Source organism: Oryza sativa, chromosome 12, assembly GCF_034140825.1.
Source record: "Oryza sativa Japonica Group chromosome 12, ASM3414082v1".
In the NCBI taxonomy this organism is placed as follows: Eukaryota; Viridiplantae; Streptophyta; class Magnoliopsida; order Poales; family Poaceae; genus Oryza; species Oryza sativa.
In genome coordinates this window covers 185,869-391,203 of record NC_089046.1, presented here as the reverse complement: position 1 = coordinate 391,203, position 205,335 = coordinate 185,869, and the positions used below count along the sequence as shown (strand labels likewise).

The following is a 205,335-nucleotide window of genomic DNA, read 5'->3' as shown; positions in this document are numbered from 1 at the left end:
CTGCTCTCGGAGAAGGAGAAACAAATTAAGACGGAAACAACATTTTATTTTGAATGATTTCAACATTTTGAATGATTTCCCAAACAAAAGTTGTAGATCTTGATGTGTTATACAACTTTGTTGTTGACAATTTTTCCATTTGAAATCATTTACTACATGAAAAATTATTTGAATTTCTTATATTTTAAAATTCAAATTTTATATAGTTCAATCAAACTTGGATGGAGAAATAACCAAAATAAAATTGGTAGATCTCAATGAATTCTACAACTTTGTTTTTGACAACTTTTTCACATGAGTTCATTTAGTATCATAAAATTCGATTCGAAATTATATTTTGCTTAGAAGTCTGATTTGCCTCCTCTCCCTCTTCCCCGCTTCAAAATTTTCACCAACCTTATCTTCTCCTCCTCTCCTCTCCTCTCCTCTCCTCTCAATCTCTCACTTTCTCTCCTCCTCTCCTCTCTTTCTCACTAATGACGGCGAGGGCAGGAGCCGCGCGACAGCGGCGGGCTCGACGGCAAGCGCCCTCCCCTTCCCAGATCCAGCGGCAGGCGCACTGCTCTACCTAGTGAAGTCGGTCTTCTTCCTCTCCTTCGCTATGGCGGGGATGATCCCGCCATTTTCTTCTTTCTTCTATGATGTCCTGGAGTTCTACGGAATCCAGATGGCGCACCTCACCCCCAACGCCGTGATGATGTTGGCCATCTTCGCACACTTGTGCGAGATGTTCATTGGGGTGAGACTAAGCCTCCGCCTCTTCTGGTACTTCTTCACCATGCAGCCGGCGTTCCTTGCGACGGAGGTCAGCGGTTGCTATTTCTAGCCGCGAAACCAGCTGGCGCATCCCTACATCTGCTGCACACTGCGCAAGAAGTGGGATGATTTGAAGAGTGACTGGTTTACACCGCCCTCCCCGACCACGCCCGCCTTTAGCTCCCTTCTAGAGCGCCAGCACCGGCGACAAGCTAGCAAGCGTCGACGGAATTAGGGGACGCGTATGATGCGGTCTTCAATCGCCTCGCCAGCTTGTGGTCCCGGGGGCTGACCGGGGCCATGGTCTACGGTGACTACCTCCACCGCTCCAGCAGCGACTTCGGGGCGCATGGGCGTACACCGGACTCGACAATACCATGCGGACGTTCCCGGGCCCCAACAGGGACTGGGACCAGGACGACCTTCGTCTGGTGATCCAGCGAATGCTGAACCACCACAGCATTGAGCCGTCGCTTACCCCCGATGGGATCCTCCCTCTTTGCAGCGACCGAGATCACGACAGTATCTTTGCGGTCATGCAGGCGATCGACGCGGCCGGTAATCATGGTCGCGACGATGGCGCGGGCGACAGCCACGATGACGGCGCAGGCGGCAGCCGGGGACAAGGGGAGCAACACCCCTCCACCCGAGGGGGCCACAGCGAGGGGCCCATGGGGGGGCTTGGGCAGTAGCCATCCAGCCGATCCGAAGGGGAAGAGGCCCGGACGGACTCTCCCTCCATACCCCTCTCGCGGGGGTAGCGCAGAGCGCACCGCCAACAGGCACCCGCCAAGCGCTGGGCCGGTGGTGCCACCTGAGACCGGGAGGAAGAAAAAGCGGCCGCGGAAGATAGGTGAGACCCAGACGTGACGGGGGAGCTTCATCGAGCCCCCGGAATGGAGCTTCAAATGCCCTCCCAGTAGGTATGATCTCGCCGCCATGGTCTGCGCTTCTTCATTCCTCGGGTTGCTTATTTTTTATGCTTTGTTGGTTTGTTCACTTCCTTATGTCTAGCGAGGTCCCTTTCCACGACAGTCCCACCGATGAACCCTCTCGGCAGTCCAAAACCGGCCGCCCGGGGAGGGCGAAGGCCAACGCGCAAGCGGCCGAGGCGAGCGCGCAGGTGGCGGAGGCGAGCGCACGGCCGGATGACAGTACGAAGTCCTAGGCTTCGAGCGGGGGCCCGGAGACTGAGGCCGCGTCGGAGGTCGAAGCAGAGTGGGCCCAGTTATGGGGGCGATGCCAGAGGTGGAACCCAAGGCCTGGCCCTCGGGGAAGAAAGACGAGCGGGAGCATGGCGCGCCCCGCACGACAACTAGCGAGGCCTCCCCGACCGCACACCGGGTGGAGGGCACATAGGGGGTCCCGCTGAGGACGCGTCCCACACTGGTGGGGGTGGCACGCAAGGCACGGAGGGTAGCGGTTCCCATACGTCGCTGGGCATGGGGCGGACGCGCCCACATGGAGCGGGCCCGTAGTCCAGCCCCCAGGCCCGCACGCATACTGCCGGCGGGTCAAGCCGGACCCCGCCGCCACGAGGACGGCGTTCTTCCTTCTCCGCCTCCACCCCAATGGGCACAGAGCCCCTTCTGCAGGCGTTGGCGACGACGAACACAGCCGTCGTTGAAGGGCTGAACACCCAAATGCATGCCTTGCAGGAGGAGAGGGCCGCACTGGACGAGGAGAGGGACCGAGTGGCCGAGGGGTGGCACTCGGTGGAGGCCTTGGTGGAGGCCGGTCGGAAGGCGCACCATATGCGCCTGGCGGAGCTCGGCGCTCGGGCCGAGACCATGGACGCCGTCATGCGGGAGACAGAGGAGGAGCGGCAGCTGGCCCTCATCGCTACCAACGCGCTGGATAAGGCGATCAACGACATTCATCTCCAGCACGACGCCCACGCGAAGGAGTTGGCGCGGAAACTGGACGCCATGCGGGGGCTGCTCAATGCCGCCCTAGCCCGGGAGCGGAGGGCGACGCAGGCCGAGGCTTTGTCGCAACACTCGGCCAAGTTGGAAGGGCGAGCCGCATCCTTGCGGGAGTCGGTGGCCGCCCTGCGCTGGCGGATGGAGTCCCTCGACCGGCGCATCCGAAAGCTGGATGAGTAGTGCCGAGCGCTGGCCAGGCAAGACCAGGTGCTTACGCAGCACGCCCAAGCCCAGTAGGCAAGGGAGGCGACGCTAGTGGCGCATGAGTCCGCAGCCGCGGAGGCGGAGTCCGCACTCCGCCTTCACGAGGACGCGGTCGTCGAGCGGATGTGCACCCTTGCATACTCCGAGGCCACCGCTCAGCGGCTCGAGCAGAGCCTGCGCCTCCGGGAGGAGGAATGGTGGGAGTGCAACGGGAAACCCGTGGACCGTAAATCCGAGGTTTCCCGCCGCGAAGCGGTGGCGCGTCAGCATGGGGAGCAGCTCGCCAAGCGTGAGGAGGCCAATGCGGGGCGTGAGCAACGCCATCTGGAGAATGCTCGTGCCGAGCGGGCCACCCTAGAGCAGCGCGTCACCAAGCTGGAGGCACAGGAGAAGGAGCTAGCCACGTCGGCATACGGCGGCGTGGTGCCCATGGGCGAAGGCGAACTGGCCGAGCAGCTCACTGTGGCGGCAGACACCATCGCCGGGCTACACAGGGCACTGCAAGAACGCGTCGAGGAGGTCAAGGCCCTTTGGCTGGCGAACGAGGTGGGCCCCGGCATGCTCCGAGACGCCTTCGTCCGGCTGGACCGCACGGGGCACCGGGTTGGCATCTCGCTTAGCCGAGACCCCAAACTCCCGTCCAGCATGACAGCGCTCACCCACCGGATCGGGGAGATGGCCGAGGACTTGGAAAGACTTCCCGAGGTGGTCAAGGACACAGTGAAGTCCTCGTCGGTGGTGGAGCTCGTGCTGGCGAGCTACCATGCCCGCGACCCCGACTTCTTGCCGTGGCTTGCACTTGAAGACTCCCCCCTCTCCTCCCCCCAGGACAAAGGAGACGGAGGTCCACGAAGCTGCGGAGGAGATCATGGGGAACTTCGAGGGGACTGCTCCTACGTTCACCTTCGTGGTGGCCTCAGAAGATGTTGACCCGGAGGAGTACTGGGATCACTTCCTCGGCAGTAGCGCGACCGGTAGCCTGGGTGCGGGGGAGGCCGCCCCATAGGCGATCGTGAGCCCTTCCCCGATTATCTGCAAATTAATTCCCTTTTGTTTATTAAGTTGTTTTTTTGTATGAACTTGGTGTTACCTTAAGGCCGACAAAGTTGTCGGTGCCTCTTAAATCCCTTGTGCCAGCCTTGCGTGAATAATGCCTTTCCGATGTCCTTATGTGCATTTCACCACTTGTGAATGCCTGTGATGAGATATGTTTAAGTTTTCGTCAGTCATGGTAAGCGCGAGAGGGCTGACTCGTTGCCTAATCCTGCTGAGTTCACTTAAGCGGGGTTCGGGCTCAGGTTGCATTCTCGAGCGTTACGGGCCAGCGCTAGTGCCTCGGGGGTGATCCGCATGGCGAGACTGGCCATACCGAGGGTGTGGGCGACCAGGGGTCGGGGACGACCCGTTCTAGGTCTTTCCGAGCGAGCCCCCAGAGTTCGCCGTACCCCGGGGCCTGGGGTGGGCAGAAAAAGACCAAACCGAAAAGATCAAGACCGAGAAATTCAGTCATCGATTCGGTCCTAGGTAGTGAAAGACCGAATTTTGTTTGGTCAATTCGGTTAGTCTCCTCGGGTAACCGAATAGACCGAAAAGACTGAATTACCAAAAAATGTCTAAATGCAACCTACAAGCCACTATGTTTAATAGGATTAAACTCTAATTTTCACATCCCTACTTCTTCTAGGCATACAACCTAATAAGAGTCTTTACTCATAAGTGCTTACGAATTTTTTTTTGTGATTTTTGTATTGAAAATTTCCATTATTTCTTTGTATATATGAAAATATTGTTGAATTTCGGTCAAGACCGAGACTGAGACCGAAATTGTCGGTCCTGACATTTTTGCGCTGAAATTCGGTCTTCACTTTTCAAAGACCGAAAGACCGAAGACCGAGACCGAAATTTTTGGTTAGACCGAATGCCCACCCCTACCCAGGGCGCGGCTCGCGTCTAGGCCCATCTTAGCGCCGGCGAACAGCCTCCGACTGCGATGAGCAGCCAAACAGCCTCTCATCATCTCGACGTGATAGGGGATGTCAGGCGGCATGTCGCCTAACATGTAGCAGTGCGCAGGCGCACTACCCCGGTGTTAACAACGAAATTTGGTAAATCATCCATCAGATTTGGAGTTAACGCCGAAGCGGATTTGCAAGGAAATCAATAACGGAAACAGGGTACGAATCGGCTTCGAAACCGCATCGGCTATAGTGTGCATCGGCAGTTACCGAATCGGACAAGGCAAGCCAATGTAGCCGATTCCGGCAAGGTGATATTGGAATCATTGTCGGATTGAGTTGACGTGCTTCATGATGATTGCCACATACGGATCGAGTCCGAAGAAGGCAGTTGTATCTATTAATTAGGAATAGTTTGTTAGTTTCCTTTTATCTTTAGGAAAGTGTGTTTAGTGTCCGATAAGGACTTTATGTTTTCCTTTTATCTTTAGGAAAGCTTCTTTCTTGTCCTACAAGGACTAGTATCTACCCATAGGTATAAATATGTACACGTGGGGTCATTGTAATTTATCTCTACGATCAATAATACTCCCGGCGCATCGCCACCCTCTTCCCTGAGGTTTTTACTTATCTTCCGGCGGAATTTGGGCACCTGACATGGGGCTGCATCGATTCAGTCCGATCACTGGCGAAGGGATAAGTCCTACATTCCATTGGGCTCTAGTGAATCTGTCATCTACGTCGGCGTCGTTCAAGGCTGCATCGCATCGATCTCTTGGATCGCTCTAGTTTGATTGATTGATTTCCCTACCTGATATCTCAATTCTATCTTTAATTGCATTGTGTTTAGAGACGCATCGGTTTAGCTGGAACTGTCTCGGTTAGGTCTGATCTTCTGTCTTAGCTGATATATCTCTACAATCACAATATTGTTCTAAATAGATTTGTTATATCCATCACATTAGACAGATCTATCGGCTCATTGAGTATTAGATTATCATACAATCTCGTGCTGCATCGGTTAGGTCCGACCTACTAGATTGTTGTTGATAATATAAGTCTTGTTAAGCCGATAGGTTCATGCTAATGTTTTATCGGGGTGTTAGCCGATAAATTATCTGGACGTTGCATCGGTTAATAAGGATTGCATATACATATAAGTTGGATTTAGCCGATCGCAACAACGGTTTCATTGATTAATCTAATCTTGTGGATTTTATGACATCGGACCCCCAGCCGATGTATGCTTTAACCTTTGGATCAGTGCTTATTCTATCATATCATTGCTAGCCGATTGGTTTATACTGGATTATATTGTTTTATTTTATTATCAGTAGCCGATTGCCTTAATATCACTATCTACATTGGACATATAGCCGATTGCTTAAACCCTATCGCTATCGGCTGGTATCGGCATCGGCTATTATCGGCTATCGGCTGGAACTCCTCCATCGGCTTGTCAGTCGATCGGCTGTTTTATCTGCTGTTTGCATATCTTGTCAGTTGCAGGGTCAAACTTACTGGCACGTTCGCATCTCATCAACCTTTGGACCTGCACAAGAGTTAAGCAGATCTCCCAGGCCGGTGTGTTCGATTTTTTTCGTCAACACTCGGTCATGTCAGTCATTCGACCGGTCACAGACTGGTCACAGACCAGTCATAATTAGGCCAGGCGCACCACGTGCTGCATTTAATGCGGCGTGGTCCGCCCGTTCACTTCGCCTTAAATGCGGTTCGGTGGGCGCTGGGGGCGCCCACCTACCTCGCACATGCGGCGCCGTGCGGAGGGGGTCAGGGTAGCCTGACCCCCAGGTACAGAGGGGGCGGCCGCCGCTCTGCCTCGGGCCCGACCCTCCTCGGGGAAGGGCCACGTAGCCACCGGCGGCAGCCTCCTCCTCATGGACCTGATACCCCCGGGCCCATATCATCGACACCCCTTGATGACGTTAGTCCTCAGGCTTAATTGCGCATTAATTCATTATGGCTTTTATTTTTACAATAAAAATACAGTGAAACTTCTAATATTCATATCATATTCGTTCGTGCTCCGATTTAATCCATTCAAGTCTCAGTAATTTCATAAAAATGTCTAAAATCCATTAAAATGGTTTTGTTTCTTGCTTCAGTAGACTTATAGCATGTTTGATGTTTTGCTTGTGTGTTTCATTTGTCGAATAGAATCCAACGGTCCCGACGCTCCCGTCTATTACGAAGTGGTAGCGAAAGTTCCTTCAGCGTCGGAGCAAGGGCAATTCATGCATATCTCATTGAACATATTGTACCTATGTTACGAATATCCCGCTTTCTATTTAAATTGCATTACTTTTATAATGTCATGCGGGATGAATACTTGTTGTACTCAGCCTATTTGTTACCTTGTATCATTGATAACTTGGGGTACAAAACAATTAGATGATTAGTTTAGGAGATGCTTAGCCATGCTTCGATCAACTAGCATACTAAGGGAATTTACATTACTACCTAGACCTTGATTATTCCTGAGATTAATGATTATGTACCACAATGGTATTAATAAACTAAAACATGGTTAATGGTGGGTTGTGGGTACATGGTTTTGTTAGACGTATTCATGGCAATTAAGGACCGGTTCGCTGGAAACCTCCCGTAAGAATTACCATTCTTAAGCGTGGGCAACGACTGGGCTTGTAGTGTAGCTTTTCCTAACTGACGTACCCGAGCAAGGGTGGGCGTGATGGAGTTTGGATGGGCCCTGCGACGGCCTATACTGCTTCCGGATTCACCTAGGCACAAGAGGGGGCTGCCCACTGCTGGATTAGGGGTGGGGGCGAAACCTGAAGTGTGGTGCGATTAGTTAGGGAGGATTATGCGAAGGGTCATGTCACAGTCTCTTTCCGGTATGTCGTGGTGACATGTCGGTGCACGGAAACGTGTTGCGGGGCTATCTTGTAGGTACAGTTGTACACCTCTGATCAAAATAAAACTATTCGAATAGCGTGCCCGTGGTTATGGGTGATCAACAAGATTCACCTTGATTGCCTCATCTTAATAATTTGTCTTAATGAAACTAGTTTAGTTCAGGTGGTTGGTTGGGCCTATTGCAACATGGTTTAGCGTTGGACAATGATGTTTAATATTGCTTAACTTATATCAGCTGTTTCACTATTTTCAACTTATGATTTTAAATGCTAGCTTTGTGCAAATAACCTGTAGCCTCCTTTCGAATTATCTTGCATCATACCTTCTCTTGGTATGACTTGTTGCATCAGCCTCGCTCTATTTCCTCCTCCAACCCTCAGAAGTAGAGTATTTGGATGGCAACTATTCAGAGGATTAGGCTTGTTGCTGTCGTCAAGGATGCCCGTGGATTGGAGTCGCTACGCTATGAGGGTTCTGTTGATTACTTAGCTCGTTTTAATATCCTGCTGTATATGTAAGACTTTATTTTTTTTAAGACGGGGATCTGTGTAATAACTTTATCGTTTGTGTACCTTGCCTGGTTCTGGACATAAGTTTTAGGGGCTGTTCAGATTGATGTTATTTTCAACCATACCATATTTTGGTATAGTTACAAAAAAAATATGTCTACGTTTAGTTTGTTGCCAAAATTTGGTAAATGCATAAGAAATCCTGCCAAAATTTTAGCATATTGCCAACTTGCCAAAATTTTGGCAAGATTTATTTTGAGTATAATCTTAATAGCCTCTTAGTACATATTTTACTTTACTTGAAATTCTGGTCCGTGAATTTTAGGACGTGACACACGTAGTCTAAGGATACGGGTCCAAAGTTTACTTTTCTCACAGTGCAAGTGGTTGTAGGACCTTTTTTTCGGTTCTCATATTTTTCAAAATTTATGGGAAGTTCCAAAATTTACGCCAAACACCCTGAAACCCAGAAAAAGAAAAAAAAAACAAATCCCATCCCTCCCCTCTCCCTTATCCCCTCCGGCCTCTCCCTCACGTTCTCCGTCGCCGTCCCGATCCACTCACCGCCCGGCGCACCACCCCTCGGCGGCGGATGGCGAGGTCGGCGGCGCGGAGCGCGGGGGACGGTGGGAGCTCCTCCCTTCTCCTTCCACGGACGGCGCTCCTCCTACGTCGCGGCTTCCTCTCTCCTCTCCTCACATCATGGCGGCGGTCAAGAGGCCGGGGACGCGGCGGCGGAGGAGGCCGAGACGGGGGTGGAGCCACCGATTCCCCGCGCCCCGACGAGCTCGGCGGAGTGGCGCGGAGCTCGCCGGCGTGGAGCGGGATGGCACGGAGCTCGGCCAGGTGAGAGAGAGAGCAGAGGCCCTAAGATCTAATAGGTCAGGTCAGGGCGCCGCCGCCGCCACTCCTACCCACCACCTGTTTCTCACTCAGTCCCAGCTCGATCTCATGCAGCCTCCTCTCGCCAGCCACTTCCGTCGCCATCCCTCTGCGGCGGTGGCGGTGGCGGTGGCGGTGGCGGTGGCGGCGAGGCGATTGAACCCGAGCGAATCGTCAGCAGCAGATCGAGGCGCCGTGCCTGGGTCTCGTCAGATTTCCAGCCCAGCAAGGCAAGGCCCAAGGACCTAAACTGTTGGGCTGTTGGGCTCGATCAAGTCAGTATATGTCCAGGGATGCGGCGGCCCGACCACGCTGCTTCACGTCGGGCCCACCTGTCCGTCCCTTCTTCGGCTTGAAAACTCCCCGCATCCGCGCGCTCAACGTCCTCCTCCTCTGTTCTCTCCTCTTCTCTCTCGCTGCGCCAAGGATCAAGAAATCCCTTGCCAGTCGCCGCCGTCCGTCTCCTCCTCCTCAACACCACCACACCTTCGGAGCCGCAGCTCATCGGCGGCTACCTCCTCTTCTTGGGTGTCATGCCCCTGCCGGCGACTCCCGCCTACGGCGCCGTCCATCTACCGCGCCACACCGGTGTCTCCATGGACACCAGCGCTGAGGCCATCTTCGTCGGACCATCACCGCCTGTTACGGCTGACATCGAGGTGAGCTTATGTGCCCTCTTGGCCCAAGAATGTTTTTCTTTCCTGCCCGTTCTTGATGTTTCTTGACCCATGCTTTTAATCCCTTATTGCCTTGTTCATGTTCTTGATGTGAAACAACGGTTCAATCCCTTACTGCTTAATTTCTTTTTGTTAATGTTCACACATCTAGGAGAATCACGATGCAAGATAGTTATCGTTACGTTCATAGGATTGAATGCATCTTCATCATATGCTCTGCAAATCGAATATTTTGATGGGAGGGCACCCTCTGCTGAATAAGTTTTTCTTGTTCTTGACTCTTCTGCATAAGTAATTAAAGCCTTGGAGCATTTTGTTGGGTCCATAGTGGTAGCGCAATTGACTTCCAAGAAAAAAGTATTATGCCAAAACATACACCTGATTAGACCCACCCTGAGAAGAAAATCCAGGAGGGGGATAACCAATATGAGATGAAAATCCGGAAGAAAACCTAGGAGGAACTCTTGCTGGTGATGAAAATCCAGGAGTCCTACATACTTTAGGCTTTGATGTGCCTGAAAAAAACAATTCTTTTTGTAAGTACTTCCTCCGTTTCATAATGTAAGACTTTCTAGCATTGCCCACATTCATTTAGATGTTAATGAATCTAGACATATGTATGTGTTTAGATTCATTAATATTTATATGTATGTGGGCAATGCTAGAAAGTCTTATATTGTGAAACGGAGGGAGTACATATCAATCAACATAAAAACACAGTACATTGTATCGTCAATAGCTCCAGTGCTCCACAATCCAATCACCTACACTACAAGATTGCCACGCTGAATTAAAAGAGGGGAGTGGGTGTGCACAAACATTGTATTCCTTCTGTATCCTATAGAACACATCTAGGGTTGAATGCATCTTGAACATGCTCTGAAAATAGAAGATTTTGATGGGAGAGCTGCATAAGTTTTTGTTGTTCTCGACTCTTCTGCATAAGTAATTGAAACCTTGGGGCATTTTATTGGGTCCATAGCGGTATATCAATTGACTTCCAAGGAATAGTATTGGAAGTTTTCCGATTTTCGTTCATCTAAGCAAATGCAACCCTGGTTTTCCGATTTTCAGTTATTAAGCTTCCTTATCTAATATTGTAACTTGGGTTTCCAAAAATTCTAGGTACATTTTGGGATAATGTTTGAAGTTTCACCTTAAAGTTGTGCTCTGTTGGGCTTGCTCCCTGGGAACAGTAGTCTATTTATATGCTTATTTGAATTTGGTTAGCATCAGATTCTCTGGATGAGCGTCGAGTTATGTTAGAATCTGCTTGTCATGTTTATTACACATTTGTGATGTGATTGTAAGTTGTAACAGGAGTCCTTAAGTGATTACACAAGTATGATGGAGGGTTGGACTAAAGAGCATGTATTGGCAGCACGTGGTCTTCGTAATAAGGTGAGTTGATTGATTTTGGCAGTGGACTTCAATTGCTCTACTCACTGTAACTGATAAACAATTACTGCAGGTTGCGCCTATTCGTGTTGAGGCCATGCGCCTAGGGATTGCTGCTGACAGTGCTGGAATCACATGTTTTTTGGATGCTTTTGATGAGTGTATGAAGCGAGTTGATCTGCATCTAGTTACTCAGAAGAACTCATTTCAAGAATTTCTTGGTAGTCCACTACAGCAAACAGTTCCAGGTAAGTTAAAAGTTATTTTTGGCTTACATACTATATATACTCCTCCAGGTAACTTGTGCAGGTAGTTATGCAGTATATATTTGTTATTCTGACACAGACACTTGTGCGATTGTCTCTTCCACCAAGTGCGTAGAGGTACAGCATAGAAGGGAGTACGAGACTATGCACGGGACTGGCTCCTTCCCCTGCAACGCCGCGGCCCCCCGCAAGCTGCGTAGGGCCTGCTTCTGCCAGAAGGTGTGGAAGCCGAAAGAAGGAGCTCGAGTGGGAGATGTGATTGATATGATACAGAGGTTAGGTGGAGCGAGGACGACAAGCGCACCAGCTCCAGCGCCATATATGCTGCCAGTGCGCTCGTGGCAGCGGCACCGGTGGGACGTTGGTGGTGGCCTGACTGCGGACCGCATCGCCGAGCTTCTTGACACACGCGGGCCTTTCATTGGAACCATATGGGTATGCCCATGGTATGATTTGTTCAACTCGGTTGAAGATGAAGATCTGGTTTACAGGTCAGGCTGTGCACGGAGCAAGATGCTTCAGAGGTTGAGCAAGTTCTGTTTTGGAAAGGATCTCGTCGGCCTTCATTCAGTGTTGTGCTTTGAATACCGCATCTGCGACGGACAACTCCACATACACATCTTGGATAACCACGAGACCACTGGACCGCAGCGATGGATTCATCACTCCGAGTTGGAGGAGGTGCATACCATCACTGTGGAGCGGATCAATCATCTTGGTGACCGCCACATCAGGTATCCACACAGCGGAGTGTCTTGACTTGGAGTGTCTTTGTTCGTTTTCGTTTTCGTTCTCACTCGAAAACGAAAAACAACAAAACTCACGCCCTCTTGTGTTGCGCCTTGTATTTGTTACTGATTCTTCCTTTTGTTAATGTTCTTGTATATATACTCCGTATATCAACTTCCTTGTAACCATATCACTACATTTGTCATCTCCTCGAGAAAAAAAATATTCTAGACTATGACCACCAGTCATCTGCCTTTCCTGCTTGCCGTTCTGTACTTGCCTTTAAATGTTGACTGTAAGTGGTTAATCGAATACTTGAGTATACACCATCACTATCTCTTTTCTTCACTCAGTTACAGACCAGATTATTTTCCATGGTCCATCTTTGCTTCTTAACCTGAAAAACCACAAAATCACTCAAGTTACCAACTTGGTTTTCTAATAAAAGTGGTCTACTTCCAAATGAATCATCCATTACTACCTCCAGAACCCAGCAATTGCTTGCAAACTCATAAATAGAGTAAGGCCAGCCCAGACGCCACCAAGACCAAGCTTATTAGGAGCGACAGCAAGCAGGACTGCTGACGAGACAGCTCCCGCAAATAACTGCAACAACAAAATAATCAATACCTTATGTCGCATCGGAATATGTCAAACCACTGAACAATCTTTGTGGCCTGCCTGGGGCAGTAACGCAGTAGTATATGTTAATGTTGCTGATCCGTACCAAAATCCCAGGACATAACTTCATTCCAAAAGGTATATATAAAGAGAGAAGAATTGTTCACTAAACAGTACACTTTTCCCAAAGAAAGACTTATTTACATGGATGAATGATTCTGAATGTTCCTGTGTACATCAGCTATCAGCTTTGTCCATTCTATAGGACAGCACTGTACAAGTCGAATCAACTTCCTATAGCAGTCAAAACAAAGAGAGAGCTATCTATCTAGAGCCACCAACAAGTATCTGTATCTGTACTTCTTGTAACCAAATCACTACATACATTTGTCATCTCCCAAAGAAAATCTTATTCTGAACTATGACCAGCAGCTATCTGCCTTTCCTGTGTAGTTGCCTTTACATGTTTGCTGTAAGATGTTAATCTAATAATTATGCATCACTATCTTTTTTCTTTACTCAGTTTCAGACCAGATTATTTTCCATGGTCCACCTTTGCTCCCTAACCTGAAAAACCACAAAATCACTCAAGTCAACAACTTTGCTTTCTAACAGAATTGGCCTACATCCTAAGCAATCATCCATTACTACCTCCAGAACCCAGCAATTGCTCGCAAACTCATAAATAGAGTAAGGCCAGCCCAGACGCCACCAAGACCAAACTTAGGAGCGGCCACAAGCAGTACTGCTGATGAGATAGCTCCCGCAAATAACTGAAACAAGAAAAATACTAATGTGATTAGGATGCTGCAGCTATAACTGATAAACTATACAATGGGACATGATAAGAATAGAAATCTGAACTGTAGAGTATGCCACGAAAGCAAAGTCAGAAACACCATAGTAGAGCCCATCCATCACAAACGCAACAGCATTTATTGGTTGAGAAACAGTGACAAACTGCAAAAATCCATCAGCCAATTACTATAAAACCATTGCATATCACTTGGTAAATCAAGTATTGACTTCTCAGAATAGTCATTACCCAGACTCCAGTTTGGGCAACGTCTAAAACTGCTGCATCATCTGTAAACAGCATGGACAAATATCCAAACCCAAGGAGTAAGGTTGTAGAAAGTGCTGCACCAGTTACGCCTCCAATCTACATAAAAAAATAGTATGAGGATCTTATAGCAAGAGCGAAAATAAGAGGATAAATGTCAATCATTTGAGAACATAATATTATAATGTCTCCTTGCCTGCAGAACTCTGTATAAGACAATACGGGCTTTCTTATAGTTTCCTTTTGCGTATTCACTTGCAAGTAGAGCCTGCATTATATTATGAACACTTTACAAGTGAACACAATTAGAGGCTAGAAACTAAAGGTCTGTTCCTGTAAATGTACACACCTGACCAGCAAGAGCTAGTGCATCATTGAGTAGAGAAATCGTTAGCCACACTTGCAAACATATCTCATAGCCAGCCATTGGAACAGACCCTTCCCTGGCAGCCAGGGATGTCGACACAGTGAATGTCAGGACTACTGCTATGGTTCTTGCAATTAGCAGCGCACCTAGAGAATCATGTATTGGTGTATGTTAAAGTGTTTTTTTTTTTGTTTAATAGAGATAAATTGCAGCAAGATGAAACTTGTTTAATAGAGCAAGTACTAAATGGACTTGGAGCTTATCAATAGTTTCATCTGTTCATTTAGATCAACGTTTTCTTACGAAGCAAGACCACCATTTGTAGTCTTTGGAAATCAACATGAGGAATATTGACCAACCAGATTTTAGGTAGCGGATGATGTCTCCAGAAACAATATTCCATGAGAACAGAACTATTTTGCTATTCAACTTCCAGAGGAGGATGAACGCTGTCAAATACCTAAATACATGCAGATAATTATGAAAAATAGATCAGGGATCTATGAGAACTTATAGAAAATATTGAGATAAGTGAAGAGACTACAATTGAAAGAAAAGGTAAATTTGTTGTAAAGTCTCACAGTAAGTTCAACATACTCAGAAGTCACTGTTGCCAATGCAGCGCCACTTACTCCTAGACCAAGTGGAAAAATAAATATAGCATCCAGCAATGCATTCACTAGGTTACCAGCAACTGTAAGCACCAGAGTATTAGTTTCTTATAATTTGAGTCGAATAAATTTATTGTCTTAAACAAGAAACAAACCATAGTAACAATAAAATAAGTAACTATACTTGAATAACCACAGCAGATCATATGCATCAGGCTGAATTTCAGAACACATGCTCAGAAATTTAAGTTATTTTGAACTTAACAGCCAGCACAGAACATATAAATAACACTAAAAACATAGTTATAAGAACTAAAAGATGCATGTGAGAAATACTATCAATCAAATTGTATCATGAGAATTTACACATGCACTGAAACAAGTAGTGAAGGTATTTCATCTAAAAAGAAGTGTTGGTATTCAAATACCAGATTGAAAGCAACTAGCAAGTCCAAATGGAAGACGGAAGAATTGAAAAGCACCCTAAAACCAATTATTTCATCCAGAAGAGTTTGCATACATTGTCTTACCCACAGCAAACAACGGTGTCTTTGTATCCATGAATCCACGAAAAGCACCTTGTGCTGCAAGCGCTACTATGACTGGCGGTGCACCATATGCCCTTAAAGTAAGGAATTGCTCAGCTGGTATACGCATCGGTGAATCCTGTGTAGGTTGTATAGAGAACTTATGTTGAAGCAAGAGTATTAAGAACTTGCTAGATCTGTAATAAAGATTGTTTAGAATAATTCCAAGGTTACGTAGCCTTAAGCTCACTATGTTTGAAATGAATAAACCAAAGGAGAGTAGGTGTTGCAGACTAAATTTGGTCCCCCAAAATTTTATTAATGGGCTAATGCCTTTAGGGTGATCAGTTTCAAGGGCCCGTTAGGTAAATATTTTGTGCTCTGTAATATGCTGGTATCCATATAAATAAGTAATATGCTTACGGTACAAACTTTGTCCAAATATTGTTATAGTGTCATGCTATTATTTTAATGTAAATTCTAGTTTGGCTTCATATTCACACATTGATCAAGGACTGTTGTTTTGATTCCTTATTATCAGCTGAAAACTTGACTAATAAAGCACATAGAATAGGTCTGGAAACATTTTTGAAGTAATAGTAATATACATCAAGATGAATACATAAAAACACGACAAAAAATGTGGCACTTGACCCACCTAGCTGATAGTTCTACACACGATTTTAGATATCAACAACCATGTTTCAGAGAACAGATAAATCCTAGATAACTGAATACTGAAATAAATTAGCTTACGTACGACAGGTACACCGACGATGTCCAGTAGTGTCCCAGACCCAAGGATCAGTGCCACGGTTTCCATCAATCCGATGCCAGCAGCTAGAGCCAAGGATGTTGAGACAGCTGGAAGAAACTTCCTTTGTTCACCTGCTTTCTCTTGTGAAATGGAAATCTCTTCTCCTATGTGAGAACTAAACACTAATCAGTAGTGTGCAAACAAGAAGGAAAGATTTTAAAAAGCAAATAAGATGTGCAGATTGGTTACTTTTCTACGGAGCTGTTATAATCGGCATCCACTGCCTGCTGCTCGGCAACAAAGGATGTGGTGACGTTGAGCAATGGGACATTGAGCAGCTTGGATACCAAATTGAAGATAGAAATGGATACTCCAACGGCAGCAAGTTCAGTTGAACCTGGTGAATGAGTTGGAGACCGCCAAGTGAATTAGTATCGTGATCAACATTTTTGTAGCAAATAAGAATGTAAATGTGTAAGAAATAAGTTTCTTCACAACATAAGACAGCGGAAACAGATATTCTGAGTTCAGAATTGAAGTCATCGTAGCATGTAATTTCATAGAAAGAATATTTTTCCCTATTTCATTGTCAAGAACCGACGCAAGAAATTGAGGAGCTCACTCTCCACTCCAGTCCAAAAGGGGATATAATTTTTCTTGTGCGGTAAATGTAGATTTGTATAGAATGAAGGGACAATTACAAGTAGTAAGTGAGGAAGCAATTAAGGTCCTTACCGACATGGCCAACGAAGGCGGTGTCGATGAGCGCCGTGATGGGGTCGGCGGCGAGGGCGAGCACAGCAGGCAAGGCGATGGTGAGGATTTCCATACCAATCTCATCAACCATGAACCACCCGCGCCCGAGCATCTCCTCTCCTCCATCCTTCCTCTCGGGGTTGGCCTCCCGCCGCCAGGTCTCCTCCTCGTCGTCGTGTACCACGTCCTCCACCGCCGGCTTCCCGCGGCACCGCGCGGGCCTCCACCGAGGAGCAGCAGTACTAGGGCAGTGACGGTGGGCGAAGGGAAAGGAGAGACGGTTGAGCGTTGGAGTGGGGGTTAGGACAAGCGCGGCGGCGGCGACAGACCTCATCGGCGGCGAGGTCGCCGTCATGCCGCGCGAGCGTGTGACTGTGGACTGTGGTGTGGTCTCCGTCCAAGCAGTGATATTTTTGGGTTGGGTTTGGGTTGGGTTGGGTCGAGTTGGAGTGGGCCTTCTTATCTTGAGGAAAGGCCCACTCCAAACCTTTGCCTTCCCTTTCTTCTCCTCCTGCTTCCCCGTCTCACCTCCTCCTCGTCGGCCGCCGCCTCCGCCGCATCCGCCTCCGCCTCCGCCTTATTGCTCACTTCGCTCCGGCGACGGAAAGGTACCACCGGTGATCTCTCCTTCCCCCTGCTTCTGATGTTCATTCTCATTTCATTGATTGGTTATTGTGGGTCTGTGGATGCGTCAGGCCGGCCGGCAGCTTGGTTGCGACAATCGAATTGAGTGCAAGAGAATACAAAAAATTCGCGTCTCGTCCCGGCCTTAGTGAAGAGGGCATGAGGTTCCTGGGCTGGTACCTCAAGATCGCGGCCGGCGGCGCGGCCATAGGCGCTGCCATGGAGCTGTTCATGATCCACACCGGCTTCTGTGCGTCCCTGCTGCTGCAAAAAGGATTTTTCTTTTTGTTATTTGTGTTCATCACTGCATGCTAATGTTGATCTATGTTCTCTATTTGACTCTGTACTACAGATGAGAAGGTGACTGTGTTGGAGTCAGAGAAAAGAGCTTGGGAAACCAGCCCAGAGGCTCAAGCCATGAGAGAAGCCCTGAATCCATGGAGGAAGCATGATGACCAAGAGAAAAGATAGCCCTAGACTCATTGCCACCCTTCAATTGTAAGCCCTTCATGAGGTAATTTGTTGGATGTACTAGTACTTCCTCCGTTTCATGTTAGCATTGCCTACATTCATATATATGTTAATGAATATAGACATATATGTGTGCTTAGATTTATTAACATCTATATGAATGTGGGCAATGCTAGAAAGTCCTGTAACCTGAAACGGAGGTAGTAGCATTTTTGCAGTATTTGTACCTCTCTCGAACTTCTGGATGGTAGGTGGTAGCTTCTACAAATACTTTAGAAGAATACACCCGTATGTCTTGATATATATTTTTTTTGGTTCAACACACATACACAGATGGCATGCCATCTTTATGTGATGCACTGATGTTTCATACTAGATAACAAGGAAATTATAGGCTTGGAGAGGTTGAACAGTTCTATTTTTAATGTGTTACTACTATCCTTTTTCATTTGTTTGCTGCTACTGGACTATGGGTTTTTGTGATTAAAGATAGCTGACGTTGCCCGGCTCCGGCTGTGTTCCTAACTAAATTTCATGTTCCACTGTGCCATTGAACCAGCTAATTTTCGTAGTTCTTATTGAGGTAATAACCTAGCATGTTAGGCAGAGGCATCCAATTCCACAACTGCATCATACGCAAAGTGCTAAATGAAAAAAAAAACCTTGAGAAATGTTCTTGATTTTACTATTTATGTTAGAAACAATTGTTCAAAACTAATTTCGTGGCATCTTGGATGTCAGCAACTCAACATCAATGCCCTGTAAATGGAACTGCTACCCTAATCTGCTTCTTTCTCTACAATTCTCTCTGATGATTTTATTTACATGCATGTTATCTACTAACCGAGTTCACTTAGAACTCAATCAAAACTTGTACAAAGTAGACATGGTTTCATAGCAGTAAAGAACATATCAAGGAGTTCTGTCAACTCGAAACTTGGCTGTGGTGTTTATAACTTGCTGACCATTAGCAGCACTGTAAGCTGTTCTTGTTCTCAAGAATAGGATTATGCTTGACACCAACCCTAGGAATGTGATACAACCCCACACGAAGAATGTGGTTGAGTAGCACTTTGGCCCCATGCAAACCACCATAGTGTCAATCATGCCATTGTGGTTGTCTATTACTGACATCTTTAGGCCATTTGCATCATACACTAGGGCAGCAATCTGACCATAGAGAAGTGATCCAAGAGGGATGTTGGTGATGAGGATGTTATGGTTCATGCCAATGCTGTTTGGTCCAAAGAGCTCAGAGGTCACTGACACTGCTGCAGCAAAGATGAAGCCTGAGCTTAGGCCAATTAGCGCTGTTCCTGCTACCAGAGTGTTTACATCATGCAATTTCCACATTAGGAAGAACGCCATTGGCATGGGAACCAACGCAGCTGCAAGCCACCCTGTCCGAGCAAATGAAACCTTCCTGCATGCAAATTCATTATATAGTTAGTTTATGGACCAGCTAGTGAGAATTAAGATGCATGCAAGTATATAGAACAAGACATAGGGACCTGTGAAGGAAGTCTGGAAGTGCAGAGAGAAGGCGGCCAAAGAAGGAACAGGAGGAGTAGACGGCAAGAAGCATGGTGAGCTGAGATTCCCGGTGAAATGATTGTGCAATTTGCCCCAAGTTGTTGCTGTACACTAGCCCAACAGTGGCACCACAGAAGTAGGCTATGTAGTATAGCCAGAAGTCGACGCACTGGATAAGCTTCTTTGCACTATGCTCCTCACAAAGAACCAACATGTGTCCCTTCTCCAGTATTGTCCCCAAGCAACAATCCTGCATCGGCTGTTCCACTGTTTTCTGGATCATGGCATTGGACTCTGTGCTGTGGTTATTATTGAGCAAAAGTGGTTTTTTTGAATCGTCATGGTTGAGTTGAGCAGTAGGTTCAGGGTCATGTGTGTCCACATGAGAACAACTGGAGGAGGCAGGGATGATGAGAGGGAGGGCGAGGAGGACCATGGCACCTGTAAGGACCACCCATGCAGTGGAGTTGGTTGTGTTGAAAGAGCCGAAGATCACTAGATATATGCCAGTGATGAACGCGAGGAGGTAGAGACCAAGAAAGATATGTTTGTCATGCTTGGGCACAACGTGGAGGTGGCCGTCATGTGGGTGGCAGAGGAGTATTGCTGGCAGTGCAACAAGAGATACAACGAGAGGGACAATTGCATTGAGAAGGAGGTATACAGATGGGGAAAAGGGGGAGAGGGCATTGGCAAAGAGGGTGTAGAATGCAGCACTTAGCCCATTGAAACTTATGGAGAGGGAGAGGGCCAGTGGGCGATTGCTCGAGGAGAAACTGCGAATGCAGAGCACAAAGCATACTGTGTTGAACCAGCAGATACTGCAACCTGCTACCAGGCAGATCAAGAACACCTGCATAGTAATACATGATCCAAATTAGTCCATCAGTTGGTTAGCTCAGTTTTACTGGCCACAAACAGTTAAAAAGCATGTCCATACATCGCTGGTTTAATACTGTTGATGAGAGTTAAAGGACAACATGCCTACCAGTAAGTTATTATGTACCAACGATCAGGTCATACATCCTGGTTTAATGTATGCAAGACATGAAGTATACTAATATGTAATGCATACAACAAAGTGATAAATCCAGATTTGGTGCTTCGAGTAGCGTTTAGAAGAGAGTGTTATGTACGGTTACGGAAAAACTGTAATGGCATGATCTTCGGTAATAATTCTGTGATCTAATTGGTATTTGTATTTATCAGGATGTTATGCTTCCTCATCTGTAAAAAGGATGTCGTACTTCCTACTGACATCAAAAGATCTGCCCAAGGAAAGGAAGAATATGTGAAGCATGAGCAGGTTGAGGATGCTGTTCTGAGTACTGAAAAATGCAATGCAACAGGCATGTGTGATGTTGTAGTTGTGATCACATTTATGGCTGACGCGCTAGCAATGCTTTTCTTTGTCAGGACTTTTGTTCTAGGCTGATGATGTGGCTTCTGTTTTAGAGGGAGTGCCTTCAGTTTGGCGGTTGAAGACCTTGCTTTGTTAAAGGCCTCATGTCCGTTTGGTTTCAGAAAAGGAAAACTGCAGCCGGTCTGATAATAGGTAACTTGCTGACCTTGTCTAGGCATGCTGTTTTAGTTTCAGAGGAGTAACCAGGACGGCTAATTATGTCTTTGAGCTATGCAGTGTAACAACTCTTATTATGCAATTCAAAGTATGTTATGGTAGCAGAGGATTGGTTATGGACTCCTAAAATCAGGAATACGTTCATACTATTTGGTTACTGTAACTGATAAAAAGGATGTGCTGCTTCTTTCTTGCTACTGTTTATGATGGAGAAGTTGAAGGAAGGAGGTGACTTGGCAAGTTGCATCAACACCTACCAGTCAGAAAGAAACCAAAAGAAGGGGATACAGTGTAGTGATGGTCCTTCTGTAAGAAGAATTCTTTGGGGGGAGAATGGTAGCTTGTTCATCTGCTAGTCAAAGTTGGATTGAAGCTGAAACTGATAGTTGGGCAGGAAGGCATTAATTCATGATGATGCCAATAATGCAGGATTCACTGGCATGGGTATTTTGATAGCGAGTTTTATTAACTGTAATTCAGGACACAGAGCTACCTGGATGTTTAGAGTAACAGAATGGATTTTAGTTTTACATAGTGCCGTAGCGTTAGTTTGTTCGTGAGTTTTTCATGAGTGAAGCGTGAACTTACCGATGGAGTTTTAGCTATTTATACTTTTCTGGACCATTTTAAGCTGAGACTTGAGAACCATTTGTTTGTTTCTTCTTCGATCGTGTGTGGGATTTTTATTTTTGGCTCTTCATCTTTTGAAATAGGCGCAAGCAGCTAACATTTATGAAAATTAAAAGGGAGATGAGAAAGAATCAATTAAATAAACACTTTTGATCGTGGTTGATGATGGCATATGCGGGTGTTGTTGGTTAGGAGTTGTTTGTTATTCCCTCCATCCCAAAATATACGTTGAGTTGATTGAAGTAATCAATTAATCCAGATACATGTTTAAGGCAGAAACTAACTTATTGCTGCAGATACACAGTATATAAGATTGACTATGTATAACATGGGCAATATTATAATACACAGTAGGAGTATATTGGTAAATGGTAATCGATTGCAGCAGACGATTCCAAAAAATTGTAAGCCAAGGAAAAACGAGAGGTGGGCGCGGCGACGGAGAGATATGGATGCATTGAGTCTCTCAGATATCGATTTAATATACATATAATTCAGTAGCAGTTGAATGGGACGTTAGAATTGCGTCCGTAAATGTGATATATGATTGCAACTTATTTGTGGCCACTCAGATCAGTAGCTTCATTACTACTACTACTAGTACTATCGATCTCGAATCTCCAAACCCTGCTGGCCGGCCTTGGCCTCTATACATCCACGTACTACTACGATCAATCAGCATAGTTGGCTAAGATCTCCATTATATTTCTTGTATATAATCATGATGGAAGGACACCTTATAGGTACTCGTAACTAGAAAGCTAATTGAATAATCAAGCTTAATTAAAACAAAGCGAATAGGCGATCGATAATAAAGAAAAGAAAAAAAAAAGAGAGAGAGAGAAGACGAAGTGTGTACGTACGAGCGGGTAGGGGAGGTGGAGGTAGTCGAGGATGAGGGCGTACTGGAGGGCGTATGCGGCGAGGCCGGAGGCGGCGGAGAGGAGGAGGACGGCGGGGAGGGGGAGGTGGATGAGGGCGAGGCCCGACGACCAGCCCAGCGCCTTGCCCAGGTCGGAGGCGGTGGCCAGGTAGTTGAGCGCCTCCTGCGAGACACCCAGGGACGCCTTGAGCGCCGACGAGTAGGCCGAGAAGTCGAAGTTTGTCCCCGTCACCGCCTGTATCCACACCGTCGCCACCAGCACCGCCCAACGCCGCCATCCTGCGCCTCTCCTCCGCCCCTGCTGCTGCTGCTGCTGCTGCTCCGTCGTCGTCGTCGTCGACCGCTCCATCGCTCGATCGATCTCTCCTTTTCCTTGTTGTTTCCTCTGGCTAGCTTAGCTTAGCTTGTTGCTTAATTCCTCCTCCGGCCGGCTGTGCTCGCTCTTGCCCGGCCACATATATATATACAGCATCCATCCAGCGCCGCCCCGCTGTCGTAGCCCCCCTATATTTATTTCTCTCTTTCTCAATATAAACGACACAAACATGCATGTCTCCCTCATCTCCTTAATCCATTTACCACCTGGCTAGCTAACTATATACGCGCAGCCAGATTAAGACTATGTATGTCACTCTCAAACTTCATTCTCCTTTTCCGAAATTAATTTCCTAATGTATGCTCTATATATGCGCACATGTATATTGCTGGTATATATATTATTGCCACCGAATTTTCTGATTGACCCGGCATCGTTATTATTATATAAGTGATATCATTTCTAATTCTAGTCATATATAATATTTGATTTTCTTTTTCTAATTTCTTTTAACATCGTACTGTTATATCGACATTGAATAGTTAAATTGGTAAATATGCATGGTTCATTCTCGACCAACCGAGAATTGTTTTCAAAGATTTACTACCGATTCCAACCGTTCCGATCAATTTCGTCCATGCGTCCATTAATGGATATATGCATCACTGTAATACTTTCCTCTGATCAATTAATTAGTTACTACCTCCATTCTTTTCTCCTTTTTACTTGTTATTAATTGAAGACACCGACATAATCCATTTTCATTATATAAAATGAATTACAAACACCGACATGGTGTTCTTATTTTTTTATTTGTCACTTAGGACATTGATGTGACAACATCTTAATTTGATAATTATTATATACAATCTCCTTCATCCATGTTTGATCATCATTTAGGCAAATAATGTTCTGATCAGTCATAACAAAACCTCCATGATTATGAAATTGATTCTCATCGATTAATTAATATGCTCTGTCACTTCGTATTATGCGGATTGCATCTGCACGCTTTAAATATTATGTAGAGTTGCACCAGCAGAAATTTTGAGAAGACATTTTAGTCTTAAGTGATGATCAAACTATAGTTAAACCAAACCGCATATAAACTGAGGCCCCTCTCTCCCAAACACCCCCTGAGCCTTTTACAAGGTAGTAGTAGTAGATTGACTAATTGAATTTTGGGTTTCGACTTTCGAGCTAGGCAACACGTATTGATCGATGTAATTAAGTATATGTACATTTTTAAGATTATAAAATACTCCCTTCGTTTCTAAATATTTGACACCATTGACTTTTTAAGTACATGTTTGACCGTTCGTTTTATTTAAAAATTTTTGTGATATATATAAAACTATATGTATACATATAAGTATATTTAACAATAATAAATCAAATGATAGAAAAAGAATTAATAATTACTTAAATTTTTTAAATAAGATGAATGGTCAAACATATTTAAAAAAATCAACAGCGTTAAATATTTAGAAACGGAGTGAGTGAAAAGTAATAGCGTCTGCTAGTACAGTAGTACCTGTACAATGAAGTACTGGTTGTCAATTTGTCATGTACATGTACACGAACATGTGAACAATGAACAAATGACGAATTGAAAACCAGAGTTGAAAAAACCAGGTGCATGGGGGCGGCTGTCTCTGTACCGTGGACCATTCGTGTTGATCTGCACGATGATTGATCGATCGAGAATTGATGCAGGAAGCAGCATGCGCAATAAGGACCATTTTGTTGATGGTTTATTTGTACGCTCAACTGTATCTGCAAGTCTGCAGGCAGGGGAATCCGATGGAATACACGAATGCGTGACACACATGGACTACTCTGGATGGATGCTCCCCATTTTCATTTGCATCTCAAACGCTAAAGAAAAGCTACCAGATACATCAGCAAAGTAATTAATTAACCATCTAAGTGACATCATCTTAAGCACCTGATTAATTGCATAGCTAGCTAGATATTCGCAATTACATGTACCTATATTTGAAAATGCCTTATCATTTAATTTTTTTATACATATGAAATTATACTGATTAAATAGTTCTATTTTTACTATTTAAAAAGAAAGGAGGCGCGCCGTCACGGGAGGATGTATGCAACAGTACTGGACCAAGGCTCCGACGCAAGAGGAGGATGTGATGCATTTTGCAGTGAGAGAAGTGATTTGTAGTGAGCGGAGACGCACCGTAGTGGAAGGAAGCGTGCATCGGCGTTGGAGGAGCGAGGTTACGCCATGAAGGGAGCAACGGTGTTGGAGAAGCAGGGTGTGACGGTGATGTTTTCATAGAGTAGAAGGCACGGCGATGGTATTAGCATGTGGGAGAAGTGCGTCTGGCAGTGGGCGTTTCTGCGGTGAGTTCACCGTATAGCAATGTTAGACTAGCCAATTGTGGACGTTTTCAGCCGTTAGACAAAAGGATCTGATCTGATGGCTATAGAAAAACAAGGGAAATCATGTGTACATTTTACTAGATGGATGTAGGAAAAAAAACTTCTCCGTTTTATATTAGTATATATATACTCGATCATACTCACAAATCATTTCTATTTCTTGTCGTATAGATCCGTTGCAATATACGAACATATTACTACTGCATAGGACAGAAAAAAAAAGCTTTTTTTCACCCTAGCCCTCATAAGGGCTATGTACTTATACTATATAGTAGTAGTAGTAATTATTTCAGATCATATAAGGGTTAGTAGGTTGGATCACATGAGTAGTGTAAAACGTGTACTATGTGTAGTATCGATCTTTACTAAACCCAAGAACTTTATTTTTAAGTTCATATTGTATTAATTAATTAATATCATCGTTGCAAAGATTCCTACTAGTAAGAGCGAGCGAAAGATCGAAGGTATGAATGACACAGTACAAATTTGGCACTTGAAACTAAAAATTTAAATACCTGAAAGAAAACAAGGGCTTATATAGGCATTAACTAGGGCAGCTAGTTTTAATTAGCAGGGAACACGGTTTGGTTTTCATCTTGCCGTACGTACGTTGTGCAGAATGAGCTATAGCTGGTTGGAGACGACGACGACGACGTGGACGGGCGGGGCGACAGTGAGAAGCACGACGCGAAGTCGAGGGCGGCGCCGTGGGTCACTTGAGCGTGCGGCGGTGCTATGCCTAAACGACGGCGGCCCGCCCGTGATGTGGATGTGTCCGCAGGTGCAGCAGTCCAGTCCTCTCCTCTTGCACGTACTGGCCACACCCACACCGGATGCACGCCCCCAAGTTCGTCGTCGCCCACGGTACATCTCATCTCATTTAACCCGGTTTTGTAAGTAGGTATTTAAGATTTCTGATTAATCTTGACGAAAATGTGAGGGACGTAAACTAGACTTAATTCACAATCTATGATGATGGGCCCTACGCTGGGCTGGGCTGACTAAACAGCCCATATGGCAAAAGGTGATCGATTGGAGGAACCAACGATCCACATAAGCACGAAAAGTTCTCTATCTGAATTTGGTATCTGCTCCCTGGTGAGCTTCATGACATGACCAGTTCGGCAATTGATTTCCTATCTTTACAGCATTTGCTTTATGTACAATGTATAGTACTTACTCACAAAAAATAATTTTTATGCTGCACAAGCACAACCATCGATAAGTAGCAGTAACTCTCAGTATAGGCAAATTAACTTATCTTCTTCCTTTTCATTTCTGCGCTTATGTTCTTCCCTTTCTCTTTACATGTAATGTAATGATGTAAATGTCAAAAAAGAAAAAAAAATTGATGGGGGCCAAGTACTGTGCACTTATACCTACTTAGACACCCACAAGTTAACAAAGAAGAAATTTGGCCAAATTAAGATTACATTATTATACATATATCATTTGTGCATAATGTATGCATACAAGAACTCGTTCCAAACATCAGGAACTCCAGGGAGGCACCAATGCGTGCAGTCTGCGTAGATGCTCGGGTTTGCAATCTGCTCTTTCGTCAGAGGAACGTACTGTCTCCTGAATATCGTTGGATGGGCGTCCTTGCGGTACTCAGAAAGCTGGGTGATGTTCAGTATCTGAACATGTATGCCCTTTGGTTCCAGTGTTCCAAATATCTCCTTCGCCTTGTCCATCATGCCGTAGTCTGTGGTTGCACTCCTATAATCTTCTATCTGAATTGGTTCTGTTTCGTTTAGACACTTGTTGTTGTCATCTCCTCCCCAGTTGCTAGCCCTGGAAAACATCCATTTTTGTTCCAGAATTTTCTTGTCAGAATGCACATGATTGTCATTTTCAGTGTAGATTAATTGCCATTTTCAGTGTCATGAGAAACACCCAGGGATCTTCCGGCTAGCTCCACAAGGTGGTGGGCCTGGAGCTAGCCGGCATGGGTTCAAAGTCTCATCCCTTCTAATTATTTGATATTAGGTCTTTCCCTAATATTTGTGTTTTTTTTTCATTTTCAGTGTCAAAAATATAAGCAAGCTTTGAACTTGAGTAGAGCTGATGAATTTTATTGGTTTTCAGAATGTTTCGCAGTTGAGAAATGATGCAAGAGTTGTACGTTCTCTCACCAGGAATGGGCAGGTGATGAGCCTGCAAAGAAGATTCTAGTCTTGTTCTTGTTGATATTGGCTCCAAGATATTCAGTTAGTTTCTTGAGAGCTATCTCATAACCATCAACCATTTGCACCTCATCTAACTTTGCATCCCCGTCCTCAAATGAACCATACCTACATTTTTGCATAATGACTTACTGATCATACCTCCAAATCAGAGTTTGTTGCATTGGAAAGAGAAAAAAAGGAAACTTTTTTTGACTGAAAAAGTAGTAAAACTTTCTGATGCCTCCAAACCCCACTTTGTTGCATTGGAATAAGAAAAAAGAGCAACATTTTTTTTCTGACCAGGAAAGAAAGAGGAGTAAAAATTAAGTACTTACATGACTTTCATCATCATACCATCCCTCTGCTTCCTCCACCAAAGGTAGGAGTTGAAGACGATGAAATCAGCGTCCTTCCAGACATTGGCGTGTTTCTCAATCCTGTCTGCCCTTATGATCCGGTACTCCACTCTGTGAATTATGGGGTTGTCGCTGTTTGATTCCAATAGCAGTGGTGACCAGTAGAAATCTATCGTCGCATTGTACTCCTGGAGCAAACAGAAGAAATGTTCAGATCAGAGAATGTACTGTTTCTGATTTCTGAATTCAGAAGCATGTTGGGATGAAGAGATTAGTGAGACATACAAATGCTTTGAAGGAGATAAGGGAGCCGTTGTAAACGCGCATCTTGCGGCCATCAGGGATGAAGTGCTCCACCATGCACACCATCGACACCCATTGATTTCTGTTTACTGAATCGCCCACAAAAACCAGTCTCTTGTTCCTAAGCTTTTCAAGAAACTTTGTGGCATTGAATCTGTTTTGACAGGGTAAAGATTGCGACACCATATATCAGAAAAAAAAACAATTAATCCATAGTAAGCATTAGTGAATAGTGATTGGTTTGTGTTTCATAACGGATCTTTCACTGTTAATAGTTTAGTCCTGAGAACTAACAATTTTTTTAAGAATAACTCAAAAGTAATCAATAGTTTGTCTGTACGTTTTCTAGTTGGCCATTGGATTACAGAAGCAACCATATTATAAATTTAGCAATCTGGACACATTATAAATGACGTTTTTTTTTTCTTTCCACTAGGTACCTTGTACTATTTTAATTGGGTATTAATTATGGGAGGAACATATTAACTGACTCTTTGGATCAAAGGAATTGAGAAACACAGGAAAACACAAGAATAAGAAAAGCACAGAAATTGAAGTGACGTGTCAATGTAATCATAAGGAATATGAAAAATATAGGAATTACTCAATTGTGTTTTTTGGATGCTTCATAACAGTACAGGAATTTGAAGAGAGGATGACACAAAGGAAATTATCAAGAGCTTGGACTTCATGTTATATTTCCTCAAAACTTCCAATGGATTTGACCATTATATAGGAATTTAAAAGGTCCATTCTTATGAGTGCGACACCATATCAGAAGAAAAAAAAAAGAACTTCTGAAGTTCTTTATCAAGTAAGCATTGGCGATTGGTTCTCTCATAACTGATCTTTCACAAACTGTATCTTTGGTTATCTAAAAAAACAACCGATCTTTTGCTGTCCAATAATTTATTCCCCAAAACTAACCGTTGTTTAAAGAACTCAAAACCAACCAATTTTTCTCTGTATGTTTTCCAGTTGGCACCTAGGACTCTGGGTTACAAGAGCAATCTGAAAAAAAAAATAAAGTTGATTTTTTTTTCCTGCAGGACTAGGAGAGAACATTTTCCCCTGCTTTCACAAAACTAAAAACGTTTTTGTTACCATGAGTAGGTCAAGTTGGAAGTTTGGTAAGAAACACTGAGACAGCTAGTACGAACGGAGTGTAGTACTAAGTAGTAGTGCAGTTTCAGATCCTTGCAGCAGTAGTGAGTGTACGTAGTGTCAAAATTGATGTGGATTAGAATGGAGATGAGTTGTGTTGATACCTTGGAAGGTTGCAACCGTGAGGCTGCCATCTCCAGTGCTGGTACTTGGTGTCATTCCTTCCATACTTGTCGCAGGCCACCTCGTCGAAGATGAAGGAGCACTTCAAGCCGGAGTAGAGTGGCCGCGACGCGTTGTCGTACACCCACCGTCCCAACGACCAGTTGCAGTCCTCCTCGCCGTCGAAGCCGCCGTCGCCGCTGTCCGTGGCCACGTCCTGCAGCTCAGATGTCCACTGCACCTGCGCCTCCTGGCTCCTCAACGACGACTGATCTACTACCACTGATTTCTGCTCGCCCACTGCTGCTGATGCCGGCTTCTGCTTGAGCAGAACTTCTTGGTGCTGATGCTGCTCGACGGCGAGTTGCGCCTGAGCATCCTGGCCGCGGTCGAAGAGGAGGGAGACGGAGCTGACGACGATGAAGAAGGCGACGAGGGAGGTGAGGATGGTCCTGAGCCCCAGCGGGGACTGCAGCACCGTCATCTTGTTGGTGGCAGTCGCCTGTGGCTTGTGGCAGCCGGCCTCACCTGCTGCTGGTGGCGACTTCATTATCAACTTCTCCTCCTTAACTCCGCTTCTCTTGTGAACCTCTCTCAGATGGGAGAAGAGAGCACTCCACATGGCAATTGGCTTTGGCTAGCTAGCTAAATGGCCTGAGTCCACTGGCACCTGCACAGGGTGAGTACCTCTCAAGCAACACTGACCCTTGGGCTAACCTCCAATGAAGGAGCTTATAAATGGGTTAGAATAGAATTGGAATGGTTGTGTGTTTGTTTGGAATGTGGTGGTGAAACTTATATATTCATCTGAAACATTCATCATCTCAGCACATGCAACAACTCCATCATTATTCATGGCAAAGCATGAGAGCAGGTTAGCCTTTTTAGATAGTACTGAAACTGAAATGGCTCTGCATGTGAATGTTGGTCCCTCTGCTACATGTACTGTGCCCTGAATTTGCGAAATCATCTACAGTAGATCCTCCCTTGCTGCTTAATTATCATGTTCATACTGTGCCTCGTTTGGCTAACGAAAAGCAAACAGGGAAAATTAAAAGGTGATTCGTGGTAGCTAGAGTGCTGGTTTCTGGTGACCGACACACCTCTCTATCTACAAGTCCACCACAGTATCGCACCAAACATGTACCAAAAAGATTATTCCGTGTATCAATTGTAAAAATGATGAGATTCACATGCAACTTAGGCCACGAAAAGTTGATGGTGAGCATTCAGCAAAGAAATCTTTTCCTTATCAAACATGCATGCATTAACGAGATATATATATAATTAAGGTAATCTTTGTCCACTAAGCAAAGAAATGATCATACTTATTTTACATGTGTACATTCTTAGCTACTTTCAGAACATCTGAGTCAGCGATGATGTTGTATATTTTTTTTGGTCCCAGCGTCGATGTGCATGCAACGGCGCCCCTGATCTTTCTGAACAACTACAACTGATGCATGTCGGTCTGTCTTTCTCTCTATAAGACTGGTTTCTGAATAATAAAGTTGTGAATTTTGATCGCAAATGTATAGCAGAAGATGAGTGAAATATATAGTCCACCAGCCAGCATGCGCTTGGATTTACTTAGAAATGGACAATTAATAATGGTCCACACCGTCTTTTATTCGCCTTCCAATCTTTCTTTTCTGGCAAAAGTACGGCCGGGGATCAATAATGGAGTGGATATATAAGACATATTAATTTTTGTTTAATACCATGCATGCAGGTGCCTAGAGGTAAACGGCACATGATAAATCAAAACATTAATCCAGCATCAATTTGGTTTGGCGGTGGATATTCAAATTAATTAATGTCCCTGCTACTCAGTGTTAGTAGACTCCTTTTGCATATCTCTTCTTTCCACATAGCATGAAATGAGTGCGCCTCCAAAGACCAAAAATATAAAGGGTTAGGTGAAAAATTCTGTGGTGAGATTTGCTTTAATTTGTTTGGTATCCTGTCCCAATATATAAGTAGTGTGGGGTCTAATAGGAATGCTTGCCTGCTGAAAAACTTAGAAAAGATATATGCATGTACAGTACGGTCATCCATGGTGCTAATCGGATAGCAATGTTGCCGTTTTCTTTATATATATAAAAAAACCTGTCTCTGACAGGTATATGATCGTGTACACCAGCTGCATGCTTTGAGCAAAAAATGATGAACATATCTGCAAGTGTGGAGAATGGTACAATTATTACTGCTTGGTGGTACATCAGCTGGTGAGCTAGTGAGCCTTAGAAGGTTAGTAAGATTGAGATCGATGTGCACAGTAGCAGCAGTTGGGATGAATTGTACCTAATGCTCCACATGAATTGAATCGAATGAAATATGGATTGCTTCATGCACAAGTCCAATTAGAGGGCGTTTCAACTTGGAATGTCTGCAGGTCGCTGTGTTCTTGTCATGTAAGGAGTGGTATATATTCCTTTCGATCTGTGCTAGCTGCGAAGGCACGCATGCATTAGTTGCAAACGACTTTGTATTATTAAATATATGATGCTAGCTACTAACAAATAATAGTAATGAAGCTTTGATTGATTGATTTTGAACCATTAGCTACCTAAAGTGAGTAACCTACAGATCATATGAAATTAATAAAGATTGTTATAGCTAGTTTAATTGCCGACAGAGCACTGTCTATTTTCTCGGTCTGTCCCACTCTTTTGACGACCTCTGCATCCTACTCGATCGATCCATGTACATATATATGATTCCCCAGTCCATGCTATGCATGATTATATAAAGCCTGAATGAACGCATGAACTAGCTAGTCATGATAATCAGGGGCGGAGCTTCAGGGCAAAATCCATGGTTAATAAATTCCTCAGACAATGGACGAGATATCAAAATCTGCTGCAACCGTGATATCAAAGTGGTCCAGTTATATACTATATTATTGGCTGTTAGGATTTATCTATCGGCTGGACGATCGGGCAACATCATCGATCGATCAATCTGTTGACAGTTAATTAGTTAAACCAACAAATTAAATTAACCGGCCTTGTGCGCACAAGAGTACAACACTGTAATCACAATCACGCACTCTGCTTAGCTAGCTGTTGATTGGTACGGTAGATCAACAAGAGTCTCTTGAAAATAAAGATGACCACAAATTAGAGAGGGCCTACACCTGCCTCTGCCTGCATGGCTGCATCTGCATTCACCTAACCTATATACCTCCGAGGGGCCATGCTGTCGATCTCATTTGGCCCCTTCTTTTCTCCGTCAAGGCGTCAACTAACTAACTCACCAAACCCCCCCCCCCCCCCTTGTCTGACACTGTTTACACACAACTTACTCTAATGAAAATGATATCCTCTTTTTCTTTCCTTCTTTTTTTTAATTTATTAATTAAGGACAAAAACACTGATGACAATTAATCGATCGATCCTTCCTGGGCTAGCTTTCCAGATGGGCCAAACTAGAAAGGAAAGACCAGGTATAATATAATGGCCGTACGTACGTACGTAGATTGATTGCATGCCTTCCAAATCTTCAGTCTGAAGACATAACATTACATGTACAGTAGTAGTACGAACGAATGATTGGGATCAAAACATAAGAAGGGATCCTTTTGAATGGTTATGTATCAAGTATGAAAATAATCCAATGGCTATTATACTTTTCCAGGTGACATGGTTCAATGTATAGTAAGATTTATGTAGCAATAACAATACTAAGTAGGTTATAAATACATATAATATATGGGTTGAGATCAATACATAAGAAGAATGCAAAGACTACTACTCCCTCCGTTTCAAAATGTTTGACACCGTTGACCTTTTAGTATGTGTTTGACCATTCGTCTTATTCAAAAAATTTAAGTAATTATTTATTCTTTTCATATCATTTGATTCATTGTTAAACATACTTTCATATACACATATAGTTTTACATATTTCACAAATTTTTTTTGAATAAGACGAACGGTCAAACATGTGCTAAAAAGTTAATGTGTCAAACATTTTGAAACGGAGGGAGTATTTTTTAAGATGATGTGGATTAATGTATGATATGTTTTTGTTATGATATATAGATTAGTTGGAGGAGTAAAATATTTTTTTTATAATGAAGGCAAACCTGCATTAAATTGGCAGAAGTAAGATCTCAATTCAGCTGGGCTGAAATTAAGAAGAGTTAGAATGCAGCTTCTGGGCTAGCTATACATGAATGCTCGGCCCATGTCGATCTGTGAGTGCATGCTTGCTTTCGTACTGTCTTGTTCCATTGATTTTTGGGTCAACCAAGACAGCATGCATAAGATGATCTGTAGCCCACTACTAGCTCCAATTTATCGATAACCAATCTAAAAGTCAATTCATACAATAGTTGCTTACTAATATATAGTCCCACCTGTCATACACACATTGCGTCTTTAAATCCGCGCTGGAGCTGGCTACAGATAGCCCACTGCTCTTCTCTCTTATTTTTTATCTCATTAAAATACTATGTTTATAGCTGGCTAATAGTCTGCTATTGTACCAGCTCTAATAAAATGTCAGATCAAATATTTATGGGCTGATCAATGATTGATGTTGGTAAAAAGACAAAGGGGAACAGTTGGTTGGCCGGTCATACTCAGAGCAAATCACCCCTAAACTATTAGAGTACTCCTTATATACACTTCATCCGTTCTAAAATATAAGTATTTTTAAAATAGTGCCAAGTTAAACTTTTAAATTTTAACTATTAATAGCAAAAAATTTAGAAAGATTAATCATGCAAATTTGATCTACTATATATATTTATCATTAAACGAACTATCATAATATGCAACTCTTTTATTTAAAACATTATACTTTCGTAGATATTGTTTGTCAAAGTAGTATCTCGGAGACCGTATCGAGATCCAAAACTACTTATATTTTGGGACGTAAGGAGTATTAAACATTGCTAGCTCTCTAAAATGCATCTTTCACCATCATATTTTTCTCCTAAGTATTTATATAAACTATTCAAAACACAACGATTCACGAGATTTGCGTAATGATTTAAAACACAACGATTTTAGTATTTGCGTATATACTTATGTCTAAGATCCTTAAAAGTTTGAATGCACACATATGTATGTGCAAGATACAGTGTTCATATGTGCAGAAATGTGAGGGTTACAAGCGAATCCTTTGTGTTGTCATGGGTTGATATTAGAGCACCTTGATAATGTCATAATCAAGCCAATCATATCATGAGCAAGTCCTTGGTAAAAGGACTTCAACTTACTCCCTTTGTTTCATATTACAAGATATTTTTATTTTTATATAATTTTTTAAGTTTGATTAAATTTATAGAAAAATATAACAATATTTTTACACCAAACAAACATACTATTAAAATGTATTCAAATGTTAGATTAATAGAACTAATTTGATCCGGTAAGAGTGACTACATTTTTCTATAAGATTGATTAATCTTATAGGAGTTTGACTTATAAAAAGAGTCAAAATATTTTATAATATAAAACCAAGGAATGATATCATTACTAACAAAACCAGCAAATTAAGCACTAGCTGGGAATTATTCTTTTAGAAGAAAGAGACAACCTTTGGTTTGACTGTGTTGGTTCCTTGATGACATGAGGCACCCGACTCTTGTTTTATAAGATCGTCCAACTCATATTCTGTGATGCATAGGTATTTAACAACATTGAACCTGGCAAATTAGTATTAGTGAAGTTCATGTAATTAAGGACATGCCACTGTCCAATATATGGTACTCCATATACCTAGCTCAGAAAGGACACATGTCCTGTGTAGAGAACTTAGGAATCTAGTAGTAGTTGAGATCTGAGACTTCCAATATCATTAGCTCTCCTGCACTTAATTGAGTTTGGGGTGGTTTGAGATGCTTAATTCGTGTACACACTATCTGGATCCTACTGTAGTAGAGACCATGTGTCCCACAACACTGAAACTTACCAAGCAAACAACCATATCTCTGAAAGCAAAAGGCATGTCTGAAACTTGTCGTGTCGTGCATGCATGGGAGCTGAATGAATGGTTCATGAAGCCAACGGGTGCTTCGGGAAGCCAATAAGTTTCTGTCTTGCTAATACAGTATTTGATAAAAAAAAATGGAGATAATGTATGTGCAAGATACAATATATGTTCATATGTGCAGAAATTAATGTGGGTGGGGGGTAACAAGCGAATCCTTTGTTTGTCCTAGATTGGGACTTTAGCACCTTGATAATGTCATAACCAAGATAATCATGATCAAGTTTATAAAAACAAGCTGTTAAAAGGACTCCATCTTAATATATCATTACTAAAAAAAACAACCAAATTAAGCATAGCTGGAAATTATTCCTTTCTCAAGAAAGAGACAACCTTTGGTTTGTCTGTGTTGGTCCCTTTGATGACACGGGCACTCAACTCTTGTTTTGTAGGATCGATCAACCAACTCATATTCTGATGCGTAGGTATTTTACAACATTGGATTTGACAAATTAGTACTCCAGGTATGATATTGGATTTGGAGTATTAGTGAAGTCCAGGTATGATATAGACCTAGCACAGAAAGGACACATGTCCCGTGTAGAGAACTTAGGAATCTAGTAGGTGAGATCAGGACTTCTAATATCATTAGCTCTCCTGCTACTTAATTGAGTTTGGGGTGGTTTGAGGTGCTTAATTAGTTCGTGTACATACTATCTGGATCCTACTGTACTAGAACTAGAGACCATGTGAAGACAAATTAATGTGTCCCACATCACTGACCCTTACCAAGCAAACAACCATATCTCCGAAAGCAAAAGGCTTGTCTGAAACTTGTGCATGCATGGGAGCTGAATTGATGGTTCATGAAGCCAACAGGTGTTTCAGAAAGCCAATCAGTTTCTGTCTTGCTAATACAGCATTTGAACAGAAATGGGGATATGAGGTAGGCTAATGAGACCGAATTGTTGTTCTTCATTTTCATTCTTTCCGGAAATTACGTAAGAGAAGACAACAAGCACAAAGATTTACTATAAATCTTTGTGCAACATCAAATCATATCAATCGAAGCATAAAGATTTACTAGAAAGCATCTACTACAATTATGTCCACATGGACTCTTTCTTGAGGAATGCCTCCTGCAGCATCAGCTGGTGATGAGCAGCAGCATTCTCCAGGATGCACTGCTGGTGGTGGTGGTCATCTTGATCTTGGTGCTGCTGCTGCAGCTGGAGTTGCAGGGCGGCGGTCTCGGCGTGGGCGAGGGCGAGCTGCATCTGGAGCTGGGAGACTTGGTTCTGGAGGAAGGAGATGGCGGCGACGCAGCCGTAGACGGGGTCCCTCATACGGGCGTTGGCCTCGTAGACGAGGCTGCTGACGGCGTCGGGCCTCTGCGGCGGCGGCACATCGAGCAGCATCTTGCTGACGTTGCTGGCGCCGAACACCCGGTGCACCATGGCGAACCGCTGCGCCTCCTCCGCCGGGAAGTAGGGCGCGAACACGCACTCCGACGTGCACCGCCGCCGCAGCAGCTTGCACGACGCGCACGGTGTCCCGCTCCCGCTTCCCGCCATTGCTTGCAGTTGCAACTTGCAAGTGCAGGCCTCTACTGTACTGGGCAGCAAACAGTTGATGCAGAGGAGCAGGCTTCAGGGGGGAGGGTGCACGGGAGCAGAGCTTCTCCTTTTATAGCTCAACAACAGCAACAACTAAGCTGAGTCACGACAAACATAATTAACACTACTAAACAACTAAGCATATGAGGAGTATTAAGTATAGTGATCCCTCATAACATGTTAATCATGATGTCCTGCTGGAGGCATGGATCACATCCACCCATATCATTGATTACTCATGTATAAATATGTACAGTAATGGGTTCTCTGACTTGTTTTGTCTCTACTTGGCAGCAAATAAGATTAAGCCATCAAAAGTCTACATACGAGCTAAGCCTTCATTCTTTTCTGAAGTGTGAATTGCAGGCATCGATCACTTTTCAAAGTTCAAAGCAAGCTCAAATTACCACCACCGAAAACCACTTTTTTTTTGTTTCACTAATCAAATCAACCAACCACATGCACCGTTAACATTCCTCCCCCGCGATCGACAAAAATGAGTTGGACCCTAACTAGCTACGACTACGACGACAGCTGGTAATCAAGTTCGTTCAAACGTACTACTACTACACACTAGTAAATGTGGACTCTAGTGCAGTTTGTTTGACCTTTGGTTACTGAACTGTTAATGTTAGTTCCTGCGCACGTTCTCAGAGTTGACCTTGAGATGCAACACTTGCATGTTAACTTCTGGTTTAATTGCTAGACAGTACTAGTATTCATCACAATCCACGTAAAACAAACAACTGACAGTACCAGCAAAAATATTAATTGTAGCTTCTTCTAAGCTCTAGCAATTGGACATTAGCAACTTTGGACACCTCACCAGATCTCATCACCTCTCCCAGTCATCGTTCTCTTTTTATATATGTCGATCATAACATAGCACTCCCTCCGTTTCACAATAAGTCATTCTAGCATTTTTCATATTCATATTGATGCTAATGAATATAGACATATATATCTATTTAGATTCATTAGCATCAATATAAATGTGGAAAATACTAGAATGACTTATATTATGAAACGGAGAAAGTAGCTATATATATAAAAGGAAAATCGTAAATCAAGGATATAGATTAATTAAAACATGAGAAAACGACAGGTAGTATTCCAGTACTCCTGTTTGTCTATTTGTTTATCCCATACGTGCATGTTAGTAGCCAACAGCAGGAGACCAGATGACACGTATAAACGCCGGAAGAGGCTATCCAACAACGACGAGATTAGGACTTTGTCGAGCATAGCAATTTACAACATCCATCAAACCGAGGATGTCTTAAGATAAGCATTATTCATGCATACAGCAGGTTGTGGCTAGAGACAAAGTATACGTCATGCCTGTGTAAATGCGAATGGGACCTCCGGTGGTTGTGGTTTCAGTCTGAGTCAGGTGGTGAGTGACATGTACTACAAACACCCATGCTCCCATGCAATGCATTTCGCAGCTTAATTATGATAGATGCAGAGTCCACAACGACATCCCTTAATCCCTTATATTGTTATTTTTCCCAGATTTTGTTTCCAATGTGGATGACAGAACAAAATCATGTTGGAGCGATGCTAGCAAACAAAAATAACATTGTTCGATCAGTCGACACACAAAAGACACAAAATTCTACCTCTTGCGTTGATTTTGTCTAGCTTGTGTAGACTACATTAGCGGAACGAGGACTCTGCCCTCATTTGCTGCAAAACCCTTTGAAATAGAGTACAATGGATCAGTGTTCTTACAGCCGTATGCGTGCTTGCACATGCCATTGTTGCCAAAACTCAGGCCTGGTTTAGTTCCCAAAATATTTTTCTCAAAAACATCACATTGAATCTTTGGACATATGCATGAAGCATTAAATATAGATAAAAATAAAAACTAATTGCACAGTTTAGATGGAAATCGCGAGACGAATCTTTTGAGCCTAATTAGTCCATGATTAGACATAAGTGTTGCAGTAACCCACATGTGCTAATGACAACTTAATTAGGCTCAAAAGATTCGTCTTGCGGTTTCCAGGCGAGTTATGAAATTAGTTTTTTTCATTCATGTCCAAAAACCCCTTCTAACATCTGGTCAAACATCCGATGTAACACTAAAAATTTTCTTTTTTGTGAACTAAACACACCCTAAGTTCACCAAGAATTTCAAGCATAAATATGAATGGTCATCACAATCAGAGAAGGCGGCGCCGACACCCTAAGTTGCCGACAGTGTTTTACCACTAAGCAAGTCAAGGAAAGTATAAACCCGTTGCCAACTCTTCCCTTTTCCAAGGTCAAAATAAACGTACCCCTCACATGCAAGTTCACTAGGCTAACTGGGTGATCACCCACATGACAGGCTAGGCTCTCGTTTATATCTTGTGCCTATGCACCAACCCACCTTATTTTGCAAACTTTTACTAACATCAGTATTTTCCTTTTTCCTCAATTCCTAGCGAGAGCATATGCAACAGACATGTTCTTTCCTCAACACGATGACTTGTTCCTATGAAGACACTTGCTATTGGATAGGGATCCAAGACACTATCATCTGGACCACTAATTATATTAGCTTCATGTTCTCTGAACAGTAGTTAAGATCTAGTCATACATCCGCATGTGCTCTAGGATCAGCTTCAGTATTCAGATTTTGGTCTATCCATCTATGTCACTGCCAACTGCCACATGTCAAGTACCTGACTTTCCAAGCTAAACATGCTTATTTCTCAATATTTTTCCTTACTATTTTACTACTAAATATAAATGACATGATTCTTCAATGAAACTTAGCTAATTGTTTCCCTAAAAAAAATACCTGAGCTAATTGCATGTCTTATGCTATCATTTGGTGCCGTGCATAATAAACCTGTCCACGAATGAACAACATGAAGTTCTTCACTATATCATCTCAAAAGGTAAATAAAATACTTCAGCACTGGATTTTAATCCTTATGATCCTAATACAGATGCGTAAGCATAGCAAAAATATAGCATATTGTTTAGTACATCACAAGTCATAATATTCAGGAGTATTTAAAAAAGCAGCTTACGTTCCCAGTGAAACAGCAGTAGAAGAGGCAAGTGATACCCTCATTGTCTCAGGATCCCAAATACCCATCCACGACATCAGGATCAAAATTCCCATTGCACGAAAATGTTCACCTAATTGAATGAAAAAACAGAAGCAAACTCATTACGTTGAAGCATATTAAGTATTAATGTACATAGCCACATTGGACAGACCAAAATGCGCAGTGGTATATCAGAATGATATGTAATTAATAATGGGATCGACAATCATTCCAAGTGAATAAACAACATGAATTCCTACGCAATAATGTGATGCAATGTAACTATATGAGCAGATACAAGTATCCTGTTTCAATATGATAAATGTATAGTTAAACTTCTGTGCTGAAGTGAGGTGTGCTATTCTACTCAGTGCTCTCATTTCCACCAGTGCTCTGAAAGTAAGCAAGAAAGAGAAGATGTTGTAGTGTTATTTTAAAGGAGTGAGAAGTTGGGCCTGGCTTGGTCATACAGATAATACTAATGAAACTAATTGAAAGTACTCCTTGAAAGTGACAAATGGTAAGAGTTTTACATGGTACAACACATGCACGATGATACTTACCAAAGAAAATGAGAACGAGTCAAAAGTGCACATGCTGCCATGTACCAACACAACCCTCACATATAAATTCTACATAACCTACATTGCTATCTTACAAAGAGGAAGTTCAAAGTGGTCCTATTCTGTTCCGATCAAAGAACATTAATCATAGCAATCTGATAAGGAGACGTGTACATACGGCAGTATGGATGTATTTAAGGAAGAAAATGAGTGGATAGCAGGATGGAAATATGTTGAGCTAACAAAGAGGTAGTCAGCAAAGAAACCGTAAGAGATTGATAAAATCTATACTGGACATATGTGCAGCTGCAGATGTTCCACTAGTTACCAAAATAATAAACTGAGAAGTTCTCAGTAAACAAATGAGTAAACCCCAAGGCATGAGATTCACCTTTTGTTACATCAACAACAGATTGTGTGAAAGATCATACCACTCTTATCAGCCTATTGGAAGATGTCACACCGATATTGCTTCAAACATCTTACAGATTACTCTCCCGGCTGCAACGTAGTTTCTGTATGTTCCTTGTTTTGATACCTAGCCTAAACATTGAACTTCCAGGTAGCTTTGTTTTTTTCAAGTGCAAATTACACTTTTCATCAACCCCTGAAGCTTTCCTTTTCATGTATTCAGCTGATTGTGCCTGAACTGTCATAGTACAAGTAGCTGTATTGGAAATTTATTTGAAACAAAAGGAAATAAGCACCGAATTTTGAAAAATCTAATAGAAGATTTAGTGCCTTGACTTGATCTATGTTCAGGGAATGCTACATCAATCCAACAGAATAATGAACACAATATGATAAAAAAAACATAGTCATACCTAATAACCTCGAGTATCTTATAGATGATGTTTAACAAAATAATTAACCAGATGCCCAGATGTTCCTTCAATTAAAATGAAAATAAAGACATAGTTGTACAGCCTATACTCAGGTTATGCTAATCCTTTTTCTACATAGAAAGATCATGATTTTCCATTGAAATACACTTATCTACTCTAAACATCTTGTTTAATAGTCAATTTAAAGTAAGACTGCAGTTTCCCGAGATGTAGTTTGAGTTTTTATGCCGATTCCATCACTTAACGTAAGAACATAGCAAGGTCTTACAGAAGTCCCCAGAGAGACAATAAAGGAGGCAGTTAGAGCACAAGAGTAGCATCTAAAGTGTTCTTTTAACCAGTCAACGCAGCATGTAATTTACATCATTTTATGGTATCACAAAACTCACCAGAACGCAGTGCGGATAATGACTTGGCCAAGTTTTGGAGTCCACTTATATCATTGATCTTATCTTTCTTCAGAATAGAATTGGTTGAGTCCAAGTATTCTGGGTGGTTGGGATCAATACGCACAAGAGCATTTGCAAAAGCCTAAAAGGTAAATACATATATAAGTAGAAAGAAACATGGCCACATGGTTTTAAACCCTAGAATCAGTGGTTTGCACATAAATAATGTTGAAGCACTATGATGCAGTCATTCAACAAAATGAATTACAGACAGATGATTAGATTGACACATTGGCATGGTTATGACCTAATCATAACTGCTAAAGGAGGCAGACAAAACAATGCCCTCCAGCGTGAGAGTGTTGTTCTACATAGTGATCTATGTTTATTTGTGCTATGTTTGTTCAGACAATACTACCAGTATGAACAGCAGGCAGTTATCAAACATCATCCATCACATTGTTCAGAACATATTTCCAAATGGCGATGCCTTTCCACTTGAAAAGGTCATTAGTCTAAATTCTGGTACAAAAGTAACATGTGACCCAAGGCAACATAGAATTAGTATTAGCTAGGAGGTGTCATCAGTTCTGTTTCAATGCTGACTAATAAAAGAATTAAGTGGAGGTACAGCAGAACTGAAAGGAAAGTACCTTGGAAGCAATGGTGTAAAAACCATTATCAAGAGAGTCCTTTGCAAAAGTTAGCCATTCTTCATTGGATACTTGCAAATGAAGGTCATCGGAGTATTCGGCTTGTCTCAGGAGCAGAGCTTCATATCTCATAGCAAGGCAACTCTAGTGAATGACAGAAATTAGCAGAATTAGTGAAGTAGTGGCAGAAAAAAAAAAGTTGCAACACCGCTAGTTTAGTACGGTACGGTAGCATGTGCAGAATGTGTATTTGCACGAGGAGAATGAATAATTATAAGGGCATCGACATATGATGCGAATTGGATTGAACATACAGAACTGGAGCACCCGATGTGCATCGCAATCGAAACCCAGTTAGGTGTAGAATGAAGAGCAAACAAAACTAGTGGATATGTGCACATGATTAATGGCCCCACAATCCTGGCCACAGGCGCTGAGGCAAGTCATCGGTGAGTGAGGACCTCGACATCTCCGGCGAGGGCGAAGGCGCGCGCGAAGAAGTCGGCCGTGGAGAGGGTGGTACCCAAATCGGGGACGGAGGAGAATGCCTGGGCGGCGGCCTTGCGCAGCAGACAGCGGGCGGATGAGCGAGTGTGGAGCAGCGAGGGGACGTCGGCGCCGGCGGAAAGCGCGGCGTCGAGTAGGCGGAGCTCCTGGTCCCCAAACCTGAGCAGCGCGAGGAGAATCAGAATGGAGCGGTTGTAGAAGACTGAAATCCAAGTTGGTGGATCGTAGAGGAAGAAGGGTGTGTGGTTACCTGCGGTGGGAGAGGGCGGAGGCGAAGAGGGAGAGGAGGTGCTCGTCCCCATCCCCGGCGGCGGCGGCCATGGCTTGCCTCCCTCTCTGCTCGACGAAGGCGAAGGCGAAGGCGACGGCGACGGCGATTCCCAGAGAATGGATGGAATTGGATTGGATTTTGTATTTGGGCCTAGGCCCACTAACGAACTCGCTTCCAACGAAGCCCAGCAGAACTTTTGTCCGTTTTCTTTTTTTCTTTAAAATGAAAACGTTAGCTCGTTCTAGAAGTATATACTATATAGAAAAAGAATACGAGCAAAGCAGGAGTCTCGATGAATCAATTTTGTCAAGAGACAAATGCGCTGTTAAAAGGAGAAAAGATGGTTTTGTCACTATAGGAGCCAAGTAAACATATGGTTGCAATGCAAGGAAGAGGGTACCGTGTATATGTGGCTCTGTGCAACACATGAATACTGACGAAGACAGATAAGTATGTAAAAAGGTGGAAAAAAAAAGAAGATGATAATTGTGGTGGAGAGAAATAGGGCAATCTGGTCCAGAGCGGGCGTGAGGCCTCCACACGCCTCCAAATGACTTTTTTGTGTAGGATATCGACACCGCATCTCCACAGTCCACACTGTGCACGCCATTCTTATCTTGTCTAGCTTCATCTAGCTCCTCCTCGATATCCCCCTTGTCTTCTCTGCTGACCAATCATCAGAGGAAGGAGAGAAATTTGCCAGCATGCATTGCATCTAGACGTATAAATTTGTGTGGAATTTTGTACAACTCATCGCAATCAACTTGGAAGGAAAGCAATAAACACACAAACTCCACCAAACCAAGTATAAGCTGATGACGAAATTAACAAGACTAACCGATCCATCAGAGACAATCCGGGAAGGAATAGTGGTTAAGCTTGACCGACTCCGGTGCGGCCGGGCCGGGCTCCACATCAACCAACCACAAGCCCAAAATATCCTCTCCAGCCACGAGCCCGCCACGCGCTCCCTCGCCTTCGTCCCATCTCGACCGTCCACGTGTGGCCCATCCGTGAGCTCCACGCGCCTATATCTATCCCTTTCTATCACCTCCACCCCTACCACCGCACAATCTCATCACTCTTCACCCGCCGCGCCGCGAACTCCGGAACCGAACGCCACACGCGCCTTCCTCTCACTTAATCCGCCATGCTTCCTCCTAGGGTTGCCCCCTCCTCTCTGGCCGCCGCCGCCGCCGCGGCGCCTACCTATCTCGCCGCCGCGGCCTCGACCCCTGCTTCCGTCTGGCTGCCTGTGCCGCGTGGAGCCGGAGCCGTGGCAGTGTGCAGGGCCGCCGGGAAAGGGAAGGAGGTGCTCAGCGGCGTGGTCTTCCAGCCATTCGAGGAGCTCAAGGGGGAGCTCTCCCTCGTCCCCCAGGCCAAGGACCAGTCTCTTGCTAGGCAAAAGTTCGTCGACGAGTGCGAGGCCGCCATCAGCGAGCAGATCAAGTCTGTTTTCCTCCTCCTCCTCACTCTGCCTTCCATTTTTGAATTTCTATTCCCCTTTCATGTGCGCATTTCTTCTGCTTCTTCTTTTTTAAAATTTAACAAAAATCTCTGTGCCTCCTGGTCATTTTATTTTCTTTGTTAGTGATTGGATTTCGTAAAGGGTTCATTTTTCATCCTATAATAATTTCTGCTCTTGGGATGCGTCTGTTCTACAGTGCTGCAGATTTTCCCAAACATTTTTTTTACATGGACCAACGGATACAAAATTATTTTAGTCCACAATAATTGATGTAAATAGGAGAAAAGACACTTGTGCTTAGCTAAATTTAGACCCTGTTTAGATGGGACTAAAACCTCTTTAGTCCGATGTTTGGACACTAATTATAAATATTAAACGCGGACTATTAATAAAACCCATTCTATAACCTGAATTAATTCGCGAGACGAATCTATTGAGTCTAATTAATCCATGATTAGCCTATGTCATGCTACAGTAAACATGCGCTAATTATGGATTAATTAGGCTTAAAAAAATTTGTCACGCGAATTAGCTCTCATTTATGTAATTAGTTTTATAAGTAGTCTATTTTCAATACTCCAAATTCATCCGATATGAAGTCCCTGTTCCAAACACCCCCTTAGCTTGTCATCCGTAGTTATATTCCGAATTGGAATTCAATCCTAAAAAATAGTTCAATCTTTGCAGTGTGGAGTTCAATGCATCGTACGCGTACCACTCCCTTTTCGCCTACTTTGACCGTGACAACGTTGCTCTCAAGGGATTCGCCAAGTAAGCCATCACCACCCCTCATTAGCCATCACCAAGTAGGAAAATTGTCACCCATGTATCGATAAATTCTGTTCCTTCAGATTCTTCAAAGAATCCAGCGATGAGGAGAGGGATCACGCAGAGAAACTCATGAAGTACCAGGTAACTTTACCTCTGCTTCGTTTGGCACACCAGGAAAACTGTAGGCTGTACCACTATAATCATGCGCCCAAATGCTAAAACTGCCATGTTCTTCTTTGTCAGAACATGCGTGGAGGCAGGGTGCGGCTCCAGTCCATCGTCACACCCTTGACAGAGTTCGACCATCCTGAGAAAGGGGATGCCTTGTATGGTGAGTTGCTTTCAGCTTGTCCTATTATCTCTTATGTTTTTTATTCCATGGTATATGTACTTGTGCTTCTGCTTACGCCTTACTGTGTGCTAGTCTGAGTGTCTGTTAATTATTATCTATGTGAAAATTTAAGTGGTTGGATCCTTAAGGTTGGGAGGAGCCCTTTTTTTGGCAAGAACAGGGGAACTTCCTTGGTGAATGAGCTCATTCGCCATCCAGATTCAGCAAGGATACTTTCCTCTTCAAAAGTTCCATGTTGAATCCTGATGTCAATTACTCTCCGTTTTTTAATGTATGACGCGGTTAACTTTTTGAGATACGTTTAACCATTCGTCTTATTCAAAAAATATATATAATTATTATTTATTTTATTGTGACTTAATTTATCATCAAATGTTCTTTAAGCGTGATTTAAATATTTTTATATTTGCAAAAAAAATTGAATAAGGTTAAACGTTAATTAAAAAGTCAACGGCGTCATACATTATAAAACGAAGGGAGTAACTTTCAATAAAGGCTACTTTGTTTTGTAAAAGCTTTCTTTTAAACATTTTGGACTGCACAGAAAAGATTCTCTAAATTCTAAACGCTCCTAAAGGAGAAAACGTCATTGTATATTTTCCATCATTTCACCTTATGGCATTTGCTAGTGTCTCCAGAAAGTAGCATGCACTGGCTGTTTGTTGCTGTACATACCTGTACAAACTTTGTGTTCCCCTATGTTTTACCCTCTAGCTTGCTTGTGATTTCAGCTATGGAGTTGGCCTTGGCTCTCGAAAAGCTTGTAAATGAGAAGTTGCACAACCTGCACAGTGTAAGATATTCTCCTGTTATGCAGTTATGCAGTAATGCTGAACATGGATTTAGAATGCGTTGTATAATTCTCAACACTATTTTGAAAAGAAATATATGGTGAAACTTGAAAATGTGTTGCCGTGAATCAACAGGTGGCATCAAGGTGCAATGATCCACAGCTGACCGACTTCGTTGAGAGTGAATTCCTTGAGGAGCAGGTAAAAAACCTTCTGCCCACTTGGGTACTGAACTAGCTCTTGAGATGTTAATATTCAACTGCTATGCTTTAGTGAATTATGTTTTGCTGAAAATATCTGCCTTGCTCTGAAAGGTTGAAGCCATCAAGAAGATCTCTGAGTATGTCGCCCAGCTGAGAAGAGTGGGAAAGGGGCATGGTTAGTGTGTTTTGTCAGAAAATACTTCATTTGATGTACTACCATCTATCTATAGACCTGTGGTTTGACTCATCAGTTGTTGTTTGCTACGTAATTTGTGTTGCAGGGGTGTGGCACTTTGATCAGAAGCTGCTTGAGGAAGAAGCTTGAATGGAGGAGACGGTGTGAAGGGCAGTAGTAGGTTTCGTTTCTTCCATCCATGGGATCATGCAGCTAAAGAAAGAAAATAAGTCGAGTCTGTGTATTCATCAAATTAAGCACGCAGTAGCAATGGAGTGAATGAACCAACCAATTTGGTCATGAACTTCCCCCTGTGTCTAGGTCAGTAGAGCTTCAGAATCATGTGTATGTCGCGCGTCCTCGCAGAAAAGGAACATGGCGCGGCTGGCTGTAGCGATACTTGTGATATTGTGGCTATGCATGGAGTCATGGTGATGGTGTATTTTGGGGAGCATTTACACGTTTGTTGCTAGAGAGATTTTGCTGGCAGCCAGTAAGGAACAGTATGATAATCCATTGTGGTGTTAATGCTTGTTTCATCGTGCTTATGTCATGTTCCTAGTAGTTTATGTTAGTAACTCGAAGCCTGGCAAGTTTTTATGCATATATGTCCCTTTGCTTTGCTGCCTCTGAAAGAACAGACAAAAGAAAAGGAGAGAGAAAAAGAAGAGGATGGGCCCATCAAGAATAATTGGGCCTTAAGTGACAGCTTATGTTTGAGTTTGAGCCCACCTTTGCTGGCGTGGTGAGGCTCCACATTATAACACGTCTATATCTCTGCTATTATAAAAACGGAAGATGTTTTTATCTGTATTTTAGCACGTTATTTATGTTTGAGTCGGTTTTTAAGTTTTTTTCTTGGAAATGCAGATCCGTGTTTGAGTTGGTTTTTATGTCCGTTCGCTTTTAGAAATGCAGAATGAATCGTATGAGAAATCTCTTTTAAAAAAACTCGTATGGTAACGAACTCCTAATTGCAACTCATGATTTTGTAAAATAAAATATCCAGGCGAATTCCCACGGTGAATTTCACCATAGCTAAACCGTATAACAATAATAAGATTAAAATAGACTATGCAGTTGCAACGCACATGCATTTTTTTAGTCTCTAAAACTTGCAAACCGGGTCATGTTAACATATCTCTAATCTTGCAAAACCAGGTCACATTAGATATAGCATTGAGGGTGGTTTTGGCTGACGCGACACTAAAAGGGAAAAATAAAAAATAAAACTCACGTGGGATCCACATGTCAGTGAAACAAATATTCTTCCTTATCTCTCTCCCCATCCTTCGGTCTCGGCGATGGCAGAAGTAGTGGAGGCACGGACAATCGGGGGAGTGAGGAGATTGTGACCGACATGCGGCGCGCTCGATAGCAGTGGCACACCTCGTCACCTACAAGCCGGGCGTCGACGCCGCCCACTTGTCTCATGACGGACTGGAAGGGTGGTGACCGACAAAGAAAGGATTGACCTAATACAGGAAAGACACGCAACAAGCGACATGTAAAAGCTCGACGCTGACAATCCAAATCAAGCAAAAAGTATAGCAGTATGTTGAGCACCCAACATTGATCCTCATCGGCACCTTCCTCTGCAATGAAGATATCGAGCACGAGGTGGTCCCAGATAAGGAACAATATGGGCTCGTTCTATGTGATGTTAGAATGCCCGCATAGGTTGTCGTTGTCGTCGCCGCTACCGCCGCTGCCGAACCACAACGAGGAGATGTGGAGAAGCCAGTCGACATCCTTTGAGGACGGTGTCGAGCATCACCAGGGTGCGGGAGAGAGATGGAGAGAAAAAAAGAGGAGGAGGAGGAAGGAGAGGAGAGGGAGAGAAGGGAGGAGAGAATTATATGTGGGGCTGTATTTTGTTTTTGCCATGCAAGTGTCTAGTCAGCGTAAGTGGACCGAGTCAATTTATCACGTCAACGGAGCCAATCCATACATACTGCGGTTTTTGCAAGACCAAAGATGCTATATTTGGGTTTATTGTTAAGGGATGTATTTTAAACTCAACGATAAGATGAGATGAGAGACGTGAAGTGGACTTTTTTCCAAGACTCCTCTTGTGTCTTTCGAGATGGTTCCATGGCCGGCTGTGTTTAGTTTCTAAAATTGGGGAGAAGTTAGGGAAACGTTGGTAATTTTGAAAAAAAATTGAAAATTTATGTGTGTAGAAAAGTTTTGGATGTGATGTGATACGATGAAAAGTTGAGAGTTGAGAGAAGTTTGGTGTGAACAAAAAAGGCCGGAGTTGATGTGCAAATAGAGAGAAGCATATGCTCATGGCGCCAACGCAGGAAAGCACTCATGCTTTGCTTTGCCTTTCGTTTCTTTCACTGCCAACTGGGCCCCACCCCCACATCTTTCATCTCGTCTCAAACTCAAACAACTCCCCTTCTCCACCTCCTCTTATCAGACGCACAAGCGAAGCGGCCACAATTTACAAATTAGCCCTTCTTCTTCTTTCCTCCTCAAAACCCTAGATAGAGTATACAAGGGAAGCGAAGGAAGAACCAAGTCGATCCACGAATAGGGAGACGAATCCAAGGTAGAAGGTGAGTTCCTCCAGTCCATCGCCCAACTCCCTCATCTCTTGGTGCGGTGCTCCCTCCCGTCTCACGCCCAGCCGGTCGGGTGTGTAGGTCTCGCCGTGGTTGCGTCCTGGATCTGACGCGGCAGCTCTCGCCGGCTGCCTTCAGCCTCGTCCTCGCGGTGACCGTCGCTGTCGGCCTCCTCGGCGGCGCCCTACACTATATGCTTACCCGCAAGCGGGAGGATCTCGCCGGCGAGGTCGTCCACGACTTGCACAAGAAGACCCGCGCCGACGACGAACCCGCCGACGACAACCACACCATGACCACCGGCAGAGCGCCCGAGATCGATGAGGACCTTCACAGCCGCCAGCTCGCCGTCTATGGCCGCGAGACCATGAAGCGCCTCTTCGCCTCCAACGTCCTCGTCTCTGGCCTCAACGGCCTCGGCGCCGAGATCGGTACGCCTTAATTAGCTTCCCAAAGCCCCTCATCTACTCTACATACAGATCGACCTTATTGAGTAAAGGGGCAACTTGTCTTCAATTACCACTTTCCTGCCACAATCGATCTTATCTATTATAGACCCGTAGACAGTTATCGATATCACTTGTGCACAAGTTGATCTTTCGCTACTCATTATTATCAAATTTTATCTCAATGCGTGCTTTACGATCTCCATGCTGGGTTACTGCCCTCAGTTCCGCAAGTTCTACATCTTGTTACTAGAAATATGAAGCGTGGTAGCGTGTGCTTCCTATTAACTGATTCTTCAATTTTAAGATTTGTAAACAATGATTATAGGAGCAGCTCAAATTGTCAAACACATTGACGCTCTTGACTCTTGAGTCCATTCTTTGAACCAGAGTTTAAACTTTTCCCAGTTGTGCTGGGGTGCTCTTACCCCCTTATTACATTTTAGGAGCTTGCATCATACAACAAATCTGTGTTAGTTCTGGTCAGTCCCCTGTGCTATGCAATAAGCTAAGATGCTTGAGACTTGGCATATAATGCTTAACCACTCAGAATGCAATGTCTACCTTGTGAAATTGGGAGACCTTTTGAGGATTCAAATCACATGATTGTACAAGTTTTTGGCTTTGCCTTTTTCATACTTTCAGATATGCTGTTGAAATTTACTTAATGCCAATGTCTTCCTGCAGCCAAGAACCTTGTCCTTGCGGGTGTCAAGTCCGTAACCTTGCACGATGATGACAATGTGGAGCTATGGGACTTATCAAGCAACTTCTTCCTCACAGAGAAGGATGTTGGTCAAAACCGTGCTCAAACTTGTGTTCAGAAGCTACAGGAGCTCAATAATGCTGTTATTATCTCTACTATAACCGGTGATTTGACTAAGGAGCAGCTTTCTAATTTCCAGGTATGTGAGCATGCAGTTGATTTGTGATCTCCTTCCTTGCTGTTTGTTTCTTCTACTTCATCGTGTATGCCTGTTAATCTTAGATTTCAAGTAGTCGTTTCACTTGTACTTCAGTCCATGTGAGCTGCAAGTCTGTGACTACAGGCTGTGCATCTTTTATTTGATCTTAGTCTAGGAATTGTTGCTACTCTTCATAGAAAGTATGGAAATTCTTTATAGGCAATACAGTGCGGTTTCACAATTTACTAAATATATGTTTGAATGAAGAAATAAAGTCAACAATTATGTATAAGGAAGTGCACAATCAAGGTATGCAAAATAGTATTTACACACCAAATTTCATGGAGTTTAGGATTAACTATGCATGTGTATCACTACTAGCTTCCTCAAATTCCTCTTCTGCTTGATATTTGGAATAGCATAAAGGTTCGTTGCATTCATTAGGCCTTCAGCCCTCAGGTTTCTGTGGTATTATCGCCTTTTTCCTTTGATTGCTTGATTTTTGTCAAAGAAACATCTTTTACATTCATTGGAACTCCATATTTAATATTTAGCAACAGTGCAACACATACTATTTAAACTTAGTGAATTTGGTCTTAGTAGTTAGTGTTATCATCGTATTCCCACACAATAGCTCTATTAAATTTGTGCCAATTACTGATAAGAAAAATTAAGAGTAAAGCTGTAGTAGTTCCACATCATCTCAGTAGACTACAGAGACAATCGTGTGAGTCTGCTTTAATTTTGTGGCATGGCAGTAAATCCTTCATACTAATATGGCCTGCAAAAGGTCTGTAGTAGTTCAAGATAATATTTCAGAGCCATCTTTCTGTTTTGAGCAATGACTGTCTCTTTGTATTGCATATTTTCTTATTCTTGGAATAACCATTTCCATGTGAACATACAGGCTGTGGTCTTTACTGATATCAGCTTAGAGAAAGCAGTTGAGTTTGACAGTTACTGCCACAACCATCAGCCACCAATTGCTTTCATTAAGTCAGAAATTCGTGGCCTTTTTGGCAGTGTCTTTTGTGACTTTGGTCCTGAGTTTACTGTATTGGATGTTGATGGAGAGGAGCCACATACAGGAATAGTAGCATCGATCAGCAATGACAACCCTGCGCTTGTTTCCTGTGTTGATGATGAGCGTCTGGAGTTCCAGGATGGTGATTTAGTTGTGTTCTCAGAAGTCCATGGAATGAGTGAACTAAATGATGGGAAACCAAGAAAGATTAAGAACGCTAGGCCTTATTCTTTTACTCTAGAAGAAGACACTACCTCATATGGGACATATGTTAGAGGTGGTATTGTTACTCAGGTCAAGCCACCAAAGGTTCTTAAATTCAAAACCTTGAAAGACGCCATTAAGGAACCAGGAGAATTTCTCATGAGCGATTTCTCCAAATTCGACCGTCCACCACTTCTGCATTTGGCTTTCCAAGCTTTGGATAAGTTTAGGAATGATTTGAGGCGATTCCCTATTGCTGGGTCTAGTGATGATGTGCAAAGACTGATAGATTTTGCTATTAGCATTAACGAGTCCCTGGGTGATAGCAAACTTGAAGAGCTCGACAAAAAGCTTCTGCATCATTTTGCAAGTGGTTCCAGGGCTGTTCTGAACCCTATGGCTGCAATGTTTGGTGGCATTGTAGGTCAAGAGGTTGTGAAAGCATGCTCAGGGAAATTCCATCCACTTTACCAGGTTATAATCTGTTTCCTTCATTATAATAACGTAAATCCCTTTTTTTATCTGCACTCTTCATGTAAACATTAATGTAATTTTCCTGGTTTTGCAGTTCTTCTATTTTGATTCTGTTGAATCTCTCCCTGTTGAACCATTGGAGCCAGCCGAGTTGAAGCCAGAGAATACTAGATATGATGCACAAATCAGTGTTTTTGGATCTAACCTTCAAAAGAAACTTGAGCAGGCGAAAATATTTATGGTTGGTTCTGGGGCGCTTGGATGTGAATTCTTGAAAAACCTAGCACTAATGGGCATTTCTTGCAATCAGAATGGAAAGCTGACAGTGACAGATGATGATGTTATTGAAAAGAGCAATCTCAGTCGCCAGTTTCTCTTCCGTGACTGGAACATTGGTCAGCCCAAGTCCACGGTTGCTGCTACTGCTGCTATGGCAATTAATCCTAAGCTTCATGTCGAGGCCCTTCAGAACAGAGCAAGTCCTGAGACTGAAAATGTGTTCAACGATGCCTTTTGGGAGAGCCTGGATGCTGTTGTCAATGCGTTGGACAATGTTACCGCAAGAATGTATATTGACTCCCGATGTGTATATTTCCAGAAGCCACTCTTGGAATCTGGGACTCTGGGTGCTAAATGTAACACACAGATGGTCATACCTCACCTAACAGAGAACTATGGCGCATCCAGAGATCCACCTGAAAAGCAGGCGCCGATGTGTACTGTACATTCATTTCCTCATAATATTGATCATTGCCTAACCTGGGCTAGGTCTGAGTTTGAGGGTTTGCTTGAGAAGACCCCCACTGAAGTAAATGCCTTCCTATCGAATCCTGGTGGATATGCAACTGTAGCAAGAACTGCTGGTGATGCACAGGCTAGGGATCAGCTTGAGCGCGTTATTGAATGTCTCGAGAGAGAGAAGTGTGAGACATTCCAAGATTGTATTACCTGGGCCCGGCTCAAGTAAGTTAGCACATCTCTTGAGCACCTTTAGCTTATTACGCATAGGGGGTGAAGCTGTGTACATCTGCTTGAATTTCATTATTGCAATATGCAAGAATATTCCAAAATTTAAATTTTGCAACTAAAGCATTTGCTTTTTGATTGTTGTTTGCATTTTGCAGCAACTGACATACACTTTGCATTTTGTTTGTATTGATTGTTCATCTTAGGTTTGAGGATTATTTCTCCAACCGTGTGAAGCAACTGACATACACTTTCCCTGAAGATGCGATGACCAGCTCTGGTGCTCCTTTCTGGTCTGCTCCAAAGCGTTTCCCACGACCACTGGAGTTCTTGACATCTGATCCAAGCCAGCTTAACTTTATTTTGGCTGCTGCAATTTTAAGGGCAGAGACATTTGGGATACCCATACCTGACTGGGTCAAAAACCCAGCAAAGATGGCTGAAGCTGTTGACAAGGTGATTGTTCCTGATTTCCAACCAAAACAGGGGGTTAAGATAGTTACAGATGAGAAGGCTACTAGTCTTTCGTCTGCATCTGTTGATGATGCTGCTGTCATTGAAGAGCTTATTGCAAAGTTAGAAGCAATTTCCAAAACACTGCAACCAGGATTCCAGATGAAACCAATCCAGTTTGAGAAGGTTAGTTTCAATTTTTTTCCCTGATAAGTTCGAGAGAGTAAATGTGATTTTGTTTTCCTTAGCTTTTCCTTTGTAGCCAATCATGCACCTCTAGGATGAACACCCTTATGACCCTAAAGAGTTTCACAAATTGTGTTAGCTTTGAGAGTTGGTTTTCTAAGCCGCATTCATGTACGTGCAGGATGATGACACCAATTACCATATGGACGTGATAGCTGGTTTTGCTAACATGCGGGCAAGGAACTATAGCATTCCTGAAGTGGACAAGCTGAAGGCGAAGTTCATAGCTGGCAGGATCATCCCTGCCATTGCCACCTCAACTGCGATGGCTACTGGTCTTGTCTGCTTGGAACTGTACAAGGTACTCGGTGGTGGGCACAAGGTTGAAGACTACAGGAACACATTTGCAAACCTTGCAATCCCCCTCTTCTCTATGGCTGAGCCGGTCCCTCCCAAGACCATCAAGCACCAGGACATGGCCTGGACTGTTTGGGACCGCTGGACCATAACTGGCAACATCACGCTGAGGGAGCTTCTGGACTGGCTCAAGGAGAAGGGCCTGAATGCATACAGCATATCTTGCGGCACCTCGCTGCTGTACAACTCAATGTTCCCGAGGCACAAGGAGCGTCTAGACAAGAAGGTGGTCGATGTGGCGAGGGAGGTGGCAAAGGTGGAGGTGCCCCCATACCGGCGCCATCTTGACGTGGTGGTGGCTTGTGAGGACGATGATGACAACGACGTTGACATCCCACTGGTATCAATCTACTTCCGGTGAAGTAGGGGCTGTCACTCCGTTGACATGGCGTTGGATTTGGTCTTTTCAGAGAGACGATGTATAAGTTGCACCGGTGCCTGTAAACTAAGTGGGGGTTTAAGCCACATTACTGATTTTATTTTGCTACCATCTTGATAGAGCTCGTTCAGATGGGTGGTTTGTTACCATCCCCGAAACTTGATACGATACCATCATATTGATAATTGATGCATGATGATACCGTACGACTGAATTAGATATGGCATATGCCCTGTTTGCGACTCGTATGATGAACAGCAATTTAGTGTCTGTTTTCGTGAATCTGATCTTTTGATCGGTCGAACCTTGTGCACTTTTCGGTGGGTATGGCACCACCAAGTTACTTGTGAAATCTTTTGCTTCTCTGATGACCTGAATATCCATTTTGAGAAAACATTAGAAGCTCCAAGATAAAATAGTTTAGTGCTGATGTGCATCCATGATCCATTGTCTCTAGAGAGCAATATACAAAAAGATTGGAGCACATGCTTGGAATGTGCATTCAATATGAGAATGAGAATGCACGGCGTGGCCACATGGGTTCGTTACCTCTGAACGTGACCTTGTCCAGCTTGATTGTCGTCTGCATGTTGCGGAATTCGTTGGATCATGCAGCTGCTCCTCCTGCTCTTGCAATATACACTACCATATCATCTTCATCACAGCTACACCATAATGTAGCAAACGGCCCAATTTTAGCTGCCAATTATCTTGGAGTGCTTCTAATTTGCACCATGTACAGGACCAAAAAAAAGGAAAGAGAAAAAGACAGAGACTTGCAACATCAGAAAGAGTACATCACATCTGTAAGAGAAGGACCTAGTTGTAAATAGCAAAACGTTAAGGGGGTGTTGCGAGAATCGAACTCACGACCTCTCGCACCCGAAGCGAGAATCATACCACTAGACCAAACACCCTTTGGTGATAGACGTTTTATCATCTCTTTTGTTAAACCAATTTTCACACAAATGGTGACAGAGAAAATGTGCTAGTCCAGAAATAATTTCAGCATTTGTTTTGATAAACTAGTGATTATGGAACATGCAGAATTTAATTCTGCACATATACTGGGCATCATGGCCCGCCTTGCATGATTGAAGTAGCCTAACCTGCGAGCATGCTACCATGATTCATGAAAGGTACGAATACCAACTAAATCTAGTTTTCCTATGAATATAAAGCTTTCTTCTATGTTTTTTCCTCAAGTATTGGATGGTACAATCTGCAATCTTTCTTTAGAAAAAGCAAGTGGAAATTGTACACGAACGATCGAGTAGGTAATTGCTAGGACTAATGGAGTTAGCAGCTGTCTGAAAAGAAATTCAGAAGTTAACTGACCACTTCCATTTTCATCTCAACATCCTTTTGTCTTTTGGAGCATTTTGATCAGTAAAGGTAATATAAGTTGCAGATGAGGAGGCGAGGAGCCTGCCTGTTTCATATGCTTTGAAGCTGTCACTGTCTCGATGTCTTGTGAAGATTTCTTTGTGCTTTCTTAAGTTGACTCACTCCCATTGACGATCGACTCAAACATAAAAACATGCCAATAGAAGCACAACAAGTAGCTAATCATTAAACACAATAAGATGGTTAATCAGCCTCAGTCGCATCAAAGGTAGATGCCTTGTCAATTCTCTGCTTTGATTTAATCAGCTGTATAAGGTGTGTGAGGTGTGCAATGCAACTTGTGAAGCTCTTCTCTACCACCTTTTGTTTTGTATCAATGAATATAACCTGTGGGAGGCTGGTTTGACCTACTAACGCACGCCTTGTGCAAATGTTGAGAAATGTTCAAATGTGAAAGCTTCCACAAACTTTGTTGGTGAGAATTATTCCACATAAGAAGGTAAGAAGGATGAAATCATATAAAAAAGAAAAAAGCTTTGGATTATTTTTTTTACGATTACACGATAGACAAAAGGGCATGTAGCCTAGTGGTTGCAGAGACTTGAGTAGTACCCCAAGGTTTTGGCTTCAAATATTCATAGGAGCGAATTTCAGAGATTGGGTTCGTTGCGGGGCTAAATTCCCTATTTCAATGGCCGTATATATCCAGTTGGATGTGGAGGCCGGGTAAAAAATACCATTATCTAAAAAAAAAAGATAGACACACACACAACACGCGATATCACACTCACACATCCACGAATACATCGCCTAACACACACTCAAAGATACGAAAACCAGCGACACGTTCCTGTCTTCCTCATATTTACTAAATTTATGTTAAAAGTTCACTTACATATACGTAATATTCGTGGGCACTAGGATTTGAAACCTGATACATAGAGTCATGCACCTACGACTCCACCACCACAACACTGGTGCTTTTTAAAAAAACCTTTGCATTAATGAAACCTTGAAGAGTTGGAAGTGCGTTTGCTATTTACTACAATAACCATGGCTACTGCTATTAGGACAACTACATCCTCTTATCGATATATAATGGCTAGCTGGTTAGTAGGAAGCAGCAAGCCATATACATAGCCAAGATAGGAGGACACCAACCAAGTTGCCATTGCCATGCGAGTAGATAAGCTGCGAACTGCCTGATAATTAAACTATCCCGATCGACATAAAATGAACTTTAAATAAAGCAGAACTAGTAACAAATGGTTATGTGCCCAACAGAAGTTCATTTTCTGCACACCATAAGCTGGCTTTAAAACAAAATCTGCCGTTGCCATATCTAACCTGCACACTAGTAGTATAATACTAATACTGGAGTACTTGGCAGGCAGGGCTACTACTGCAGAAGGGCAGACATTCGGCTCCAATCGATACACAAAAGTAGACAAGGATATGCCGCGTCTTCCTTTTTGTTAACTCAAGACTCGTGGTGTGGAAAGCTTTACAGGTGAGGTGCTCGAAAATCCAAGCTGCCTGCAAGTTTTCTTTGTTCGCATGTGTCTCCAGAGACCATTTCGATTATTCCTGAGACGTTGCTTCTTGCTTGTGCTTGGCTCTCCTCTCTGGAAGCTCAAGACTTTGTGTGCTTGTCTCTTATCTTTTTTCCAACTGCATACCGGCCAAGAGAAGAGAGCCAGGAGAAATGCCAAACTGGAAGTTACTACTCCTACTACTATAGAGTGGATTGGAATTGGATTCCTCTCTTTACAGGTACCATCCTTGGCTTTTTTTTCTTGTCGATTTCCTTTGTAACTACCTCTGTACACTTTTGGTACTTGCAAAACAGATTTATGACAGTGTCCGGTTCCTTGTTTGCTCAGTTCATTCGACTCTTTGCATAATACTCTCTTGTTTCACTTATTTACCATTTCTTTTTTGTAATTCTTAAGATCAAGATTTCAATCTTTGAGGGAAGACGATGCTTCTTTACATGGTAATACCTGTCTTGAGGTGGTATGGAATCATCAATCATGTGTGCTTTCACAATCCTAAAGATTTGAGCTTTCTGGACAAACTAGCTGTCTAGCCCCATCTCCACACTCCATAGGTAAAATTCCGAATCATTTCCCCTCCTAACAGTGTTTTTCCCGTAATCACCGTATTGTTCTTACTTACCTTTAACATTCTGCACAAGAAACAAGAGGTTCGAGCTCTTCCAAAAATTTAGATCGGGACAGAAATGGAGCCATGGGCCATTAGAGTGGCCTACTTCATAGTGTTCTCCTTTCTTGTCACTGCAAGATTTGGGTCCTGTGCTCCCCACAGTGAAGAAGGTGAGATGTTCTTTTGATTGCTAAAGATTGAACTGAAAGGGGCTAATAGAATGGTTGCTTCAAGTGGATTTGGATTGCAACAACCTGAACATATGTAAGTTTGTGCTTTAGGGAGAGCTCTTCCGGGTTATAGAGAGAGTGAGCAAGACCAATCAATTGGCTCTTTGTCAAATTGGGGAGAAGGGAAGCTCATTGGCAGAGTGTTCAACTTGTAAGTTATGCTTTAATGCAATCTTTCCTCTTCTACCAAACTGAAACATGGATCCAAATTATTTATTGCTCTTGAATATGTCTTTCATGTTAGATATTTATTGCTGGGGATGCATTACATATTAACATAGCTCTTTTTCAAGGGGAAATTTTCTTGATGTCCTACTTTCATCACATTTAGATTTATCTACTCTCCAATTTCTGTTCAAAATAGGTGAATGACTTTGGTTATTGTAATTCGGTCGAAAATGCTTCCAAAGTGATGCAAGTACAGATCATTGTACTTCATGTTAATAGTTATATAAGATACATTAGAAGTTATATAGGTCATCACATGTTGGCTGCTGCACTGTAAATATAGGATGCTTTACAATGAATAACAACATTTTAATGGAGCTTTAGTCTTTCTGATGTACTATGTAATCTTAAGCACTATGATGATCTCTGCAGATTACTCAAAGAGAACATGTTTGCCAGTGAAACACCATCTGAATCGAAAGAGCATAGCTCAATTTCAGAGTCTGTACCTCATGACAGTGCAGGATTTGAACCATGCAGAAAATGTTTAGCAAAGTGAGGCTTCTTTGTGGCTATAAATGTTTATTTTCTTGATAGATTATCCGTTATCAAATTTAATTTGCAAATATACTAGTCATTTGGTGAATCAATTTTCCGAGAACATTTTTTTCTAACACATTATGTTCTCTCTCTCTCTCTCTCTTTTTTTGGTAGAACTGTTCACAATGCCACACCAAGGCGACTTCTGCAAGCCAGGGAGCTGGCTTCTAATCAAACACAAACACACCCCAAAAGCCAATCATCTCCAGTTCAATCATCAGCATCACACCTGGTACCTCGTTGGGCTATTTACGCATTGCCTGTTGCTGGAGTCCTTTTCATTGCAGCAGTAGCTACTGCCATATATGTATTCTTCTCCCGTAGAAAGAAGGATAATACTGTCATGCCATGGGCTACAGGGCTGAGTGGACAGCTAAAGAAGGCATTTGTAACAGGTTGGTTTTTCTGTTCCATCATCATCTTACCAATGCAGAAGTTAAGACTATTTCATGGTTAAATGAACTTGTCAGTTTCTGTAGAAATTTGTTTTCTGCAATAGTAAAACTACAGAAGTCACAAATCCATGATACATCAAGCCAGAGAGCGCCTGATGCATTTTACTGATATTCAGTATACTAAGTATGTTTTACCTTTGTGTGCAGGTGTGCCTTCTCTTGAGAGGACAGAACTGGAGGCGGCATGCGAGGGTTTCATCAATGTGATCGGCACTTTACCTGAATGCACATTGTATAAGGGAACTCTGTCAAGTGGAGTTGAAATAGCTGTTCTGTCCACTTCAGTTAACTCTTCACAACAATGGTCAGCTCAGTCTGAGGAGCAATTCAGGAACAAGGTACTCATTTGTTGTAATGATGAAAATCATACATAATTTTAGAGTATAGTACTAACTGTTCTTATTTCAGATCTCGGTGCTGTCCAGAGTGAACCATAAGAACTTCATGAACCTGATTGGTTACTGCGCATGCGAGGAGCCATTCACCAGGATGATGGTGTTCGAGTATGCTCCATGTGGTTCCCTCTTTGAGCATTTGCATAGTAAGCCTCCTAATAATAATTTCTTGTATGTGTTCGATCTTGATTAATCTGAAGAACAAACAAACTGTAACTGGCAATTGTTGTATGTGTAAATTTGGTTTTGCAGTCAGAGAAGCAGAACATCTGGACTGGAAAACACGGCTACGAATCATAATGGGAGTAGCCTACTGCCTGGAGCACATGAGCCAGCTAGATCCTCCTCCTCTTCTCCCAACAAATTTGAGCTCATCATCCATCTATCTCACCGAGGACAACGCAGCCAAGATCGCCGACATCGAATTCTGGAAGGATGACATCAACAAGCAGGACGACCAAGAAAGCGTGGTGTACAAGTTCGGGATACTGGTTCTGGAGGTGATCTCCGGGCGGCGGCCATTCTCCGAGGACGACCGGCTCCTGGTGCTGTGGGCGTCCAGCTACCTGGACGGCAAGAGGCCACTCAGCGCCATGGCTGACCGGACGCTGGTGAGGTCGTCGTCTGCCGCGCCGGAGAAAGATGTGGCGGCGCTGTGCGACGTGGTGCGGCAGTGCGTGAGGAGGCCGGAGGCGGGGAAGAGAGCGATAAGCATGGGCGAGGTGGCGAGGCTGGTGAGGGGCATCGCCGGGTTGTCGCCGGAGCAGGCGGCGCCGAGGGAGAAGCCCCTGTGGTGGGCGGAGCTTGAGATCGCCTCCTCCGAAACCGCCTGAAATTCAGTTGAGGCCCCAAAATCAGTTAGTTTCAGAGTACATATGCGTTTGAAAGCCTGAAACTGAAATTCAGTGTGTTTTCTCTTCTTTCTGGTATCATACACCCTCCGTCAAATAAAAAACCAACATAGTACACATCATAATACAACGAAACTAAACATATTTGGATATGACATATTATAGTATAACGAATCTGGAATATCTCTGTCTAGATTTATTGTACTAGAATACGTCACATCTAGTGCTAGATTTATTTTTTTGGACGGAGGGTGTAGTAGGAAATTAGGAATACTCTGCAACATATTTTCATTTTTTTTTCTTTGCAGAAATGAGTTTGCAGGTTTGTAAAGGTGAGAAAAAAAGGAAATAAATACTAGCATTTAACCGATATGTAATCTTATCTTTGTGTTGTGTGTATTTGAAGTACTATATACTACCTCCAACCATATATGTATGACGCTGGCTAGTATAAATTTGAACTAGCCAACATCTTGTAAAAGAAACTGGAGGGAGTAACTTATTAGTACCAATAAGCATGTTAGTGAAGTTATTTAAGTAGATAATGACACAATGTAAACGTAATTTCAGATTATGATTTAGAGCATGCATGCGACAATGTAAGGCATGGTTTTTATAATAAGACACCTATTGCTTGTGTTCTCTCAAATATCAAGGCAACGAGAAAGTGAACGTAGCTCAACTGGTTATGTTGGAACCAACCACCTGGATTTAAATTCTAGATTTGACGTGAGTATTCGCATTTACAACTAATTATTCTTTCAGTGGTAGGCGACGTATCCCAGCGTTTAAGGCAACGCTACGAAGATCAACCGAAATACGAGCTTAGCAAGTTGTTGTCTTTGGATGGCTGCTTCTGATGAATAGATTGAATACGAAGTATATGCTGGATCATAAGCATTATACTACTCCAAACTGTGACCTACCGTGTGTTCTTTGTTCTTCTCAATCAGTGGAGGATCTCTTGCATATGTTCTTTCTTTGCTCCTTTTCGGCGAGCTACTAGAACTCTTTGGGCATAATTTGGGACACTTCTCTGTCCTTTGATCATATGCTATTGCAGACTAAGTGCACTTTTCAGAATCGTTGCTTCATGGAAATCTTTCTGTTGGGAGCTTGGAATATTTGGAAGCAAAGGAATGACTATATTTTTTAGAATAAGTCTCATTCCCTAGTTTCCTGGAGGATCTCTTTTAGAGTGATATGCTCCCGTTATTGTTTAGGCTTAATGAAAGTGATAAAGATGAGTAATTCTTAACTGGATTAGGATGTTGTAATCTTTTTGTTTATTTCTTTAACAAAGTTTATCTAACAGCGGGGGTCTCTCCTATTGTGTTTCCTTTAAAAAAAAGTTGTTGTTCTTTTATTGTGCTCACTAACTCATGGGGCGAGATGATTTCTGAATTGTGTTTCTTTTTTTTTTCTCACGTTCGTTGTAAACATTTCCCTTCAGTTTAATACAGTGATACTCAAATCTTTTGTATATTGAAAAAAAAAGTATCAAAGGCATTACCTCTATACCATATGGATCATAGCAATTTTTCACATATTCTAGCATGCATTTGTTTCTTTAAAAAGAAAAACTTGTGAAATTCATGAATTGCAAACATCAATCTCTACATAAATTTTACCCCAAAAGAGGAAGTTGATAGTGTTATTCGTTGCTTGTGAAAAGGCATCCTTGAGTTTGAGTGAGTAGAGTCGTCGTCTTCGTCTCCCAATTCAGTTGAGATCCCCTTCCGATCGTCCAACATTCCAATGGCCACCGCATCCTCTCCCGCTTCCGTCCAAGATTACCCCGACCTGCAAGAGGATGATGACGACGACTTCCAAGACGACGACGACGACGACCTCGATGACGAAGACGAGGAGGACGATGACCAAGAACCCTCCCCGTCCCCGTCCGACGAGGCTCGCCTCGAGTCCGTCCTGCGCCGCCTCACCGCGGAGGAGGTCCGGATCCGGGTGCACGATGTGGAGATCCGGGGCTGCTGCCGCACGCGCCGCGCCGCGGTGGAGGCGGCGGTCGGCTCGGACCTGCCGCGTGCCGCCACCGTCAGAGACCTCGTGCGCGCTGCAGCCGCCGCCGCCGATCGGATCCGTCGCCTCGGCGCCTTCGACACCGTGTCCATCACCCTCGACGCCGCGCCGCCAGGGATCCCCGGTAACGCTGCCGTCATCGTCCTTGTTGACGTCGCCGAGGCTCGTGGCCGCGCCGCCGGCGAACTCGGCATCTTCGCTAACAAAGGGGTATGCGCTTCCTACTGAAAATCTCTCCTTTCTAGTATAAAATTGAACATCCATGTTATGATTACTTACTTTGCTTGAGTTTCTAAAAGGATTAGACCGAACAATCTTCCTTCGCATTAGGAACAAGAGTAAACCTAGCCAATTCCAACGAAAATAAGTGTTTTTTTTTTCACATGGAAATAAGGCAATGTTGTACCATAATTTTGATCTCAGCAGACAACAGGTGTTAATTTGTTATGCTGGTACCATGACTTTGATGATGAACATGAGTAGGAAAATTTTAAGCGCATCTCTTAGTCAATCAATGCGATTTGTTTCGATAAAATTCAATGTGTCAATGTTGCTTTTAGGTGGAAATCACACAGCTCTCTTTAAGGACTACTCTAAAATGCGCATATGGTTATATTAGTTGCTTCAATTACACTAGTTTGATTGCTTGGAGAATAAAGAATAACTCGTCCACTGCAGTTTCTTTGTTTTTTCTAATGCAATTTTACTAGTGAACCATGAATCGAGTTTCATAACCTACTTTGCTGGGAGTAGAAAATGCCATGATGGCCAATATCTGCTGCATGATTTCAATTGCTTTTCAAATCTTCTTGTGTCATCCGCATAATTCCTTTTGAATTTATTGCAGACTAGATCATGTTCGGTTCAAGGTTCAGTGAAGTTGAAGAACCTATTTGGATATTGTGAGACATGGGATGCATCCGGTGATCTTGGATTAGATCAGACAGTGGAGCTAAGTACTGGAGTGGCAATACCAAGAATTGGAGCAATACCTACTCCACTGGTAGCTCGAATATCATTTCTCTCTGAGGACTGGTTGAAGTCCTCACTCAAAGAACACATGATGGGTGTTTCTGTTGGTTTGCTCTCCACCATGAACCATAACCTCGCTTACAATCTGTCATGGCGAACTATAACAGACCGAGCACTGATGTCATCCAATTCCATAAGGGGGCAGTTAGGGCATAGCCTTTTGTCCTCTATTAAATATGCATACAAGGTTGACCAGAGAGATTCAAGAATTCGACCGACACGAGGATATGCTTATCTATTTTCTTCTCAAGTTGGAGGCCTTGCACCAGAGAGCAAAGATGCACGTTACATTAGACAGGTATATTGAACAACTTTACCTTTGTGTTCTATATCTGCCACTTCCTTGAAAGGGGAAATCACATGACTTGCTCCATAGTTTTTGCCTGTTAAAAGCAGTTTATTCTTCATGTGTGATATGAATCATGACACTAAAGTACCAAAGACTTCTGGAATTAAATGTTTTGTTCAAGCATTCCAAATTCTTTCGTGGCATTTCCCTTTCTTTTTAGTCTCTGCAGAAACCAACAACTTTGCCTTTGAACGGCACAACTTGGTATCTCTGTTTATAATATCTAATGTGCTCGACATCTGAATTTTTTTCATATTAAACAACTGTTCTGATTCAAGCCTAAACTACTAGAGCTAGCAGGAATCATATTGTTCTTTTTTCACTGGCATCACTCATTTTATTCACATTATATCAGGAAATTGATCTTCGAGTGGCTTTACCGCTGGGTGTGTTGAATGGCGCCGTTAATGCTGGAGTGGCTGCTGGGATCATCCACCCATTGGCAAGGGGATCGACGGGCTCTATATCCCCACTTTCAGAGCAGTTCTACTTGGGTGGCAATAGGTCTCTTATGTGCCGCTTGGGTGGACCATCATCACTATTAGGTTTCAAGAAAAGAGGGCTGGGGACAGACTTGCGAAGCAGTACCCCAGAGAATTCTGAAAATGTTGCTTCCACTTCTCCTGAGCTAAGTGCACGGGGAGGTGACATTGCGGTCACAGCCTTTGCTGATCTGTCATTTGATATACCTCTGAAGCCTCTCAGGGAGCTGGGAATCCATGGCCATGCATTTGTCTCAGCTGGAAATCTTGCCAAACTAACAGAGCCTGATCTCAGGAAATTCCCTCTTGCTGAGTTTCTACAAACATTCAGGAGTTCTGCAGGATTTGGTGTAGTTGTGCCAACAAGATTATTTCGCATAGAGGTTTGTCTTTGACATCCCTCTAAAGTAACTGATGAAATTGAATTATTTTGTTACTGAATGAATTTTTTCCCCTCTTGCCCAGGTGAATTACTGCCACATCCTAAAACAGTTTGATTATGACCTCGGGAAGGCGGGGATACAGTTGAACTTTTCTTCGCCCTAATTTCTTTCTGCCACAAGATGAATAGCTGTATTTTCCTTTTCCCCTCACTATGACCCTCAGCTCTTGGTCTTTTTCTTCCTCCACAATTAATCTCTCCAGAAAAAAGGGCCCAGAAACTGTGGGTGATGAATTCTTGTCCTGGTCTATGATGTGATATTGACACCTGTAAAGTTTACAATCAAAACGGAAATGAAAGTCGTGAGAAGCATCAGTTTGCAATGCTTTTCTCCATGCTAGTGGAAGTGATAGTCACATGATAATTCTGTTCAAGTATCATTGTCAATAGAACAGCTGTGGTGAAAAAAAATCGACTGTGCAAGCCTGCAAGCTACGACATATGGTGTTGTACATTGTTGGAATAATGTTAAAAGGAACTACATGTTCTAATATGAGTCCCAACATGTAAGATTTTACACTGCAATTTCATCAAAGAAACACTATACAGTGCACCCTGTGAAGACCTTGTTTGGAATACATGATGGAAACATGTTTAACTGTTTTCAACTATTCTGGAATCGGGAACAATTCTATGCCCTATGCATGGGAAGAATAGCTTTTCTCAGACAGAAGAGCATATGTAGAGGCACAAAAAGTATCATAGCTTATACTGAATTTGATTCAGTGACTAATGCCGTGACCTCGTCGATCAAGCAGTTGGGGAGATTGGAGACATTCCGATTTCTAAGAGGATGGTGACATGTCTAATACATGTCAGGTGCTGAAGAAGAGCAGCAACGTTTTTCTGCAGGTGCAGGTAAGGCAACCAGCCACTATGTTTGACAAACCACCAAATTCTGTTATTCAGCTATTCAAAAGGTTGGTGAACTTGCCGGACTGATATGACAAATGTGTGTGCTCCTTTCTTTTTCTCTTATTATTCTCTTGTCTAGATTTCTCACATGCAGATGCATGCTGCATTGGAACAGCTGACATGTTTTATTTCCTCACCACTGCTTGTATCGCTCTAATTCTTGAACTAATCGGCACGCAGCAAATCAGCTAGGTGGTAATTAGTTGGTTGAGTCATAGTACAAACTAAGAACGGAACGGCCTTGCAAATATATAAGCTCATGCTAGTACTGTTTCTGTTAGTCAACAAGGCCTAGCTAATTCCTAGTACAACTCCAGCTGATTTCTTAGTGCTGTGGTCATAATTAACTGATATCGTCATACAGTGAAATGCTATTTATTGTGGCAATTAAGCTTGATCCTTTTCCTATCTTCCAATTGGTCTCCATGATAATTAGCATTCATGTTCTCTAATTAGGAAAGTGAGTTAGTTAATTTTTCCTCGCAAATGGTGGTTAGTTAATCTTTGAAATGGAATGATAAAGAAAAAGAAGGTTTTTAATGTAGATTTTGAAAAAGCTAGATCTCTTTTGCTTTGAAACCAGAGGTACCAGCTGGAAGAACTTGCATTGTACCAAATTGGAATAATAATGAGAAAAGGGCAAATAATATGCATTGCTATGGTACTGATGTAACTGATCCATGGCTCTCCAATCTCTCTGTTCAGTAATCATCATGCCAGCTGATCTTTATTAGTTCCTTATTTTTGAAACGGTGATATATCAAACCTATGTTGTATGCTTATATGCTTCATGAAGTTTTCAGAGAACAAGCATGCCACCAGGCAACAATTCAACAATGATATACCGGTTTTCTCTCTTTCTTTTGTATCAAAGAAAAACAGGCTAGCTGGTCAATAGGGAGAATTAATTAATGTTGTACAAAATGTACCTAAAAGATAAAGTGCTACTGGTTTAATTACATTCATACGTTCAAAAGTTTAGTTAAGATGTCTTCTGAGTAGTCCAATGATGGACCTCACCTCTACATTAACATCTTCTGAAGTTGAGAGTACATGCACTTTAATTGAAGTGTCCATTAGACTCATCAGGGTTATCCGTATGCTAATACACACATACAGGGATTGAGGGATTGTAGTAATGCTTTCGTACTAACGGAAATCCCAATTGTACCTATTCTGCGAGATTCCTCCACTTCAATATTGCATCACTGGGAATTCTACTGAAAACACCTGTATCCCAAAAAGGATATATAAAAATGTAAAGGAACATATTTATAAAAACCTTTGGGTACATGATTATTTTTTAAAAAGAAACAATGGAGATTTTCACAAGCTTGGCTTGGCATATTACTCAACTGAAAAATAACACTAGTACACATCAGCAACAGCAATATACTCCATCAGAGTAACTGTAAATGATGAGATATACTGACGTGTTATACATGTATTGATGTATATATGCATCCTGCAGGAAATACCAGCTGAACAATGGGGCCAGGAAGAGAGGAAAGCAAAAGGCTAGAAAAAGGCATTCAACCTTTTGCCAACCACCATGATCTTCCCTTTCTTCAGTCCATACATATGACTCATTCCTTACATTATCTTTGCAACCTTTATGTTTTCATCGACTTTCTATGAAATTCCAACTAATTCTTAAACCTTCATATATACTTGATCACTGCCATGGAACCGGCTAAAATGTGTGATGCCCTATCAGGACCAGTTAAATAATACCAAACACTGATAGGGGGGGTTTTCTACCTTCATCCCGTCCTAATGACCCCCTCAATCCTCACTACTGGTAAAATTATACTTGGTTAAAAAAAAGATATATAGATGATCCTTACGAACCGATACTGATGAGGTGTCCTGGAGTAATACCCATTGGTATGTTAATAATATTAGAATTGAAACAAGCACACATATATACTTTACATGCTACACCCTCCGTCCTAAAATAATAATAAGTTTGATAGTTCAAATTTTGTTGTTGATGTAGCAACCTAGGATATGTAAAAAGTAACTTTTGCTACTTAACTATTATATTATGCTAATATCCTCTTGCTCTATTATAATCCGAGCATATACCTCAACTATCTGGAGAAGGCAAATAAGTTTTTCTAGTCCTTCTTAATGCATGTGTCACCTTCTAAAAAATGTTATATTTTAGGAGTAATAATTTTTTAAAAATAAAAATTGGTACAATGTGTAGACAAAATAAATTACGTGAGTATATCAGGACGGGAGGACAATTGACACGTACATCCTCCTACATAGAAGTATTACTAAAAACTCGTGCGTTCACATAGACAAGCACAGAGACAAAATGGCATGTAGTGCAAGGAGCTAGTCAAAGACCCGGAACTCTTCATACTTCATCTGAATTTTGTCTCTTGGACTCTTTTCTCCATCTCTCATTTTCACACTGGGTCCTTTTAGTCCACTGCTCTTACTATACTAGCTAAGAGACAAAAAGGAAATTAACAAGTTAGAAATCGATGAAAATTCTACAAGTAAGACTCAGAGAAACCTATCAAAGACTTTGGATCGAGTAAGTTCCAACCAATTCCAAACTGGAGTAGCTACTTCTTGGAAGATTGTCTGTCCCTGGATCTTAATTATATATTTACCTACTTCTCCTCATGCATGAATCCACCTGCTGCCTTTAATTACCTAGCTAGCTACCTTAATTACTACTGGAGTAGATTGGTAGTTACTTGTATATGAGCATGCATGCTTAGCTCAATCCCTTCCAAAAAGGCAGCAATATATATGCATCTGGACATATATATGGGTGTAGCTAGGTAGATAGATAGAATTGAATGGTGACCTCAGCTCCAGCTTCAGCTTTTGGCTTCTCCTATAGCCTCTTTTGACATCATATCAGTGCAGTGGCCGGCGGCGATATCATGCAGCAGCAGCAACGAGACTAGAGCTCTCTTCATCATCATATCGTCAAGCTGCCATAGATCGATCAGAGCTGGCTGCTGGCCGGCCGGTGATCCTTCCTATAATTTCCTAGCTTGTGTCATGGAAAAAACTAGTGCAGGCAAGGAGGAGGGCTCCGAGAGTAAGACGGCGGCGGCCAACAACGATGGGAGCTCGACGAGCAGTACTACGGAGGAGGAGGAATCCGGGGAGAGCCAGCGGCGCACGTCGTCGTCGTCGTCGGTGCGCCCCTACATCCGCTCCAAGAACCCTCGCCTCCGCTGGACGCCGGAGCTCCATCTCTCCTTCGTCCGCGCCGTCGACAGGCTCGGCGGCCAAGATCGTAAGCAATCCGACCTATCTATTTGCCATAGCTAATTAAGCTTCATCATGTTCGGTCCGGTTCAGTCTGATATTAATTATTCCTCCCTAAACATGCGCATATGTGTGTATCTATATATTGATCGATTACTAATTTTATTATTTACTCATCGATCTCATTTCAATCTGCTCCTGTTGTTAATTTCACTATTCATCTTTGTATGTAATTATTCCTATAGGTGCAACTCCTAAGCTCGTTCTTCAGTTGATGAATGTTAGAGGGCTTAGCATAGGCCATGTCAAGAGCCATCTCCAGGTATATTATACCTAACAAACTTGTTTCGTTTCTTATGCTCTTATTAATTAATTTAGGTCAGTAGTAGTATTTCCTCTTAATTTCCTAAAATTAATCCATGTTGCCTTTTCTTCCATATGTTCGATTTTCAGATGTATAGAAGCAAGAAGATCGATGAGTCTGGCCAGGGTATGTGCCAGACATGACCAATTAATTCTTCATGAACAGATTTTAATTTTTTTTTGTGTAAGATGCAGTGTTGGAGATCTTCAGATGAACATGTTGATTGATTTTGTGCATACAGTGATAGGTGGTGGCTCATGGAGATCTTCAGATGAACAGCAGTATCATCATCTGCAAATGCAAGGTGGTGGTGACGGGGGACAAGCGTACAACCTTGGCCATCTTTCCTTGCCTGCAGCTCTTCATCATCGCCACATCACTGCTGGCTCCGGTACCATCTTGCAGTCCAGGTAGTTGTTAGATCCATGCATGCATGCAACTCTAGCTAGCTTGCAAACAAAATCCATTAAATTTCTCAGACAACTTTAGTTAGTTATTTGTCTGGCATGCAGCACACTCTTGTATGCATAATTGAAATCTGCCGATGGGTCCTCTCCTAAAGTCATATACACTTAACTTGTTCTTCTGACTAATTATTGACGCCGATCGATCACTAATAATGGACTATATATATTTACATATATAGGGTTGCCAATGCATGGTCCCCATGGAGATGCCATGGATCATACTGGCTCCGTGCAGGCCATCACCTGCTTGTTGGATCAAAACCCTATTACCCACCACCACCAGCTGAAGCTAGAGCTAATACCAGCAGCAACCATCCAGATTTTGTCCAAGGCTCTTCTTCATCTCCAGATGATCATACCATGAACCATCAAAGACCAGTAGTGCTGAAAGAGATGATCTACAATGAGGGTAGTAACCATCAAGGAGGTCCTCTTAATCTCGATCTCTCACTCGATATCTGTCCGCGGGGCGAGAAGAGGAAGAGAGAATTGATCAGCTGGAGGAAACATGAGGAAGATCATGATCATACTACTATTGCTATTGGTGGTGATCAAGAAGCAGAGAGTTGTGCTACTGGGCTCTCTCTTTCTTTGTTCTGATCATGTCTCCCCTGTTGAAAGATGCATCATCAGAGTCCTACCACTACTATATTGCTGTGCTGTACTGGTCTGGTCCCTGGTGATATATCAGATATCACTAGCTAGATCATATGTCATTGTGGATGATAAATCAAATTAGGAAAGAAGAAAACTCATGCAACAGGGACAAGTACTCTTCATCTCACCATATGACTACACTGTGGTGATATTTTGTGGTACTTGTCCTTTTACGCATGTATCTAGAGGAAGATAAACATAAATTTATTGTATTTCTGTTGCACATTATCTTTCGTATCTTTTGATTAATATAGCTGATCCCGGTTGATCTATCTACTGATTCATTAATAATTGTGGTTTATGTTAATTTCCCTAAGGAGTTGGTGTTTGTTTAGTGAGGTATATATGCAATTTCAATTATTGGTATACAGATTTTAGAGAGTAATGCAGATCTATAGCTCCCCCTACTATATGCTATTTTATTTTGGTTTAGTTCTACTCAACAGCATGCCTATAAGTCACCTTATTAAACACTCTATATCATGTTTGACAATGATTTTTTTCTTTTTCTTTTTCTTTTTTTTTTGACAGAACATGCTATATATTGAGATTTGAGATCTATATATAGGAATATCTGGTCCAAGTATGTGCATCTGAAATTAACTATTTGACAGTGTATTGGTTCATGATGGATTGACTGTTTGTGTTTTTCACTGTAGATCTCTGACTTCGATCTCCATGCAACTCATAAATTATCTCTGATAGTTTTATGCACCGCCTATCTAGGGGTGTGTTTAGTTCCACACCAAAATTGAAAGTTTGACTAAAATTGAAAGTTTATGTGTGTAGGAAAATTTTGATGTGATGGAAAAGTTGAAAGTTTGAAAAAAAGTTGGGAACTAAACAAGGGCTAGGACTAACAATTTCAGTTCAACCGTAGCAGCTTCTGGTTTTGTTCGGTGCATGACCAGTTCTTTCCTTTAGTTCTATTCATTGAAAAACGTTGAAATGGTTTACCATGTTGCTTCCAGGTGAAGACACAGCTATAGTTAATGCTGTTTGTTCCTATATCCAACTTTCTGCTTGTTAGGCAGGTTTGCTAATTTTTATCATTATGGTTGATGTCAACTCTTAGAATTAATGCAAAGTGTAAAAAAAGTATGTAAACTTATATATGTAAAATATTGCGAAGCCACTCTATAAATTTCCTGGACCTGGAGCATATGTCAGCGTGAAATCATTGCCAATGCTGAACTATTTCCTCCCCCATTTTTGTAGGGGAGATGTCTTGATTGAACTAAAACACCGGGTATCACCCTGAGATTGCTAATTGAGCATTTTCTGGGGTTGTGTGGAATCGACAATGCCATCAGAAAATTTTGTGGATGTGCTAAGCAGTTACAGCCGTAAGGCCTAGGATGAATATTCCTTAGCTATTTTCTGCCGATTCTTTTGAACCTCTTGGTTGAGTATTTGTATTTCCCTTTTTTTATTGAAAGATTGATATTCGATAACTTTTTAAATAATGTATAGAAATCCGGCCTTTATATCCATTCCATAATTGGATATACACAGGCAAAAGTTACACGAGTGCATACACTCAACATCTTAAAATTGAGATACAAAGAAAAAAAACGAAATGAAAATGACTAGGAGACTAGCTCCAAGTTTTCCCTCGTCATTGCAAACTTCGGAGGATGTGGAACTAATCCTCCCTTCCGCCTCCATGCCCTCTCGCTGCCAATTCAAGCTTCTCCATCCGCCGTGAGCAAAGACAGGGGCAGAACTAGCCCTCCCTGCAGCCTTGTCAATATCAAGCACTAGCCTCATGCCGCCTAGTGTATGCTCCCTCAGTGTCAACGCAACCATCACCGCCATGTCATCATAGTAGGATACCACATCTATAGAGTTATCGTAGCTTATCTCGCCAAAAGTCTGCATCACTACACCATGGTCACATCCCATGCAAACCATCACACTGCCCCACCGTCCTTGTTGCAGAACCTCAACTCCGTCAAGCCGCCGAAGCTTAATTATCTCACCGGAAACCGTCACTGCCACGCTGTCATCGCTATGAGCCACAACCTCCGTTGAGCTGCCTTAGCTTATCTCATCGGAGAGCCGCCACAAACGTTGTCATCGACCACAAACTCCACCATGTTGCTATCATAGGTTGTCTTGTTACAACCACGCCGCCTTCACCGCGGACCTCCATCACCGCTGTGCTCAACTTTGCTCCTAGTGCGATGCCAAGCTGACTAGCCAACATTGCCACCCACCACCTTTGCCAACATCAGCGCCATCACCGTCATCGCCACCTAGGCCTGTGGCACCACCGCAAACCCTTCAGCCCTAAGAACACCCCCACTGCCGTTGTGCGCTGCAGCCCACCGGCGTGCTGACTGGCCTCCGTCTTCCACCATCACTGCCGTGCCTCCCACCTCCATGATCGACATCGACCCCACCTAGTGGCGGACCTAGAAAAATTGCACTGGGTGTGCCCATTCTAGCGATCACTCCACCATATATTTTTTAAAAAGATAACACCCAATTCCGATGGAAGAGTTTTGGCAGATTTTGGTTGGATTTTTCAAAATTCTATTCAAATGTGGTCCATAATTCATGAAAAATCCATAAAATTCAGAAAAATCAATCCCATGTCCTAATCTATCTAGCTGTTCTTTTTCCCCCATTGTTTCTCTTCATCTAATCTTTCCTCTTCCACTGATTTGATTTCTTGACGATTATAAGATCTCCAAACAAACCGTGATCATTGTTATGTTCTATTTTCTGAGAGGATTCCATTTTTATGTCCTTTGATTGCATACTACATCCTAGTAGCAAAGGGGCCCAACTCCATTCCTGGCACGATGCCCTTCTAGCATAGGGGTCAACGATGCCATTCGTCTCCACCGCTGTGTTGATGCGAAAAACACACACTGGCCTGGAAGATCTGCTTAACTTCAGTGCAGGTCCAAAATCTTGCTTTTAGGTTCGTGAGCGTGCCAGTTGATTTGATCCTGCAATCAACAAGAAAGAAAGACGAGAAAACCGCGGTTAAATCCATAAACGATAGCCGTTGCCGATGACATATCATTTATCTTCGAGCCGATGTCATATTGGAATCGATCAGCAGTTATAGGTAAATAAGATAAGACTGAATCTATTCGATCGGCTGTAGATATTAACGACATATAATCCTTCTAACGATGTATAATTAAACTAAGTGATTGGGATAGACCGGTCACCATGCCGAGATAGTATAAATCACTTAGGTCGAAGTATACATTAACACAAATGTTATAAATGTTTATAGCATAGCCGATCAGATAGATCTAGCGTGTATCGGCTAATACTCCGATGCTACTCTATATTAAGATATTAAAATAGGAAGAATATATCAAACAAGAAGCCTAGTATACTTTAGTGCGATAAGATCTTAATATAAAGGGCAGATTTAGCATATCAATCAAGCATATAAGATATAAAGTAGCTAAATCAGGTAAGATCGGCTGAAACCCCGATGCTATCTCTTTCGATGATCATAAAGCAAGCCATATATCATAATTATGAATATTACTTAATAGATCGAACTCAACCGATGCAGTATTAAGCATAAAGACAAGTATAAGATCTAGGCAAGATGATGAAATCCTCTAAGAGATGGTAGATACACGATATAATCTAGATTAATAACAATACATAACCCTATCAGTCACTTCCTAATGGTAAGAACCAGCCGATAAAAAATTATATAGTGCAACTAACAAAGATTGCAACGTGTATATGATAACTCGACGAATTACATAAACAGGATTAAAGTGTCATAAAGATGGAAGCATTAACCCCGAGAACGCAAGCCGCCATGACAAGCTTACCTCTAGTTGAAGATCGAATCGATGCAGCTCAACCCGAAAGTAAGAACTCGTCGAAATAGAACGAAAGTAAAAAGGGTGGCGATGCGCCGAGATTGTATTGAACTGAGAGGCCTCTCTATTTAGTCTTAATTGGAGACACCACATACATCAGAGAAAGACTACACATCTATATAGACATGCATGTCTTCTTTGCTATTATGCATGCATGTCTTTTTTCCCTTCTTATAAAATTTTCTCTCAAATTACTTATCCGATCTACAATAATCCAATTACACCATTATGTTCGTTACAATTAAATCATTACAACAAGATCTTACATTATTATATTATGATGAAAAAATATTTATGTTTGTAAATGACATTTATTATATACGTAAGTTACTTTTATCATATATAACAATTACTTTTCGATTTGATTAAATTACTTCTTATACATTCATAATGCTCTAAGTTGATTATTTTTATTATTGTTTTTAGTCAATTCTATAATTTGTGGACTTTAATTTAATTTTTAGATAGACCATATTTTTCTCTCTACGACGAATTTGCTTTTAATATTGTAACAATTTACTTCCATTTTATGCTAAATTACTTTATGATTTATTTAAATTACTTTTAGATTTTATTGAATTTACTTTCATAAATGCATTTACTTAAAAATCTTTTCTACACTTTACTTGTGAATTTACTCTACATAGTTTCTTATTTCAACTCAGTCATAATGTAATTATTTCTAATGCTATAGAGAGTTACTTCTAGTTCATTGCTAAGTTACTTCTGCAATTTAAATAAATTACTTTTAAATTAATAAAATGTTTGAATATATTCAACATAGATCTTGTTTAGTCACATATTTTATGTAGAGTACAATGATGCAAATAGATTTTGAAAATAATACTCCCTCCGTTTCATAATATAAGTGATTTTTGAGCGATGTGACACATCATAGTACAATGTATCTGGACAGACTCTCCGTCCAGATGCATTGTACTAGATTGTGTCACATCTCTCTAAAATCCCTTATATTATGGGATGGAGGGAATATGTGATTTAAAAGATATAAGTCATTAAATAGATTAAAAAAAGACATGCACCATAAGCTAAAGGAGAATTATATATGGAATAGAGTGGTCTTCGGTTAGAACTAAAGCACTACAATGCACTACCTAGTGACGTCCATTTTCTATAGAATCTCTCAAGAAGTCTTAAAAGAATCACACAAGTAGGTAATATATAAATAAACAACTCTACAAAGTTGCATGAACAAACTCGACTTTATTAATGGAATATAAAATTAACAAATCATTAAAAATACACTATTCCTCTTTTTTTTTCTCATATGTTTCTCAATTTTATATCTCAACCAATTTTAAAAATAATCTCACGAAATGCTAAGGTAGTATTAGACAAGCATACAAAGTTCTTAAAAATAAACTCAACTTTATTTTGTGAAATATAAGAATATAGAAACATATGAGAAGCGTGATGAATATTATATCATCGTCAGCTAGCGGTACTAGTACAGCAGTGTCCGGATCCAATCTTGCACAATCCAAGGAAGGTCAACTACAAGTAAATGAAATTGAGTTTGTGGCGGCCAAGGCGGTAAGAGAAGCATTGATTCACCCATGGAGAGTCAGGTGCTCCGGGACGCCGGCGCCGCCGTGCTCACCGGAGCCACCGCGCTCGCCGTGCTTCGCTTCTGGGAAGAGGTCGGCAACCGCGCCCTCTTGGACCAGGTCACCTCACCTCTTCTTCCTTCACCTACTGTTCACTTCAGCTCTCTGTAGCATGATATGACAAGTGTGTTTAGATCCCTATTAGCTGCCGGCAATTTTCCAAAAGTACACCATTAATTTGTTGGCTAATTGAGGTGTTTGTGTCAGATCCAGTGTTAGTCACATCACATATAATACTGCAGCAAATTGTGTTTCGTATTTGCTGATTCTTAACTGGGAGTATCTCCTTGCCGTCCATCTTCAGAAACTTTGCAGGAAACTCGTGCACATTACTGTTGGCTTAGTATACTTCCTCATGTGGCCTTTGTTCAGGTAAACCAGATCGATCGAGTTCCAGACCAACAATATACTAGCAGTATCTTTAATTTTGTCATAGTCATAGTCATACCAAGTGTGTTTCTGCCTTCCTGACAACGTACTCTTCCTGATTGCAGTGCGGATGATGTCTATGCTCCATTTCTTGCTTCCATTGTCATTGCATTCAACATCATAAAGGTTACCTTGATTGGACTTGGTATTGTCAAAGATGATGGTGTCATTAACTCCATGACCAGGAACGGAGACCCTAGGTACTCATTTCATTTCCCTCACAATACTGCAAAAAAAAGGAGCTTTTTTTTTAGACATACAGATTTTCTCTTCATTGCAAAGCATCATAGTTGCATCAAAGTTCTGTTCGTGTACCTAATTCACTAATGGAATAACCGTTTCCATCCTTTTCCTTTTGTTTCCAGAGAGCTTCTTAAAGGACCACTGTACTACGCTTGTGCTATGACTCTCGCTACTGTTATTTTCTGGAGGACATCTCCCATTTCAATCGCTGTGATTTGCAACTTGTGTGCCGGAGACGGTATGGCCTTAGCTTGAAGTTGAAATTTTCTGCTGATACTCTTCTATCGATTTTGGGCTGCTCTTTTCATTCATCAAGTGAAAAGTTTCAGACATCAACCGAATTCTCTGCGTTGCTTCTTTCAGGTGTAGCTGACATAGCTGGAAGGCAGTTAGGCCGTATAAAGCTTCCTTACAACCCTGACAAATCTTACGCTGGATCCATTGCAATGTTCTTAGCTGGTTTCCTTGCATCAATCCTGTAAGCAACAAGCTATTTAATAGCAACATTTCTACTGAAGTCTTGGTAGCTGTTAATCTGAAACTACTGGAGTATTTGCCAGGTACATGTGCTACTTCCACCTCTTCGGATTTGTCGAGGAGAGCTGGACCATGGTGATTGCCTTTGGCGTGACATCGCTTTCTGCTGCAATTGTGGAGTCGCTCCCTATCAGCACACGCTTGGACGACAATCTGACTGTGCCACTCGCCTCTGTCCTCATTGGTGTCCTTGTTTTCTATTATATTGGGGCCAGAAACCTGTGCTGCATGAGCGCTGACAGCAGCGATATTTCTGCACTTGTTCAGAATCAGATGTTCTTGGGCAGGTTCTAGTGAGTAGCCGCCTTGCAGAGCTCAAAAACAACCGACTTACTAAAATCAGATTCGATTAGATGTAACAACGATGGATACAGGCTGCAAGAATCATAATTTTGTGATTGTATCTTGTGATCAAGGAAAACAAAAAGTATCTGACTGTCTGATATTAGTAAAGCAAAACTCGAGGAGAGGAAAAACACACCAGATAGCAATCTTCACTTTCAGGTCCAAACTGAATGTCTATTCTGTATGGTGGTTGTGTGCAAGCTGCCAGCCCCTTTTTTCCCCCTTAAAACAGACTTCCTGTTGGAAATTTGGTCATAATTCGGCATATTTTAATCCAAAATATTAAGACAATAAACATGACATTTGTAATTTGAGTAGATCTAGTGACAGTGCTAGATGTGTACAACATGAGCATGCTTAATATAGAATAAGCATCAACATAGATAAGAGAACGCAATAATATTGCGACAGACAGTTGTAGGAAACGAAGAACGAATGGTAATAGTGAAACGTTATACCCCGAGAATGGCCCTCCGCTGGAGTTTGAGGCAGTATTGTCTTCTCCTTGTCTCCGGTGTTGTTGTTGTCACCGGTTGTCGACATGTTGGTGAAGATGATGCAGGGCAGTCGCACTTGAAGCGCTACCTAAAAACTTGATCGCCCGCCTACCCGTGCAGGTTCTCAAGCGGACGGAGTTTCGGAGGCACCTGCTCGTTCCGATCACCCGTGCGCGCGGGATGAACAGAACCGGGGAAACAGAGAGACAGCGCAGGAACAGAAGGAGAGTATCACCAAGGAACAATAGTAGGAGGAAGACACACACTTTGAGAGCCTCTGCCTTGCATTATATGTAGAGAGAGAGAGATCTCCATTACCACACAAATAAATCTCATTTGTTGTGAAGGTTACCACAAAATAAATCTCATTTGTTGTGAAGGTTACCACATAATGAATCTTTCATTTGTTGTGAAGGTTACAACAAATAAATCTCTCATTTGTTGTGGATGTTACAACACAATGAATCTCTCATTTGTTGTGGAGGTTACAACACAATGAATCTCTCATTTGTTGTGGAGGTTACAACACAATGAATTTTTAATGGTGACTTTATTCTCGTCTGTTACAAACGGAAGAGCAGCAGGCAGGCTCGACTCGGTCGGCCGCCTCGCCTCGCTACGCCCACGGCCGAGGCCGACTCGGCATGCGCGCATGCGTGTGGCAGTCCAACCATCACCTCAACCGGTCAACAGGGAATCTCTAATATCACCCTATTTAAGTTGAGGTTCTTCCATCTAAATTTTCAAGGCAGTATTATTCTCTCTAACATTACTTGTGGGCTCTTGAGATTTTAATTGAATTAAATTGGGCCTAGCCCATTTATTCCAACAATTCCCACCAAATTTCATGGCTCACAAGAAATGTTCTCAAAACTGAACCTGTTAGTTATACCAGTGTTTCGATGGAGACTGTTAAGTTGAACTTCCACCTTAGAAAAGAGCTACACCAGATCACAACTGAACAATGGACTATGCCTTGAATTATCAGTCTTGTGTGATTCAGGTTTCACTCAAACCCTTAACTGGTACTGGGCTGTCGTTTGCATCCCCTCTGTTTGGAGCGTATAAGTCATACTCCTGGCCTTTTCATGAGTATCTAGAGATCACCCAGATCTCATAGACTGTGACTAGCAGTTGGACTCATATAGGTGTGTTCCTTTTAAGATGTTCTGCAGGCCAACATCTCTGCTTTATAAAAAACCACTCGGATCACATTAAGGTGTATACCATCCTACCATACAGATTAGAAGAGAAGTGCATCATGAAGATAGGCTCATTTTAGGGTCTCTTCTCTCAGCTACACAATAGTTTGTTTCGCCATCCAAATTCACGGGATCTCCGATCACAATGGACAGGTTTCCACTATTGTGCAACTCTAAGTGGGTCTCAAGCCCATCTCCCTCAATGCACAGTCTATCACATTACGTGGTAGCCCCTTGGTAAACTGATCTGCCAGATTTTTAGCCGTCTCGACATAGTCCAATGCTATCACTCCGGAGTTTTTCTGCTTTCTGACAGACTTCAGTCTTCTTTTAACATGCCTGGATGACTTCATGTTGTCCTTCGAACTGTTCACTTTAATAATCACTGTTTGATTATCATAGTTCATCAGGATTGCTGGAACTGGTTTTTTAAGCACCGGCAAGTCCATCAGGAGCTCACGAAGCCATTCGGCCTCAACTGTGGCAGTATCTAAAGCTGTGAGTTCTGCTTCTATTGTTGACCTCGTTAAGATGGTCTACTTGCAATACTTCTAGGAAACAACGCCCCCTCCAAGTGTGAACACATACCCACTTGTGGCCTTTATCTCATCAGCATCAGATATCCAATTTGAATCACTATAGCCCTCCAGCACTTTTGGGTACCCGGCGTAGTGAATTTCATAGCTCATTGTCCCTTTTAGATAGCGTATTACTCTTTCAAGAGCATGCCAATGATCATCTCCCGGATTTGAAAAAAACCGGCTCAACTTGCTCACAGCAAATGAGATGTCAGGCCTCGTTGCACTAGCTAAGTACATCAATGAACCAATGATCTGAGAGTATCTCAATTGATCCCTTGCTATTCTTCGGTTTTTCCTTAATAGCACACTGGGATCATAAGGAGTAGGAGCAGCTTTGCAGTCACTATAACCAAAGCGACTCAAGACCTTGTCCACATAGTGAGATTGCACAAGTGTAATCCCACCCTCATCTCCTCTCAGTAGTTTAATGTTAAGAATAACACCACCCACTCCCAAATCCTTCATTTCAATGCTTTTGGACAGAAAGTCCTTGACCTCCTCAATCACATTGAGCCTGGTCCCAAAGATCAATATGTCATCGACATATAAACACAAGATCACTCCCTCTCCCCCACCATAGCGATAGTACACACATTTGTCAGCTTCGTTCACAACAAAGCCAGCAGATGTAAGTTTATTATCAAACTTCTCATGCCATTGCTTAGGCGCTTGTTTGAGACCATACAAGGACTTCAACAGCTTGCACACCATTCCCTTCTGACCTTCTAGTACATACCCATCTAGTTGATCCATATAGATCTCCTCCTCCAACTCTTCATTGAGGAAAGCTGTCTTAACATCCATCTGATGGACGAGTAGACCATGAGAGGCTGCCAGAGCGAGTAGTACTCGAATCGTGGTCAAGCGAGCAACCGGTGAATAAGTGTCGAAAAAGTCCTCGCCTTCTTTTTGGGTATAACCCTTGGCCACAAGCCTTGCCTTGTACTTTTCAATTGTACCATCAGGCCTAAGCTTTTTCTTGAAAACCCATTTGCATCCTACAGGCTTGCACCCATATGGACGCTCGACGACTTCCCAAGTACCATTAGACATAATTGAGTCCATCTCACTGCGTACCGCTTCCTTCCAATAGTCAGCATCAGGAGATGAATATGCCTCTTCAATGGTTCTTGGAGTATCATCCATAAGATATACAATGTAGTCATCTCCAAAAGACTTTGCAGTCCTTTGTCTCTTACTCTTTCGAGTTGCTACAATGTTATCCTCCTTAGGATTTTCCTCAAGCGTTTGATCAATATGTTCTATCGGCATAAAGTGCTCAGGGGATAAAATAGGTTCTTGACTAGAAGTACTAGGTGCATTTTTCATAGGAAATTCATTCTCAAAAAAGTGGCATCTCTGGACTCAGTAATTGTACCAACACACATGTCGGGTACTCCAGAATTTACTATTAAGAACCTATATCCCACACTGTGGATAGCATAACCAAGGATCACACAATCTACGGTCTTTGGTACAAGTTTACGCTTTTTGGCTATAGGTATATTTACCTTGGCCAAACAGCCCCATGTGCGCAGGTGAGAGAGATTTAATTTCTTCTTTTCCCATTCCTCGAATGGTGTTACTTCCTTATGCTTAGTAGGAATTCTATTCAGGACATGACACGCAGTCAATATTGCCTCACCCCACCATTCCTTGGAAAGTCCTGCAGTGTCTAATATGGCATTCACCATCTCAGTTAGAGTGCGGTTCTTTCTTTCGGCTACCCCGTTTGACTGGGGTGAATAGGGAGGCGTCCTCTAATGAATAATTTCATACTCTTCGCAGAAAGAAATAAACTTATTGGAAAAATACTCTCCACCCCTATCAGACCTCAACCGTTTGATTTTCCTTTCCAGTTGGTTTTCTACCTCAGCCTTATAGATCTTGAAGTAATGTAATGCTTCATCCTTTGTTTTCAATAGGTACACATAGCAGAATCTAGTGCAATCATCTATCAGTGTCATGAAATATTTCTTTCCCCCTTTAGTGAACACGCCGTTCATTTCGCACAGATCGGAATGAACAAGTTCTAGTGGTGCCAAATTCCTCGCCTCAGATGCCTTGTGAGGCTTGCGAGGTTGTTTCGATTGAACATAAGTATGGCACTTAGAGCCTTTGACTAAAGTGAATTTTGGAATTAAACTTATGTTGGCTAAGCGTGTCATACAACCAAAATTCACATGACAGAGTCGTGAATGTCACACATTAGACTCATCATCATCATTGCTTACATGGTTCACAACTTTATTACACATATCATCCAAGGAAAAGCGGAACAAGCCTCCGCTGTCATAACCTTTTCCAATAAACGTTCCATATTTAGATACAACACATTTATTGGATTCAAACACAAGTCTAAAACCATCTCTACACAATAGAGAGCCGCTAACTAGATTCTTCTTTATTGAAGGGACATGCTGCACGTTCTTCAGCTGCACGATTTTTCCCGAAATAAACTTCAGATCGACCGTACCAACACCATGAACAGCCGCAAGCGATCCGTTTCCCATCAACAAGGAGGAACCTCTCCCGACCTGATAAGAAGAAAACAGGGAAATGTCGACACACACATGAATATTAGCACCAGTATCAACCCACCAATCAGGTGAGTGACAGACAGAGAGAACTGTAGGTAAAAATTTACCATACCTCGATGTTCCTCCGCCCTCACTAATAACCATGTTTGTAGACTTCTTGTCCTTGCACTCAGGACAATCCTTGGCCCAATGCCCAGACTTGCCATACACAAAGCAACCTCCTTTTGCCTTTCCCTTGCCTTTCTTCTTAAAATTGGTTGTAGCCTTGGGTTTGACGTCAGGTTTGACTTTCTTGTTGTTGTTGTGGGATGCGTGAGGGTTCTTCTTCTGCACCAAATTGGCGCTAGAACCTCCCTCGATCTTTTTGCCCCGGTTGTCCTTTGCCCTCGCCTTCTCCTCAACACCCAAAGAGCCAATAAGATCAGTAACACTGAACTCTTGCCTCTTGTGTTTTAGAGAAGTAGCAAAGTCCGTCCAAGAAGGTGGCAATTTGGCAATAATGCCACCTGCCACAAACTTGTCAGGCAACTCACAGTTGTTGTTCTCAAGTTCCTTTGCCAACATCTGAATCTCATGAGCCTGTTCCACTACAGAACGACCATCGACCATCTTGTAGTCATAGAACTGCTCCATGACATACAGCTCGCTGCTGGCATCGGAAACCCCGAACTTGGCCTCAAAAGCATCCCACATGTCCTTCCTTGAAGGCATGTGCATATACACGTCCACAATATTGTCGGCGAGCACACTGATCAATGCTCCACGGAACAAGCAATCCGCAGCCTCGAACTTAGCCTCCTCCTCAGGTGAGAGAGGCAGTTCACTTGGTTTGCCCCGTGAGACAAAGAAACAATGCACCGCCGTCAACCACAAAAGTGCACGTGCTTTCCATCTTTTATAATTTGAACCATCGAAAGCATGTGGTTTTAGGGATGCAGCAAAGCCAACTACCGAAAAAGACCTATCAAGTTTTTGGATTGTTGGAAATTTGGTCATAATTCGGCATATTTTAATCCAAAATATTAAGACAATAAACATGACATTTGTAATTTGAGTAGATCTAGTGACAGTGCTAGATGTGTACAACATGAGCATGCTTAATATAGAATAAGCATCAACATAGATAAGAGAACGCAATAATATTGCGACAGACAGTTGTAGGAAACGAAGAACGAACGGTAATAGTGAAACGTTATACCCCGAGAATGGCCCTCCGCTGGAGTTTGAGGCAGTATTGCCTTGTCCTTGTCTCCAGTGTTGTTGTTGTCACCGGTTGTCGACATGTTGGTGAACATGATGCAGAGCAGTCGCACTTGAAGCGCAACCCAAAAACTTGATCGCCCGCCTACCCGTGCAGGTTCTCAAGCGGACGGAGTTTCGGAGGCACCTGCTCGTTCCGATCACCCGTGCGCGCGGGATGAACAGAACCGGGGAAACAGAGAGACAGCGCAGGAACAGAAGGAGAGTATCGCCAAGGAACAATAGTAGGAGGAAGACACACACTTTGAGAGCCTCTGCCTTGCGTTATATGTAGAGAGAGAAAGATCTCCATTACCACACAAATAAATCTCATTTGTTGTGAAGGTTACTACAAAATAAATCTCATTTGTTGTGAAGGTTACCACATAATGAATCTTTCATTTGTTGTGAAGGTTACAACAAATAAATCTCTCATTTGTTGTGGATGTTACAACACAATGAATCTCTCATTTGTTGTGGAGGTTACAACACAATGAATCTCTCATTTGTTGCGGAGGTTACAACACAATGAATTTCATTTGTTAATGGTGACTTTATTCTCGTCTGTTACAAAACGGAAGAGCAGCAGGCAGGCTCGACTCGGTCTGCCGCCTCGCCTCGCTACGCCCACGGCCGAGGCCGACTCGGCATGCGCGCATGCGTGTGGCAGTCCAACCATCACCTCAACCGGTCAACAGGGAATATCTAATATCACCCTATTTAAGTTGAGGTTCTTCCACCTAAATTTTTAAGGCAGTATTATTCTCTCTAACATTACTTGTGGGCTCTTGAGATTTTAATTGAATTAAATTGGGCCTAGCCCATTTATTCCAACACTTCCATTCCATGGAGATTACAGGCCTGAAAACAATGCCAATAAAATTAAGATGTGAACCTCCAGATTCCTAAAAATATGCCAAAAAGAAAATCAATACTTTTGGTGAGTGCACTGGTGTGTTATTAGCTTATTAGTATTTTAGTTTTTGGGCTTGTTTGAGGGAGATTAAGATTCTGAGAAGCAGCTGGGTTTCCCAGCTTCTGGCTTCTACTTCATTTTATGGATTCTACAACTACAACTTCTTAGAATCTAGACCAGAAGCTAGACTGTTTAGGGGAGCTTCTGATTCTGGGAGAAGCTGCAGCAGTTAGAAGCTCCCCCAAACGGATCTAGGTTCTCTACAGTGCAGCAGAGAATAACTGTAGCTACAGTATTCTGAGACTGCTACGGTGAATCAATGCACCGAACAGCGCTTCAGTACTGTAGCAAAGTGCTCTGTAAGCAGTAATCTTTTTACAGCTTGCCTGATTACTGTTCCCATTTACTGTTTAGATCTACTGTAGTAAATCTCCAACAGGCCCTTTGCAGGTGTGTCCAGAAGAGGGTAATGATAAGCAATGCTCCATCCTGTGAGCCTCGTAAGCCTCAACTATCGTCTGGTCTTTGCTATCCAATTATCACTATCAAACGCCAGCTACCACCCATTTTTGTGCACAGGAAACAGCCTGCGTATTAAGCTAGCTTTCAAGCCACAAGCCGTACTTGTATCATGACAGGCAAATCAGAAGCCACAAATTAAGATGCATGCTTTCTTCCTGCCACTGTCAGCATATGTAAATTTTGTCAGCTATTAGTAAGTGCCACACTGCTAGCACACAGAAAAGAGCTCGTCTGCTATACAAGTCCTGTCTGTTTTTGCAAACAAGGGAAGAGATAAACATATAGAGACAGACAAATTGGAAGGAACCGTTTGCAAGCCACATGTTCTAGTGGCTTTCACAGTTTCACTCATTCCAAGGCAACGAGCTGGAGCTCTCCTCCTCCAATGTATCTATCTATCTCTAGCCCAAGATATATCTGGCTTGCCATTCTCATAGCTTGCCAGTTTCTGATGAGCCAAGGGAGCTCTGTGCGTCGTCAGCTCTCCTGCCCGGGACAGTGATGAGGGCAAGGAGCCATGCTTGTCAGGTTAGGCGTCGTTGTTGTAGCCTCCGTCGCAGCTTTAACTCTTAAGAGAGCCAACAGTGGCAACAGAGGTACTATACTTGCTTCTCTCTTGCAGTGGCACTTCCTTCCTTAATTTGTTCCTCTGAATTTCTCACTGAAGCTCTTGTTGAACTTCAACAGATGGCCAAGCAAGGAAAGGAAAGGATAAAACTCGCTACTCTGAACATGTAAGTGCATGCCATTCTCTACTAGCTTAGAACTTGTGAGTTTAACTGTAACTGTTCTGAACACGTATGCGTTTAACTGTTCTTTTCAATTGCTGTGGTTCAGGGGGAGAAAGAAGAAGAGAAGGAAGAGGTTAAAACAATCAGCGGCATAATCAATTCAGCTCTTTCAGATGATGACGACATGCTCTCCGAGATCGAGAGCCTCCTATCAGGGGAGATTGACATCCCCCTACCAAGTGACAGGTTCGACGTCAAAGAACGCTCTCGGTACAACAGTGTTAACTCCGAGCTGGAGAGGCTGCGTGGACTTGTGCGTGAGCTGGAGGAGAGGGAAGTGAAGCTTGAGGGAGAGCTGCTAGAGTACTATGGCCTCAAGGAACAGGAGACTGATGTTGTAGAGCTACACAGACAGCTCAAGATCAAGATGGTGGAGATCGACATGCTCAAAATGACCATCAACTCGCTGCAAGAGGAGAGGAAGAAGCTGCAGGATGACGTCGCCCGTGGCACAGGAGCCAAGAGGGAGCTGGAGGCTGCGAGGAACAAGATCAAGGAGCTGCAGCGACAGATACAGATGGAGGCGAACCAGACAAAAGGGCAGCTGTTGCTTCTAAAGAACCAGGTGATTGCGCTGAAGTCCAAGGAGGAGGAGGCAGCCATCAAGGACGCAGAGGTGCAGAGGAAGCTGAAGAAGCTCAAGGAGCTGGAAGTGGAGGTAGTTGAGCTGAGGAGGAAGAACAAGGAGCTTTTGTATGAGAAAAGGGATCTCATCGTAAAGCTGGATGCAGCACAAGGAAAAATAACAGAGGTATGATATTAGTATCATTTTCACTCAGCAATTATATGCTTCTAAAGCCTCACATTTGCGTGGCATCATTTGCAGCAGCAACAGTTGTTTTTAATGTTGACATATTTTTTTCATGATTTATGTGGCATGCAGACAGCTGGTTGCTGTCCTACATTTTCACATTAAGAAAAATAGGCACAAAATGATAGGCTTTATTTTTTTTTCTTCTTCTTTTAATTTTCCCTTGGGATTCCATCAATCAATTTCATGACAAGGACTCAGAATTTAGACTTTCCTCTCACATTATCAACACTGAATATATTTTTTTTTGAGGGAAACGACGGCAGGAGAGCTGCCGGAATTTAATTGATAGGAGAAAAAAAAAAAACTTACAGTCCCAGAAACAAAAAGGAAATCAAGGAGGACTAAAAGCAGTCCTCCGCAAATCTAGGTCCTGCTTAACAAAGTATGCTACTTGGAACGAAGTACAAGTGGTATTGTGAAAAATTCTCCTATTTCTTTCAAGCCAAACATTCCACCAAGTGGTTAACAAAACTCCTCTAATATCCTGCTTTTGGATTGCTGAGCCTTGTCGATTGATATCCTCCCACCAAGAAGCGATCCCAGCCGGCTGTGAATTAGAAACTAGCAAATTATGCCAACTGTGAACTAGTGCCCAAACTTCTTTAAAAAAGGAGCATTCGCAAAAAAGATGATTAGTGTCCTCAAAGGCATCGGTGCAAAGACAGCAGATCCAATTGCAAGGCCAATGTCTCTGAAGGAGGTTCTGAGCCGTTAGAGTTTTGTGGTGAAGAATAAGCCATCCCAAAGACCTCATTTTAGGTTCAGCTGGCGCCTTCCAAAGAGAGACAAAATCCAAACGAGTGAAAGAACCTTCAAATTGGTAAGAATATGCACTTTTACTTGAGTAGCAACCTGCGGAGTTCCAATTCCAGGTTATATCGTCGGCACTTTGTGATAGATGAAAATCTTGAAGCATGCCTCCCAGCCGCACGAGGTCGTGGATCTCTTCGATTGACGAGAATTGCCTGAAGGAGAGAATCCAGTTGTTTGATGAAACCTCTAACTGAACATTTCTTTGTTTCCTTTTTGCTAGCTGAAAACAAAGAGGGGCAATATCTTTAGGGCAGCAGCCTTGAAGCCAATGATCATGCCAAAAACTTGTTTTTGCTCCGTCGCCCACTGCGATCGTAGTTGCTGCTTGGAACAACCTTTTATCGATATCATCACAAGGCAGATTCATACCAGCCCAGGGTTTGTCCTCGTCTTTCCATTTAAGCCACAGCCATTGAGACGGAGAGCTCTAGAAAATTTTTCCAAATCAAGGAGTCCCAATCCCCCCAAAGATTTTGGTCTGCACACTGTCTGCCAGTTTACCAAACAGCTGCCTGGGTTTGAATGGTCTGGGTCCTCGCCCTTCCAGAGGAAAGATCTTCGAAACCTATCAATTCTCTTGAAAACCCACTTTGGCATTTGGAGGGCCGAAAGATGGTGGATTGGCATTGAGCTAAGAACCGTTTTTACCAGGGTTTCGCGACCCGAAGAGGAGAAAAACCTTCCTTTCCAAGTAGGGAGTCGTGAACCAATTTTCTCAATTAAGGGGAGAAAATCAATTTTCCTCAATTTTCGGTAGTGGAGTGGCAATCCAAGATAACGACAGGGAAAGGACTTAATTGTGCCTGGGAAGATTTGCAACAAAGGAGCTAGATCAATTCCTTCACATCTAATAGGAAAAATTTCAGTTTTGGCAACATTTGTGTGGAGGCCTAAAACTTGCGCGAAGAAATTTAGAAGCTTTGAAAGGGTGGTGAGCTCTGTCGCATCTGGTCTTGTGAAAACAGCTACATCATCAGCATATAAAGAGCAACGGAACCTGTTGCGGTTACTCTCTAACGGAGAAAGGATGGAAGCACCTTCGGCCGCTTTAAGAATCCAGTGGAAGGGTTCCATGGCGAGAATAAAGAGCATTGGTGACAGAGGATCGCCCTGACGAAGACCCCTCGCATGAGGAATTGGTTGTCCCGGTGCACCATTGAGAAGGACCTGGGACGAAGAGGTGGCAAAAAGGTTGCAGATCCAATTGAGCCAACGGTTGCCAAAGCCGAACTGTCGAAGAACATCAAGGAGGTAAGGCCAGCACACCATATCGAAAGCTTTGGCAATATCAACTTTAATGAACAAACTCTGTTTTCTTGTCCTGTGTAAGCGCTGAACCAAGTTTTGAACAAAAATGAAATTATCATGAATTGCTCTTTTTCGCACAAAAGCATTTTGATTTTGAGAGATCATCTCGTTTAGTCTCAGTGCAAGACGATTTGCTAACACTTTGGTGATTATCTTGGTAAAACTGTGTACGAGGCTAATAGGACGAAAATGATCAGCACCTGAAGCGTCATCTTTCTTTGGCAGCAGAAAGATGTAGGCCGAATTTAGCTCCTCAAGATGTGAAGTGCTTAGGTTCATGAAGGAAGTCACCGCTGCTAGAAGGTCACCTTTGATTATTTCCCAGGCAACTTTGAAAAAAGCTCCAATGAAACCATCCGGACCTGGAGCCTTTTCGGGAGGCATGCCAAAAATCGTTCCTCTAAGTTCCTCTTCCGAGATGTCTTCCTCTAGCTCGGACAGATTAAAAGAAGGCAGTTGCAAATTGGTCCAATTCAGATTCTTCGTCCTTTGAAAATTTGTCCCCAATTTCTCACTATAGAATCTAAACAACTCATCTTCTTTATCCTTGGCTGAAACTGCTAAGCCTGATGGAGTTTTCAGTGATTGGATGAAGTTCTTTCTCCTCCTTGAGGTTGCTTTTATATGGAAGAACTTGGAATTTACATCACCCTCCTTAATCCATGTTAACCTAGAACGTTGCCTGATCTTTAACTTATTCAGAACCGAGAGGCCCAAAATACGTGCTTTGAGGTTTGAGTATAGCTGCCGCTCATCATTGGTTAAAACTCTTGACTCCTGTGCCACGTCAAGTTGAAAGACAACTTCCATCGCCACTGCAAGCTGTAGCGTAATATCCCCCACCTGACTGCGATTCCATCTCTTAAGATCACGGGCAAGACGACGAAGTTTTAGGCTGAAAGTAGCGAGACAGTTCGTGGCTAGTATCGGCTTGTTCCAAGATTCTTGCACAACATCTAGGAAACCTGGAATTCTTAACCAATATGCCTCAAATCTAAAACTGGGTGGTCTACCTCTTTTGTCATTACCGATTAGGAAAAGAGGAGCATGATCTGAGCATGCTGAAGAGAGAGGGTAAAGGATTGAACCGCTGAATATTATCCATTGGACTAGACTTGCACACACTAGCATTGGTTTAACTGAAAAATCCCTTGCCTATTCAATAATGCATAGCTATATTAAGAGCTAAACTTATATTTCAAAACCACATCATAATTTCACACTGCTTCTCTCAGAAAAGGAAGAATGAACTAGCAATAGATATTTTTATTATGTTCATTTTCAGCATATACAGATATATTAATAACAGAGCTTATCATTGTGCAGAGTGATGTAGTTTCCCATGCAAGAGAGGAGATCAACAAGCTGAGGCATGCAAATGAAGACCTTACCAAGCAAGTAGAAGGCCTACAAATGAACAGATTCAGTGAAGTAGAAGAGTTGGTTTACCTGCGTTGGGTTAATGCTTGTCTGAGATATGAGCTCCGCAACTACCAGGCACCGTCTGAGAAAATTTCTGCTCGTGACCTTAACAAGACCCTGAGCCCAAAATCGCGTGAGAGGGCCAAACTTCTAATGCTGGAATATGCAGGATCAGAACGAGGACAGGGCGACACTGACCTTGAAACTGCTTCTTCTGCACCTTCTTCACCCAGAAGCGAAGACTTCGACAACGTTTCAGTTGACAGTTCTTCTAGCAGATACAGCTTCTTTGGCAAAAGGCCCAATCTGATGCAAAAGCTCAAGAAGTGGGGAAGGGGCAAGGATGACGGAAGCAGCTTAGCTTCACCGACACAGTCCTTCACTAGTGACTCCCCAAAGAGCGCCAGCCAGAAACCAAAGGGGCCCCTAGAGGCTCTCATGCTCAGAAACGCAGGAGATGGTATGGGCATTACAACCTTTGGAAAGAGGGAACAAGATCCCAGTGATATCATGGATGAGGCAAATGTTGCATCTTCATTTCATTTGATGTCAAAGACTGTACAAGGTTTTGCTGATGACAAGTATCCCGCTTACAAAGATAGGCATAAACTCGCCACAGAACGGGAGAAGGCAATAAAAGAGAAGGCCGAGAAAGCTAGGGTACAAAGATATGGCGGTGTCAACAGTTCAGGTATTGTGCCATCTCCAAGATCTGCACTCCCTCCAAAACTTGCTCAAATAAAGGAAAAGGCTCCTACAGCTAATGCTGAATCCAGTGACCAACCTAGTGATAACCAGAACAACCCTCTAGTTGTGACACAACTGAAACTTGCAAATATTGAGAAGAGAGCTCCAAGAGTTCCTAGGCCACCTCCTGCACCATCAGCCACTGCCAACACTGCAAGTGCGTTACCTCCACCACCGCCACGCCCGCCAGGTGCACCTCCTCCACCACCGCCTCCTGGCAAACCTGGTGGCCCGCCACCGCCGCCACCACGCCCTGGTTCCCTACCTAGGAATCTTGCTGGTGGTGACAAGGTACACCGTGCTCCAGAGGTTGTAGAGTTCTATCAAAGTCTCATGAAGCGTGAAGCCAAGAAGGACACAACTTCTCTGGGATCAACAACATCAAGTGTCTCTGATGTGAGAAGCAACATGATTGGAGAGATTGAGAATAGATCAACATTCCTCTTAGCTGTAAGTTATTCAAGATGATGCTACCTTTCAGAAATATATACTACTGAATTCCTTTAGTCCACTGCTAATTCAGGTAGATTATTATGAGGACTTACTTTTTATATAAAAAAATGGATTTGTTTCAGGTCAAAGTGGATGTGGAGACACAAGGAGACTTTGTTGAGTCTCTAGCAAATGAGGTCCGAGCAGCTAGTTTTGTAAATATCGACGACGTTGTTGCATTTGTAAACTGGCTTGATGAGGAACTATCCTTCTTGGTAAGCTTATCTATTTTTTTTTCAATGCAACACATGACAAAATAGTTAGTACTGAAAAAGGGTCAAATAACGTTTTAGGTCGATGAGCGGGCAGTACTAAAGCACTTTGATTGGCCAGAGAGCAAAACTGATGCACTAAGAGAGGCAGCCTTTGAGTATCAAGACCTGCTAAAATTAGAACACAAGGTTTCGTCGTTTACTGATGATCCAAAGCTTGCATGTGAAGAAGCTCTCAAGAAGATGTATTCCTTGCTTGAAACGTAAGCATCTCCTCTGAACCATTCTTCTCCCAAATTACATGGTTCCTCAGAGTAAGATAATAAATATCTTGTCAAGTCCAATTATCTTTAGCAAGCATAAGCATTTGATGTTTAATTGGACTAACAAGTATCATACTTATGTCAGAGTGGAGCAGAGTGTTTATGCGCTACTTCGTACTAGAGACATGGCCATATCACGCTACAGGGAGTATGGAATACCGGTGGATTGGCTGTCTGATTCCGGGGTAGTTGGCAAGGTTAACATACATCTCTAGCCTCTATCTATTGCCACTTTGTTAGACCATGTAGGAAATCTAAAATCGAAATTCCATCTTGTTATGTTGGGAATAGATCAAATTGGCATCTGTTCAGCTGGCGAAGAAGTATATGAATAGGGTTGCCACAGAGCTAGATGCCTTGCAAGGCACCGAGAAAGAGCCCAACAGAGAGTTCTTGCTTCTTCAGGGTGTGAGATTTGCTTTCCGAGTTCATCAGGTATAATTCATGGGCATATATACGATGGTGTTGATTAATCTGAACTAACATGATGGTGTTGATTAATCTGAACTAGCATGATGGCCCGTGCAGATTGCGCGGCTAGCATCATTATATTTTCTCTCATATAATAGCATATATGTTTTTTTTAATGTATTATTCAAATATATTAAAATAGCAACATAATTTTAAATTTTATACTAACTTTATGAAACTACTAATGTGTAATATTAATATTGTATTTTATATACGTGTTAGTTATTAATTATTTTTAATATCAGATTTTAGTTATTTGTAAATTATATTCCTATATGAACTCTAGACTCGTCTTTCAATATTTATTTTTTTTAATTCCGAATTTTCGTTATTTGTAAATTGTATTTCTATATAGACTCTAGGCTCTTCTTCCAATATTATTTATTTTTAATTCTGAATTTTTATTATTTCTAATTGTATTTCTATGTGGACTATAAATTCATCTTTTGATAATCTTTAATTTTTAATTTTGAATTTCAGTTACTTCTGAATTGTATTCCTATATTGACTTTAGACTCTTCTTCCCATTTTTTAATTTCGAATTTTAGTTATTTTTAAATTGTATTTTTATACGAACTCTAAACTCTACTTTTAATTTTATTATGTTTATTCTGAATTTTAGTTAGTTTTAAATTCCTATATGGACTCTATAATCTACTTCTAATATTCCTTATTTTTAATTCTGATTTTCTATTACTTCTCAATTGTATTTTCATATGGACTCTATACTCTACTTCTAATACTCCTTATTTTTAATTTCGATTTTCTATTACTTCTTAATTGTATTTCTATATGGACTCTATACTCTACTTCTAATATTCCTTATTTTTAATTCCGAATTTCTGTTTTTTCTTAATTTTATTGCTATATGAATTCTGCTTTTCTTTTTCTCCGATTAATATGAGAATTTCTAGGCCATAAGAGAGAACGTGGATGCTCCTTTTTTTATTCCTTTAATAAGTTAATAGATTGAGAAATTGAAATTTATCTACTTGACAACTTATTCTTTTCTGACATAAGACAACTTATTCTTGTGTGTTGTATAGTTTGCCGGAGGCTTTGACGAGGAAAGCATGAAGGCGTTTGAAGAGCTAAGAAGCAAGATGTGTACAACACAGACATCTGCTCCACAAATTTCATAGCTCTAACCATGCATGCTGCATTCCACAGTTGACTGGTTTATTTTCTTTGTTGAAACTTGAAAGGCAAGATTAATTGAGTGGCTAAAAAGTAGAAAAATACAAGTGTAAATCCCAATATGGCAGGAAAGGATGATTAAGTGTACAGACGATGAATACATGCATACTAGATTATGTATTTCTTTGTATTTAAAGGTTGCAAGAGCGCATTTTTAAAAGCAAAAGAACTAGTACTACCAATCAGCTAGACTGCTTATATTTTTTTAGATGATGGAATATAATATCCCGGCCTTTGCTCAAGAAGAGCTACAGCTAATTATTACAAAGTAGCACTCGAGATAATAGTGTAGTTCAAATAAAATAGAACACACTTAAATAGGAAAAAACCAAAATAAGAAGAACACATTTATTCCAGCCTATTTGTTAATCTCCATCCATAGTTGGCATAAAGTTGCATAACCATTTGTTAATGAAAAACACGAGGCCTGGGAGATCTGCTTAACTCCAGTGCAGGTCAAAAACTCGCCTTCGGGTATGCTAGCGTGCCAGTTGATTTGATCCTGCAATCAACAAAAAACAAAGACAAATAAACCGTGGAACCTATAAACGATAGCCGATCGGCTAAGTGCCGATGACATATCATTTATCTTGGAGCCGATGTCATACATGTATCGATCGGCAGTCATAAGTAATTAAGAAGGAACTAAATCTACTCGATCGGCTGTAGATATTAACAATATATACTCCTCATATCGATATATACTTAAATCAAGTGATTGGGATAGATCGGTCACCATGTCAAGACAGTATAAATCACTTACATCGAAATATATATTAATAATGGGACTATATATACTCATAGCATAGCCGATCAGATAGATATAGCATGTATCGGCTAATACTCCGATACCACTCTATACTAAGATATTAAAGCAAGTAGAATATACTGAACAAAGGCCTAATATACGTAAATGCAACAAGATCTTAGCACAGAGGGTAGATTTAACATATCAGCGAAGCATATAGAATAAATGTAGTTAAATCAGGTAAGATCGGCTGAAACCCCGATACTACTCTAATCGGCAACCAGAAGGCAAGCTAGAGACTGATATTCTAAACACGACTTAATAGATCAAACTCAACTGATGCAGCATTAAGTATGAAAAGAAGAACGATATCTAGACAATCAAGCCGCTAGAAGTTTCATAGAGTGGTGGATATCCTATATAATCTAAGTCAACATCGATGTCTAATCTAATCGGCTGCCCTCTACCGACAGATGTTAGCCGATTGTAGGTTAGATAGCGATATTGCCAGAGATTATGTAAGATATATGATAACTCGATGAATTACATAAACAAGATTAGAGTATCATAAAGATGGAAGCACTAATCCCGAGAACGCAAGCCGTCATAACAAGTTTTACCTCTTGTTGAAGATCGAGACAGATACAGCTCAACCCGAAAGTAAGAACTCGTTGAAATAAAACTAAAGCAAAAAGGGTGGCGATGCGCCGAGATTGTATTGAACGTGTGTGTTCCTTAATTAAATGGGGTTCGAGGTCTATTTATACCCGAGAATTACAAACTATGTCCATATCGGACACGACTCTTATCTCTAACAAACTCTAAGATACCATAAGTCTTTGCGGCAGACTTTTGCCAAACATATTTCTAAGGGAATTACATAAAATATCCTAATTAATAGATACAATTGCCTTCTCAGGACTATATCCATGCGCGGCAATCATCTTGAAGCATATCAACCCAACCCGATGTTGTACACCAAGTCGTATTGTCGGAATCGGCCGCATCACCAAGCCAAGTCTGACTCGAACTTAGCCGATCCAATCGTAGCCGATCCAGACTCCAGTCGATTCTTACTCTGTTTCCGCTATAATCCTTATCTTTGATTCCGCTTCGATCTAATCTTCCTTTCCGATACTGATATTACCAAATTTGGTCGTTAACACCATTGTCTCCAACTCGCGACATGCAACTTTCAGAAACTCTCCATCTTCATCACACCTTTGTAATTGTGCCCAAAATCGGAGCCAATGAGTTGCCCTGAAAATTACCTGCATATAGGAAATAGATGGTGATTTGTCAAAAAACCATATCATTTCTACTCAACTATAGAGCCTAACAAATTTTATTGCATTCAGATTTAATGTGATGAATTAGGGATATGGCTATTCGACATCTTGAGGGACCATCTAAGTTGCTGGTTTTTACTTTGCTAGGTGCAACTATTCTGATGAAGTCTTAAAAAGACCTAATCCAAGCATCTTAAGCTGGCCAATAGCAATATAGCATCCAAGAAGACCATGACAGCAATATGTGTGTTTGATCAAAGTAGTATCAAGTAAATCATCATACACATTCATCAAGATATAAAAAGTTCAATAGAACTGACATGTTTAATAATATGGGATCAACAATGGTTTAGTAATCCTATCTTCTACGTTACAAAATTGTGAAGAGAAAAAAACAAAAACAAATGCTCCTTGCGCCTACCTCCAATGGAGAAGAGAGAAGAGGGACATGGAGAATGGGGAGCAAGGGAGTTTAGGGCTAACCTGTGGAGGGGAAGAGTGGGGTTGCGGATCAACGGCGGCAAGTACCACCGGCGGCTTGTGCCGACGCCTGGCACACAGTCAAGGCAGTTTGGATGGAGGCGGCGGCATCGGGATCGGCATCGGAGGAGAGGGCAGCGATGGCAGTGGAATAGAGGGCGGCGGCGGCGGTAGTGGAGAGCGTGAGAGGGCGGGGCGAGCCAACATTGAAGGTGTATAAGTGAGGAGAAGAGGGCGAGGAGAGCTAGAGAGAGGAGAGGAACAGAGCGGAGGAGGCGAAGGCGAAGGAGCCACCACTTTTGTCGTGTGGCATCGGGAGCAAGGGCAGCGGCCACAGAGTGACACGGCGGCGGCCAGAGCAGCACGGTAGAGGAGAAGGGAGCTGCGGCGGCGACGGAGGAGGTGGGGCGTCTTTGCGCCGGATCCGCCAGCGAGCAGACCGGGGTCACCGGATTCAGCGGCCCCGGCCTCCTCACTGGGAGATCCGGCGGCTCATTAGGAGGGAGCGGTGGCGGCAGCACGGTAGAGGAGAGGGAGCTGCGGGCTGCGGCAGCGATGGCGCACGCGAGCGGAGGCGGCGACGGCGCATGCGAGCGGAGGCGGCGAGCGAACCGACGGGTGTGGGGAGAGGAGAGGACAGGCGGCTAGGGTTTTTACCGGTTCGCGAAATCCAAGCCGTCCGTCCACAATCCGACGATCACACGGGCGTGGAAGGGCCAGCACACTGGGACACGTGGACGGCTAGATCGACCCTACGGCGAGATCAGATGGTGGACGAGTAGTTGGGTTTGAAGTGGAGTTAGAGCAGTCTAAAATCAGATCCGTTTCTCTAATTTATTTTGTGATAGCGCTTCAACCAACTCTACTTTCATTTTAGATGGTGTTAAAACTATTTGTCTGGGCTCTAGCTCCAAGAGACATGAAGCTGGAGTTGAAGCAGTGCAAAACATACATTTACATTTCCTTCATAAAAAATTGAAGAAGGCTGAAATTTGAAGGATTTAAGTTGGAATATTCGACCCATATATAAAATGAGAAAAATGTTCAAGCCCATATATTGAGGAGCCCATGAAGGAGGCCAGCCCAATGGTCCCTTCTTTCCTTCCTTTGTGTCCAAATCCAAACAGACGACGTCTTGTTAAACCCTAGAGCCACCACCCCACAGAGCAACATCGCCGCCGCCACCGCCAGCCGCAACAGCACCGACGACGAGGACGAGCTGAGAATACGAGGCGATGCCGAAATCCAAGCGCAACCGCCCTGGTAACTGCATCTAATCCCTATACTCCGCGGCGATTCGTTGCTCATCCATCTATCTGACTGATTCTATTCTTACCTCGCTCATATCCTATCTTTTGCAATTTTATATATGCTGTTAGTTCTAATCATAGAGAATCATACAGTTTACTTTGCACAGCTTGTTTACTTCATTCATGCTTTTCACTCGCCAGTAGTAAGGTACAGACTATGCTGTGATGCTGTTTCCCCAAGGCCAAGGGAGATCCAAAAACCTTCTCTTTTTATTTTTTTTTTCTATCCTGCATATTCTGCACAGATCGCTCTTGTTTTGTAATTAGTTAGTTATCAGCACCAAAGCTCTAATTTGTGCCCCTGATTCGAGCGCAGTAACCTTATCCAAGACCAAGAAGAAGCCTGGATTAGAGCGCAAGGGCAAAGTTGTTACCGATATCAAAGATGCCGTCGAGCACTACGCTAATGCCTATGTCTTCACCTACGATAACATGAGGAATCAGAAGCTCAAGGACCTCAGAGAGCAGCTCAAGTCCTCCAGCAGGTAGCTGCCTCTTATTATTATTAGTATTACTAGTCTAGCCAGTACTGTGCCTCTCTGCTCAAAGCATCAAACGATATGCTGCATAGATTGAATTTTCGCTTTTCGGTTATGCTTTTCGCTTTAACCTTGCAACTACAACATATTTGCATGTATTTGCAAAGGCTATTCTAGGTTGGCTGTTTGATGAAATTCTTACATACTCCCTTTATGTCAGGATATTCCTTGCTGGAAAGAAGGTCATGCAGATAGCGTTGGGGCGTTCACCTGCTGATGAAGCTAAAACAGGCCTTCATAAACTTTCCAAGGTGACATTTTCCTTTCTTAACACTTGGCATATAATACAATCCACACCATTCCTTTGAATTATGAGCTCTTACTTGATGTATGTTTTCTGTATTTAGTTCCTACAAGGTGATACTGGACTGTTCTTTACTAATCTTCCAAGAGATGATGTAGAGAGGTAGTCTCCTCATCCAATGGCTTGCACTTTATACTTATACATGATGACTGCCTATGCTTGATATGAGCTTTTTTTTTGCCATATATTCCACTGCAGATTATTTCGAGAATTCGAAGAGCATGATTTCGCCAGGACAGGAAGTATTGCGACAGAAACGGTATTCAAGTTATCCTTTCTATTTATGTACCTCTGTTCATGGCTTGTTTTCTCAGTAAACAATCTAGAATGACCATGCTTATCGAGATTTATGCTGACGTTACCAATGACAATGTTAAGCTCTTTGGTGATTTTAGGAATGAAAGTAGTAGGATTTACAGTAACTTGTGGAAAATTAAGTCAAAAGCACTTTGACAGTGTTAAGCTCTTTGGTGATTTTGTTTTAGCTGTGGTGTCTGCAATGCACAATGTCTGGAATAACTATTCACTCTCTCTTCTTCATAAAACATGGTTTACTAAATTTAGAACCTGATGATATGTCAGGTGGAGCTTAAGGAAGGCCCCTTAGAACAGTTTACACATGAAATGGAACCCTTTCTACGCAAGCAAGGAATGCCAGTTCGTCTGAACAAAGGTTAGCAGTTTCCCTACATTTTTTGTGCGCGTGTTGGAAATCACCAAGCGAAATGGTTGTAAAGTTTGGCCTGGTTGATGCAGGTGCGGTAGAATTAGTTGCAGATCACATAGTATGTGAAGAAGGGAAGCCCATTTCACCAGAAGCAGCACAAACTCTGGTATGTACTGCATATCGTGCATGATTAAAAAAATGCAAAATCAGATTGGCATTTTTGATGATGTTAATATTGTGACCAAGCCAATGGTAACATCTTTGTGGTGTCGTAATTATTATGTACTTTAAGAAATACACAAGTTAAAACACATTGGCCAATCCTATGTCTTTCTATTCCATTGCATTAAGGTCCTCTTTAATTTCTGTATTGCAGCGGTTGCTTGGGATGCAGATGGCAACATTCCGACTGTACCTTGTCTGCCGGTGGTCCTCTGATGACTTCGAAGTTTACAAGGAAGGCTTGGCGCAACTGCGAGCTGAAGCTGATGATTCTTCTTAAGCTTGTTTGGCTTGCACACCCAGTTTGCAGTGACGCACTTGCTGTCTTGTTGTGCTGAGGCAGTTTTTGGTATTGTGCGTGCGCATGGCGTCTGTGCTCTTTTTTGCCGGAATGACCGAAGGAGGTCATTCAATGTAAGCGTCTGTGCTCTTGGTACGTTGGAAATCTGAAAAATGTAATATGTTAACAGGGTGTTCGTTGTCCTAGTATTTTCTATAAAACTCTTCGTGTCTTATTAACAGGGTGGCACATCTACGCAGCTAACATGCTTCATCTGTTGGTATTTAAACTCTTCCGAACAATTGTTACTCCCTGAATGAATTCGTTGGTAGCTATAATTTGATTTCTCGCCAAAAAGAAGAAAGAAAACGTACTCTTTAGTTGTTTTTGGAGCCTAGCCTGGGGCCTCTGTGAGTGTTGTGTGCAGGTTTGTTTGTTTTGTTAATTTCATTCTTCCTGTTTCTTTTATTTAATTCTTTCGGATAGAAAATTTCCGAAATGTTATTTCCAGTTCATATCTCAACGGTGATGATAAAGATAGACCAAACCTTTTTTATGTCATGAATGAATACTGAAAATTTGTAAGACTCGGGCTGCCAGGCTTCATTAAGGAAACTCATTGGGGTTACAAACTGAGATTCCTTCAACTATGTTGGTAAGCCCTAGAACTTGATATTTTCTCTTGTCTCCTGTCCACCAGTCAAGCTATATATATATCGTTGGTTAATGAGCTATACATTTTATACTCACAAGTGAGTGAGTTGCACTCTTGTTAATGAGATCACCCCAATTCACCGTAGCAGACACACGACTTTTCTCTCTCATAGGTTGTTACTACTCCATATGTCCTGTTAGTTAGGACTGTACTACTACATGGTTTATTAATCAATATACTACTACATTGTTACTATCATCATCATCTTGTAAGTAGATGAAGCAGCAGATCGAACTCAAACTAGGAAGAGCAATGGCGTCGGTGGCGGTGCCGGAGTGGCTGAACAAGGGCGACAACGCCTGGCAGATGCTCTCCGCCACGCTCGTCGCCCTGCAGGGCTTCCCCGGTCTCGCCCTCTTCTACGCCGGCGCCGTCACCCGCAAGTGCGCGCTCACCTCCGCATTCATGGCGCTCTACGCCATGGCCGCCACCATGCCGTGCTGGGCGCTCTGGGCGCACAACATGGCCTTCGGCCACCGCCTCCTGCCCTTCGTCGGCCGCCCCGCCCCGGCGCTCGCCCAGCACTACATGCTCACCCAGGCGCTGCTCCCCTTCACCCTCCACCTCCACTCCAACGGCGAGGTGGAGACGGCCGCGGTGGCGCCGCTGTACCCGTCGGCGAGCATGGTGTTCTTCCAGTGGGCCTCCGCCGGCGTCACCGTGGGGCTGGTCGCCGGCGCCGTGCTCGGGCGCATGAGCGTCAAGGCGTGGATGGCGTTCGTGCCGCTGTGGACGACGCTGTCCTATACGGTGGGAGCGTACAGCATTTGGGGCGGGGGCTTCCTCTTCCACTGGGGCGTCATGGACTACTCCGGCGGCTACGTCGTTCACCTCGCCGCCGGCGTCTCCGGCTACACGGCCGCGTACTGGGTGGGACCAAGGAGGAAGGAGGAGGAGGAAATGACAATGGCGGGTGGTGGCAACCTGGTGGCGATGGTGGCCGGCGCGGGCATCCTGTGGATGGGGTGGACCGGCTTCAACGGCGGCGACCCCTTCTCCGCCAACACCGACTCGTCGGTGGCGGTGCTCAACACGCACATCTGCACCACCACCAGCATCCTCGCTTGGGTTTGCTGCGACATCGCCGTCCGCGGGAGGCCGTCGGTGGTGGGCGCGGTGCAGGGCATGATCACCGGCCTGGTGTGCATAACTCCGGCGGCAGGGCTGGTGCAGGGGTGGGCAGCTCTGCTAATGGGCGTCGCGTCGGGGACACTGCCATGCTACACCATGAACGCCGCCATGTCGTTCAAGGTAGACGACACGCTGGGCATCCTGCACACCCACGCGGTGTCCGGTGTTCTGGGCGGCGTCCTCACCGGCGTTTTCGCGCACCCTACTCTCTGTGACATGTTCCTTCCGGTGACCGGCTCAAGGGGCCTCGTCTACGGCGTCCGCGCCGGCGGGGTGCAGGTGTTGAAGCAGGTCGCCGCCGCATTGTTCGTTGCCGCATGGAACGTGGCCGCCACGTCCATCATCTTGGTCGTCGTCAGGGCGTTCGTGCCGCTGAGGATGACGGAAGATGAGCTGCTCGCCGGAGACATTGCCGTACATGGGGAACAAGCTTATTATTTTTCGAGTGGCACCAATTGTAGTTTAAGCCATGAGACCATTGAGGTCGGAAATTCATAATCTTTTCTTTTCATGAAATTAAGCCTCCGTGCCTCACTGACAGAGTGACAGCTAATCCGGCCATTGTTGACACAAGTTCCTGAATAAACTCATCGTCTAGTTCCTCTTTTAAAAAATCAACAACTGATGGAATTACCGATTGAAGATTTGTTTTTTGGTCAACTTGATCAGTTTTCTCAAACATATGTGCGTGCTTTGTGAACACTAATCACTCGTCACAGCATTAGCATATACTCTTTTTGGCATAGGCGCATAGCCTTGCTTTATTTTTGTAAGAGAAAAAAAATGGCATTGTTATTAATTTCCAAGGCTAATCAAACAAAAGTTTCAAAGTTCCAAGGTCAAACATCAAGTACAGCTTTCTTCTAGTAGTAATTTCTGATGAGATGCCTGTTCCTGATCTGAGCTAGCAAACATAACATGCTCTGTTTTGGAACCTAATTACTACTGCTTCCTCCTCCGACCTAAATTATTGTCCTCTTCTTTGAAGGAGGGGTCATTGAGAACTTGTGTGAGATTAGCAGCATCCTTTTCGTGATCAAAATAAATGATGTCTGACTCTACCAAGTCCCTGCCCTCACTAAGCTCGGGCGCAACAGAGCCATACATACGAATGGCATCATCAACATTGTAGTCAGGAATGACATCGGCATCAGCATCGTCATCGTCATTAGAATGACTTCCAGTTGCACATGGTGGATGCAATATCGTTCTTGGTTCATCACAGAAGCTGCAAAGGCGACCTGCTGGGAAAGCCAAAACAATATTATTATTACACCAATCCAGTAGGGCATTAACATGCATGCAAATTGCAATAACGATTGCCACAATTATTGTGCCTGTCTAATACATTCCTTGACAAAAATAAAAATTACTTCCTCCGTTTCATATTATAAGACTTTCTAGCATTATCCACATTTATATATATGTTACCTAGATTCATTAACATCTATATAAATATAGACAATGCTAAAAAGTCTTATAACCTGAAACGGAGATAGTAGTAGAGTAGGAACAAGAGTTGAGTGACTCACCGAAACATGCATTATAATTTTGAACAGGAGAGCAGATGGGCTTTGAATTTGATTTGTTAAATCGACCAGATTGTGAGTCCCAGAATTCGGCGAAGAACAGTTTGCGCACAGGGGGGTTTGCCTCACCACCATTGAGCACATTAGTGCCATTGGCGCTTGCCAGGAAGTTAGCATGGTAGCTTCTCCAGTGATAGGATTTGGGTTCCTCCAGTCCACAGATGACATCAAGCTTGTACCTTGGTTCCTGCAATTACAAACACATTTTAGCATAATCAATCTCAAGTGCAGCAATTAATTAAATAATTAATCAATCAAGAAACCAAAAGGTAATTAAGTTTGTACTAGTGTGAATTCAATTTACGTACCCAAGGATGTTGTCTGCAATATTTGAGAAGCAATTCCTCTAGGTTGCTGCGAGCAAACCTCTGTCGCTTCACATAGGCTGACCTTCTCTTGGATAATTCTGCCAAGTCGTGTGGAGCAGCAGATGGAGGAGGCAGCGCTCTTTTTCTGCCAATCTTTTTGGTTATCATAAGCCGCTCTTGGATCATCATTGCGTTTAGCTGCTCCCAATCAGCATCGGAGATGACACGGCCAGAGCCATCGGTAATGGATCTCAGCAAGTGGCGCAGCCGGTCGAGCTTCTCGCCGTCGCCGGAGAGGGACAGGAGGAATGACCCGAGCGCGGTGTGCTGCGGGTGCTTGGAAGCCTCGGCTGCTGCGGCGTATGGGTTCTTCTTCTTGGTCATCGTCACGGTGTGCTGCTGCTGCAGCTTGTCGGTGAGGTCACATTGCGTGGACCACGGCCTCATGTTTGGATAGTGTGTCACCGGTGGTGGTGATGGCACGGAGGAGGGTGACGAGGCCGTCGAGGGAGCGGGAGACATGGCGCGGGTGTCGGAGATGTCCTGTGGCAACTCTTGGTGTGTGGGGAGAGGGTAGGCGGTGTGGTACCAAAGGGCGTTGAGGATATGATGTTGGAGACGGGGTCCAAGGACACGACGAGGGCGCGGAGGAGGCGGCCACGGCGCAGCGTGGAGTCCGCGGTGTGGTTGTCGTCGTCGTGGTAACACGTAAATCTGCCCAAGCTGCTGCTGTGGGTTGGGGATTTTCCGCCGCTTCATCGCAAGCTGACACTTTTCCTTCCTTTCTTCCTTCCACGTTGAAGTTTGTTCCGTTGAGGCTTCCTTCCTTCCTTGTTGATGTATGTATATATAAACACAGTAATAAGGCTGGAGGCCCAACAGGAATCGGATACGGGAGCATGTAGTACCAACCCACTCTAGCTTATCACCGCTTTCTTTCTCCTGCCCAACTGTTATCGATCCATCCATATATCTCCCTAACATCAACCATCAAACATTTCTGAACAATTTCCATCCAGCCCATCATAATGCCCTTACCTTACTGTTACTTCCTATTCAAAACCATCATGCATATCCCCAACACAAGCTAAGCTTATTTCTACCATCGACTCTTTATTAGTTCTGTGGAGACAACTCCGGCTCGGACGTCCGATATTGGGGGAAAAATCGACATCAGCGTCCGATTTACGTGAAAAAACTACTTTAAACTGATTTTTCTCTTAAATTACTTATCCAAATCATGATTCGATTACACCATTAAATTTGTTGCAATTAAATCTTCAAAACAAGACCACACATGGATATATTCCGACGAAATTTTTTTAGCTTATTATTGAATTATTTTTAAATGTTGCGCGATGTTCCACCAGATATATCGGAATTGTTTCACTAAATAGATCGAAAATGTTTCACTCGTTTAAATCGGGTGTTGTTTCACCTTATATAAAAACAATGTTTCAGCAAATAGCGAAAGAATATTTCAGTTCGCTGCAATATTTGATCCATACATAGTGAAACATTATAAGTACACTAGATGAAATATTTTTCGGTGGAACAAAAAATAAAACGAATTTCCTTAATAGGGGGTTTCCAAAATATGTGGGTTTTTTGTTGCAATGGAATATTTCATTTCACTGTAACATTAGATCTATATACAGTGAAACACTGTAAGTACACTAGGTGAAATATTTTTGGTGGAACAAAAAATAAACCAAATTCCCTTAATAGGGGGTTTCCAAAATATGTGGGTGATTTTTTGCAACGGCGCGTTCCATAGTATCAAAATTCATTGCAACATTTGATCCGTACATAGTGAAACATCGCAAATACACTTGCTGAAACATCGTAAAACTACTGGTTGAAACATCGAAAGAGATCATATGCAACATTAAAAAAAATATCAATAGAAAAGCTAAAATATTTTTTTTGTCGAAATATAATCATGTGTGGTCTTGTTGTAAAGATTTAATTACAACGAATATAACGGTGTGATCGGATCGTAGATTGGATAATTAGTTTAAGAGAAAATCATTTTAAAGTAAGAGTGGCAGTAGGCGCGGGCGTCCGAGGCGTCCGATTTTTCCACTGCCATCGAACGCCCGGCGCGCAGCATTTCCCTAGTTCTGTTTTTGGAATTAATTAATAAGTAAATTACACTAGCAATACTTAAACTTGTAACGAGGTTTCACTTAGGTCCACGAACTTGCAAAACGTGCGTCGAGATCCTTAAACTTGGTTTAACGTATCATCTCGGTCCAAAGCCTGACCATGGTCTTGCCAACATGGCATGCCACATGGACGATGATATAAACTTCAAAAAACTATTGGTAGTATAAATTAAATATCATCTTCTTAAACAAACCTGGTTCTATCTATTCTATTTATCTATTAAGTATGTAATATTATATAAAAACGTGTGACTACTAACGCGTTGCTAGCTTGATCATTCTGATATACTCTGGCATTAAGTCATAATGTCATACTAGTATCTTGCAAATGACTGTCTAATACCTGGCCGTCTGGTCAGATGATTTATTTGACTTCTGATGATTAGATTTATCATGCTTCCGTGCTTCAAAAGGGAATTAATTAAGTGCAAGATAACACACCACATGTTATAACAGTATAAATATATGATTGATTAATTTGTAACTATATACTGCTACGCGTCCGTCAGACGGTGCTAATTAAATAATTAAGGACTGACCAGGTTACTGTTAAATGGAGTACGAAAAACTGAATAATTAATAATAACATATATAGATCGAGAAGAAAATTTAAACACACGAGCAACACAATGCATGCATGTTCTAGAAAAACTAAATTGTTGAATGACGCGGAAACGTTTCTTTGCATCATATGGATCGGTCGGTCCACTGCTATAGGCGTGAACTCCATGCATCGAAATATATGGGAATTAACTAACGCTGAACCTTCTGTCCTCTTACCTTAGTAAGTATTGCCTGCTGGATCATCTCTATCATCTTATATATAGGAGTATATAGCTATCATCAGATCGACCGATGATTTCGATAGTAAGTTGCAGCAGAGACAAGTCGCAAATTAGACTCACTACATATATACGTATATACTTGCGAACTCTGATTATATTGTCGATCCAGGAGCAACCGAGATTAATCCTCTCCTTAGATTAGATACCATATAATCACTGACAGTGCCATGGCATCGTCAGCTTCGTCGGTGTTCGCGGCCTTCGACAAGGACGGCGACGGCAAGGTGTCCGCGTCCGAGCTGCGGGGCTGCATGGCGGCGGCGCTCGGGGAGGAGGTGTCCGAGGAGGAGGCGGCGGCGATCCTCGCAACGGCCGACACCGACGGCGACGGCTTGCTGGACCACCACGAGTTCATGAGGCTCTCTGCTGCTCATCAGTTGCAGGAGCCAGCGGAGGAGAGCCTAAGGTGCCTGAGGGAGGCGTTCGACATGTACGCGGAGGAGGAGGAGACGGCGGTGATCACGCCGGCGAGCCTGCGGCGGATGCTGAGGCGGCTGGGGTCAGAGCATCAGCGGCTGGAGATGGAGGAGTGCAGGGCCATGATCTGCAGGTTCGACCTCAACGGCGACGGCGTGCTCTCCTTTGACGAGTTCAGGGTCATGATGCTCATGGCTTGACCTACGTTTTATTTTGTTGCACTATTTCTCATTCATTCATTCTTTTGTTGTCAATTATTTAATTAGTGCAGATGACAGATTGATAGCTTGGTAATTCCTCATGTGTCCATATGATGATAGATTCATTCAATTTTATTGTTTTTTTACTTTGCAATTTGCATGCCATAGCACGCACGAGGAAGAATAGCTAGGTCTAGGACAACTTTGTTCAATGTTGATGGATAGACACAAGAGGAGATGGAAGAGTAAGCCCTGCCCTGCAGCTTCCCCATTTCAACGTTTTAGACGACGGCAGACGGGCAGAGCCCATTGTTTGCATTGCACTGGGTCTTTCTAGATTAACAATATAGAAGAGTCTAGTCAATGTTGCAGAATCGAGCAACTTCGACGAAAAACACCATCCTCTGCCGTCGTAACCCTCTCTACATATCGATTCCTGACCAAGCGACATGCAAACGCGTAGATTTTGTTCGGATAACCAGCTTCATAACAAATCCAACTAGCAAATCACATGCAAACGCGTCGATTTTGTTCGGATAACCAGCTTCATAACAAACCCAATTAGCAAATCACACAGCATGCAGCGCAGGGGTGAAGGCTGCAACAAGGCAACCGATCGAGGAACACTTGCATTGTTTTGTTGTACACCACAGCAACCAGGGTTGGCAAATGCATTTATTTACTCAAAGAAAAACCCATATAATATTATAGAATACACAAGTCACTGGCAAGAGCGAAATATTCAAATACTCCATCTTTTTGTCCAAAGAAAAAAATATTTCAGGTACAAAATTCAAACAGCTGGACATGAGACCGTAAACAAGTAACATACAGACAATGGTGTTCCTGTTTATGGCTGCCAACGCCAACCACTACGGCAAAGTGTACATGCAAAATGTCTACAAGCTTTTTTATCACACAACCTATACAAATAATGGTACCAGCCTTTGCAGCTCCCGCTCAACCTAACAACCATCCCTCATCCTATCCCATCGTAACATAATATATATAGCAACCAGCAATTAACTCGACCTGGCTAGAGATTTCACTCGCCAAAATTGTCCTGGTACCAAAAGAATCAGTTTAAACAACCAATAATAGCACATCTACAACTTGAAAGATGCCTCCTCTTCTGTGTAAATTGAAATTCTTATCTAAATGAACTCTTCACAAGTGGATGATAACTCAGTAGCTTCCCATTGGAGGCATCCCATATGCTGGCATAGGTCCAGGACCCATCGGAGGCATCCCCATTCCGCCCATCGGAGGCATGCCCGGCATCCCCATTGGCGGTGGAGGACCGCCCATACCAGGAGGAGCAGGCAAGGCAAGAGGAAGCAATTGGGCATACATGTTCTGCACCATACAATGTAATACCACTCGTCATGCTGCCTACTAAATAATAACAGAATAATAACCAAAAGAAGAGCAATCTCTATAGATTACCTGCTGAGCAACAAGATCTTTTTCTTCCTTCTCTTTAGCCCTTACTTCATTCTGTGATTCAATCCTGTCCTTCACTAGCTCATCAACCTTGCTTGTGTACTCCCGAATGAACTGCACATGAAGCAAGCTTTGTTGTTATGGAAAACTGTACGTAAATGAATAGTCCCAAACACATGAACGGAAACAAGATACCTGTAACAGATAGGGGAATGCAAAGTCCACCATGTTGTTCATCCATGCAAGCTCAAGAGCAACATCCGCACGGATCAAGTCATAACAAATAAAGAGACAAGAAGCAAAGCATTCTTTCTTTCCCTGCAATACACAATTATAGATGTTACTCATCAGAATGCAATACAGATTATGCCTAAATAATAATAAAAAATCAGGTGAGCTTGCTTGTTTCACTTCAATTGGAGTACAGCTTGTCTATTTTTAGATGGCAATGCTACAGAAACTGGATTTCTGGATGCATATTTCCACACACTACATTGCTAGCTCTTAGATATCATCGAACAGAAAATTATGCCACTAAAAACAGCAATAAAAATGCATGGTCTGCATATAACTAGAAGAGATGGCAATGTTACAAGTTAATGCAGCATACTACATGCTAAATATTCAACACAAAAATAAGATAGAAATTTATGGGCTTAAATCAAACCTGTTCAATGAAATAGACAAGCAAATCTTCTGACAGCTCGCGGTCACCAGACTGTGAGCATGTCTCCATGCAATCCTTGTACATGTTGTCTTTCTTCGACAGGGCAATAGATTGCTTCCATCTGCCAGCCTTCTTGTAAATGTAGGCAGCGATCCTCCTCATCTCAAGCAATTCATGCTTCTCAAGCTGATCAAGGCATTCCAGCCATTAGTTATTCAAAATAAAAAAAAAAGGAAAAATAACATCAATAAGCAGTACAATCATCTAATCGCTTTACCTTCTGGGCAAGACCTATCTGATCAAAGTTGTCATGCATATCAACCGATTCACGGAGTCTCTCATAATCCTCCTCTTCAACATAAAGCTCATTCAAAGATTCATTCACAGCAGAGACATTGTTGCTCTGAACTGCAACCATGTATGGTTTCACAAGATGCAACTGACCAGCCTGTACAAAGAATAATGAAATAGTTCAAAATTTTGAAACGGAGCAAAACTGATAGACCAATAGAAGGCCCTGCCATAAGAAACAAACCTTGCGCATTATGTCCACGACTCTTGTATGATCCAAACGAAGCGCGAGTACATTGAGAAGGTCATTGATGAGATCAGGATGCTCTTGCAGATAGAAGTGCACTGCCTTGTAGTATAGCTCAACATTTGCAACTTTAACAGCAACATCCTTAAATTGCATATGATCCCATGCATCCGGAGAATGGTTCATAATAGTGGTGGCAGCATTGTCAAATTCATCATACTGGATGTATAGGTAAGTAAGCTCTTTCCAGTGCTGCTGTTCATCACAAGCACGGATAAGCTTAGGAATGTTGAGACGTGTGGAGAAAAGTTTGATATGTTCCATGAGCTTCTCAGGGCGATATCTAGCATAGAGGACTCCTAATTCTGTGAAGATGCCCATGTGAGCACGCTCCAGTCCTAGACCACTTTCCATGAGGGAAATAAGTTCATTGAAACATCCTCTGTTCTGGTAGTATTCACTTACTTCCTCCAAATCATCAACCTATACAAAAAAAAGGGTGTTAGAAAAAATCTAGATAAGAAAAGACTTGTACTGAAATATGTTTTAGTTCTAACAGGTTGGTCCTGTATATATACCTGGACAATAATATTGAGACCACATATTTGTGCTAGCCGGAACTCCTCGGCATCAACACAAGCAAAGCAGACTTCCTTCCATGTTTTAGCACTGTTAGCCTTGCGAGCAGCATCCACAGCACCTTGGAACTGCTTCAGCTTAACAAGGGTAACAGCCAGCTTAGCCCAGTTTGAGATGAAGGCATAGATGATCTTTGCTGCTTCATAAAGTTCTTCATCATACAGACGATCACCAACATTTTGAAGATTGGCAACATTTGGCATGAGAATGAACTCTTCAATATCACTGAGTCTATCAATCTTAGCATACGCAAAGATGAGTTCTCCATCAACTTTGGGTTCCCTTGCCTTCTGCCTTACCATAAGCAAGTACTTAACTAGATCATCGTATACATTAGCTTCCTCAGCAGCACGGATGACGTCGAGGAAATGTGTTGCATCATCTGCACGAATGAAGGACTCAATTGCTTCACTAACCAAACCTTCACGCAACTGGGCCTTGGCAACCTGGCTCCAAACAGCATCTTCTTCAACACGGAATGCAAACTCTTCAGCTCTTTCTATGCTTCGGATGTTGTCCAATAGAACATTGACAGCCTGCACATTTAAGTTGAACTTCTTGAAGATAGCGAAAGCCTCCTCAAACAGCTGTGCTTCAACTGCTACTTCTCCAACAGCAGGCCCATCAAAGTTGTCCAGCCTGTTGACATAGTCCATGACCCTAGATGGGTCAGCCTTGATGGCTGTCAAGATGAGAAGGTTCTGCAGATTGAAGTTTCCACTGAAAGCAGAATTTTGAAGGACGATCTTTTCAAGAAGTTCAATCAGTTCATGGGGAAGATCAGCTGTCATGAAAGCCTTAACGGCAGCAGACACTTGCTCGGGGCTCTTGCTTTCAGGCAAAGCCGTAGAAACCACTTGGTCAATGAGTTGCCTTCTATATTCATTTTCAGGCTGTAGAACTTTATCCCACAGATCACCATCCATTCTTTCAACCACATACCTGGCAATTCAAATCGATTTCTATGTAAGCAATCAATAGATGGATTTAAAGATTCAGAAGAAATAAAATTAAAAGGTATGAAGAATAAAAACAATTTGCATACCTAGCTTGCAGCTTGAACAGTGAGTTTTTATTGGTGACATTAATAAGTTCATCATCACACTGTCCACGTCTGTAAGCAACAACAGCAAGGGTAGGATCCCGCTTTTCACAGTATTTACCGACCACGCGAGAGTCATAAAATGGATTGGTGGTAAGGAAGTGCTCAGGATTATTGTTGCTGTCAATGATGATTTTTCCAAGAGCATTGTGCACATGGACATCTTGGCTACCCTCGCTCACTAAGTGCTCCAAAAATTGTGTCAGCAGCCGTAGGCGGTTCCTGAAAAAAGAAATATAAAAGATGAGATCAGCAACGAAACAAAAAAGCATATGTTTGTGTGCATGTGCACATGCCCTTAAGCTGGCTGTGGAATACAAGATAATATAAAGAATCATACCTCTTCTCGCATTCATCAACTAGTGGCTCAACAGGAAGGAGAGAACGGACAGACAGAATCAAACCCTTAATGAAATCTTCAGGGCACTCATCATCAAGTAGCTGTCCAACAACTAATGGAGCATTTCCAGGGTTCACCTACAATATAAAGGAAAATAAGCATTTAAATACATAGCACATGAGAATGATGATACTCCAATAACACTGAATTGGAAGAGTTGCATACTTTCTGTACATAGCCTTCAATATACCGAAGCATATTATTTGTATACAGATAGTGGGTCAAATCTGGAACAAATCCAAAGCGGTCGCAGACATTAATCAGCGGACGGGCATCAGGCAGTTTCGCTTCCATTAAAAAGTTCTTTGTCTTCTCCGCATCATAAAAGTTGGATTCCCTGGTTACACGTTCAACTTCTTTGATCTGTCCAGTCCTAGCAGCTGCTTCTATGTATTTGAAATGAATATCTGGATCCTCACTGTTGAATGTAAAGAACGATATTAAGGTGCGCCACGTTAAGGACAAAATTGCTTCGCACATATCAACATCAGGTGTAGTTAACTACCTGGAACTCAAATAAGCTCCCAAGAAAAAGTAAAGGCCCTCGTAAGATTTGAATTGCTCAAACAGTTTTATGCAAGCATCAACCCCTAGCTGCTCAGAGTATTCTTTGGCAGCCTGCAGATATGACACATGTTTCGATAATAATCAGAACCAATGTGAGAAGTGACAAAAAAGGGAAGGTCAAACTAAACGTAGCAAAAATACCTGTACAACAATTTGAAGATTCCCTCTTAGATTGACCAGCAGAAGGTCCTTCATGCACTCCAAAGCCCACTCTCTTGAAAGAGTGCCAAAGAACTCAACAAGTGCCTGTTCAATAATGGTGTAAATGGACCACCCCAGCCAGTAATAATAGACAGGCAACAAAGCATAACTTAAGATAACAAACCTGTGGCTCAATGGCATGGGTATTCACCATGACACGCTTGATATCTGGTAATTCTGTGTAATGCTGCATCACAATATAATGTTAATTAAACAGACAGGCAAAGAAAAAAAAAAGTAAACCAAAACAACAAAAAGGTACTGACCTGGAGAGCTCGCAAGTACAAGCCAGCCTTTTCACAAAGCTGAGCAACACGAGGGCGATCATAATGACTGAACATACCATTAGCAAGGATGGCATCAGCAACATTTGGGTAAGTGACCAAGTTGATCTCCAAAACCTACAATCAATTCAAACAGAAACTACTGAGCAACACAACAGTATAAAGGTAAAAGAAGCCACTGAGCAACATGGCAATGCAAAGGTAAAAGGCCGAACTTATTGGGAAAAAACTGCTAACCTTGGTTTGAAGAAAAGCATGCTCCGGCAAGTTTGGCTTTAAAACATCCAGCAGGAAAGCTGTTGCCTCACGTATCATGTTTCTCTGTTAAAAAATGGGCATGGTAAGGCAAGACACAACTGAATTTCATGGTAAAAAAGCAAAGGTATTACATACCGACTATGCATTGAAATGAATTAAAAGGATACCTGAAGGAAGAGATCAGTTATAGTATTGTAATCAACTGGACAGCCCCCCTCCATTTGTGACATCATGAGCGCAAAGTTGACAGCTCCCTGGTAAAAGAGATATACAGTAAATAATAAATTTTGCAAATAAAAATCAACAACCCACAGAACAAAGCAGAATATTTCACCCTAGCACAAAATAGCTTAACCAATAAATTACCTGTGGATCCGTACGTAAAATGGTCTGGAGGAGGAAGAGGTAGTCAGGGGTGTATCCAACCTGAAACAGCAAATGTATTAGGCCAACAGTTTACATCAAAGCTGAACTCTTACAGCTGAAAATGAGGATTCATCAGTACTGAACAAATATACCTGCTTTGAATATATAAGGATCTTGTCAAATTCCCTTCTTTCAGCAAAAGCGGCAACAACTTTAGGGGTTGCCCTAGCCTTTATGTATATTTTCAGAGCAAGATCATTGTCCACAGTCTACACCAAAGAGTGCAGGTATCAATTAATGAACAATCCAGACAGTCAAACAGGACACAGTGTAACAAAATCGATATGTGCAATCAACAAACAACTTAAGACCCATTTTACCTTGACAAGATCTCCAAGTTCTTCACTGCACTCCAATTTGTCTTCAGCCAACCAGTTTTCCAAAAGGTTCTTTTTGTTCTGATTGACAACAAGTCGAGATAGCTCAAGAGACTCGTAAGCATTGAGCTTCCCCCGAGTTAGCAATGTGCCAAAGTACTGCAAGAGTGGAGGCGTTTGCCCAGCTTGAACAGGAACACTCTGCATTTTAAAGCACAGAAACGAAAAAGCTAAGTCAAGCAGAAGAGCATAAGCATTAAGATTAGTTGTACAGTCCCAACACAGGAAAGTAAATGAAAATAATAATAGTAATGCATTCACTATGTTTGAAGCATTTATCAAATAAAACCTCAAGAAAGTAACGGTAAGTAGTTACCAGGTGTTTCCATTATGCAGTAAAACAGAAGGAACATTTTTTTTATTCATAAAGCCCAATGATTTTATAAAGAAGTCACCATAGTAGTCGCATTGCTGAAATTGCTATGGTAAGAGTCACACTAATCTCTATAATCTAGGGCCAGCATAGTAAACATGATGCATCATCCATCAGTTCACATAATTTTAAGCTTTTAACAGTACAGAATGTGAAAAATAGCTGTAAAATGGAGGTGAAGAAGTGTTAATAGCTCTGTAATCAAGAGCAGAAATGCACCTGAAATTTTGCAACAGTATCAGGAGTTCGGAGAAGACCTTGAGGAGATTCTGCAGCCAACTCAGCTGCTTCCTTGTATTTTGTTTGTGCAAACAATTCTTGAAACCTTTGCACAACCTGCAATATAAAACATTAAACTCGCTATCATATCTTGCAGGAAAATATATGCCACTGATAAAACCAGCATAGGTAACAAGCGTAAATTGCAATTGTAACAGCATCACAACAAAAGCATAGAAGTAATGGAACTTACCAAGTTCTCTGCCCCAGGAAGATTAGCTCTTTTGGCAAGATTTACAGCTAGTTCAAGGTTATTTAACTGCATAAAACAAAATGTGTTAAAAACGATAATAGCAAGCACATAAGCCAAGTAATTTAAGGGCAGGAGAACATACTTGACTGCTGACAAAAGGCACAATGGTTGCATCATTAACTGTGGCATGTAAAACCTGTCCTCTCCTATTGATGGCATAAAAACCACCACTTGCAGAAGACTCTGCTGTCAAGAATATAGGATCTGGACTAATTCTATTTCTATAGACCGCTGCAGCTGTTTCCAAGTCATATACAAATAAAAGGCCAAGCTTCGTAATTACATAGATAAGGCCATACTTCTGAGAGATCTGTAATTGACAGAAAATTTAAAAAAATTAGATCTATGCGGTATCTAACAGGGTATACTTCCTTTAGAGTGCAAGATATTCACCTGCATGGCCACAGGAAAATCATCCTGAAAATCTGGGGGGAAGAAGAGATCAGCTTGCTTCTTGGAAAACCCTGGTTTCCCTGAAATAAATGATAGGAAGAACGAGTGAACAGAGGAATGATTTATCCATGAACATTTATTCACTGTTAATGGCCTACAAGGAGAAGAATGGGGTGGAATATAGAACCATTTGCAGAATAGCACTGACTACACTAAATGACAAATGTGTGTTTGATAAAAGGCATTCTACTTATTTCTTACTCTGCTACAAACTTGAAAATAGAAACAAAACAAATCTTGAAAATTTCCAGAGACAAACCTGGCTGGGCACCCAATTCAATAACATGCAACTTAGAAGTGATCTGCCCAGCATTAGTTGTCTTTGAGGCAAAGCAGATGAGAGTTGAAGGGTTCTCGTTGCCCACGACCTGTGGAGGAAAAATAAAAGGAAAATTTGGCAAATAGTAGAACAAAGAATATGTAACCAGCACAAATATAACTGGAGTACCGGACATTACCTTAAATGATGCAAAGGATGCTGCATGGGCTTCAAGTGCCTGACTACGTTGCTGATCCACAGAAAAAAGTTGCATATTTCCCTTCACCAGTTGTGGCCTCTGATGGGTGAAAAAGAGAGCACATCAATGTTAGGATGATATAGAACAAAGCATTACGTAATAAACTTTTAAGAACTGCTCCAGCATAGGTGTAGCATATTTCCTACAACTTTCGAAAATATATGTAGTCTTTTACACTATGCCCAAAAGGATTTTGATCTTTACACCATTGCAGCCTGTTATATCGGCACTTATTAACAAACATACCTCTGGAGCACCAGGTGCAATTCCAATAAGCACAAGCCACTTCTCAGATGGATCACATCGATAGTTGATAATTTGATTGTTGGCCAAATTAGCCGTCCTATCGAACATCTTGGCCGGTTCAGAATCTCCTGTATTACAACAAATACATGCAAAAAAAATCATTGGTTTGTATGGATATGATCCAAATAATGCAAAGCAGCGAATAATAATTGGACAAAAGTTCAGATCAATAGTTCAATACCCTCAATTGACCAGTGATAAACTGATGTTTGTGTTACCAAACCCAACAACTTTGGGGTGATCCATTTCCAAAACACAACCTGTGATTGTGAAAAGAAAATAAAATATGCAAAGAATACATTAAGATTATAGGATACAATTTAAACAAAGTGGTTACGCATACTTTGGCAAAACTTCAAATTTTGTACCTGCTCAGGCATCTGGTGGGACTTAATTTTTGTTTTAGCCTCAATGTTGAAGATTTGCAGGTGATCCTGTGTTGTCCCAGGTATTTGAGCTGCAAATTCCAGCAACAAAAAAAAGTTAAACAGCTGGAAAGTTGCAAAAGTAAAGACATATCATTCTGCTTCTACGTAAGCAATTAGTAAGCTAGCCAGACACCATGATGTCAATGTATAAACTAGGCATTTTAAATTGAATGTTGAATGTCAGACAAACACTGGTGATGGTAAACATTAGAAAAATTTATTGCCAGTATGAATCCAATCTGAAGCAACCTAAAAATAGACATACAAAAGCATGAAGCATGAACAAATCGTGACAATGGTATGAAACAGTATAACAAGTGAACAATTGCCTGGAGAGGATATATTATAAACATCAAGTGCAAGACCAGATGATCTGTACGTCATGTATTCAATTAGGAAGAACAGCGTGGAAATATCCATGTAAGCCCAATCCGAGGTTAAAATTAAGCTTAACTTATGGAGTTATGGGAGAATAAGTTGATGTTGTGGCCATGGCTACAAATATAAGCGAAAACCGAAATGATAGTCGACTCCTAGTCAGTAGCAACTAGCAAGGGCATGGAAACTGTGACTAGGAATGAGCAGCATGAGAATATGAAAACTGTTGGTTTACTATGGAGTAAGTACTCTTGAAGTTGTAAAATGCACAGTTGATCGAGATTCATCGTGAATTTTTTGATAGTAGATCACGAAGCTAAATAATTTGTCAGTCCTTAACATATTGTTACTGGAAATTATACATGTGCGCGAAATTATAGAGGTAAACCACAATTAGCATACACATTTCTGATGAATTGAACAAGATGAAGCAAATGGTAAGAATAACAGTATGGTTTCCAGCTATGGTAGGATGGCAAAATGAATGTGCTAGGTAGTCTATGGCTCCTTGAATTAAGCAAATAGTAGAAAGATTAGGGAGTAGGAGAGTAGATCGCTAGGAAATAAGTGAAGATCCGAAAGAGTAGATAGCAGGTAGATCTAGGTAGGAAGGAACCTTTGAGGGCGAGGATGCGGGTGTTGGGGTTCATGAGGGCGGAGTCGGCGGTGATGGGCCTGCGGAGGGGCTGCGCGGGCATGGCCATGTCGACGATGACGACGCTGTTCTGCGGGGAGGTCTCGCGGACGCAGATGTATTTCTCCGACTCCATGGTGACGTGGGTGAAGGTGACGAACTGGGGCGCGATCCCCAGGCTGGTGAGCTGCATCGAGCGAGGAGAAGAGATACGAGTCAGGCGCCATTAGCTCCGCCTTGGTTACGAGTGAGATCTCGCGGGGAGGAGTAAGAGGAGAAGAGGATACCGTGAGCGCCTCGCGCATGGCGATGGGGGCGTTGGCCGCCGCCATGGCGAGAGACGGCTGGCGGTGAGATCCCCTCTAGAGCGACGGGGACGAAGAAGGCGGCGGGTCGTGAGACCCCAACCCCAGAACAAGAGAAGAGAGATCGGATCTGAGGACGAAGCAGATGAAAGAAAGAAAGGGAGGAGGAGGCACCCCAACCCAATTTAGTGGCTGCCTGCTTGGCTTCTCTATTGCTTTGCAACAAACATATGGCCTCTTTTTCCTTAATAACCCCCCATCATCCCTGTATTCACTCTCTCACCCACTACTCCCATCAATTTTATTACTAACACAGGTTTACTTGATGACATAAATCACCCTTAACTACTTCACACCCAAGTTATTAGTTTCCTAAAAGCATCTCAAAGGGATTTGTACATTTTAGGCCTTGTTTAGTTGGCAAAAAAAATTTACCCATGCATGTTATATCGGATATACGGACACACATTTGAAATATTAAACGTAATCTAATAACAAAACAAATTTCAGACTCACAGGAATCTATGAGACGAATTAATTAAACCTAATTAATCCATCATTAGCAAATGTTTACTGTAGCACCGTATTGTCAATCATGGCGCAATTAGGCTTTAAAGATTTGTCTCGCAAATTCCTGGTGAACTGTGTAATTGGTTTTTCTCTACATTTAATACTCCATACATGTGTCCAAACATTTGAAGTGACAACGTGAGAAATTTTGTTTGGGAACTAAACAGGTCCTTAACTTTCTCATCTAAAGTTATTATAATATGAAACTCATGGTCAAAGGGTCAAAAGTTCTGGTGCCTCTTGATATAGTTAACTAAATGTTGTCCAAGCTAGATTGTTTAATTTATTTAAGGGGTGATATACTACCATCAATAATATTTAGAGTTGCCCCGTCACTATTGATGTAGCCAACTAAATATTGTCCAAGCTAGATTTCTTTTGTGCTAAATGGCTGATTGGATGGATGATTTGTGGTAATTATAAATTTTACAAACAAACAAATTAAATATTATAAAGTTAAAAATAGTGTTTAAATGGTTTTCTAAAAAATTCATATATAGAAAGTTTTTTTCAAAGTCACATTGTCTAAGGGTTCGAAAATCATGCATATTTATCTATAAATCCGTTAAGAATAAAAGAACATAGAAAAAAGGTTGTTTCAAAATGATTTGTGCCTAATAACACCTAGCGGCTCATAGTTTCACCAATGCTTTCTTATCCGTATGGCTTATTAGCAAGCAAAAAATAAGAGAGTAAAACTTTTATATGCATAAATTTAACGATTAAAAGCAAATGATGTAAAATAAACTAAATTTTGGCTTATAAGCATATGTATAAGGGTCTCATTGTTTAGGTTTAGACTTTTAAGTCAGTTTTTTTAGTTTATATAATTTATAAGCAAATAGATTTGAAATCCTTAGTTTAGTGGTAGAGTTATATCTCTATCTCATATAAGCCAAAAAAAACTTTCCGGACATAGCTTTTGACTTAATAGTGTTAGTGTAAAGTGACTTATAGTTTTTAAAAAGCCAAACGAAAAAAACGCTTATGTATTTAGGCTTAGACTTTTCGGCTTGTAAGTGATTATATGCCTTAAAAAAAGAGCACGACGCTGCTATGCTCTTCAACTAGCCAACTACCATTAGAGGGCAATTTGCAAATACCAACATTTAAGGGTGCTCCACTGCAAAGATACATGCTAGCGGTAAGTATTCGTACAACATGGGAGTTGGCCTCATCTTCTTGGTTTAGCACTACTACTGCTACTTCACTTAGATCTGATAACACTTATTAGAGCAAATCTCAGCCGCATAAGGTGAAGCTGAGCTGTTAAGCCCATGTGAACGTAGGTATGATCTGGAAAGAGATGCAGGCAGGCTGCTGCGAGTTGTTGCTTATAGAGCAACGAAAATGCATTAGGAGAAATAGTTTGGATTATACAGAGACTTGTTTTGAGGTTGACTGTTTTTTTTTTCTTGTGAGTTAGTTAAACTCTCCGGGTTAAAAATACATTACCTTGCTAAGGTCGCTAATGGCAACTGATAAGTTAGGAGTTAGCTGATTCCAAGACAAAGATTTATCGTCTCGTTGTAGGTGATTTCTTCGGTTAACTGAAATGGGTAATTTCTGAGACAAGATTTATCATGAACTTCAGAATACATAAAAGATTTCTCAAGGAGCTATATTTTTCTCAGGAGTAGGATCGACGTGAAATTAATTATTTCGATGAGTGAATAAATGGAAGTTAAGGTGGCGTATGCACACATACGGCCCAAACACAAAAGGAAGGCCATCTGGGCCAATCTCACACCGACTGCTCTTCTCAGACAAAAGCATCACGCCATCAACACATAATACTAACAAATTGATCTCAGATTAATCACTGTGCCCCCCTGTATATATGTATTGCCAGCTGATTTCACAGTCCAGAGTACCGAGTGTCTACAACAGTGCTGTTTGCTCAATTGGTTAGCTCAAAACTAATTTACAATTCAATTGAACGATTTTACATGCCACCAGTAAACAGCCCACTCCATCCTTTCTCTCTCTAGCTTGATTTTCTTCACCAAACTACCAAAAAAATTGAATAGTAATGATACATTTCCTATATAGTATACGATGGGGCAAAAAAAAATCATGCTCCCTGCTTGTCATTGTGGAGGGAGAGAGGGATGTGTGGATGGAGGGGAGGATTTGGAGAGGATCCTGGTGTAGAGTATCTGGTTCCAGACGTCTGGTACCCCAGGAAGGCACCAATGGATGCAGTCAGCGTACTTCTGTGGGTCAGCCTTCTGCTCCGGTGTCAACAGTTTACCCTGACGGATGGAATACAATGATGTGTGGGCATCCTTCCTGTAATCTGACATCCTTGTGATGTCGATCAACGACACTGGAACATTCTTCATGTTTTTAGCAACTTTTGCTACCAGGTCGTACATCCGCATGTCATGGTTGAGATCCAGTGGCTTGGTGTAGTTGAGGACTGGAAGTGTCTCCTTTACGCATTTGATCCCGTTCGGGTTCCCCCATTGTGCTGGGCTGTTTTTAAGATAGCATCACAAGAGGGGAAAAAATGCTTCAGCGATGTAAATAAATTAGAAATGCATGTACCATAATGTTAATTCAAGAGCAGATATCATTAGTTCAATACAACAACAAACAGTAGCAGGTCTTTTGCTGACACAAACACACGATTGATTTAAATTCTATCCTTAATTTCAACCGGTACATGAGTGCATCAGAATGTAAATGTCCCAACATGTCAAGAAAGCGACTTGATTTATAAGCAACTGTGCTCAAATCATTTGCAAATCAATATCTGTACAAATGATGTGGAATAAAATCAAAGCCTAAAGCACCAAATGATGTATGCTTTGTCTCATGGTTGAAAGGATTGGGGTCAAGATGTCAGATGAAGATGAAATATTACTATTATTTGACACCGACACTAACTTCACAAAGTATACTAGTAGTACACATAGTACTTTGCTTTGCACAGGTCATGACGCACAAGGCTCACAACCACCTCACACGATGCCTATATTTTAGTATATTCCACAGTTCCAGACTTCCAGTAGCACTAACTTCAACAGTAAGGTGGTTTTAAAATGTCTTAGCAATGGATCTGAACAGAGTGCGACTATGAAGCTCACTGCAGGGCTCGTCTATATTAAATTGGCAAAAGGTGATGACAGCATCAGTGTTGAACCAACGGCCACCTATACCGATCTTACTACTGCAAACATCAGATTTTGACATCAAAGAGCATACATGAGAGTTTCATGTTACTGTTTATATAGAATCTACTACCACAGCTTCTTTTTTCTGGCTGGTCTAGGTGACATCGACATAGACTAATCTTTCTATGTAAATTCTCCTAGCAAAAGCATCAGAGTTTTGTTGGAAGTAACACTCCCCCAAATTTTTTGCCATCTACCAACTACCAACCTAACTCAAAAGATTGCAAATTCAACTTTCCAAAAATGGCTACCCAATACATGTACTCCATCCGTTTCATATTATAGGTCATTTTGATTTTTTCTTAGTCAAACTTCTTTAAGTTTGACCAAATTGTAGAAAAATTTAGCAAAATTTACAACACCAAATTAGTTTTATTAAATGAAACATTAAATATATTTTGATAATATGTTTATTTTGTATTAAAGATGTTGCTACATTTTTCTATAAACTTGATTAAACTTAAAAAAGTTTGACTAGAAAAGAAGTCAAAGCAACTTATAATATGAAACAGAGGGAGTATCAAACAAAGACTTATTTAAGAAGCATATTAAGCCTATTTTTACACTGCATTTAGTTTTGCAGATCATTATTCTTAACAGTAGAAACTCTTCTTTCAGGCAAAGCCAATATCAATATTTTTTAATAGTGAGATTTGTGTATGTGGGTATGGTAGTTATCCACATCATTGCAGTTTCTCTGAGATTGGTGAACAGTTTCCTTGAGGTACAACATTTCGAACATTACGTCGTTTTATGTTTGCTGAAAATTGTCTTGTCAAAATGGGCCAGAATCACTAAAGCATGCAAAATCTTGTAGGCTATACTGTGCCTATCCCAAATGTTCCATTTGAAATTTAAATTGCTTGCCCACACCCACAAGCACAGAAGCATTTTTGTTTGAAGAAACCATGAAAACTCACTAAAAGAATCACCAAGGGTGCACTCCCAGTCTATATATATGTGTGTCTATATACAATATAAGAACCCAACAAATTTCTTGGTGGACCATCTGGTACAACAACAAAAGGAGGGTTGTTTTCACATGGGTGCGTGCATAGTGTGATGGAATGGTGTGGCACCTTGTGCTTCACAAGCAACAAACCAGAAAAGAACAAAGAGCCTTTGAGAATCACACAAAACAAGAAATAATACTAGTGGTTCCAAACTAAAGTACTTAAAATTGGTTCACTTGTTCTTAAATATTTGGAAATAATATATATAAAAGGTGAGGAATGAGGTGCGTTAATCCAGTAAGTTCATAGCACCACGCCTTCTGATTTCAGACATTGGTATGTTCCGAAGTAACTAGTTTGTGCATAGCACCATACTTTCTGTCATTCTGATGCATATACGGATACAGGAGTGATTATTCCAAGACCTACTAGTGAACTAGTGTGGAATTATTCCAAGACCAACTAGTGAACTATGGAATTTGAAAGACTCTAAAACCCCAGAAAGTCAGGCAAATTTGTTCCTAGTTTATCACGTGCAAACCTAACAAACGGGTCCAACTGACCTCATTTTCTGGTGGACAATGACATAGTGGCTGTGCTCTGCAGACTGGAACAAGAGGAAGCTTGCTTGTACAGAACGTAATTAGGAGTAACAAACCACTTTATCAGGGATAGGTAGGGTGTCCTATTGCAAACCGACAGTGGTCCACAACATTAAAGATTTCAAGGTTACCAAATTAAGTTTTCCTAGGCCCTGCCCTGGAGGAACTAATTGATGTTCGTAACGAACCGCCATTGCTTGAACTAGAGAGGAAGTAGAGAGGAGGTAAGAGATAGAGAAATCAGAAATGCAAGTTTTATGATCACCTGTTGTGAAGAGGAGAAATTGTCATGAAGAACACCGAAGTCCTGGCAGGATCAACATTCTGTTCCAGCCAGGTCGACCAAGTCTTGAACACACGGCCATAGGTCTCGATCCTTGGCACCTCGTCGTGATCTGACCAAGAAGTTGAATTTGGCCTCCTGCAAAAATAAAAAAAAAATGAAAGAAATTTTAAACACACTAGAAATCCCAGCTAAACTAAAAATTGGTTAAATGAAGTAGTAACATCAAAGTTGGTGGGTACAGACCTGACTTTGATGTCTTCGTTGTTCATCCACCAGATGTAGGTGTTGAAGATGAGGTAATCAACGTCCTTCCAGTTGTTGGCATGGCTCTCGATCCGCTCAGGGCTGATGATGCGCTGGTCGATGTGGTGGAAATTGGGGTTGTCGGAGTTGGACTCGACGAGGAATGGAGCCCAGTAGAACTCGAGGGTGGCGCGATACTCCTTGGCGTAGAAGATGTTGAAGGAACCGCGCTTGACGATCTTCTTCCTGCCCTTGGATAGGATGGGCTGCACCAGGCACACCAGCGACTCCCACTGGTTCCGATTCAGCGAGTCCCCCACGAACATCATCCTCTTCCCCCGCATCTTCTCCATGAACCGCCGCGCGTCGAACCTGCAATCGAATCAACTCAAATCGATCCATCTGGAAGAAATGAAATGGCAGATCTAGAACTAGAAGGAATGGGAAGTACGTGGGGAGCGAGCAGTTGTTGGGTTGCCAGCGCCAGTACTGCCATAGGTCGTCGGGGCGGCCATTGGCGAGGCAGGAGACCTGCTTGGTGAGGAAGGTGCATTCCTTCTCCCTGTAGGCCGGGAGGGAGGTGTTGTCGAATACCCATCGGCCGCGGGAGAGGTCGCAGGTGGGCGGGGGGAGGAGGAGAGGGGGAAGGGCGGAGACGTTGTAGAAATCGGCGTCGGGGTAGAGGTAGTCGTCGATGGAGAGCTCGGCGAGGGTGCGGACGTCCTCGCCGTACATGAAGAGGGCGAGGAGGAAGAAGGCGGCGACGAGGGTGGTGACCGGGGAGCGGCGCAGCGCGGAGAGGAGGGAGCGGGAGGAGGAGGCGGGGGGCGGAGTGGAGGGCGGTGGTGGAGGAGGTGAGGTGGTGGTGGTGGAAGGGGGCGACTGCTGCTGTGGCTTGGACATGGCGACGGCGGCCGGACTCGCCCCCTTCCTTTCCTGAGGCTCACCCGCGTGGTGTGCTCCTATAACCCTTGATTTGAAGGGAAGTTTGGTGTCCGTCGGCGTCGGCTCTGTCAGTGTCCGCGTCCGATCGGGTTTGGTAGCGTAGGAACTGTTGACTTGGAGAAGAAAGGAGGAGAGGGAGAGACAACCACCCATTTCCACATCTTCAACTATGTTTTACACACCTCTTCATCATCATATTCATAAGTGTTATCGTGATCAAGAAAAAAAACATCATTCTTTCTTAAATTAAACCTTATCGATCAAAATATTATGTTAGACATGCACGTGAGGATGCAATAATACAATTTACTCATGCACAAATAAACAAACGGATATGTAACTATAGCATTTACTCCTACACACATAAACGGATAGAAACGCAACACATTTACTCTTACACATGTAAATGGATAGACACCAGTTAGATGACAATCAATTTGGGAATACCTCAGCAATTTTAGAGAGTGATCAAAATGGGATGGAGGGATTACTGTATAATTAATTAATTATTAGTTAAAATAAACTTAAAAATAAATCAATATATTTATTAAAAAAACTTTCATATGCATTTTCTTTCAAAAAACAAACTATTTAATGAGTTGGGAAGTGTGGACATGAAAAACAAGCAAGTGAAAGTTAGGAAGAGGTGGTAAAGAACAACTATTTGAAACAATGATTAAAAAGGGAATGTATAAGGAAAAAAATATAACTATGGGATGAATTCAAGTGCAAACACTGAAGATTGTAAAATATTGAAGAAAATACATGGATTGATTGGACCACAAGATGACAATTATAGAGATAATGTGGTTGTTCATTCTGTAGTTTTCCAAAAGGTCTCCCTGACTCTCTTATAGAGTTCAACAGAAAATGGCAACCGCCACACTCATTTGTTCTGTATTTGTTTCCTTGTCAGTCATATTTCGCTATCATCACAGTCGATAACTAACGTTGAACCAACACGGAAAATACTAAGAGCAACTAAGCTATAAGTCAGTCATTCATATAGATCATGCCATCGCCATAGCCACCAAACCCAACCTACGGGGATGCTGGCACGAGACGCGACACCAATAGGATACTTCCAATGCAATATCCTTGAGAAGGTTGCAACATCTAGAATGCCATTGGTGCAATTCCTGGCATCCAGAACAAAGAATTTCATCCGAAGAGTTCACTACCAAGCACTAATGAGGAAGAGGCCGAGAGGGTGTCAGAACATCACCTCCAAGAAGATGTGTGACTCTCACATGTGTCACTATGTCGGTGCTCGAGCCACCTCGCCACTGCTCCAGATCTAAATCGTGCATGCCGCTGTTAACAGTGAAATTTGGTAAGCCCGGAATAGTTATTGGCTTAGAGTCAGCATTGGCTTTGAAGTCCTGAGATTAGCCGATGAGAATTGTCAAGTCGTCAGTTGTCGGATTCTTGCTATATTCAGTTAAGGAAATTGATATACTAAAGAAAGCTTATCCAGAAGAGACCGAGTTCAAAGAGAATGCGGCATGGCAAGTTATCTATTAATTAGGAATAGTTCGTTAGTTTCCTTTTATCTTTAGGAAAGTGTGTTTAGTGTCCTATAAAGACTTTATCTTGCCTTTTATCTTTAGGAAAGTTTATTTCTTGTCGGACAAGAACTTGTATCAACCCATGGGTACAAATATGTACACCCGGGGTCTATGTAATCTATCTTCACGATTAATACAATTCGGCGCATCGCCACCTTTTATCTTTTCTACTTTATTTTATCGTCCGGCGGGACTTGGCACCTGACGCTAGGGATGAAAACGGAGCGGATAGTTTCCGTCCGCTCCGGATAAAAACGAATACGGATACCTTTCGGATCGGATAGTTCGGATACGGATACGAATACGGTATTTTCTCTCGATACGAATACGAATATGGTATCAGGGTTTCCGTCGGATACGAATAATAATTCGGATATCCGCAGAAGCCACAAGACATACCCCATTTCTTTATAACTCTATGACCTTCAATATACCTTTTTAGATTTTAATAGTAGTTCATCTCTTAACACTAGTCCACATTATTAATATTATTTAAAATTTTAAAAATATTTATAAATTATACTACATTTTATATAAAATGAGCTAATTATATATGTTGATATTTGTTTCTATTAGAAGTTGAATTGGTTTTCGTGTTCCAAGAAAAATTTGTTTCCGTATTCGTGTCCGATCATATTCGATTCTTATTCGTATTCGAGATAGTCCGTATTTGTTTCCGTATTCGAGCTATCCGTATTTGTTTCCGTATCCGGCAAAAAATATGAAAACGAATATGGTATGAGCATTATCCGTCCGTATCCGCTCCGTTTTCATCCCTACCTGACGCGGGGCTGCATCGATGTTCGATCTCTGGCGAAGGGGTAAGTCCAATGTTCCGTCGGCCCAGGCAATTGTATCGTCTACGTCGGCGTCGTTCAAGGCTGCATCAGTACATTCGACCTCTTGGATTGCTCTGGTTTGGATGATATATTTGCCTACCTATTTATCATATGTCTCTGTTAATCTAGTCTTAGCATATCAATTTAGCTCTATCGGTTGCTTCTCGCTTTAGGGTTTCTACCGGTATCGGCTAAATCGCGTTGTTAGATTAGATTAGCTTAGGCATCTACCACCCTGAAAATCAGTCATCGGCTTGATTGTCTAGATATTGTGTTTCTTTTCATACTTAGTGCTGCATCAGTTAAGTTTGATCTACTAAGTCGTGCTTAGAACCATAATCTCTAGCCTGCTTTTTGACTGCCAATAAGGGTTCATCGGGGTTTCAGCCAGTAAATTATCTGGACGTTGCATCGGCTCATAAGGATTGCATATACATATAAGTTGAATTTAGCCGATGACAACAAAGGTTTCACTGTTTAATCTAATCTTGTGCATTTCATGACATCGGACCTCCAGCCGATGTGTGCTTTAACTTTCGGATCGATACTTATTTATCATATCATTATTTGCCGATTGGTTTATACTGGATTATATTGTTATTTTATTACATCATCATCAGCCGATTGCCTTTATATTATTATCTACATTGGACATATAGCCGATTGCTTAAACGCTATCGCTATCGGCTGGTATCGGCATCGGCTATTATCACTATCGGCTGGAACTACTCCATCGGTTTGTTAGCCGATCGGCTGTTTGATCTACTATTTGCATATCTTGTCAGTTGCAGGATCAAACTGACTGGCACGCCCTCATCTCAACAACTTTTGGACCTGCACAGGAGCTAAGCAGATCTCCTAGGCCGGTGTGTTCGATTTTTTTCATCAACAGCCGCCGATCTAGATCCAAAGAGAGGAGATGCCACCAATCCAGATTCAGATCCAAAGGGAGGAGATGTTGTCAGTCCGCTGATGCCTTCCTCATCCTCTCGCCTCGCCTACTCGTCGTCGCTCTCCAGCCTTGTTGTGCCAACCCGATCGTTTCTTGCCCCGTCAGGAGTGGGATTATGTGGAGAGGTAACGCCGCAGCCACCGTTGGCACCGATTGAAAACTAGTTCCCCGCTATTGTCTTCCTCGAGAACCGTTGGATTACTAGTTTTGTGGACTATCTCAGTATAGTAGGTATGGTAGAGTCACGTACAAATAAATAGATTTTAGAAACTCATAGAGCCTTTGTAAAATAGGATTTTTAAAGCATTCTTTAAGTAATCGAACTGAATTCGGTAAAAAACAAAATTCTGCATTTTTCAAATAAAAAGCTCTAAACGATGTGGGTCTCCATAACAGATACATAGAGTCGACGAGCCCACGATAGTTTTTATGTGAAGTTATGAAGGGACCATTTATATAACATTCCAGTGTAAATTGAAAAGAAGATATATTACTACCTCCGTTTCAAAATATAACAAGTTTTAGCTGTGAATCTGAACACACAGTTATCTAGATTCATAGCTAAAAATGCTTATATTTTGGAGGGGGAGTAGCTTATACTATATGGTTAAAGAATGAAGTTATCAAGAGTTCCATCAACCATGGCAGTGCGCGACACTTTCTGTTTCTGTTTGCAACCACATCCACCACCTGTGTCTCTGTGGAGCCCTCCCTAGCTTCCATTTCTTCCTTCGTACTACTTCCTACCAATAATAATAATATTAAATTCTTCGCTAACATAGTAGCATCATGCATGATGTAGATACGCATGTTTGGTGATTAACTACCGTTTCAGCTGGTAGTTGCTGCCTTCTTCTTAAAATGGATTTCATATAAACATGGGCTTAGCTAGCTAGCTAGCGAATGCGATGGGATCATTGGACCCTGGCCAGATCGATCGAACTCATGCAAGTTTGTTATCCAGATAACCATTCCAGTGTATGAGATTTTCGTGTATTTTGTATCTTGGTCGATGTGATCGAGCTCTTTTATTGCCATGAGCCCATGATGCAGTGCTAGCTGTATATACTTCCTCCGTTTCATAATGTAAGTCATTCTAAATAGATATATATATCTAGATTCATTAGTATCAATATGAATATAGGAAATACTAGAATGACTTATATTGTGAAACGGATGGAGTATATAGTAAGTCTCAGTTCTCCAAAATAGCCTTTTAACCCTTTATACGATCGAGTATTATTGTCAACGAAGTACTACTACATATATTTAGCAAATCAAACCATCTGAACCTCCTGCTCCCTGGATTCTTTTTTACTCGTGGTCTAAGACTTTGACATAGTTTTCAATGTACGTATTTTATTATATATTCATAAAAAAAACCACACAATGCAAGAGTGTTCTAGCTTCATGACTACCACCAATGCCATTACCACATATTAAAGCATGAGAATATGAGATGTCGATGTCCATCTGAGGCTCAAGCTTAAACTAATCAACATTATTCCACTCTGCTAATTAAGAGAAGATGGCAGTTAGCAAAGCTTTTTTGTGGATGACATCTCGCTGTCCCGTTTTCTCGCAGAATGCAGCTTCTGCTTTATTATTTCATCTTTTCTTCGTACTACACTACTCCTACCGGCTGGAGCGGACAACTAAATCATCGATTCCTTTTTCTTTCAGGATGCAACCCCGATTCATGTACTTTTTACTTGCAAGCTTAATTACTTGATGATTGGATTTTTTAGGCAATTGATTGGATTATTCATTGTCACTACTAGAAAAATCGTTTTTCCAGATGGCCCAAAACAATTTTTGCAGGCGGGGGAAGGACTGCCGGTATACTATCGCTCGCCTGCGAAAATCATCTCAGCAAATGAAAAAAATCCACCACCCCTACCCACGGGCGCCGCCGCCGGCCTCCCCCTCCGGCTGACGGCTCTCCTCTGTCCGCCACCCCACATAGGAGAGGGAGGAGCCAAGCCGCCGCCTCTCCTCCTCCATTCGCAGCCTCCACAGACGTCGTCGTCATCGTTGTCGCGGCAGTCGTAGACTCGGCGCCGTCGTCGTCGCCTCGACTCGGTTGTTGTTGCGTCGGCGCGTTCGTCGTTGTCGTCACGTCGGCGAGGAGGGGAGCCGGCGGCGGAAGGGGTGAGGATGCGAGCCGTCGTCGTCGTGCGTCGTGTCCGGTGGCAGGGGCGGCGAGAAGGCGAGCCGGCGGCATCGCGCGTTGCGGCCGGTGGCAGAGGCAGCGAGGAGGGAAGCCGGCGGCGAAGGTGGCGAGGAGGCGAGCCGTCGTAGTCGCGTGTTGTGGCCGGTGGAGGAGGTGACGAGGAGGGTAGCCGGCGAGCTGTTTGTCGTCGCTCGTCATGCCCGGCGACGGAGGGGGCGAGGAGGGGAAGCGGCGAGGAGGCGAGCCGGTGGAGCCGCCGCCCACACCATTCCTCCTCGGAGCCGCCACCAACACTGCCACTCGTCGGAGTCACTCCCAACACCGTCGTTGCCCTGCGCGCACGTGAGAGATAGAGAGTGTGTGTGTGGAGAGGGGAAATGAGTGGTGGGGAGAGGTTGAGTCGAAGATAAGGTTGACTTTGAGTTGAAGATAAGGACGACTCGGTGACTTAGATATTTTTTTTGGTGGAGGCATGATTTTTGCAAGCGGACCACATAAGGTTTCACCTGCGAAAATCAATTTTTTCAGACGGTCTACTTAAGAGGTCCACTTGCAAAAATAAAGGTATTTTCACAGGCGGACCTCTTAAGTGGTTCGTCTGAAAAAATTGATTTTTGCAGGCGGATGAAAAAAATTTACCCCGGTTTACATTTTTGTAGGCGGACATTTGGCTTCGAGGGTTATACCTGCCTAGAAAAATAAAAGGCAAATGTCGCTAAAAAATGTTTTTTTAGTAGTGAGTGCATATGATTGATTAGCCAATAATTTTTCAACAAGGTAAAGATGCAAATCATTCCTTAAATCTGATAAGCCAAAACAAAACAGACAAACAATAGATAGATAGATATTCAAGTCGGAGAGAATGAGAGAAATAGTTTTGGATGGAGACATATGCTGACCATTATGCATTCAGGAGCGGGAAAAAAACCAATTTAATTATATAGGTTAGATTTAATTTGTATTCTTCAACCATAATATTGGGTATAACGATTCCTCCAATTACCAAAACCGCTCTAAACGACTCCCTCGACAATATAGACAATGTTTTTCACACTTACATGTCACCTACGTGTTGTATGACCTGGTCTTGTGACGTATACATGGCATTACAATGATAATAAAAACAAAATAAAAATAAGACCAGAGATTAGTGGCCACTTCTCCCTCTTTCTCCCCTCTCTCTCCCCAATCGAGCTCCCATCGAGTGGGTCAGTGGGATAGAGAAGTAGGCGATCACGATGAGCAGGTCTCTTACCTTGTGTCACATGAAGATGTTGTCCATGCTCTAGAATCTGCCATTGCCATCGCAGTGGCAATGATGGTACTCCACTTCGTCGGCGGCACAAAAGGGCAAGCGGCAGAGGCAGGAGGCGGCACATTATGGGAGGTTTTGTAATATGGGAAAGTATTTTCATCCCTCGAAAGGATACCACTCGTTTCCCGCATGTTATCTAAACAGTCATACAAAATGAAAGAAATTGATAGGATAGATTAATATGCAACATATCGATGTAAACATGCAAATTCAAATTCAACTTCTACAAATAACAAATATAACTGCGAATTTTCAGTTTACTTTGTTTTTTTTTTGCATCTTGTAGAAGTCAAATTTGGCATTGTCTGTTTGTGAAGTGATATATTTCATATTAATCTATATTGTTAAAGTTTTTCAATCTTTTATTAAGTGGCATGGAAAAAATGAGGTGATGTTCCCTCGAGGGATGAAATTAAATCCATTTCCTAATCTAGGCACGTGAATCTTGGAGCATGACGGCTCAAGAGCAAGATCGCCGTCGCTTTGGTTGGTTCAAAACTATATGTAATTAGAAAATATCCTTCATGTTCTAGTCTACGTATTGGTTGGGGCCTTTTCTCCTTTTAAAAATTCTCCAAAAAGATTAAAACTTGAGAGCATAATTGCATCCAGGGATCGGTTGATCAAACTGGGCAGCCATTCTGAATCAACGCAAAGTGAATACATTATCAATTATTAATCAATCATGTATTGTACCGGTTGGATCCCAAAGAGGACAGAGATGGAGCAAACCCAACTAGTTCTGAAGCTGCAAAAATGGAATCAATCAGGGTTTAGGGAAGGGCGCCATGTAGTAGAGACGAACGAATGAATCAGCTAAGCGAAGAACGAAAAGAAAAGCAGAGAAGGTACCAATCAGTAGATGGACAAGAGAAGGGAGAGGAGGCGACGACGAAGCAGCAACATGAGCATAAGCTCGGCGACTGGATAGCTCACAGTTGGCCCTATCATGGCAGTGTAGCTTGGTCTGCAACTCAACTCGTCATCGCTGTGTGCGCACACTCTCGTTCTGCGCTGCTAGGTTGACCGCCTGTCAAACCCCTCCTCTGGCTTCCTCCTACATCGCCGGTGGCGGCGGCGTCTACTGCTGCTGCCAAGAACACGAAGGCCACTTTTTTTTCTTCCATTTTTCTCCCTTGCCACTTATATGTGGTCCCAAGTTTTTTTTTAATATCTTTGATGATTAGGCTGTCACATGAACATCACGTCAGTAAAAACCACCGTTAATACAACCATTTAAACGGTTTTAATAGTTGGAGAAATCGTGATGGCAGGTATTGTGGTTGAGAAATATGACGTATCAAATCCACAACTATACTTAAAGGAGCAAAGTGAACCTTTTCCTTGAGGAGCCATATATATCCCTGGGGCCTTTCTCGTTGAGAATTGAGAAGGCCTCATCAACTTGGGCCTACATTGAGGTCCATATCCATGTGTACAGGCTGAAAATTCTTAGCTCTTTGTGTGTGTGGGCTATTATTCCTTGACACTTGTATTCACTGTTGGATCTAATGGGCCTTATGTTTCCCACATATTTCTACACGTCATGGCCCTTCCACTAATTCTTCTTCGGATTTTTTTCATTTTTAATTTTTAATATTTACAGAAATGTTATACCAGTGAAAATATTTACAGAAGTAGACCAGGGTGGCAGGGTGACATGAGGGACGAACAGGATGAAAAAAAACTAGAAAAATACATTTTTAGCAGGGCGAAAATTGCATTTGCCCCCTTGCAGCCCTTGCAGAGGGCGGCAAGGGACCTCAGTACAAAATGCGCACACCTTGCCGCTCTCCAGTTGGGCGGCAGGGGCTACTTCTGTAAATATTTTGGATGGTATAATATTGCTGTAAATATTAAAAAATAAAAATTTAAAAATGACAAAAATTCTTCCTCTTCTTCTTGGCTCAATCATTCAGACAAGTTTTAGAGTATACAGGTTCCACTAATTCTTCCAGGAGCAAAGTTTTCCATTGGCAAAATTGGTTGTGAATACTCTAGCGGCAGTTATGTGGTAAAAGTTGTCTGACAAATTTGCTAAATATGAGGCGCAATGTGCTCTTTCTTTGAAATTAGATGGTTTGACTCTACATGCTGTATATGTAAACTTTGCACCTTTGATCAATAATCTAAAACATAAAATAGTTGGACTAATGTGGCTTCATGACAAAAAAAAAAGACAGAGACAATTTATGCCGATCAATCATCCAAAGACAAAATAGCTAGTCTGGGTGATGCTTCTTCTTCATGAAAAAAAATTAGACTTAAATACACAGTTAAGTTAGTGGACACCATAAAATCAACACGTGCTATATGTTGCATCCAGTGATTTTCCTCTCTTCTCGTCGCTCACACGCAAAAGGTATATATGTGAAGTTTTAGCCATCACGTAGGCAGGCTCAAGTGTGATTCTCGGTTAGTTATGTATATATGCATCAAGTTGACTTATTAGGTGTACACAGTACACATGTACTACTCCGTCAAAAGAATCCAACCCTAAGAATAAATCTGGACACACAGGTTCATGGCTAAAGTTTATTTTTTTTAAACGGATGGTGTATATATATGTACATTGCCCAGAATTGTAGGCCGGCCTAATTCTAGAAAGCAGTAGCATTGTATAACTTGTTTTTGTTGTTTATGACATTAATTAATTGTTAGGCTATACACACATGATGATTAACGTACCTACCTAGCTTATTAGACCGAGGAGAAAAAGACATCGTCAATGTAATCATCATAATAATTAAATACAAAGACAATAAAGTCAAGTGTACTGGTTCGTACCGTACCCATTGGAACTCCAAATTAGACATATATATACACGTTTGATTGTCCAAACGTGGGCCAAACAATTTAATTTTAATTGTTTAATAATTTATGAGATGATCGTACTGCACTAGTGCAAATCGATCGTGCGTATATATATATATGCACGTACGTGCGTGTCCATGCAGTGCAAAGTCGTCGATCGTACGTTTTTTGGACGATTGATAGATACATGAAGGACCAATTAACTCAATTATATAAAAGCCTAGCTATGTGTGGCACCGATTAACACGTACGTACGACATTCACATATATACTTGTAGCTAGCTAGCTGTCGATCGATCAATCGATTGTGTACGTGGCCATTCATCTAACACGTTTTCACATGAGTTCTATTTATCAATACATTGCCGATATTTTTAAGTTAATTTATTATGACCACCGTCCGGTCGAGAAATACTGTCAGCCTTATCTTTTTGCTTGTGCTTATATTTATCATCTAAAATTTAAACTTTCAATCTAAAATTTGGAGTTGATTTTGGGATTTATTTTTCAAATTTAAGCTTAAACATTTGTCGTTATAGCACTTCAAGGGGTTATCTATTTGCCTGTGTCGTTTTTAAATGTCGAGATTGATTCAAATTTGTTAACACCTATAAACATTACCCACCTTTGTTCTCTCATGCTCTTGTGATCCATTCCTCCCCGCCTCCCCATGTCCCAATGCGTCTCAACCTGTTATCTACGCACCACTGCCCTTTGTCTTATCGGCATTGGCACGTTGGCATCGGCCAATGCACACCCAACTGTTTCCTCTTCATCATATCGCCTCCCTCTCTCCTCTTCCACCACGGTCACCACTACCCACTTCGTTAACTCTGGTGAGTTCCCCTACTCTGTCTCTCCTTCTCATCTCTGGAGGCTCATGCATGTTGACAGATCCGTAACCACCACTCTTGCCTCCTAACTACTCCAACTAGTGATCAACTCTGCCTCCAACATCGGCCAACCACCCCCTTGCTCCACAACGTTAGGGATGAAGCAATGGGCATTCCCTGTATTATTACATATGTATATACTTGACGAGGTTTAATACTATATTTTTTAGAGTAAATTTCACAATACTACAAATACTTTGAACAAATTATCACAAAACTACAGATTTAACATCAAATTTATCACAAAACTACAAATTTATGACTAAGTATTGCAAAACTATAGAGTTAGTAGCATAGTTATCACAAAACTACAGATTTTGGGATTTAAATCCTTAGCACTATTGTTATATTTGAGTTTTAAACGCCTAAGGTTTGAGATTATTTTGGATCTAAACTTGTAATTTTGTGATAACTCTATTAATAAATCTATAGTTTTGCGATATTTAATCATAAATCTATAGTTTTGTGATAAATTTGATGTTAAATCTGTAGTTTTATGACACATCATTTTAAATTTAGTTTTGTAATAATTTGGTCAATGTATATATAGTTTTGTGAAATTTACTCTATTTTTTATCTTTCATTTTTTGAACAAATCCACTCCTCCTACACTCTCGGCTCGTAACCTTAGTTCTCCTAACCCAAGCCCACCAAACCCTAGTCACATGACACCTACAATTGTTGAGTGAATACATAACCAATAAATCATGCATCCACCACTAGCAGCATCATCGCCACCTCGCCACCCTATCGCACAACCACCCATTCCCTGGCTTCCACTTGCCCATAAAGGTATCCCTCTAAAACCGTCTCCTTCATCCAATATTCCACAGTATTAAGGGTTCAAATATGCAATTTTAACATGGGTGAATATCCAGTGAAAATAATTGAATAAGTGAAAACCGTTAAAAACTGGACCTAAAAGTTTTCTAAATTTATAAAAGAAAACTATAAGAGGTAGGTATTAGCATGAACTACATTACCACTAAATCTTAAACTCAACTTAACTTGGAAGGAAAAAAAAATCAGGTGACTAGTGTAATGTTACTATTTGTCCAAAATTAGTTTTTTTTCCACATGTCACCATCAGTTGACATGTGAGGGCCATAGAACAACGATGCAAATGGAGTGATCATTTTTAAAGCTGTGGTGAAAAGGGAGAAAATATACTTATTTACTAATGTAAAAGGGGAGTCACCTTACAGCGATCCCCTCCTCCCACCGTACATGCACAACGCTAGAGAAACCGAGCAACCAAACGGTTCGGTCCTCCCCATGTCCATTTCAGTCTGCTCCTTTTTTTTACATTACATCCTAGTTAGCCCTACGTATGGGTTTGGTTAGCTGTAATGTACAAATATATGTTATTAGTTTTATAGGTAAATGGGTATTGATTAGCAAGAAATAGTAGTATGGATTTTGGCCATGTTTAGGCCTTGTTTAGTTCTCAAAATTTTTGTCCAAAAACATCATATCAAATCTTTGGACACATGCATGGAGCATTAAAATATAAATTAAAAAAACTAATTGCATACTTTGCATGGAAATCGCGAGACAAATCTTTTGAGCCTAATTAGTCCGTGATTAGCCATACGTGCTACAGTACCCCCACATGTGCTAATGGCGGATTAATTAGGCTTAATAAATTCGTCTCGCGGTTTCCAGGCGAGTTATGAAATTAGTTTTTTCATTCATGTCCGAAAACCCCTTCCGTCATCCGGTCAAACGTCCGATGTGACGCCCAAAAAATTTCTTGTTTAGTTTGCAAAAAGCAAATTTTTAGGTGTCACATTGAACGTTTGACCAGATATCGGAAGGGGTTTTTGGACACGAATGAAAAAAACTAATTTCATAACTCGCCTGGAAACCGCGAGACGAATTTATTAAGCCTAATTAATCCGCCATTAGCACATGTTGGGTACTGTAGCACATATGACTAATCATGGATTAATTAGTCTCAAAAGATCCGTATCGCGATTTCCATGTAAGCTGTGCAATTAGTTTTTTATTTTATCTATATTTAATGCTCCATGTATATATTCAAAGATTCGATGTGATATTTTTGAGGAAAAAAAAAAGGAACGAAACAAGGCCTAATTGAGGATGCAAGAGAATCCTAAAAGGTAAGGCAGCATGCATACATAGGCTAAGCGTGTGGTGTGGTGATGAAATGGGAAGAAAGGAGCAGAGCAAAGGAGGCCTATAAATAGATAGCAAAGCAACGCAAAGGGGGCAGAAGGCAACACAGGAGGAGGAGGAGCTTGGTTTCTGGGTTGGGTTGGGTTTGGTTGCGTTGCGGCCCATCCATCGCATTCGCGTTCGCAGGCACAAACCAAACACCTCCCCTCAAATTTCTCTTTCTTGTCTCTTCTCCCTTTCCGCCTCGCCTCGCCTCGCTGCCTGCGCTTCACAAATCACAAATCGGAATCAGATCCACCACGACACGGCGGCGGCAATGGCGGCGTCGGCGACCCAGGAGGCGGACTGCAAGGCTTCCGAGGACGCCCGTCTCTTCTTCGACGCCGCCAAGCCCCCGCCCTTCCGCATCGGCGACGTCCGCGCCGCCATCCCCGCCCACTGCTGGCGCAAGACCCCCCTCCGCTCCCTCTCCTACGTCGCCCGCGACCTCCTCATCGTCGCCGCCCTCTTCGCCGCAGCCGCCACTCGGATTGACGTCTCCGTCGCCTGGGCGGCCTGGCCGCTCTACTGGGCGGCGCAGGGCACCATGTTCTGGGCGCTCTTCGTCCTCGGCCACGACTGGTAATTTCTATTCATTCATTCATCGCTTCCATTTCTTTTCTCATATATGCATATATGCATCAATCCATCGAGATCTCCATGAAAAACAAATTGAAAATGCATGCAAACACAGTGGGCACGGGAGCTTCTCCGACAGCGCCATGCTCAACAACGTCGTCGGCCACCTCCTGCACTCCTTCATCCTCGTCCCCTACCATGGATGGTACCAACTCCTCCTATACTCTCTCTCTCTCTCTCTCTCTCTCTATAGCATACATGCATGTATATCAATTTTCAAAATCACACGAGTTGCATGCACAAACAGAATATATATATATATATATATATATATATATATATATATATATATATATATATATATATATATATATATATATATATATATATATATATATATATATATTTCACCTACCTACTTCTATTGCACACCTACCAAATTAATGCTCTGAAACCAGTTAATTAGTTAGAAACTAAAAAGTTTTTGCTTTACCACACGCGCGGCACACGGCAAAAGCATAGATGCAGGCAAAGCAAGTTGAAAAAACAGCACATATTCGGGTCTCCATCCTATATACGTGGAACTAGCCTGTCCTGTCAAATCCAGAATCTCTTCACATGATACTGTATGTGCAATTAGGCAATGCTAGTCTTGGTTTACCATAGCATCTTGGACCATCACTGCTATGGTAATTCATCTCGTTGACCCATCCGATCTGAGCATCTGACTGATATTATTAATGTCATATGCAGGAGAATCAGCCACAGAACACACCATCAGAACCACGGTCATATCGAGAAGGACGAGTCCTGGCACCCGGTTTGTCACTCCTTCAGATCACCTCCTCTCTTACTAATTTCTTCTCATCTCTCGCCCATCCTACAATTGCTTGCACTTCTCAACTTCATTCCACTCCTAGTACTATCCTTAATTATGCTTGTCTCAATCCATCGCCCGTACAACAATTACAACCCTTTTGAAAAAGATACACCAATTACATTTGCTTAATTCGCGGTACTACTACTATCATATATAGTACCAAAACTGTATATATGACTTTCGCAAATATACTCCGTATTCTTCGCTAGCGTGTCCAACTGGGGCGTTTGGCAGGACGGGAAAGGACAGGACAGCCAAACGAACAGTAAGTATTATGCGACATGCTCACCTGCAATTGCATTAATAATAATGCAGATGGAGAGAAGGGCACATGACCACTGCAGCAGACCACAACGATCCACCCTGCTTGTTGCAAAATATCAGCCTTCCTTTGTGGTCCGTGAATAGTAATACCAACAAGATTGAGACAGTAGATCTGGCTCACGTGCCTTTGCTGCTAAATTATTCACCAGGGATCCCAGATGCGAATCGGATCACTTTTTGATCCGTAGCTCAGCGTCAGATCGAATATCATATTACACATCACGTGATTTGATTCATAACATATATATATATATATATATATGCTAATTAAGTTGTAGGTTCATTTGAATAAGGCCGCCAGGGTAGCATAAGCATCTGCTCAGCTTTATTGACTGAATAAGAAAATAACGAGAGGCTGAATGAGTTTTTTGCTTGTCACCTGTATATAAGCTGGCTCTCAACATATAGATACGTACTCTATAATCTGCTTAAATTTTTATATATGCTTTTGCAATTTGTTTGAGCAGATCACCGAGAAATTGTACCGGAAGCTGGAGACGCGCACCAAGAAACTGCGCTTTACATTACCATTTCCATTGCTTGCCTTCCCTGTCTACCTCGTAAGTCTCTGAATGTCCTCCTCACCCGGCAACTCCACGCAATTGTGCTGAATGAATGACTCAACTGAAACCGAACTGAATCTGTATCCCCAAAAGAAAGAAAGACAACTGAATCTTCTATACGGATGCTTGAATGTGCTGCAGTGGTACAGAAGTCCGGGCAAGACCGGATCTCACTTTCTGCCGAGCAGCGATCTGTTCAGCCCCAAGGAGAAGAGTGACGTGATTGTCTCCACCACCTGCTGGTGCATCATGATTTCGTTGCTCGTCGCCTTGGCGTGCGTGTTTGGGTCTGTTCCGGTGCTCATGCTATACGGTGTCCCATATCTTGTAAGATACACTATTCACTATTAATCCTCTGCTTTTGCTTCTAAGAAACTCCATCATATTTATGGGATATCTAACTGAAACTGTACCCAAAAGCTAGATATCTGATATGCGTTGTCTGCATTCAAAACAGGTATTCGTGATGTGGCTTGATTTGGTGACTTATCTGCACCACCACGGTCACAATGACCTTCCCTGGTATCGTGGAGAGGTATATCTTTTTTCTGTATTGATTGGATCATAGTTTTTCCAGAATAAAGCATGAAAAGTTGCTGTAGGTTATTGAGTTGGGTGCAGCCTATGAGCACTCTATACTTCCTCTCACTCTATACTTCATTAAGTTCTGCTTACAAACACTGAAAATAGGGCTGAACATCTGGCAATGACCACTATTTGCAGGAATGGAGCTACCTCCGCGGTGGCCTGACAACGGTGGATCGGGACTACGGGTGGATCAACAACATCCACCATGACATTGGCACCCATGTCATCCACCACCTTTTCCCCCAAATTCCTCATTATCACCTCGTAGAAGCAGTAAGTACACTGCCAGCATTATTCACCTCTGCTAGATAGTATGTATGTACGGTGCACTGTTACCAAGTTCACTGAGTACTGAAACAATTGCCTTGTTTTGATGGGAACAAAAAAACAGACAAAGGCAGCAAGGCCAGTGCTGGGCAGATACTACAGGGAGCCAGAGAAGTCAGGTCCGCTGCCACTTCACCTGTTTGGCGTTCTGCTGAGGAGCTTGAGAGTTGATCACTTTGTCAGCGACGTCGGGGATGTTGTTTACTACCAAACAGATCACAGCTTGAACGGCACTGACTGGGCCGAAGATGCTAAGCACAAGTGAAAAATTAACTTGAAAATTATTGGAGTCACCGTGTACTAGTAGCTTAGTAAGTGAAGAATGGATTGTTTTCCTGATAGATAGCATATCCATCATAGCATGAACTGCTGAAAGAAAGAGAAATAATAAGCAGCAAGGGCTACTTACCTGCTCAAAAGCATGCGGCCCTGCAGAACACAGGGATTCATTGATCTGTTGGATCACCATATTCAGATCACTAAACAAGCATTGTCCAATTGTTGTTGTAGCTAGCGGGTCGTTCAGTTTTGATTAGTTCTGAAAGTGTCCAAGTTATACCGTGTAACCCTTTGGAGTTTGCCAGGCAATTCAATGTCTGGAGTTTGTATGTGCCATTGAGCAGACAATTATGATCCGAATTAAGCTCTGCACCTTAATTTTTCCATACTGAATCACTCACAATGGAGTTTATTTGCATAATCATGATGATCAAAACTGAACTACTATTGGGATTTCACAGCCTAGTTCATCTTTTGTTGATACTGATTAGTGTGAGTGACTACGGATGCATCCATCAGATTGTTTGGAATCTTCTGCATTGGAGTCTAGCAAATCACAAATCTGCTACTACTAGCATCCAATTCGAGTTCGCTTCTAATGCAAGTAGGCGCATCAAGTACTATGCTGCCATGCAACTTTCTATGGACCATTGAACAACTAACTATAAGGTCTCTATAATATCATCGGCACCCTACCGTACATGATAGCATCATTCAGGAATAATAAAAACGTAGTTATTGGAGTAGCAATCAACTCCTGCCACAAATCAAGACGAGATGAGAGCACATATACAAGTTGGCCAACAAAATATGTAAGCAACCTTGCAGTTGTGGATTTCAGCATGAACCACACAAGTACACTGACCGAGCACCATGTGTCCATGTATATATAGAACAATCAAATATTGACAATCCATAGTAGTTACAACCAATATACATTCGGATGCCCATATATCTGGAAAAGGCCCTGAGGTAGAAAATGATATGACAGTACTGGCAGTAGCTAATTAGAGAACCCAAGGCAATGCATCAGCTAGACTAGAGCTTATTTAGCCAACAAATAATGCTATACTATTGTGGACTACAGATAATTACAGCGATCCCTATACAGATAATATCATCAACAATCTAGAATTATTCTTGGTGGGAGCAAAACTCCTAAACCATCTCCTTTCACTGTTGGTAATGTGTCCTCACAGGGCACTAGTCTAAGGGTAGAGCTACTCACATGCTTATATTTGAGCTTCAGCTCGTCAAGGCTCCTGGCAAAAACCTGCTCCAGCCAGGTCTGCACAGGGCCCTTGTCCTCTGATTTCCATGCTGCGGCAAGTATTTGCTCCATTGCACCAACATCAATCTCCAACATGCACTCAGCACCCAGATTTTTCCTGAGTATGTTGCTGAACTCCTGCAGCATGTCATCCGCAAGTTTATCAAAGTCAAACGGCTTAAAATTGATTGATCCATCAACTGAATGCAAAAGGGCATCAATGGATTTTTCTGTGTTGCCATATGAGTTTTCATGGCTACTACTGTCGTCATCAGCATCAAAGGGTTCATCCTCATCAACAGGGAGGTTCAGGTCGAACGGTATACTCGATGTTCTATGCAGTCGCTTCAAACTGCTTGGCGACTCTTGTAGCTTTTCCTGGTCATCAGACATGCTGAGCTTTCTCTTGCTGATTGAACCAGAGCACAAAGATGCTTGAATTTTGGTGAGAAAATGCCTTGGGGAAACTACCACCTTACCACTAGGGCATCCACTGGTGATTGCCCTACCCGGTTCAACCAGGATCTTCAGTCGATGTCCGCGAGTTGCCAGAATCTTTTCTTCAGAAAATGAAAGGCCCTCTTCCAACCCATTTTTGCTGCCATGTATCATGCTTCTTGACAAAACCACAATCGAGTCATTAATGTCAACCACCTTGCCTCGCATGTCCTGGAACCTGCCAGACTTAATAGCATCAGACAGACTATCCTGAACAAGGCAGTCAGCTCTATCAATGTTGTCAAGGAAGAGAACAGATCGCCGTTTCTTGCTCAACTGCTCCACAATGCAGTCTATGCCAGTCTTCCCTCTGAAACTGGAGTCATCCCAATCCTGAAGGTTTAGGTCCAGATAAATCAAGTTCTCTTTGCTGCCGTGCATGAGCTCTGCAAGTGCCACGGCGATTCTCTTCTTGGCCATGCTGTCAGAACCATGAAAACACAACCAGATGTCATTCCTGCTAGGACCACGGCGCGACTCTGTTGACCGGCACCGCACAATGGATTCACAAATAGCACTCACGGCTTCCTCCTGCCTTCCAACTACCTTGAACAGGCGTTCGACAAGTAGCTTGTAATTGCTCAGATCAGAATTTTGTGCAGCAAGGGGTGACCGTTTCTGCCATTGGCCAAAGGCAGAGAAGCCTCCTGAAGCTACTGAGTGTAGTGTACTGTGTGATGTTTTCCCAACATTTATGGAACTCCAGGAGCAAGAGTTAGGTTGAACAGAGAGTTGTGGATGCTTCAGATTTAAATCATCCACCTTCTTGGGTACCAGATGGACAGACCTCTCTGAATCCTCTACACGTTTACTGCAGGTGGAACTTGAACCTTTCGAACTACAATCTCGAGGGGTGCACAAAACCAAGTCAGTCTCCACAGGTGCAGCAGATGATGGTGAGGCATGATCATCCGGATTGTCAGCATTCGACAGGGTGCCATGTTGGGATTGCATGCCCCTTTCTTGAAGGTTTTCATCACTCTTGGAATGCCTGGCTTGAAGGTTCAATACAAGATCTTCATTTCTTTTGTTGGTGACAGATGGAGATGAAATAGGCCTTGCAGTTGAGCTGGAATGTACAGCAGACACTGCACAAGGTTTAATAACATCCTTTTGAACCCCAATTGACTCAGAACCTTTGCTTGGATTTGCTGATCTTTCTTTGTCAGCGGGAACACCAATATAGCGTGGAAATGGTTTGTAAGGATCTCTGTTGATCCTCTGGCAGTCTTGGTGGAGCCGCAGGCAGTACTCGTTCCACTTCTTCTGTAGATTCAATATTTTTGAATTCAATACCATCCGATCATCTCTAACCTGCACTGAAAAAAAACTGTGCATCTTTTATACCAACGACCAAAAATTATTCATCTATCAACAAGCAGTGCTTGCTGCGTTCAGTACTTAACATAAATGTTCCAAAAGACATAGGTAGCTTCACACCTTGACTGGATCAAATCCATTGTTAGGACCCATCATGCTGCCATTCTGCAGCAGTGAAGGAAGACCTCCCTGGTGATGGTCTTCAGCTGTAATGCCACTTGCGCTAATGATAGTTGCAACTTCTTGCTCATATTTATCATTGCACTGCTGGCACCGCAGGGCCTGTGGGCATGAATTTGCTGTCAGGCTGTTCTCTTCGTAGTTATCACAGAGAAAGCCTCCAAAAGGAACAAAGGAGTCCATCAAGCTGCAATAACAAGTTTGAAACTATGAGGTCAAGGCACAAGCATATCTTTGCTTTATATTGGAGTTATGCATATGTCACTTTGTCATTAATACCTGCAATGCTTAAGCACTAACATTTCTACAGCTGAATAAAATGCCATACAATACTATGCTGTGACAGAAATCAGAAGAGTGTTGCAAAATTCTGGTGGGACATATTTGTAAACATAACTGAAAGCAGTTCAAATCAAACAATCCTTGATTCAATAATTTCAGGATATTGCTGCGATTTTGATATACAGAAAGACCCTACCAAGGAGATCAGGCTACAAGGTAGAACAAAGCATGGAAGCAGTGGAGTTCATTGGTATATAGGCCACACATAGCCCTATGCATCAAGGTAATTCATTATAGGTGATACTACATATTAATGACAAATAATCTCTGCCCACATATATGACCCAAACTATCAGCAATTTGAGCATTACAACAGTAAAGAACAGATGTGCTGCAGCAGAAGCACCACTCTTTTACCATGAAATTGCATCTCTTAGTACACAAGCCATATTATTTTACTTTTACACTTTAGTCTCTCTTTATCAAGCAGTTTGAAATGTGCATTATATGGATTCTGCACTGGCTATAGAACCTCTCCTTCATGGCCACACATATGTAGTAATAAAATCCAAAATATTACAAGAATAGGACTACAGAGAAAAGGCTTATAAGAAGAAAATCCCATTAAATATCCTAAAGGCAAAAAATAAAAAAGAGCTGAGAAATCAGTAAATAACACAGGTAGTGACTAACAGCAGAGCATCTAAAAGGAAGTTGGTCTGGAAGGTTCTGATGACAACAAATTGGAACCCACTTCCGAGAAGAGAAAATATCCAGCAACTCTTGTCGCACCTAACAGGACTGAACATAGAACATAACAGGAGTAACATGGAACTTAGAACATAGTAACTAAACCATCGCATTAAACAAAAACGGTTGTACATCATTGACCGTGTAAAAACATTTTTTAAAAAATGCAGTGGAAGAAAACAAACCTTTCTAGATTTATGTATTTTTAGCTACCTATGCTGCTTCTAATTACAGTAGTACACTAAATCAATTGCACAAGTTGAAAAAAATATCCATACTACAATGGGCAAAGCACACAAATCAACACTTAAGAAAATGAAATTAGTAAAGAACATAAGCAAATCGTACTAGCACACCTAATCAGATACACTACTATCCAAGAAACATTCTGACAATAAAGAAAGGGGGGACATTTAACTCACGGCAGTCAGCAAATGGATGGTAATAAAAATCTTATGCATAAAGAATTCGTGGATACAAAAGTGAAGAGAAGAGAAGAGAAGAGGCTTGACCTTGCAGCTGGCTTGGAGAAGGCAGCAACAGTGGTTGCCGGAGGCATGAGTCCACCAGCAGCAGCAGGGCCGGCGGCGGCAGGGGCAGCATGCACCGCGGTGATTGGCAGCAGCTGGAGGTCCCAATCCTTGTCGACCAAGGGGAATTTGGAGAGGAAGGCGAGGTAGGTCTCGTACGTTGCCGACCACCCCATCACCCAGACGCGGCCGACCTTGCTGTGCGCCTCCAGCACTCGCGTCACCTCCGCCACCACCCGCCGCCCATTCTCCTGCGCCTCCGCGTCCTCATCGGGGACCAGCTGCTTGAGGTCTCCGATGCTTATGATGAGGCCGGAGGTGGCGCTGGCCATTGCCGCCGCCACGCCGAGGTCTGAGCGGTCGATGGTGTTGGGGTCGACATGGATGATACGATACGGGGAGGCGGCCGCGAAGTCGTCCGCGGCGGAGGCGGCCCCGACGCCGACGAGCATGGGGTTGCGGCCGCGGGAGAGGATCTCGGCGATGCGGCGGCAGTTCTCCTCCCCCGCGCCCGCGAGGTTCCCCGCAGGCGAAGGGACGTCGGCGTCGTCCGCGGCGGCGAAGCTGCAGAGGAAGAGAGGAGGCGGGCGGGTGCGCGTGGGTAGGCGGCCGAGGAGCGGCATGGGCGGAGCCGGGCGGAGGATGGCGAGCTTGATGTCCCCGCTGCGGAATCCGGCCTCGGCGAAGACGCGGCTGACGACGGGGTCATCGAGGATGGCGAGGACGAGGTGGGAGAGCTCGACCTTGACGGCGGCGGGGGTCTGGGCGGTGGCGGCCTGGTGGTAGAAGTGGAAGGTGTCCGGGTTGCGGCGCTGGTTGGCCTGGGAGCGCTTGATGGCGGCCATGAGGGAGTTGGAGACGGGGGGCTCGTCGGCGGCGCCAGAGGAGGAGGAGGCGGAGACGGAGGGGAGCCTGTCGAGGGAGACGGCGAAGCAGAGGTCGAGGGCCTTGAGCTGGACGCGTGGGGAGTAGGCGGCGCTGCGGGCGCGGGCGAGGGCGTCGCGGAGGAGGGGAGGTGCGGGCGGGGCGAGGAGGGAGGAGATGAGGTGGAGGGAGGTAGTCTGGGCGTGGGCGCGGCGGCGAGCGGAGGCGACGGCGGCGTCGAGGGCGGGGACGGCGGCCGGCGAGAGGCACTGCCTCGCGGCGGCCACCGGAGTGGGCATCGCTGACCGGTGAAGGACTGGATTGTAATTAGTTTTGAGAGGGCATGGGGGGCGGAGTGTAAAATTGCGAGGGGTGAAATGAGAATAACGGAAAGTGCATGGGGCAGGTTGTCGGGTGGAGTTGCTTTTCGCGGATGGAGGCTCCTCACCCTCTTTTCTCTTTGTTGGGAAAATAAAAGAAAATAAAATGGAAGGAAGGAAGGGATTGAAGATGGAGGAGGTTGGTGTCTGTCTCTTTATACCTCCAAATCTCTCTCACTGCTCAACATATATTCTTCTTTCTTTTCTTTTCCCTTGAAAAGAGAAATAGTATAGTAGAAAAATAAAGATTTGACAAATAAGTGGAGTATAAAGTGAGGAGTAAGAAGGAATAGGTAGATAGATATGCTGCTGCTGCTGCTGTACTCTGCAACTTCAACAGGAGGGGGAAAGCAAGAGCAGTGCAGTGCAAATCAGGTGATGTGCTGGCAGTGGCGGATCCACCGTGGGATCTCTAGGGTCTCGAGACCTCACTACGACCCCACTACCTATGTTGTAATCATGGAAGACCTCACGAAGACCTCACTAAAATTTTCTGTCATACATCTATTAGAAGAGGTGGCTATAATTTTATATATTTTATTCAGACCCTCCTGTTAATCTTTCCTGATCCGCGCCCCTGTGCTGGTGAGGGGCCACCATAAATACTATTGCTGGGAGTGGAGGAGTGGACAAGTTTGGTGAGTGCTTCTTCTTCACAGTGCACACATTGGCAACATAGCACAAGACAAGTGGAGTGCAGTGTAGATTCTTCTCTTGGTTATCAACAGCTTACTGTTGTGCTCAACTATAGTCAATCTACTGTTGCTATGCTGCTTGTGTTCTTCCTTTCCCCTGGATGAATGCATGCATCATTGTTCTTTTCTCATGAAAGATCCTCAGTAAAAAAAAGGTCAGCGAGATTTTAACTTTGTCATGGGATAGACATCTAATTATAAATCATAACGCTTATTAACAAATAATATTAATAATTATAAATAAAACTTTTTATACTTGTGTTTTTAGCGGCTTATAAACTAATACTGAAAAATAGACTACAATAAAAAAACACCAAAAGTAACTTTAAAACTAAGTTTTAAGACTCAAATTTTGGCTATGACTGAAGACCAAACAATGGAGCTGCTATTTTCGCTAAAGCTATATTCCGTGTACCTTTTTTCTTTTATTCGACAGCTGCACATCATGTTCTGTTTTTTTTTTCTATTTTGAAATCTATCTAAGCAAAAGTTTATCTTTTTTTTTCAAAACTTTGGAAATGATGGTGACAACAGTCTTGCCCAATGCCCATATACTTTTAGACCACCATCACGCCATTTAAACCATTTAAACCACTACTGCATACTACAAATAGTCCTTGTTCTCATTGTAGTGCCTATGTGATAGTGCTATATGAATTAATGTATATCATTTGACCCAATTTCTGATCCAACTATAAACCAGCACATCTATTGCTCCCTTTGTATTATAACTTTTGGCGGTCAAAATGTGTCCATTGTACACATATTTTCTCTTCTCAATCAATCATAATAATACACTTATTTAATTTCTCCACCTATTTTCTTATGTGAATCAATCACAAATACTCACAAATATTCTTAATCACGGTGTAAAATTCAGAAATCTTCATATTTTATAACAGAGCCAATATAGTTTTTCCATGTGCTACACGAGTGCGTAGAGCAATACTCAAGGTTTGGCAGAGAGAGGGTTAGATCGATGGATCCGGCGATGAGAGATGGAGAGTGAGTACGTCCACTTGGCAGCACTATGCATCATGTGGGCTGTGGCCCAACCAACAAGTGACACTCTCAAGACAAAATGAGAAGTTGGATCCTTTGTGCGTGCAATGAACCACGTTGCTCTCTATGGCCGTGTTTAGTTTCCCTCTATTCCCAACTTTCCATCACATCATATCACATCAAAAACTTTTCTACACACATAAACTTTCAACTTTTTTTTTCTAAACTCTCAACTTTCTTCAAACTTCCAACTTTTTTCAGGAACTAAACACACACTATGTATAAAATTAATTCACGATGTGGACATGAGTACATCACCAGTTATAAGTATAGAATGCTCTCTCATTTTCTTATTTTCTTAGCACGGTTGATAAATGTTTCCTAACATTTGGCAAACCACTTTTAACATCAACCTTACCCTTGTAAGAAAAAATAATGAAATTTAGGAGTAATTAATATATTTTCTGAGTTTTAACAAAAGAAAACTCAACCAGTTTTGAATTTCAAAATTGATTTAAGGGTTTTTTTTGTCGCTTTCTATTTTTTAACCTAGCCTTTTTGGTTTGTTAAAAGTAGAAGTGTTGACTTTGGTTTATAAGTCGTAACCATAACAATGGCTTGAAAGCAGATTAAATTGTTCCCAATAGTCTGATCTACAACACGTTTTCTCTTTTGTTAATTGTCCAGTTATGACTTTTCAACCGTATGTTGTCGTACCTAGATTAAAGTTAGGGAATTTGGAACTCACTAGGTCCTTACTATAGGCCCTTAACTAGAAGAGTGACACTTTTTTATCGTAGGCTATTAATAAGTTTGTTGAGAACTCAAGCTATATTTTGGACGGGGCTAGTGAAACTAGACTAACATTATGTTGACAGCTAAAATAGAAATAAACCATTTGCTGCGATCCAAAATTCTACAAAAGGAGGATAAAACCTTTGTAACATTTTAAGATATATCAAAACCATTGCCTTGTTAATAATTATCACATGCCAAAAAAACCCACCAAAAAGTTGAGATAAGCATCTATATATACAAGATAAGAATGGGTAGGACAGAATACGACAAAACCAGGTATGCTCACCTTGAGTGCTTTTTATTGGCATTGATCTAGGTATAGAAGCATATAAAAGTAATAATCCAACCTGTAAATATATAGCGGCAACATAACCTTTGAGAGAGAAGATCCAGAGAACGTATTAGCTAGTTATTGTTTATGAGTGGCTGGTCGACACGAGTCGATTGGAGGCTAGGTGACCCCAACCAAATTTAATTTAAAAGAGGAGAAATTAGTTTCTGTCGGAAGGAAATTAACAAAAAAGGAGAAATAAAAGGCCAGTAGAAAGGAGAGGGAAAGGTTTGCTTTTGAGTCACCTGTCAAAGGGGCCTTTTCACGGATAAGCATCTTTTGTCTTTTTCTTTCTTGTTAGTCCAAAGTCCAAACCGAATAATCAAAAAATTCCTGCTTGCTCGATCAGTAGTAGCTTAACACTAAATCTTTCTGGGCCCCACCATGATCAAGTTTAGTGTAGCAGAAAGATATAGTACTATCAACTTGGAGTAGCTATTAACGGGGATTTTAACTATTTGCCACTTTTAGATTTGGCAAATAACTATTTGCCACCCCTATTTCAATGACACGTGGGTCCACATATGTCTATGACGTGTGGGTCCAGTGAAAAAAAGTTAATTAACACATCTAAATGTGGCAAATGGTTAAATATCTCGCTATTAACCGGCAACCATCGCTGCAACTGCACAATGGATGGCATCTTTAAATAGTTTCGTCTTCTCAAACTAGCAGTTTGTTATCGGTGTAGCTTATATCTAAATACATCATCCACCCATTCTAAAATAAAACAATGCGACACATTCAAATGCTATAAATCTAAAAAAAATATCTCGCATTTTGTCTATTTATTTTAGGATGAAAAGAGTAGCTTAAAATTTAAGGTCCTTATTGATTGCCCATATTTTCTAATAAACCAAAACCGCTTATTAAAGAATAAAAACTAATTTACATGTAAAACTTTTATATATGTATTTTTAGCGATTTAAAAGCCAATACTTAAAAGAAACTATATTGAAAATATCTTCAAATCAACTTTAAAATTAAATTTAAAATTTAAAAATTTGTATTTTCTTTGGTTTGTTAAGTGGTACTAGTAGTATTAGTGAATCATGATTGACCAGACCACTTATCCAGGGTCCATCATTCATCCTTGGAATGGAATTAGCCGGTGGCGCATCCTCTTTGTTGCCTACATCCATCTTCTTGCGTATCCACCTGGCAATCCATACTATCAACCAATTGCATCCTCCATATATTTTTCTTCCGCGCACATCCTCCACTTACATATCCTTTCATCACGAAAATGACACCCATCACATAATCTCTTCTTTTTATTCTAATCTAATTTATTCTCTTACATAATTCTTAGTATTGTTACCTGCCTATCCTTTTGATATAACAAACTATATAGAAAAGGAGGTATACTTAAGTTATTATTCGATCCCACACTAATATAACTTTTGTGGTAAAAAAGCTAGGCTACCGATGGGATTCGATCTATCTGTATATATTCTCTTACCTTTTCAAACACTCACTTTCACATCACAACACAAAATATCGTAAATCTTTCCGAGTCTATAGTATACGTCATATTTTTGTTATATTCAAATTATTAATGTGATATATTTTGTCAGGTTAGGACATACATACACATACAATGGAACACCAAGATGAATGTGAATGATTGGGCAAAAGAAGCCATCCCACTCCCACCAATTGACCGCTCACCACAAGCGTCGCATTCACATCTTTATAGTCCAAAAGCCATCGATGTTGACATGCATTTGGCCCTAGCTACCTATCATCGTCTTCGCATAACATGGACAACCTCTTTTTAATACCAAAATAAATGACGATCAATTAACTATTCCCTCCGTTTCACAATGTAAGTCATTTTAGCATTTCCCACATTCATATTGATGTTGATGAATCTAGACATATATATCTATCTAGATTCATTAAATCAATATGAACGTGGGAAATGTAAGAATGACTTACATTGTGAAACGGAGGAAGTAATTACTAGTAATTTACCAAGGTTATAATTATTATCAATTTCATTTATCTTAATTACCAAAAATCCATATATAAGAAGTTGAAAAAATATATGCTAACATCTTTTTAGGAAAAAAATTGGTACTGCTTGCATATATATGACCGAGACAATAAAATATATCGTATTTGGCTATAGAAAATAACAACTTTCCACGAGATAAAATTAGCTCAACTGGTTAGATTTTTTTATGATTAAACCTACTCACTTGATTCTAGTTCTAAACTTACTATTATTTTTCATTCAGTGGTAGGCAACGTATTCATCAACAATGAGTCACCGTGATAACTCCTTTAATCTCAAAGTATGTCAGCCTTATCTTTCGAACACTCTCGTATCAATAGGATATGCGTGTGTATTTACAGGGGTGAAAAAAAAAGTAACAATCTTTCATAGAAAAAAACACTACGATACAAACGATTTTAGCAAGGACACTGGGTCCTTGGCATAAAGCAAATATCAAAACTAAAAATAATTGTGGTGTTGGAGTACTCCTTACTGGTTGGCTTCTCGTGGTTTGATAGAGGCACACGGCACCGTCAGGTTAGAATCTTCACCCACTCCGCCGCGGCGCATTTTACATGGTCAACATGCATGGCAGGTGTTTTGTTTCAGAAATTATTTTTAAGATAAGATTTTGGGTTTTTCTATGGTGCTTAATTAGGAGGTATTTTGGGAGAGGTTTAGCTTGATAAAACTATGAAAGTGTGTGATCAAGGTGTATATAAAATGTACTAGTATGATAGAGGTGGTTAACTAGCGCTATACCACAACACTAAAAAGAGGACAATTATCTGTCGGTAAAAGTTTAGATGCTACTTTGTCTATCAAAATATGTTCTACCGTATAAACTGTTGTATTAATTATTTTGATTAGAAAAAAGGAAGAGCATAAAAATAGATGCAGATATGTAGTACTGCTCACTGACACGCGGGTTCTACAGCCTCTCGGACCCATCTATCAGCAGAGGACCTCAATTGCGTAAAAATGTTTTCACGAAATAGACATGCACTTTTTTATGAAGGTGACTTATATATACAGCTCGCTAGTGATCACACATGCAGACACACTACTCCCTCCAATTTCCTTTTTTATGTAGTACTAGTTGACTAGATCAAAATAGAATCAACCAGCGTTAAACATTTGGAAACAGATGGAGTACATAATAATGTCTCCAATCAATATAATTCAACGTACATATATGTGTACTCCCTCTACACTTAGTAAAGAAAGTCATTTAGGACAGCGACACGGTCTCCAAAATACAACTTTAACTTTCTGTTTCTATAAAAATATTTATTGAAAAGTGATATATGTATACTTTTATGAAAGTATTTTTCAAGACAAATCTATTCATATAATTTTTATATTTTCAAATATAACAACTTAAGAGTTATTCATGATTTATATTTCTAAGGTTTGACTTAAACATTATTCTAAACAATTTCCTTTACGAGTACGGAGGGAGTATATTACAGTACGTACGTAGCGTGTTATTGTTGCTACCTGCAGGGCAGCTTCGTGCATCGGCCGGCCGCGGCCGGTCGCCGTTGGTCGAACATACAGATCGTACACAGGCATGCACACTGGTTAATTTAACGTACATACGTATCTTCTAGTTTCAGTCGGTCTTATGGACAGTTATTGATACTAAGGGTCCATTTGGTAGAGCTCTAACTCCTAAATTTAACTTCAGGAGTTGAGTCTGAAGTGGAATTGTGGAGCTGCCAAAATTTAGCTCCACTTCTCTAGTTTATTTTGTTTGAGAGCTTCACCTAACTCCACTTCCATTTTAGGTGGAGCTGAAACTGTTTACTTGGGCTTTAACTCCAGGAGAGATGGAGCTGTGCTAAACATGCCCTAACTTTAAGCTACTCCCTCCATCCCATAATATAGCAACCTAGAACCGAATGAGACATTTTATAGTACAACAAATCTGGACAATATTCCGTCCAGATTCGTTGTAGTATGAAATGACCCATCCGGTCCTAAATTTTTATATTATGGGACGGAGGGAGTAGCTACCTACTAATTAATTAATTAAATCTACGGATCGTATAATTTGCTGCCCATGTAAATACATACTACTCCTACGTACTTAAGTTTCTCTGATTGTGACATGAGTACAGTGGACGTCCCTGTACATGTCGAAGCAATTAAATTTAATCAACTATACTTTGTCAACTCGAGAAGGACGGAGGATATGCATAACGCACGCAATATATGCATGAGAGGGGGCTTAGCTGTTGGATTATATCGTTGCATTGCATGCATATTCCAAAATTACTTAGCTTGTTTTAGCTTTTTGTTCTATATATGTTAAATATACTTAATTTTTACTATCAATTTTCTATATAGATTCACATGTGAATTATAAATTATTATCATGCTGGATTTTAAAACATATTGTGGTGCTGAACTATATAAAATTTTAAGAAATTAATGATCAAAATCTTGATATACCGAGCCGGCATATATTTATATTAGTGAAGTCACACAAACGTGCCTTGTTATCGCGATGTTTACCGCTAAAAAATAATTAGTGTAAAAGAGGGTATCTATGTTAAGCCCGCGCGCGTACGCATGTTTCATCACAAGAAAGCTCATTAACCAGTTGAGCTAAGGTGATCAATTAGCACCTTGCTATTGCGATCTGCTAAGGTGATCACAATTCTCTCATGAACTTAATTTGCAGTGTTACCATTTCCTTTCCTCACTTTATATATATATATGTTCAACTAATTTGCAGTTATTATGAAAGTGACCGAAAGTATGTAAGTGGGTTTGCTTTCAGCACAATTGACCACACATGGAGCTAGCTATATAATATAGTACACACTAGCTAGGAAGACCTCCGCACTGTTCATGCGGCGGTTTATTTCTCTCTGAGATCTCATCTACGTGTCGTTAATTTGCTACTTAACTTAATTAACTAGTACTACTGGAAACCTAAAGTAAAGTTAATTAACGTCTTGGTGAATAAGGAGGCAAATTTTAATTAAGCAAAATTAGCTAGCTAGCCATGCATCTATTTGAAATATAAATAGGAATACTTGTTATTTTGCAACAATTAACATAGATCAAAATGCACACGCTCACACAGTACTGTTTCAGGCAGGCATGCGTTAGACCACTAAATACACATTTGTATTTACGTAGATATATTTGATCCTAAGGAACAATGTAATATTCAGCCGTGGAATCGGTGCGAAGCTGAGTTGATCAAGATGGATGTCTAAATATTTTTATTTTTAGAGCATGTATAATAGCAGACTATAAGTCAGCTATAAACATATATCAAAAAGATAAATGAAAAGAAAGAATAGCAATGGGTTACAGATTTATAGTCAGCTGCATGTGTGCATGACAGATGAGACCAAATATTACTAGTTTGTATGAAATGACTATTAAATTAACTATAGTTAAATTTAAAGATAGCAGTTGACTATATTATTAAACTCTCTTACTATTCCTTTCTCGTTATGTCAGGAAGGGTGTTGGTTGTGCTTTTATGTTTTCCACGACAACTTTGCCCCTTGCTAATTTGTTATTCTTTTATCTTAATAAAGTTTTGTCCCGCTTTCGTCAGGCCGGTGAAAAGAAAGACTCGAACGAACCTATTAGTCAGGTTTTGTTGCAAGGGAATTAAAATGCCTTTTCTGACCTCATTAATTGAGAGGCCTCTGCGGGTATCCATATATTATACTCCCTTCGTCCCTGAATATTTGATGTCGTTGACTTTTTTTAACATATTTGACCGTTCGTCTTATTCAAAAACTTTTGTAAAATATGTAAAAACTTTTGTAAAATATGTAAAATTGTATGTATACATAAAAGTATATTTAACAATGAATCGAATGATAGGAAAAGAATTACTTAGATCAATATACATAAAGCCTCGCCTTTTCGCTTATGTTTGTCACCCAAAATTTAAATTTTCAATCTTAAATTTGAAGTTGATTTTAGGGGGTTTTTTTTATCATAGTTTATTTTTTAGTCTTTGCTTTTAGATCACCAAAAATACTTATATAAAAGTTTTATTTATAAATTATTTTTCGTTTGCAAATATGTTGTTTGGTTTATAAGCCAAACGATAAAGCTGATAATAAAGAGAGATATGCATGTATAAATGATGTCCCTTTGGCAACGACATTCATACAGCTGCTCACAGACTCACAGCCTCCATATATGATGGATGCTCTTCCTATCGATTAATTATTATAGCGGGTATATATACATCGGCCTATATACTTTTTTTTTCAAAGTATAGCAACCTTTATCTAGATTTACAATACTCCAACAAATGAAATATTTTTGACTTTAACTATTAATAAAAAATAAAAAATAAATTATGAAAAATTGATGTTACTAAATTTATCAATAAACAAATATCATAATATGTAACTATTTTATTTAAAACATCTTATTTTTATAGATTTTTTTAAGTTAAAGTAACATCTCGGATGCTATGTCAGAGTAAAAAATTCTTATATTTTAAGACATAGTATATGGTATGTTTAATATGCGATCTTATGTTGTTATGATTTGATACTAAAGTAGAAGCTTAGGCCTAACTTTTTACACATCGATGTGTACCCATTGAGACGATGACACCAGCCAGCATAAGCATATATACGGTCCCTACCAATAATAATGTAACTGGTATATGCGTTTGTTCATCACCACCACCCTTGACCAAATGTTTTCAACTTCTTCTCTTGCATGTATTACTGGTGGCAGCTGACAAAGCATATATATGCTTCTTGCATGTATACCGTATCAAATGCAATCAATACAAGTATATACTTATATATAGAGATAGGAAAGTGTATAATTTTAAGGTTTGGTGGGCTCCAACTATTAAATTTAACTCCAACAGCTAAGGTCTGTGGTGAAGTTGTGGAGCAGACCGAACCCTCTGCTCCACATCTCTAATTCATTTTGTGAGAGCATATATTCTAGCCCGCTCCGCTTTTTTTTTTGGTGGAGTTGAAACATTTGGTTAGGCTTCAATGGCAGGAGATTTTTATATTTTTTTTTGCCGAAATTATTTTCGCATGCAGTCGGCTTAGGTGACCACGTGCAAAAATCTTGTTTTCACATGTGGTTGGGGTACAGCCACATGTACATCTTACTGATATTTATAGATGACAATCTGAATATATGTTAACTCCCCGTGCACGATATATAGGAATACATTTGTGCATGGTCGCTTGATGCATATATTGAAGATCGATTAAAAGACCAGGGAAGTCTGAAGAAGACTTAAGATGGAAGACCACCTGTGTATGTACGTACAAACTACACACATATGGAATCATGGTTGATGACGATGAATCCAGTGACTTGGATCAATTTGCCCTTGATTGGTATATAAATAGAGAGATCCTCCCATGTATCATGCACCAATAAGATTGCAGGTAGCCGGCCCCACGTACATATGGGGGCACTAATATATACTGTATTGTTTCTTCTCCTAGCTAGCTTTAATTTAACCTTTTAGTGCAAAGTTGCGGTGCATTGGGCATTAGCATTAGTGTCATGTCATGGTAAAGTCACTTGTAGTTGCAGGATCCATTCATCGTCCATCACTTTTGAGACTTTTGCTGCCTGCCTGCCATTCAAAAGGCACCTGCTGTTTCCTTCGTTGCCATTATCATTCGAATCCATACTCGATCGATCTTCAGGTTAATTATATTAGTTTTTCTTTCTTTTCCCTCCACTTTCCATTGATTTGTGATGTATGCAAAGCTGCCAAACCGCATGACATAGCTATATTACTATGTGGTTGCGAAAATAGATGAAAATGGTAATTAAGGCCCAGTCAAGAGAAGAAAACTTAATCAATAGTGACTGCTAAAAACTAGGGAAGAAAAAGGTCACATATAATAATATAGTAGAACTCTGGTGATTAACGTGCATGCATGAGTGCGAACCAAGATACATACATACATGTGTCCGCGCGCATGGACTTTGTTTTAGACTTAAAAAATATATTAAAGATTAACCACATTAAAAGAGAATTGGAATTGCCCGGTACACATAGGATTGATATTTCCACTAAACATACACATGTTAACCCCCGGTGTAAATTAACTTGCTCGATTAAGGCGGCTCATCGCCGCCACCACCGCCGAGATGTAGCCGACCAGGCGGTAGCGGCCCTGAGCCCGTGCCGGACGCCGCTCCGGCCCCGGTTGCCACCCGCGTCGGTCGCCCCATGGCTCTCCGCTCTGTCGTCGTCGTTCCCGCCCTGGCGGGCGGCGCCACCAGCGACGAGGTGGCAGAGCGGCCAGATAGCGCGGCCCGGGTCGAGCTCTCGTCATCCCTCTCCCCTTCTCCCTCGCCCTCTCCCTCCTACCTAGAGGTGGCACGATGGTCGCCGTAGGCACGGCCGCCCTCCCTGTCCCCGGTCGCCCCACCGCAACGTGCTCCTCCGGCGCCGAGTCGTGACGCAGTCCGTCTCTGTCGGCTTGTCGGCCGCCGCCTCTGCACCAGTCGTCCACCTCGCCGGCTTGACAACCACCCCTTCCGGCTGAAATCTTCGAGGGGCTCTTGGGAGCTGTGCCCCCAGCTCTGGAGGGGTGGCATCCGGGCGGCCGCCGCTGCCAGCCACGTCCTTCCTTGCCGCCGGCGCAGCTAGGAGCTCACGGCATCCCACCGGACCTTCTCGACCGGTGTTTCAACTGTCTCTCCACCTTGCACCAGGTTGCCTCGATCGTGCCGTCTCCCGGTGCGTTGCCGCCGCTGCTGGGGCTTCCAACATCTGGCTCGTGACTGCAAGCGCCGAGCAGCCACGAAAGCCTTCGTCGCCCCCCGTCTGACTCTGTCGCCCATCTAGAAAAATTGTTTTTTACTAGTGGCGCCACCACCTGACTGTTGCCGTCAAGGAGACCGTCAAATAGGAGGGGCGTTGGCTCCCGCTGTTGTCACTGCCGAGACCGTCGATTCGGGGTGCCAGCTCCTGACCGCTGTCTCCAAGACCGTCGATTCAGGGCACTGGCTCCCGACCACCTCTGACAACCACCGCCACTAAATTCACCGCCTGCATGCCTAGCCTCCATGACCAAGACACCGACCAACTAAGAAAGCAAAAAGGCCAACCTACGAGAGGACTCGACTATGGGGAGACCCATAGAATATCATAACTGAATAGCCGAGAACAGAGCTAAATTATCTAAAGAAACCACGTACAGGGAAACAAAGCTAATTAGATGTTGTAGGTTGTGAGAGGATGAGTTTTTCCAATTTAAAATCTTGCATTCACCATCGTTATGGTGCATTACTGATTCAGCTACACAAGTATTGTTGCGATGGCTAGGAGCTAGCCATCCAATGGAATTAAGATAAGAAGAGCCACATATTTTCATCCCTTCATTTAATCCAGGCGAAAAGTGAGGAGTTCAGGAATCGAATCCTGGCTGCAACGTTCACACTGAACGCTTGTGCCAAATCTCAAATATGTAAACTATGACATTCCATGCCTCGATCAGTGTTTATGCAACTCCATTTGTCCGAAAAGGAGTGCAGCATTTAAAAATTAAGCCCACGGGTACAAATTGTGCCTCAAAGTCTAATATAGCTTTTGCTTGTGAGGAAGACTAGTTACTGTTACTGCTGTAGCATCACCAAAAAAAAAGCTTTCTACAGAACTACAGACCATTTTGAAACCAAAACAACTTTATGACTTTCTTAAAATTGGTTCTTAAACTGGGTTGCATGAAAATTAAAAAGAAAGGATGCAGCGTGAAACTATCTTAGAAATTGCACTTCAGTAGAGGAAAAAATAATATGACTCACCCTACATTATCATCACACTGCTCTAACACCTGAACTATAGAACATCTAAATAATTATGTGGAACTTAAAAAGTCACAAACAGTAACCATTAGGTTCCTTTATGTATGTAAGGAGGCATTAATTTAACCCAATCCCGTCAGTCCAACACCTGAACTATTGGGACTTATTCATTTTCCAGACCAACAGTCCAAAGAGCTTGGGCCATATCCACACTATGCAATCAAGCACAAATTGTTTTTATTCGGAAATTTCGCACTTCTTTCTTCACCCTGTATAGCTAAGTAGCAGTGAGCAAATCAAATTTACGGAAAAAGGAACCTCATGTCAGAGACTACTTGTGCCTTGATGTGAAGAACAATTACATAACACTCCAAGAGTGATGTAACACAGAACATCACTCAAAGATTGGACTCACTTGAACAACTTATTGTACACAAAATGCGATTCCCAGATCTTCTTTGCATCTCACAATATATACTCATATATTACATACATGCCATGTCACCAACCTTTACTTTGGTGATCATCATCTTTATTCTGGTTCAAACAGATCTCTACCCAATTACCCATCAACAGCTAATTATACATGTTATTTCCTTCATTTTTTCTTTGAATAATTACTTGTACCTGGCCTTTGTAGGAAAGAGAAAATTTGTTAACGAACCAGAGAGACAGGTACGCAGCATTTGCCCTTAATCGCCCCATGAACGCGGAGCTCAGACGCAAAAACTCAAAACAAACCCAACATCGGGAATCAGATTCGTGAAATTCCACCCCCAAAATACGCAAACCATCATGAGCCAAATCAAACAGGGGCGATACCCGAATAGCCATATTAGCCAGTTTTTTTATAAGATTAATTGGAACTATATATGTCTCAAATATATATATGATTGTCTGAATAGAGATACTAGCTAGCATGATAGTAATTTGGAATGGCAGCGATCGAAATGGGTAAGTTAGAAATAGCCAACAGGGGGAAGCCTATCGACCAGAGACCAAGCAACAGAGATTTGAAGCTTACATGGGCCTCCTCCTCCTCCTCCTAGTTGTAGCTCACACGTCTCCACACTCAATGAAGCTTCCTTAGGATCAAAAACAATCTCGTGTTTTGCAACAATCTCATCCTTCTTGTTGTCGTTGTCATTGTCAACTACTTGCTGCTGGGAATTGAAAGCCAGCACTTGAACTATGAGTTGGCCAGCCAGTTCTACCGAAACAACACGCCTTGAAAGCTGAATGAAGCCGCCATCATCGATAGGCATTTTTCCATCTTGTTGTTTTTGAGAATCAAGTAGCACGATTTCTTGATGAATTGCACTGGCCGTACGGGAAACAAGCTTTCCTTGGAGATGATCCGGCCATGACGAGCCACCAACAAGCTGGACGCTGATGATAGTGGCCTCAATTGATCGATCAAGCACTGAGATTGTGAACTCGACCTCACTCCGCTTGCCGATGCAATGCCTCGTTGGGCCTGGAAGATAGCCAGAATCCACCACTCCAAAGTTAACAATTTGATCTTGGTCAGGATGATCATGCAGGGTGTTGTTATTGGACTTTGCTTTGAGCTGAACCTCAAATTGAACAGGATCAATTAAGACAATTGCGCGAGACGGTCCTGTTAGCACTAGAAAGGGATCCTGCAATTAAGAGCATATATATGAGCTAGTCAATCAACCTCTTAATGGACTCGAATTAAGAAGAAGAGGTTAATAATATATACCTGTTGAGTAAGGATTTGGCAGTTGTCTCTAGTGCGATTAAAGAGAAGGTTGCGCCTAGGATCAAGAGAGTCCCTGGTAGCGACGAGGCCATAGACATGAAGTGGCCACTGGAGCTGATGGTCTGTTGCGGAGGAGGAGTTTGATTGAGAAGATCTGCAATCCGTTGTCGCAGCCAGCAAAACTTGATTTCGGGATGCGTCCAAACGTGTAACGCATGGCCGGATAAGCTGCACATAGGATCGATTATTGTTAACTAATAAGGATTATTAATCGCTAGAATAGAAATTAATTAATCTTGTGTTTTGGAGTTGGAAGAGAGGAGAAGAAGATGTAGATACTGACTGGTATCGTCGAAGGAGCCAAAGTTACGACCGTGCCATCTTGTCCAGACGCGGCGGAACATCACAATCTCATAATCCTCCGCTTGGGATTCTTCTTCTTCTTCTTCTTCCACCTCCAATCGCTGCATCATCAATAAATCCCTCATCATCCTCTCCCCGCCGTCACTAGTACTAGTACTACTCTTCTTCTTTCTTCGATCCCCTCTCCTCGTTGCCATGCAACAATTAATAGTAATCCACAAGGATATCCGATCGATCGATCTCTCTCAGGGAAGCCGCCGCGCGGGCGGAAACACTTTTTTTTTTGGATGAAATTTGACGGAGCCCGCGTGGGTGCGTGGTACTGCTAAGCTAGGGTTTCCTGTGTTTTTCCCCCTTCCATCTCCCTCTTCTGTCTTCTTCTACTCGGATCGGATCTCTCTCGCGTCGCGTCTCGCCTCGGATCGGAGTCGGTCACCACGGAACGGGCCGTAATTAGAAAGGGACGTGTCCTAAGCACATCTACTGGGCCAAGGAACTTTCGGCTTCGATCTTAATTAGGACAAGTCCACTTTACATCCCTATCTAATTGCACGTCCCTCGACAGCAAAATCCCACGTCTTCCAAAACCAAAGTAAATATAGCCCTAAGGGACAGTACTGAGGGTTGACTTCATCTTCAACCCATGTGGCATCTACGTGGGACATTCTAATAATAAGTAAAATGTTTTTTCTAAAAAAAAGTAATAGTGGCCCCCCACATATCAGTGACATTTAATCGCTCACTTCTTTATCTCTCCTCCTCCAGCCTCCCGTTCCAAGCTCGTCAACCGCCCTTCCTTAATAGACGAGTCGGCAAGAGACAAAGGATGGCGGCGCCGCGTTGATGGTGAAGGAAGGAGAGGATGGTGGCACTCCCACCTTCACCTAACGTTGATTTGTCCTAGCATGAGCTCACCGTCAGGTGTCCGTGGGAAGGCGGACGTCGGCCCTACCGCCTTGCGCCCGTCTCTCCGCTGTCACGGCTCCCCCGTATTGCAACTGTCAATAGCAACAATAGTTTGATGCGAGGCGCCCAATAGTTTACAGGGCGGTGACTATCGAAATTAAAGATGAATCGAGGCATCGACAAGTCGTCACCTTCCGAGCAGCGGCGATGCCAACACTAAGCTCGAGCGGCTGCCTAGTCTCCTCTCTATCCTCTCCCCCGAGCAACGTAGGCAGCGGCTTCGCCCTCACCGAGCTCATGCAACGTCACCTCATCTCCTCTCTCCTCCATAGCCGCCCATCCACGTATCCGTCCCAGACCACCACTGATCTCAAGGAGGTGACCTAGGGGGCCTGCTCCACCTCCTGCCCGAAAGGGCTGCCATAGCCACAGCAGCGGCTCCCCCCACCATGTGGCGAGCACCCAGTAGCCACCATGCGACGGGGACATTGTTGCCATGTTTTGCCTCTACTGGCGTAGGGGCGGAGTCAGAGATTGGCTAAGTCTAGGGCTAAGTAATGTGTTCAAAGTTAGACACATGAATTTTCACTATTTTTTCTGGTGAGATTTCAGTGGAATTATGAGGCTAAGCCGCTCAAGCCCAAGGTGCCCCCACCCTTGTATTCGCCTGAGCCAATGCGGCCAACCACTTCTTCGTCGACTATGGCTGGGACTACCTCCCCCACCTTCATGAGCTCCGGTTCTTCTTCTCCTCTATTGGCGGCGACGCCTTCCTCCCTAACCACAGTCGTGCCCACATTCCATAATCACAATGCCGTGACCATGACTTGGGAGGGCGGCGGCGGCGGACTAGGTGGTGTGAACGAGAGAGGTGGAGAAATAGTTACTTTTGTGGGTCATGCTTTATAATATTTTTTTTCATTAAATTTATTTAAAATTTATCTAGTGAATGCAACTCGCCCCTTTAGAGCAAGTATGGCTACAAATAAGCTATAAGCACATGTGGAGGAAATAAGAGAGTAGAGAGAAGAAAAGCGGGCTACAGATTTGTAGCCAACGGTAGCACAAACTTCTAAACGTTGTGTGTGTAAGAGAGATGAGGCCATGTATTAATGATATAGTACAAATTTACGGGTAACTATTGTATGAATGGTCTATTATATTGGCTATATAAGGTTTGGAGCTAATAATTGACTATACTATTAAACTTGCTCTTGGGCTTTAGTTAAGGGTAGACTTTTTTCCATCTTACTACTATATTATTACTACTACTTCCCTACTACTACCTCCGTTTCATGTTATAAGACTTTCTAGCATTGCCCATATTCATATAGATGTTAATGAATCTAGGCACACATATATGTCTAGATTCATTAATGTATATGAATGTGGGCAATGCTAGAAAGTCTTATAATATGAAATGGAGGAAGTACTTCGCAACCACAGTTTATGTCCAAAATTGGCTCGCCTTATGACTACTTCACAACCAATGCATATTGAAAGGACCTTGATGTCGCCTAGAGGGGGGGGTGTGAATAGGCGTTTTAGAAATAAATGCGGAAGCTAAAACAAAACAGGGTTGGATTGTCTGATATCAAGTTGGATAGTCCTATGTGATCAGATTATCTGAACTGAGATCAGACTATCTAACCTGCACAACAACAACCAAACATGCAACAACTTAAAAGCTCTAGATCCAATCCACAAGCAAAGAGGTGAGCACAACCCACAATAAGATTAGCATGGCACAAAGCAATATAACAAGAAGGCAAAGAGAGTGAGCATATCACCGAGGTTTATGTGATGATGTATTTCCCGGAGTTCAAATCCTTGAGGGGATTCTAGTCTCCATTGAGGGGCTCGCAAAGAGCCGGGTCTTTTTCAACCCTATCCTCGTGAGGTTGCACAAATGCACTCCTCCTTCCAATAAGGGTATCTCTTTCCTTGCGGAGGCGAGATCTGGCCTTCATAAACTTCTCTTGGCCAACCACACGTAGATCGGCGGCCCAAGAACGACACCTAGCCATCTAGGAGTTCTCAACCTCCAAGAGTAATAAACACCACACAACTCTTGGACAAATCCTAGTGCTCAAGATAAAGAGAAACACACACTAGACTCTCAAACTCCAAATCCACACACAAAGATCCAAGTCACAAAGAACAAGGGGGATTTGAGATAGAGAGGGAGAGAGTTCAAAAATCCAAAGCACTTAGCACAAAGCTCAACACAAAGCAAGATTGGGATGAAATCAGTTTGGGCAACCCTAGAAAAGGGTTGGTGGGGGGTTTATATAGATCCCCCCAAAATGTGACCGTTAGAGGGGAATCTTTCAGCCCACGTCGGATAGTACGATACAAGATCAGATAGTCCGATATTTTAAACCTCCAAGGCAATGAGAAACAGAGAACAAAGTTCCATAAAATTTCGGTCTTTCCGAGACATCGGACTATTTGATGTTAAATCAAAGTATCCGATATTTTAGAAGCAAAAACTTTGTCCTTAAACAGAGACTCAAGTTCCATGAAATTTCGGAGTCTTTGTATCATCGGACTTTCTGATCCGACATCGGATACTTCGATACTTAGAAAAACTCACTTGATAGGATTTTTTCAAATCAAGACAGAGAGTGAAGTTCTGTGAAAAATCGGATAGTCCGATACATCGGATAGTCTGATTTCAAATCTGATAGTCTGATGTTGCTCAAGTAAAAATGCAATAACTTTTTTACTCCGAACTCCGATTTCGAAGATCTTGGACTATATGGAAAGCTAGTTTCATGGGCTATCAAACCTAACATAAAACATGGTCCAAAACCATCAAGAGATGTCGAAAAACTTGCAAAGAAACCCGGTGTAAGTGTTGTGACAAAAGAAACAACTGGGGATTGAAATTTTGGCTTAGGTTTTTCAACTCACACAAAGATGAAGCATTTTGAGCACTAGTATTCAACCAATTATATGCATGTGGTATCCCTCTTAATAGTACGGCATCCTAAACTCAAATTTAAAAAGCAAAGTTATACCAATAGGAGTACCTTCACACCATATTGTTTCTTCACTTGGAGGGTTACCAACGTCAAGGTCATTTGATCATCGGGAAGATCTCATCTTCTTGATCTTTGACATTTCATCTTCCATTTCTCAAATGACTAATGCGGATAATCCGTGGCTTCGAATGGCCTCACACGGTGTTAATGACCAAATTTGATAATCCAAGGATCGGAGATAAAGAAGAAATCGAGATGGAATTCGAGGTGGAAATAGTCCTGGAAACAGAGTGAGGATTGGCTGAAGTCCGAATCGGTTACGACTAATGTCAGCAGAATTCGAGTCGGACGGGATTAGCCGATTGAGTCGAATCTGACAATATGGCACGGCATATGTTGTCGGGTTAGGTTGACGTGCTTCATGATGATTGCCACGCATGGATAGAGTCCTGAGAAGGCAATTGTATCTATTAATTAGGATATTTTACGTAATTTCCTTAGAGATATGTTTGAGCAAAAGTCTGCCGCAAAGACTTATGATATCTTAGAGTTTGTTAGAGATAAGAGTCATGTCCGATATGGACATATTTTGTAATTCTCGGGTATAAATAAACCCGAGCCCCATGTAATCAAATTAACACACGTTCAATACAATCTCGGCGCATCGCCACCCTTTTTACTTTCATTTTATTTCAACGAGTTCTTGCTTTCGGGTTGAGCTGTATCAGTTCTGATCTTCAACAAGAGGTAAAACTTGTTATGGCGGCTTGCGTTCTCAGGATTAGTGCTTCCATCTTCATGATACTCTAATCTTGTTTATGTAATTCGTTGAGTTATCATATATCTTACAAAATCTCCGGCAATATCGTTATCTAACCTACAATCGGCTAACATCTATCAGTAGAAAGCAGCCGATTAGGTTAAATAGCGACGTTGGCTTAGATTATATAGGATATCCACCACTCTATGAAACATCTAGCGGCTTGATTGTCTAGATATTGTTCTTCTTTTCATACTTAATGCTACATCAGTTAAGTTTGATCTACTATGTCGTGCTTAGAATCTCAATCTCTAGCCTGTTTTCTGGTTGTCGATTAGGGTAGCATCGGGGTTTCAGCCGATCTTACCTGATTTAACTACTTTATATATTATATGCTTGATTGGCATGTTAAATCTGCCCTTTACATTAAGATCTTGTCGTAATTAGATATGTTAGGCTTATGTTTGACATATTTTACTTGCTTTAATATCTTAATATAGAGTGGTATCGGAGTATTAGCCGATACATGCTAGATCTATTTGATCGGTTATGTTACGAACGTATATAATCTTGTTGTTAATATATATTTCAATCTAAGTGATTTATACTGTCTCAGCATGGCGACCGATCTATCCCAATCACTTGATTTAATTATATATCGACATAAGGATTATATACTGTTAATATCTACAGCCGATCGAGTAGATTTAGTTCGTTCTTATTTATTCATGATTGCCGATCGATTCAAATATGACATCGGCTCAAAGATAAATGATATGTCATCGGCACTTAGCCGATCGGCTATCGTTTATGGATTTAACCACGGTTTCTTTGTCTTTGTTCTTGTTCATTGCAGAATCAAATCAACTGGCACGCTCATACACCCAAAGGCGAGTTTTGGACCTGCACTGGAGTTAAGCAGATCTCCCAGGCCTCGTGTTTTTACATCGACACACGGTTCATCACGACACATTCTTCACTCGCCCTTCACCACCGGTTTAGATTCGTCAGCACCAAGCCCCTTGCTTGCCCTTCACCACCGCATGGTCCATCGCAGCTGAGCGTCGCTTGCGCTTCACCGTCTTGCCATAGATAGTCACGTCATACCCGCATCTTCAATATCTTCTCTTTAATTCTCATCCATCGATAAGTCCATTTCCTAGCTTCTTCATCGGACTAATCACTTGCTTATACACTCAATAAGTGCATTAGTCCCATAATCGTTTGTCATCAATAAACCAAAACCAACTAGAGGCATAGATGCTCTTTCAAATATGACTACTTTTTTTAAGAAAAAAATATACAATCAATGTAGCCTCTTAATGATATCCTCTCTTACTATACTTTATAGCCCACTAATTTTTAAAACTTAGCATGCAAATATGTCATGTCATCATCCACTAACAATTACTCCCTCCATCTACTTTTGATAGGCATATTTGTGTTAACGACCAAATTTGGTAATCCAAGGATCAGAGATAAAGAAGAAACCGAGATGGAACTCGAGATGTAAATCGTCCCGTAAACAGAGTGAGGGTCGGCTGAAGTCCGAATCGGCTACGACTAAGATCGGCAGAGTTCGAGTCGGACGAGGTTAGCCGATTGAGCCGAGTCCGACGATATGACACAGCATATGTTGTCGGTTTAGGTTGATGTGCTTCATGATGATTGCCACACATGGATAGAGTCCTGAGGAGGCAATTGTATCTGTTAATTAGGATATTTTATGTAATTTCTTTAGAGATATGTTTGGCAAAAGTCTGACGCGAAGACTTATGGTATCTTAGAGTTTGTTAGAGATATGAGTCGTGTCCGACATGGACATATTTTGTAATTCTCGGGTATAAATAGACCCCGAGCCCCATGTAATCAAACTAACACACGTTCAATACAATCTCGGCGCATCGCCACCCTCTTTACTTTCGTTTTGTTTCGATGAGTTCTTGCTTTCGGGTTGAGCTGCATCGGTTTCGATCATCAACAAGAGGTAAAACTTGTTATGGCGGCTTGCGTTCTCGGGATTAGTGCTTCCATCTTTATGACACTCTAAGCTTGTTTATGTAATTCGTCAAAGTTATCATATATCTCACATAATCTTTGGCAATATCGCTATCTAACCTACAATCGGCTAACATCTGTCAGTAGAATGTAGCCGATTAGGTTAAATATCGATGTTGGCTTAGATTATATAAGATATCCACCACTCTATGATACATCCAACGGCTTGATTGTCTAGATATTGTCCTTCTTTTCATACTTATAGCTGCATTAGTTGAGTTTGATCTTATGAGTCGTGATTAGAATCTCAATCTCTAGCCTGGCTTTGGTTGTCGATTAGGGTAGTATCGGGGTTTCAGCCGATCTTACCTGATTTAACTACATTTATCTTATATGCCTTATTGACATGTTGAATCCGCCCTTTGTACTAAGATCTTGACGCATTTAAGTATATTAGGCTTTCGTTTGGTATATTTTACTTGCTGTGATATCTTAATATAGAGTGGTATCGGAGTATTAGCCGATACACGCTAGATCTATCTGATCGGCTATGCTATAAACACATATAGTCTCATTATTAATATATATTTCGATCTAAGTGATTTATACTGTCTCGGCATGGCGACCGATCTATCCCAATCACTTGATTTAAGTATATATCGACATAAGGACTATATGTCGTTAATATCTACAGCCGATCGAGTAGATTTAGTTCTTTCTTACTTATTAATGATTGCCGATCGATGCATATATGACATCGGCTCAAAGATAAATGATATGTCATCGGCACCTAGCCGATCAGCTATCGGTTATGGATTTAACCACGGTTTCTTTGTCCTCGTTTCTTGTTGATTGCAGGATCAAATCAACTGGCACGCTAGCATACCCGAAGGCGAATTTTGGACCTGCACTGGAGTTAAGAAGATCTCCCAGGCCTCGTGTTTTCACATCAACAATTTCTAAATCTGAAAATTTTATTTTTGATAGTATATTTCAATCCAATAACCTATCATCTTAATGACTTTCTCGGATTTAATGCGTGACTCTTCATTTTTCCACACAAGATTGGCTACATGGGCATCGATACGTGTAAATATTAATGGATCGCTTGTTTACGAGGAATAACTAGTAGCATGTTTAAATGGATGATATTGTGCTACTCCCAACATCTACTTTTGATAGTCATATTTTATCTTGGCACACAGATCAAGGATAAGTAATTCTACTTATCATCCATTTAAACATGCTACTAGTTATTCCTCGTAAACAAGCGATCCATTAACATTTACACTTCTCGATACCCATGTAGCCAATCTTGTGTGAAAAAATGGAGAGTGAAGCATTAAATTTGAGAAAGTCATTAAGAGGATATGTTGTTGGATTGAAATATGCCTATGAAAAATAAAATTTTCAGATTTGGAAATATGTCTATCAAAAATAGATGGAGGGAGTACATTATTTATAATTTAATAATTTATTAAATTTTAGAGATTTAAAATATAAGCATGTTAAATTATCCCACATAATTCACATAATATTTCAATATATCTCTCCATCATTTTTTAAATATCCTATATACCTATATAGTTCATCATTATTTTTCTCTTCTCTCATTAAGTCATATATCATCAATTGTTTTTAGTCCTTAGATGATTAATCTATGGTTCCAATTATCTCTCCTTGTGGACCCCCGTTTTTATAACAGGAATCAATCGTGTAAACAGTACCATTTCCCTAGATCAAGTAGTCTGGTACACACGAGTTCATAGCTGAAATACCAAATGCACACACACAAGAGTCTAGTGCGAATTATTACATCATAAGCCCGCCGGCATAGTCTTAGATTATCGAACCGAGCGGTCCGGAATACATTCCAAAAGCAGAAGTAGATAAGGCAGCGGAGTTAAGCCAGCGGCACACCATTGCCACAGGCAACAACCGTAACTAAGACCTACTGAGCGCCATCGTCTTCATCACCCTCCTGGTAATAGGCATAGGGATCCTCCGAAACTTCATCTCCGGCCTCTGATTAAGTGTATATATTGCAAGGGTGAGTACCAACCGTACTCAACAAGCCACCACAGCAACAATGCACATGATAGGAGTATTTCAAGGAATGGCTATGGTTCTTTTGCGCAAAGCAAGTTTTGTAATTCTTTTCACAAGCCTAAGACCTAGCATAGACTGACCAAATTTTAGTACCAGTGTTCATATTAAACAATGACGGTTCTGTCCACCATCCATTGTGATCCCAAGGATAGCTTCCCGCCATTGAGTCGTCATGGTTTTCTGAGGACGTCCACCTTCCTGTCTCTCAGGAAGTGGCTCCAACAGCATAAAAATCATCATGCAATATCCCATCCCATACAAGTTAAGAATTTAGAGTCTAGCCAAGTGTAATACATGTCCCGGTGCTCAATAACCGTGAGCATGGCTATTTGAATAGATTCGGTTTACTCACACTTCAGTGGATGTACACGTTACCCACACTCCGCGACTGCCCAACACATGAGCCTCGTCCCAACACATGAGACGCGTCACGGCAAAGCTTTTCGATAACCTCGCATTGGCAGTACCCGCTCCATGAACTTTACATCCTCATGCACTCTAGGCGTACACGGTTTCTAGCAGTGAGAGGAGTTCTGGCGCACCCGGGAAAGGAAGACTCACACATGCATTAGGTTATAATTATGTTTAGATTCTCACATGGCAGTCCTACCGATGGCGATACCATTGTAGACACCCGCTTCGCTGTCCTACCAATGGCTGCCCCACCGTAGAGCCCCTGCCTCACATATCAAGAAACCACTATGCATGGATACTGCCTCTGCTCAGCTATCTATTCCACTAGGTCTATACCCATACGAGAAGTGCGGTTGTACGGGGGTCGTTTCATGCTTAACTTCATGGCTCGGTCCTTAATTGACCAGGGACGGCACTAGCCTTTTCCGGACACCACCCAAATCCTCCGTCCGCCCTAGTCGAAAATAGTTGTTTAATTTTATTTCTCCTTTCACAAATCATGTCATCAACATCATGGCAATGTGACGCTCATGTCTCCACATGCTGCATCTCAATTACCTTCCCAAAGGTAATTGCCCAAGCATATAGCATTTGACAAATATGAGTATGCAAGATTCTAGAATAGCATTTCTAAGCAATCGTCATAATTGACTAGGGACTCATACGTAATCATGGTTACAAAGATTTTAAGGGTAGACAACAATCAAGGCATGGCATAATCACAAGTAGGATGTTCATCATTGCATGTAATTTTATTTGTAAACAAAACAATTTCGCAATTGGGATCAACATGTTCAAAGAATAGTGATGACTTGCCTTGCTCAAAGTCTAGCGGGTCTTGGCCTTCACTCGGATCCGCAACTCCCTCAGGCTCTACAAGTACGTGCAAAGAATTGATTTGAATTCCACTAGAATTCAAATAAAATCTAATAAAGACCAAATCGAAAAGCGAGCACGAGAGGCGATTGTTATATCCACTATATTATTCGCGAAATAGAACTATTCCTCAACCTAAGACATTTTGTGTCTCCTAAGAAATTTTCCTAAAAATTCAACACCTTTATTTTAGTTCTTAAATAAATCTAAATTCCTACCGCAAATTGATTACTTATAGAGATTACCAAAAATAATCTATAATAATCTATAAGAAATTACATCTAAATTACTACCGCGAATTGATTTCTTATAGAAATTATCAAGAATAATTTATAATAATCTATGATTATAGTATTATTTTGCAAATACTACACTTTAGTTAATCCTATAGTTAATTCCTAATATTTTAAATATCCTAAATCTCCTCCTAATTTCCTATTTATTTCCCTTTTCTTTTTCTCCCTTTCTTTTTCTTTTTCCTTCCTTTCGTTTTCTTTTCTTTTTCCTTTTTTCTCTCTTCTCTCTTTTCTCTCTCCCGGCTCCTTTCTCCCTTCCTCTCTTCTTTTCTCTCTCTCCCTCCCGGCTTCTTTCTCCCTTCCTCTCTCTCTCGGCTTTTGGCCCACCCGGCGGCGACGGCGGTGGACGCAAGGGGGGGGGGGAAGGCGGCGGCTTACCGACAGCGGCGGTCGGCGGCGACGACGGCGACGGCGGCGCAAGCCCCGGCGCGGCACACGGTGTGGTGCGGCGGCACTGAGGACGGCGGCACAAAGGCAGCGGCGCAGCGGCACGAAGGCGGCGGCGCGGCAGTACGAGAACGATGGCGCGGTGGTGAGGGTAGAGGGGAGGAGGAGGGAATGGAGTGGGGAGAATGGGGAAGGTGGGGTTTTTATAGGGGAGAGAGGGGGAAAAGGGAGAGAAGGAGGGGGGGTGAAGCGACGGCGGCGCGGCGGCGCGGGGCGCGAGGCGGCGAGGAGACGGGCGCGCGGCGACGGGACGGGCGACATGACGGAGGGGCGGGGCTCGAGGTGACGGCGGCACGCGCGGCGCGGCAGTGGGATGGCGACGGCGACGGCGCAGCAGCGGCGGCGCGCGGCTCGGAGCGACGACGGGACGCGACGGCGCGCGGCAGTGGCGCGGGGCGCGAGGCGGCAGGCTCGCGACGCAGCGACGGGACAAGCGAGCGGCGCGCGGGCGCGAGGCACGAGGCGACACGACGACGGCGCGGCGCGGCGGCGGCGATGGCGACGGCGCGCGGCGGCAGCAATGGTGACGGCGCGCGGGGCTCAGGGCGGCCAGAGCGCGCGGCAGAGGAGGGGTTAGGGCTAGGGTGCAATGAACAGTGTATTTTCCTATTTATCCCGATGTTAGTTTATTTCCCATATAAATTTGATTCTATAAATTCTAAATCTTGCATAAATGAAGTTTACTCAATATGTGTTATTTTTATTTTTACATAATTTACTTGAATTTAATTAGAGTTAATTCTTATTCCATCGCATTTAAATTTAATTGATACAAATATGGTCGCGATAATATTTTATTTATTTCTATCCTCACCTAATCTTTATTTTAAATTATATCTTGATTATTTCTTTTGCCAACCTAATTTTAGGTTTTATTCCTAATTATTTATCCCCTATTCACGACTGATAAACTTCGAAACCAAATTCCAATGAAATAGGCGAAGAGAATCGGCATGATGCAATTTATTGAAAAAGTTTTTTGAAGGCCCATATTTTTGGAGTTTTGATTTTTCGTTGTTCGAATTTTCAGGGTGTCACACTCCTCTTTTATTATCTCATTAAGCCATATCATCTCAATTTTTTTAGCCCTTAGATGTACGGTCTAAATTATTTTCCATATTTTGTTCTCTCATAGAGCCACATCATCTTATTTTTAAATTTGAATCATTATCTACATACTATTTTAAATTCAAATCACATCACCTAATGTTTATGTAAGCTTATGTTGTTTAAGCCATCTTACATATTATTTTTACTTATTGTTATAATAGTAAACTATTGTAGTAATTGTATCTAAGGAAAATAATTTAGACCGTACATACGAAATATGAGAATTTCCACCTTGTTGAAGATCTGGTGGTGCTACCTGAAGACTTAAATGAACATAAAAAATAATAGCCATCGCTGTTAAGAACAACCGAGATCCAATAAGAATTTGCACGTAGCTTTTTGTCTTTGACATAAAAAAATAAGGTTGTAATAACGAAACTGACATTTTTTTCCTTGCCTTGCAAGTGGAACAAGAAAGACTATATAGTGATTTCAAGGCGATCTCCTCCCCGGCCAAGTTTCCGCTCGTGGCGATGTCGACCTCCGCCAGTCCATCTGTCGCGCCATCGGCTGAGTATGCAGAGGTAAGTATCCATTGGCTAGATCTCTTTCTTTTGCAACATATTGGTTTTCTCCTGCCTCATATTGTTTTCTTCTTCTCTATTCTTGTTTGCATCCATAGCATCTGTCCAATCTGTGCAATTCCAAGTCTGTCGCATGAGAACCACTATTTCCTTGGTCCAATTGGTGATTCCGACCCTACTGAATTCATCATTGCAGAAACCAATAGAATCCCCTTTAGATTAGCAAACCCTAATCTGAGCCATTGGAAGAACACCTTCAAATCTTGGCCATCCCTCGAGAAAACCTCCCCTGAGAAAAGCTGGACTACATGGTATAAGCGCGTATCGGCTAGCAAGCAGGTTCATTGGGATGATATTGGAATCGGCCAGGCACTCGCCCTCACTATAGCCAATTCAGCTAAGGATGAGCCCCTAATGGCTGCCGCCACCTATTTTTGGTCCAATGCCATTAATGCCTTTTTGTTCAACCAAGGGCCGATGACCCCAACTCTGATCGACATCACCATGATCACTGGATTAGATGTGACTTCATCGGCTAACCCTATGAGTTTGAACACTAAGAACCAATTCGATTTCAGAACCAAAAGCATAGGTGGTTGGTCTGGTTATGTGGCAGCATATATGGGCCAAGGGTCTGTCACTCCTCGAGAACATGTGGCCTTCCTCCTGATGTGGCTTGAGAAATTCCTTTTCTGTGGATCAAGTTGCGGCCCTACAACCAACTAGCAATTTTTAGCCGAAGCCCTAGAATCAAAAAGGCAATTTCCTCTAGGCAAAATCCTTCTCGGCTACCTATATCAAACACTGAACAATGCATCGTCTAAAATTTCTGTCGGCTCAGTGGTTGGAGCAGGAGGACCATGGTGGTTATTGCAATCTTGGCTAAATCTGGTAGTTATGAAAGCCATTAATCGGCCATCTATGACAGAAGCCGAATTTCCAAGACTAGAGCCGATTGCTGATGATGATGGAGAAGAACGCACCCACCGCAGGTGTATGTCCTATGGGGAATATGCATCCACACCAGCCGATTCAGGAGCAAAGTTATCGGCTGAGCTGCTCAAGGACTGGTTCTGCAGCTTTTATGAAAACTTTCAAAAAGACGCCCGTGTCTGGTTCTTCTATGAGAATTCTGCCGACTTGGATCTCCCATCGGACTTCAGATTTGAAGACATCAATCATGAGAGATAGCAGAAATCTGGAGAAGTTTTCTCAACTTCAATCAACCCATACATCCTTCATGTTGGTATTCATCAAGGAAGAAATATACAAGTTTCTTATGAATTCTACCATCCGATGAGCTCTGCCAGACAGTTTGGAATGGGACAGCTACCAATTGGCCTGTTCTTTGCTGATAAAATCCAATGTCGAGGAGAAATTTCATCAACTCTGATGATGGATCAGTTACTCAACATCCCAGGACCTCCCTTGGGCAACATCGAGAACATAGAACTGGCAAGGTTCAGGAGCAAGAACTTTGACAGATGGTGGGGTGAATGGAAAAAACATATCTTCCATCAACCAGCTTCTATGTATATGACAGATCTGTTCCCCGATGTTATTCCTCAGGTAAATCTTTACCCTTGTCAAGTTTGAACAATTATTAGCCGATTTGAAACATGATTAATCTTCTTCTCATCTTGTAGACAACAGAATCCTCTCCCACTCGCAAAAGTAATAGTGGCAGAGACATTGAATATGCTCCGGGTCTCATTCCTAATGGAGGTGGACCATCTCCTCCTGTCATCGGCTATAATGCCCCCAAGACTTCAACTCTTCTTCAAGGGCTCATAAGAGAATCAGCCGATGCCGGAAAAAAGAGGAAAACCAGGTCATTGGCAGTAGACCCATCGGCTCAGGCTCCAAAGAAGAAAACCAAGTCACAGAAAACTAAGCCAACCGATGACCTGCCAGCCCTAGATTCATCCATTGAGCAAGCTTTGGATGAAGAAGAGATCGAAGAGGATGTTGATCAAGCTGCAGCCGAAGTGAGCGATACAGAAAGAACACCATCGGCTTCTCCCAAACGAACTCCTCCCACTCCTTCTGCCCCAGCTCATTTCTCAAGGGTAAATCACTTACATTAATCCCTTTTTGCAGTCATGTTAATTCATTGCCGATCGATCATTAATCTTGTATTTGCAGAAAAAGAAGACTGCTGTGAGGAAGAAATCGGCTGCAGCAACCCTTAAACCAGCCCCACCAGTAAGATTATCACATAAATCCTTTTTGTTATAGCCAATCTTTCATAACACTTTATTCTTTTGCAGCCACCTCCTCCTCCTGTGCAGACCGAATCAAGTGATCATTCTCCATCGGCTGCAGGTAGTCACAATGTTGATGAAGAAGAACAACCAGCTGCTCCTACCATCCCAGTAAGTTTTACCTTCAAAAATATCAAATCGGTTGTATAGTCTGTCCTGATATTTAGCTATCGTCATTTTTCCACCTTGCAGGTCCTAGCCGATTTATTTTCTTTTGACATCAAGGATTATCTTGATGAAACAGAAGAAGATACTAGCAGCAAGGCTTTAGCTCCCTTATCTGATGACGTAAAGAAAACACTTGAAGATATCTCGCATTGGCTAGAGGCGTCGTCATTAGACAGCTTGGTGGTTGACTGTGGGTCGATCAGGACTCGGCTACATGAAGTTCAAGCTCTAATCCCAGATGAGCTAGCCGATGCCCTTACTCCAGCCGTCTATCTTGAACAGCACCAATTTAAGCTAGAGAAAGCCAAGCTAAGACTAGCCGAACGTCGGGAACGTAAAGATATTGAAGCCACAATTCAGATTAATCGGCAGCTTGTACATGAAGAAAAGTCCAAGCTTGATTAGCTATCTGAGGGTCCAATCAAGTCCAATATTGATCGGCTCGAAGCTCATAAGATTAAACTCCTGGCACAACTTCAAAAATGTAATGCCGAGCTGGATCTGGAGCACAAGAAACCGCCGATCTCCCGAAGGCTATTGAAGAACATAAGTCACGGCTAAAATCGGCTATCAAGAATGTCGCTGACCTGACCAAGTCTCTAAGAGTCATCCCTGGAACCGATGCTCAAGACGCCCAAGCCATCAAAGAAGTTGAACAAATTAGGCAACGGGCCGTGTCGGCTATTCAACGCTATCTGTCTCAGTGATATCTTGTGTAATAGACTCTAGGAATTTTTGTAATCGGCTAAGAAACTTTGGCTCTGTATCTAACTCATCTCAATAACTTTTATGCCGATTCAAAAGAACTCCATATTTTGCTCAAAAATCTGCAATTTTTCATATATGTGCCCCCCTAATTTTACAATGTCAAGCATTGATAAAATTATAACTTCAACCAAAGGCGATATAACAATATCGGCCATTGCACATCGGCAAACCACAACCGATTACAATATGAAAAACAACAAAGGGCGATATAACAATATCGGCCATCTCAAGGCGATGTGAATACATCGGCTATCATACATCGGCAACACTAGCCGAGCATGCATTAACCCAAACACTTGGGTAATATTTCTTCAAATATTTTCCATTTAGCGCTCGTCCATAGACTTCTCCATCGAGTCGTTGCAACATGTATGCTCCCTTAGACACAACCTTATAGATTCGGAACGGTCCTTCCCAATTCGGCGACCACTTGCCGAATTTGTTATCCCAAGTTCCAATTGGCAAAATCAACTTCCATACAAGCTCACCCTCCGAAAAAGTTTTAGGTACCACTTTCTTGTTGTAATGCCGAGCAACTCGTTCCTTATCCTTAGTAACCTTTGCAAGGGCTCGCAATCTTGATTGAACCAAGTCCTCCCTTTCATCGGCCATAAGGTTATAATACTCATCGGCTGTCAAATCATCTTGCAACTCCGTCCTTCTCGAGCCGATTCTAACTTCCCATGGTAAAACAGCATCATGTCCATAAACAAGCTTATAAGGAGGGACTTGAATCGATCCATGACAAGCCATCCGATAAGACCACAACGCTTCGGCTAAACGAGTATGCAATTGCCGAGGATAATCGGAAATCTTTCTCTTAATCAATTTGATCAAACTCTAGTTAGATGCCTCGGCCTGCCCATTAGCTTGTGCATAATATGGTGAAGAATTCAACAATTTAATACCCATGCTATCGGCAAACTGAACAAACTCATCAGACACAAAGATTGAACCTTGATCGGTTGTGATGGTTTGAGGAATACCAAATCGATAGACTATATGCTCTTGAACAAATTGAATAGCGTCCCTAGAATCAACCTTCTTCAAAGGAATCGCCTCTACCCACTTGGTAAAATAATCGGTTGCTACCAATATGAACTTATGCCCCTTACTCGATGGTGGATTAATCATGCCGATCATATCAATTCCCCAACCTCTAAATGGCCAATGTTTAATGATAGGATTCATAGCCGATGCCGGTGCCCAATGAATTGCTCCAAATTTTTGACAATCTTGACATCCCTTGTAATATCTGAAACAATCCTCCAGCATTGTCGGCCAGAAATACCCTGCACGTCAAAGCAACCACTTCATCTTATGAGCCGATTGATGAGTGCCACAAATCCCTTCATGAACTTCGCCGATTACAACCTTAGCCTGATCGGCACTTAAACACTTAAAGCAACACCCCATCAATCATCCGATAATAAAGCTCATCATCTAATAAAGTATACTTCAACGCTTTATATCTCAATTTCTGAGAAGCCGATTGAGACGGATTCTGTAAATACTGATGCACATCATACCTCCAATCATTGGCTATTAATGCAGCAACCTCAACTTTAACATCCTTGATCATCGGCTTATATCCCGATGCCCCTTGGGCCAAACTATTAGCTTCAGTATTTTGCTCTCGTGATACATGCTTCAAAGTTACTAGCCGAAATTCCTTCATCAGTTCTAGGCACTTCTCATTATAAACCATTAACGTGCCATTTTTGCATTCATACTCTCCTCCCAACTGACTGATAACTAGCAAAGAATCTCCCATAATTTCAATAGCGTTGGCTTCAACTTCCTTGAGTAACTGCAACCCTTTGAGAACTGCCTCATACTCAGCTTGATTGTTGGTTGCATAGGATTTAATAGTATAAGCAAACTCAAAGCATGCCCCCCTAGGGGAAATTATCACTAAGCCGATACCGCAACCACGAGTACATACTGATCCGTCAAAGAATAAAGTCCATGGCACAATTTCAACCGAGCCGATCAAATCATCACGATGATCAACGATAAAATTGGCTATTGCTTGCCCCTTGACTGCCTTCGGTGACTCATACCGAAGATTAAACTCTGTTAAAGAGAATATCCACTTTCCAACCCTTCCTTTCAAAATTGGAGCCGATAACATGTATTTAACAACATCGGTTTTGCATATGACAGTGCATTCGTTGGACAATAGATAATGCCTTAATCTTGTACAGGAAAAATATAAGCACAAGCACAATTTCTCTACAGGAGAATATCTCGTTTCCGCGTCCAAGAGCCGATGACTTAAGTAAAATACAACCATTTCCTTCCCTTCCAACTCCTGAATCAGAACCGAGCCGATTGACTTCTCACCGGCCGATAGATATAACCTAAAAGGTACCCCTTTCCGCGGAGGAATCAAAACTGGAGGAGAGCTAAGATATTCCTTAATATTATCCAAAGCTTTCTGTTGCTCTGCCCCCCAAGTAAACTTCTGATTGGCTTTCAATCTTAACAATAGTGTAAAAGGCTCTAACCTTCCAGACAAATTAGAAATAAACCTTCTAACAAAATTTATCTTGCCGATCATCTCTTGCAATTCTGTTTTATTCTGTGTAGGCTGAATTTTCTTGATGGCATTAACACTCCTTTGAGTTATCTCAATTCCCCTCTCATGACTAAGAAACCCCAAAAGCTGGCCAGCCGATACACCGAAAGCACACTTTGTTGGATTCATCTTCAAGCCATATTTCCTGGTTCTTTCAAAAACCTTCATCAAATCGGCTATGTGGTCCTCTATCTCTTCAGATTTAACAACCACATCATCAATATAAACTTCGATCAACCAGCCGATCAGATCATGATATATATAATTCATGGCTCTTTGAAACGTGGCTCCAGCACTTTTCAAGCCAAAAGTCATTACAACCCACTCAAATAAGACGATTGCACCAAGACATCTAAAAGCTGTCTTATGAATATCTTCCTCAGCCATAAAAAATTGATTATATCCTGCATTTCCATCCATAAAACTCAATATCTTGTGCCCTGAAGCAGCATCAACTAACTGATCGGCTACTGGCATTGGATACTCGTCTTTTGGGGTAGCTTTATTCAAATCGCTGAAATCAATGCACACCCTAACCTTGCCGTTTTTCTTGATAACAGGAACTATACTAGAAACCCACTCAGCATATCGGCAAGGACGAATAAAACCAGTATCATATAAACGCTTAATCTCAGCCTTGACAGGTTCGAGCATATCGGCTTTGCATCTTCTCGGAGGTTGCTGGTGTGGTCTAACCCCTGGTTTGATAGGTAGCCGATGTTCAACAATTGATCGGCTGAGTCCAGGCATCTCATAATACTCCCATGCAAAGCAATGTCTGAATTCTTTTAAGAGCTCTATCAATTTGGTTCTAAATTCTGGAGATAAGTTCTTACTGATAAATGTCGGCTTTGGTCGATCACCTGGACCTATATCAATTTCTTCCAAATCATCAGCCGACATGAAACCCTGTCCTTGTTTGTCATCGAGATCATCCATTGTGTCCTTGGTGTAGACGTTTGAACCCTCCACGACGCCCTCAAAATAATAGCTTGGGTTCTCCATCTTCAATCGGCTGTATATCAGAATCGGACACTTTTAGAAAATCTCCATCCCAAACTTTTCCAGATAAGCAATCGAGACCATCCATCTCCCAAAGCGCTAAATCGGCACTGGCAACGTTGACTGACCTGTCGGCTGGCACGATTTCAATCTTGTCGCCTTGCCACTAAATCAAGCATTGATGCATGGTTGAAGGAATACAACAATTGGCATGAATCCAATCCTTTCCAAGCAACAATCCGTAGGAACCCTTCCCATCGATGACAAAGAACGTTGTAGGGATAGTTTTGCTGCCGACTGTCAGCTCCACATTTAAAACTCCTTTGGTTTCCGATGGATTGCCACCAAAATCTTTGAGCACCATGTTTGTCTTAATGAGATCTTCAACGTTTCTGCCCAATTTTCTAAATATAGCATAAGGCATCAAATTTACTGTAGCCCCACCATCGACCATCATCTTGGACATCGGCTTCCCATTGACATATCCATTTATATACAATGGATTAAGATGCCGATTCTCTGTTCCTTCCGGCTTCTCGAAGACTGCTTGTTCTAGTGATAAAAGTAACTTAGCCGATTCTTCTTCAATTTCATCGACATCAGCTTGCTTGACCCCAAATTCAACAGACAACGTGAAAACCATGTTAACCGATACAGTCACAACACTTTTTCCTTTAGCTAGTCTCTTTGCTTCATCGGCTACAGGAACTTGACTCTTAACATGCCACTCCTATTTTGGCTTCGTCTTCTTCAACCGATGGTTGATCTCTTGCTCAACTCCTGAAAGCGTTCTCTATTCCTCAACTTCTGAACCCTTCTCTTTTGATTCTTTGTAAAAATACCAAAAGAACACCACTGAGTCTTCCTATCCTCATCATCTCCTTTGTCATGATCCTGGTTTACTGGGCCCAACCTTTGATGAACAGGAACCCTTGTCTGCCTTAGCCGATTGCTTCTATTATACGATCGTCTTGAACTTTCCGCAATATCACCACACCCAGGACAGTCTTCAATAGATGGCAGCCTCATACCCTCATTCCAGCAAAATCTAAAGAACTCACAACCCCAATGAGGATCAAAACCACCATTATCTTCCTTATAACGCCTCTCATGTTGCTTGTCATATTTCTTCTGGTACTTATTGATAATCTTAGCCGAATTCACCTGAAAGCCTCTAGCTCTTCCTCCATCGGTTGTTCGGCCAGATGTGTGCACCATATTGACAGGAAAATGATTGCCATCAACCTTCATCGGCCTCTTGGAATCATCAAATTTAATTTTGCCTCCCTCAATAGCTGACTGGATCTGCTGTCTGAAAACTTTGCAATCATTGGTAGAATGAGACCCAGAATTATGCCACTTGCAATACCTCCTCTTGCCCAATTCTTCAGCCGATGGAATTGTATGACCAGCAGGAAGTTGAATCTGTTTCTCTCGAAGTAGCAAATCAAAAATCTTATCAGTCTTGGTAATATCAAAGTCATACCTTTCTTCTTTTCCAGAACTCTTCACCCATTGGCATGGTATAACTTTCTTGCTTCTAACCCATTCGGCTACCGCTATTTTGGTGTCATCCTCATCATCATCGTCCGATCCATATATGTAATGACAAACATGATTAACCTTTTTAAAGTTCTTCCTGGCTTCTGCAAATCTCTGTTCATGCAAGGTTACCTTCTGTGCAAGATGTGACAAACTATCAAAGTCTTGAGATGAGAACTTCTCTCTGATCGGAGCTATCATACCCTGAAAAGCCAAATCGGCTAACTGGGCATCAGTCAAGCTCAAGCTGTAGCACTTATTCCTCATCTCCCTGAACCTCTGAATATAATGTTTCACGGGCTCATCATGCCTTTGCTTGATTGCCGTCAAATCGGACAATTTCATCTCCTGAACCCCACTATAAAAATAACTGTGGAATTGCTTCTCCAAATCGGCCCAACTGTTAATTGATCCATATGGCAAAGAAGAAAACCAAGTAAAAGCCGATCCAGACAAAGACAAAGGAAACAACCGAACCCTCAGGGCGTCAGTAGCCGATGCCTCGCCACATTGAGCTAAGAATCGGCTGACATGTTCATAAGTCGAAACACTGTCCTACCCCGAGAATTTTGAAAAATCCGGAATTTTGTATCGGTTAGGCAATTGTACCCTTTCAAACCATTCAGGGTATGGGTGCCGATACATATTCCCAGCATCCTTCGGCTTGAGTCCAAACTGTCTCTCATTACATCTGCAATCATATCAGCCCATGGTCGTTGCTGAGGCACTCCTTGAGCTTGTTGTGGCATGGGCTCGAATTGATTGTATTGAGAAACAAACTGGGATTGAGCCGGTCCTCCCTGTTGATATTGAACTTGCGGTGAAGGAGACTGATACTGATAATTCAAATTGCCCCCTGGTAATTTTGAAAGTTTGGCTGAATATTGCGCACCAAATGCTTAGGAACAACTTGAGGCATCACCGTTTGGTCTGGCCGTACATGATGAACCAAATGCTCTGGGACAACTTGATTCGCAGTATGCTGCCTTATCTGATTGTCCGATGTTGCAAACCCAGCCGATGCATTTATCACACCTTGCTGCTGAATCAGTTGAACAACCTGCTGCCTTAATGGCGTTTGCTGGATCGGTTGCACAACCAGCTGCCTTGGTGGCGTCTGTTGCGTTGACTGCAAAGCCTGCTGGCTTGGTGGTGTCTGTTGAATCGGCTGTTGTTGTATTGGGTCAGCAGTAGGCTGAGGTGGTAAGAACATAACTGCAACTTGGTCTTGAGTTAGCCGATTCACATTCTGTCCACTATGTTGTGGCTGTTCTCTCACCAACAACTGAGGATTAACTAATTGACCTGGTGCCGATGATGGTACAGCAGGTGCAGGAGCTGATACTGGTGCCGTCGGCTGAGCCGATGGTGCATTGAGAGGAACTGACTTAACAGCTGGCTGATTATCGGTGATTAAGGGCCGATAATTCGGGAAAACACCTCCTGGCAAATAAACCGGTCCTGTAGCCTGGTATTCAGCTATTGTGCCATCAACAATCGACTTCACCATATTTGACAAAGTATTGACTAGCACTCCAGATTGGTTGATCAAAGCGTGTTGCATAGCATAGTCGACATGATCTTAGAAGTTATTGAAAAATCCTTGTGCCGTATTGCCATCCTGATTAAGATTCCCACCTTGAAATCCCTGAGAACCATCACCTTGAACCCCCTAAGAGCCAACACCTTGAACCCCTTGAGAGCCATCACCTTGAACCCCCTGAGAGTCATCTGCAGCACCTTTATCACTTGTTTGAGCTGCATCATCTGAAGCTTGCTTTACTTCTCCATCTTTGGAAGAACCTGTCCTAGGAACATCAGCAATTACCTTTACTTTATATTTCTGAACAAGCGTTCCCTTTCGGGTCTCCATGAATGAGTTCAAGAATTGGTTCCGTGCTTGCTCCATCATTGCCTCAAGATCCATCTGCTGCTCAGGTGTCAACTTATCCGGAGTGACGGGTACGATGTTGTCATCATTAATCTCAGATAGACCAAGCCTCGGGAACTTCGACTTAGCAGAACCATCTTTACCAGCCGAAGACGGCGATGCTGGCGGTTTCTCGGCCATGAGGAAAATTGCTGTTGTGATTCTGACTTCTGATCTGTCCCACCGGGCGTGCCAAAAGCGTGTTGACGTAAAAACACGAGGCCTGGGAGATCTGCTTAACTCCAGTGCAGGTCCAAAACTCGCCTTCGGGTATGCTATCGTGCCAGTTGATTTGATCCTGCAATCAACAAGAAACGAGGACAAAGAAACTGTGGTTAAATCCATAAACGATAGCCGATTGGCTAGGTGCCGATGACATATTATTTATCTTTGAGCCGATGTCATATATGCATCGATCGGCAATCATTAATAAGTAAGAAAGAACTAAATCTACTCGATCGGCTGTAGATATTAACGACATATAGTCCTTATGTCGATATATACTTAAATCAAGTGATTGGGATAGATCGGTCGCCATGCCGAGACAGTATAAATCACTTAGATCGAAATATATATTAATAATGAGACTATATGTGTTTATAGCATAGCCGATCAGATAGATCTAGCGTGTATCGGCTAATACTCCGATACCACTCTATATTAAGATATCACAGCAAGTAAAAAATACCAAACGAAAGCCTAATATACTTAAATGCGTCAAGATCTTAGTATAAAGGGCGGATTCAACATGTCAATAAGGCATATAAGATAAATGTAGTTAAATCAGGTAAGATCGTCTGAAACCCCGATACTACCCTAATCGGCAATGGGATCGGGAGAGAACGATTTGGGAGCTAAGGTTTTGCCCCTCTCTCTCGGTCGGCGCATCATCCGGCGCAGGGACGATTGGAGCCATCCATTAGATCAGACGGCTTAGATTTGCCCAGCATCGGGCCGTCGCCGCCGTTGATTGTTGATGTAAAAACACGAGGCCTGAGAGATCTACTTAACTCCAATGCAGGTCCAAAACTCGCCTTCGGGTATGCTAGCGTGCCAGTTGATTTGATCCTGCAATCAACAAGAAACAAGGACAAAGAAACCGTGGTTAAATCCATAAACGATAGCCGATCAGCTAGGTGCCGACGACATATCATTTATCTTTGAGCCGATGTCATATATGCATCGATCGGCAATCATTAATAAGTAAGAAAGAACTAAATCTACTTGATCGGATGTAGATATTAACGACATATAGTCCTTATGTCGATATATAATTAAATCAAGTGATTGGGATAGATCGGTCGTCATGCCGAGACAGTATAAATCACTCCAATCAAAATATATATTAATAACAAGACTATATACGTTTATAGCATAGCCGATTATATAGATCTAGCATGTATCGGCTAATACTCCGATACTACTCTATATTAAGATATTAAAGCAAGTAAAATATACTAAACAAAAGACTAATATACTTAAATGCGACAAGATCTTACTATAAAGCGCAGATTTAACATGTCAATCAGGTGTATAAAATAGATGTAGTTAAATCAGGTAAGATCGGCTGAAACCCCGATGCTACCCTAATCGGCAACCAGAAGGCAGGCTAGAGATTGAAATTCTAAGCACGACTTAATAGATCAAACTCAACTGATGCAGTATTAAGTATGAAAAGAAGAACAATATCTAGACAATCAAGTCACTGGACGATTCCTAGAGTGGTAGATATCCTATATAATCTAAGCAAATGTCGTTATTTAGCCTATTCGGCTGCCCTCTATTAGCATATGTTTTTTTTTACCAGGAAAACTGCTAGGGCTTTGCCCAACAGTGTAATTTTATAAATAAAGAAAATATTTACAAGGTTACAGAGATTACATGCGGGTCACACAGAAAGACTATAAGGTTTGTACCCAATTAAAAACAGTTTGCTTTAAAGGATCATTCATTCTGCACATATGCAGAAGAACTTCTTTGACAAAAAGAGATCTCCATGTCTGGAAGGAGGGCTGAATGTTCTGAAATATGAAGCCATTCCTTTGCTTCCAAATGTGCCAAGCTGCCAAAAAGAAAATTTCCAGGAAACCCTTCTGAGCAAATTTGATTCTTGCTAGGGATATCATTGGGAAAAACTCCAAATTATTATTCCACTCAATTCCCAGGTATTGCCAACACCTGATGCTGAAAGGACATAAGAAGAAGAGGTGTAGCCTTGTCTCTCTACAATTCGCATTGCACAAAACACACGTGAGATCATCATCTTCTTTGGCACAATATCTTCTATCCAGCATATCTCTTGTATTGAGCCTATCACAGAACATTAGCCAGGCAAAGACTTTGATCTTCATGACACATTTTGTTTTCCATAGCCAAATCATGGGCCTGGGGAGTTGCAATGCAGAATAATTTAGCTTATAGAATTTCTTAGCTGTGTACTTATCTGAGTCCCAGATAAAATTCCAAGCATCCCCCATCCCTGATTGTAAAGTCAAACTGTCCAGAACCCCCTGAAGCTGCAAGAATTCCGAATAAGCCTCATCTGAGAGGGGTAGTGCAAAAGAGTCTTCTAAGGGTCTTGAACACATGGCCTTGACTGAATCAGACATATACATAGTCACAGCAAAGAGATTGGGGTAGCTGGTGCACTTAAAATCATCATTCCATAAATCATTCTAGAAAAGGGCAGTTCTTCCTGTCCTGATTTCGCATTTTGCTATCCCCCTGAATATGTCTGCAAGAGATGTGATGTCCCTCCACCAAAAAGAACCCTTATTCATCATCAAGTGTGGAACTTTATACTCATAATATGATTGTGAGATTAATTTCACCCATGGTAAATCAGCACCATTATAGAACTTGACCATATGCTTTAGAAGAAGGGCTGTGTTTTGAACTCTCAGATTGATCACTCCTAAGCCTCCTTTCTCCTTAGGCATGCACACCCTATCCCAGGAAGCTAGAGATTTCCTTGTAGAAGAAGGGTTATTCCCTCTCCACAGACAATTCTTACGAGCTGTGTCAATGGCCTTGATGACAGTAACTGGTAGCTGCAATGAGGACATGTAGTAGGTTGGGATAGAAGACAGGACTGAGTTGATCAAAGTTAATCTTCCTCCTTGAGGTAAAAAAATGGAGCTTGCTGTCAGCCTCCTTTCAACCCTGTCTACCAACGGAGCAAAGTCTACCACTCTAGGCCTGGTGGTTCCCAAAGGTAGCCCCAAATAAGTGAATGGAAGAGAACCGATCTTACATCCCAAAATGCCAGATAGTAAGACAGCTTTGTCCTGAGGCATATTAAGTGGGTACAGACTTGATTTATTATAGTTAACCTTGAGGCCTGTGGATTGAGCAAACATATTCAAAATAGCCTTGAAACAGAAGACTTCTTTCTGAGATGCTTTTAACAAGATCAAGGTATCATCAGCATACTGAATGATTGGGAAACCATCCCCACTGCTTTCATTAATTGGTTTTGACAGAAGGCCTTGATGAAAAGCTTTGTTGATTACTCTTTGCAACAGCTCTCCCCCCAACACAAAAAGCAGAGGTGAGAGAGGATCCCCTTGTCTGACTCCTCTTCTGCATTTGAAAGAATTCCCTGGCACCCCATTCAATAACACAGCAGAAGAAGCAGTAGAGAAAACCATCTGTACCCACTCAATCCATTTTGGAGGAAAACCCATATGCTACATAACTGAAATAATTGCAGAATGCTCAATGGTATCAAAGGCTTTTTCAAAGTCTAACTTCAAAAGACCAGGCAAGTCAATCTTGTATGGTTTTTCCTTTGATGAAACCATATTGGTTATCACTCAACAGTTTAAGAATTATCCCTTGAAGTCTGTCGGCTAGCAATTTAATTAAGATTTTTAGATACCCATAAGGGAAATGGGTCTGAAATCATTAACAGTCTTTGGAACCAGGGTTATGAAAGAGCTATTAAGGATTTCCAAATCAACATTTCCAACATGGAAATGAGCTGCCAGTCTATAATAGTCCTGAGCTATGATATGCCAACACTTTTTCATGAAGAATCCATTGAAACCATCCGGCCCTGGTGCTTTGTCAGCTGGAATAATGGAGATGAGACTATCTATTTCCTGAGTTGAAAACATGTCAACCAAGCTGTTCAAATCTATGTCTGTCAAAAATAGAGTCCAAGATAACGATGTTAGCCGATTGTAGGTTAGATAACGATGTTATCGAAGATTATGTAAGATATATGATAACTTGACGAATTACATAAACAAGAGTAGAGTGTCATAAAGATGTAAGCACTAATCCCGAGAACGCAAGCCGCCATAACGAGTTTTACCTCTTGTTGAAGATCGAAACCGATGCAGCTCAACCCGAAAGCAAGAACTCATCGAAACAAAACGAAAGTAAAAAGGGTGGCGATGCGCCGAGATTGTATTAAACGTGTGTTCTATCGATTACATGGGGTTTGGATCTATTTATACCCGAGAATTACAAGATATGTCCATATCGGACACGACTCTTATCTCTAACAAACTCTAAGATACCATAAGTCTTTGCAGCAGACTTTTGCCCAAACATATCTCTAAGGAATTTACATAAAATATCCTAATTAATAGATAAAATTGCCTTCTCAGGACTCTATCCATGCGCGGACATCATCATGAAGCACATCAACCTAAACCGACAACATATGCTGCGTCATATTGTCACATTCGGCTCAATCGGCTAACCCCGTCCGACTCGAACTCTGCCGATCTTAGCCGTAGCCGATTCGGACTTCAGCCGATCCTCACTCTATTTCTGGGACGATCTCCATCTCAATTTCTTCTCGATTTCTTCTTCATCTCTGATCCTTAGATTACCAAATTTGGTCGTCAACAGTGGCGTATCCCCTCTCCTCCTAGGGGGGCTTGTATTTATACCCATAGATGCCCCCTTGTCCAAGTAAGACTAGGGAGATAAATATGGATACAATCCGAGTAGTCCTTGTCATTTCCATATAGAACTCTATTTATCCTTCCTTATCCGGAACTCCTTCTATATATGAGGTTTGTTTCCGTATAAGACTTGGTATGTGGTGGGCCCCGCTGAGCTTAGTCAATTACTATTGGGTATGTGGTATCCATAACCCTGACAAGCGTGCACTTGCTCGGCTCCATGTCGTTGTCGCCGAGGCTGAGGCTTCGCTGCACCTCCTCCAGCACGGCACGGCCGCCGGCATGCACACAAAAGTGCTCGAACGTGCGGCGTCCGGGATGTTGTCAATGCATGTCCGCGACGGCACGACGGCGTAGATGGAGTCCCGTCAATGCAGGTCCACGACGGCGTAGATGGAGTCTCCCGAGGGGGTCGACGTCACGTCTGCGGTGTCCAATGAGGTGGATAGGGATGACAAGGTGATGCACGTGCTGCCCCTAGCTACCGAATGGCCTTGCTCGGCGGCGTCCATGGCCTTGCTCGGTGGCTCGTTCGCCGCCGGCGTCGCCCGAGCAAGCCACTTCAGCGGCTTCGTCACGGCAGTAGCGCCCGAGCAAGCCACGTTGCCTCCTCCACCGTCGCCGAGTAGGCTGCGCGTGCTTCGGACGTCGCCGAGGCTGAGGCTTCGCTGCACCTCCTCCAGCACGGCGCGGCCGCCGGTATGCACGCAAAAGTGCTCGAACGTGCGGCGTCTAGGATGTCATCAATGCATGTCCACGACGGCGCGATGGCGCAGATGGAGTCCCGTCAATGCAGGTCCACGACAGCGCGGTGGCGCAGATGGAGTCCCCCGAGGGGGTCGACGTCACGTCTGCGGTGTCCGATGAGGTTGATAGGGATGACAAGGTGACACACGTGCTGCCCCTGGCCGCCGGATGGCCTTGCTTGGCGGCATCCATGGCCTTGCTCGGTGGCTCGTTCACCGCCGGCGTCGCCCGAGCTAGCCACTCCAGCGGCTTCGTCACGGTGGTTGCACCCGAGCAAGCCACGCTGCCTCCTCCACCATCGCCGAGTAGGTCGCGCGTGCTCCGGACGTTGCCGCCACCGTTGAGCAAGCCGTGACAGGGAGAAGAGTGAAAGGAGGGAGAAAGAGAGATGGAGAGCTGTCATGTGGGCCCAAGGGCATTTTTGACATTTTATGTGATTTCTCTCTCCTCCTCAACCGGAAATCATTATTTTAATCGGAGCGGTGTCCATTGGCAAATTACCACGTTTATGGGAGTGTTTTCCCATAAAAGTGAGTTTGGACAGTGTCCTACGGGTAAAACCACGAAATCATAGTGTCCTGTAGTAAAGTGTGCCTTTTTGAAAAGGAGGGTCAAATAAATAAACAACAAAAAAGTAGTATGAAATTGGTAGTTAGAGTTCAAAACGAGGTGAAATAAGCAATTGTTCCTATAATATAATCTATATCTATCTCTATACTAATATAAAAAGCACCAGTTGTTTCTTTCTTACATCTACATAGAAAAGTGTACACAGAAGTTTTCTAATTGTTGGATCATCTAATCTAACTACGTAAATTACAAGTTAGATTAACATTGCGATTAGCGTCTGATTAATAGCTATTAGAGCAAGTATAATAGAGGACTATAAGAAGGCTAAATGCTGAGGTGGATGAGAGATGAGAGGAGAGAGATGAGCACTTACAACCAGCTTAGGCACATGAACCAAGAAAATTTGTGAGACAGACATGTGGACCATATATTTAGATGAGAGAGGAGAGGAGAGAGATGAGCACTTACAACCAGCTTAGGCACAGGAACCAAGAAAATCTCTGAGACTGACAGGTGGACCATATATTTACAATGAAGAGCTAACCACGAGTACGAAGGGAGTATATGAGTGAGCTGAGAGAGATAGGCGTCCACGCGGCATCCCGACGGACGGCAGGAGGCGGGGCCCCATCGTCCAGGCCGGCGGCGCGCCGAGGCGAAGGGTCGAGGACGGCCTCCAGATCGGAAGGGGACCCAGCGTTGGTTTGGAGCAGAGGTCGGGCGGAAGCAACGCGGAGACGGTGGTGGAGAGGCGTAGGGCGACGGGCCGGCCGACGGCGTGAAGGCGTGCTCCAGGCAGAGGGGGCGGCGAGACCGGCGGGACGAGTACCCCGTGCACCAGCGTGGACGGGGTCGGCGTAGGGCAACGGGCCGGCGGGTGGCCGGGCGGTGGAGTCAGTGGTCGACGAGTGGCGAGGTGGTGCCGACGACCGAGTGGATCTAGAGGCGGAGGAGGCGGCGGTGACGTGCTCTAGGCCGGTTGCGTCGGTGGAGATGGTTCGACGACGAGGAGCAACAAGCATTCCAGATCACCAGTGGCATCTCCGCCGCCGGGTCCCCTTTCTTATTCCTAATGGTTCTCTCATGTTCCTATAATTTTCAGTTCCACTGCCATCACTCAAAGAATATTCAGCTTTCTTGTCATATCCTGAATATATTGCCTTTCAACCTTGCCATTATCTTTACACATTCTAGCGCATATGTTGTCAGGCTGACCCAGGCGTGGAGTTTTGTCCTCACTATAAGCTAATGCAAGCTTAACTTAGAGCATCTACAATCAGGGACACTCTATGGGTGTCCTCACTAACTGAGAGCACCCTTTGGGAAACTCCCCTCGCAATCAAGGATACCACTAGTAGCCCAACGATAGTAGCCCAACGAGTGTCCCTAGCCCAAAAAGCCCACGTAGGTATTTTACAATATTACCCCTCTCTTCTCCCTCCCCCTCTCTTTCTCTCCCTCATTTACTCCATGGGGAATTTAACTATTTGCCACTATTGCATTTGGCACTTATCCAAATGCCCCTCTTATATTTGCTCTTTTTTTTTTTGCCCTTCTTGGGTGATGGCTTCTTAACAATTTGCCACTTTTGCCTACGTGGCGTGCCACGTGGCTTGTAACCCCAAAAAAGCAGTGTGAGACCCACAAGTCAGCCTCTCTTCCCTTCACTTCATCTTCCTCCTCCAGTTCACCGACGGGGAGGAGCCCCCTCCCAGTCCAGCATCCCTCCCCGCCTCCCTCCAAGCCCGACGCCGATGAGCTCCCATGCGCACGCCTCCCTCCGCAAGCTCCCTCCCTACCTCCCTCCAGGCGCGGCGCCGGCAAGTTCCCACCATGCCCGACGTCCCTCTCCTCGCCGATGGAGCTAACGAACAATGGCCTGCGCGCACTCCTGAACCTCTCCATCGTGCCGGCGAACGCGTCGCAGCTGTTGTCTGCGGTGCTGACACCATCGCTCGTCGCCACCGTGGGCGACACGCCCGCGGGCCACGGCAGCGGACCGCGCGCTCGCCGCACTTTACCCCGAGGGCCGCCGATGTGCTCAATTGGTCCGACAAGCCGGTGTGCCAGGAGAAGGCCGCGTACATCTTAATGGTCCTCGCCCACCGGAGCTACGCCTCATGGTCCCCGCTGCCGAGGAGAGGGTCACAGGACGCCGAGCACGGAGGGAACTTGCCGGCGCTGGGCTTGGAGGGACGTAGGGAGGGAGCTCGCGGAGGGAGGCATGCGCGTGGGAGCTTGCCGGCACCGGGCTCGGACTAGGAGGGGGCTCCTCCCCGTCGGCGAGCTGGAGGATGAGCGAGGAGGAAGATGAAGTGAAGGGAAGAGAGGCTGACTTGTGGGTCCCACACTACTTTTTTGGGTTTGCAAGCCATGGTGGTACGCCACGTAGGCAAAAGTGGTAAATTGTTAAGAAGCCATCACCTAAGAAGAGCAAAAAAAGGAGCAAATATAAGAGGGGCATTTGGATAAGTGCCAAATGCAATAGTAGCAAATAGTTAAATTCCCCTTTACTCCATCGGTAGGCTCGTCTCCGCCCGTCTCTTCTCCTCCCCTCCGCTTCTCGTGCCGTCGCCGTCGCCGGACTCCGACGGTGGATGCAGGCCGGCGGCGGCGGTGGCGGCAGCTGCTCCCCTCTCTCTCCCTCTCTCACCCGTCGCCGCTCTCTCCCTCATCCTCTCTCTCCCGCCATCTCTCCTTGCCACCGCCCTTTGTCGCCGCTGACGGAGAGCGTCGTGCGGGTCGAGGTGGCGGATGGAGAGCCGTGCGTGGGTTGCGGTGGACGTCGCAGTCCTCCCCGCCTCGCGCCGGCCTCGCCCCGCCGTCAGAGAGCCGCGCGTGGGTTTCGGCACCGGCGGCAGCTGGAGGCGGCAGATCCGGCGCCGTCGTGCCCGGATTTGGCCCCCTCGCGGCTAGATCGGCGCCGGCGAAGGTCTCTAGGTCGTCCCGATGGAGCAGCCCCGGCTGCGCCGCATCGAGGAGGAGGCCGCGGCGGCGCGGCACCGGCGGAGGTCTCTAGGTCGTCGTCGGCATCCTCTCCGCTGCTCGTCTCCCTCTCTCCCTCGCCGCCGACGGTCACCTCTCTCCTACCACTCGTCACTCTCTCTCCCGTCGCCGGCGGCCGCAAGAGCGACGAGGAGGGTCGCCGCCGCCGCGGAGCCATGCCGTCGCTGGTGGAAGGGGACGAGGGTGGAAGGGGAAAAACCAGGGGATGGAGCAGTGTCCTTGGGCTACTCCCGACCCAGCGCGTCTCCCGGATCGATCCCCCAGTCCAGGCGCTGGTAGAGACGCGTCCCTCTGCTGGGGGACGCTATTCTGCTGGGGCACGCCGCGGCGTCAAAATGGGACGGCATTAGCTAGGGACACGGGTTGGAGAGCTGCATTGGTGATGGGCTTAGGGCATCACCAATCAGGGATACTCTTAGAGTACCCTCACTAACTGAGGGTACTATCTAGGAAACCCCCTTAACAATGGAGGATACCCCTAGTAGCGAAACGGCAGATTTAAACTCAGGACCTTAGGGTACTACTCAGGTCACTATAACCACTATATTTGCCGCCTCTTGGTACTAGAGTGGGATCCACACGGGATGTTTTTATGTGATAAACTCATTTAGTCTTCTTGCATTTACACTATATATGTGCGATATAGTTTCTGCTTGCTGACTTATTTTTATTGCTTTAATTTTTTGCTTCAATACTAGATACTCCCTCCATAAAAAAAAGGAATCTAGGATTGGATGTGACATATTACAGTACAACGAATTCCGGACATAGGAATATTTAGATTCATGGTACTAGGATGTGTCACATCCAGTAATAGGTTGGTTTTTTATGGGACGGAGGGAGTATACTACGAGTTGTGTCCTTTAGAAGTCATGATTTACAAAATAAATATATTTATTCCAATATAAAAAAATTGAGTATAAAGTTTCTGAGTATAAAGTTTATGTGTATAAAGTTTCCGAGTATCAAGTTTATGTCCATAAAGTTTTCGAGTATAAAGTTTGAGAGTAAAGAGTTTTAATTCTCGTGTAAAGTTTACTGGTAGAAAGTTTTTAAGAATTTCTGTAGGCATTTAGTCCATGCAAAGAAAATTAAAAGAAATAGTGTTTGGATAGATATTAATTGGAATAATTTATGGTAAAAAATATAAAGTTATGTTTCTTCTTTAAAGAAATCTTAATAGTAAATCATTAATTTCCCTAATTAAAACGTTAGTTAAGGATGGTGCTTAATTACGATTATGGAGAGTAGTATCGAGGCTTGCAATAGATGAGTCCCGCGGGGACACGTGATGCGTGGAACCAGCGGAATAGTGGCGTATGGCGAAGTCAAGCGACCGCTTTTGATTGTTGTTTCTCGTTCGCGCTACGCGAACACTCGCGCATCAGACGCGCCCCTAGTAGAAACCAAAAAACCCACATAGATATTTTACTATACTCCCTCCCCCTCTCTTCTCCCCCTCTCTCAATTACTCCCGCGTGGAGGAGACCGCCAGCGCCGCCTCGACACCTCCGCCGGCTCGACGCCTCTCACCCTCTCTCTCCCGTGAGACTCGGTGGCGGCGCTGGCGGTGGCGGGCGCGGCGGCGGCGGAGGAGGGCGGGGAGAACGGCGCGGCGCTCCCTCCGCCCGTTGCTGTCGCGGGGTCGTCGCCGAGTCATCTCCGTCGCCGGTCGTCGGCGGGGTCGTCGCCAGATCTGGTGCTCTGCCCCGCCGCCGACTCCGACCTCCCCGCCGTGCCGCCATCGCCGACCTGTCCGCCCCGCCGCCGTCGCCGACCTTCCAGCCGTCCCAGATCTGGTATGCAGGCGCCGTCGACCCCGCCTCTCTCTCCGACTCTCCCGCCGCACCTCCCTCTCCCTCTCGCCGCCACCTCTCGCCTCTCCCTCTCCTCGCCGCCGCCGCCGCCGGAATCTCATCACTCTGGGGGTCGAGACTGAGAGGGGTGGAAGAGGAAATCTTCACTCTGGGGGTCGTCGCCTCAAGCACCCATACCCACACAACGGGTTTCTTCCACCGGCGCCCGGGCGAAAAGGAGCGGGGGACGCGCGGTCCAGCGAGGGGACGGCTTGCGAACGGAACGAGACGGCGTCGACCGGGGGGACGACCCAGAGACACGCATTAGTAGTCTGCTTGCTAATAAATTTGTTACCAAGGATGAGATGAACTATAATTCAATGACTGCCATTTAATTTTAATGCTTTCTCCTAATCGCCTTGATACAGCACAGAAACAAATCGTCCATTATGCATTTTAGCAAGGAAGCTTACTGTCCTCAAGTTCATACAACTTGATTGTGCTTCTACAGTCCGCAGTTCCGCAATAGATTAGTTCACTCTTTCTTGACTGGACTGTGCACTAAGCATGCACGAAGGCTTACACATAGGATTGATAGCACACCCTATTACGGGCTACATTGTTGATTAAAGTTCGCTTCTTTCGATTTACGGGAAGATGATTCCTGCCTGTGGTACTTATCCACATGCTACGATGATTCCATGGTTGATTTTCTTACATGTTATGTTTGGCCTGCTTCTATTGTATCACATTTTAAAAACATGGCCAATGCATATATATATGGATGCTTTTTTAAAAAAAAAACAATCCCTATTCATGTACATCTGTCACTTTACTTTTGAGAAAACACTAATGTCATACTTCTTTTTCTTTTAGGGAATGCAGTAGGGTGAAGGATAAATCTATTCAAGCCTGTATTTGGGCTACTATGCTCATTCCTTCAGTGCATCTGCCCTCCTGGTTTTCTCAAACAGAATCTCAAAGTTGCAACTTAAGGATTCCTCTTGCAGGAAATCCTTTATTTAGCAAGGTATAGTGCACAAGGATGTACTAGAGCCTGTCATTGCCTCAGCAAACATTATTTTTTGGTTCTCACATTTTAGTAGTCATGTATGAATTGTGTATATGATTTCTCTCATAGCAATGTACTCACCATACAACTAATTACTACCATGTCCTTAGAGACTCCCATTTTAGTGCAGTTTATCTCATGAAATATTTTTATTTTTAAAGGCCTACCACCAGATCTTCCATGGGTAACCATGTCCTAACATCTGAAGCAGTTATACTGCCATGTTTTTTAGTTCATTTTGTCCTAATGTTATATATGTGTGTGTGATAGAGTTAATAAAATATTAACTTTTAAGAATAGTACGGAAAAAATGCTATGGAATGACTGATATTTTGTGTTTGCAGGTAAGGCATGTAAAGATGTATGTTGTGTTAGTTCAGTGGAATCGTAAATCGTTGAAACAATTCTATTTTGATTTAGTTCCTTTGCCATCCAAGCTACATTACTTTCTTAGAATTTTTGTTGCACTCCACCCAGTATATATGAAGTTTATCTGAAAGCACATAGGTTTATTATCCCTTTAGCTAGGCCCTGTTTCTGCATTTGACAAAAATTTGGGTTGTGTGCCCCATCAATATCTTATTATTCTCTTTCAAAATTGTCAATATATCAGGGAAGAAACAAACAGACGTTTGGGCGCCCGTTTATATCTACAATTGCCTGTCATGCTTATTTTGGATTGTAACAATTTTTTACAGCGTGTATACTGTACATTAAAACTACTAATATCTTGAACAGAATTTGTATGTGTTGTATGTCATGAGCTCATTTGGATTCTATCCATGTCCACACGCAGCGTAGCGCGTGTCTCTTGCTAGTTAATAACAAGAGGCCACATAAAACAGCCCATCCCAACCCACATAAAGCAGGGGAGGAGGAGCCGCATTGAGCTGAGCTGGGCAGGGGGATGGGGATGGTGGCGCTGGAGCGGCAAGGCAGATCACCGATGGCCGCGACCAAGGCGCGCTCAGCCTCCTCGATCTCCGCCCTCTCCCTCACCGACCACACCATGATCATACCTGGCCCAACGAGTTATGTGTCGATACGGATGGACATAGATTTGGTGGGTTGCTCTTGTCTCAAATTTCACACTAGACAATGTTAGGTTTAGGATTATGTTTCTGTGGGATTAGCGCAGCTGATTGCTTTTTCCACTTCGGAAATTCGCCTCTTTCCAAACGCCACATACCTTCTCTCCTCTCTAATCCTCCTTCTGCATGCTGTTTGTTCTTGTAGCATACAAATAAGTTGTGCTTGTGGCTGCCCATGGTATTTTTGCATTCCTGCAATTGATTTATTTATTGTTTGAGTGTGCAGCCAGTAACTAACTACTCGGTCAATCTCCAGGTAAGCCATTCCAAACGATAATCACATTCAGGTAGGCAAAGGTCATGCAAGGTCTGAAACCATTCAAACTTCCTATGCAGTCCATGTTGGCAAAATACAAAGTATGAGCTTACTAGTGAAATTAATTCCAAATGCAACTGCAACTAATGAACAGTTTTCTTAGTCATGGATCAGAAGACCAGGAGAGATGAATATGCAGATGTGATATCAAATCAACTTGAAGGTAACATAAGCTCACTGTCGTAGTACACACATTTTAATTGTGCACTCTGCAGTATGTAGTGATATTACCAAACAAATTGACACGATTCATGCATGTTTGCAAAGATTCACGTTAAAGGATTTCATTGTAGCTCATTGATCTTTCGATTTCTTCTTTTGACAGTCTCTTTCAATGTCCTGCAGGAGGGAGGCCCTCATCTGTGTAATGTTGCCTTCACTGATTCTTTTGTCCAATTTCCTGATCCAATCAGCTGGGCCACTCTTGTTGGCATTGGCTCTCCACCATCTGCATATGACCTGTACAGCAGCCAGAACATGTATGGCGCAATCATTTCCATTAGTCTGCTGGGGCGTTTCAGCGTTAATAACATCTCCAGCAGTGGGCAGCACTCCCCGCAGAACATTTGCAAGCTTTTGAGCAGCATGCAGATTGTATGAGTTATCCCCTGAACGCACACTGTCATGGTGGATGAACTGGATAACACCATCGTTACTGGTCTTGTGGATGACTAAGAGGCTCCAGTGTTTCCCATCACCAGCTTGGTTGAAATCCAGATTATCATTTACTGGTATGAGGACCAGGCGACGACTAGCAAGTAGCAAGTGGTCGGCCTCGGCAGCAACATAGTGTTTATTGTTCAGCAATGCTGCGTTCGTTGGTTGCACCAGGAGTAGGCCATCATCTGAGTAAGCTCTTGAAAATTTGGCCAAGGCATAGCCCAGGATTGCATCTGTCACCCAATGTGGGCCGCGTAGACTGTCCAAATCAGATTCATACAGGTTAATCCCGTCACAGCTGATCAATGAACGATTCTGATGGTTTTCACCTCCAGATGGAGCGCCAATAGTGGCATCTGTGTTTGGATTCTCTTGGTTTTTCTTTTCATCAACCTCCTCAGCCTGAGTTTTCTTGTGGTTCTTCTGCTGTGTTACCACCATTGGAGTAACTGGTGGCGCTGAAACAGTAGGGAGATCTTCCACATTATCAGACGATGATGGAACTGCAGGGTGGTGGGTATTCTTTTTCTTAATCATCATCTTCTGCTTGTTGGTCTCGTCTTCAGCTTGAAGCGGTGGAGGCAGTCGGACCCTATGTCCTCCGCTCCTGATGGCCTTGGGTACGCAATCTTTTGTCGTAGAGGAGAATCAGGAGCTCCTGTCCTGCTCTTGTTTGGCATTGCCATGGGTATTCATCCTCATCATCATCATCATCCTCTTCCTCTTCTTCTGCTTCTGCTGCTGCTGCTTGCGATGGTCGTGCTGCTGCTTCTGCTGCTCTTGCTGCTGCTTCTGCTGCTGCTGCAGCTGCTCGAGATAGCAATTTTCTTCTGCCAACTATTTTGTAATTCTCATACTTGTTTTGATCGGGGTTGAACAGAACGATCAATGTGCTTAAATGATGCAGGACGTCTTCTTTGCATTCGTGGGATATGCAGTAGCGTGCTATGGAACCCCAACTGTGTATTTTCTTGTTCTGTTTGGCAGTAATCTTTTTACTCATCATTTTGTGGATCTGTCTCTTTACCAGTAGCTGGACGTGGCCAAACCTTTGTGACTCACTCAACATGAGAGCTGCACACTGAAGTATCCGTTGCCTCTCATTGGTCTTCTCTTGTGCCGACTCAGGGGTGTATCTTGAGATTACATTGAAGATATCATAAAGACAGTGATATCCAACCCGAACTTGCGCACTGTGCCATGCAAAAATGAAGAAACTGTCAGCTGTGAGTGAAGTCGATCATCATATGCAGTAGTGTGTGTGTGTGTATCCAGAATGCAAGCATTAAGAGAGAGAGAGAGAGAGAGAGAGAGATGCAAATGCAATGCGTCATCATATATATATTGAATAATGTGGATAGCAGTAGTATATACTAGCTAGAGGCAGGCGAGTGAGAGGTACTACTCACATGTTCATGTAGCCCGAGGTGTAAGCTATAGGTACAGTGGGCGTGAGGAATGTTGGTATGTGTTCATCGTTGAATCTGAACCAGCAAGAACCAGTTTTGAAAGCAACAAAGTATAGGTCGCTGTCCCTGAAGAGCAGACGAACACGAGCACCATCTGTGTCGACGACGCCCACAATGTGGAACGTGGTAACATCTTGAGGTCTGGCGATCGCCGCCGGGTGGTCGGAGGTGTCACCGGCGCCCCGGCCAGCGTCATGCAACAGATACGTTTCATGCGCCTGTATCTCTTCATCATTAGCTTGTGGTACGATCGCACATTAGCGTTGACGCCAATGGAGAACGCATCCAACTTACTCTGCATTCATTCATTATTTCTTAATTTCATTCATTCATCGAGAGTTGGAATTTAAAATGCTACATGCAACTACTGGCTACTGCATGCAGCGAGTTAATTTAATATTCATGCCTACGTTTGTGAGTATAGTACGCATGCATCCATGTATAATAGAGCGAACGAGGCGAGGAGACGACACTAATTGATTAAGTATTACTAGTGCAGATCGAGCTAGTAATTGATTGACGCACCAATATTATAATACTACTAGTAGCTAGCTAGTACTCCTAAAATGGTAATGCATGCAGTAGCAGTAGTACGTACGTGATCGGAGAAAGCTAGCGGAAAGAAATTAAACGAAATTAAGAACATATCTATATAAAATGCAACCTAATTAAAATGAGTAGTAGATAGAAATTATTAACATATCTATAATGCAAGCTAATTAAGTAGCTAATTCAATAGGTGGAAATTAGCTAATGCATGATATCATATCCATATATACTACTCATTATTGACAAGAAGCAAACAGTTAATACTCCCGATGGATCGATGGATCAGTGCATATGCATCATTGATTCATCGTCATTAATTAATTCGTATCAAATTAAAAATAAATCGAAAAGGATGATTTTATTAGTTACCTCGTCTGGTTGCTGCTTACGAATCCGTGCTCGAACCCGGGACACCATCTCCCCGCGCAAACGTTCGTCATCCTCCTCTTCCTTGGTGATCTCTCGCGCTTTCCTTCGCAGCGCCGCCGCGCCGTCATCCATGGCCTTGCTCTCCTTCCTGCCACGCGCGCCGCCGATCTCCTTCGCCTTCCTCGCTTCTTGGTGTTTCTTGATCGCCTCTTTTACCAGCTTCTTCCCTTTTTCTTTCTTGGTGTTTCTTGATCCCCGCGAGTTCTTGTGATCCCCATCGCCGCCGTTTCCTCCTCCCCCATCTCGCCAGCCGCCGCCGCGTTCTTGATGGCCGTCCCCGTTTCTCCCCGGGCTGATCGGAGTCGGAGGAGAGGAGACGCCGCGCCGGCCAACTTCTCCTCCTCCGCCATCTCGCCAGCCGCCGCGTTCTTGATCGCGTTCTTGATCGGAGACGCCGCGCCGGTCTCCTCCTTGCTCTCGGCCGTCCCCGTCTCGCCTGCCGATCGTCGGAGAAGAGGGAGAGCACGGGTGGAAGCGGTGGTCTTCTTTTTGCTTCCGCGCTTCGCCATTTTCGATGGATCGATCGATCGATCTTTTGTGTCGTGGATCTTGTTCAGTTTGTGTTGGATCCTGGTGTGATCGCTAGCTAGCTAGACCTAGGCGTACGTGCCAACTCCCTATATAAGCTACAGCTACTACGCTATATATACATTTCATTATCAAAACCACCTCTTCTCAACTAGCTAGCTACTGCCGTTTAACGGCTACTTCCCTTCTCTTCTTTGTTGCAACTTCGCATGCATTTGTTCGCTTCTTTTCGTTCGGTGTTGTACTAATTAATTAATGGGCCTCTTTCGATCCATCATTTCCAGGCCCATATTAGCTAGTCGTTCCCTTCTTCTTTCGGAAAAAAGTACACCGAAGGTCCCTCAATTTGTCATCGAGTTACAAAATCGTCCCCTAACCATGAAACCAGATATATGGCACCCCTCAATTTACAAAACCGTTCCCTTTAGATCCTTAGGTGGTTTTTACCCTGGTTTTGTCCGACATGGCAGCTGAGGCAGCATGGGACCCACACAGGCCCCACATGTCAGGGTGTCCACGCCAATACCTTCTTTCTTTCCCCTCTTCTCTCCCATCCTCCTCTCTCTCACCTCTCTGCGCAGGCTGGCTGGCGAGTGGGGAGGAGGCCAGTGGGTCGGGAGAAGGTCGGTGGTGCAAGGAGGGAGAGGAGAAGGTCCGGCGGCAGCGGCGACGATGACGCGGGAGCAGGCCACCACGCCGAGTAGGGAGCCAGCTGGTCGATCTCCTCTCCGTTGTTCCTTCCCTGTCAGCCGCGCCGACCCTCTTCCATGCATGATGCACCTGGACAAGAACATAAAATTGTTATGACCAGAGTTATTAGTTATATACAAAAATATCTGCTACTTCTGTTCCAAAATGTCACAACCATTTTTATGGAGCAGCACAACGGTGAGGTTTCTCCAGTCCGCACCACCGGCGCCACCTTTCTCATTGCTCGCGGCGGCCTCCCCTTCCTGGGCGCCATGGCTCGACTCCACAACTGCTCACCTAAATCCCGGTGAGCCCTTTCACCTCAATCGCCTCCTCCATCCCTAGTCCCCAAATCCTTAGTCATTTGATCGATTCCACCTAGGTGAACCGCCATCGCTTGAACCCATCTTCTTCCTAACTGGCCGCCATTGGCAGCTCGTCGATCTCGGGCCTTTAATTTGCCATGGCTGCCCAACCACATGTAGCACCCGCTTCCCCCTACATCCCCGAGATACGTAGGACTCCCCATACTCGCCGCTCGGCTATCGATACTGTCCCAACAACCTCTTCTTCTGTGTCTACTTCTCCATTCTAATTTCTGACTAGTTCGCGCTTGCTTTTGTATTGGTTATAACCTCTGTACTGTGGGCCTGTTTGGTATAGCTCCAACTCCTAAATTTAGCTTCAGGAGTTGGGTCTGGAGTGGAGTTGTGGAGCTGCCTAAACCCAGCTCCACAACTCTAGTTCATTTTGTGAGAGAGCTCCACCCAGCTCCACTCCCAGTTTTAGTGGAGCTGAAACTGTTTGGCTGAGCTCCAGCTCTAGGAGGGTGGAGCTGGAGCTGGAGCTGTGCCAAACAGGCCCTGTATTTTGTTTGGCTTAAATTGCCAAATGGCGAGACCAGACCCCATGAAGCTTCTAAGTCTGATGTTGATTTGCAAGAATCAGATTTACCAATGGGAAGAACGCTTAGTGTATCCGCGGTGGATGAATCTTAGGAAATTCGCCTTGTCCGAACAAAAGCGGGAGGTAGATAGGTGGTAGTTAGAAGGATTCCTTCGGGGAGCTGCTTCTTCCTTTGGATTTCTTCATCGGCATCTGGTCGCCGCTGTCTAGTCCTGCTTTGATCGGCTACTTGTGCCGTCCATTTCTTAAGAGAGAGAGAGAGAGACCAAGGGGAAGACAAAGAAGGGAAAAGAAAGGAGAGGAGATCAACAGCCTAGGGCTGGTCAAACCGATATAGTTCGACTCCGAGTTTGATTTGTTGGTTCTCAGGGTTCCTCGTTTGGGTTCAAGGTTTATTAAGTCCTATTGGATCTCTAAACCTAATAGGACGTGGAGAATGCCACGCGGAGATAAGATCCCTTTATAAGAGCTAAGGCTGATTTGATTCTAACACCTCAACCACCACCACAACCCCTACACAATCAATCGAATTGTTCTTTCACCTTTTCATTTCAGCCATGTTTCTATTTTATCTTTTACGTAGCATTAGTCTGTCCATCTTTATCGATTTGCATAATAAATTATCCGCCTTCACTACGAGAATGCGGTGCTTTTTACAGGTTTGTCTTATAAACCTTATAATTCGTCGATAAGATGGGTGTTTACCTTGAGATCGATTTAAATCAGCTTAGAGGTTGGTTTGATTTTTAAATTGGCTCCACTAACCAATTTTAACTAGTATTGTGTCCATGCTAACGCTACGGTGATATTTATTAATGGCGATATATGTGTGCGACAACATATGTGTGTGCATGGTAATCAAATTTTAGACTAAATTGGCGTGGAAGGTTTGCCAACATCTGAAGCTATTTTATTAGACATCCATAAATGATAAAAATAGTATTAAATGTGCATATAAAAAGATATAATGACAGCAAGTTTCCTTTCAATCAGGACTTTTCCTGCTTAATAGTCGTAATAATCTCTTGAAATGCTCACGTTTGATGAAAAGAGGAGATAACCAATTAAAAACGAATTAAAAATATATATGAAGAGTTTTAACAAAAACATGGCTAACGGATTGTAAATATGCTATCCATGCCAAGTATTTTAACTAAAATATGTTTTTTTTGAGAAATGTACATGCATCTATACCTGCACAACGCAGATTAAAATCATATCCTCTTAAGATGGGTAGTGGCCTCAGTGGCAGAGTAAGATGCAGAGCGAGGTTATCCATTAAAAAGACTCTCTATACAAAGAAAAATCACAAATTTCATATATGTATCTTCATATTGTCCAGTTAATTCTTGGCTTGCAACTATGATTTTTCCATCACCATTGCATGGATCAGAAAAGGTTAGCCAATGCCTAAAATCTTGCTGTACTACTTCGTCGTAATGTTATTGCTGGTGACTTAAATAATTCAGAGAACCAGAGTTCACATCTTCTCCCATTCTTATATTGAAGTATTGCATAATCTCACATAGACCATACTACCATAGTACAGATGTTCCCATCTTCTTCCATCCTTGTGCCAAACTCCCCAATTTTAGATGTTCCCATCTTCTTCCATCCTTGTGCCAAACTCCC

At 42.7% G+C, this 205,335-nt stretch overlaps 22 protein-coding genes, 1 long non-coding RNA gene, 1 other non-coding gene and 2 pseudogenes across 58 annotated transcripts; 15 read left to right on the top strand and 11 right to left on the bottom strand.

Moving 5' to 3' along the window:
- The first annotated feature begins 8,789 nt into the window (after positions 1 to 8,789).
- On the top strand, positions 8,790 to 12,443 carry LOC4351270 (uncharacterized). Of its 2 annotated transcripts, none has more exons than XM_015764156.3 (5): positions 8,790 to 9,093; positions 9,205 to 9,788; positions 11,127 to 11,207; positions 11,278 to 11,452; positions 11,550 to 12,443. In XM_015764156.3, exons 2-5 carry the CDS (start codon positions 9,663 to 9,665, stop codon positions 12,227 to 12,229), a joined length of 1,062 nt encoding a protein of 353 aa, XP_015619642.1. In that variant the 5' UTR covers positions 8,790 to 9,093; positions 9,205 to 9,662; the 3' UTR covers positions 12,230 to 12,443. The 2 variants fall into 2 exon arrangements, with proteins under 2 accessions (XP_015619642.1, XP_015619641.1); XM_015764155.3 differs by having other exon boundaries at positions 9,190 to 9,788.
- A 502-nt stretch (positions 12,444 to 12,945) lies between these two features.
- LOC4351269 (protein DETOXIFICATION 44, chloroplastic-like) lies at positions 12,946 to 17,284 on the bottom strand. Of its 2 annotated transcripts, XM_066306666.1 has the most exons (12): positions 16,881 to 17,284; positions 16,395 to 16,542; positions 16,149 to 16,320; positions 15,392 to 15,527; positions 14,848 to 14,944; positions 14,610 to 14,710; positions 14,233 to 14,396; positions 14,080 to 14,151; positions 13,866 to 13,982; positions 13,685 to 13,780; positions 13,472 to 13,593; positions 12,946 to 13,387 (listed from the first exon to the last, which is right to left on the bottom strand). In XM_066306666.1, the coding sequence occupies exons 1-12, from the start codon at positions 17,254 to 17,256 to the stop codon at positions 13,336 to 13,338; spliced, it is 1,653 nt and encodes a 550-aa protein (XP_066162763.1). In that variant the 5' UTR covers positions 17,257 to 17,284; the 3' UTR covers positions 12,946 to 13,335. The 2 variants fall into 2 exon arrangements, with proteins under 2 accessions (XP_066162763.1, XP_066162764.1); XM_066306667.1 differs by lacking the exon at positions 16,881 to 17,284 and having other exon boundaries at positions 16,149 to 16,309; positions 16,395 to 16,538.
- A 154-nt stretch (positions 17,285 to 17,438) lies between these two features.
- On the top strand, positions 17,439 to 21,756 carry LOC107279755 (uncharacterized). 7 transcript variants are annotated; one of them, XR_010738710.1, is made up of 6 exons: positions 17,439 to 17,509; positions 17,597 to 17,775; positions 17,878 to 18,023; positions 20,739 to 20,835; positions 20,946 to 21,084; positions 21,169 to 21,756. XR_010738710.1 is itself a non-coding variant. In XM_066306668.1 (3 exons), the coding sequence occupies exons 2-3, from the start codon at positions 17,685 to 17,687 to the stop codon at positions 17,994 to 17,996; spliced, it is 210 nt and encodes a 69-aa protein (XP_066162765.1). In that variant the 5' UTR covers positions 17,439 to 17,509; positions 17,597 to 17,684; the 3' UTR covers positions 17,997 to 18,414. The 7 variants fall into 7 exon arrangements, 1 of the variants encoding a protein (XP_066162765.1); XR_010738707.1 differs by having other exon boundaries at positions 17,878 to 18,039; XR_010738711.1 differs by having other exon boundaries at positions 17,878 to 18,039; positions 20,739 to 20,878; positions 20,985 to 21,084.
- On the bottom strand, positions 18,660 to 23,352 carry LOC136351202 (protein NUCLEAR FUSION DEFECTIVE 4-like). 2 transcript variants are annotated; one of them, XM_066306664.1, is made up of 3 exons: positions 22,602 to 23,352; positions 19,508 to 20,382; positions 18,660 to 19,419 (listed from the first exon to the last, which is right to left on the bottom strand). In XM_066306664.1, the coding sequence occupies exons 1-3, from the start codon at positions 22,968 to 22,970 to the stop codon at positions 18,909 to 18,911; spliced, it is 1,755 nt and encodes a 584-aa protein (XP_066162761.1). In that variant the 5' UTR covers positions 22,971 to 23,352; the 3' UTR covers positions 18,660 to 18,908. The 2 variants fall into 2 exon arrangements, with proteins under 2 accessions (XP_066162761.1, XP_066162762.1); XM_066306665.1 differs by having other exon boundaries at positions 22,645 to 23,352.
- Positions 23,353 to 26,587: 3,235 nt separating this feature from the next.
- LOC4351267 (xylan O-acetyltransferase 13-like) lies at positions 26,588 to 30,346 on the bottom strand. Its single transcript, XM_015763148.3, has 5 exons — positions 29,442 to 30,346; positions 28,156 to 28,327; positions 27,850 to 28,058; positions 27,482 to 27,640; positions 26,588 to 27,140 (listed from the first exon to the last, which is right to left on the bottom strand). The coding sequence occupies exons 1-5, from the start codon at positions 30,059 to 30,061 to the stop codon at positions 26,792 to 26,794; spliced, it is 1,509 nt and encodes a 502-aa protein (XP_015618634.1). The 5' UTR covers positions 30,062 to 30,346; the 3' UTR covers positions 26,588 to 26,791.
- Positions 30,347 to 36,336: 5,990 nt separating this feature from the next.
- LOC4351265 (LOB domain-containing protein 12) lies at positions 36,337 to 37,032 on the bottom strand. Its single transcript, XM_066306663.1, has one exon. The coding sequence runs from the start codon at positions 36,953 to 36,955 to the stop codon at positions 36,485 to 36,487; it is 471 nt and encodes a 156-aa protein (XP_066162760.1). The 5' UTR covers positions 36,956 to 37,032; the 3' UTR covers positions 36,337 to 36,484.
- Positions 36,337 to 43,383, bottom strand: LOC107275270 (protein DOUBLE-STRAND BREAK FORMATION-like). 20 transcript variants are annotated; one of them, XM_066306649.1, is made up of 8 exons: positions 43,252 to 43,383; positions 42,956 to 43,160; positions 42,495 to 42,638; positions 41,842 to 41,983; positions 40,999 to 41,274; positions 40,024 to 40,135; positions 39,789 to 39,839; positions 36,337 to 37,095 (listed from the first exon to the last, which is right to left on the bottom strand). In XM_066306649.1, exons 1-5 carry the CDS (start codon positions 43,320 to 43,322, stop codon positions 41,090 to 41,092), a joined length of 747 nt encoding a protein of 248 aa, XP_066162746.1. In that variant the 5' UTR covers positions 43,323 to 43,383; the 3' UTR covers positions 36,337 to 37,095; positions 39,789 to 39,839; positions 40,024 to 40,135; positions 40,999 to 41,089. The 20 variants fall into 20 exon arrangements, with proteins under 20 accessions (XP_066162746.1, XP_066162748.1, XP_066162750.1 ...); XM_066306651.1 differs by having other exon boundaries at positions 41,039 to 41,256; XM_066306653.1 differs by having other exon boundaries at positions 36,337 to 37,090; positions 41,039 to 41,256.
- A 950-nt stretch (positions 43,384 to 44,333) lies between these two features.
- On the top strand, positions 44,334 to 47,571 carry LOC4351264 (ferritin-1, chloroplastic). The gene is made up of 8 exons (XM_015762679.3): positions 44,334 to 44,721; positions 45,428 to 45,511; positions 45,592 to 45,652; positions 45,755 to 45,842; positions 46,595 to 46,656; positions 46,790 to 46,855; positions 46,969 to 47,032; positions 47,139 to 47,571. The coding sequence occupies exons 1-8, from the start codon at positions 44,423 to 44,425 to the stop codon at positions 47,180 to 47,182; spliced, it is 768 nt and encodes a 255-aa protein (XP_015618165.1). The 5' UTR covers positions 44,334 to 44,422; the 3' UTR covers positions 47,183 to 47,571.
- A 1,912-nt stretch (positions 47,572 to 49,483) lies between these two features.
- On the top strand, positions 49,484 to 55,282 carry LOC9271171 (ubiquitin-activating enzyme E1 2-like). The gene is made up of 7 exons (XM_015764278.3): positions 49,484 to 49,596; positions 49,684 to 50,033; positions 50,736 to 50,953; positions 51,861 to 52,655; positions 52,750 to 53,618; positions 53,828 to 54,260; positions 54,442 to 55,282. The coding sequence occupies exons 2-7, from the start codon at positions 49,796 to 49,798 to the stop codon at positions 55,036 to 55,038; spliced, it is 3,150 nt and encodes a 1,049-aa protein (XP_015619764.3). The 5' UTR covers positions 49,484 to 49,596; positions 49,684 to 49,795; the 3' UTR covers positions 55,039 to 55,282.
- A 619-nt stretch (positions 55,283 to 55,901) lies between these two features.
- Positions 55,902 to 55,973, bottom strand: TRNAP-CGG (transfer RNA proline (anticodon CGG)). Its single transcript has one exon. It is a non-coding gene; the product is annotated as a tRNA-Pro (tRNA).
- Positions 55,974 to 57,759: 1,786 nt separating this feature from the next.
- LOC4351262 (protein MALE DISCOVERER 2) lies at positions 57,760 to 61,638 on the top strand. 3 transcript variants are annotated; one of them, XM_015764275.3, is made up of 10 exons: positions 57,760 to 57,913; positions 58,036 to 58,176; positions 58,356 to 58,513; positions 58,601 to 58,739; positions 58,851 to 58,950; positions 59,400 to 59,522; positions 59,682 to 59,962; positions 60,170 to 60,360; positions 60,431 to 60,563; positions 60,670 to 61,638. In XM_015764275.3, the coding sequence occupies exons 4-10, from the start codon at positions 58,646 to 58,648 to the stop codon at positions 61,248 to 61,250; spliced, it is 1,503 nt and encodes a 500-aa protein (XP_015619761.1). In that variant the 5' UTR covers positions 57,760 to 57,913; positions 58,036 to 58,176; positions 58,356 to 58,513; positions 58,601 to 58,645; the 3' UTR covers positions 61,251 to 61,638. The 3 variants fall into 3 exon arrangements, with proteins under 3 accessions (XP_015619761.1, XP_015619762.1, XP_015619763.1); XM_015764276.3 differs by having other exon boundaries at positions 57,817 to 57,913; positions 58,096 to 58,176; XM_015764277.3 differs by lacking the exon at positions 57,760 to 57,913 and having other exon boundaries at positions 57,944 to 58,176; positions 58,608 to 58,739.
- A 1,280-nt stretch (positions 61,639 to 62,918) lies between these two features.
- On the top strand, positions 62,919 to 65,948 carry LOC4351261 (uncharacterized). The gene is made up of 4 exons (XM_015764852.3): positions 62,919 to 63,518; positions 64,156 to 64,638; positions 65,045 to 65,554; positions 65,637 to 65,948. Exons 1-4 carry the CDS (start codon positions 63,027 to 63,029, stop codon positions 65,715 to 65,717), a joined length of 1,566 nt encoding a protein of 521 aa, XP_015620338.1. The 5' UTR covers positions 62,919 to 63,026; the 3' UTR covers positions 65,718 to 65,948.
- A 2,777-nt stretch (positions 65,949 to 68,725) lies between these two features.
- Positions 68,726 to 71,531, top strand: LOC4351260 (probable transcription factor RL9). The gene is made up of 5 exons (XM_015764853.3): positions 68,726 to 69,799; positions 70,017 to 70,093; positions 70,225 to 70,261; positions 70,377 to 70,545; positions 70,782 to 71,531. The coding sequence occupies exons 1-5, from the start codon at positions 69,559 to 69,561 to the stop codon at positions 71,200 to 71,202; spliced, it is 945 nt and encodes a 314-aa protein (XP_015620339.1). The 5' UTR covers positions 68,726 to 69,558; the 3' UTR covers positions 71,203 to 71,531.
- Positions 71,532 to 76,676: 5,145 nt separating this feature from the next.
- Positions 76,677 to 78,462, top strand: LOC4351259 (probable phytol kinase 2, chloroplastic). The gene is made up of 6 exons (XM_015763325.2): positions 76,677 to 76,816; positions 77,061 to 77,128; positions 77,251 to 77,385; positions 77,551 to 77,666; positions 77,792 to 77,906; positions 77,989 to 78,462. Exons 1-6 carry the CDS (start codon positions 76,706 to 76,708, stop codon positions 78,257 to 78,259), a joined length of 816 nt encoding a protein of 271 aa, XP_015618811.1. The 5' UTR covers positions 76,677 to 76,705; the 3' UTR covers positions 78,260 to 78,462.
- Positions 78,463 to 86,024: 7,562 nt separating this feature from the next.
- Positions 86,025 to 94,563, top strand: LOC9269069 (protein CHUP1, chloroplastic). 2 transcript variants are annotated; one of them, XR_010738473.1, is made up of 9 exons: positions 86,025 to 86,403; positions 86,495 to 86,541; positions 86,645 to 87,349; positions 90,860 to 92,152; positions 92,278 to 92,409; positions 92,488 to 92,720; positions 92,815 to 92,926; positions 93,021 to 93,164; positions 94,247 to 94,563. XR_010738473.1 is itself a non-coding variant. In XM_015764961.3 (9 exons), exons 1-9 carry the CDS (start codon positions 86,325 to 86,327, stop codon positions 94,340 to 94,342), a joined length of 2,790 nt encoding a protein of 929 aa, XP_015620447.1. In that variant the 5' UTR covers positions 86,025 to 86,324; the 3' UTR covers positions 94,343 to 94,563. The 2 variants fall into 2 exon arrangements, 1 of the variants encoding a protein (XP_015620447.1); XM_015764961.3 differs by having other exon boundaries at positions 92,488 to 92,669.
- A 3,436-nt stretch (positions 94,564 to 97,999) lies between these two features.
- On the top strand, positions 98,000 to 100,574 carry LOC9270809 (uncharacterized). Its single transcript, XM_015762903.3, has 8 exons — positions 98,000 to 98,177; positions 98,541 to 98,709; positions 98,924 to 99,014; positions 99,111 to 99,169; positions 99,266 to 99,326; positions 99,650 to 99,740; positions 99,824 to 99,900; positions 100,111 to 100,574. The coding sequence occupies exons 1-8, from the start codon at positions 98,150 to 98,152 to the stop codon at positions 100,234 to 100,236; spliced, it is 702 nt and encodes a 233-aa protein (XP_015618389.1). The 5' UTR covers positions 98,000 to 98,149; the 3' UTR covers positions 100,237 to 100,574.
- Positions 100,575 to 101,034: 460 nt separating this feature from the next.
- LOC107278274 (ammonium transporter 3 member 1-like) lies at positions 101,035 to 102,793 on the top strand. The gene has a single exon (XM_026022245.2). It carries the CDS (start codon positions 101,168 to 101,170, stop codon positions 102,578 to 102,580), a length of 1,413 nt encoding a protein of 470 aa, XP_025878030.1. The 5' UTR covers positions 101,035 to 101,167; the 3' UTR covers positions 102,581 to 102,793.
- Positions 102,794 to 102,891: 98 nt separating this feature from the next.
- On the bottom strand, positions 102,892 to 104,734 carry LOC107275796 (uncharacterized; annotated as a pseudogene).
- A 2,102-nt stretch (positions 104,735 to 106,836) lies between these two features.
- Positions 106,837 to 107,879, top strand: LOC4351256 (probable calcium-binding protein CML25/26). 2 transcript variants are annotated; one of them, XM_066306333.1, is made up of 2 exons: positions 106,837 to 106,931; positions 107,173 to 107,879. In XM_066306333.1, the coding sequence occupies exon 2, from the start codon at positions 107,244 to 107,246 to the stop codon at positions 107,607 to 107,609; it is 366 nt and encodes a 121-aa protein (XP_066162430.1). In that variant the 5' UTR covers positions 106,837 to 106,931; positions 107,173 to 107,243; the 3' UTR covers positions 107,610 to 107,879. The 2 variants fall into 2 exon arrangements, with proteins under 2 accessions (XP_066162430.1, XP_015619490.1); XM_015764004.3 differs by lacking the exon at positions 106,837 to 106,931 and having other exon boundaries at positions 106,998 to 107,879.
- Positions 107,880 to 108,334: 455 nt separating this feature from the next.
- Positions 108,335 to 118,585, bottom strand: LOC4351255 (clathrin heavy chain 2-like). The gene is made up of 30 exons (XM_015764335.3): positions 118,421 to 118,585; positions 118,116 to 118,320; positions 117,062 to 117,150; positions 116,875 to 116,953; positions 116,634 to 116,761; positions 116,328 to 116,426; positions 116,129 to 116,237; positions 115,810 to 115,889; positions 115,499 to 115,726; positions 115,357 to 115,422; positions 115,104 to 115,220; positions 114,455 to 114,652; positions 114,227 to 114,343; positions 114,075 to 114,134; positions 113,876 to 113,962; positions 113,688 to 113,771; positions 113,433 to 113,567; positions 113,291 to 113,353; positions 113,107 to 113,211; positions 112,904 to 113,016; positions 112,564 to 112,816; positions 112,339 to 112,475; positions 111,942 to 112,220; positions 110,836 to 111,838; positions 110,255 to 110,740; positions 109,997 to 110,167; positions 109,720 to 109,905; positions 109,248 to 109,370; positions 109,056 to 109,166; positions 108,335 to 108,965 (listed from the first exon to the last, which is right to left on the bottom strand). Exons 1-30 carry the CDS (start codon positions 118,463 to 118,465, stop codon positions 108,795 to 108,797), a joined length of 5,127 nt encoding a protein of 1,708 aa, XP_015619821.1. The 5' UTR covers positions 118,466 to 118,585; the 3' UTR covers positions 108,335 to 108,794.
- Positions 118,586 to 120,818: 2,233 nt separating this feature from the next.
- On the bottom strand, positions 120,819 to 125,222 carry LOC4351254 (xylan O-acetyltransferase 3-like). The gene is made up of 4 exons (XM_015765136.3): positions 124,723 to 125,222; positions 124,272 to 124,643; positions 124,008 to 124,163; positions 120,819 to 121,486 (listed from the first exon to the last, which is right to left on the bottom strand). Exons 1-4 carry the CDS (start codon positions 125,172 to 125,174, stop codon positions 121,099 to 121,101), a joined length of 1,368 nt encoding a protein of 455 aa, XP_015620622.1. The 5' UTR covers positions 125,175 to 125,222; the 3' UTR covers positions 120,819 to 121,098.
- A 12,783-nt stretch (positions 125,223 to 138,005) lies between these two features.
- Positions 138,006 to 141,905, top strand: LOC4351253 (fatty acid desaturase DES3). The gene is made up of 8 exons (NM_001423291.1): positions 138,006 to 138,530; positions 138,643 to 138,732; positions 139,281 to 139,347; positions 140,199 to 140,291; positions 140,436 to 140,621; positions 140,752 to 140,829; positions 141,018 to 141,155; positions 141,274 to 141,905. Exons 1-8 carry the CDS (start codon positions 138,226 to 138,228, stop codon positions 141,472 to 141,474), a joined length of 1,158 nt encoding a protein of 385 aa, NP_001410220.1. The 5' UTR covers positions 138,006 to 138,225; the 3' UTR covers positions 141,475 to 141,905.
- Positions 141,906 to 142,301: 396 nt separating this feature from the next.
- LOC4351252 (protein DWARF 53-LIKE-like) lies at positions 142,302 to 147,687 on the bottom strand. The gene is made up of 3 exons (NM_001423290.1): positions 146,301 to 147,687; positions 144,697 to 144,943; positions 142,302 to 144,570 (listed from the first exon to the last, which is right to left on the bottom strand). The coding sequence occupies exons 1-3, from the start codon at positions 147,479 to 147,481 to the stop codon at positions 142,609 to 142,611; spliced, it is 3,390 nt and encodes a 1,129-aa protein (NP_001410219.1). The 5' UTR covers positions 147,482 to 147,687; the 3' UTR covers positions 142,302 to 142,608.
- Positions 147,688 to 161,003: 13,316 nt separating this feature from the next.
- On the bottom strand, positions 161,004 to 162,127 carry LOC4351251 (uncharacterized; annotated as a pseudogene).
- Positions 162,128 to 174,649: 12,522 nt separating this feature from the next.
- On the top strand, positions 174,650 to 177,537 carry LOC136354713 (uncharacterized). Its single transcript, XM_066306250.1, has 6 exons — positions 174,650 to 175,295; positions 175,959 to 176,269; positions 176,347 to 176,688; positions 176,846 to 176,905; positions 176,971 to 177,075; positions 177,157 to 177,537. Exons 1-6 carry the CDS (start codon positions 174,650 to 174,652, stop codon positions 177,535 to 177,537), a joined length of 1,845 nt encoding a protein of 614 aa, XP_066162347.1.
- Positions 177,538 to 195,630: 18,093 nt separating this feature from the next.
- Positions 195,631 to 200,137, top strand: LOC136354715 (uncharacterized). 3 transcript variants are annotated; one of them, XR_010738315.1, is made up of 6 exons: positions 195,631 to 195,996; positions 196,870 to 197,023; positions 197,862 to 198,128; positions 198,302 to 198,412; positions 198,493 to 198,635; positions 198,818 to 200,137. It is a non-coding gene; the product is annotated as an uncharacterized lncRNA (long non-coding RNA). The 3 variants fall into 3 exon arrangements; XR_010738316.1 differs by having other exon boundaries at positions 195,851 to 195,996; positions 198,383 to 198,412; XR_010738317.1 differs by lacking the exons at positions 197,862 to 198,128; positions 198,302 to 198,412.
- Positions 200,138 to 205,335: the final 5,198 nt, after the last annotated feature.

Excerpts from the sequence above, each read along its gene's own strand:
- LOC136354713 (XM_066306250.1), top strand. The coding sequence starts at position 174,650 with ATGTCGACCTCCGCCAGTCCATCTGTCGCGCCATCGGCTGAGTATGCA. Across the intron at positions 175,296-175,958 it reads CAGAACCAAAAGCATAGGTG|GAAGAAATATACAAGTTTCT; the intron begins GTTGGTCTGGTT and ends GTATTCATCAAG. Across the intron at positions 177,076-177,156 it reads CAGCTGCTCCTACCATCCCA|GTCCTAGCCGATTTATTTTC; the intron begins GTAAGTTTTACC and ends TCCACCTTGCAG.
- LOC4351253 (NM_001423291.1), top strand. The coding sequence starts at position 138,226 with ATGGCGGCGTCGGCGACCCAGGAGGCGGACTGCAAGGCTTCCGAGGAC. Across the intron at positions 138,733-139,280 it reads CTCGTCCCCTACCATGGATG|GAGAATCAGCCACAGAACAC; the intron begins GTACCAACTCCT and ends TGTCATATGCAG. Across the intron at positions 141,156-141,273 it reads ATTATCACCTCGTAGAAGCA|ACAAAGGCAGCAAGGCCAGT; the intron begins GTAAGTACACTG and ends ACAAAAAAACAG.
- LOC4351256 (XM_015764004.3), top strand. The coding sequence starts at position 107,160 with ATGGCATCGTCAGCTTCGTCGGTGTTCGCGGCCTTCGACAAGGACGGC.
- LOC4351270 (XM_015764156.3), top strand. The coding sequence starts at position 9,663 with ATGCCCCTGCCGGCGACTCCCGCCTACGGCGCCGTCCATCTACCGCGC. Across the intron at positions 9,789-11,126 it reads CTGTTACGGCTGACATCGAG|GAGTCCTTAAGTGATTACAC; the intron begins GTGAGCTTATGT and ends AAGTTGTAACAG. Across the intron at positions 11,208-11,277 it reads CACGTGGTCTTCGTAATAAG|GTTGCGCCTATTCGTGTTGA; the intron begins GTGAGTTGATTG and ends CAATTACTGCAG.
- LOC4351264 (XM_015762679.3), top strand. The coding sequence starts at position 44,423 with ATGCTTCCTCCTAGGGTTGCCCCCTCCTCTCTGGCCGCCGCCGCCGCC. Across the intron at positions 45,653-45,754 it reads AGAAACTCATGAAGTACCAG|AACATGCGTGGAGGCAGGGT; the intron begins GTAACTTTACCT and ends CTTCTTTGTCAG. Across the intron at positions 46,657-46,789 it reads AGTTGCACAACCTGCACAGT|GTGGCATCAAGGTGCAATGA; the intron begins GTAAGATATTCT and ends GTGAATCAACAG.
- LOC4351252 (NM_001423290.1), bottom strand. The coding sequence starts at position 147,481 with ATGCCCACTCCGGTGGCCGCCGCGAGGCAGTGCCTCTCGCCGGCCGCC. Across the intron at positions 144,944-146,300 it reads TTCTCCAAGCCAGCTGCAAG|CTTGATGGACTCCTTTGTTC; the intron begins GTCAAGCCTCTT and ends TTGTTATTGCAG. Across the intron at positions 144,571-144,696 it reads ATGGATTTGATCCAGTCAAG|GTTAGAGATGATCGGATGGT; the intron begins GTGTGAAGCTAC and ends TTTTCAGTGCAG.
- LOC4351255 (XM_015764335.3), bottom strand. The coding sequence starts at position 118,465 with ATGGCGGCGGCCAACGCCCCCATCGCCATGCGCGAGGCGCTCACG. Across the intron at positions 118,321-118,420 it reads CCATGCGCGAGGCGCTCACG|CTCACCAGCCTGGGGATCGC; the intron begins GTATCCTCTTCT and ends CGCTCGATGCAG. Across the intron at positions 115,890-116,128 it reads TGAATTGGGTGCCCAGCCAG|GGAAACCAGGGTTTTCCAAG; the intron begins GTTTGTCTCTGG and ends CATTTATTTCAG.
- LOC4351269 (XM_066306666.1), bottom strand. The coding sequence starts at position 17,256 with ATGACGGCGACCTCGCCGCCGATGAGGTCTGTCGCCGCCGCCGCGCTT. Across the intron at positions 14,711-14,847 it reads TTGGCAACAGTGACTTCTGA|GTATTTGACAGCGTTCATCC; the intron begins GTATGTTGAACT and ends GCATGTATTTAG. Across the intron at positions 13,983-14,079 it reads TCTTATACAGAGTTCTGCAG|ATTGGAGGCGTAACTGGTGC; the intron begins GCAAGGAGACAT and ends TTTTTTATGTAG.
- LOC4351267 (XM_015763148.3), bottom strand. The coding sequence starts at position 30,061 with ATGTGGAGTGCTCTCTTCTCCCATCTGAGAGAGGTTCACAAGAGAAGC. Across the intron at positions 28,328-29,441 it reads CACGGTTGCAACCTTCCAAG|ATTCAATGCCACAAAGTTTC; the intron begins GTATCAACACAA and ends CTGTCAAAACAG. Across the intron at positions 27,141-27,481 it reads TCATCACCTGCCCATTCCTG|GGCTAGCAACTGGGGAGGAG; the intron begins GTGAGAGAACGT and ends GATGTTTTCCAG.
- LOC4351254 (XM_015765136.3), bottom strand. The coding sequence starts at position 125,174 with ATGTCCAAGCCACAGCAGCAGTCGCCCCCTTCCACCACCACCACCTCA. Across the intron at positions 124,644-124,722 it reads AACAACTGCTCGCTCCCCAC|GTTCGACGCGCGGCGGTTCA; the intron begins GTACTTCCCATT and ends ATTCGATTGCAG. Across the intron at positions 124,164-124,271 it reads AACGAAGACATCAAAGTCAG|GAGGCCAAATTCAACTTCTT; the intron begins GTCTGTACCCAC and ends TTATTTTTGCAG.
- LOC4351261 (XM_015764852.3), top strand. The coding sequence starts at position 63,027 with ATGGCCACCGCATCCTCTCCCGCTTCCGTCCAAGATTACCCCGACCTG. Across the intron at positions 63,519-64,155 it reads GCATCTTCGCTAACAAAGGG|ACTAGATCATGTTCGGTTCA; the intron begins GTATGCGCTTCC and ends AATTTATTGCAG. Across the intron at positions 64,639-65,044 it reads ATGCACGTTACATTAGACAG|GAAATTGATCTTCGAGTGGC; the intron begins GTATATTGAACA and ends ACATTATATCAG.
- LOC107279755 (XM_066306668.1), top strand. The coding sequence starts at position 17,685 with ATGAGGTTCCTGGGCTGGTACCTCAAGATCGCGGCCGGCGGCGCGGCC. Across the intron at positions 17,776-17,877 it reads CATGATCCACACCGGCTTCT|ATGAGAAGGTGACTGTGTTG; the intron begins GTGCGTCCCTGC and ends TCTGTACTACAG.
- LOC4351262 (XM_015764275.3), top strand. The coding sequence starts at position 58,646 with ATGGAGCCATGGGCCATTAGAGTGGCCTACTTCATAGTGTTCTCCTTT. Across the intron at positions 58,740-58,850 it reads TGCTCCCCACAGTGAAGAAG|GGAGAGCTCTTCCGGGTTAT; the intron begins GTGAGATGTTCT and ends TTTGTGCTTTAG. Across the intron at positions 59,963-60,169 it reads AAAGAAGGCATTTGTAACAG|GTGTGCCTTCTCTTGAGAGG; the intron begins GTTGGTTTTTCT and ends CTTTGTGTGCAG.
- LOC136351202 (XM_066306664.1), bottom strand. The coding sequence starts at position 22,970 with ATGGAGCGGTCGACGACGACGACGACGGAGCAGCAGCAGCAGCAGCAG. Across the intron at positions 20,383-22,601 it reads TCCACCTCCCCTACCCGCTC|GTGTTCTTGATCTGCCTGGT; the intron begins GTACGTACACAC and ends ATTACTATGCAG. Across the intron at positions 19,420-19,507 it reads CTTCCAGACTTCCTTCACAG|GAAGGTTTCATTTGCTCGGA; the intron begins GTCCCTATGTCT and ends ATTTGCATGCAG.
- LOC107278274 (XM_026022245.2), top strand. The coding sequence starts at position 101,168 with ATGAAGCAGCAGATCGAACTCAAACTAGGAAGAGCAATGGCGTCGGTG.
- LOC9271171 (XM_015764278.3), top strand. The coding sequence starts at position 49,796 with ATGCTTACCCGCAAGCGGGAGGATCTCGCCGGCGAGGTCGTCCACGAC. Across the intron at positions 52,656-52,749 it reads AATTCCATCCACTTTACCAG|TTCTTCTATTTTGATTCTGT; the intron begins GTTATAATCTGT and ends CTGGTTTTGCAG. Across the intron at positions 54,261-54,441 it reads AACCAATCCAGTTTGAGAAG|GATGATGACACCAATTACCA; the intron begins GTTAGTTTCAAT and ends ATGTACGTGCAG.
- LOC4351260 (XM_015764853.3), top strand. The coding sequence starts at position 69,559 with ATGGAAAAAACTAGTGCAGGCAAGGAGGAGGGCTCCGAGAGTAAGACG. Across the intron at positions 70,262-70,376 it reads GATCGATGAGTCTGGCCAGG|TGATAGGTGGTGGCTCATGG; the intron begins GTATGTGCCAGA and ends TTGTGCATACAG. Across the intron at positions 70,546-70,781 it reads GGTACCATCTTGCAGTCCAG|GGTTGCCAATGCATGGTCCC; the intron begins GTAGTTGTTAGA and ends TTACATATATAG.
- LOC9269069 (XM_015764961.3), top strand. The coding sequence starts at position 86,325 with ATGCTTGTCAGGTTAGGCGTCGTTGTTGTAGCCTCCGTCGCAGCTTTA. Across the intron at positions 92,670-92,814 it reads ATGTATTCCTTGCTTGAAAC|AGTGGAGCAGAGTGTTTATG; the intron begins GTAAGCATCTCC and ends TACTTATGTCAG. Across the intron at positions 92,927-93,020 it reads ATTCCGGGGTAGTTGGCAAG|ATCAAATTGGCATCTGTTCA; the intron begins GTTAACATACAT and ends TGTTGGGAATAG.
- LOC4351265 (XM_066306663.1), bottom strand. The coding sequence starts at position 36,955 with ATGGCGGGAAGCGGGAGCGGGACACCGTGCGCGTCGTGCAAGCTGCTG.
- LOC9270809 (XM_015762903.3), top strand. The coding sequence starts at position 98,150 with ATGCCGAAATCCAAGCGCAACCGCCCTG. Across the intron at positions 98,710-98,923 it reads CAGCTCAAGTCCTCCAGCAG|GATATTCCTTGCTGGAAAGA; the intron begins GTAGCTGCCTCT and ends CCTTTATGTCAG. Across the intron at positions 99,741-99,823 it reads GCCAGTTCGTCTGAACAAAG|GTGCGGTAGAATTAGTTGCA; the intron begins GTTAGCAGTTTC and ends TGGTTGATGCAG.
- LOC4351259 (XM_015763325.2), top strand. The coding sequence starts at position 76,706 with ATGGAGAGTCAGGTGCTCCGGGACGCCGGCGCCGCCGTGCTCACCGGA. Across the intron at positions 77,129-77,250 it reads CTCATGTGGCCTTTGTTCAG|TGCGGATGATGTCTATGCTC; the intron begins GTAAACCAGATC and ends TCCTGATTGCAG. Across the intron at positions 77,386-77,550 it reads ACCAGGAACGGAGACCCTAG|AGAGCTTCTTAAAGGACCAC; the intron begins GTACTCATTTCA and ends TTTTGTTTCCAG.
- LOC107275270 (XM_066306649.1), bottom strand. The coding sequence starts at position 43,322 with ATGGCCGCCGCCGCCGGGGATGGGGACGAGCACCTCCTCTCCCTCTTC. Across the intron at positions 43,161-43,251 it reads TCCGCCCTCTCCCACCGCAG|GTTTGGGGACCAGGAGCTCC; the intron begins GTAACCACACAC and ends CGCGCTGCTCAG. Across the intron at positions 41,275-41,841 it reads ATTATCCGCACTGCGTTCTG|CTACTTGTACTATGACAGTT; the intron begins GTGAGTTTTGTG and ends TTTCCAATACAG.